The following is a 273286-nucleotide window of genomic DNA, read 5'->3' as shown; positions in this document are numbered from 1 at the left end:
GGTTAAGTCCAGTCAAAGGCGACTATGGGGTGCAGCGCTCATCTTGCTTTCAGGCCAAGGGAGCCGGCGTTTGTCCACAAACAGCTTTCCAGGTCACGTAGCCAGCATGACTAAACCACTTTTGGCACAACGGAACACCATGATGGAAACCAGAGCGCATGGAAATGCAGTTTACCTTCCCACCACAGCGGTACCTATTTATCTACTTACACTGGCATGCTTTCAAACTGCTAGGTTGGCAGGAGCTGGGACAGAGCAATGGGAGCTCACTCTGTTGCACAGATTTGAACCGCCAACCTTCTGATCGGCAAGCCCAAAAGGCTCAGTGGTTTAGACCACAGCGCCCCCTGCTCTGATAGGCTGTATTAACGTGCCTAGACAGAGCTGAAATCTGAGTCTGGTGTTTCTGTTTTTATCTTGCCGGCCTCATTCCGCCTGGCCTTTGGCTAGGAATCAATTTGATTCCCTCACCCTCTTTCTTTTTTCCTTTCTCCTTCTGTGTTGGAACTCCTATTTGGGGACTTCCCTGGCTTTTTTCTGGCCCATGTAGGACCAGTCTGGATAGTTAGCCTTGGTGAAGACTTGATGTTTTTATCACCAAATAAGTTTTTTGACTGAGTTTTCACTGAAATGAGGCTGCAATTTAATGTTTTAATGTTGTATTTTAACCTTGTTTTTTAAGCTGTATTTCAGCTGTTTTTATATATGGTGTTAGCTGCCCTGAGCCCAGTCTTGGCTGGGGAGGGTGGGGTATAAATAAAATTTTTTTATTATTATTATTATTATTATTATTATTATTATTATTATTATTATTATTATTATTATTATTATTATTATTATATTATTATTATCATCATTCCAACAATTACCCCACCCACTGCTCTGTCACACACAGAAAATGCAGCAATCGGTTTTCCAACTCCACGATTGCTACTTCTGCGGCTGCCTCAGGAAGCCTGGGTTGTTTATCTAAAATGCCAGCAGGTGGCAACGCTGAGCTGGGGATAGGATCCCACTTTCTCCCCTGGTAGAGCTGCTCACTGGGTTCCTATGGGGGCAGGAGGCATAATTATACTGGCTTCTTCCTATACTTAAAAGTTGCTGTCACTTTCCCATGCAGTGTAAATTAGTACCTTTTAGTGTGCCTTCTTTTGTTCCAAATGCAGAGCTGGCAGGAGCCTGCAAAAGCTGAGCGGTGCCAGGAATACAGCGTGCCTGCTGTGGATTCCCTGCAGGGCACCAAGGCAGGTTTTGCTGGATTCACAAGACCACTTGAATACAGGAATGTCTGCTTGCCCATTTCTGTGGCCGCTAATGTTTCTACTATATTGAGGCAGTAAAAAAACCCCCACAAAAAGACAAAAAACCCAGCAAACTTTGAAGGATACTATTTTTGGGTGGATTCAACCGCCTATCTTCAAATTTAGGTTGCATAATTAAAGTTTGATTGGTAGTCTTGTGCAACAACAGTCCGTTCTGAATTCAGACTTCTCACAATAAGGAAAGAGGCCAGAAAGTGCATCAAAAGTATAACAGTTCTTTGATGCAACATTTTATGACCTCACTGCAAATTTTGGTCACTGACAAACTTTGGACTGGCAATATTTTGGTGGAGGGATTTAAGTGCATTCTGGAATTTTAGGTTTGCACAATTAAAGTGGATTAATGGGATGCCCTGGTGCAACAAATCCAATTTGTAAAAACAAGCCGCAGTCTTTTTGCAGTTAGGAAAGTGATGGGGAAAAGTGTGGAGGAATGAGCGATTAACAGGAAGATGTATAAACCCCCTGCCAATCAGAATGAATGCATGATGAATTCTCTCTGTCTTATGACCTCCGCACAAACAAATTGGAATGAATGTTCTGTAAGCCAGATATCGTCTAAGGATGGTGGGGAAATTTGGGTGGGAAGAAAGAGAGGCGGGTAACCTCTGCAAAGAGTAATGCAGAGCTCTTTGCAAGAGGGCTTTCAAGCAGCCCCACACTGTGCTGTGGCTGCTTGTGCATGTTACCAGTAATGGAACACATATTCATATGCAGTCAAAGTGAGCCAAACCAAACCATGGCTTAGCATGAACAAACAAGTGTGCTAGGTGCACATTTTTAAAACAGAAGCTGCTTTGCTCTACCCTCTTAGTTCCTAAGTGAAGGTTTGACTTGGCATTATGTGCAAATCCAGACTTGTGGTATTTCACTCCCAAACCAACTATGAGCAGTTAGCTGAGAATGAACCTAGATTACAGCTTGTAGTTTGTTTGGAGTGAGACAAACTGTGAGCCTGGAATCGGACATGACACTAAATCAAATCAAGGTTTGTTCTTAGTTCCTGGCAGAGGTGCCAACTTGAATAAAATATTGTGGGGGCCCAGGTAAGTCCTGCCACGCACAATTGATCACATGATGCAGTGCACACACCATTTGAAGGGGAATGCCCACCAACTTTGTGGGGGCCCAGCCCCCTCACATATTTTATTGTGGGGGCCAAAGGCCCCACAGCCCCTAGGAATTGGCTCCTATGGTTCCTGGTGGGGAGCAGGAGAGAGCAAAGTGTCTGCAATTTTCCTACTATGCACTAGCATGCTTGCTCATTCATGCTAAACCAGGCGTAGGCAAACTCAGCCCTCCAGATGTTTTGGGACTACAACTCCCATCATCCATGACCACTGGTCTTGTTAGCTAGGGATGATGGGAGTTGTAGTTCCAAAACATCTGGAGGGCTGAGTTTGCCTATGCCTGTGCTAAACCATGGTTTGGCTTAATGTTGCATGCAAATCAGAGTAGCATGGTGTTGGCCACTGGCTTATTTTCTTATTACTAACATGTATATCCCACCCCTCATGGTATGGTCACAGAGCTGGCTATAACATCAGATAATTAAATTAAATAAAATTGGTGGATACAAAATTAAATCACTAAAACATCTAAAACCAGTCTCAATAACCTCACATCCACAATATTTTTCATCTCTGATGAGCAGAATAATTATTAACATCTGCTGCCCTGCCTGAAGGCCTGATGAAATAAAACAGGCTCCAGCTGTGGTTAATATTCATTCTGGTGGGAGCTCCTTCCAGAGCTTGGGTGCAACTGCTGAGAAAACCCTGTTCCAGGTTTCAGTAAACCAGATCTCCCTTGGTGTTGGAACAATTAACAGGAATTGCTTGGCTGATCTCAGATCGTAAGGAGGAGAGTATTGGGAGAGGCATCTTTTCATGCAGCTGAACTCCAAGCCATTTAGGGCTTTGCATGCCATAGCCAGATATTTGCTGGATATTTGCTAATGACCTCATAGATTGAGTGGTTCCTCGACACCAATCATCAAAACTTCTGGGTTACCTTACTGAGAACAAGTAACACCATGGATGAGTCAGGGGAAGCAGGAAGAAGAGTGCCAATTTGGGATTCTTTGTTCTAGAGGAGATCTGAAGGGAAGGGAAATTAGAACCACAACAAATGTAAACGAATCATGAACTAGCCCAGTCTGGCGAATGCAGTTTGCAGCACTGGCTTCAGCATCATTTCCTTATGTACAGGTGGGGGACCTTTGGTCCTTCAGAAGGTGTTGCTGGATGCTGTGGTCCACAATGGTTGGGGCTGGTGGGAATTGGAGTCCCAAAAACACCTGGCATGCCGTTGCTCCCCATCCCTGCCCGTTGGGCAAGAAAAGTGCCAAAACACATATACAGAACAAGGATAGGTTTATTTGTCTTGCCAGATCTACATCTCCAAAAACAATAAAAACTAAGGGACCTTGCTGCCATTTGCTCTGCACATCCTTTCCCTGAAGCTCATGCACTGATCCTTATCCATTAGGCTGTGGGGGCTGGTAGGGTAGGAGACAGTGAGCCCCAAAAGTAGGTGGAGCCCAAGCCAATGACAGGCAAAGCCAACTCATTCTAGTTTTGTCCCCCTCCTTCCTCCTGTTTCATTTTACAACAGGCAACGGAGAGGCTGTTTTCATGGACTGGCTGGATGCTGGGGGCGGGGGACCAACTCAGAAACCCCCATGGGAAAAAGACTCGGAGTCCAGGGGTTGATGGTGGGACGATGATGAGTGTTCAGAGGGAGAAGACAAGGAAGAGGAGGTGTCAGAAGCTGAAGAGGTGACAGGGTTTAGTGAGCAGGAAGAAGATGTGGCAGAGAGCAGTCAAAACCAGAGGTAGAAGTGGAGGCTGCAGGGGAGGGAGCCAAGAGGCAGAGATGAGTCAGGGTGTCTCCCTCTCTGGCTCTGACAAGTTCCCCTCCCTGCTGGTCTCCCAGAACCAGAAGTGGTATGAAGAGGGAGGAACAATGGCAGGCATGGTGAAGGAGTCTCAGATTGCTTGGGAAGGACCCAGTGGAGGAGAAGACTTAGACAATTGTAGGACTACAGAGACTCTCAGTCCCCACAACTGTCTCATAGGAGCAAGATCTACCAGGACAAGTTGCTGTGCTCACTAAGCCTGGCCATGTTTTCTTGAATAGAGAGTTAGCTGCACTATCACCATGTGATTTATCGCTGGCCTGTTCCTGACACTCGTTCCTGACAGCAGTGGCGTCGCTTGGCAGGCAGATAGGGACTGGCAGACAAAAGCAGGTGGGGCAGTGCACCACTCACCCTAGCAGACCAGCTCCCACTGCCATCAGAACTGCCTTCCCCTGTGCAGGGATGAGAACGGGAACATCGGAAGGGAGCCTTGCATTGCTTTTGACATATTCCGCACTTCTCAGTGTGCATGGAGGAGAATAGTTCTTCAACTCTCATCCAAATGGGTGCCAGATCTCTCTGGCGACACATTATCTCATCATCCACGCAGGCTAGTTGGAGATGGTACGGAGAGATGCTGAGAGTGGATGCAGAAAGGTCAAGTTGGTTTCTTAGCAACTGTTTGCCAATTGGACTAGCGGAGGACTCTCCTGGTTGCTATGACGGTTGCTGTGATACAGCTAGTATTAGCGAGCTGAGATAAGTGGCTGGAAAAGAAGGGAGGAGTAGAAGCAGCAGGTTTGTGTGTGGGTCTGCATGTGTGTGTGCGTGTGGCTATGGGTGTGAACGCAGATGAACAGATTAGGTTGCTACAGGTGTCGTGTTGATCCATCTCTGCCAGAATCTAGTTGCTATGTCCATACTTCCAGAATCTCTCAGATTAGAATCCTCATTATTGTCTATAACATCTGGAAATGCCAGACAGTAGCCACCCATCACTGCCCCTTAACTACAATCTCTCTCTCTCTCTCTCTCTCTCTCTCTCTCTCTCTCTCTCTCTCTCTCTGTGTGTGTGTGTGTGTGTGTGTTGCTGCATTAAGCAATCTCAAATATATGCCTCAAGAATGGAGGAGCAACCAAGCTGTTCCATTCTTGACCCACCAACTTTCGGAAAGATTGAAAAGAAACCAAACTCAGTTCTAAATATTCTAGTTAATCTCTGGGGATACATACTTTAATACCCAAACCTTTGTTACCATATGAAATTTATTTTTAACATTACCAACAGTCCAGAATGAGGGGCTGGTTTCTCAAATTTATCTTACACTTTTGACTTATTTATATCCCCTGCTGCTGAGCTTGAAATCCCCCTGGGAGCGGGACTTGAGGAGGAAATTGAGATAAGTAGAATAGGACTCGGCTATTTTTTGTTTCATTTCAGAAACCATTAGAGAAAACTCTATGGAAACTATCCATAGGTGGTTTCTTACGCCTGTGGCGACACTGTCGAACTGCGGGGGCAAATTGGCACCTCCGGAGGTCCTGCTAATCAGTCCACACTTTCTGGCTCCCTGCGATTGCAGAAATTAGGACTGCAGAGGAGAGGTAGACTTGGCCTTGTTCCTTCTGTCCATTTTAAAAGGTGACAAATCTTCCACTTGGCTCAAGTCACTTATTGTCTTTACATGTTGGTGTCTGCTCAACTGCTTGGTGTGGAAGGATGCTCTGCACATTGCAGTCATGGAAGAACTCACCCACTACCTGAGAGTTTTACATGGCAATGCAGAGGATGCTATGGAGGTGAACCTCCCTGAGACCTCCAAGTATTGAGCGGTATGTAAATTCAATAAGTAAAAATAAATAAGAATAGAGGTGGCATGGTGGGGCGGAGGGCTGCTGAAGAGGCAGAAGATCTGGCCTTCAAATAGCCCACTGCTGCTATTGCTATCACTTCAGCAGCAGCAGTGAGCCATGTACAGTGGTACCTTGATTTAAGACTGGAATCCGTTCCGGAAGTCCGGTCTTAAAGCAAAGTGGACTTAAAACAAGGAGTGCTTTCCCATAGAAAGTAATTGAAAATGGATTGATCCGTTCTAGACAATGAAAAACACCCCCTGAAACACCAATTTAACACAAATTTTACTGTCTAACAAGACCATTGATCCATAAAATGAATACAATAATCAATGTACTGTACTATAAAATAAAAAGACAATATTGTAGATGAAAAAATTAACATTTTTTTCCTTACGTGCACTGATCATTGTTTGGATGGGGGGCTTTTATCCATTTCTGCAGTCACACAATCAACCAGTAGCTGAACTGGGTTCCACACAGTCACAAAAATGGAGTCACAAGCCACAGTCACAGGTCAGTCCCATAAAACAAAGTCACACTCAAAAAACCAAAAAAGCCACACAAACCAAAACGCAAATAAAATAGCAAAAACAAAACCTCCAAATATCACCTCTGTGTTGCGTGAGTGCTTGGGACTCCACAGCCGACAGACGCAACAGGAAGCCTCTGATTCGCAGCGAGGGACTCAATTAACAAATGAAACACACTCAACAGGAACCAGACGATGAAAAGTGACCCCTAAAACAGCAGCCGGGCCCTACTTATATCAAAAAAAGACTCAGCCTGGAGGACTCATTTCAGGTTTGCTATTGGACTTAGTCCAAAATGGACTTATAATAGACTGGACTTTAGTCAAGGTACAGCTATATTCCTTGGAGGCTGGGTCTCCTGCCCTGTGTGTATGCAATTTTGTTTAGCATCAGAAAAGCCCAATGGATCGGGCCTGTTGGCCATTCTATTCCTCTGCTGAAGCAAACTGGGACAGCTCCGTCAGTAGAGCATGACACTCTTAATCTCAGGATTGGGTGTTTCAGCCCCACATTGGGCAAAAGATTCCACAATGCAAGTGGTTGGACTAGATGCCATTTCTAACTCTATGATTCTGTGACTATAGGCTTCTTTTTTTGCAAGCAATCTTTCCCTAATGCAATGCAGCTTTGTATGGAATGTTTATGAATATACGCATTTATATTCACACTTCCTCTAATAGAAACGTGTGGGGGTTTTTTGTCACTACTGTATGCTTTTATTTGGGGCGTCTGCGGCATTGAAGAGTTGCATTGTAAAATTGGGAATAGTGCAAGTTTCCAAGGAGAGCAGCAATTCGGTTTGTGTATTATTATGGGAAACCTGAGGGCTACAGCAGAGGTTAAATGTGTGGATGCACGGCCTCCAATATTTCCCCAATGAAAACATAAACATCCTATTTAATAATAATAATAATAATAATAATAATAATAATAATAATAATAATAATAATAATAATACCCTGCCCAGGACATTCAATACAGGACCTCAAAGCAGCTGTCCTATTACAAAAGAATTTCAGAAACAGACTTGAAAGAGAAGTTGCTGAATTACAACTTATCACTAAACTGAAAACTATGGAGAGACCTGGTCTTAATAAAGATATTGGATTCCTACCTCATTACATATGCTAATCATCTGCATATTATCCCTTGCTTTTTCCTGTAGGACTAATTGCAGTCGTTAACAGTCACCAACAGGTTTACCATACCCACTGAGTCAATCACCCATCTCCTACTACCCTCCCCAGAAAAAACCCACCCCACCCTCCCATTATATATTGTCAGGAGTTCAGCGTACACTCGAGTAGGACTCTGGCAGAGACACATGCCCGACTGGCATGTTCCCTCCCTCCTGGTTGATCGTTCGGGAGCTTCATAAGCTTTCTTCAACCCGAACATCACAGCGACCGATACCAACTGACACACTTAGGGATCCTCAGAGTTTGCGCACCTTGCGGGACAGCCCTCAGCAACTCAGCATTTTGGCTAATCTACTTTATTTACATATAAACACACACGGAGCACTGCAACATGGCTCCCTCTCTCTGTAGCATCAGACAGCAAAGAGAAAAAAACCCAAAGGACAATAGTCCCACTTCACGGAACACAGTAACACAAACATACTGTTTCCATCACTTCCCACTCTGTGGAGTCAAAACATATACTGTCATGTGAAAGACAACAATCCCATGACTACAATCATGGACCAGGAATTCTAACATATATAAGGGTCTGGTGACTTCTGTTTCAGTGTATCTGAAGAAGTGTGCATGCACACGAAAGCTTAGAACAAGAACAAACTTAGTTGGTCTCTAAGGTGCTACTGGACTATTTTTTTAATATATTTCGACTGCGTCAGACCAACACGGCTACCTACCTGAATCTAGAACCCTGCTCATCTGATTGGGTTGCCCCAGCCGCTCTGGGCAGCTTCCAACATATATAAACACAATAAAACATTAAACAGTAAAAAAATTCTCTATACAGGGCTGCCTGCAGATGTATTCTAAAGGTTTATGGTTACTTATCTCCTTGGCTTGGGGGTTGCATAACTCCATACCGTCCAACATTTCTGTGATGAAAATAGGGGCATCATAAAGGAAAGCAGGACATTCCGGGATCAAATTGGCAATGGTGACAGCTTCTGTAAATCTGGGACTGTTCCTGAAAAATAGGGATACTTGGGGGGCTGGTGAATGCATTTAACATATCTGTTTCTGGAAGTGTAAGGAAAAGGAGGGAACATTTTACCATATGTGGTGGGATTGTAATGAAATTTAAAAATTTTGGGAAATGATATACAATGAATTGAAGAAAATGTTCCATTTAACATTTGTTTAAAAAATCTAAAGCATTTTTGCTAGGGATTGTAGGAAAAGACCTGCCAAAGAAGTTGAAAAATATATTCATGTATGCGACAACAGCGGCGAGAGTCTTAATAGCACAAGGAGGGAAGAACAAGGAAATCCCGAGTAAAGAATTATGGCAAGAGAAACTGACACATAAATTGCTTGGGCTATGCAGAACTGGCAAAACTGACACATAAATTACGGGACAAGGATAACTGTGACTTTAAAGATGAATGGGAACCTTTTATCTCAAGATCCAACAAAGTGAATTGGACTCTTTGGCAGGCTTGAATAAACATTCACAAACTTTTTATTGATAATAACCAGTTAGACAAATTAAGGATTTATACAATTCTGTAACATGCAGAGAACAGCATTTATAGAGAAACCAGAGATTGGAACTGAGGGAAGTCGGGGGGGGAGGGGGTTGTTTTATGGGGGGGAGGGGAAAAAGGGGGGTGAATTTAAGGATGATATGTTTTAAGATAATATGTTTGGTTTAAATTCCTAATTAAACAACAACAACAACAACAACAACAACAACAACAACAACAACAACAACAACATATCTGTTTCTGCCCCCTTAACCAGTGGCGTAGCGTGGGTTGTCAGCACCCGGGGCAAGGCAAGTAATTTGCGCCCCCTAACCTGTGGATTTGCGCCCCCTAACCCTAACCCCCAGATGTTGCGCCCGGTGCGGCCAGCCCCCCCTGCACCCCCCACGCTACGCCACTGCTCTTAACCATAGCAGTTCCTGGGAATCACAAGTAGGGAGGGTGTGAGAACAGGACACTGGCTCCATCAGAGCCTTCTGAAGTTCTTACTAACAGTTTGTGGGGGGCATGAGAGATTGAAATATGGGGAAGCACGGGGGCAGGGCAAGCATGATTCTGATCCAGTGCCCCCACCCCCTGCTTTGTTGGGAGTGTGAATCCTGGACCTCCCTTGTCTCATTGAGTTTGACCCTCCCTGTGGGCCATTTTTCCAGACACCGTTTCACTGCCCAATTCCAGCTGCAAATGGGTCTTTACTATTGTAGTTATGGCTCCCAGCTTTTGTTTCTTGTTTGCATTTCCCTGCTAAATTAAATTATATGCACAATTAATGTTTATTAAGAAAATGTTAGGAAGATACGCACGCCTGCATGCTGTCTCCTGTCTCCCACCCCATTTAAAAGTAGGAGCAGAAGGACAAACTAGGTCTAAATATGCACTGCAAATTGACTTATTCGGGAAGCAATACTTAGGCCTTTCAATTAGAACTCTATTTTTACACTCTCCGAACCTTTCTGCTTTGACCGCCTCAAGGAGCTGGAGTTGAAGAGCAGCTTGTTGTTACTGTCAATGTTAGACGTCAAATGTATTGATGAATCAATCAATGGGTCTATCTCCCAAGCTGCTTCCTAGCCATTTTGGACCCTGAGCTTTTCATGCACAGAGAAGTCTTTTGTGTCTTATTTTTCTCTCCTTTGCAGGCAAATCCTTTGTTCCAAATTGTGCTACCCTGGTTATTTTCTTGTCCTGATTTTTTTTTAAAGCACCCACAGTGGTGCTTCAGACCCTCTGTTATTTTCATTTTTAGCAGATGTTTAGTTCAGTTTGTTATATTTTTCTTTAAGCTCAGATGAACACCTCTGTTTTGTTGTGTGGTTCAGATATCTTACTGTTGTTTCATCCCATCCTTTCTTTTGGTGTGTCTGTGTTTAAATAATGAAAAGTTGAAAATATATTGGGGGGGGGGACAATGTGTTTTGTTAGATGTGATTACATACATAATCACCTTACCACATCTATGTTGTTGTTGTTTAGTCGTTTAGTCGTGTCCGACTCTTCGTGACCCCATGGACCAGAGCACGCCAGGCACTCCTGTCTTCCCCTGCCTCCCGCAGTTTGGTCAGACTCATGTTTGTAGCTTCAAGAACACTGTCCAACCATCTCGTCCTCTGTCGTCCCCTTCTCCTTGTGCCCTCCATCTTTCCCAACATCAGGGTCTTTTCCAGGTAGTCTTCTCTTCTCATGAGGTGGCCAAAGTATTGGAGCCTCAGCTTCAGGATCTGTCCTTCCAGTGAGCACTCAGGGCTGATTTCCTTCAGAATGGATAGGTTTGATCTTCTTGCAGTCCATGGGACTCTCAAGAGTCTCCTCCAGCACCATCACTGCCTTGCCATGGCGAAGGGGCTTGAATAACTCAGAGAAGCTATGAACTATGCTGTGCAGGGCACCCAAGATGGACAGGTCATAGTGGAGAGTTTTGACCAAACGTGATCCACCTGGAGCAGAAACGACATCTATGTACCGAACCCCATTCCATCCACTAGGTGTAGCGAGAATTGATGGTGCCAACTGATTCTAAATGGCAAAGGGACATGTAAATACTTTTATTTAAAAGCTGAAAGACAGCGTTATATTCACTGCCTTGAGTGACAGGAGACATTTCTGTGGTTCATTTTCCCCCTCCCTTGAAAAGTACATAAAGCTGACAGAGGAAGCTGGAAGAGTTCCAGTCTTTTGCACTTTCTCTTTCAACTCTCCGTGCTTTCCAAGGCTCCTATTAATTTTACTGGGTAAAACCTTTGTCCAGATCTCTTGGAAAAATGATGTAGGGCTGTTTCCTCCCCCCTTCCTGGGGCACCCATGAGCCTGATATAATATACAGTGAGTTGAAAAAGATTTTCAAATATAATTTTAGTAAAAAACCAGAGGCATTTTTGTTAGGGCTAATTGGAGAGGAAATTCAGAAAAATGGCGTAAATTTGTTTATGTATGCCACAACGGCTGCAAGAATACTCCTGGCCCAGAAATGGAAGCAGCAGGAACTTCCTACGTTGGAGGAATGGCAGATAAAGATGGTAGAATATGTGGAGATGGCAAAGCTGACGCGGAAGATCTGGAATCGGCGAAGCGGACTGTTTCAGAAGGACTGGAGCAAATTTATATTTTATATGAAAGAAAATTGGAAACATTTGAAAACGTTTGTAGGTTTGAATTGAAATGCTTTGTAATGAGAAAATATGGAGCTGATTTGCATATAAGGAGATGATTTAAAAAACAATAAGAAGATAATAAGAAGATTTAAGGTAAAAAAGTGGCTATGGAAATGCGAAGAATTTGTTAATAGATGTTGGGAAGTCAGATAGAGGGGGGGAGGGAAGTTGATGCTCTTGTTGGAGCAATGATTTATGTTATAGATCTGTGCAATGAATTGTAATTAAATATGGAAAACTCAATAAAAATTATTTTTAAAAACCACCCAATGCACCCATGAGCCTAAAGAGGTTGATGACCCCTGCCCTAACCCCAGCAGTGAAGCTAGCGGCTCGGGTGCTCGGTGTGGGGGCGTGTCCTGCAGCCGGGGGCGGGGTGAGCTGCGCCCATGGGGGTGGGGTGATTCGACCATGAGGACGGGGCGAGCCTCTCCTTCCCGTGAGCCTCTCCGCCACCTCCCCCTCAGCTGTAGGGCGGCTGAGGGAGAGGCAGTAGGCAGGCACAAGCCCCACGCTGCTGTTTCAGGCAGCACAGCACCTGCAGGCGTCTAAGCCACCACGTCACTCCTAAAAAGTTTCATTTTTTATTTTTATTTTTTAACTCATTTTGTCACCCCCCTCAGTGATGACACCCGGAGCGGACTGCACCCTCCCTTTCTCCGCCACTGCCTAACCCAAGAAGATATTAGTGTTTGTTGTCATGATGAAAAGGCCAAGAAACAATGGAGGAGGAGGAGGAGGAGAAGAAGAAGGGAACCAGCAACATTATCGGTTGCACTCCAAAATGCAAAGAAATCGCTAAGTTAGCCGAGGGACCAGCCATGTTGCTCCACTGCAGCCCACCTTAAGCTGCCTCCAAATAAAGAGAGATCCCATCCCCACCACCGCCTGCAAATATTAAATGAACAGGAAGCTTCCTTAAAAAAAAATGAACCTGGACAGGCCTATAATGAAGAACAGAAGGATAACAGGTGCAGAAAGGAAATGCCAGATCAATACCCACAATCCAATTCATTAGCTGGCTTTTAAAGAGACACAACCTGTCAATACCCCTGTACTCATCCGAAGCCCATTTACTCTTAACTGATGGTCATTTGGCTGCCTTTGACCGGCAGGAATTGGATTTCTAGGGCCCTTGCCCTAAACGCCTTTTCAATAAGGGTTGTGGGGGCAGAGAGATCTGGTATGCTGAAGATCTGCAACTAGGGGAAGCGATAAGCAGAGATGCAGAAGCCTATACGAAATATTCTTACCCCAGAAATAAATTTTTAAAATAGGGGTCTAATACCACTGGCTTTCTAAGAGCTGTATGAAAAGAGATATTCAATCCAGGAAACTCTTCTCAAAGTCAAATGTGAGAAAAAACTACAATTCTGCCCTCACATACATTTGAACCCTAAGCCTGTATTAAAGGTAAAGGTAAAGGTAAAGGGACCCCTGACCATTAGGTCCAGTCACGGACGACTCTGGGGTTGCTGCGCTCATCTCGCTCTTCCGGGTCATGTGACCAGCAGGACTAAGCCGCTTCTGGAGAACCAGAGCAGCGCATGGAAACACTGTTTACATTCCTGCCAGAGCGGTACCAATTTATCTACTTGCACTTTGAAGTGCTTTCGAACTGCTAGGTTGGCAGAAGCAGGGACCGAGCAGCGGGAGCTCACCCCATCGCGGGGATTCGAGCCGCCGACCTTCTGATCGGCAAGTTCTAGGCTCTGTGGTTTAACCCAAACCCGTATTAGCAGTGGATTAATATCTTTCATTACAACAATACCAGTAGAAATGATAGAAATGGAAGAGAAGATGGTTTTTCGTTTAAATATAAATCAATCAAGACATTCTGAAAACTTAGTACAGTGGTACCTCAGGTTACATACGCTTCAGGTTACATGCGCTTCAGGTTACAGACTCCGCTAACCCTGAAATAGTGCTTCAGGTTAAGAACTTTGCTTCAGGATGAGAACAGAAATCGTGCTCCAGCAGCGCGGCAGCAGCAAGAGGCCCCATTAGCTAAAATGGTGCTTCAGGTTAAGAACAGTTTCAGGTTAAGTACGGACCTCCGGAACGAATTAAGTACTTAACCCGAGGTACCACTGTATCTTGTACAGAAATATATTACAGTCTTGGGGCAAATTTTAGTAGTTGTACAGCTGTTAGGTCAACGGTAGGCAACCTTTTCCAGCCTGAGTGCCAGCTTCACTCACATACTTCTGGGGGCTGTATGTAAGGGATGGGCCCAGGATGGGCGGGGCCAGAGACAAAAGTGGGAGGAGCAACAGATGAGTTTTTCTCCTTAATATAGAAAAATACATTCCAGAGACACAGGTCTCTAAAGAGAGAGAGCACATTCATAGACATACAAGCAAGAGGCATTACCACAGATCAAGGACACATTCCAGCCATGCAAAAAGCACTGAAGGAGGGCTGGTGAGGGCCAGATGGAGAGAGCTGGAGGGCCACATCCAGCCCCTGAGCATGAGCTTCTCTGCCTGTTGAAGACCAGCAGAAGAAAAAAGCATGTCGTGGGGCATGCAAGAACGAGCTGCAGACTCTTAGACTGGAAGAAACTTTCCAAAACAATAGGATATGATAAGCTCGAATTATGGCAACCATTTATGCATCACCAGAAAAAAGAATGCAAACAGGGACATAGGTTTGCACAGTATTTGCATACTCTAATTTATAGGTATAGATGCAAATGTAGAAATGATTACTATAATTTAAAGGGAAGATGGTGATCAAGCGGCCTGTGTGTGGGCTCAGTCTTTCCCCCAGGTGCCACTGTCCTCCTTTGCATCTGGCTATCCTAGAAGCCACGTCTTCAAGGCCAGTCCTGATGACTCCACTATACTGCATGCGCTCAGCTTGCCCAGCTATTGACCCCAGTTAGCAAATAGGAGCTGAGAGCACGATAAAAATCACTGATCCTTCCCAATGCCTTAACCCGTTTCCTATAATCTTGTTATGCTGATTGACACGGGATTGGCAGGCAACTGACTCCCCTCTGCACGCTTTGCAGCAACGCCAATTCCCAGCTCACAAACACAACACTATTAACGATGCTATTGATTGGGCTCTGGCCGCCGCTTGGTGGTAATTGAAAACTCCTCCAGGCTTCAGGAGAGCAGGCAAAGTGCTCCTCTGAATGTAGCCCTTGGCCCATGACAGGCAATGGTTCAGAAGGAGGCAGTACTCACCTTCTGGCCTTGGCGAGGATGAAGGTCTGGGCACCCTTGTGGGTTTCATCTCTGCCGGAATGATGCATTCAGGCATTATTATTATCACCTGAGTGCTGGACAGCATGCTACTGCAGTTGCAGGGAGAGCACCCCTGCCCCACCTGGAGAATTGCTAAGGCCTCTTCTGGATAGAGAGGGACGCGGGTGGCGCTGTGGGTTAAACCACTGAGCCTAGGACTTGCCGATCAGAAGGTTGGCGGTTCGAATCCCCACCACGGGGTGAGTTCCCATTGCTCGGTCCCTGCTCCTGCCAACCTAGCAGTTCGAAAGCACATCAAAGTGCAAGTAGATAAATAGGTACCGCTCCGGTGGGAAGGTAAACGGCGTTTCCGTGCACTGCTCTGGTTCACCAGAAGCGGCTTAGTCATGCTGGCCACATGACCCGGAAGCTGTACACCAGCTCCCTCGGCCAATAAAGCGAGATGAGTGCCGCAACCCCAGAGTCGGCCACGACTGGACCTAATGGTCAGGGGTCCCTTTACCTTCTGGATAGAGATAGTCTTGCCACAGTTGCCCACACCCTGGTATTAATTCTGTTGGGTTTACCAGCTTCCCATCTCCTGCTGGGTGCAATTCCAGGATGAAAGAATCATTTGAACTGAGGTTGCTCAGATATGTTAGCGGCCCTGCTCAAACCAGAGCACCCCCCTCCAATTCAAGGGAAGCATAGCTCCTCTTCAAACATTGCAGGAAGAGCGACAGAGCGGAAGGGTCTGGGTCTGTTAACCCCAGTGGCAAGCCAGAGAAAGGGAGAGGGGAGAAAAGGCAGGAAAATGAGATGCTTTAGGGAAGACAGGGGAGGAATGATATGCAAGATAAGGGACATGGAAAGAGGAAGAGGAAACAAGGGAGAAAACATTGTTGGTTAGTCGTTTAGTCGTGTCCGACTCTTCGTGACCCTATGGACCAGAGCACGCCAGGCACTCCTGTCTTCCACTGCCTCCCACAGTTTGCTCAAACTCATGGTGGTAGCTTCAAGAACACTGTCCCACCATCTCGTCCTCTGTCATCCCCTTCTCCTTGTGCCCTCCATCTTTCCCAACTCAGGGTCTTTTCCAGGGAGTCTTCTCTTCTCATGAGGTGGCCAAAGTATTGGAGCCTCAGCTTCATGATCTGTCCTTCCAGTGAGCACTCAGGGCTGATTTCCTTCACAATGGATAAATTTGATTTTCTTGCAGTCCATGGGACTCTCAAGAGTCTCCTCCAGCACCATAATTCAAAAGCATCAATTCTTCGGCAATCAGCCTTCCTTATGGTCCAGCTCTCACTTCCATACATCACTACTGGAGAAAACATACATAAAACAAAACAAGCAGAGTGGCATTCTGTGATGAAAGAGGGAACCAGTTTCTTTGAACAAGGTCTGCCCCAGGGAGGTGTCCTAGGACAAGAGACTGCCTGAGGTTCTGAGCACTCCAGGGACCTGAGACAAGGATAGAGTTGGCCATATATAATACAATTCATTGTTGTGTTATAAAAAAATCTGTATCATATTAGCTGCCTTGGAAGCGTTGGCTGGAAATGGGCCTAGGAATCATGTGTGTGTTTGTGTGTGTATAATCTGTCCTCTTATTACCTGCTGAGTACCTCCAGCAGTTCTCTGCCGATGCCATTATTAGAATTGCAAAAATGCTCTGGTGCTCTGCCTTCCCCCAGTAGAGAGAGGCTTGGCTTGCTGGGGTGAGTCATTCTGAGTCTTAAAAACCCCGCAAAATACCTTTCCTGCAGCACACCTGCTCTCTGTTTGAGGCAGATGGATGCCTGGATTGTGTAGGCTGATTTTTGGTGGGGAGCTGACAAGAGGGTTGCCATGCCAAGAGGGGAGGGTTTGGGGTCTTCCTCTGTCTCTTAACAACCTGAGCAGTGGATTCGGGGCAGACCCACCTTGATTTGTGTGCCAGGTTTTCAATCTGGAGGCAAAGCCATAGTGAGGGCCGGGCTGGATGATCTATAATGAATTGAAAAAGATGTTTAAAATAATGTTTGTAAGAAACAACAACACCCCAAAGCTTTCCTTTTGGGAATTATAGGGACAGAACTACTCAAACTGTATAGGAATTTATTCATGTATGTGACTACAGCAGCAAGAATGTTACTTGCCCAAAAATGGAAAGAAGAAGAAGTCCCAGCAAAATGGATACAAAAACTTCTGGAATATGCAGAAATGGCAAAACTTACCAGAAAAATAAGAAATCAAGATAACAATTTTTAAAATAAAAGAATGGAAATGGTTTATTGAATATTTACAAATAAATTGTAAACAGATAAGAACATTGGCAGGATTATTGTAATAACCTCCAGTTTTATAAGAGTATATGTTCATAGTAGATGAATAAATGAGCAAATTAAGTTAATTTGGAATATGCAGAAAATATTAAAAATAAATTTAAGGAACCACAGAAAGAGGGGGAAGGAAGTGAAGTTTTGAAATGTTAAAATGATTGTAAAATTATTGAAATGTATAAAACTGAAAATCATAAATCATATATCAGAAAAGGGACAGTTGGTGTGTATGTTCTTAAAGAGGAGGGCATTGTTGTTCGCAGAGCTCCTGGTAACTGTCCAACACAAAATGGAGGATTCTAGAATAGAGGGCTATAGCCTAGGACAGTAGTGCCTACCCTGCAGCTTTCCAGATGTTGTTGGACTACCACTCACTGATCACATGTTCCCAGTACATTTAAAGAACACATATAGTAGTTTTACAGTTATGGATTCCACCAAAGGATCCTGGGAACTGTAGTTTGTGAGTGGTGCTGGGAATCACATTTCTATGAGGCAGGGATAGCCAGATGTTGGTGGACTACAACTCCCATCAGCCCTAGCCAGCATGGCCAATGGTCAGAGATGGTGAGAGTTTTAGTTCAGTAACCTCTGGAAGGCACCACAGATGTGAGAGGTCTCCAAAGAACTCTCAACGACCTTCACAAACTGCAAGTCTGGGATTATTTTTTGGGGGGTGGGGAGCCACAGCTATTAAATGCTTATAGGAGTGCATTAGATATATTGTTTATGTGACCACCTTTGTTTTGTTTTTTTAAAGTAATATTTATTAAAGTTTCATAAACAATCAAAAGCTTCAAAATTTAAACATAGAATACAAAAACCAAGAAAAACTACAAAAGTAAAAAAATACAAAACAAAACACATAAAAAATACACAAATAGAGAACAGTTAACAAAATAGAAGAAAAAGGAATAGAAAACACCAATAAGCAAAACAGAAAAAGGATTAGTATTTTCATATCTTATATTTCATTCACTAATTTCTTGACCTCCTCACACCTCCCTTTTTGTATTCCAATTCAGATATTTAGTTCAGCAAATCCTTACCCTCTATCATTTATCCTTACTCAGCATCTTAACCTATAATACATATATATTTTCCACCATTATCAATCCATATTTACATATTCTTATTAATCTTTTTACCAACACCAACATCCCTTTAACATTCATTAATTTTACAGTATTTCTGTAGATAGTCTTTAAATTTTTTCCAATCTTCTTCCACCGCCTCTTCTCCCTGGTCTCGGATTCTGCCAGTCATTTCTGCCAATTCCATGTACTCTATCACCTTCATCTGCCATTCTTCCAAGGTGGGTAGATCTTGTGTTTTCCAATACTTTGCGATGAGTATTCTTGCTGCTGTTGTGGCATACATAAAAAAAGTTCTATCCTTCTTTGGCACCAATTGGCCGACAATGCCCAGGAGAAAGGCCTCTGGTTTCTTCAGGAAGGTATATTTAAATACCTTTTTCAGTTCATTATATATCATTTCCCAGAAAGCCTTAATCTTTGGGCACGTCCACCAAAGGTGAAAGAATGTACCTTCAGTTTCTTTACATTTCCAACATTTGTTATCGGGCAAATGATAGATTTTTGCAAGCTTGACTGGTGTCATGTACCACCTGTAAATCATTTTCATAATATTCTCTTATGTGACCACCTTTGGTTATGCTGGTTGGAGCTGATGTAGTCCAACAAGAGCTGGAAGCTAGTCCCCCCTGGCCTTGGAGATCTCTCTCCTCTTTGAAGGACCTGCAGGTCTTGAGCGCCTCCCAGAATCTTGTGGGATTGATTGGCTCCATAATAAAATGCTCTTAAAATCAAGGGGTTGCAAGGAAGAAAGGGCTGGATGAGTGGGCTGCGGAGACGTGAGTAATTGGCTCTTCTTGTTCTTCCTCTTCGCCAGGGCCTTTGGCCTCCCTCTCCAAAGAGCTCTGCATTGCCATTAAGCTAACAAGGGCAAATTCTCCTGCTGTTGACCTTTAAGACTGCAGTAATTTATCTGGTGTTTACCCATAGTGACATGCGATCCCTGCTGGGGATTTAATTATTAACCCAGATTGCTCCAATAAAGCTGCAGGGTGGCAATTACTAGGTGGTATTTATGATCAGGTACAAACATCTTTCTCATCTCATTTGTTTGCTTTCTTTTCTTCTTCCTGGTTTGCCCTAGTGCTCACTCTCTCTTGCTCTCTGTGGCCAGATGGAGATGGCAAGTTGAGCATGAAAGGGCTTTCTGGGTGCACGCTAGCCAAAAAAACTATGAGTGAGAAAGAGTTGTTTGCTGTTGCTAGGGGTTGCCAACTGACCAGAAGAAGGTCATCCAGCCTTCTTATTCCCAAAAATAAAAACCAGCAACGGATGATTCATTACTGATCCAATGAACAGCTACAGGAGCCAATTCAATAGCTGGCAACCTCATTGGTTGCATCAACAAATGTTTCAAACTCCAGAAGACAAGAAGGACCTGCAAGAAATGGCAGTTCCTTGCTTGGGATATATTGACTACAGCTGTGCATTCATTGGTAACATCAAGGCTGGATTTCTTCAATGTGTTCTACGTGACACAACCTTGAGGCTGGTGTGGAGGCTACAGCTAGTGCAGAACAAGACAGCTAGGATATGAAGATAAATGCTCTTTCAAGCATTTGTGACTTAGCTCACTCCGGGCTTCAAACACCATGGCAATGGACCCAGCAGCAAATAGACATTTATCAGTGTGGAGATTTGACAGGTATGGCTCCTGACCGGGCTGAGACAACTACCTAAGGTGAGCCACAGACCAGGAGTCAGAGCAATGGGACAAAGCAGGGGACAGAACATAGAAGAAAGTCTAAGCTAAGGAACAAACAAGAACCAAAGGAACCCACAGAAGCATATCAGAGTTAGGACCATTGATACTGTAAGTTCATTGGTCTATCTCAGTATTGTGTACTCTAGCAGTATGGAATCTTGGGTCCTCTAGCTGTTGGTGGGCTCCAATTCCCATCAGCTCTAGGCAGCATTTTCTTCTCACTTTCCTAACTGCAAAAAGTCCAGGCTTATTCACACTTTCCTTTCGTCGACTCTTTTCAGGCACAGGTCTGCAATTTAAGGCTTCATGTCTAAGTACCCCCCCTTTTGCCCCAGAGCTTTCCCCTTAAAATCCCACTCTTTAAAGCTCAATTGGAGCAAATGTCAATCTGCTGAAAACCCAAATTTACAGTTACTCTGATTCAGCTTTAAAGAGTGGGTCTCTGCAGGAAAAGCTCAGGGCAAAAACAACACTCAGGCATGGAGCGTGAATCAGTGTGGATAAGCCTTCCCTTTTTAACAAAGTGGATTTGTTGTACTCGGCCAACTTGAATGCACTTTAACTGCAGAAACTTAAATTTCTGGTACGTGCTTGAATCCTATCTGTAAAATAATTATCACCCAGTGGCACCCTTAGTAGCTACTAGGCCTCACTAAACTACAAACTCCAGTGTGTCTCTGTGCTTGTGGGTATACAATCGGAAAAAGAAAAACCACAGGCATTGCTCTTAATGGCTTACTGTCCAAGAAACAAGTCTCCAATCTGTTTCAAGCAGAGCCCTTAATTGGGGTGGAATCCATAGCCTCATTCTTGCACAGCAAACAGAGAAGTTATCTGGGGCCTACAGTGCAGATAACGTCTGCAGTTGTCTTGAAGACTCAGAGACCTGCTACAGATAACTCCCCCCCTGGCTGCCTTGCGAACGTCACTGCAGATTCTGCCCCAATAAAGATCACTGCTTGAAATATGCAGGAGGACTTTTGTGTCTTGGACATAAACCATGGGTAGTACTGGAGTCCACCCCTTGTCCTTTGCCCCCCCCAAAGAGTAAACGTATCACCAAGCAGGAGCCCCAAAGGATGGAGATCAACATAAAGATTGTGTAGGCTATAAAAAGGTAGAGGTAAAGGGACCCCTGACCATTAGGTCCAGTCATGGCCGACTCTGGGGTTGCAGCGCTCATCTCGCTTTACTGGCCGAGGGAGCCGGCATACAGCTTCCGGGTCATGTGGCCAGCATGACTAAGACGCTTCTGGCGAACCAGAGCAGCGCACGGAAACGCCGTTTACCTTCCCACCAGAGCGGTACCTATTTATCTACTTGCACTTTGATGTGCTTTCGAACTGCTAGGTTGGCAGGAGCAGGGACCAAGCAACGGGAGCTCACCCCGTCGCAGGGATTCGAACCGCCGACCTTCTGATCGGCAAGCCCTAGGCCCTGTGGTTTAACCCACAGCGCCACCCGTGTCTCCTGTGTAGGCTATAGATGTATGTAAAACATTGTTACTATATTGTAAATAGAAATGCAGAACATCTCGCTATGGCAGGGAAGGCTGCGACTAGCTGACCTGCTCAGCCGGCTGTCTGGGACGGGCAGCTTCAAAGCCCTTGTTCTCTTTTCTTAATAGAGGGCATCTTTAGAGAAAAGACTGTCCACACAGTCATTTGAACAGAGGACTGCCCCTTGTAAAATAGGAGACTTGGACACTTCAATACAGGCAGCTGGAAGCTTTCTCTCTCTGTGTGTGTGCTCCTATGGAGACTGTGAGAAACAGCAGTTGCTGCCTAGGCCACCTAGGACCTCCTGGATTTGTGACCAGATCATCCAATGCTTTCATTTTTATCTAAAGGCAGCCATGGCAAAGGGCTCAAGGTTTCATCAGAGTAGGGGCTGCCAGCGTGGTGCCTCTGAGTTTGATGGTGCCCCTGAGGTCTTCTCCAGGCACCCTCAAAGCCGTCTCACTGCCTCACCTGTGAGGTATGTGGTTACCTTTCTCTCCCTTGAGACGTGCATAAGGCCGAAGAAGGAAGTTGGTAGAGTAATGATCTATCCAACTTCTTTCCACTCTATGTGTCTTTGAAGATGCAGATTAATTCTACTAGGTCAGACTTTGATCCAGATCTCCTGGGGAAATGAAGTTTGTGGGCATGTGCTGCCTGTATTGGGTGTGTGCATGTAATGTAGAGTGGGTGGCACCTATGGGGCTTCCTTAAAAATACAGCTCTGCCCATGGGCCTAAAATGATTGACAACCCCTGTGTTCTGGGGGGAGGGGAGACTTCCACCTTTTTCCCTGTGTCATTTCCCTGATCTAAATTGTCTCCTTTCTCTATTATCGCTGCAGGAGCAGGGAAGGTGTTTTTATCCCTTTGCAGAAAGCCCTATAGGCACCATTCCTCTCCCTCCTCCTGCACTGTTGCTCCAAATTTGGAGCTCCCCCATATCTGCTTTTAGGTGAAACTGAAAATGTTGAAAATTCTGGTGAGAGGCCTCATCTAATCTGGCCTTGACTGGACAAAAACCAAACAGTCTTCGATCAGCTTCAAAAGAGGTACATAAGAATGAGAAAATTAATTACTTTTCGTGACTGGAGTCACTTGCCAAGTCTAAAAGGCCCTAATCCTGTGCCAAACATGGATTCAAATCCTGTAAGGAATAACCTTTGGAGTTGTGTATAAGCTTTGATTTCTCTGTGCCATGGAATAAACCTTGATCTGGGGTTGCCAACTTTTTCTGGCAAGGCATTTGTGCTTTTAAGACTCTATGATGAGCAGGAATGTTGCAAGATGAGCTTCCTTCTGTCGAGGCAAGATCGGATGAACTTTGTTGGCTACAATTCCCACCCTCCCAGAAGCTGGTCGTCCTACAGTGTGGGACCCAAAGCTTTGAGTTGAGACCTTTGGGAGTCGTTCTCCTAGGGGTAACTATTTCTAGCCAAATGTGGAGGAAAGAGGTTGGTTATAAATCTGCAAAACAATGCAATAGTTGTGTAAAAAGAGAAGGGGGGGGGGGAGAAACAGCTGCATGAAGAACAACAAATAAAGAGATGTTCACATTTTTACTTCACTTAATGTATTCCACCCTAAAATATGTCTGATGCATTTAGATTCTGCAGACTCCTTTGTTCAAGGACAATTTCAAACAATTCAGTCTTACATTTTCAGCCCTTTCTCTTCCAAAGCTTTGTCATATTGATCTTGAATAGTATCAGCCTTCCCCGTTTGAGTTCTGCCTACATAGGAACTACAATATCTAGCTGCTGCTGGGAGCCATTGCAACTGCTTCCCCTTCCGTGGCTCCATAGGGGTTCTGCTTTGGACTAGCAATGGGGTGCCTATGGAATTTAGGATTTGAGTTACAGCTGAGTGACAGATCGTATAATTAGAATATCAATTATTTCACACATATTTATATATCTGCTCATTGTGCATAGCACAGCAAGGAACAGAGGAGGAACTAGCGACGGACAAAACTCCCCCCAGCCTCACTCAGAAATGGCTTGGGAGCAGGCTTGGGAGAATCCATCAATTTGCCCTTGGTGTAATAATGGGATGTGCCCATTTCTCCATACCAGGCAGGCCTGCCTGGGAATGTGAAATTCTGCAGCGAGCCAAGCCTGCGTGGCAGTCATTACTCAGCTCTGCACTGCAATGACGGCTGAACTTTTGAGAAGGAGCCATCCTCTTCCAGATGGCGCCTGCTAAATATGCATGCCCACACTGTGTGGCACAGCGGCCAGCATGCTTCCAGCTGCCTTGCTGTTTGGCTCAGCAGCTTCACATGGGGAAACAGAGCGCTTCCACATACACCCTGTCCCCTGCGTCTCCCTTCCAACTTTGGCTTCCTTCAAGAATGTCTATTTTTAATTTGTATTTCTCATGTAGGGCTTGTCTGGATAATGTGCGAACATACAGCGTGTGAATCACTGAGGGACCATGTGCTTAAAAATAGACCGAGGCTTCATTAAGGAATATCTGATGCTTAATGTGCGACATGGAAAAGGCAGCCTATTTAGGAGTAATTACACCCTTCCCTCTCATCTCTGCTGCGACAGGTTCTTTCTTTCTTGAGGAGAGGGATCTGTTGGCAGAGTGTGGTTTTGGAGTCTTAAAAAAAAATAAAACACCCTTTAGCAAGGACAGAGGCAATGCGAAAAGGCACAAGCATTGCTCATTGGCACATGTGAGTTCACTCTCATCCTTTTTTAATATTATTTGTTTGCAACATTTGCACATCAGATCAGTCAAGGTGATTTTAATGTTGAAATAAGAATGGATGACATTCTTAAGAGAACAGGGCTGGGTTGAAGAATATTCCCCTGCTGCTTTGTTTATTTTGGGCTGCACCTAACACTCTCTATCTGCTAGTGCAAAGGCTATTTTGCTAGCAGATGGGTGAGTTTTAATGCTGCACGACAGAGGAGTCCAATGCAACAATTGTGTTGGTGCAAACTCATTGTATAATAGATAGTATAATTGGTTGTGAATGCTGTGAGGAATGAGTGGTAAGCCCTTTAGAAAAGGGCAGTGTTTGCTTTGCCACAAAGTTTGGTATTTCAGCATGAGATTCAACAGCATCTTAGTGCAAAATTATCCCAATATACACGTTTTTAATGCAATTTCCCCTAATGCTCTGGCTCTTCGGTCATTAGATGCTGGTATAAACCATCCCCTTTTACCCTAGGATCTAACTCTTGTGCTGTTTACTTCTGCCCAGTTAGAGATTGCCTCCCATCGGAAAAAAAACACCAAGGGACCATCTCTGATGAGATGGCAAGAGAAAGTTTGGGATCTTGGCTCTTTCTGAGCATCTAACACACTCTGAAGGGTTGTTAGAGACCAAACTAAGAACAATCCTTTTGATATGGCACGGTCCCCATATTTCAGCTATGTAAATAGGAGTGATGTTAATCTAAAACCTCCAACCATTCGTGCCTACTTATGTCATGGATAGTTGAAGCCTTCCGGTGTATTCAATGGTTCAGTTATTTGACAGTGTCCCCACTCAGGTTTTCTTTTCCCTTATATGTGACTGATATAAACATGTAAAACCCAGCATGTCTTGTTGGAACTGAGCAGGGTCATGTTGCTATAAAATTTTAAATGATTGGTGTGGATGTGTTCCAAGTGATTTGCAAGTCGTGTATTCATTCAAACATTGCATTCTTGCAGGGGGTCAGGGCCAGAAACCTTTGCAAATGCAACCCCATGTCTGTTAACATGCCGCCTCTTTTTTAAATGTATCTTTATTAAAGATTTCTTGATTTACAAAAGTATGTGCAATATCTCTTTTTTCCACGTTACGTTTTCTACAGATCAGATTCATTTGTTGAGACATTAGTGTTACATTAGGAAGAAAAGGTGGAAAGAGGTGGAGCGGGGAATGTCTGAGTGGGGATGGGGCCGGGTGGCAATGTTTCTATTTTTCTTAATGTATGTCTGGGGTTTTTTATCAGCGTCGCTTGTGCAGGTTCTCTTTGCTATTTGTTTGTGTTCCTTTAGTGGTGATGAGGCATCTGATCAAGACCTGCATTTTTTAAATGAGCTTAAAAATATATATATTTGTAAATGTTTTGTATCTCTCATGCCAGGCAGAAACCAGCTGGGTGCTTTGGCAGATGTTTATCTTCCTAAACAGGGCCCCACTGATCTATAAGCAGGAGACGAGCACCTCAGGGTTGTAAAAGGAAATTACAGGCTGGGAGCAAAAGGTCACACTGACCATACAAATTACAGAATACAATCAAGCTGCAAAAACCCAAATTAAGAGTTGGTAAATAGTAAGTTTTATTGTTTAACAGAAGACTCGAGTCATATTTTCGTAAGGTTAAAAAGGGCAAGAGCTAATAGAAACAGCAGCTGGCTAGGGAAAGAAGGGTTGTAAACCGAAAGTGTTTTTATTAAGTTCCTTTTCTTTTAAAAATCTATATATGTTATGTATGAAATATATTGGCTTAAATGTAATTATGCAAAGGATTTAGAAAGTAAGAAATGTTACATTCTTATGTTAGATTCTTATTTCATTGATGGTGTGTGAGAAGGTGAACCCAAGATCTCTGTTTAAGATAAAAATTAAAAACCATGCACCATCTGTTTTAGCCATCTGTTTTGGAGTGAATAGGGTAATAGGGCAGCAGGGGCCAAAGGTTATCTGGTAATTAAGGTGCCTGGTCGAGGCAAATGTAAGATATATGGCTACTTGTCTTCCATTTATGGATAGAAGGAAATATAGCTCTTTGTCTCCCATAAAAGGTAATAGGAAATGGGTGTATCTTTTATGATTGGTTCTAGCAAACAGCCAATAGGAATTTCAACCAGGCTGATTGGACAGAGGCAGCCAAAGGAGGAGCAAGGGGGCTGGGCTGAGGGAATATAAGTGCTGGCCATCAGGGCTGGAGTGGGCAGAGCTTTGGTAACCATATACCACTGTGTCTCTCATTTATTTGTCTGACAAATAAATTATTATTTTAATTTCTCTATTGCTGCGTTGAATATTTCATTCCAGCTAAGCGTTAACCACAAGCAGGGTGCTACAGTGAGAGAGGTTGGGGTTGGCCTAGGGCAGGGGTCAGCAACCTTTTTCAGCTGTGGGCTGGTCCACCGTCCCTCAGACCATGTGGGGGGGCCGGACTATATTTTTTTTGGGGGGGGGAAATGAATGAATTCCTATGCCCCACAAATAGCCCAGAGATGCATTTTAAATAAAAGGACACATTCTACTCATGTGAAAACACGCTGATTCCCGGACCGTCTGTGCACAGGATTTAGAAGGCGATTGGGCCGGATCCAGCCCCTGGGCCTTAGTTTGCCTACCCATGATCTAGTCCAGGGGTCAGCAACCTTTTTCAGCCGTGGGCCGGTCCATCATCCCTCAGACCTTGGGGGGGGGGCGGACCATATTTTGAAAAAAAATAATGAACGAATTCCTATGCCCCACAAATAACTCAGAGATGCATTTTAAATAAAAGCACACATTCTACTCCTGTAAAAACACCAGGCAGGCCCCACAAATAACCCAGAGATGCATTTTAAATAAAAGGACACATTCTACTCATGTGAAAACACGCTGATTCCCGGACTGTCCGCGGGCCGGATTTAGAAGATGATTGGGCTGGATCCGGTCCCGGGGCCTTAGGTTGCTTACCCCTGGCTTAGGGTGTGGTTGATTGGCTGTGGTGAACTTTGTTTTCATGTGTGAGTGGGGTGGGCGGATGTTTTGGATGTTAACATGGCCCTTTGAGAACAGGCAGCGGCTCTTACATTCTGGTGAGTTCCTGTTGCTCTCTTGTTACTCAGTTGGGGAGTGGGGAGGCCTCTATTCCTCTCTCCTTCTGCCGAGGTCTCCATTCCCCCCCCCCCCAAATCTGGAGACCCAAGGGCAGGTGACATTTTTTTAAAAAGCAAAGACTTCGCATTTTCAAATGGAGATTTTTTTATTTAAAAAATCTGGGGGAAATTATTGGATTTTTGAAAACAAAACAGCAAACCATGCTAATCATTATATTTATATGTAGAGAGCTACCAATAAAATCAATGCAGATTGGTTGATTATTATAAAAGGAAGAGGAAGAGGAGGAATTTACTCTTACAGAGTACACCCTGCCCCCGCAAATCCACATGGAACAATGTTCTTCCATGCTTATTTTGGAAGTCTCCTTGCATCCCTTTGGCTGTTGCGTAGCAACATGTCTTCTCTCTACGTTGCCAGTTACTCCACTTGGTGATTTGCTGCCAATGGCACAATGCCCTGTGGCTTATTCAAAGGGTATATAAACTAGTGAAAACAGCCAAGTTGTCCAATTGCCCCACTGGGGGCTGTATTCAATGTGAACTGAAATGACGCTTAATAAGACTTTGCCGGGCTGCTTGTTTATAGCTCTTAACAGCCCCCTGGGAAGGTGAATCCATATCTTTGTAACCATGGCATAAAATCCATAACCATACATCAGTTTAAAGTGCCCCCTTCTGCTCCACTAATGCATTTATTAATTATCAACTGGGGTTCTCCACTGCATTGCAAACCAAGAGTCAGACCACCGTTGTCAAAGGCTGGATCTGACCTCCTCTCACTTTCCTCTGACTCGGACCCCCTTCCACGTTTGTCTGTGTAGGAGAGTATGAGATAGCTTTCAAACAAGGGTCTTTTGCTGTTGTTGAGAGAGGCTCAGACAGCAGGCTGCCAGTGCAACTGTTGTGAAAGCGTCCAAAGGATTGCTTTCTTGATTGTAGCCTGAATCACCAGATGGCGCTGTTAGACTATTTGGATCTGCTCTTGCCATACAGACAAACCCCATCATCTTGTAAGAAATGCTGTAATGCTCTCCCCCTTCCTTACAGAGACAGTGATGGGGTGGCTGTGGGGGGAGAGTTTTCTCTTTGGTGGATGGCTTTCCAAGTTGTTCAGAAAACCTGCCCAAGTGTCAATTTAAGTTTACTTCATTTCTCATTTTTCAGTTTTTAATTCAGTCCACGTACGTACAGCAGTTTGTGGATCCTCATGAAAATTCGCCAACACCTTAGTGCAGATTTCTCCAAATTAATACATTTTGTGTGCGCAGTTTTGACTAATATGCCCCTTTCCCCATATGCAATGCATTTTTGGAAAATTCACTAATAAAATTCATTTGTGTGCAAATTTCCCCAACGTATGCATCTGTGTACACATTGTTTGGTTGGAGACCTGCATTGCCAAATTCAGAGACCTGCAAATTTCAGAAGATGGTTGTGTTTCAGTTCAAGTCTATGTTCAATAAGTGCAAAATAGATAATCTTTCATTAAAATGCAAATGAATTTGAATTTCATTCCTATCCCTAAAGTGGAGCCTGTCTGCAATTAAGTGTTTGTGAATAGGCTGTCCATTTGATTAGGAGTGCTACATGGGCTTCCAGGTTGTATGAAAAGCACCCCTTTTAGGAATTGGGCTGTATTCCACTCATTTGTACTCTGTAGACACACTGAAATTAATGGACCTATGTTAGATATGCCAATTAATTTCAATGGGTCTCCTGTGAGTTGGACTAGAACTGGATGTAAGTACAGTGGTGCCCCGCAAGACGAATGCCTCGCAAGACGGAAAACTCGCTAGACGAAAGAGTTTTCCGCTTTGGAGGTGCTTCGCAAAACGAATCTCCTATGGGCTTGCTTCGCAAGACGAAAATGTCTTGCGAGTTCCTGCGGTTTTTTCCCCTCCCCCCTCTTTTCTAAGCTGCTAAGCCGCTTATCAGCTGATCCGATAAGCTGATAAGCCGCTAAAAGCGCTAATCCGCTAATCCGTCAATGGGCTTGCTTCGCAAGACGAAAAAACCGCTAGACGAAGAGAATCACAGAACGGATTCTTTTCGTCTTGTGAGGCAACACTGTAAGCCATTGTGCTGAACATGCAGGCAGTGGGCATAAACATGCAATACTTTCTCTGTTAGATGAACCCTAGGGCAAAAGAGCCAACAGCCTCTTGTGTTTTGAACACAGCTGGAGCAGAAGCCCATGACATGAGAATTAGGGCTTCACAATTTTTAGAAAACCCAAATTAAATGTAAACTCTCGCCTCCAAATTGACTCACGGCTGTTTCCAGGTTGGATGTTTCCATGTCAACCTGAGCCAGGTCAGGAATGATCTGGAGCTCTGAGTTTTGGTCTGCGCAGCCCTAATGCTTATTTATCTTCTCATTAATCATTTGTTTACCTGATACTTGAATCATCACTTTCCCAACCTCAAAAGTCTGCTTTTTTAAAAGGTGTATTTGTTGTGCCAGGGCCACAGAGTGCTTTAACCGGGCAAATCTAATTTCCCAGCCTTCGCTTGGACTCCTGCCACAGAATACAGAGAAGTCTGAAGGCGACATTATGAGCAAGTAAACATGGATAGATGCATGGCTGAAAAAACTCAGAGCCTACTAGCTGGGCTACAGGTGGTAGCCTGATAGTGATCGGATGCTGCAGCCGTGAACAGGAGGACTCTCATTGGATGTTGCTATGGTGACATGCAACTGGTGCTGCTCCTGTTGCTGTGAATGGAATCTGAGGTTTTGTCTGCTGTTTCCAGGGTGGATTGAAACAAGGCAAGATGACAGATACTGCCCTGTAGATGCGGGAAACTTCATCACTGTGCTGCAAGGTGGGGCTGCAGAGATATACTCCTCATTTTTGAAATGTCATTCTGGTATTTTGGTATTTCATTAATTTAAAATATGCACAACTCTCCCTTCTGTCACATATAAGGATGGGGGAGAAAGGCAATTTGGTTCACATGTAAAGGTGAGCCTAACTCATTTGTACTTTTGAGAACAATACATGGGCTGAAACGCAGCCCTCCTTTGAAATCTTCACTTCTCTGAATTTTGCAGTTCTCCAGCCAAATCATATGTACTAAAATACTCCGGAGCATATACTGGAGTAAAGTGTGCATGAAAATGTATATATATTGGTGAAAATAAGATGCAAAAGTGTAAAGATGTGTATATTAGGCAAAAGTGTGTGGCGATGCTGGTAACTTTTATAAGAACTTTTTAAAATAATAATCTGCAAACTGTTGCAGAAATGCGGAGAGCTGAATTTAAGATGGAGAAAGTTGCGGGAGCAACTTTGTAGGTTGGCAGTTCCTGCCTGAACCCTGTCCTGCTCTCCTGCCAGTGCTTCTGACCTCACCGGACTCCCTGCCCTGCACCCAGCTTCAGCTTTGACGGACTGCCTCCATATTGCTCCTTTGACCTCGGACTGGACTTGGACCTCGCCTCTTGGTTGACCCACGGGACCAGCACAGAGAGCCTGGCCAGATCATCTAGTCCAGCATTGTGTTCTCAAAGCAGCCAACCAGGTGCCCATGGGGACCCCACAAGCAGAACACAAGCATTCTCCCCTCCTGCATTTCTTGGCAAGCTGCATTCAGAGGCACACTGCCTCCAACCGTGGAGGGAGAACATGGCCAGTAGTCACGGAGAGCCTTATCCTCCATGAATTCATCTAATCCTCTTTTACAGCCGCCCAAGTTGGTGGCTATCACAGCTGCTTATGTGAGAGAGTTCCATAGTTTGCTACAGAACTTATCTTTTCTCTGTCCTGAATCTTCCAACACTCTGCTTCATTGGATGTACAGTGGTGCCTCGCAAGACGAAATTAATTCGTTCCGCGAGTTTTTTTGTCTAGCGAATTTTTCGTCTTGCGAAGCACGATGTCGGGAAAGTTTTGGAAAAGCTTCAAAAATCACCAAAGTCTTCAAAAACCTCAAAAAAGGCTACCACACCGCGTTCTATGAGTTGCTCCTCGAAGTCAAGTCGCAACTGTATTAACGGTGTTAAGAAAAAGGAAACAAACTTGCAAGACGTTTTCGTCTTGCGAAGCAAGCCCATAGGGAAATTCGTCTTGCGAAGCAGCTCAAAAAACGCAAAACCCTTTCGTCTAGCGAGTTTTCCGTCTTGCGAGGCATTCGTCTTGCGGGGCACCACTGTACTTGAGTGCTAGCATTATGAGAAAGAGGGCAGGGGGGACTTTCCACTGCGCTAAGGCATGCCGACCTGATGGCTCCTTGCTCTTCTCACACTTGCTCATGCTGAGAAGGCAGGTGGACAGGAAGCAATGGCAAGGAGAAGGAGCCACAGGGCCAAGGGCTCCAGGGATTGGCAGGGGGGCCCTTTCCTGGTGTGGCTCTTGACAGATACCTGGCAATGCCAACTTCTGAGACCCCTTCCCAAAGCCTGTGCCTTCGGATCTTTCACTTCAAGCAGTCTCCTTTCACCCTTCTGATGATATTACTGAACGCTTCCAAGAAGTTTGATTGGAGCCCATGGTCCGTCCATTTTGGAACTCCCCAGCCATGGAGAAAGGTCAGCTGCCAGGGAAGCCATTAATTCTCAATGTCTTCCTTTTGCGCTCAAATAACTTAAAAATTGCTTTTTAAAGGCAGCAAATTTGACTGTGGTTGGCTGTCCAATGAGGCATGTGCAAAGGCATTTGGGTTAGAGATAAAATCACAGGCAGGCAGGATTATGGAGTGTGGTTTGCAACGTCCATCCGCCCGATGGATCATACCCAGGGACGTGCAAGCAGTTCCTGCCCAGTGACTGTGACTCCAGCTCTATACACCAGTGGTGACCAGCAAAGCATAAAAGACAGTGAGACAGCCTGAGGACCCCCGCAGGAAGGAACCTCGATCTGGATCTGTTGGGGGCACCACCACATTTCATGGGCTGGATATGTAGGTTGTGTTGTGCCTTTGTTTGGCCTCTGGCGTAAGTTCCTCTCCTGTGCTTGGAAAGCAGTATTTGAACGCAATGCTGTGATTTTGAGAGAGAAGCTGCTCAGAACGAAATGCAGGAACCTCACACCTGTACCCAGAGGGCACACAGGACATCTTCAACTTTAGCTTAACTTGCTTCTAGGAAGTTAAGGAATTTTTTATTTTGACTATGGCAGACCAACACGGCTATCTATCTGTAACTGGAACCATGGAAGGCACCACATTGAGCCGCATGAAATGGAAGTCCATCAACCTCACCAAGAAACTTGCACAGGTACAGACTGATATCTTCTTTCTTACTAAATGCAAGAACCTGGACATTATACCCAAGGGTCTTAGAATTAAGAACCCTCTACAATCCACGTATCCCACTGAATATGCAAGAAAACTATGCAACACTTTCTCACCCTTCTGAGTAATACCCCTCCCCACCTTCTCACTATATAGAAGGGTCTGGCAACTTCTCTTTCAGTGTATCTGAAGAAGTGTGCATGCACACGAAAGCTCATACCAAGAACTAAATTAGTTGGTCTTTAAGGTGCTACTGGAAGGAATTTTTTATTTTGCTTCTAGGTGAGAGACTTACCTCATTGGCAATCGGAGCAGAGCTATGGCACTTAATTACAAGAGAATGACCTGCTTTTCCCGATAAGGCATTGCCGTGTCCTGACACCATGCAGGGCAGGTTGTGCATTGTATGACAATGCTCTCTCCAAAGTCCAAGCCAATGTCAGCATCGTGGACAGAGAGCAACATCCGACGCGCTTCATCATTTCAAAGATGAAACTAGAGACATGCTTGCAAGGCTCCCTTTTCTCAGAGGACCACTCAAGGACCACTGCCAAAGTGCCACCCAGCCCTGCCACAGGTTAAGGAAACAAAAGCACAAGTGGGATCTGCAAGAAGATGTTGCCCCAAGGAGTGGTGGCTGTGGGCCAATCTGTTCCATTCTCCCTCCCATCCCCGAGTTTTCAAATTTGTCCCCCCTCACAGTCGATCAGCATTCGGCTGCCAATGAGCATGTTGTGAGAAGGGCCATAGCTCAGTGGTACAGAACATGCTTTCCATGCCAAAAGGTCCCAGGCTCTATTCCTGGTATCTCCAGGAAGGACTGGGAAAGACCTATGTTTGAAACTCGGAAGAGCTGCTACCAGCCAGTGTTGACAATACTGATAAAAATGGACCAATGGTCTGATCTGGTGTAAGGCTTATGCCATAATAAATTCATTAAGGTTGTAGCCAATTTAAGCATTTAGGGACACGGGTGGTGCTGTGGTCTAAACCACTGTGCCTCTTGGGCTTGCCTATTGGAAGGTAGGCAGTTTGAATCTGCGTAACGGGGTGAGCTCCCGTCGCTCTGTCCCAGCTCCTGTCAACCTAGCAGTTCAAAAGCATACTAGTGCGAGTAGATAAATAGGTGACGCTGCTGTGGGAAGGTAAATGGTGTTCCATGTGCTCTGGTTTCTGTCACAGTGTCCCATTGCGCCAGAAGTGGTGTAGTCACGCTGGCCACATGACCCAGAAAGTTATCTGTGGACAAACGCTGGCTCCCTCAGCCTGAAAGCGAGATGAGCGCTGCAACCCCATAGACGCCTTTGACTGGACTTAACTGTCCGGGGGCCTTGACCTTTTACCTTTACCATAGCCAATTAAATCCTACTTCGAGTAGACCTATTGAAGTTAATGGTCCTGAGGCTACATCTACACCACATTTTAAAGCATTTTTATCCCTCAAAGAATGCTGGAATTGTAGTTTATTAGGGGTGCCGAGAGTTGTTAGAAGATCCCTATTCCTCTGAAAACTACAAGTGCCAGAATTCCCAGGGAAGAGGGATTGATTTTGAAACCCCTATGGGAATTGTAGCTCTGTGAGGGGAATGGCTCTCAGCACCCTTAACAAACTACAGTTCCCAGGATCCACTGGGAGAAAGCCACGATTATTTAAAGTGACATGATACTGCTTTAAACGAGGACTAGTTAGATGTGTCTATTAATTTCAGGAGCTCTACTCTGAGACTGGAGGGACGTGGGTGGCGCTGTGGGTAAAACCTCAGTGCCTAGGACTTGCCGATCGTATGGTCGGCGGTTCGAATCCCCGCGGCGGGGTGAGCTCCTGTCTTTCGATCCCAGCTCCTGCCCACCTAGCAGTTCGAAAGCACCCCTAAGGTACCGCTTTATAGCGGGAAGGTAAACAGCGTTTCCGTGTGCTGCACTGGTGCTGGCTCGCCAGAGCAGCTTCGTCACGCTGGCCACGTGACCCGGAAGTGTCTCCGGACAGCGCTGGCCCCCGGCCTCTTAAGTGAGATGAGCGCATAACCCTAGAGTCGGTCACGACTGGCCCGTACGGGCAGGGGTACCTTTACCTTTACCTTTTACTCTGAGACTGAGTAGGACTAACATTGGCTACAACCCTTAGTCTTTAAGACTTTAAGTCACTTGACTCTTTGTATTTTCTGGAATATCCGGCTTCCATTCTGTCCTTTGCTGTGCAGAGATAAACCTTTTACATCTAGTAGCAGCAGTGGCAGATCATGCTCTTGTGTCCTTGGATCTCTGTCTGGTGCTTGTTGGAGGAATGAAGTCAGTGGGTTGAATCTGGCCCAGCAGTCATATTCACTGGAATCTGATTTTGGAGAGCTGCCCGTGTACACCAGGTGATGATGATGATGATAATGTATTGCTTTTTCTGCCCACCTGCACAATGACTTTGTCTTGCCCACTCCAGTTTTAAGTTGCAAAAGAAAATCACACCGCCAGAATTTTATCTCTGGTTCTGTTCAGAAGCCGCTATTGATTTCCCTGCTTTCCCGTATGGTGCAGGTTGATACAAGGCCAGCTGATGTGATCTGATTTCACTCGGCAGTGGGTGGCTATCTGTGTGACTGACAGATGTACCGAGCAGGGGATTACACGTACTGCTCTGATTGCAACAATCGCCCGACCTGCAGATGTATCCTTTGGGACAGAGCTGTGAGCAGGCTGGCTGAGGACGCAGCCGTCTCCCATCCATCAGTTGACTGGGAAAGCTTTCAAGGAGCAAGTGAGGACGAGGGAGAGGCCTGTGTGGCAAAAGGCTGGGCCACTGTGACGGATTCAGGGGGCAGCCGGGGCATGCCAAAGCCCTCCCGTGACGCCCCTTTCACAAGAGAGCCTACTCTTACCTTTAGAGATGTCAGGATTGGTTGGTTTCAGTTGGGTAGTCTTTGTTTAACCCATGGATAGGCAACCTAAGGCCTGGGGGCCAGATCCAGCCCACGGGCAGTCCGGGAATCAGCGTGTTTTTACATGAGTAGAATGTGTCCTTTTATTTAAAATGCATCTCTGGGTTATTTGTGGGGCATAGGAATTCATTCACCCCCCAAAAAAAATACAGTCCGGCCCCCCACAAGGTTTGAGGGACAGTGGCCCCCTGCTGAAAAAGTTTGCTGACCCCTGGTTTAACCCATCACAGCCTGTCTATTCCCATCCTGAAAACTGATGGAATCACATACCTGCTGAGTCTTCTCCAACGCATGTTGATTTTCCTGCCTTCAGCATTAGAATCTCATCTAGAGTTCAGCGGAGTTTCTCAGAAAAGGTGACGGACTCTCCCTCATTGGTGGTTTTTAAATGGAGGTTGGGTGACCATCTGCCAGGGATTCCTTAGCTGCAATTCCTGCATTGCAGGGGGTTGGACTAGATGACCCTGGGGTTATCTTCCAACTCTACAATTCTGGGATTTGGGAGGCATCTTCCCTTTTGACTTTCAGGGACCTCTTGAAGTCTTGCTTGTGGCTTAGGGCCCTCGTATTTACGGGACCACCTCTCTTGGTCTGCCCCGCAGAGGACCTTAAGGTCTATGAATAACCATAGTTTAGAGGTCCCGGGTCCTAAGGAAGTCAGACTATCCTCCACCAGGGCCTTTTCAGCAATGGCGCCAACCTGGTGGAATGCTCTGTCCCATGAGACTAGGGCCCTTCAGGATTTAACCTCCTTCCGCCAGGTCTGTAAGAGCTATTCCACCTGGCCTTTAATTTGAATTCAGCCTGATCTTTTATTTCCCTTCCCTTCCCTTATCCTCCGCTTTTTATAAACCTGCTCTGAGACCCCCACAGCTAATTCTCCCCTGGCCTCCTCGCTGTCCCAAGTAGGACTAATTCAGCCAGCTAGCCCTGGTGACTACGGTATCTAATGCTTATTAGATGAATTTCCCCTAAATTGACTTCTGAATTTTGAATTTTATTGTTTTTAGACTGTATTTTATGCTGCTTTTACAACTGTTTTAAATTTGTTGTTAGCCACCCTGAGCCCGGTTTTTGAACCGGGAAGGGCGGGGTATAAAGAATAATTTATTATTTATAATTTATTATTACTGATAGGCACAGGCAAGTTGTTTAAAATTTTATTGCGTAGCCACTCATTTTAAGGATTGTTTTGTGTTATTCTTAATTCCCCCCCCCCATATTGTTGCACACTTTCCTGATGTTTTTATGAGAGGTGGAGTATATAAATATTTTTATAAATACCTATAGACACGATGCAAGCATACCTACAGGTATACGTACACATTTGCACATGGGAGACCTGACAGCTTCATTAGAGAAAAGAAAGCCATCAGCAGAGACAGACATCTGGCTAGCCAGGAACCCAGCCAGGTGCCCCCTTTAGGTGTATACCTGGGCATGTGTGTGACCATGTGCAACCTCCAGTGGGGAATGACACAGGCAATAGGAGTGGAAGGAGAAAAGAGGATGACAATGTTTGCACAAAACATCTTGTGTCCAAAAACGAGATTAAAAAAGTAATTACCGATGTGTGGAATGAAGGACAAATGTATTTCTCAGTGCAACAAGCGCTGGGGATCAATAATTCCCTGCTTAGGTTAAGATGATAAAATATAAGCATGCTTTCCCTTTGGGTTTCGTTGTGAGTTAAATGGAGATTCGTGATGTATAAATTATTTTTATACATCTCCCCCCATCAAATTATTGCTCTGTCAATGCCTTTCATGAATTCCCACACATGCGCACTTGAGCATGCACACATTCTACCTTCCTGGGCAGCCAAAGACTCCTACTAACATACAGTGGTACCTCAGGTTAAGAACTTAATTCGTTCCAGAGCTCTGTTCTTAGTCTGAAACTGTTCTTAACCTGAAGCACCACTTTAGCTAATGGGGCCTCCCGCTGCTCCTGTGCCTCCACCGCACAATTTCTGTTCTCATCCTGAAGCAAAGTTCTTAACCCGAGGTACTATTTCTGGGTTAGCGGAGTCTGTAACCTGAAGTGTCTGTAATCTGAAGCGTCTGTAACCCGTGGTACCACTGTATGTGAATGGGACAGGCACATGGCCATTACAATGGTACTTCAGGTTAAGAACTTAATTCGTTCTGGAGGTCCGTTCTTAACCTGAAACTGTTCTAAACCTGATGTACCACTTTAGCTAATGGGGCCTCTCACTGCCACCGGTCCACCGCCGTGCGATTTCTGTTCTCATCCTGAAGCAAAGTTCTTAACCCGAGGTACTATTTCTGGGTTAGCGGAGTCTGTAACCTGAAGCATCTGTAACCTGAAGTGTATGTAACCTGAGGTACCGCTGTATATTCTCAGTGGCAGAGCATGTGTTTCATAGACAGGAGGCTAAACTGACTGGCCGTGGCTTTCTGGGGTTGCAGACCAGCCCTATCAGAAGACAGCCCTATCTGAAGGTTTCTCCCAGCCCTATCTGAAGACACCAGGGATTCATCCAGGGACCTTTGGCATGCAGGCCAATGCTCTGCTATGGAGCTATTATCCTTCCCCTTACTCTGCACATCCCAGGACTGGCACTAGATATTTCATTTATGGTGTAAGGCTGAGCTCTGTCTCCTTCTGCCCACTTGGTCTCCTACTGCTTAAGCTTCCACAGATGACCACGTCACACTTCCAACCCTGGAAGGAACTTCTAGGCCCATGCACCAGAGACCATAGAGACTGAGCTGGACCCTGCTGGGCGGCATCCATTGGTGGGGCATGGCTTTTGCCCAACCAGCCTGACAACGCAGCACTGCGAGCGCCTGCCAGTGATTTCGGGAAGAGATGGCAGCTGAACTGAGCCACTATCTTTGGAGAAGTGGGAGGTGTCTGGCCACTTAAGAGGGAAACCATGCCAGTTCCTCCAGAGCCTGCAGGACTTGGCCAGGGAGAGGAAGCAAGGCCTCCATCTGCTCTGCTGGCCTCTGAGTTTTGAAGATGCAGTAAAACAAACAATCCCTTGACTTGAGCACTTGGCACAAATGGTGCTTGGCACAGCTGCCCAGTGCAGTCCCATGGACTGTAATTAAGTGGGATAAATGTGTTCTCTTGGACAAGGCTTTCCTGCAACTTGGGACTGCTACTTGCTTAAGGTTGCCCAGTCGCAGAATGGCATCCGGCAACTAGGGCTTCTTCCAGTCCTTGATGCCAACAATGCCTTTGAAAGTGGGCCAAAAGGCAAACAGGAGCCCGCAGCGTTGGCAAGGATGTGGCCTTGAAATGGTGATATCAGTGTCAATGCACACGGGCAGCCCGTTGAACCTTTATGCTACTTATTTTGAGTTTTTAGTTCTCCCTAACCCCCAAAACGTGGGTGGCACTGTGGGTTAAATCACAGAGCCTAGCACTTGCCAATCAGAAGGTCAGCAGTTCGAACCCCCACCACGGGGTGAGCTCCCATTGCTCGGTCCCTGCTCCTGCTAACCTAGCAGTTCGAAAGCACAAAGTGCAAGTAAATAAATAGGTACCGCTCCAGCGGGAAGGTAAACGGCGTTTCCGTGCTCTGCTCTGGTTCGCCAGAAGCGGCTTAGTCATGCTGGCCACATGACCCGGAAGCTGTACTTGGCCAGTAAAGTGAGATGAGCGCCACAACCCCAGAGTCGGCCACGACTGGACCTAACGGTCAGGGGTCCCTTTACTTTTACCTAACCCCCAAAAGCTCATCTTATCTACCTGGGCTTCAGTGATGGTCCCTCTAAAGTATCCCTTATGCATCACTCCAAAAGAGGAAAGGTGTCATCTGAAAGAGAGGACAAAAGACAGATTTGTACAGAATTTGCATATGCTAACTTATGCATATAAAATAATAATAATAATAATAATAATAATAATAATAATAATAATAATAATAATTATTATTATTATTATTATTATTAATCTAGCTTTCACCATAAGGTCCCAGGGCAGGCTACAATAGTGTAAAAATGCAATATTAAAATTATTTAAAACCATTTAAAGTCAAAAGAATAGGGTAGATAGTATATTAGAGGCTGGGGTACAGAGGTGCCTCCTCAGCATGCAATGAAAACTATGCCATGAAGATACCAGACACACCACTATGAGGAATTATTCCTGTCAATAGAAATATACTCCATTTCATCATAGTGCGAAAGACCAGGTGACCTTTCGGCCTGCTCAGTCTCCTGCCCAGGTGTCCATTGCTGCTGAGCAGCTTCCAAATGCCTCCACCTGTTCTTTGTTATTGAGGGCTTTCTGCAATCCCTCCTTATGGTTAATTTATTTATTTAACAAAATGTATATACCGCTTTGATCATCTAAAACCTGTAAGTGGTATACAAGAATGTAAGAAGAGCATGCTGGGTCAATAGCCCATCTAGTTCCAGCATCCTATTGTGTGTGACATAGGCCCATTATCCTGTTCTTTTAAGGACATTTCATGCATTGGGTAGAGCTAGGTAGGGATAACCAATCCAGTGCCCTCAAGATATTTTGGACTACAACTCACATCATCCTTGACCATTGGCCATGCTGGCTAAGGTTGATGGGCGTTGGAGTCTACCTGGAGGGCACATTATCAGCTACCCTTGTGGTTACGGTTGCTAAATTTTTGATTGGTTTTGCTCCTGCAACAGCAACTGGGCATACATGCTGAGATTATCAGACTACACATCTGAAGAAGTGGATACTGGCTCGCAGAAGCTGATAATAATACAGTGGTACCTCGGGTTACGGGTACCTCAGGACACGGGTGGCTCTGTGGGTTAAACCACAGAGCCTAGGACTTGCCGATCAGAAGGTCGGCGGTTCGAATCCCCGTGACGGGGTGAGCTCCCGTTGCTTGGTCCCTGCTCCTGCCAACCTAGCAGTTTTAAAGCATGTCAAAGTGCAAGTAGATAAATAGGAACCGCTCCGGCGGGAAGGTAAACGGCGTTTCCGTGCACTGCTCTGGTTCGCCAGAAGCGGCTTAGTCATGCTAGCCACATGACCTGGAAGCTGTGCGCCGGCTCCCTCGGCCAATAAAGAGAGATGAGCACCGCAACTCCAGAGTCGGCCACGACTGGACCTAAAGGTCAGGGGTTGCTTTACCTTTACCTTACTTCGGGTTAAGAACTTAATTCATTCTAGAGGTCCGTTCTTAACCTGAAACTGTTCTTAACCTGAGGTACCACTTTAGCTAATGGGACCTCCCGCTGCTCCTGTGCCTCCGCCGCACAATTTCTGTTCCCATCCTGAAGCAAAGTTCTTAACCCGAGGTACTATTTCTGGGTTAGCAGAGTCTGTAACCTGAAGCGTCTTTAACCTGAAGCATCTGTAACCCGAGGTACCACTGTAATAATCATTTATTATTTGTAGCCCACCTATCTGGCTGGGTTTCCCCAGCCACTCTGGGTGGTTTCCAACAAAGATTAAAAATACATAAAAATGTCACACATTAAAAACTTCCCTAAACAGGGCTGCCTTCAGATGTCTTCTAAATGTCAGGTAGTTGTTTATCTCTTTGACATCTGATGGGAGGGCGTTCCACAGGGCGGGTACCACTACCGAGAAGGCCCTCTGCCTGGTTCCCTGTAACTTGGCTTCTTGCAGTGAGGGAACTGCCAGAAGGCCCTCGGCGTTGGACCTCAGTGTCCGGGCAGAACGATGGGGGTAGAGACACTCCTTCAGATATACTGGACCGAGTCGTTGCAAGAGGCTTGTTAGTCTTTAAAGGTACCACAAAGCTCTTCATTGTTTTTCAGCAAGTGACTTCTTTTTCCCCTGGAATGGAAAATTCCTAATCAAGCCACCACCAGCAGCCTATTTCACAAACAGCATCCCTTAAACATCCAACATAGACATTTTTTTCAGACTATTGTAAGCCTACCTCAGACCTTGCCAAACTAATTGAACTCCCTGGAGCTTATCCTCTCTGAATTCCCTGGAGCACCACAGGGCTCCTAAGAGGCTAATTTCCTACGGAGCTCCACCCACAGCCTAAAACTGGTGGATGAGTCAGCTGGTTTCAGTGAAACTTTACCATGTAATGGTCTAGGCCTGTGCTATTCTGCTCTGCCAAGTGAAGGAGATGGTCCTTTCCCCCCGCCAGGTTCTTTTATATCCCGCTGATGGATGCTGAACAACAGATGTTTTCTTGATGGCCACTAATAGCTTGGCCCACTCATCTGTCTAAAGGCTTTTTATGGATGGCACCTGAAGCTATACCCACCTGCAGGGTGGAGAGGCTAAAAGGAACTGTGTGTGCTGCTTGCAGTGAGGAAAATGACTGCAGTTTGGAGCCCCTGGAAATGGACCTCAGGGTTGCAGCTCTTTGGGCCTACTAAGCACAGTCCCTGAGAAGGCAGAGTGGGCGACTCAGGCATCTTCTGCTTTCCAGATGGGCGGCATGATTTTCTAACTCACTCTCCTTGCTTCTGAGTGCCAGGGAGCAGCCAGGGAGAGAAAGAGAGCCCTAGAAACTGCTGACTGCCAAGAAGGGATAATGGGCCAAGTGCCCTGAGAATGCCAGCAGTGGTGGTGCTATCTCCACGCATTGCAGAGACAGACACTGAGGCCTGGTTCATACATAGCTGCAGTTTATTAAACCACGGCTTAGCATTATGTGTGAACCCAGCCTAGCAGCTTAGTGTTGTTTATGAGCTACATTTAAAGGTTACTTGTTAACCAAGGCAAGTGTGCCAGCTTGCCCTCACAATTGAGGAGGCCGGTGCCATGCGACGTGCACACGCCACGCAACGTGCCAGTGTCATGCGTGCACGATGTGCAATGTGCTCGCACCGTGCGCAGACACTATACAACATGCTGATGCCATGTGTGCACGCAACAGGCTGACATGTCACATGCATGCCACCACGTAAGAGCGTGCCACACAGCATGCGCAAGTGACGTGAGCACATTGCACTGCGTGCATGCACATGGTTGCCACAGAATTTGGGGGGCCCTTGGCCCTGCAGCCCTCCTAGATGGCACCCCTGAACCAAGGTTTGTGGCTGGTTTATAAGCCTTAGATAACGTTAAGCAGTGCTTAGTGTTACATGGGAAACTAGACCTCTTCATTAGCGATGGTTAAGGAGCTGTCCCTGTAGGAAAGCTGCAGTGGATAAGTCATTTCTTCTTGAACCTCCATCAGAAGAGCCCTGCTGGATCAAACCAAAAGTCTGTCTAGTCCAGTATCCTGTTTACATGGTCTCCAGATACCCATGGAAAGCCTACAAGCAGGGCATGAGTACAAAAACCCTCTCCTACTTATGATTGGCCAAGCTGAGTGGTGCTGATGAGACCTCAAAGATAACATCATTTGCTAGGACCCAAGATTTACCTGCTGCTGTCTGAAAGAGTCTCTGGCCCTTGGGGAAGGGCTGTAGCTCAGTGGCAGAACATCTGCTTGGCATGCGAAAAGGTCCCAGGTTCTATCCCTGGTGTCTCCAGCAAGGACTGGGAAAGACCTATGTTTGAAACTCTGAAGAGCTGCTACCAGCCAGTGTTGGCAATACAGAGCTAGGTGGAATGATGGCCTGACTTGGTATAAGGCAGTTTCGTATGTTCAGGTGATGTGGCAATGCCTCTGGGAGGCAGAGCTCGGGGTGAAGGAAGCAAGTCAAGCGTTCCCCACTCTGGGAGCCGACACAATGCCTCGGTGGCCATGCCATACACATTCTTTCCAAAGATGCCAGCTATTTCTGGAGAGTCTGGTTTTCTTAATTAAATTCCTAATTATCTGGTTGCTTGTTAATTAGGATTGTAAGGATAACTGGCAGCAAGAGGCTGCTAAAGAGGCAATTACCCAGGAAGAAGCCATCTCACTATGGTTTTTCACTTGTGAGAGCTGGTTTGCTTAGGATTTCCACCAGCTGGGGACCTTCACTCGCTTCCGCCAGTCCCTTCTTGGCTCTGGCTCTGGGTTGCTTGCAGCTGGGGCTCTTCAAAGATGCAACTCTGCTCAGCTCCTCTAACTGAGCCTGGGCGTTTGACAATACTTTCTGGGCTGCAGCCGCTGACAGAAGCCCCATACCAGAGTTGGCGGTTGGAACAAGCCTGCTGCTGCTGCTGCTTTTGCTCTCAGGAGGGAATCTGGAGAGCTGCAATCCAAATGGGGAGGAATAAAAAAAAACTTGCGGTGGCAAGAAAATGTGCATTTGATTTTTAAAAACTGGCTCTTTTCTGCTTTTGATCCCACCTGACCAACATTCACACTGTGTACAAATAGCATGAAAGAGGCTCAGAAGTGCTTTTTGGGAATGGTTACACGGCACATTTCAGCCAGCTCTGAGCCTGCCAGGGAGCTGCAGTTCTGTGAGGGGACAAGGAATCTCCAGCAAAAAACAAACAAACTTCCAAAGGCTACATATTGCTGTTGTCTTGCATGGGGGGGGGGGGTGTAGCTCAGTGGTGGAACACCTGCTTCACATTCAGAAGGTCACAGGTTCAGTCCCTGCCATCCCTGCGGCCTAGGACCCACGTACTTCAAGGGAAGTAATAGTGCCACTGTATTCTGCTCTGGTCAGACCACACCTGGAGTACTGTGTCCAGTTCTGGGCACCACAGTTCAAGAAGGACACTGACAAACTGGAACGTGTCCAGAGGAGGGCAACCAAAATGGTCAAAGGCCTGGAAACGATGCCTTATGAGGAACGGCTAAGGGAGCTGGCCATGTTTAGCCTGGAGAAGAGGAGGTTAAGGGGTGATATGATAGCCATGTTCAAATATATAAAAGGATGTCACATAGAGGAGGGAGAAAGGTTGTTTTCTGCTGCTCCAGAGAAGCGGACACGGAGCAATGGATCCAAACTACAAGAAAGAAGATTCCACCTAAACATTAGGAAGAACTTCCTGGCAGTAAGAGCTGTTCGACAGTGGAATTTGCTGCCAAGGAGTGTGGTGGAGTCTCCTACTTTGGAGGTCTTTAAGCAGAGGCTTGACAACCATATGTCAGGAGTGCTCTGATGGTGTTTCCTGCTTGGCAGGGGGTTGGACTCGATGGCCCTTGTGGTCTCTTCCAACTCTATGATTCTATGATTCTATGATTCTACCTACGGGACCGTCTCTCCTGGTATGCCCCGTGGAGGACCTTAAGGTCCACAAATGACAACATTTTGGAGGTCCCAAGCTGCAAGGTGGTTAGATTGGTCTCAACTAGGGCCAGGGCTTTTTCAGTACTGGCCCCGGCTTGGTGGAACGCTCTGTCACAAGAGACTAGGGCCCCGTGGGACTTGACATCTTTCCACAGGGCCTGCTAGACAGAGCTGTTCCGCCTGGCCTTTGGTTTGGACTCAGTCTGACCCTTATGTTTTCCCTCCCCTTATGGTTTTGATTTATGGGCTACTATTAAAATGAACCTGTATTTTAAATTGTCCCCGCCATTATGTTTTTATTGTAATTTTATTGGTGTTAGCTGCCCTGAACCCAGCTCTGGCCGGGGAGGGCGGGGTATAAATAAAAGTTATTATTATTATTATTACTATCACCTCTGGGTAGGGCTGGGAGGGAACCCTGCCTGGAACCCCAAAGAGCTTCTGTTAGTGAAGACGGTTCTGGACTACAGGGATCAATGGTCTAACTTGCTTGAAGGCAGCTTCCTATGTTCTCAAATCATGCTAGTTTTTTCCAGCCAGATGCTGTAGATGTGTTCTTAATGTGTACTAGCAGTCACAGAACAAATCAATGAATACACAATGATTCTTGTGGCAAGTTAAAAGACCAACAGAGTCATTATGGTATAAGTTTTCATGGGCTAAAGCAGCCTTTCTCAACCTGTGGGTCCCCAGATGTTGTTGAACTACAACTCCCATCACCCCTAGCTAGCAAGGCCAGAGCTCAGGGATGATGGGAGTTGTAGTCCAACAACATCTGGGGACCCACAGGTTGAGAAAGGCTGGGCTAAGGTCAGTTTCAATCAGGTGCATGACTGTGGAGTGCAGCAGATTGAAGATTTGAATTATGCTTTCCCTTCCAGGCATGGGAAAGAGGTTTGGCAAGGAGATGGGTGCTTATTGAACATTCATCCTGATTTGTTTCTGGGGAGGTTAGATGATGTTGCATCAAGCAAGTGTCATCCCATACTTCCCTTTCACTTTCCTTGTTGCAAAAAGTCCAATATTTGGGGGAAGTGGATTTGTCGCACAGGGCCTCTCAATCAACCGTCTTTGCACAACCTGAATTTGCTGAGATGTGATTTTTAGCCCTGTTTAGGAAAGTTTTTAATGACTGATGTTTTAATGTATTTTTTATCTTTTGTTGGAAGCCACCCAGAGTGGCTGGGGAAACCCAGCCAGATGGGTGGGGTAGAAATAAATAATTATTATTATTATTATTATTATTATTATTATTATTATTATTATTATTATTATTATCATTATCATTATCATTATCATTATCATTATCATTATCATTATCATTATCATTATTATCCCACTGGAAAACAGCAACAGCCTGCAAGTGGCCTCTATCTCTCCAATCCCTCCCCATCTTGCTTAGGCTGACATCCACTACCCTGCAAAGTCATGAAGCCACCATATGGATTCTTTCAGGGTTTCCTGGCAGAGGAGCTGTTGCCTGTCTTTGGATCTAGTCATGCCCATGTTGCTGCATAACTATGGCTCCATACCCCTTTGCCTGTTTTTCCTGGTAATGGTCAGTTTAAGCCCTTAGAACAGAGCTATCCAAACTTTTCATGTTGGTGACGCATGTTTTAGACATGCATCATTTCGTGACACAGTAATTCAGTTTTACTAGCAAACTGGAGGTTAAACTAACTCCTTTCCAGCCCTGGGAGACCATTCACAAGACACACCTACACACTGCAGCTGACACATTACAGGGGTCAGCAAACTTTTTCAGCAGGGAGCCAGTCCACTGTCCTTCAGACCTAGTTGGGGGCCGGACTATTATTTTTTTTGGGGGGGGATGAACAAATTCCTATGCCCCATAAATAACCCACAGATGAATTTTAAATAAAAGCACAGATTCTACTCATGAAAAACACCAGGCAGGCCCCACAAATAACCTAGAGATGCATTTTAAATAATAATAATAAGAAGAAGAACGGTTTGGATTTGATATCCCACTTTATCACTACCCGAAGGAGTCTCAAAGTGGCTCACAATCTCCTTTCCCTTCCTCCCCCACAACAAACACTCTGTGAGGTGAGGGGGGCTGAGAGACTTCAGAGAAGTGTGACTGGCCCAAGGTCACCCAGCAGTTGCATGTGGAGGAGCAGAGATGCGAACCTGGTTCACCAGATTACGAGTCCACCACTCTTAACCACTACACCACACTGGCTCTTAAAAGGACACATTCTACTCATGTAAAAACACGCTGATTCCTGGACCGTCCGCAGGCCAGATTTAGAAGGCAAATGGGCCGGATCCAGCCCCTGGGCCTTAGTTTGCCTACCCATGCACTAACATGTCACGACACACAGTTTGGAAAGCTCTGCCTTAGAAGATCAATCAGTGGCTCCCCCCCCCCCACTGCCCAAATAAGAACAAGATGGCATAGTGGAACGGCTGTTGGTTTTGCAAGAAAAGCTTTCAGTGCCTAGGAAATCTCCACTACTTCCTCTATCCGCACTGAATCCCGATGCTCAGGAGGTGTGACCACCTAAGCCTCCAAGGATCTATGGTCTCTAGAGTGTTTGCCAGCTGGGGGAAATTATGAACAAAAGGATTGCCTGGTGCAAATTATAATACCTGCAAATTAGGCTCTTTGTAGCATCCTCACATATCTGTAATGAAAGAAAAAGAGACTTGATGAGGTTTGAGTTCCTTTCAAGGCTCCTATAGTTTGGTCTGAAGCTGCAATCATCTACACAGTTACCTGGAATGAACACACTAGGACTTTCTTCTGAGTGGACATAGAAAGGGCTTGATTTTATTGGTTTACAAGACTTTATTGCTAGACCCATTCTTCAAAAAAGAAACGAGAAGAAAATGAAGTATATATTGAACTTGTATTTTAATGCATGTATGTCATTAATATTAGAGGAGAGAAATATAAAGCTCATCGCATCAAAATCAGGTAATCAAAGTTTGTGTTACCCATGTGTGTTTCTGCTGATATGCAATTTAAAACTGAAACCTAATATGTTCCTTACAACTTTGATATTGTCATGATATTTCATAGGCCGTAACAAGCAAGAGCTGCATATATATATATATGTATATTTGTGTGTGTGTCCCCACCCTCTGCATTTTTAAAATCGTGTTTTATTAGCATTTCCTAAGAAACAAAATATACAAAACTGCAACCTAAGAAAAACAATATGTTTTACATGATATTTTGAGCCTGACGATACCACCCTGAAGAGGCCATTTTCACTACAAAATGAATGAAAACCAGAGAGTGAGATTACCATTATTAGTACATAGGAGGTTTTATTTAAAAACAAACAAACACCAGAATACCAGCCAGAATACCAAAAATCATAATAATGGGAGACCTGAATGGAGTGCCCTCATTGGAAATGGATAGGACCATTAGAAGAAAGAGACAAAGGGAGGGAAACTTCCCAAAACTTTCTTTGATATGGCCCAAACTTTGAATCTGGTAGACATCTGGAGAGTAAGGCATTTAATGGATGAGCAGTTCACGTATTATTATCATGTCTATGAGAGCAGTGTGAGAATAGATGCCATTTGACTCACTAAAGAGTTGGAAATAAAAGTGAGGAAAAATGAGATAGATCTGAGGTTTTTATCGGACCATAACCCAATGTTTATGGAAATGCAAAAGGAAGAACAGTCAACTTTTAGATGAAGACTTAATGATGATTTATTGGATGATCAAATATAGTAGACAATGCAAAAACAAATAAATTAGAAGAATATTTCAAATTAAATTTAAATAAAGAAACTAAAATCCAAATGGAATGGGAGGCAAGCAAAGCGGTCATGAGAGGTCTTTTTATACAACAAAATACTGCCAAAAAAAAAAAAGATCTAGGGAAACAAAGAAAAAAGAAATTTTGGATGCCATATCAAAGAAAGAAAAAGATTTAGGAAGAAATCCAAACAATCAATAAAACAGGCCATAAATTTATTACAATCTCAATATTCAATGATAATTAATGAGGAAATAACATGGAAGGTAAAAAAAAAAATAAACAGAAATTTCTTGAACATGCAAATAAGCCAGGAAAGTTGTTAGCATGGCAACTAAGGAGAAGTCAATTGATGTACCATATAGGAAAAATTAATTCCGATGGGAAAATTATAGAAAAAAGCAAAAGAAATAAGAGAGACTTTAAAAAAATATTTTCAGAATTTATATAAAAGAGGAAATGAAAAAATAATGGACATTCAGGAATATATAAAAAAGAGTCATCTGCCAAAGATAAAACAAGAAGAGATAGTATCTTTAAATACGCAAAAAACAACCAAGAAATTTTTGATGCAATAAATAAACCAAATAAAGGTGGGTAAATCACCAGGACCAGATGGATTATCAGCAAAGTATTATTAAAAAACTTAAAGAACAGCTTGTAAACCCATTAAAAGATATTATGAATGAAGTATTAACAAAAGGGGAAATTCCGGAAACATGGAAGGAACCATACATTACTTTGATTCCAAAGCAGGATACAGACCTGACCTTGGTCAAAAATTATAGACCTATTTCATTATTGAACAATGATTACAAGATATTTGCTAATATTTTAGCCAATAGATTGAAAAAGGTCTTAAAAGCTTATATGCATTCAGACCAAGCAGGATTCCTTCCAGATAGACAGTTGAAAGATAATATAAGAAATATTTAAAATATAATAGAATATTTAGTAGTAAGAAATGAGAAAAAAGCAGCAATGATGTTTATAGACGCAGAAAAAGCATTTGATAATATATCTTGGGATTTTATGAAGAAAGTGATGGAAGAAATGGAATTTAGAGAGAGGTTCACAAAAAGGATACAAGCTGTATACACAGAGCAGAATGCAAATTGATTATTAATAAGGTGATAACAAACCAATTCAAAATAGAAGAAAGAATGAGGCAAGGATGTCCGCTATCACCTTTATTATTCATCTTGGTCCTGGAGGTTTTGAATAGAAATATGTAAGAGAAGATAAACAGATTATGGGAATAAGAGCAGGGGGGGGGGAATGAATTTAAGTTGAAAGCATTTGCAGATGATTTGGTAATTACAGAAGAAGAACCAAAAACATGTCTCTCTAAAGTCTTAGGAAAAATACAAGAGTTTGGGCAAGTGGTGGGGTTTAAATTAAATAAATTAAAGACAAAAAAATAACAAAAAAATGTGACCGAAGTGGAGAAAAAGGAGTTGCAGGAGATCACAAAGATAGCAATCCATAAAAAAGTCAAATACCTAGGAATCTGGTTTACCAATAAAAAATTGAATTTTTATAAAGACAACTATGAGGAAGTTTGGAATGAGATCAAGAAAAAATACTTTAAAAGTCATATATTCTCCTGCTATATGGGGAAACATTGGATGAGATGGCAAAGTCGGCCCAAATAAAGCAGGCTCAAGATTTAGGTCGTAATATACGATTTGAAGATTGGGAAAGGATGTGGAAGGTGAATTTAAAATTCACAGACTGTATTTTATTGAAAGACAATTATATGAAAATGATGTATAGATGGTACATTGCACCAGAGAAAGGGGCTAAAATGTATAAGGGGATTAGAAATATTCTACAGTGACCAAGTGTCAGCTGACTGCTCTGCCTCTGTCTCCCTCCCTCCTTCTCCTAACATTTCCCAACTTTTCTGTTCGTCTGTCACTGAGCTGTGACCTTCCTCAAACTCCTGCTGTAAATCCATGCCGCATTCCTCTTTTCCTGCAGTGTCAGGAGGACGGATCTGTGTGTGTGTTTCGATTTTGATTTATACATTTTTGCCAATTTATTCAGTGTTAGATACCATCAATAATATAACATTTTCACATTATTTTCTCTTAAACCATAGCATGCTGTAAATTTTATATCCATTTTCCTGGCCCCCTCAAGTCCCCATCAATGTTTGCAGTAGTTGAAAAATAAGTAAAGTAGAGCCCAGAGCCCGGATGGGGAGGTCAGTCTCTCATGGCTCCCCAGTCATCAGACCAGTTATTTGATGAGCAGGCAACAGCCTCCTATATTTATGCATTGATTCATTGATTCATTCATTTACTGTGTGTCCCACCTGTTTCTCCAAGGAGCTCAAAGTGGTGCGCATGGTTCTTCTCATTCTCATTTAAACTCCACAAGTAATCTCACAAATAGGTTCGGCTGAGAGGCAGTGACTGGTCCCAGGCCATGGAGAAAGCTTCTTAGGCCGTGTGCCAAGGCTTCTGGAATTCTATTTCTTCCCCGTGGTGGCAAAGAGCAGAGAAAACAAAGGAAAGAACTTTTTAATGAGTTTATTCATTCCTAACTGCGAGAGACAACAGAACACAGCAAGCCCTAAGAATGGCGTTGCTCCAACTGGGCTCCTCCTCTGTCCTTCCTAGAAATAGCATTTCCCCTCATGGTGGCCACTCATGGCCAATTGTCAGTTGTTAACTGCATTCTTAATGAACACCAAGTCCTGCAAGAAGGGGGATCAGAAATATTCTCCAGTGACATGTCAGTTGACTGCTCTGCCTGTGTCTCTCCCCCCTCTCCTTTACCTAACACTTCCCAACTTTTCTGTTCGTCTGTCTCTGAGCTGTGACCTTCCTCAAACTCCTGCTGTAAATCCATGCTGAATTCCTCTTCTCCTGCAGCGTCACGAGAAGGGGTGGGTGGGTGTGGGTGTGATCTCCACCATTCCTCCTCCATCTCGTCCCCTTGAGTCCAATCCCTGACACCAAGCGGGGATTTGAACCCCTGTCTACCAGGCCCTACTCTGATGCTTTATCCACTATGCCACAATGGCTCTCATGGATTATTTAGGAAACGGGTCTGGGTACCTGTGCATGTGCCTGCTTCCGTGTGTGCATCCGCCCATCCATGAAGGAGTGTGCATGTGAGAAAGTGTGTGGGGTAGCATGCAGCCTGTGGAAGGCTGCTCAAAGGTGGGCTTTGCCCTTGAGTCCAAAGATAATGAGCCACCCTTGTACTAATGTCTATTTATAAATGCCAAGTGAGGAATATGCAATCCCTCTCACTTCACTGTTTACTGCACTCTTAACGAACACCGAGTTCTGGGAGAAGAGGGATCAAAAATATTTTAATAATAATAATAATAATAATAATAATAATAATAATAATAATAATAAATTTTTATTGGTTTTTCAATAAATACATCCTTTATGATATATCTCTCTAACAATTTTCCATTTTTTCCTGCCGCCCTCCCCTGGACTTCCCTCATACTTCCACTTTGTTTTACTTTCAATTTATTCATCCTGCATATTATTTCCCCAGTTAATTCCTAATACATTTACAGCTATTTTTTATTGTATACATTTGTGAATGTTTACTCAAGCCCTGCCAATGAGTCCAACTCTTCATGTTGTCTCTTCATATATAGTGTAAGTGGTTCCCATTCTCTTTTCAAGTCTTTCATGTAATTTATCTGTTAATTTTGCTAATTCTGCATATTCCATAAGTTTCTCTTTCCATTGTTCTTTCGTTGAGATTTCTTCTGTCTTCCAAGCTTATGCTAGTAGAATTGTTGCTTCTGTTGTTGCATACATAAATAATTTCCAGTTGTCTTTTCATATTTCTTGATCTAAAATCCCTAGGAGTAATGCTTCTGGTATCTTAACATACCGTATTTTTCACTCCATAAGACGCACCTTTTTCTTCCTCAAAAGTAAGGGGAAATGTCTGTGCGTCTTATGGAGCAAATGCGTGGTTCCTGGAGCCAAATTGCACAGGGGTGAACAGCAGATCATACTTCTTCTTCTTTTTTAAAAAAAGAGGGAAGTGGGTGTTGAAACAGCCGCTAATCTGCAAGCGATCAGGGAGGGCGATAAGGGACGCTAGCAATAAAGGAGGCTGCCTGGGAAGAAGGAGGTAAAGACAACAAACTTGCAAGGAGAGGAGACAGGAAGACTAAAGCAACGAGGAGAGAAATTAGAAGAAAAGGAGGAGCAAAAAACTGCTCCAGCTAAGGAAAAGACACTTTTCCTAAGTACTTTCAGTCCCTGACTTCAACCTTTGCTGTCCAGTATTTAGCAAAAATTAGCAGAGATGCATTTTGCGCATAAAATATAGACTCCCTTAGGCAGTCCTATATTTAAACTAGGGCCCAATGGGTCTGGCCATAGAGCTCTTGCTGGCCACTGTGAGACCAGGCTGGTAAATTCAGGTTGCAACGGTCAATTTTTTGGAAGTGCATCCTTCAACGATTCATTGATGCAATGATAGTGCAATAGTGCTGAATTTATACTGGACTGGCCACACATCATTCCACATGTACCTCTAATGCTTCCCCAAAGTTACTGCATTATTGCTATCTGGAGGGTCACTCTTGCACTGTAGCGCAACAAAAGAAGGAACTCAAAACAAAAACAAACAACCTGCCCTGAACATTTCTGGTAAAGGAATTTATAGGATTTCAGCAGAAGGTTATGGGACATGCATGACCTGAAATGAAGCAATATGTCCACCCTAAAACTTTTGTAGGTGCAAACAGTATCAAAAGGGATAGTGTGCAACTGCCATTATACCATCATGCACACAAATCATGTGTCTCCTAGGATGCTGACTGACTCCCTGCAGATCTGATATGGGAGCAATGGGCTTTCGCTGTCTGTTTTAAGCCCTTTGCCTCTACCTATGCTCAACCTGTGCACTTGCAAATAAACATAAATCTTACAAATTGTCAGTAAGCCTCCAGAAACTTCCAGTATCCCTAGATCTTTTCAGTGCTCACAGAAATGATGTGAGTGTAACAATATTGATCAGACAACCACATATTTTTTTTTTTTTAAAAAAAGCTTCCCCCTCCATAGTTTTCACCAAGCCCCATTAACCCTTTTAAAAATTGCGTTCCATTCAGGCAAGAGTTGCATGCCATCTGCTCAAAATCTTATCATCAACTTCCCCAAGAAAAATACCTAGAGAAATGGCTGCATTATTCTGCTCTACATCTGTCCTTACCTTCTCAGAAAATGGTTTTAAGATGCCCCATGTCACAGCATCTGGAAACTTTTTAAGGCTGCAATCCAAGCACACCTGGGGCATTTCCAGCTGACCTGTTTATTGAACATTCATCCTGATTTGTTTGCAGGGGGATTAGGTGATGTTGGCTATTGAATGAGGATTCAGTCTGGTTTGTTTGATCCCGCAGTCTCTGGTGCATTTTCACCATCACTTTCCTCATCACAAAAAAGTCTGGTCTTTGGGGAGAAGCAAGCTCACAACCTCCTGTTTACCTATGTGTGTAGCCATCTTCACATGCCATCTACAAATGTAGTTGCATGGGCAAAGGTCATTGCTCAAGGGCAAATAGGACCATATGCCCTAGCAGGGGATGCCAAATGTAAAAGAATTGGGTGGGTTGGAATAGCAGAATGAACCAGCACCACAATCATTGGTTTCACAAGACTGCCTGTGAAACAGGGCTGTAGGGAGAGGAGTCTGAGACTATTTCTTAAGAACTTATATCCATTATTTTTTAATTTCCTTCCAATTAAGCTTTATTAAACTTGTTAAATATTTCATTCTCTGTTGCAGTAATAAACTGTTGCTGACTCTTGTAATATTTGCCTGTGTTTAATATCCTGTTTAATGGGCTTTGATTGTTGGCCAAAAATAATAATTTTAAAAGTCCAGCTCTGATCTTAGACCCAAATGAATGAATGGGCTGATCTTTCTATTCTACCCTGACACTGGTTCACAAATGTAATCTCTCCGATTCTGACATGGAATTAGGGTTAGCCCTGTATTCCAGAGGACGGTCCTCTATTTGAAAGATTTGGAACTACAACTCCCATAATCTCTGACTGGTCAGGCATGCTGGGGCTGGTGCAAGTTGTAGTTCAGCAACCTCTGGAGGGCCAAAGGTTCTCCACACTTCTTTTACCTGAAGAGTCCCCTGGTTCAAGACGAGCTTAAAGATAAAGAGGCAAAATGTTTAGCCTGGTAAGGATATTCTTCAACTATCTCAAGGGCTGTCACATGGAGGATGGAGCAATATAGGTTTCTCCTACTTCAGAGGCTAGGACCCAAACCAATGCAATCAAGTTACAAGAAAGGAAATTCCGGCTAAAAACCAGGAAGAACTTTTTGGCAATAAGAGTTGCTTGACAGTGGAATGGACTCCTTCGGGAGGTTGTTGCCTCTCCTTCATTGGAGGTTTTTAGCAGAGGTTGGATGGCTATCTGTTGTGTATGATCTAGTTGAGATTCCTGCATTGCAGGGAGTCAGACTAGATGACCCTCAGATCCCTTGCAACTCTACAATTCTATGATTCTAGAATGAAGAGAGAGCAGGAGGGGCCTTGAATTTGCTTATCAACATTTAGCATCTGAACCTTGGCTGACTGGGCACACATATCACCTGGTTGTCTTCCTCCCCACTAAAGTGAGAGGGGTTGCATTTCCGTTTAAAGTATAGCCCTTATTCCTCACTTGGCATTTATAAATAGACATTAGTACAAGGGTGGCTCATTATCTTTGGACTCAAGGGCAAAGCCCACCTTTGAGCAGCCTTCCACGGGCTGCATGCTACCCCACATGCTTTCTCACATGCACACTCCTTCATGGAACACGAAAGCAGGCACATGCACAGGTACCCAGACCCGTTTCCTAAATAATCCATGAGAGCCATTGTGGCGTAGTGGATAAAGCATCAGAGTGGGGCCTGCTAGACAGGAGTTCAAATCCCCGCTTGGTGTCAGGGATTGGATTCAAGGGGACGAGATGGAGGAGGAATGGTGGAGATCACACCCACAACCACACCCACCCACCCGTTCTCCTGATGCTGCAGGAGAAGAGGAATTCAGCATGGATTTACAGCAGGAGTTTGAGGAAGGTCACAGCTCAGAGACAGACGAACAGAAAAGTTGGGAAGTGTTAGGTAAAGGAGAGGGGGGAGAGACACAGGCAGAGCAGTCAACTGACAAGTCACTGGAGAATATTTCTGATCCCCCTTCTGACAGGACTTGGTGTTCATTAAGAATGCAGTTAACAACTGACAATTGGCCATGAGTTGCCACCGTGAGGGGAAATGCTATTTCTAGGAAGGACAGAGGAGGAGCCCAGTTGGAGCAACGCCATTGTTAGGGCTTGCTGACTTCTGTTGTCTCTCGCAGTTAGGAATGAATAAACTCATTAAAAAGTTCTTTCCTTTGTTTTCTCTGCTCTTTGCCACCACGGGGAAGAAATAGAATTCCAGAAGCCTTGGCACACGGCCTAAGAAGCTTTCTCCATGGCCTGGGACCAGTCACTGCCTCTCAGCCTAACCTATTTGTGAGATTACTTGTGAAGATTAAATGAGAATGAGGAGAACCATGCGCACCACTTTGAGCTCCTTGGAGAAACAGGTGGGATACACAGTAAATGAATGAATCAATGAATCAATGCATAAATATAGGAGGCTGTTGCCTGCTCATCAAATAACTGGTCTGATGACTGGGGAGCCATGAGAGACTGACCTCCCCATCCGGGCTCTGGGCTCTACTTTACTTATTTTTCAACTACTGCAAACATTGAAGGGGACTTGAGGGGGCCAGGAAAATGGATATAAAATTTACAGCATGCTATGGTTTAAGAGGGGACGCGGGTGGCGCTGTGGGTAAAACCTCAGTGCCTAGGACTTGCTGATCGTAAGGTCGGCGGTTCGAATCCCCGCAGCGGGGTGAGCTCCCATCGTTTGGTCCCAGCTCCTGCCCACCTAGCAGTTTGAAAGCACCCCTGAGTGGAAGTAGATAAATAGGGACCGCTTTATAGCGGGAAGGTAAATGGCGTTTCCGTGTGCGGCACTGGTGCCGGCTCACCAGTGCAGCTTCGTCATGCTGGCCACGTGACCCGGAAGTTTCTTCGGACGGCGCCGGCTCCTGGCCTCTTGAGTGAGATGAGCGCACAACCCTAGAGTCGGTCACAACTGGCCCGTATGGGCAGGGGTACCTTTACCTTTTTATGGTTTAAGAGAAAATAATGTGAAAATGTTATATTATTGATGGTATCTAATGTTGAATAAAATGGCAAAAATGTATAAATCAAAATCAAATAAGTGTTGGAAATGTAAAAAGAAATAAGGTTCTATGTCAGAGGTGTCCAAACATTTTTCAAAGAGGGGCAGATTTGATGAAGTGAACATGCATGAGGGCCAAAGTTGTTGACCTTTTTTAGGGTTAAAGTGTTGCAGGGGCCAGATTAACCGGATTAGGCCCCTAGGCCAGACTTTGGACATGACTGTTCTATGTGGTGGTCTTATAGTACGGTTAAAGCCTACTGGGAAATGATATATAATGAATTGAAAAAGATTTTAAAAATAATTTGTAAAAAAAACCCAGTAGCTTTCCTTTTGGGAATTAGGGAGCAGAATTACTCAAACTGTATAGAAATTTATTTATGTATGCAACTACAGCAGCAAGAATTTACTTGCCCAAAAATGGAAAGAAGAAGTCCCAGAAAAAGAAGAATGCATACAAAAACTTACTGAATATGCAGAAACGGTGAAACATACTGGAAAAGTAAGAAATCAAGATAACAACTTTTTTATATAAAAGAATGGAAATGGTTTGTTGAATATTTACAAATAAACTGTAAACAGATAAGAAAATTGGCAGGATTATTGCAGCAACCTGCAATTTTTAAAGAATATATATATAAAGTAAATTAATAATTGAGCAAATTAAGTTAATTTGGATTATGCAGAAAATATTAAAAATAAATTTAAGGAACCGCAGAAAGAGGAGGAAGGCAGCTGAGTTTCAATATGCTAAAATGATTGTAAAATTATTAATAATAATAATAATAATAATAAATTTTATTTATATCCCGCCCTCCCCAGCCAAGCCGGGCTCAGGGCGGCTAACAACAATCAAATAATAACACATTCTAAAAATTTTCATTATAAAAATTAGTTAAAATCAAATTGATGGCAACCGATTAAACAAAATTCTGTGCAGGTTGCCAGAGGAGGGAGTCAGGCTGCGCCCTGACCAAAGGCCTGGCGGAACAGCTCTGTCTTGCAGGCCCTGCGGAAAGATGTCAGGTCCCGCAGGGCCCTGGTCTCTTGTGACAGAGCGTTCCACCAGGTTGGAGCCGCAGCCGAGAAGGCCCTGGCTCTAGTTGAGGCCAGCCTAACCTCTCTGAGGCCTGGGACCTTGAGGGTGTTATTATTTGCAGACCGTAGGTTTCTCTGTGGGGCATACCAGGAGAGGCGGTCCCGTAGGTACGAGGGTCCTAGGCCGTATAGGGCTTTAAAGGTTAAAACCAGCACCTTAAACCTGATCCTGTACTCCACCGGGAGCCAGTGCAGCTGGTATAGTACCGGATGAATGTGATCTCGCAGCGAAGACCCCGTAAGGAGTCTCGCCGCGGCATTCTGCACCCGCTGGAGTTTCTGGGTCAGTCTCAAGGGCAGCCCCACGTAGAGCGAGTTACAATAATCCAGTCTGGAGGTGACCGTCGCATGGATCACAGTGGCTAGGTGAGGGCGAGAGAGATAAGGGGCCAACTGCTTAGCTTGGCGGAGATGGAAAAATGCCGCCTTTGTTATAGCTGTAATCTGCGCCTCCATAGAGAGGGAGGTATCGAAGATTACACCCAAACTCTTAACGGACGGTGCTGGCACTAATTGCACCCTCGCAAGAGATGGGAGTTGCCCCCTCGATCCCATATCGTCCCGCCCCAGCCAGAGGACCTCTGTCTTCGAAGGATTTAACTTCAACCGGCTCCCACGTAACCATCCAGCCACAGCTTCCAGACATCTGGTCAGTGTGTCTGGGGCCGAGTTAGGATGGCCATCCATCAACAGATAGAGTTGGGTGTCATCAGCATACTGATGGCAGCCCAGCCCAAAACTCCGGACAAGCTGGGCGAGGGGGCGCATAAAGATGTTAAAAAGCATCGGGGAGAGAATCGCACCCTGAGGCACTCCACACACCAAGGAGTGACGCGATGACAATTCCCCCCCAAGCGCCACCCTCTGTCCCCGATCAGAGAGAAACGAGCGCAGCCATTGAAGGACTGTGCCCTGGATCCCCACGTCGGCAAGGCGGTGGTCCAGGAGTTCGTGATCGACCATGTCAAAGGCTGCTGACAGATCTAGAAGAATCAGCAGCCCCGACCCGCCTCGATCCAGCTGTCTGCGGAGATCATCTGTTAGGGCGACCAGAGCCGTCTCGGTCCCATGGCCAGCACGGAAGCCGGACTGGAATGGATCCAAAGCAGATGTTTCATCCAGGAACCTACCAAGCTGTTCAGCTGTTGAAATGTATAAAATTGAAAATCATAAATAAATAAAAAATAAAAATAGGGGGCCAGGAAAAATTGCTGGTGGGCTGCATTAGCACCCTCGGAAAAAAAACAAGGGGTGTATAGACACCCCGGTATTAACAGACTCATATTTTATGCCAATTGATAATGCATGGAGCATGGCCAGTGATGGATCTGAGCTGGGATGGTGTGACCTAATGAGAGTGCCCAGGACCAGACAGAGAGGCCTAGATGGCTGCCTCTTGAGCTCAGGCCTGAGCTTCCCTACAAGGAATGCAGCCTCCAGGTTTTATCAATGCCTCCACCCAAAGAGTTAAAGAAGACTAAAACCTGAGCAGCTGTTGAGGCCTTCAGCCAAGGGAAGAAAGGGAACTCCACCTTCTCCCCATTGCTCATTTTTAATGGGTTCAATGTTCTGTGTAGGAACATTAAATTCCAAGCAAGCCATGCATGCCGGTTCATGGACACGCACATGGGCAGAGCATTTGAGAAATGAGCAGTTCCTTCACCCAGCGTGCACACACATGAAATAAAATGAGGAGAGGGTCCTGGAGAATTTAGTTGGCACGGAGGTAACCACCATGCAGATCTTTTGGGATCTTATCGGTGGGCTTTTTTTGTGGGGAGGGGAGATGATCACGGCTGCTGCTCTTGGAATACTGACTAGATGGTCCATAGATGAGTTTTTCCTATGAAGGCCATCCAAAAATGGCAAGGACTTGCTCTTCAGGCCAGAATGAGTGACCATTTTTTGAGTCTTCCAAATGACATTTCAAACAAAGGGATCCTTTGGCAGGGAATTGGCCTTTTGAGGTAGTCCTCTTCGAAGTCTTGTGACCTCCTGTCCCTGCATCTCTCTAGGGCAGAAGTGGCAAACCTGTGGCCTTCCGGATACTACTGGACTACAACTCCCTTCATCCATGACCATTGGCCATAATGGGAGTTGGAGTCCAATAACATCTGCAGGGCCATGGGGTCCCCATGACTGTTTTAGAGGCACCTGACACATCACAACAAATTGTGGCTCTTTATAGGCCATTATTCAGCATGAAGCACTCAGGACAATAAGCTAGTCCCGCCCTCACCATTCTGATGCCCTTCATATGTTTGGGACTCCAGCTGTTATCAGTCCAGAGCTGGTGGGTCTCATAGTCCGAACATCTTGAAGTTGGAAATTCTAGACTAGTCAAACAAATGGGGAGAAGGAACTGAGGCACTCCTGAGCGTGCTGAGTGTGCCTATCCATGCACCCACCTTTTTGATCAAAACAAAGCAAACAAATAGAAAGCTAATTTTCTAAACATTTATATCATTTCCTTTGAACATCACACAAGCAAACAGTTCAAAAAATGGGAGTGCAAGATAATAGCAACTAGGTAGGGTGGTCCCAGCTTTTAAAATAACTAGGCATGTAACCATCCCATCCACTGCTGATCCCTCCTCTGCCATGTATCTCAGCTGTTCCTTTTCCAGGCAGAAATGGCAAAATGTGGCCTAGGCACGACAGGGTGTCAATCTTGTTCTTTCCTGCTGTGGACAAATCTCTCTGCAGAGCCCTTTGGCTGGCTTAGAACTCTCCTATTGAATTATTGACTGCCTGGATTCACTTAATGAGCTAACCAGCTTTGCTGGAGGCAAGAGCCTGTCCTGTTACCCTCCCAACTGCGAGGGCACACAGCACACTTATTTGCCTCTTGGGTTCCCAGGAGGACATGCTGAATCTATACAGAAGAAAAACACAAGTCAGACAACCTGGCTGTGTCCTGTTACCTGAGCCAAGGCACTTTAGCCACTACTCAGGTCTATTGCCTAGAGTCCTTCAGCAACTGATCACAAGGGCCAACCCCCACCTCCTAGGGGGAAGGTGGGGAAACTTTCAGCTTGAGGACCCACTTGTCAAAGAGATGAGAGAGTTCAGGATCTGACCCTCTGCCTGGATCCATTCCCCACTACTACTCGTACTTTGACCCTTAGAATTTCATTTCATTGTTGTTGAGTCAAGAGAAGGCGTTAAAAATATTCATGGTTTTTAATATTTTAATGTGTTAAACAGCTTTTAAACACTGTGATTACCATTATAATTTAGATTAGACCTGCTTTCTTCAATATGGAGCCCTCAAGGTGTTTTGGACTACAACATCCATCAGCCCCAGCTAGTATGTCTGTGTTGACTGGGCCTGATGGGAGTTGTAGTCAAAACATCTGGAAGGCACCAGCTTAGGGACGGTTGATGGGGACAGTGCCCTAGTTCACCCGTGTTTTTGTTTTCCTACACCAGGGATATGGAGCTACAGCTCCCATAATTCCTGACCACTGCTTATGCTGGCTGGGGGTCATGGGAGATGGTCTCCAACAAAACATCAGGAGGACACCAGGTTCATCACCTGCCATATACAATGATGGCTAAAATTCACTGATTTTGTTGGCCTCAGAGGTTACCAGTCCAGCTCTAGTAGCTCTTGACTGTGTTATCAATAGTGGGACAGAATTGTTGTTTACTTGGCTTCCCAATGTGGAGCAACTGAGAAGTAATTGAGAAGGAGAAGGGGATGAGTGAAGCGGCAGGGAGGTCTGTGCAGTGCAGGTGCAGCAGCGGAGCCAATCCAATGGTCCTGCTGCTGCACCGTCACCGTGCTGACCTGCCCACTGCCTTGCCCCTCCCCTCTCTGTTTCTCACAGCAACCTCTGCATTGGGAAACCAGGTGTCCAACATGGCCACTGCTCTGCCCTGCCTGCTGCTACTGCATGTTGTATAAACTACCAATCACATAACCAGCAGATTATGTGCGTTGAACTCCTGCTGTGTCCTCCTCCTTCCCAGTGCTAGATCATGTCATTGCCAGCTACAGTGTCCAAAGAATCCCTTGACCTTGCCAAAGCAAGCCCTCTCCATTAAAGGCCACTCCACAATAAGCAGCCCCAGCAACCTACCAGACTCCTTCTCTGGACATATTTTTCTCTCTATAAAAACCTTTCCATTATGTGAGATGGGGGGGGGAGCTGTCAAAGACCCAAGTATAGTAATTATGATGTCTTTTATTAGACTTGCCAAAGAAGATGAAGATTATACAGCCCTGGAGACTTCATGTGAGTACTTTGAGGTCTGGAAATCTCCTGTGCATTTGTCCTTTCTTTAGACTAATAGGAGATGTCATGATTGCATTTCCCACATTCCCCTTAATTTTACAAGGCAGCATGTGTCTTGAATCCTGAAGAAAATTGGCATGCGGATCGGCACATCTCCAGTAGCTGGAGGACTAAGCAAAGGCAATGATGGCTGTGAAGACTGGAGTGTTTCGAGGGCAGGTGGGAAGGGTGTATCGAGGTCCCTCGTAGGAGTTTCCAAGCCCCAAGTTAATCTTGTTCCATCCCTCACCAGAACTCTACCACTATTGGTTGAGCGTGTGTACAAATTTACACCAGACATATGTGGCTCCCCCACCCCTGCCATCCACGACAAATAACACACTGTTCTCATATTTTTAAGATGGGAATATTAATGTGAAATGCACAGTCATGGGACTGAGGATTAACCCTCCAAGTGCCTTCCAGCTTTGCGGTTGATTGTGAGATTGTGGCTTGGCAAGAGAAGGTTTAGTGGAACACTAAGAATTGGGGGCAATTATCTCAATGGTGCTGGCAGGGTGGACAAATGCCTTTCCTTTGTTAAGGAGATTTCGTTAAGGGATGGGGAATTTTTTTCAACTGAAGAGCTGTATTCTCCATTCTGGGCAACCTTTTGGAGACCACACATCATTAGATAGCAGTGCCTGAGGCAAAAATGGGTGGAGCATTGAAAAATGGGTGGGGAAATGAAGTAAATTCCACCTTTGTACATTGAGCCAGTTTCCCCCCACACTCACAAAGCCCTGTCTATCCAGACCCTCCAAGTGTCCCTATTTTCCAGGGACAGTCCCTGATTTACAGAAGCCATCCTGGTTTCTGATTTGATCCTGAAATGTCCCATTTTTCTTTTGGATGTCCCTATTTTGATTGGAGAAATGTTGGAGGGTCTGACTATGCCTCGTTCTGACAAGTGAGATGCATCCCTGATGGACACTTTAGAACCACCAGGCAGAAACAGCTGAGGGAGAAGGAGGGCCAGTGAGTGGTATGGCTCTGAGGAAGGGGCTGTGGCCTGGGAAGAGTTCTGAGGGCCAGAGAAAGGGAGGCCTGGGGGGCTGTGTCTGGCCTGAGGTTCTCTGCTCCTGTTCTGGATGGAGGGAACTCTTTGGGAACCAAGGCCTTGCCATCCTCCCAGCAATGTGTCCAGCATGTCCTTGGCAAAAACGCAAGCAGCCTGTAGTTTGAGAGTGGTGCAGGCTGAGGATCAGAAAGCTTAGCTGGAGCTGATAAGAGTTTGGGGCTGCCTGCTGTCAGAGGCGCATTTAGGGAAGCACAGCCAGTTCTGTTGCATTGGTTGCGAAACCTTGGGTTTAAGGCAACTTCTGATGTTCCTGTGCCGATTTGTAAATCAATGCAATTTTTGTAAAATATCAGAAGGCTCCAGTGACCTCATTAAAAGGAAAACAAGCCAGGTGAGCACCGCCCCCCTGAAATTTATGCACTTGGAGAATAAGGACTAGTGTAACAATAGCATTTTTCTGTTTTAGAAATCAGACATGTGGGCAAATCTTAAATCTGGAGATTCCCTTGCCGCCAGTAAGAAGCTCAAGCTCATGATCTTCTGTGCAAACCACCCACTTGCTGTCAGCTATGGCCAGGAAAGTTACTTTAAAAAGTTAAAAAGTTATAATTAGGGTCGTCAGCACGATAACATCTGTTTGAGGATGCACATGTTGTTTCAAATGAGATGTGACTTTAAGCACATGACTCAGAAACACAAACTGGCCACATATTTCCATTTACCCAAAGGCAGCTATGATCTAAATTGGGAGAGCAGCACAGAGCAGAAGGAGTTCAACCCATCTCCTACTGCACCTCAGACCTGATTTGGGTTGGGGCTCCTGTGCTGCTTTTTGTAGAGAAAGCGATGTGACGAGTCCAAGCACAATTTTATAGAAAATGTTGTGCTTTAAAAAGCCACCTGTAAAATGGATTAAATGTCCTGGAGAGATTGCAAGTAAGGCAAGGGCTCCACCGCTGATCTATGGCCATTTGCCAGCCTGGACACCAGGAAGCACCCCGTGGCTCTGGCGGTTTTAGGGCGGCGTGACTGGTGTGGCTGCACTGGGCACCGCACTGCAGGGGGTGCAAAACAGTGCTTTAGAACAGAGTGCGAGAAGCAGCAGTGGGCCTTGCGGGGGGGAGGTTGCACAGGGTGGCACTGGAATTGGAGAGCCCAAAGTCCACCACTGCCATTCTGGGTCTTGTTTAGAGAAAAATGATCTCCTGGCCATATTTGAGAACTCAAAAGTTCCAGGCTACCCTTGGGAGGGAGAAGGACCCACTTCCCAGCCGATCTCCCAGGCACGCTCTCCCTCCCCATGCTTTACCAAAGTGAAGATCCCCCTGGACTCCCTTGCCTAATATTTCTGAGGGAGACCTGAGGTAAGAGCCACAGAAAGACCCTCCTCACCATGAATGGCTTCCTGCTGGAGGACCTCCCGTGCCAGAAGAGAGCCGGCGATGTTGTGGTCGGCCGTCTCTCCAGAGGCTGCCCTCGTATTGGAAGACTTCCTCCAGCTCCGAGGGGAGGGAGGGGTCCGGCTTGGCTCTCCCATCTGAGACTCTGGCTGTTCTGTGGAAGAAGGGAGAAGCAAAGATCTGTTAGACTGTAACATTAAAGTGATGACTAAAATGCATAAGATGTTATTGGAACGGGAAACAAAGGATGAACAAGTGAAATCTTCAACGATACGTTGGACAATAGATATTGGTCATAACATAGAAACGGAAGCATGAGAACGATTGTGGAATACGGATATAAAATTTACAACTTGCTATGGTATGAGAGAAAATTATATGAAAAATGTTATATACCGGTAGATGGTATTTAACACCTAGTAGACTGGCAAAAACGTATGAATCAAAAGCGAGTAAGTGTTGGAAGCGTAAAGAGAAAGAAGGTTCATTTTTTCCACATGTGGTGGTCTTGTAATAAGGTCAAAGCTTACTGGGAAATGATATATAATGAATTGAAAAGATGCTTAATCTTCAGGATGCCTCCCCCCCTTTCCCATGACCTTACCTTCTACGCCACCAGTGGCACATTATGAAAAAGATCTTCAGAACCAGAAAGACCCCAAAAGGCTTTCAAGACCACAAAAGAAGTATTGCTGCTTTATGGGCTGCTAACTGATCCAACTGGCTTTCAACTGACCCAGGCCTCCTAGAACTCACCTGGCCTCCTAGGAAACAAAACATTCTGCAGGATTCTACAGCTGGTTGTGAGGTCAGAGCCTGGCCAAGGACTGGAGCCAATGGGCTCTGGGCTCCAGGAACGCTCTCTCTGCCAGGCCCAGGGCACCACTGGACGACTTCAGGAAGCTGCCAAGCATCTGGCCCAGCCCTGCATTTACCCCCAGGCAGAAGGCTCAGGCAGTTTCCCCAAACCCTCCCAGCTTTGCATCCCTCTGGATAATCGAGAAAATAAGGCAGGCCAGGACTGTGGTCCAGTTTCTGGCACCTCCTTAAAACTCACCTGTTTCCCCAGGTGTTGGCTGGCTAGTGGTCCATCATTTGGTCCATTCCAACCAACCAATGTATCACCTTTGGGGAAATTGCTTGCAAAAAATCTGTACATTTGTCAGAACTTCATCTAAAGATGAGTTTATGAGATGAAATTTATACAAAAATTCTGATGAATTTTTATGAGTATAGATGTACCTCGGAAGTCGAACGGAATCCATTCCAGAAGTCTGTTCAACTTCTGTAAAGTTCAGAAACCAAGGCGCAGCTTCCGATTGGTTCTGATTGCGCAGGCACGGAAGCTGTGCCAGACGTTTGGCTTCCAAAAAACATTCAAAAACCAGAACACTCACTTCTGGTTTTTGATCGTTCAGGAGCCAGAACATTCGACTCCCAAGGCGTTTGGGAGCCAAGGTATGATTGTTTTGTTCTTTTGGGGTGAGGAAACAAAATGTTATGGATATGTGGAAAACAGAATTGAAGATTGGAAAAAGGAGGAAGTGGGAGAAATTGGACCTGACAGATTCTTCAAACCACAAACCTTTCCCCCAACTCCACCTTTTCTGAGTAGCCTTTGACTTACCTCCTTGATTGTCCTTCCCAACTGTAGCCCACAAGCCATTTTAAAAGAAATTTCAATCCAATGTCCACAGAGCTGCCATGTTTTCTAATTTTCCTAAAATTAGGGGAAAGATTTTTATCACTTTAAAATATCGCTTTTCAAGGAAAAACCCAACGGGTTTTTCATCAAAATAATAAATGTCCTGGGTTGCCCTGTTAGATTGTAAGGCCATTGCTCGACACATATCTATTTTGCCTATGACTATGTGCTGATGGGACTGTATATGTAAATTTACATTAGCTTTCTGCAGGGAAATTGCTGGAGGAATGAAAACACCACATTCCCAAGGCTGGCTAGACTAGTTATGCATTTTTTTTCCTGGAGAGCAATCAGTTTCTTTTTATCTTTAAGTACTGGCCATTGTATTGATATCTTGTAGACACTTCCCATTAAGGCCTCTTATTTTCATATCCACATGTCTTGTTTCCCCTGCACTTATGCATGTCAAAAGGTATCAGGGAGCTATTATTTAAAATTAGGAGCCAAGAATGGTTCATTTAAATCTTACCTGCCACTCAGGTGTCCTGATAAGATGGGTCTGGAGACTCTAGAAGCAGCCTCTCCCAACTTGATGCTCTCCAGATCTTTTGGATTACAACCTCCATCAATCCTGACCACTGGTTGATGAGAGTTTAAGCCCCAAGTATCTGGAAGGCACTAGGTTGCTGAAGGCTGGTCCCCCCGCTCCCAAGTCCTTCTGCTGCCCTTCCCAAAGGCTGGTAAGGAGGCACCTGGTTTTGGGAAAGAGGCGTGAGGGCTCTGGCAGGGTCCTAGATCTCCCCCAGCTCCTTCCCAAAGCTGGGAAAGCACTAACTAGGCTCTGGAAAGGAGGCAGGAGGACTCTCAGAGCCTGTCAGAGCCTCGCACCTTCTTCTGGGAGCCCAGCACCTCATTTACCAGGCTTTGAGAAGGTGCCCCCTCAGCTTGGCGCCCAGTTCCTTCACATCTCTTGCACAGGCCTAAATCCACCCCTGCAATGAGGAAGAATGAGTAAATAAGGTGGTTCTTTCTCCGAATTCTCAGCCTATGTACGATGAATGCTCACACCCAGATCTGATTCTGAGCTGAAGAGAAGGGAACAGAGGAGCTGCAACCTGGTTCTGTGTTGGAAAGCAAATGGGGTTTCAAGAAATGGCAGAGTGAAGGGTCTTCTGACTTCATGATCCGCTACACCAGGGAAAGGGAAACTCTGGGCCTCTCCACCTGGCCCTTGCTCTCTTTCCAGGCCACCCCCCACCTCCAAGCCCTGCTTTCCACCATCCTTGAGTGTTTCTTTTTGCCTGGCTGCAATGAATCATTGTACTCTGGTGGTGCTTCTTGCCTGCTTGGATAGAGGACATAGAGGGGTGGTTCAAGTGTGTATGGAAACCAGCCTACTGTAGAAATGTAAATTTATTTATTTTATTTTTATTTTTAAAATTTCTATACCACTTTATATTTTTAAGAAAAACCTCAAAGTGGTTTACAGCATATTAAGTCAATAAAACATAAATAAAACAATCTGAAGAAAGTCAAATATAGAGTATACAGTCAAAGCAATATAACAGAAAACTAAAATATTATCTTATAGATTTCAAAATAAAACATTACAAAGGAAGTCAACTACAGAATACATATTTAACATAGTAGGGCTGGTGAGTGTGGGCCCTGCCCCCTAGGCCACGTGGAAAGGGCCTTGCAGAGAGCGGCCTTCACCCCCCACAGCCGGGCGATGTTCCTCCGCCCTCATGAGGAGCCTCTTCAGTGGGGCTGGTGAGTGTGGGTCCAGCCCCCTAGGCCACGTGGAAAGGGCCTTGCAGAGAGCGGCCTTCAGGCCCCACAGCTGGGCGATGTTCCTCCGGCCTCATGAGGAGCCTATAAAACTGTGCAAATAAAACTTGTATTTACTGCCCTGCCCACTTTTGCCTTGCCCACCACTGGCATGGGGCTCCTGGAAAGTTGCCCAGAATGGTAACCAGCTCTTGGGCTGAAATATGTGCCCTACACATGGGCTAAATACACTCTGCAGGAAAGGAAGTAGAACAGACACACTCCTATTCATACTGATGCATAAAGGAACATGCTTGAGGCTTCTCCCAAGGCTTTGTGAGCATTTTCTGTGTCAGTTAACCTCACCTTCTTTTTCACCAGCCCTGTGGATAGAGTCCCAAGGGGGCTCTCATCCGTGCACCCTTCCCTGGGGCTTGCTTTGGACTGGTCTAAGATGCCTGTCACATCCATCTTCGGGATGTGTGTGTAAGCTGCTCTATTCCCGCCCCCTCCACCACCTGCCAGCTGAGTGCCAGTTTGGTTTCCCCACTGGGGACCTTTGTGAAACTGTGATTTGGAGGATTCCCACTAAATCAGGTCATGACACAATCCCTCAGCCACACATTGGTGCTGGCATTTGCTATTCATGGAGTCTGTATTTATAGAGACGTGGGTGTGTGGCCTGCATGGGCACAAGTGATGCTGGGGCTGCAGATGCAGTTCTGCTGGCGCAAGAACAACTGGCATGCTTACCTTGTGCAGGGAGAATCCATTTCATCCCACTGACGGTCAGGAGCTACTGTGGCCGAGAGAGGGGACCCTCAATTCTCTGTGCAGCCACCCTGTGTGAGCCTTCAAAGCTACCAGAATGGAGCAAGTGTTGTTGTTGTTGTTGTTGTTGTTGTTGTTGTTGTTGTTGTTGTTGTTGTTTAGTCGTTTAGTCATTTAGTTGTGTCCGACTCTTCGTGACCCCATGGACCAGAGCACGCCAGGCACTCCTGTCTTCCACTGCCTCCCGCATTTTGATCAAAGTCATGCTGGTAGCTTTGAGAACACTGTCCAACCATCTCGTCCTCTGTCTTCCCCTTTTGGAGCAAATACCACTCTCTAAATCTTGCCTTTGGGAGCCTCAAACCTCTTGCTTTTCTAAATGGAGAACAGAGAGGGGCACGCGAGTCTACTGTGCAAAGGTAAAGTTTGCGTCCATTGCTGCTCTCACTTTTGCCTCAGGCCTTGCCTACTAGCAGCACATGAACATGCATGCACTTGTGTGTGTGTGCATGCATGCATGCATGCATGCATGTACTGTACACAGAATCCCAGAGGCGAAGTTCACATATTCCTGAAATGAATGTGCACACGTCAGTTTCCAAGCAGGACAACATACTCCTGAAATCAAGTCATTAATTTGTACTCAAATGAATTCAGCCTGAAACTAATCTGAAACACGCATTCATATTTAACTGACTGAGTGTGGTTTGGTTGCATGCGGTCCTCTTGCTGCTTCTCCTGCGAGCAGGTGAGTGAGCAGAGACAGAGAGCTCACTTCCCAGCAACCTCAGCTCTGTGCATGCTTTTTGCTTGTCTCCCCCCCCCCCCATGGTGAAGGCAACTCCCTCCTGGTCTGTGTGACATGAAGAGGAAACTCCTTTGGGGCCTTGGAGTGGAAGGATGAGGGCACAGCATTTAAAAGGAGAGGGGGGGGGAATCCTAAAGTTCCAATATTAATTCGTTCTACGTCCTGGCATCACTGCATCACCCTCTATCTAGGATCAGGCAAGTATGTCAATTTCAGCTTCTTTCAGTCTCATATTTTTTCCAACCTTAAGTTCAGTTCTCCATGTTTCCACATTAGTTTGTAATTATTACCACTGTTGTTATTTTAAGAAGTCCTTGGAAAACCCATGAGCATGATGGTGCAAATTTCCCATTATAAGAAATTTTTTGGCAAAGCATTCCCCCCCTACAGTTCTGTATGTTATTTTCACTAATGTACCTTACTAGGTGCATTTTTGTACATTTTATTTGCCTGGAGAACTGGAGAATTCAGAAAAAATGTGAATTTCAAAGGATGGCTGTGTTTTGGTTCAGGATGAGTGAATTAGGTGGGTTTGCCTTTGAATGTTAACCAAACTGAATCTCTCTCCCATAGTCAAATCATGTCCACATTTTCTACACTAAAAAGCCCCAAAGATGCAAGCTTGTGGTGGGGAATCTGTGGCACTCCAGATGTTGGACTCTACCAGCCCCAGGCAGCAAGGCCAACAGCCAAGCATTATGGGAATTGTAGTATAGCAACCTCGGGAACACCACACATTCTGCAGTCCTGACGTAGCATTCCTGCAAAGGGGAAGGTGCTCCAGACTCCCCATCAATCTTGGTCTCCCCTTTCTTCAACATTTCCAGCTCTCACAACATCTCATCCACTGACAGGAAAATGCTTTTCATGGGGAGCAACCTGATTAGGCGAGCTCTCAAGCAGTATTTCATGCAGATGATGGATGGAAAGGCACAGAATCAACATTCTCTTTATTATACAGGCATCACTACATAGTAACAACAAGATAAGTCCCTCCCTGTTTCTTTTAACTATCTAGTATTAATTTGTGTGTGTGGCTTTACTGTAGCTGTACGTGGGCATTTTCCTTGTGCATAAGAGCTACACATGAACAGGACAGAATGGGGGATGAATGCACTATCTGCTCCTAAATAGTGAGGGCAGCTCCATGAGGAGGCTTTCCATTCCCACAAGTTAGAGCAGGCATAGGGTTTTGACCAAACTGTGAGAGGCAGTGGAAGACAGAAGTGCCTGGCGTGCTCTGGTCCATGGGGTCACGAAGAGTCGGACACAACTAAACGACTAAACAACAACAGGGAGCCTCTTTGAGTTCAGGGGCAGCCTCCCAGGGACCAGAGGTGGGTCAGGCCAGAGGCAAAAGTGGGTCTAGGGCTTGCCGATCAGAAGGTCGGCGGTTCAAATCCTCACGATGGGGTGAGCTCCCATTGCTCGGTCCCTGCTCCTGCCAACCTAGCAGTTCGAAAGCACGTCAAAGTGCAAGTAGATAAATAGGTACCGCTCCAGCGGGAAGGTAAACGGTGTTTTCATGTGCTACTCTGGTTCGCCAGAAGTGGCTTAGTCATGCTGGCCACATGACCCAGAAGCTGTACGCTGGCTCCCTCGGCCAATAAAGCGAGATGAGTCGTCCACAACTGGACCTAACGGTCAGGTGTCCTTTTACATTTACTTGCTTCTACACACATGCACACCTCATCTCCATCCGCACAACCATGAAGCATCATCCCAAGGTGGTGTGATGCACTCTGTACATGCTCATTTCCCAGGCTGAGTTTGTGCACGGAAAAATAATAATTTGACAGCTTCGAGTGGGGTTGGCACTACTACAGTGCCACATAATACCCATTCTGTGTCTGTCAGTATTCAGTCCTTTAGTGTGGCCACACCTGCACTTTGGAACTCCCTGCCTATTGAGATCAAGTAGGCACCTTCAGGGTACTAGTTTTGGCTGTTTAGGCATGTGTACCCAGGTGCTTTGAAAGTTAAGGACATTCTTTCGCACGTGAGTTGCGAATTCTTATTTCCTTGTTTTACATTTTTTGCAAACTGCTTCAGAGGTTGTTTTTTCCAATCAAGCTGCGCGTAAATTTTATGACATATATTAATATTAATAATAATTACCCAAGCCAAATCCTCCATGAATCCTGTCCCTGGGGAAGAACCCCTGCTCGCTTAGCCCGACTGCAAGTGGTCCTTCGGAGCTCCCCCCCACCCGCAGCCACACACCTTGTAACTTGAGGAGGGCCGGGCTTCCTTAGCAACCCTCCTTTCCCTCCCCTATAGCGGGAGGCGACCCCTCTCTCCCCCGCCTTCCGCGAGCGCCGGGCTCCGTGGGGGCTCCCGCTCCTCCTGACTCTGTCTCCCTTCCTCCCAGCGCTCGCCTGCCTGCCTGCCCGCCTGGCCAGCCCTGCCCCTCTCCCCTCCCTCGCGCCCTGATTGGCTGCGGTTCTCCCCCCCCGCTCCGCTATGCTAATCTTATGCGAGTAGTTCGGGGGCCAGTCAGCTGACGTCATCCGGCCCAGTGGCAGCCGCCGAGGTAGGGAGGAGGGAGGGAGGGCGTGCGCGCAAAGCGAGGCGAAGCCCCAGCCAAGCCAAGGGAAGGGAGGAGAAGGGAAGCGGCGGCGGAGGAGGAGGAGGGCGGGAAGGGGGGGTGGAGGGCGAGATCTGGGCTGAGCGCGGAGAGGGGGAGCCCGGGCTGGGCAGCCCCCCTCCCCCTGCTCCCGCGCGGCGCAAGCAGGCAGGAGCCGGGGCGGGGCGGGCGGGGCGGGGCAGAGCCGGCTGGGAACATCATGGCTACTCTGGCCAACGGGCTAGCGCAGCAACAACCTCCCCCCGGGCCCCCGCCCCCGCCGCCGCCGCCTCCTCCTCCGCCTCCGCCGCCGCAGGCGGAGAGCACTGCCTTCAGCACCACGAACAGCTCCGGGAGGATGAACGGGCTGACGACGCCGACGCACGGCCCGGGCGGCACCATCGCCATGAAGGACCACGATGCCATCAAGCTCTTCATCGGGCAGATCCCGCGCAACCTGGAGGAGAGCGACCTCAAGCCGCTCTTCGAGGAGTTCGGCAAGATCTACGAGCTCACCGTGCTCAAGGACCGCTTCACCGGCATGCACAAAGGTAGGGAGCCCCGCCGCGCGCCGCCCTCCTCCTCCTGCCGCGCGCCGGGTGGATCCCTTTCTCTTCCTCCCGATGCCGATGCCGCCTCGGCTACTCCCACCACGCCTGCACCCCCCCCCCCGCTTCCCGGCCAGGCGAAAGGGCCAACAAAGGGATGGAGAGGAGAGGCTGGCCGCCGAAAGCCGCGTTGTGTGTGTGAGGCTGAGGGCGGGTGGGGGGCGCGCGGAGAGGAGTAAGTGGACGAAGCATGCCCCTCTGGGCAGATTCACTCGAGAACCAGTTCCACAAAGCTCGGTAGGACTTGCTGCCATGTGTAAGAGTGGATATGGGATTTGTAGTGTGTGCGTGTTTGGGGGGGGGAATCCGTAAACAAGGAGGGGATTACACATCCTCTAAGAGAAGGAGAAGCGTACCCCCCTTCTCGAGTGCCGTCTCCCCCCTCTTTGAACATGCACACACACGTAATGTGTATAAAGTTGGGTCACGTGTAATGACTGGATGAGAGAGAGAGAGATGGAAGGATGTGCACGCATGTGCAGGAGGAAAAGGAAGACAAACACAGACACTCCCTCCCTCCCCCCCCCAAGAAAAGATCATATTTTGCATCAGGAGCAGATTAGGACTTCTGGCAATGACCCCTCTCTCTGCTACTTTGTTCTTCTCATTTTAAGTTATTGTGGCTACAGTCCTAAGTGCCCGTTGCTGGGAGCAAGCCCCTTTGAGCGCAGGTGGGGTGGGGGGTGGGGGGCTTTCCCCCTGACTTAGCATGCATCGGATCACACAGCATGTGAAAAGTTGGGCTGGGTGGGAGAAAAAGTAAGTGTGCATGTGCGTGTCTACATGCAGGAGAGTGTAAGGCGGAGAGATGTGTGTCACAGTGTGAGAGAGTGAGTGTGGGAGGTGGAGACAGTGGAGGGAGATTTGTAAACAGAGACAGGAAACAGACATCTTCTGAATGGTGCTATGGTGGGGGGAGGATATGGCTGAAAGAGGCCCCAGCTCCCTGCAAACTTGTGTTACATACAAGAGACCAAGGAAAGCTGTATATACGTGATGGGGCTTCTATGCCATCGGAGAGGCGGATGGCACATAAGCACTCATTAGACAGGGGTGGGGAACTGGTGGTTCTCCAGATGTTGCTGGACTCCAACTCCCGGCATAGGCAATGGTCAGGGATTATTATTATTTATTGAATTTATATATGATGGGATGATGGGAACTGGAGTCCAATAACATCTGGAGGGCCACAGGTTTTCCCACCCCTGGATTAGGAAATAGGTCTCAGCCTTGGCTGGATCTAGAGGAGTTAGCATGCCTATAAAGGAGCTCCCTGTTTCCTTAACCCTTTGCTGAGTTAGTTGGTGTGCAAAGTTGAACTGGATGAAAAGTGTGTGTAGGTGTGTGAGTAACAATGGGGTGACAGTGCCGATGTTGCCAGTAACAAGGAATATTATAGTGCTGGCACCTTGATAATGAATTTTACCAGTTGCTGGTAGCTGGACAGTTGAGCCAAAGATCTGTGATGTAGTGGTAGACTCTGTATGGAGAGTCCATCTTGGCTTCCAGAATCAGTGTCTGTATCGTGAATCTTTAACCCAACTGCCTAGTTACCTGAAACATGCAGAATTAACATCAAGATCCTGGCCTTATAATATTCATTGTTACTGGCAACGTAACTGACAACCTCATATATCCTTCACAGATATGTATTTTATTAGCCAAGACATGTTATTCATGTACTCCAACTCAGAGTAGACCCACTGAACTTAATGGACACAGGCAACTTAGGTGCATTAATTTCAATGGTCTGCTCTGAGTAGGGCTTAGTTAAATACAACCCAAGAGGGTGTTTTGTGCTATTGTATTCCATACCCCATACTGATATGCCTGGCCCAAGGAGTACAATTCTTTGTGCCTTCAAAGTTAGAAAACGATCAAGATGGTAAAAAGTGCTCATAAAACATCACATGTGCTAATATAAATCATAAAATTATTATAGGCTCAGTATCTTGATGTTAATTTAACTTTAAGGATAGAAGTTGACAGCCATGTAGATAGAGGAAATACTATGTATGTCCACACAAATATATGTGTGTATATACACACACACATTAAACACACACACACACCTGTTGGTGAGTTCTAGTAACAGTTGCACATATGGGGCAGGCAAGAAATGAATGAGTGAATTCACAGAGGAAGCAAGTTTGCATCTGGATAGATGCTTCCACTTCACATTTTTTTCATATGGTAGGTTGTTCTATACTATGTTTAGCCAACTTTTTAGAACATAATAGTTGAAGGCTCTCTCGTTCTTTAAGTACTGAGATAAAACAGTGTGCCATGTGTATGCCTAACATTTCTTTTGATATTAATCCCCGAGGCTGCATGCAATTAAATCTGACATCCCATACGCACTTACCTGTGCGTAAGCCCCATTAAGTGGCACTTAACTTCTGAGTAAGCATGCATAGGACTTACTCCCAATAACTGTGCATTGGATTTTACTCTAAAGTGGTGACACCCGACATATCTAAGGCACACTGACTGAATTCATTGCCTTCAGGTAGTTATATTTAGGGCTATTGGTTCCCTGTGAAATACAGTTTCCAGCTCTTCAGGTCGGTTGCCTTCTGGTGAGTGGCATCTGGTGGTATATAAATTGTTAAGTTTCAATGCAGGCTAGAGTTGGGATTTTAGATCATATCTTGTACCAGGGCATGCCATTCTCTTAACAACAAAACAACACGCACAAAAACCTCCCTGCTTTTGCAACTTTTCCCAGGCTGCCTATTTTGAAATGTGTCCTTTCTGAATGGAAAGCAACAGCCTGGTAATGGATCGTTTTTTCTGTGCTGCAGAAAAAGGAGAATGCAATATGTAGTCCACAGGAAGATTATATCTTAATTTCTAACATTTCCTAGGTAGATTCTTGGAAATGACCTTTAAAAATTGCAGGCCTTCAGTTCAAATGTATAGACAAGATGATGGAAGCAGGCAAGGATGTAGGTTAGGGCAATGAAAGACTGAAATAATATTAACATTTGGAGAGAGCTTTTCTCTCCCCCCTCCCCCCGCTCACCCCACCCCAAAGCAAGTAACCCAGTAGTCAGGCCAGTTTATCTCTGCTGCTTAACAGCAATGAAACAGGAGGTTCTTTGTCATCACAATAAATAAATACGACTATAACATTTCAAATATCAGACCTTGAGATTGATGGAGGAAGCTGAGTTGGATGCGAGAGTTTCTAGGAAGCGACATGAAATTTGACTTAAATATGATGGGAAGTCACTTGTGAAAATTGTCAGGTGCACCAATATTCTTTATGCATTAGCATGTTGAAAAGTCTCCAACGCTTCTTGCATTGCTGCTTAACTCTTCTGACACTCTCTAATCCAGTACCCTATGGAAGGATAGCAGTTGTGTATCCTCTCCCAGTTCCATTTATACCTTTACTGAAGTCTATACTTCAAATTGCTTGAATTATTTTCTTTTTAAACCTCCTTAGCCCTGCCCTACATATTCAAAACTGTGCAGGCCAAAAAGAAAATTAAAACTCCCTTCTGCTTTTAAATACATAGACTGATCAACACAATTAAATGCCACCCTTCATCTAATTAAGGTCCTCATTAATTTTGCTCCTCTGTCCAAATATGCATCTTCTGTGACTCTTTTGTTCACAAAGGCAAGTCAGTGGAATGGAAGTTTGAGGATTGTTTTGAATGAAGCACGGCTGCTGCAGCCAGGAGCAACTGTCTGCCTGCTGATGGGTCAGTCTGCATTCTCCTGGCTACGAGGCTGGCTTCCTCTCGCTCGTGAATTGCTTCTATTTGAAGGCGAGATGGTTGCACTTATTAAGAGTTATTAATACTTAATCATCTGGCAGATTTAATTGTGCCAATATTAAAAATGCATCAATGTCAAATTTTGTTCATTAAATATTTACATTTTTGAAGGGAAACTGTTTTGCTGCTGTTTTAATATCGTTTTAGGAAGATTTATATAGGATCTATTATTTAAAAAACAAAACAAAGGAATAAAACACCTAATAATGTTGATCGTATGCTGCAGACAGAGTGGAATTGTTGTTGCTCCTGTATTAGAAAAAGGCTAGCAAAGTACCCACGCTTGGATTTGTTTCCATCAACAAGAGGGGCAGCTAGAGTTCCTGCCTGGGCTGCTACATTTCCACAGCAGCTTTGCAAAGCCGCGCCATGAATAGTACGGGCAAGAAAGCAAAACAAAATCTGTGCAAACCTTATATTCGTGGCAATGCGGACTTGCAAACCTTTAATCGAGCTCCTCCTGGGAGTAAGAGCTTATGAGGGTGAGTCAGTGCTGAGCAGTCTTCCCCCTCCAAGCCTTTTGATTCACAGCCCGCAGTGTGTGCTAAGGAGGGAGAGCATTTAGGAGTGTAACACACACACACACACACACACACCTCTCAGCAGTCCCATGAAAATTCCACAGAACTACTCACAGCGTAAGGTGCTAGTAGACACCTCTGATTCAACCGAGGAGAGATTAGGACAAATGATCGTTCCATGCCGGCTGTGGATGGAAGAGAAATTTGATTCAGTTTGCATTTAATTCACACTTTTCTGAAACAATATGTAAGCTGAAACACAGCCATCCCTTGAAACTCACGGGTCTAATTTTGCAGTGCGGTTTTCCACCTAAGTAACATGTACAAAAATAAATTTACTAGTGTAAAACATGCATATTAATGCATATTTTAGTGAAAATAACATTTAAAAAATGCATGGCATTAGGTAAAATTGCTTTGCAAAATGTTAGGCAAAAATGCATGTGCATTTTAGGAGAAATTTGTACCAAAATGCTAATGATTTTTCATGAGAAGCTTTTCTAAAAAAGATTTATTTTTTTAAAATCACAAACTGGTGGGGAAATGTGGAGAACTGAAGATTGTAAAAATGAGAAGCTGAGAACAACAAAAAATTTCCACATTTGTCCATCTCAAGTGCTAGCTCCATGTTTTTGTTTTGTTTTGAGGGCTGGGGAACCATCCTGCAAGATGCTTCCAACTGGCCTCATCCTTCTCCTCCTCTCTCATCACCCACTTAGTCTCCCTCTGCCTCTGGGCCCAATTCCTACCACTGCCTTAAGGGAAAGGAAAGTAAATTCGCAGGCAGCGGCTGACGCTGTTCCCAGCCCCCTTTGCTGCCAAAGGCCAGAGGCTGGTTTGCAAGCCAGACTCCAGCAATGGCAGGAAAAGCAGCGGCAAAGCCTTGAAAGGGGACCCTTGGGGGGGGGGGTCAGCTGGGGGCCCATGCCCTGCCTGGCCTGTTGAAATAAAGAGTGTGTTAGTTCATTTCCATATGCATTTCTAGAATTTCTCCTTATATTGCTTGATAAATTTGTCTGTACATGCTTAGGCGCATGCAACACTTAAAAAACAAAGTTATCTTGCCATCATGCAGATTGGGGTGTGTGTGACCTACATTGCTGGGCCCAGGACATTTCACTGCTGGGAGCAGAGCCCAGAAGGTGGCTTGACTTTATAAAGTCTTGCAGGACCATTCAGACACCAATTCTTTCTTTCATCAATTGCTGTCCCCCAGTTGTGGTGTGTGATGCAGGTTGTTTCTTCATGCTGTGTGGGGTGGGGTGGGCTCTGGAGATGTATAAGGTTAAGATTACATTTTCAAGTCATTATTATTATTATTATTATTAATCCTCCCTTCATCTGTAGATCTCAGGGCTTTTAACAGCATAAAAATACAAGATTAAAGCACAAAATACATAGTAAGAACAAGAACAAAACAGTAGCCCCCCCAGCCCCCCCACAAATGCATTTTAAATTATATGGGATGTTAGTCAGCCAAAAGCCTGGTTAAAGGGGAACATTTTCCTTCCTCCCGTTCCTCCTTCTGAATGCTGAACAGTGCAGGGCTTTGGGAAGAGATGGCTCCCAGCATGTTCCTCTTGACACGCAATGCAAGTGGTATTGCCCAGGTGAGTTCCTCTGTGCAGTCTTTGGCAAGGTAGCTGGCCAACACTGCTTTTCTCCTTGCAGGTCATAGGAGCCAACTCCTAGGGGCCAAGCTCCCTTCAGCACACTCCCCATGAAAAATTCGAGGGGGCCAGCCCCCACAAAGTTGATGAGCATTATCATTCAAATGGTGTGCATGTACACAGGTTGTACATTGACAATAAAGGTGGTATTATTATTATTATTATTAATTGCTTATACAATACAATACATTTTTATTTATACCCCGCCCTTCCTGGTTCAGAAAACTGGGCTCAGGGCAGCTAACAACAAATTTAAAACACTTAATTGTGGGACTTAAAAATGGGACTTGCTTACATATTCCCTCTCTTTTATGCAGGTCAGGGCTTACAAACCCCCCCCCCCATATTTATTCAAGCTGGCACCCCTGTTACAGGTCCTTGATATTAAAAAGAAAGTTGTGACTTTTACTCCCAAATAGCATCATCAGTGCTCATTTTCGGTGTGGGGGACAAGTAAAATGTATTAAATTTGTTTGAACTGGTTTTAATATTTTCACTTTTAAATTGTTGGAACCTCATGGTGAAGGATTGATGAATAAACTAATAAATAGTGAGTTGTCTCCAACCAACCAAGTTAGTCCCATTAATTTCAGTGGGTCTACTCTGAGTATGATTAACACTGGATGCACAACAACAACAACAACAACAACATAGATCAGAGAGTATCATAGGCAGTGAGTGCTGAACTTGTCCATTCAAGTATGTTGGACACCTGTCAATTCCTTTTGCAGTGGGTGATCAAGGCTGGACTTTGGGATTTCACTTACGCTTTGTCCCCTAAGGAGTTATGGGCTAGTTGGGGTGGTCTGTCCTTGAAGGCTGATGAGCCCAGATAGCTTCCAGACTGGTTGGGCTAACTGTCTTATTACAGGGACTGCCTGCTGGTTGCGGGAGTGACCAGAGTGGCAAATGCAAATTCTTCCTTTGCCCCATAGGCTAGTCTCCACCTCTCTCTATCCTTCATCCAGGCAATGGTCCAGGAGGCATTATCACAGCTCAAGGACACATTCCAGCCAGGCATAAACACTCAGGGTGAGGTTCAGTCCAGATGACAGTATCCTTTTGGATCACCTCTGTGGATTGATGGTGGTGAGCAGGAATGCAGAGAAGCTTCTCTCACTGAGTGGTGTCAAAATGGGGGGATGGGTTCTTGCTTTCCCCCATGGGAATTATTCCACGGGGTTCTGTGCTCGTTCCATGGCTTTATGGTGGTTAAAAGTAATGTTGTGATTGGCCATGAAGTGCCCCTCGTATGCCAATGATGCCCAGCTCTATTTCTCCTCCCCCCCCCCCAGCCAGGTGAGGCAACTAGGTCTCTGAATGACTACTTGAACTGTTCCAGAAAGTGGCAGCTCATTTGTTGCCTGCATCTAGCCATGTGGAACGTAGAGAATCACTTCTAAAAGACCTTCACTTGCTCTCATTTCGTTTCCAGGTTGAATTCAAAGTGCCAGTGTGGATCTTTATAGCCAAAAGCCCAGTACCAAGGGTGAGACCCTTCAGATGTTGGACTCCAAATTCAATCAGCTCCAGCCAGCATGGCCAGTGGTCAGGAATGGTGGAAGGTGGCTACTAATGGCATCTGGAGGGCACTATTCCAGCCATCCTTGCTTTTGGAGGGGGAAAGGGCCATTGCTCAGTGGTAGATCACCTGCTTTGCATGCAGAAGGTCACAGGTTCATTCCTAGCATCTCAAGGCAGGAGACTGGGAGAGACTCTCTTCCTAGAACCCTGGAAAGTGACTGCCAATCAGTGTAGCGAAACTGAGCTAGATGGACCTGTATCAGTAGAATGCAGCTTCCTGTATTCCTATTCCTATAGGTCCAGTGGCGTAGCGTGGGTTCTCAGCACCCGGAGCAAGGCAAGTAATTTGCGCCCCCTAACCCGTGGATTTTAGCACTGGAGTCTCTTCCGCGCCCCCCCAGATGTTGCGCCAGGTGCACCCCCCATGCTACGCCACTGCTCCCACCACAAGTCTTCAGGACAGCCATCCGAAGGCTGGCGCGGGGAGAAGGTCTCTCCGCCCCACCGCCAGGCTTCGGAGCAGCCTTCCGAAGGCTGGCGCGGGGAAAAGGGCTTTTCTCCCCACCGCCAGCCCTCGGAGGAGCCTTCCGAAGGCTGGCGGTGGGGCGGAGAGACCTCCTCCCGCCGCCAGGCTTCGGAGCAGCCTTCCGAAGCCTGGCGGTGGGGCGGAGAGACCTCCTCCCGCCGCCAGGCTTCGGAGCAGCCTTCCGAAGCCTGGCGGTGGGGCGGAGAGCCCTCCTCCCGCCGCCAGCCTTCGGAGCATCCTTCCGAAGCCTGGCGGCGGGAGGAGGTCTCTCCGCCCCACCGCCAGGCTTTGGAGCAGCCTTCCGAAGGCTGGCGGCGGGAGGAGGTCTCTCCGCCCCACCGCCAGCCTTCGGAGGAGGTCCGAGGACAGTGGGGAAGACGTGCTGCGCTTCCCCGCTGTCCCGGAGATTTCCCTATGGACTTTCGTCTTGCGAAGGGCCGGCCAAACGCCCCCCCCCAATGTTGCGCCCGGTGCGGCCGGCACCCCTGGCACCCCCCACGCTACGCCACTGTATAGGTCCCATCACAGGGATGGGGAAGTAGTGGCCTTCCAGATGTTGTTGGATTCCAACTCCCATCAGCCCCAGCAAGCATGACCAATGTCAGGGGCTGGCCGGATGAAGACGAGTGGTGGGGGCACCCCAGGGAGGACACAGAAGACAGCAACTTAGATCCTGGATGGTGGTTGTGGGACACTGAAGAGCAGTTTGGGGAAGGGAAGAGCTGTGAGGTCTTAGAAGCAGGGGAGTTGAGTGATCAAGGGGATCAGAAGGAGGAGGGCCTTTCGGCACAGGGTTAGAGGCTGGGAGTCACAGTGTGAGTGCAAACTCAGAGAGGAGTCAGAGGTTGCCCTGGTTACTCAGCAGCAGAGCAGTCCCAGTCCTCCTGGCTCTCCTTCCCCTTGGACACCCCACTTGAGGAGAGTTAGGCCCAGAGAAGGAGCTTACCCCCTTGACACAGCCTTCATCTGCTTGGGAGGGATCCATAGTGAGAGGGTAGGGTGGGGAGGGGTGGTTTTGGTCAGTTTCAGCAACGTCTGAGCTCGATTAAGGTGAATCAGAGGACTCTATTGTGTTTTTATTTTGTGTTAATAAAAAGCTTATTGCGTCCTGGGCCTCCCGTGCTTGAACTGGGCACGCTTGGCAGCTCCTTGACAGCCAATAGCCAGGGATGATGGGAACTGTAGTTTAACAGGATCTGGAGGGTACCAGATTGGCCACCCTTGCATTCCCAGGTTGTTTTATTACAGCTAGATAATGCATGTGAATGGCTTTGAACTCTTGAAAGTGTTATACAAATGTAAGGTGGTAGTAATAATAATGATAACTATTATTAGCAAAGATGTGAGGAAATGTCGCTCTCAATAGTTACACAGGAATGCACGCACATCTTTGAGAGCATGAGAGACAGTATGTACTTTCTTGCAGGGGGTTGGGCCAAATGGCCATCGTGGTACCTTCCAACTCTTTAATTCTATGCCTAAATGTGACTGAAACCATCACTGAGAGAATTTTTATTTAATCAATGGATCTCTGCCCCCAACATTCCATCAATTGGTCTTCAGAGGAGTTTATGGATGAGTGTTCATGGCTTGAGCATTAAGTCAGGACAAAGATCAAAAGGAAGCCACAAGCACCAAGGACACAACAAGTGACAACAAGCTTGACAGCCAGCTATTAGCAATAATCAAGCAATTCCATATTGTATCCCATCGAAAGCTCAGGAAAATGGGACAGATTTCATGTACAGCTTAAAGAAAATAGCAGAGTAGGTGCTGCCAAATGCATTTGGGGAGGGTCTGCCATATTCAAGGTCTCACCACAGAAAAGGCCCTGCCCTCTGTTGGCCACCCACTATTTCTAGGGGTGAAGGCAAACGACATAGCACCCTGACTGATAATCTCAGCAAATGGGCATGTTCACATGTGAGAAGGTGGTCTTCAGAATCCATACATGCTTGTGTGTTCCAGTTTAAGGAGCAAAAGGGATGTGCAGGTGACAAATGCTTCAGCTTCCTGCCAGCAGCTTGCCACCCAAGATGATATTTAGCAAAAACAGAAGAAGCTGCCTTATACTGAGTTAGACCATTGGTCCATCTCGTTTACCATTGTCTACCTTGACTGGCAGTGGCTTTCTAGCATTTCAGATAGAAGACCTTCCCCTGGCTTAAGTAAAGATGCTGGGGATTGAGCCAGGGACCTTCTGTGTGTAAGGCAGAAGCCCTGCCACTGATGTACACTGAGCTATGTGTGTTATCATCAGTCAAATACACATAATTCCAGCCAGGCAAAAAGCGCTTGATGAAAGCGTGGAACCATCTGCTGAGGTATGTGGCCTGGGGAGAGTCTAAAGGGCCAGGTAAAGAGGTATGGGTGGAAGCATCTGGCCCCAGTCACTGGAGGTCCTCCACCCTTGCTGTAGACCCTCACATAATATGCTCCTCCAACCACAGCAACAAAAGAAAGCTCCCCTATAACTGCTGGCATGGCAGGATGAAGATCTGATGTGCTAATCTAGAGGGCTTTTGCACTAATCCCAGTGTGTTTGCCTCTGCCTGCCGATTCCAATTAACCAGGCCCTGCTAATCCATACGAATTGCCTTAAATCAAATCCCCGCTGGGCTGCGGACTGACCTGCTGCTGGATTCCGCTCATCTCTTTGAGGCTAGGCACAGCTTCCCTGGAAAGGGAGTATCCAGCTGCTTTGCAGAGCAAGGGACATCGCAGGCGGTCTTCCAGTAGTGCTGTATAAGCTTTGCCTTTCTCTCTCCACTGCAAATGAAGGTGTGGACTGGGCAAAGCCGTCCCTTGCTGAGCGTGACTGTACTCGCACATGACTTTATGCAATAACACTTTCCCCTCCCTTCTTCTCTCCAGGCTGTGCCTTTCTTACATACTGTGCCCGGGATTCAGCCCTCAAAGCCCAGAGTGCCCTGCATGAGCAGAAGACATTGCCTGGGGTAAGTGATGGTGTTCTTCTCTGGTGCAGGCACGACTCACCTCCTTTAGCTCAGAGTCCTGGGCTAGAATTCAGCAAGTGTTGCTCAGTGTCCATCTGTGACATTGCAACCGAGGGCAATCCATACTTACCTTTCCTCTATGCTTCCCAGGAATGGTCTGCACTTTAAAGCTCTGTATCCAAGCAGGGCGAAGGAAGGCGTCGTGACATCCAGGGCGAGCATCGCTATATAGAGCGCATATGAGGCATCGCTACGTACGACGCATGCGCCGTACGTAGCGACGCTGCACATGCGCTGTACAGTATAGCGGTTTGCCGCCGCCGCCGCTCCAGCGCAGTACGGACGGTGCCGGGATCCCTCCGTTGCTGCTACAGCCATGAGCAGAGAATCCTCCACATGCGGTGGTGGTGGCGCAATGGCTGCTCGTGCCGCCGCGAGCCCCTGTGGGGTGACTTCTTGTCACTCCCGCAGACATGGAACCTGGGGCACAATGCCCCCATGCCCACCGTTGTGACACCACTGTATCCAAGCACCCCACCCCTTTTTGCTTTTGCTCTGGAGCTTTCCCAGCAGAAACTCACTCTTTAAATTTGAATGGCAATCCACAGGAAGCCCATTCTGCTGTTTGTTCTGATTCAGCTTTGAAGAGTGGGTTTTCATGGGGAAGCTCCTGAATGGGCGGGTGGGGAAGGGTGCTTGGACATGAAGCATTAAAATGTGGGCCAATTCCTGGAAAGAGTGGGGCAGAAAGTAAGTGTCATTAAGCCCCGAGGGAGTCCTGTAGCTTTCAATATGGAGGGTGCCATCCTAAGTATGTTTTGGGCTGGATGGATCAGTCCTCTTCTGCTCTGTGTCAGTTCCACACATGCTCAGCCACGTCTATTAAACTGCACCCAAACCAACTGTGTTTAAATGTTTGTACGCACTTTTTGTAAGATGCATTTTGCATGCATTCCCTCCAAATGCATGCATTTTATTCAATGCCTTTCTATGCATTTCCCCCTAAAATATGCATTTCCCCTATAACATACTCACATTTTTGGAACCAAAACAGCATTCTGAAATTCAGAGTAGTGCCCAGTGCCACTGTTACCTGCATTCCGATCTGCATATAAATCTAAGAGCTGCAAATAAGGTCAATTTGCTTTAAAATGTGGACTCAATGAAACTCTCCTCCATCGCTCACAGGGAGTACACCCTCTTGAGTGTTATAGGACTTACTTCTGAGTAGCGCTTAGGATTTTGCTGTAAGAGCTTTAAGGGGCATAAGCTTCCATGAATTGAAGCCACAAAATTCTGCTTTTTGAAGCCACAAAAGCTTATGCCCCCATAAATGTTTGTCCGTAAGAGGCCTTTAGGTTGTCTACATTCCATTGACAAAATGTTTTGTACCAGCAGTACATTGTGTTGCTGGTAACTTTGCTGTGCAAATCTGTTGTGCAATGAGTTGCCACTAGCACCACTGCTGTGTTGGGTTTCTCTGCGGGGCATCATTAAAGCTCACTTGTCTGTGAGCATCAGAGCTCCTGCCCTGGTCAGAAGAGAACATTGGGCACAGCCATTTCTTTGTCTTTATTCTATGGGAGTGTTGCATATTTTGAGAAATGGATAAGGAATAATTTTAAGGAAAAATATTTCCCTTTGGATGGTTTTTGAGGAAACATCAAACTTCCATCTTTGAGGTTTTCATAATCTCCCTGTGAACAGATTCTTCCTTATTGAAAACAAACTGATCAGTTTAATTGTTTAATCAGGTGTCAGCAGGGCCTTATAGAATTAGCAGGTTTGCTTAGTAGGGTTTTGATGCTCCATGTCCTCTCTGAGTGGTTTGGATAATGTGCTGTTCTCTCTTAGAGTTTTGGAGTGGCAGTAAGCAGATGAGCATCAGTTCCCAAACGTCTTCCTGAAATGTACTGTTGGTAGGGATTTGTTTAATGTAGATGGGCGACCTTCTCCCTAAAGGCACATTTCCACATGTCTGCCTTCGGAGATCAAAATATGCATTCCATGCTCATCGAATCTCCTACCACACACAGTGCCTGCTTGCTGCTGCTTCTTTGCCACGCAGTTAGGGATGTAAGAAGGCTTCAATTTCCGTCCACTCCGTATTTGTCACATATAGCGCTGTTTCCGTTCCACTGCAGTTTGGCTTTTGACAAAAACGACATTCTTAAACTCGCTGTGGCAGAATTTTATGTAGCGGATTATATAATTAATGGTGTCATCATCACATTATTCCACACCATTCATTTCAATGCAATGGAAATGCAGTGCAAATGTCTGTGTGCATAAGGGGCAGGTAATTGGTTCCGTATCATTTAGAAAAAGACGAAGAAGAGTTTGGACTTGATATCCCGCCTTTCACTCCCCTTAAGGAGTCTCAAAGCGGCTAACGATCTCCTTTCCCTTCCTCCCCCACAACAAACACTCTGTGAGGTGAGTGGGGCTGAGAGACTTCAGAGAAGTGTGACTAGCCCAAGGTCACCCAGCAGCTGCATGTGGAGGAGCGGGGAAGCGAACCCAGTTCACCAGATTATGAGTCCACCACTCTTAACCACTACACCACATTTTAGAGACCGAAAACAGCAGCAGCAATTGTGGATCAAACTGTTCTGGACTTGTGACAAATGAGTGAACATTGGCAATTTTTGCTCTCATTTCTGCCAGAATTCTCTAGCATCCTTCACTACAGATGTTGTGGGTTCTTAGTTCCTAGTTCCAAGTGGCAACAACATCATTGCCAAAGGCTTTGCCTGTACTAGTACTGTAGTGTCGTTGCTTGCAGAGACACCACATCCTTATGCACGCCTGACACTGAGGGAACGGAGGCTGCAATCCTGTGTTGACGCGTCATAGAATCATAGAATCATAGAGTTGGAAGAGACCACAAGGCCCATCGAGTCCAACCCCCTGCCAAGCAGGAAACACCATCAGAGCACTCCTGACATATGGTTGTCAAGCCTCTTCTTAAAGACCTCCAAAGAAGGAGACTCCACCACACTCCTTGGCAGCAAATTCCACTGTCGAACAGCTCTTACTGTCAGGAAGTTCTTCCTAATGTTTAGGTGGAATCTTCTTTCTTGTAGTTTGGATCCATTGCTCCGTGTCCACTTCTCTGGAGCAGCAGAAAACAACCTTTCTCCCTCCTCTATGTGACATCCTTTTATATATTTGAACATGGCTATCATATCACCCCTAAACCTCCTCTTCTCCAGGCTAAATATGCCCAGCTCCCTTAGCCGTTCCTCATAAGGCATCGTTTCCAGGCCTTTGACCATTTTGGTTGCCCTCCTCTGGACACGTTCCAGTTTGTCAGTGTCCTTCTTGAACTGTGGTGCCCAGAACTGGACACAGTACTCCAGGTGAGGTCTGACCAGAGCAGAATACAGCGTCCTTTGAACCAGAGTAAAGCTGCAGTGCTGCACCTGGAAATAAGATATTAGTGACGGGGGAAGAATTCAATTCGGGATGCATTTAAAGTTGCATCAGTTAAATCCACACTTTCTGAAACAATGCACGAGCTGAAATACAGCTATCCTTTGAAATTCTTGTTCAGTTTTGTGATGCAGTTCTCCAACCCAAAAAATGTCACTAAAATGCATCTATTAGGGGAAAGTGTGAATATTTATTAGGAGACATTCACAATAAAATGCTGACTGATTTCTGCGGAGGACTTTTAAACATTTTTTTCATCTTTTGCAAATTGCTGCACAATGTAGAGATCTGAATTTAATATTAGGAAAAAAAGCCAAGAAACGGAGAGAACCAAAACTGTGACAGGTTATTCCATCCCTAGTAGAGGTGCATCACCTAGTATTGTTGCTCTCGTGAATATGTAACTGGTTATAGCGCCTCCCCTGGCTTTGAGATACATCAAGAATCTAGTATTAGGTTACATACACACCACACCTTCAAAGCACATTTAAAGCACACACACCCCCACACAAAGAATCACAGGAAGGGAAGCTTACCCCTCATGGAACTACAGTTCCCCCAACCTTAACAAACTACATTTCCCAGATTTTTTGGGCTGTGTGTGTGCTTTGAATGCAGGTATATGGCAGGTTACAGACTCCGCTAACCCAGAAATAGTACCTCGGGTTAAGAACTTTGCTTCAGGATGAGATCGGCAATTGGACAGTGGTGGTGCGGCGGCAGCAGCAGGAGGCCCCATTAGCTAAAGTGGTGCTTCAGGTTAAGAACAGTTTCAGGTTAAGAATGGACCTCCGGAACGAATTAAGTATGTAACCAGAGGTACCACTGTACCTTAAAAGAGTATATTGATAGCCATCTAGCATTTTTCGTCTATTTAACTTGAAAGGACGTTGAAAAGTGTGAGGCCAGATGAATCCAAGACCACAGGGCCAGGTTGGCTGCAGTAAGTGATTTAGAGACAGGACGATCCATTCAGAAGAAGGAGATGGGGTTCCCACCCTTCTAGTAGATTGGTAGTAGAGGGTAAAGTCAGATGAACCCAAAATGGCAAGCGCAGATTGGCTGGAGTCAGCGATCCAGAGACACAGTGACCTGATGGAAAAGAAGACTCCTGCACCTTTAACAGTTTAGCAGAAGAAAGGGTTTTAGCAAGTGTGGCAGGTTTTGTTATGGTGCAATGATAGTAGAGTTGGAAGGGCCATGTAGTTCAAATCCCTTTGCAATGCATGATGGGAGTTGTAGTCCAGCAACACCTGGAGTGACGCAAATTAGCTGCCCACCCCTTATCTGATTATTGCTGCCACCCAAATGCTCCAAGCCTGTGTCCTGCGAAATAGCTTTGGCCACAAAGGGTAGGTTCGGACGTTCAAAGCAAGCACAGAGAAAGCACGGAATTTGACAAAGAATCTACATTCCTGGGAATCTCGGCTTTCTTACTGTCGTGCTTTTTTAAAGGAAACCGCTGAAATTGTGGAGCTTTTTCCCCCCAACAAAAATGCCAAAAAAACCACTATTTTCCAATTGACTTGTCTAAGATCCAGACAAAGTGCCACCTTTCAGAAGTTTTCACCAGATGTCAATTTCACCTTTGAAACCCCAGTAATGTCCAGGAAAATCTGGCTGTACGGCAAGCCCTGTTTACATACCCAGGAAACACACAATGCTTCTACGTATTTCTTTTTTAAGCATCAGGAAAATAGGATGAAGATTATATATATATATATATATATATATATATATATATATAGGATTACAGCGAAGGAGGCCCTTTTCTCTCTTATAATATTAGAATTTTGGCCCATATTATGTAGCTGATGATTCACTGCACACAAAGGAGGTTACTTCTTCACACAGTAAGTTAAACGATGAGATTTGTTCCTTCAAGATGTGTCAGCGGCTATAAATTTGGGTGGGTTAAAAGAGGATTAAAGATATTCATGGAGGAGAAGACTACCAGTGGCTCTTAGCCACAGTGTCTATGATCTGCCTCCACTATTTGAGGCAGTATGCCTCTGAATACTAGTTGCTGGAAATCACAGCTGGGTAGAAAACTGTTTTGCTCATGTCTTATCTGCATCTGGCTGGCCACTGGGAGAACAGAAAGCTGGAATAGATGGGACTTTGACCTGGGCTGTTCTTATGTTCTCTTCCACACGACAAGCAGAAGCAAAACAATATGCAAATTGGCTTCATTTGCATAATTTACTCAGATAGCATAATCCAGTTTTTCTTTTTCTTTTACATCAGCTTTCTTTGGGGTGTTGCTTGGATTATGTTGGTGCATAATTCTGATTTGATCTTTTTTCTTTTGGGGAGGGTACATACCACTGACAGTGTCACCTGCTTATATGTTTCTGTAGCTGTATATCGATGACACCCTTCAGGTTTTAGAATCTGCCAGTGAGGTATCATGCCCTAGGTTCCACCCCCTAGATCCAATTGCTCTCTCTCTCCAGTTGACCAAGCAAATGCTGGCAATGGGGAATGCAACTTATGTAGCCAGAAAGACACATGGGGAGAAGAAGAAGAGTTTGGATTTGATATCCCGCTTTATCACTACCCGAAGGAGTCTCAAAGCCGCTAACAATCTCCTTTCCCTTCCTCCCCCACAACAAACACTCTGTGAGGTCAGTGAGGCTGAGAGACTTCAAAGAAGTGTGACTAGCCCAACGTCACCCAGCAGCTGCATGTGGAGGAATCATAGAATCATAGAGTTGGAAGAGACCACAAGGGCCATCGAGTCCAACCCCCTGCCAAGCAGGAAAATCGAACAGGAGCAGGGAATCGAACCCGGTTCACCAGATTACAAGTCCACCGCTCTTAACCACTATACCACACATGCTCTTCTCTCCCACAACAACTCGCCTCCCCCCATCCAGTTCTTTTATGAAGTCAGAGTTGTATACCTCTTCAGGGGCTCCCTGCATGGTTTGTTTCTGTTTAATTTTAGTATGAGAAGGAAGTTCTCGGCTAGAATATTGTTTGGATAGCTGACTTAAGTCCCCTGGCATCCATACCTGCTGTTCTCCTCCCAGGCCTTCTGTCATCTCTCTACCCCACCAACATGCTATCCCCACCATCAAAATTGTGCTATAAAATTCAGCGGTGGTAAAACAAAATCAGGTCTGGGAATGTAATTTTTTTTTTTAAAAAAAAATGCACACACACCATATTTTGTTTTGCGATAAAAATATAACAGCCAAAAGGAAGAAACTGCAAGTAACATAAGGACCAAACAAGATCAATAATGAGGGGGGAAAGAGGAACGTCCATCATCGCCCACAGATTATGAGCCTCGTGTATATCATGCGGACAGTTAGAGTAAAACAGCCTGAGGAGCAGAATGCTGGCCATTGAGAGAGTTTGGATGTTAGTTATGTAACTGAATCGAAGTCAGACAAAATGCAAGCATTTGCATGCAGCTGGAATATGGTTAGAAGACATACCCTCCAACTACCCCCAAAATACAGGAATCATAATCAAAACCCTGAGCCATCACAGCTTCTCACTTTTTCACGCAGTCCCAAATTCCAGAGGGACCTTCCTTTCAGTACAGTATTTCAACGTGTTACAGGACGTTCAGAGCCATTCATCCCCCTAACACATTTCTTAGATCTGTGCCTCCTGCTCCCTTCCCCGCCCCTCTCAATATGGCGCCACTTCCTGTTTTTATGAAAACAAGTTCCGGATCGCTTGGATGCCCACAGCATGTTTTTCGCTGTTTCCTTGCTCCTCAGTTGGTTGGTCTCCCATAAAGAAAGTGGGGGGTGGGGGAGCGAGGGGAACAGGGCCCATCTGCGAGGCAGCAAGGGGTGCTGAGGGGTTGTGGGTGCAGAAAAGCGACCATTATGATCACTTGGCTCCGTCTTGCTTCGTTCAGTTGCTGGGTCTGCTTCCCTCCCCACCCTCAGCGGAGGAGGTGTGGAGAGGGGGGGCATTGATGTAGAACAGGCATCCCCCAAAACTCTCCAAATGTTTTGGGACTACAACTCCCATCATCCCTAGCCAACAGGACCAGTGGTCAGGGATGATGGGAGTTGTAGTCCCAAAACATCTGGAGGGCCGAGGTTGGGAATGCCTGGTGTAGAATATGTCCTTATTTTCATCTGAGGAAGGTTGGAGGGTGTGAGAAGCTTGAAGGCTTTCTATGTAGGAGAGAAGCAGAAACTATCACACAGAGCTGGGGAAGCCTATCCGGCCTGCATTCCTTCCTGAACCATCTTCCAGGGGTCATATGCCAGTGGTGGGTGGGGCCAGATGCAAAAGTGGATGGAGCAATGAATGCAGTGTTTCGTTTTCATTTTTACCTTTGTACAGCAGCTTGGTTTCTACACGGCATTAGAAATTAGCCAGGAGTGCATTGCTCCTGGTTTGGGTCCAGTTGCAACTATGTGGAGATGTCTGGGCATCGGGTTGGCGACCACAGTTTAAAAACCTCTGCCCATAGTTATTCCATAGTTATTGCCATTTCCATTTCCACTGTGTGTGTTTCTCCTTCTTGCATACTGGGACAAGTGAATTGTTGTAAGAGGCATGTTACAGTCAAGCAATGTAGAATCATAGAATCATAGAGTTGGAAGAGACCACAAGGGCCATTGAGTCCAACCCCCTGCCAAGCAGGAAACACCATCAGAGCACTCCTGACATATGATTGTCAAGCCTCTGCTTAAAGACCTCCAAAGAAGGAGACTCCACCACACTCCTTGGCAGCAAATTTCACTGTCGAACAGCTCTTACTGTCAGGAAGTTCTTCCTAATGTTTAGGTGGAATGTAGTTGAGATCACAGAATTATAGAATCGTAGCATTGGAAGGGACCCTGAGGGTCGTCTAGTCCAACCCCCTGGCAAATAGACATTCCGCTGTGGTGGCCGTGACCTAGATTTAGCACCTAGCTTATATATCTGAGTTTCTAACATACCTCTCTGTCCTTTGTCTGGGCAAGAGGCATTTCTGAGTTCTGGGACATATTCCAGCTCAGCAGAAATACTCCAGCAGGGTGCAAAGCAGGGCTGGTGAATATTCTAAGCTTAAGAAAGTCTTTTCTGGCCACCATGGTATCAGCACAGGCATTCTCCTATGCCTCCTCATCCAGAAGGACCCCTCTTTTGTTCTTTCTTAGAGCCCAGAGGTGGCAAAGAAACTTGCCAGGGCTACCACAATTGTGGTGCAAAGCAAGAGGATGGCACGGCTGCTGCAAGGAGGACCACGTCATGGGGTGGTGGTGGGGAGTCCAAACGCTGGTGGGCATGGCAGCTGGGGATGGTGGCGCTGGCAGCAGAGACATTGGCAAGGGGTGCCCATTGGCTAGACTATGCCAAGGGCACGGTACTGTGGAGTCAGGGACTGCAAAATGAAGATGCCAAATCAATAAGCAAACCAACTATTGTGAGCCTTTCCATTAAGCTACACCCAGGGAGTAAAAGAGGCTTGAGTTAGCAGAAATAGTAACATGCCCAGATTGATTGAAGGAAGCTTGGGCCATGGATCCCCTGCATCTTTACGCCAGTTTAACTGTTAATGCTCTCCTCCAAGTAAACGCTTGGGAAATGTCACTGCATTAAGGGGTAGGGATCATTAACATATACCATTTTCTGCACTTTTGCAGAACTATGATTCCCAAGGTTGCTAAGGGAAATCCATGCAATTAAATCAATTTAGAACTAATTTGTGCTTGTAGCATAGCTCGGATCTCCCAGCTTTCTCATTGGATGCGTAGTACATTTTTATTAGTTGTATTTCTAGTCTCATAATTATCATTATTAATGTACATGCTTAAAGCCTTAAATGTCCCCAGATACCTGAAGAACTGCCTCCTTCCCAAGAGACTCTCCTGGGTGTCCGTCTTGGTTGTTCCAGCACCCTCAGAAGCTCAAGGCATGGAGGCCCGGGGGGGGGGGCATTCTCTGCGACAGTCCCTAAGTGTCAGGGCTCCTTCCCCACAGAGGTACATCTGGCATTTTCCCAATACAGCTTTCAGCATATATTCTTTACTTTGGCTTTTGATGCTTGAGAAAGATATTTTTAGCACCCACTTTATTTCTGTGGCGCTTAAGTACTTTAAACCTGTTTTTAATATTATGTTTTAGTTGCTGTAATCTCCCCTGCAACCTTGGGGCAAAGGGCGTGTAATAAATCGCCACCACCACCATAGCAGCATTGGGTGCCTAGTTGCTGAACAGTGATAACAGATTTCTTCCAACCATTGCCTCTTAAGAGGACACCAGGCATAGGAAGCAGCCTTATAATGAGTCAGGCCATTGATTTGCCTTAGTTTGGTATTGTTGAACTGACTGGCAGCAGCTGTCCTGGGTGTCAAAATCATTGAGTTGGAAGGGACCATGAAGGTCATCTAATCCAACCCGCTGCAATGTGGGAATCTTTTGCCTCATGTGGGGCTCGAACACATGACCCTCAGATTAACAGTGTTGGTGCTGACCTTTAAAGCCCTAAATGGCCTCGGTCCTGCATACCTGAAGGAGCGTCTCCACCCCCATCGTTCAGCCCGGACACTGAGATCCAGTGCCGAGGGCCTTCTAGCGGTTCCCTCATTGCGAGAAGTGAGGTTACAGGATACCAGACAGAGGGCCTTCTCGGTAGTGGCGCCCGCCCTGTGGAATGCCCTCCCTTCAGATGTGAAGGAAATAAGCAGCTATCCTATCTTTAAAAGACATCTGAAGGCAGCCCTGTTTAGGGAAGTTTTTAATATTTAATGCTGTACTAATGTTTTTAACATTTGATTGGGAACCGCCCAGAGTGGCTGGGGAGACTCAGCCCAATGGGTGGGGTATAAATAATAATAATAATAATAATAATAATAATAATAATAATAATAATAATAATAATAATAATAATTATTATTATTATTATTATTATTATTATTATTATTATTATTATTACAGTCTCATGCTTTACCAACGGAGCTACCTCGGTTCCTAGTCCTTAGCCCTTTCTGGAGATGCTGGGGGTTATTAAATGTTTATACTTCCCTTCATCTGAAGATCGTGAGGCAGTTTACAACATAAAAACAAAAAATGCATTAACATCATCATCAAGCAATACTCCCACCCCCAACAGCCCCAGGCTTGAACATGGGACCTTTTGCAGGCAAAGCAGATCCTCTGTGATGGGGCACAAGTTCCCCACCCCTGCTCTACACTTAGAGCACCTCTCCGGGGTTTCAGAAACCTGTCTTTCGCAGTCTTACCAGGAGATGCCCAGGGATCAAGCCTTGGGGACAGTCTTTATGTCAAAGCTGTGTTCTGTCATTAAGCTACTTCCCCTAAGCTATCTATGAATTGCTTTTCCTTTCACTTTCATCCCCACCCTTCCCCCGAAGAAGGGGTACACGCTCACCCCCTTCCCATTTGCCCTGCAGAACAACCTTGCAAGAGTAGGTTTATTTGTTTATCAAAGTATTTCTATCCTGCCGAATGACAAAACCCATCAAGGCAGTTTACACCATTAAATCAAGTTAAGGTGAAAGGTGGTGATTTGCAGGGATCACCCAGCAGGGATCTGGTCACATTGTACTCATGTACTCATGTTGGTGCTTTGTTGCCAGTCGCTTCCAGTACAGAATGGTAGTTGGCGGAACTTGTAACACTGGTACAGATGCAAGATGTTAACTAGTTATCCATTGGTAAGATTGACCATTGCGTTAAGATCTCAGGAAGAAAGCGAACTTGCAGCAGGGCCCCCCAGCCCCTTCATTCAGCCTTCAAGGAAGTTCACGACTGCTGCTAGCCTACAAAAAATTATATTAGCCAACCCTCCCAGTTTTATTAGTCACATGTGCCACATAAAGGCAAGCGGTGTTAGGGAAGAATCAAACTTTGTTCTACTAATTCCATTGACTTTAGAATTCCAGTTCTAATTCTGCCTTGCTTCCCTGACATCACATAGCCAATGACAGCTAAAGGAACTCTGATGTGTCTACCTGCAAAGCTCCAGGGTAACATCAGAGGCCAGCTATTTCCAACCATATGGTCTGTAGGCCCTGGATGTACTACTGAAATATATCCCAAACAGAGACGGAGATGTGTATTTTATGGATTCAAAAAGCCTGTTTCTATTACTCATGTGATACAGTTACTTTTTTAATGGGTTTCATGCTGGCTTTATTGCATTTATTTTTGTAAGCGGCTCAGATCTCTGGCAGGTAGAATGAAGCAAAATTTCAGAATGCCATGCTAATAGTTCAGTCCTACAGCTATGAACTCAGAAGTAAGCACCACTGAACTGAATGGGACTCACTCCCACGCAGAGCTGGAAGGGCCTGTCCATTTTTGTTCTCTGTTTCTCTCATTTTTCCAATCTTAAGTTCAGTTTTTCACATTTCTGTATTAATTTGCAATCTTTGGGTTTTTGTTTTTTTGTTTTTTTTAAAAAAACCCTCATAAAAATTAACCAGCATTAACCAGCATTTTTGTTTTTTATTTTTAGTAATATATTAATTGTTATACACAATTTCCCGTAATAGATGCGTTTCTGTAATTTTTTAGAAGCATTGATTGGAGAACTGCGCTGCAGAATTTGGATAAGTGTAACTTTCAAATTGTGGCTGGTTCTCATATTGGTTCAGATAGTGCAAATTTAATATATTTGCCTTTAAGTGAGTTGAGCTCCCCCCCAACCCATCTCTACTCCCATGTAAGCATAGGATTGCACTGTGAGAGAATTTTTGACAGGTACGGGCACCTGGGCTACTGGCTATATGTGAAACTGGGGCTTCAGTGTGATTACCTGGCAATTATTCAGCTATTTATTAAATTCCTAACTTCCCAGGTGGCAAACAACAAAACCAGGCAAGTTTTAAGAAGCAGTGGAAAGGTTTTTAAACATCTGAAAGCATTTCTCAGACCCTCGCAGCTAATACGTTGCCAGTAACAGTATCTTTCAGCCATCAAACGCCTGGGTGAACAGGAATGTTTTGACATTCCTGCTGAATGTTAATCATGTGGGAGATGGATGCACCTCAACCGAGAGGGCCTTCCACAAACAGGGAACCACTACCGAGAAGTCCTGTCATGAGTCAGCACCCAGTGGCAGCATCATCGTAAGGACCAAGATAGTTATTCAAATTGAACCTCTTCTCCCTTTTACATAGCTCTTCAGTGTAGCCAAAAACCAAACAAACCAGAAATGACAGGTTCAAAAGTATAGAATTTTGGTCTGTATGACAGTTTTTGGAAGGTGAGCCCCCCGTGAAGGTGGAGCAAAGCCTCAAACTCCAGGAAAGGGCTGGCTTCTATTTGGAGCTAAACTCTCCTCAGGGTGCCTATCAGCAAGTTCCCTCCTGCCCCACCGCACACAGTTTGACTGGATCTCAGAAGCCACCTGCCCTCTACAGTTCCCACAATGCCCTGGAGCAGCACTTTCTTTGGTGCCCCAAGGCATTCTGGGACATTGGCCAGCAGACTTCCAGCCCCAGCCCTACTACTGCTTAGAATGGCAAGGGGAACAGGCAAGCGGGAGGGACAGGAACACAGCAAGCTGCTTTATACAGGGTCAGAATACTGGTCCTTCTAGCTCCCTATTGTCTACACCAGGCATGGGCAAACTCTGCCCTCCAGATGTTTTGAGACTACAGTTCCCATCATCCCTAACCACTGGTCCTGTTAGCTAGGGATGACGGGAGTTGTAGTCCCAAAACAGCTGGAGGGCCAAGTTTGCCTATGCCTGGTCTACACTGACCAGCAGTAGCTCTCCCGGGTTTCAGGCAGGAATCTCTTCCATCCCTTCCTGGATATGCCAGCGGGGATTGAATCTTGGACCTCCTGCTTGCAGGGCAGACATTGCTCAGTGGTAAAGCTATGGTCAAAGTGGGTGTCAAGGCCTGGGGCCCCAAAGGGGGCATCTGTACTGGTGGGTCAAGTTTGGGTCCCCAGGATAATATGGAAGGGTGAGGGAACCATTGTGGTGTGCAAATAATAGTACTCAGGGGGGACACATTTCACTCCTTTCATACCCAAACTGGTAAATCATTCTGTGCCGCTCAAATGATGTCATCCATTTAGCTCGGTTTATTGTTCAGATATCCTTTTAATCTGGCTGTTTTATATGATGGTGCTTTGCCATCAAGGAGGTTTCCAGGCACACACGGATTCCCAGAAGATGTCCCACAATGCACCAGAGAGAAAAACCTGGCAGTGACTCCTATACATTTTTATGGGGGACTGTCAACTTCTTTGTGATTAAGGATCTACTTATTTAACCACAGCAGTGGTTCTCGACACTGATAGGCCCATATTAACGCCTCAGACTGGTAGCAATTTCCTTCAAAATATCAGCCTGAGGTCATAGCCAGCTCTGGAACTTAACTACCGTAAGTGGGGATGTTGGAGTTTGAACCTGTGGTCATAAACCTCGGCATGCAGATATGATAACAAACTTGGCAATAAATAAAACAAGAAGAGATATATTTCATAGATCTTTATGGTGTTGGGGATAAAGGTAAAGGGACCCCTGATGTTTAAGTCCAGTCGCGAACGACTCTGAGGTTGTGGTGCTCATCTTGCTTTACAGGCCAAGGGAGCTGGCGTTTGTCCGCTTCCGCAGACAGTTTTTTCCGGGTCATGTGGCCAGCATGACTAAGCCGCTTCTAGCAAAGCCAGAGCAGTGCACAGAAACGCCGTTTACCTTCCTGTCAGAACTGTACCTATTTATCTACTTGCACTGGCATGCTTTCAAACTGCTAGGTTGGCAGGAGCTGGGACCGAACAACGGGAGCTCACCCAGTTGTGGGGCCTCAAACCGCTGACCTTTTGATCGGTAAGCCACCCGCATCACTATGGTGTTCGGGATGGAAGAGGTTAAATCAGGATGGCCTGTAGATCTCTTGGTACTTTAGGTCAGGAAAGTTTTTTGTTGTTGTGCCCAGGGTGAAGAATGTCTTGCCCACACAACCCTCCATGCTAAGTTCTGCAGTGTTGCCAAGCTATGTGACTTGTGCCAGATTGCAGCAGGCAGGGCTGGCATCAAGGACTGGAACACCTGGGCGTCTGCTGAGAGCCCCACACGCCAGCACTGATCCAGTTCTGAATTTGACCTCTTGCCATGCACACCTTTTGGATCCTTTCCCTTAATTATTTATGGTGCTGATAGCATTTGCAGAATCTGTCGTGCTTATCGTGCTTGGTTAGGACAGCCTCTGAAGTGAAGCCGTCCTCTGCTGATTTTTATCTAGAACAAATGGCATCAAATTGGAAACCGGGAAGAGAAACACAGCCTTAAAGCTAATGGATGGAAATTCATTTTGTAATGGGTACCCAAGCAACCTGCAGGACTTTGAAAAAAGTTCAAAGACATTGACTGCTGGGTTTGTTTCTTTTTTTGCCCTATCCCAGTGCAGCATAAACTCAACAGATACTGAGCTACTGAGCTCAGTTTTATGCCCCATTCAATTTCATGCCAACCAGTAGAGGCAGTTCCATTAGGGTAAATGGGACACTGGTCCATCAACCTTAACCTGCACTCAGCCAGTCCTCCCACCTGCTTGCTGTCTTACAATCAATCAGGGAGCAGCTCCACTTTCCATAGATTCTGGATCTGCCTGCCATTGCCTCTGGCTCCACCTTCTGTTGGCCTCCCAATTTTCTGCCCTACCACGGCCAGTGGACACTTGCCACCACTGCTGCTGAGTGTGAGTGCCCACTTCAGCCCAGCCAATCTTCTAGGTGCTGGTAGTGGTAGTGCTGAGTCTGTGGCCCTCCCATTGTCTCTGACCATTGGTCATGCTGGCTGGGACTGATGGGAGTTGAAGGCCAGCAATCTTCTGGAGGGTCACATGTTCCCCACCCCTGCTAGATGCCCCAGCCCCATGTTCAAATTGGCTCTGAGCATTGGCAGTTTTTAGGTCACTTTTTGTATCGAGAATAATTACTGTGTCACTCATGACTGCAAACTCAAGGAGCAAATGCCATGTCTCAAATGCAAGCAGCAACGGGCTCAGCCTCAGAGGAGCTCAAGAGCCCTTCTACTCCTCTCGGTTCGTTGCTCCCACCAGGCACCTTAGGGTGCCCCTGCCCCTGGTTGGAGCTTGCTGGAGGAAGCTTACACCCTGCCTTAAAAGAGGTTACATGGAAAGCGATTGACCTGCTGTTCTAATTGCCTGACATTCTGTTTAGTAAACCCTAATTACTGGAGCGAGGAGTTAAATGGGAGGCTGTTAAACGAGGATTGACAGCTGTGGCCGTGGATCTAATTACAGGCATTCCTGATGCAGGGAGTGAGCCTGTGCTGCTTCTGTTGCCGTGGAAACACACAGGCTGAGCGAAGGAAACCATCAGCACCAGGCAGCCAGGCATGCGCCATGCCACACAGACTCATGTGACTCTCTGGTTTCTTGCTAATGCAAGCCTAAGGCCCAGAGTATGATGTCCAGTGAGTAACACAAACCCCGAGTAAGGGTGAATAAAATGCTACCATGGTGTAGGATGACACAGAAGGCATTGTTTGCCCATGTCCACACATTGCACTCAGCACACTGGATGTGCATAAATACACAATGCTATGATGTTTTGGCCTCCTCGTGAGGAGCTGAGACAGGTCGCTGGAGCCTTGGATTGTCACCCACTGCTGGACATTCCTCTTATAACACTTGTGTGGACAGACGAGATAATTGTTTTTTCCCTTCGTCTTCAAGAACATCTCAGGTGACCTTTGCACAATTACAGCTTGGTGCAAGCAATACATTTAAAGCACATTTAAAACACACACCGCCCCTTGAGAATCTTGGAAACTGTAGATTACCCATCACAGAGATACAATTCCCAGCACCCCTAAACTACAGTTCCAAAGATTATTTGGGGGGAGTCATAGAATCATAGAAATGTGGGGTTGGAAGGGACCCCAGGGTCATCTTGTTTAGCCCCCTGCAATGCAGGAATCTCAACATGCGCTTGTGTGCTTTAAATATATAGTGTGCTTGCAGTCTTACATCTCTTGGGTCATGGCCTGCAACCTCCCTTGTGTGGGGTAAGTCCACAGGAGGCAAGGCAATTGGGAGTCCAACAAGTTCTGATGTTCCACCTAGATATTCTTCAACTGAAGGTCTTGCCGGTACTTCCCCCCACCGCAGCTCCAAGGGCAGGAAAAGGTCTCCTCAAGAGCAAGGGGGGCTGGCTGGAAAGAAAGTCTTCTCCTCTCTCCAGTTCTTAACCTGACCTTTGCATTTGTCCTGTCATGCTCCCTATTCATCTGAAAACCATGATATGCAAACTGTAAATCATTGTTGGAAGAACTAAATAAGAGAGTTAGGGTGTTTGGGGCTGGAGGGGGCATTTACTCAGCAACACAAAGGGAAGATGCAGGCAGAGGGAACGGCAACCAGGAAGTGATTCAGCACAATAGGAGAGCAAAGGAGCAGGAGTGAAAGACTGAAGCATGTCCAGCAGGCTTGAATATTATAATAATAATATAATCAGCAGCCTGCTGAACTTCCATCACAATGGTTGGTGTTATTCCCAGTGGACTCTTATTGAATGAGTGTATTACAGAGGATGAAAGCTATGCAAATATAGGAAAACAGAACCATAGAATTGTAGAGCTTGAAGGGAACCCAAGGGTCATTTAGTCCAACCCCCTATATCTTTCTAAATATCTCTTTAAAGGAGGGTGCATCTAAAATAAGTAAGTACCACATAACCCTGTGTATATTGATCAACACATTTCTCTCTCTCGCCTTCTCCAGATTTTTCCACAGAGCCCTCCTTTAAACAGTTAATGGCAGCTTCTGCCATTTGTTCTTTGGTAGGACTTAAAATTCTCAAAGCGCTTAATGCACGGGGTTTGTTAATCTTCACACCAGCCCTGTGTTGTGGATCCCTCTTGCTCCCGTTTTACTGGTAGAAAACTGAGCCAGTGCCTTGCCCTAGGCCAGAGCCTGTGCCTGTGGCGGCAGCTAATTCTCTACCGCTGGACTGTGGAGAAATGTCCCCAAATGAATAATAAATTACAGAAGTGCAGCAGCCTGTTGCGTCACCCCCATAGCTAAAAGAAGAGGGCAGGTGCATGTATTAAGAAACATCAGTTTGGAGAGAGAGAGAGATGAGTTTAGCAAAGGTACTTTGGGGTGCAGAACCTCACCAGAAATCCACTGTGGGGTAGCAGTTCTCCTATCTAGTAGGAGCACCTTCCATTTGATTCCATATATGCTCTACTTGTATATTACAAATAAAGGGGAAACACCGTAACTCTGGAGGATGTGCTGTAGCTCAATGACAGAACATCTGTTTTGCATGGAGAAGCGCTTGGGTTCAATCCCTTACATTCCCAGGTAGCGCAAGGATAGACCTCTGCTTGGAACCCCAAGAGAGCTGCTGCCAAAGGTGTACTGTCAGTTAAGTTTATTTGCTAAGAACCGGTGGCCACACAAGTCAGTTGTGTCGCGCAGTATAAGGCAGCTTTCTATGTTCCTTTATTATTCCATCTTTTAAAGGAAAGTGAACTCACAGAAGCAGTGCCTGTGGAACTTCTCCTCATTCCAGACCACATGCAGCACCCGTGTGAGGTGGGGCTTTGCTTCCTTAGAGAGAAATAGTGAGCCTCTTCTGGACATCCTTGCTATTGTGCCTTCATGATGACTTGTGTCCATGATGGTATAGGTGCACTTGAATGCGATCCTGCTTTCATTGTGCCTGCAAAAGTTATAGAGCAGACATACGGTTTCATGCCCAACTGGGGCATGCTCCATGCTTCCTGCTGAAGTCCTGTAACTTCTTTTTTTTGGCCACAGATGTTCCAGTTTATTTTTTGTCCTGCTTTTCTTGCACTATAGAGCAAGGGTGCCTCTCCAGATGGCAACAATGCAATAACATGGAGAAGCATCACAGAACAACTAATAAACCAGAATGATTTATGGGCAGTCCAATATAAACCCACCACCAATGCAATATTATTGCCTCTTGGGATTCTGGAATTCTGGAGTAGGAATGACATGTCAATGGCATGTTGCAGAATACACTTTCAAAAAAGAGGCCTAGAGAGCTGACGTCATTGAGCCAAAATGGAACCAGTGATCAAACTCCAGAAATTACAATTTAGTATGAGAATTTAAGTATGAAATCACGAGTTAAGTATGGAAATGAGCATTCAGGCCTCAGTGACTAGATGCTTTGCAGTTGCACAAGGGGTCCAGGAGAAGGCATGTGACAATATTTTTGGAGTAGCTTCTTGGACTGGCTTTATGGCTTTTCCTAGACATTACATTTTAGGCTTCTGCAATTGATTTTGGGTGTTTGCTTCATCAATAAGATCTTTCTTTTTTATGGGGGGGGGTGGGATAGTGATGGAATAAATGGGAACATTTCCACAAATAAAACCAGCATAAACCAAGTGAAAAAGAAGAACGCTTTATATTTTAAAAAAGAAATGTGCCTTCTATGTTGTAAACATAAATGTTTTCCAAAATTATCTAATGATTTTTTAAAAATGTGTTTTCAATAGAAGGGTAGGAATGCTTCACCCAAGTGCTAAGAATAGTATTCCCATTCCTTAATGATAACTAGAAATAGTAAACAGCAGCAAGAGAATGTTATGTGTTGGAGAAGATCTGAAATTGTTGGAAGGTCTTCTGTTCCTCAGCCGCACCACAAGTTATCTTCACAACAACCCTATGAGGTAGGTTAGGCTGAGAGAAAGAAACTGGGCCAAGAACTACATTCTGAGTGAGGATTTGAAACCAGGGCTTCTCCTTGGTTTGTGGCCGATGCTATGATCCTGTAATTGCCTCCCGAGCTCAGCTGGAAAAAGCTGAATTCTGCTATGTTGGCATTCTGTTTCCCTGCTGGTGGGCGTGTTTTTCCCCAGGACCTGACGAACCCGACACGTTGGTGGTTCAGCTACATTGTTGCACATTCCCTTTAAGTGTGGGCGTGTGATGTGAGCATGTGCAAAGCCGAGGTTTCGATGAGGATGGCAGAGCAGCTTGGCATCCAGGCTAAATGCTTGCCAGTCTGAGGCTGACACAGATGCAGGAACAAAGGTAGGGATGAGAGATGACTGACTGTATGCGTGAAACTTGGATCTGCTTTGCCAAAGCTGAGGTGCAGTTCCAATAAGGAACTGTTCCAATAAGGTTTTCTGCCCTTGGCGGTTGAGGAGTGAAGTTTGTGCCTTGGAAATCTCTGGTCTTCTTCCTCCAGTGAGGCATTTCATTAACTCTCCTGATGTTTTGGTTGCACTGAAACTGACTCTGGCAAAGAGACGCAGATCTGTGATTAGCTTGCCCTCCGCTCTGGCATTTTCCCTTCATATGATCCCTTTCAGAAGGGCCCGTTTCAGAAGACTTTAATGAGGTGGGGGAGATGGCAGAAGAAAAAAGGGGGCAGTTGCACTTGTGAGCGTGCTCTTCCTTGCGCACAGGACTGTAATTTGTGCTTTTGCTTCTTGGTTTTCCCTGCTGAGTCTCACAGGGAGCTGTTCTTCAGCACTCTTGCCTGATCCATTCATTCCCCACCAGCAGCTCCAAGAATTACAATCCGCTCAAGTGGTTGCAAGGTGGGGAGGGAAGCCTCCTGCTGGTTTCAATAGAGATTTGGATGGGAGCCCAGTTCTGTGTGTGTGTGTGCATGCACACACGTGTGCGTGGGAGGGATTAGGCATAGCTGGGAAGGAGGTGGGGCGGGGGAAACAGCCAACCTCCCTCTGCCGAGGAACAGAGCTGCAGTTAGCTTGAAGAGCAGAGAGCTGAGCTGGATGGGATGGTTTAAATGGAACTCCCTGTAGGCAGACCCAAGTCTGCCAGGCTGCTTTCTGATGTGATTTGCCTGACAGTCCTCCACAAAGCCATTTGGCTGGGTGAAGAAGTAGCATATCTCTTGCTCTGAATGTCTCAGCCGACTGGACCTAAGCAATTTCCTGCCCTCTGATCTATGGCAACCTTCCAATGGTCAGTGGTCACAGGTCAGTGGTGGGTGGGACCAAAGACCAAAATGGGCGGATCAACAAATGGAAATGTTAGTTTTCTACACCAGGCTGTTTCCATGGACACTCATGTCTGTCTGCCTAACCAGGCAAGCAAAAGGCATCATCGGAGTTACGAACACATACGAACCAGGCCAAAACACTCAGGGAGGGTGCAGACAGGGTTGAAGAGGGGTATAGTATGATTTGCCCGATAACAAATGTTGGAAATGTAAAGAAAATGAAGGTACATTTTTTCACCTTTGGTGGACGTGCCCAAGGATTAAGGCTTTCTGGGAGACGATATATAATGAATTGAAAAAGGTATTTAAATATACCTTCATGAAGAAACCAGAGGCCTTTCTTCTGGGCATAGTTGACCAATCGGTGTTAAAGAAGGACAGAACTTTCTTTTTGTACGCCACAACAGCAGCAAGAATACTTATCGCAAAATACTGGAAGACACAAGATCTACCCACTCTGGAAGAATGGCAGATGAAGGTGATGGATTACATGGAATTAGCAGAAATGACTGGCAGGATCCAAGACCAGGGGGAGGAGTCAGTGGAAGAAGACTGGAAGAAATTTAAAGATTATTTACAGAGACATTGTAAAATTAATGAATTTTAGAATAATGTTGGATCAAAATCAAGTGGTTTCTAGCTGTAATGGGTTAAAAGAATATGAAAAAATGGGTTTATAAAAGTAAAATTTCAAGATTACAACAATTTAAGAATAAGGATTTGGGTAGAATAAAGAGGAAAACAAATTACTGAGCTAATAAATTGAATTGGAATACAAAAAAGAGAGGTATGAGGAGGTCCGAGAAACAAGTAAATGGAAAATAATGTGATGGAAAGATTGATTGTTTTTAACAATTCTTATTCTGTATATTTTTTTCTCTTTTTGTTTTATTTTTTGTAATGTAAAAATCTTAATAAAAATCTTATAAAAAAAGAAGAAGAAAAAGAGGGGTATAGTATGAGGAGAGTCCAGAGGGCCAGATAATGAAGCCTAGAGGGTTGCATATGGCCCCTGGTGTTGTGGCTCCCCACCATTGATCTACATAGTGTGTGGCGTGGATTTTATTTTCTGGTGCCAGCTACATTTTTTAATGAGGAGGAAGTGACAGTACAGCCACTTGCTTTGGTTGTACAACTGAGAAGGCCAGTCAGCTGCACGCCAGCTTTTACAGCCATGGTTGGGACTTTGGGACCCTCCAGATGGCGTTGGACTACAAACACCCATCACCCTTGACCATTGGCCATGCTGGTTGGGGATGATGGGAGTTGGAGGCCATCAACCCTTGGAGGGCCACAGGTTGCAATTCCTGCTCTACTGAAAGGCTGCTCTACCCTGGCAGTAGAAAGAAAAAGGAGGTTGCTTGCTTTCTCCAGTATCTAATGTTTTGTAAGTTGTAGGCATCTTGAAATAAAGGTTGGGCATGAGGAAGGATGGGGCAAACTCCGTTGGCTGTTTCTATGCAATCTGTCTATTTTTGAGCCCCTTCTCTGATTCCCACCCTATTAGAATTCTCTGGGTTCACTAATGTTGGTCTTCCCAACTCAACTGCTGGGGTGAGCAGGTGTGTGTGTGTGTGTGTGTGTGTGTGTGTGTGTGTGTGTAGGGGGTCTCTTTGCAAGAGGCTCATTGGCCTTGGAGGCAAAAAGCTGACGGCTTTTACACATACTAGATGCAGCAAACTGACAGATGGTAGCTTTATGGAATGAAAGAACTGTCCATAAATTACCAGCGAAACATCTCTCTGTTGTGCCCCCCCCCCCGCTCCAGGTTAAGGCTCCAAGCAGAGAGCATCTGCAGCTGTGCTTGGTTCCATGCTGGGAATTGTTTCCCTTTGCTGCTTTCCAGATTCCTCTGGTGCAGGTACCCAAAGGATAATACACAACCACCTTTTGTGTGTGTGTTATAACTCAAGGACAGAGTGCATGCCCTGCTTGCAGAAGGAAGTCCTGGCTTCAGTCTCCACCCAAAAATATTCCTGGGCAATGGAGATTCCTGGGCAGTGACTGATTCCTAGGAAGTGCCACAGCTCAGTGAATGCAGAAGGTCCTGGGTTCAGTTCTTGGCATCACCAGGTAGGACAGGTAATGTCTCCTTTCTGAAAACCTTGGAGAGCCACTGCCAGTGCAGACAATACTGAGTTTGATGGTATAAGGCAGCTTCTTATCTTCTGAGAGGAACTGCTGCCAGCCAAAACAGCCAGCATTTGGCCAGCTAAGCCAATGGTTTGATTCAACATGTTCTCTGTCTTGCTCCAAAGGGCAGGGCTAGAACCAATCGGTAGAGAAATGGCAGGGAGGCAGGAACCAGGCTAAATAGTCTGAGAAACTTCCTAACTGTAAAAGTTACTCAATAATGGAGCAAAGTGCCTTGGATCTTTGCTGGAGATACTTAAATAGAATCTGGGCAACCATTTCTCATGGATGCTATATTTTCCCACTGGCTGTTTGAAAGGATCTGATGCATAGCCTCCTTCAACAGATCCCAGTTCATTGGTTTTGTATGCTGGGACCAGCCATATATCCAACACAAAGAAGGCTGCCCTGTAACTTGCTGTGGGATTTCAACAAGTGTAATGAAGCACAGTTCATTCAACTATTATCCAACTGGTGGTCTGTGGCCAGTCGCTTATACCCACCCATGGAAAAACCAACCAGGAAGGTGATCCCAGCTGCTTTGCTCTAGGGAGGCTTGGCCAAGCCACCTGTGTGAGGTCTGGACGAGGTCAAATATTCCCCAAACCACAAGCCATTGATCTTGCCTTGCTTGTGCGCTGTTCTGCTTTATGTGGGCTTCGACCTCCTGAGCTTAACAAAGTGAAAATAAATATTTAATTATTCTCCTAAATAAAAATCAATAGAGCTGCTGGTTGGCTAAGTAAATCAGGGGGCCCATAAATTTTCCCCATGCGCTGCTTGGAGTTCTTCCATTAATGGCTGTTCTGCTGCGCAGAAGCAATAATTAAAAGGTGGGAGGGAGAACTGGCAGGGGGCATGCAAGGAAATGTGAGGCTGAACTGGAGATTCCTGCCCCTGCAGGATCAGGGTATCCTGGGATTGGATCCAAAAGGAATCTGTCGATGATGCTTGATCTGCTGCACCATCTGTTGAAATATGATGGAGTGAGCAAAGCGAAGAGTGAGCAGGGGAAAGTGTGACTCACACTAAGCAGAAACACCACTAAGCAAAGGTAGAAACACACCTAACTTGGTCCAACCTGGATAAGGTCCATAGCTTGGCGGCAGAGTGCATCCTGTGCATATAGATGGTCCATTCAAAAATGTTTAGGTAGAAGGTGATTGGAAAGGCTTAGATATTGGAGAGCTACTGGCAGCCAGAGGAGACCTTACTAGGATAGGCAGCTAAGCAGTTTGACTATTAAACAGCTAAAACGTTGGACACAGAATGACAGCTTTCTATGTTCTTGTGCAAACTGGACATAGCAATGTCCAGTTCAGTTTATGCACTTAAAAACAACTATCTTCAAAAAGAGTTAAACACATACAACTTTATGAATAACTTTTTGCATAGCCTTAAAAACCTTTCCATTGTACAAGGGTACTCATTTGCACAGTGTTTGCAAAGCACCAACATGAGTGGCACCACACAGAACTAGTGTGGCATAATGGCTGGAGTGTTGACTAGGACCTGGGAGAGCAAGGTTCAAATCCCACACTTTGCCATGAAGCTCAGTGGATGACTTTGGGCCAGTGGCTGCCTCCCAGCCTTATCAACCTCCGAGGGTTGTTGTGTGAATAAAACAGAGGGGGGGCATGTATTCTGCCTTGAGCTTCATGGAAGAAAGGTGGGGTAGCAATGTAAAAATCATTCTATGGAAATTCTCCTAAGAGCCATCTTGGATTTAGTTTTCTAGTGTGAGGAACAAATTCACTCTTCCATCAGCAGGCATTCTCTGTGCTTTGCATCCAAATCCATAATTAAGTAAAAACTTTCCTTGGAGAAATGTTTGCATGCCTGGGTGGTATGCGTTGTTTTTAAAGAAACAGCTGCTAAGAAAACCAAGTATTCTGGAAGTATTCTGTATCTGCTTGTATGCACATACTTTATCAGTCTTTTTGCTCTGTCGCAAGCTAAGCACAAAACATCCAACATCTGGGCCCCACTTACTTATCCTTTGACTGCTTATCAGGCTTTTGTTGTAAACCAACCAAACCAGCCACTTTTCCAGTAGCCTTGCCCTCCTGCATATATCTCATGCATCCACCGCAGTTGCAGCCAATGCATCTTTAATGCTTTGTGAATGTGGGCCGTAATTGAATGCAGAGACCTACTTCAGCTCTCAGCGTTTGAGCTGGAGTGCTGCAAGGTAAATAGAGTCATAATGAAACTCGTGACTCTAAACATGTAAAAATATAAATTTTACTGTTTGATATCCTTAATGTAATATATGAAATGAAACTTTTGAAAACCACAATGTTGCAAGAGCACAATAAGAGAGAAATGATCTGTTGTTTTTGTTGGTGTTTTTTTTAAATGACTCCTAACTTGCTTTCACAGTCTTTTTTTGTAAAATCTCTATCATTTGTACACTGAGTTTTTACAGAGAAATCCAATAATGTTGCTGCCAGCCCATTGCTTTCTGTGTTGTCTTCCTCCTGTTGTTGTTTCTAGATTTGATTTGTGATTATTTCAATTTTTTAAAAAAAACTTAAAATGCAGTTTTTAAGTGCCAATTGCCAGGTGTGAATTGACAAAGTGCTACTGAGACTCTTCAGAAATGCTGTTAGTTTATTTTAAAAGGGATTCTGGCCTTGTAATTAATTGCTTCCTGTTCACTTGTGTGACCACAGCTTACTTGTAAGTGCTCTGCTTCTGTCCCTCTGCAAAAAGAAAGTAGAACTTTAACTACAGGCTTCCATTATGCAGCAGATTTTGATGTTGTATGGCAGGCATAGGCAAACTCGGCCCTCCTGGTGTTTATGGACTACAATTCCCATCATCCCTGACCACTGGCCCTGTTAGCTAGGGATGATGGGAGTTGTAGTCCCAAAACATCTGAAGGGCCGAGTTTGCCTATGCCTGTTGTATGGTCACATAAATCCATTATGTCCACACAGGTAAAAGCAGCTGACATATTCAAATAACCAACAGAGGAATGTCACAGCTATGCAAGCAACCAGGAAGCAACTAATTACAAGTGCACACCTGGAGTACTCCACCTGGAGCACTGTGTCCAGTTCTGGGCACCACAGTTCAAGAAGGACACTGACAAACTGGAACGTGTCCAGAGGAGGGCAACCAAAATGGTCAAAGGCCTGGAAACGATGCCTTATGAGGGACGGCTAAGGGAGCTGGGCATGTTTAGCCTGGAGAAGAGGAGTTTAAGGGGTGATATGATAGCCATGTTCAAATATATAAAAGGATGTCACATAGAGGAGGGAGAAAGGTTGATTTCTGCTGCTCCAGAGAAGCGGACACGGAGCAATGGATCCAAACTACAAGAAAGAAGATTCCACCTAAACATTAGGAAGAACTTCCTGACAGTAAGAGCTGTTCGACAGTGGAATTTGCTGCCAAGGAGTGTGGTGGAGTCTCCTTCTTTGGAGGTCTTTAAGCAGAGGCTTGACAACCATATTTCAGGAGTGCTCTGATGGTGTTTCCTGCTTGGCAGGGGGTTGGACTCGATGGCCCTTGGGGTCTCTTCCAACTCTATGATTCTATGATTCTACAAGGGGCTTTAAAAGAAAAGGATAAGGAGGGACGCATTAATTAAAGGGACAGTGTCAAGGAGAAGCAGTAGCTTTCATGTAAAGGACCTGCTTACAACTAATTACAGGAACCTAATAATTAAAGGAGAGAAGCAAGGCTTTTCTTGGAAAGGGACCATCTTCTGAGAAAATGTACAGCAGGTTATTGCACATTGAGATGGGCACTGCTAGATAGAACAGTACAGCAAGTGCCATGTTTTTACTTCATCTTCCAGCTGAGTGTGTTAAGCCAACGGCTCAGCAGCACTAAAGGGCCCTCATGTGGAAGCAACCCAAATGTCAGCATCCAAAGAGTTAAGACAGATAACCTGAGAGTCTTCAGAATTCTCGTCAGAGAGATTTGGGACTTATTTCCATTAATATCTCAGAGGATTTGGAAGAGTCACCTATTTTGTCAGGGTTTTTAAAAAACCTTTCTCCTGTTTTAGGTGTTTTTGTCCTGAAATATTATACCCAGTGCTTGTTTTTGTTTTGTTTTTTGAAAAAAGGTGTTGGTAGTCACCATGAACTTGTTACATTAAGTGCTACACTTTAAACATTTTGGGGGGAAAGGTGCCGCACTGCATACCCCTGAATACTTCCAGAAAAAAGCACTGGTTGTATAACATATTATGTTATATTTTACATAAAAGGAATTACCGGTATGTATCTTCCATGACTACAGGTATGGGTGTATCTTTGCAGAGAGGGTGAGTTTGGGGAATTGAGATGCATTCCATGTGTTGGGTTGGGTTGCAAAGGGAATATAGAAGGTGGAGGCTTAGTTAGGACTTAAATCCTACTGAAACTGTGTTAGTTTTTGCTGCTATTGCAACAGAGACTGACATGGACTAACATCAGTACACAAATGCATGCAAACTAAAAAACACACAAAAAATTCTATAGACCTTCAGTTTGTCTTCCAGTTTTGAACTTCAGGGCAAAAACTAGATTTTGAGTCTTGGAGGTTGAGAGCAGCTTCTTGAGTTTTGAACTACCACACATACAGATCCAGATTTATTAACTTTTTCATTTTTTCATTTGCAAATGTCTGAATGGCTCTACCAAGAGACATATGAGGTTACCTGCATCTGTGTGAACGTAATTGTTTTGACTGCCTCAAATTGTGAAACTGTGTGTAGCCTTAGCTTTTGGCCCAGTATTAAGTATTAGAATTTAGAGTTTAGTTTTATGTGTCCCTTGCTTTTTAAAATTGCATGGCAACCTTCATTGTGTGTGTGTGTGTGTGTGTGTTTGATCAGCTGGTGTGTGCATTCACCTGAGCAACAAATATTAAGTATGTGAATTTGAGGGGGGACAGGTACAACAGGGAAAGAGAGAATAGAAGCTTCTGGGATGAAATATGTATAAATATGTGATATGAATTTAGGAAATGAACTCTGAGTATAGTACAGTTCCTGGCCCTTTATTCTTTAAGCCAGGGGTGAGGTACTTCCAGCACATCATTTTAATTAAGCCTCCCAAGCCTCCCCATTTGGTCCATGATGCAATTTTGGCCAAGGTGTGCCCATCTACCCTACACCTGGCATCAAATATGGGTGAGGTAAAGACAAAGGGAGCTTTGCTAAGTCCTGTCCAAAGCCCTGAGCACATTGTCATACCAGTTCTAGCACTCAGTTGAACAGCAGGGCTTGCCCTGTGCTTTACTCTTGGAGAAGGTTCTGTCTTAGCTGGGTCATTTTCTCTCTTTTTTCTCCCTTCCCAGTTGGCATCATCAGACTTGGTACGTAAGGCTAAAGGTAAAGGTAAAGGGATGCCTGACCATTAGGTCCAGTCGTGGCCGACTCTGGGGTTGCGGTGCTCATCTCGCTTTATTGGCTGAGGGAGCCGGCATACAGCTTCCGGGTCATGTGGCCAGCAGGACTAAGCCGCTTCTGGCGAACCAGAGCAGCGCACGGAAACGCCGTTTACTTTCCCGCTGGAGCGTTACCTATTTATCTACTTGCACTTTGACGTGCTTTCGAACTGCTAGGTTGGCAGGAGCAGGGACTGAGCAACGGGAGCTCACCCCGTCACGGGGATTCGAGCCACCGACCTTCTGATCGGCAAGTCCTAGGCTCTGTGGTTTAACCCACAGCGCCATCACGTAGGTGAGGCTAGAAGTACCCAAATTTCCAGAGCTATAGTGGGCTGGTTTGCAGAAGTGGGGATGCCATCCTCCAGGCTGTTGAAAAGGAACACCCTTCCTCTTATAAACTTAATGAGTGCCTGTTCTCTTGGTACTGATTCTCTGCCAGAGCTCCAGGAAGGAGAAATTGGGGGCTTTGCAGTGCAACTGGCCAGGCCTGGAGAGTGGGCTTTCAAGTTTTTGCTTTGAAAAGAATTGAATCTGCTTTCTCTCCCCATTGTTTTTCTTCTTCTTTCTCTTCTTGAAGTTTGTCCGTTTGCAACAAATGCATTTTACTGAGCCAATAGCTCTCCGTGATCCTTTCGATTGAAGTTGAGCCCTGGCTGAAGGGGAAAGGAGGAATATTTGTGTTAGTGCCCCCCCTCGCTTGAGCTGCGCTTTCTCTCTGCCACCCCTGGCCTCTCCTCTCTGCCTTCTTTCTCCTTCATGTCTTTCTCTGAGAAATTCGAGAATACCCCACCTCTGCTGGAAAACCTGGCCCCCAAATCAGACGGCAATGTGGCAGATCTGAGCTGAAGGGAAATGGGACTTTCTTCTCATGGAAAGCCAAACAGGGGCACTGGCTCTTTGATATTCATGACATGCTGTGATCGGATTTGTAATAGCCCTGAGCAGCAGAACCGTAAATGCCCCTTGCCGCATTGCTCTATCTGTGACAACCACCATTTCCCCCTCTACATGATTGTTATTGGCAACTTCCGAGTTGTTTGAGGTTTGTCACCTTTGATATTTTTCAGAGGACTTACTGTATCCCTCATCCTTCAACACAAGCCCCATTTTTTACTTTGGCTCCCTATTTCTCTTGTCTCTAATGTGTTCAGATGTAAAGGAGGGCAGCAGAGGAGCTCCTGCCTTTCTTAGTAAAAAGGTACAGGGACCCCTGACCATTAGGTCCAGTCGTGGCCGACTCTGGGGTTGCGGCGCTCATCTTGCTTTATTGGCCGAAGGAGACGGCGTACAGCTTCCGGGTCATGTGGCCAGCATGACTAAGCCGCTTCTGGCAAACCAGAGCAGCGCACGGAAATGCCATTTACCTTCCCACCGGAGCGGTACCTATTAATCTACTTGCACTTTCTAAAAAAATTATATTTTTATTGGTTTACAAATACAAAAAAAGAAAACAAAGTTGTACATTCGAACTTCTTAATTACCTCTTAATTCCATTTTTTTTGACTTCCCTCAATTTGTCTGAACTTCCTTCATTTTATAACTTTTAACACAATCCTACTTATTGTTATTTATTCTGGTAGCTTCAATTTCATTGTTTATACTTATTAATAGATTTTCACATCACAGAGCTTCCTTAAAACTTACAAACGTAATCTGGTTATCACTTAGTTTTTGCAAATATTGAATAAACTTCTCCCAATCTTCTGTAAATCTTTGATCTCGTCGATTCAGAATCCTTCCTGTCATTCTGTCCAATTCCGCATAGTCCATCATTTTGGCTTTCCAATCTTCTATCATAGGCAGCTCCTCTTGTTTCCATTTCTGGGCCATCAATATCCTTGCTGCAGTCACTGTGTATAAAAATAACTTCTTCTCTTTCTTGTTTATCTCATTCCTTGTAATACCTAGTAAAAACGCTTCTGGTTTCTTAGTAAATGTATATTTCAACATTTTCTTCAATTCATTATAAATCATTTCCCAGAAGCATTTTATCTTCTTACACTCCCACCACATATGAAAGAAAGTGCCTTCCTTTTCTTTACATTTCCAACATTTGTTATTTATCTAATACATTTTTGCTAACTTTACGGGGCTTATATACCATCGATACATCATCTTCATAACATTTTCTTTTATAGCAGTACATGCAGTGAATCTTAAACCATCTTTCCAAAGTCTTTCCCATTCCTCCATTTGTATATTATGTCCTATATCTTTGGCCCAATCAACCATCACAGATTTTACCTCCTCATCCTTCATATACCATTCCAGCAATATCTTATACATTTTTGCTAAGATCTTACAGTCATTATTTAATATGTCAGTCTGAAATTTGGATTCTTTATCAGCAAAGCCCCTTTCATTTAAATCTTTTCTGAACATCTCATTAATTTGAAAAAAAAAATGCAGCCAGTCATTCACATGTGTCAGGGCTGCCACTCAGTCCCAGCTCACATAGGACCACGTTAGCCAGCGTTCAGGTTAAAAGAGTCTTTATTGGATTACTGCTTCCATTTCCAAACTGCAATATGCAGCCCTACTTCTTCTAGGTCAGACCGGCGAAGACCCGTCTGAGTCTCCGCCTCTAGCACACCAGCTTAATACCCTAGCCTTGCTCCACCTCCTGCGCCTTTCCCTCCGTCTCTGGGTCCTTCTGCCCCCCGGGGTCTCCTTTTTCCTACTCTCTTCTGACGCGGACCCCCCTGACCCTTCCGCCTCCTTGCGGCGGGCTTTGGGACCTGGTTCACTCTCTGGGCTGCTTACTGCGCCAGCTTCCGCTACATTTGAACTTGGCGCGCGCGCCCAACTCTCAACCTTCCTCTTGATCGTTTTGTCGCTCCCCGAGGTGGGCGTGACTACTCCTGACTCATGCCCTCCCTCCTTCTGAAAGCCTCCGGAACCCGATATCTGGTCCCCTTTCTCCCCGCTGTTCCCGTCTGGGTACGTGGGTCCCGATCTCCAACTGCTGCTCTCTGATTCCTCTCTGGACCCTTCTTCCTGGGGTGTCCCCCTGCTTTCCCCCCTTGCTCTGACTGCTGGCGCTCCCTTCTGGGAATCCTCGGACTCACTGGATAAGCTCGGCGATCTCGGTTCGTCATCCCCACTCATCTTTCCTTCGTATTCCTCCCCCTCGCTCTCTGTCTCCTCCCTTCTCTGCGTCTCTGCTTCTGAACCCCTGACATCCATCCCCCCCTCGAAGCCCCCCCTTCCCCCCTCCCCACTTTCAAGGGTGGTTGCAGGGTGCTCCATCATCACAGGAGTGAATGCCGGATACAGTTCGCTCCTCGTTGCTGGCCGCCAACTGAAGACCTCCGAGTCTTCCTCCTCGCGTTCGTCAACGGTGAGCTGCTCCGCCTCCATTTCAGTGCCGCCGTGCTCGAAACCGAGATCCTCCCCGCACACGTCCATGTCAGTCTCTGCGTCGGTCGCTTGACCTGGCATCTCCAGCCACCTCCGGCGCCACTGCTCCTCTGGCCGATCGTCCCACCAATACGAGGTGTCGGACGCCGAACCCTCCGGTGACCCCTCTGGGGAATGTGTGCGCTGTGCGGGCTCCCCGTCCGAGTCGAAGCCATGGAACGTGCTGGAGGAAAGTGTGGGCGTGAACAACCAGTCGTCGAAGAAGCCTGCTGGCATGGGTCTGTGTGGGAAAAGGGCATGAAACTCGTCCTTGAGCAGGGGTTCCTCCAAAGCGTAGTCTGGCACCCAGCTATTAGCACTAGCCCGGGTGCCCTCCCTGGCTAGGAGGTATTCCACTCCGTCTTCCCCCCATCTGGAGTCCAAAATCTCCGTGACTTCGTTGATGGGGTCCTGCTGTGGCAATCTTCCCGCCTCCGACCGCTCCTGAGACGGACCCGGTGCTGTTCCTGGTTCCTGGAACCTGTGAGGTGTCCTGTAGGGAGTGAGCACCGACCTGTGGAACACCGGATGCATCCTGGAACCCTCCGGGAGCACCAGCCTGAAAGCTACTGGGTTGATCTGCGCTTCGACTTGGTATGGACCGAGTTGCTTGTGCCCCAACTTCTTTTTGGCTAACGATCTGGTCGGCACTGCGTGGGCTGCCAACCAGACCCAGTCTCCCACTCGGATCTCTTCGCCAACCCGCCTGTGCTTGTCCGCTTGCACCTTGTATGCGTGCTTCGCTAGCTCCAGCTGCCGTCGGAGTTGATCGTGGACCTCCTGCAACTCAGACGCGAAAGCGTCCGCCGTCTGCAGTTCCCCTTCCCCCACTCTGTCCAGTCCCGGGAAGGTTCTGGGATTCCTCCCATTGTTGGCGAAGAACGGTGTCACCCCTGTGGACACGTGCTTCGTGTTGTTGTAGGCGAACTCGGCGAGCGGCAGGTAATCCACCCACGTCGCAGGCTGTTGATTGGCATAGCATCTCAGGTACTGCTGCATGATGGCATTGACCCTCTCCGCTTGCCCGTTGGTCTGCGGGTGTCTCGCTGATGTCAGGTTGATTTTGACGTTCAGGAAGCCCATCAGCTTCTGCCAGAAATTCGAGATGAACTGGCGACCGCGGTCGGACAGTATAGACCGCGGCAGCCCGTGCACTTTGAACACGTGATCTATGAACAGTTTGGCTGTTTGTTCTGCCGTGGCCACCTTCGCACACGGTATGAAGTGTGCCATCTTGGTGAACAAGTCCACCACCACTAGTACAGCCGTCTTGCCTCTCGAGCTGGGTAGATCCGTGACAAAGTCCAGGGCCACCCTCTCCCACGGTTCAAACGGCGTTTGCAGCGGTTCGAGCAGTCCCGCCGGTGGTTTGTGCACCGGCTTGGCCCTGTGGCAGGTGTCGCACCTCGCGACGTAGTCCGCGACTTCCCCTCTCAGTCTGGGCCACCAAAAGTCCCTTGCGACTAATTCCACCGTTTTTTCCGTGCCAAAGTGCCCGGCCGTGGGTGCGTCGTGCAACTGCTGCAGTACCTTGGCGCGAAGTTCATCTCCAGGCACGTAGATGGCCCCTTTACGTAAGAGCAAGCCGTCCCGTATCTGGAACTCGTCGCTCTTCGCCGTGCCCTTGTGCACCTCGGCCATCTTCGCCTGCGCGAATGAGTCGTCCTGCAACGCCCGCCGCACCGCCTCCAGGTCTACTGTGGCTGAAGCGCACGCCCACGCTGTTGGCGCGAAGATGTGCATGGCTGCCGCTGGCGTCGCCTCTTTGAGGTATTGCGGTTTTCGGGACAGTGCATCCGCCATGATGTTGGTGTCGCCTGGGACGTACTCTATTCGGAAATCGAAGTCAGCAAAGAACTCCGCCCAACGTATCTGCCTCTGGTTCAGGAACTTCGCCGTGCGCCAGTGCTCCAGATTCTTGTGGTCCGTGCAGACCTGCACCGTGTGCTTGGCGCCGATCAGGAAGTGCCTCCATGCTTTGAATGCTGCATGAATGGCAAGCAACTCCCTGTCCCAGATGGTGTAGTTCTGCTCCGACTTGCTGAGCTTTCTGGAGTAGAACGCTCCCGGTCTCCAGACCCCCTGTGGGTCCCTCTGCAGCAGGACAGCTCCCACTGCTCTATCGGACGCGTCTGTCTCTACCCGCATCGGTCTGCTGGGGTCGATATGCAGCAGTTGCTCTTCCGACGCGAAGAGACGCTTGAGTGCCTGAAAGGACTGCTCTGCCTGCTCCGTCCAGATGAATTTCTTTTTCTTGGAGCTTAGCGTGTCCGTAATAGCCGCCGTCTGCATCGCGAACCCTTTGATAAACTTGCGATAGAAGTTGGCGAAGCCGACAAACCGCTGGACCTCCTTCCGGTTGCGCGGGCTCTTCCAATCCAACACCGCTCGCACCTTGGCGCTGTCCATGGCTAGCCCCTTGTCCGACAACTTGTAACCCAAGAAATCCACCTCCGTCGTGTCGAACTGGCACTTCTCCAGTTTGGCGTACAGTCTATGCTGCTGCAACCTCTCCAGCACCTCCCGAACGTCTTGGTCATGCGCTTGCTGCGACTCGGAGAATATCAGGATGTCATCCAGAAAGCAGACGCACTTCTTGTAGAGGAGTCCCGCCAACACATGATGCATGAAAGCTTGAAAACAGTGAGAACCGTTTTGCAATCCAAACGGCATCACTCTGTACTCGTAGGTGCCCAGAGGCGTGAACATGGCTGTCTTCCACTCATCGCCCTCCCTCATGCGGATGAGATTGTACGCCCCTCGCAGGTCCAACTTGGTAAACACGCGTCCCTTGCGCACCGTCGCCAGTAGGTCGTCAATCCTGGGCATGGGGAAATCAGAGGGCTTGGTCATCTTGTTCAAGAGGCGAAAATCCACCACCAGCCTCTTTTGGGGCGTGTCCTTCTTCTTCACAAAGAAAACAGGACTGCCCCCTACTGCCCTGGACTCCCGGATGAAACCGCGCTCCAAATTGTGATCTATGAACTGTTTGAGTTCCTGTAGTTCATCCTCAGACATGGAATACAGCCTCCCCTTCGGTAGCGTCGCCCCTGGTAGGAGGTCAATCTTGCAGTCATATTGCCTGTGCGGTGGTAACTTGTCTGCCTCCTTCTCGCAGAAGACCTCCAGAAAGTCTGCGTATTTGTGGGGGACTGCTTGCAACATTCCCAACTGCAGTTGTGATTCCTCCTCCTCTCCCTCCTGTCCGGGCAGGATGCAGTGTTCTGCGCAGTAAGAGGAGCCGAAGATCAGCTGTCTCTGGTACCAAGCCAGTGTCGGACTGTGCCTGTCCAGCCAACTCATGCCCAACACAATGGGTGTGTCCGACAGTCGTGTGACGTTAAAACTGATGACTTCCCTGTGGTTGCCAAGGCGCATCACCATTGGCGGCGTTTGCTTCACCACCTGCCCCCCCAGCAACTCTCTGCCATCCACTGTGACGACTTGCAGGGGCAGAGTGGCCGGCAAAAGCTGTATAGCGTGCTGCTCCACAAAATCCTGTGCTATAAAGTCTGCGTTGCTTCCAGAATCCACAGAAAGCAGGACTTCGATAGTGACGCCATCGGGCAGCTGGAGAGATGCTGTGAGTTGCACTACTGGTTTGGGTGGGAGGGGGTCTGTGGGTTGCAAGATCGCTGGGGACTGCTTCAGTGATGCGTCTGGCTGGGCCCCAGTGCCTCTGTCTCCAGCCAGACATCGTCGTTTCCCTGCTGGTGTTCGCTGTGTTGCGTGGCCGCTTTCACCGTTGCGGAGGCTGCAGTGTGCTTGGAGCTCCTCTGGGGACACTCTTTCGCCAAGTGTTGAGAGCTGTCGCATATATAACACTTCCTGGTCCCTCTAGGAGGTTTAGTCTTGACTGCCGCCGGTGCAGGGGCTCTGGTAGCTGACTGAGCCCTGGCTCCTCCCACCTCCATAGGTTCCACTCCCCCTCCTGGCGGAGGTGTAGATTGCGCACGCGTAGCGTCCCTGGGAACGAAAGAGAAACTTCTCGCTGCTTCGCGCCCTCCACGTCCTTCGTCTCTGCACCACGGACGTTCTTCCAGCCTCACCCCCACAGTCAGCGCCCTTTGGACCACCTCCTGCGTGCTCCGGGGCCTCTCCCCCCTCGCAATTTCGTCTTTAACAGCACTGCTTAATCCCTCCCAGAAGAGGTCTCTGACTGGGGGCGAATCCCGGTCCCATTCCAAGGCACTGACCAGCGCAAAAAAGCGGGCGTGATACTGGCGTACGCTCGCCCTCCCTTGTTTCAGTCCATGAATCTCCCGTCGGGCAAGATCCACGTCAATGGTAGATAAAAAGCACGCATCCATCGCTTTGATAAAGGCATCTGCATTCTGAAGCGCCGGATCTTTATCCCTCCACAAATTGCGTAGCCACGCTTTAGCATCCCCATGCAAATGGGATAGTATAAACCCCACTTTCTCTTCCTCATCCCTAAAGTCTTTCGCCAGCAGTTGCAGTGCGCACATTACGTCTGCTCGAAAATTGGGGTACTGTTGTAAATTCCCATCGAAGTGAGCCACAAGCCCTCCTGCTCTCCGTGCCAACCCAACCCCCTCCGGTCTGGGTCCTGGCTGCCCATGCTTAACCAATGCTTCAAACCTGGCGTGGAGATCTCTGTAGGCGGCTGCCGCATCCTCCTCCCTTTTCTTGGATGCCTGTACCTCCGCGTTCAATTGGGTCACTGCCTGTTGCAGCGCTGAAATTTTCTCTGCTTCCGTCATCTCTGCCAACCGTTGTGAGCTCGCTCCCAAACACCAATTTCCTCCTCTTGCTGCTTCTGCCTCCGCTGCGAGGTATCAGGTGTCCGAAGCTTAAATGAGACGGGTCTTACTGTCAGGGCTGCCACTCAGTCCCAGCTCACATAGGACCACGTTAGCCAGCGTTCAGGTTAAAAGAGTCTTTATTGGATTACTGCTTCCATTTCCAAACTGCAATATGCAGCCCTACTTCTTCTAGGTCAGACCGGCGAAGACCCGTCTGAGTCTCCGCCTCTAGCACACCAGCTTAATACCCTAGCCTTGCTCCACCTCCTGCGCCTTTCCCTCCGTCTCTGGGTCCTTCTGCCCCCCGGGGTCTCCTTTTTCCTACTCTCTTCTGACGCGGACCCCCCTGACCCTTCCGCCTCCTTGCGGCGGGCTTTGGGACCTGGTTCACTCTCTGGGCTGCTTACTGCGCCAGCTTCCGCTACATTTGAACTTGGCGCGCGCGCCCAACTCTCAACCTTCCTCTTGATCGTTTCGTCGCTCCCCGAGGTGGGCGTGACTACTCCTGACTCATGCCCTCCCTCCTTCTGAAAGCCTCCGGAACCCGATATCTGGTCCCCTTTCTCCCCGCTGTTCCCGTCTGGGTACGTGGGTCCCGATCTCCAACTGCTGCTCTCTGATTCCTCTCTGGACCCTTCTTCCTGGGGTGTCCCCCTGCTTTCCCCCCTTGCTCTGACTGCTGGCGCTCCCTTCTGGGAATCCTCGGACTCACTGGATAAGCTCGGCGATCTCGGTTCGTCATCCCCACTCATCTTTCCTTCGTATTCCTCCCCCTCGCTCTCTGTCTCCTCCCTTCTCTGCGTCTCTGCTTCTGAACCCCTGACAACATGATTCTTGACTTCTTCAAATGGTCTCATTTTCCATTTTCCTTCACTTTTACATATTAATTTCTCATATGTTACCCAACCCCCTGTCATATTGACTTTCTTCACGCTCATTGCTTCCATCGGTGATAACCAATAAGGTGTTTATTGTTCCAACAGATTTTTGTATCTTTCCCATACTTCAATCAAGGACCTTCTTATAATATGATTTTCAAAACCTTTGTGGCCCCGTTTCTTATCGTACTACAAGTACGCGTGCCACCCAAATCTATTATCAAAACCTTCTAAGTCTAACACATCCGTATCTTGTAATTTTATCCATTCCTTTAACCAACAGAGGCAAGATGCTTCATAATATAATTTCAGGTCTGGCAGGGCGAAGCCTCCTCTTTCTTTTGCATCTGTTAAAATCTTAAATTTTATCCTTGGCTTCTTACCCTGCCAGATATACCTTGAAATTTCTCTTTGCCAGTTTTTAAAAATTGCTGCCCCCTTGATTACTGGAACTGTTTGGAATAGAAATAACATCTTCGGTAGCACGTTCATTTTTATCGTTGTAATTCTTCCCCAAAAGGAAGATGTGCTTTCGAACTGCTAGGCTGGCAGGAGTTGGGGCCGAGCAACAGGAGCTCACCCTGTTGTGGGGATTCGAACTCCCGACCTTCTGATCGGCAAGTCCTAGCTCTGTGGTTTAACCCACAACACCACCCGCGTCCCTGCTGCCTTTCTTAGTACTACCCAAATAGAGGATTTTGGAATAGGAAACTTTGGGCAATTTGCTGCTGGGGCCACAATGGCCTCTTCTGCAAAAAGTGCTAAGGTAACCTCCCCTGAAGTTGGTGCCTTCCAGATTTTTTGAATTAAGCCCCCATCAGTTCCTGTCAGGGATGATGGGAGTTGTAGCCCAGAATATCTGGAGGGCACCAGGTAGATGTGGGCAGCTATTAAAAGTACAGGAGCTCCACCCTCCTTTGTATCAGATCTCTCACTGTCTTTCTGTTCCTGGTTTTAAAAAATAAAGGGGGGAAATGAACAGGTAAAAATGGTAGTGATTAATGAAGTCACTTTTACCACTGATCTTTGCTTTGGAAGGAAAGTATTTTGCTTTCACCAAGGTCCCAGTGTGGATGGGGGGTTCATATCAGCTGTTCTGTTCTTTTTAAAACAAAAAAACTCTAATCCAGGCATAGGCAAACTCTGGCCCTCCAGATGTTTGGGACTACAATTCCCATCATCCCTGACCACTGGTCCTGTTAGCTAGGAATGATGGGAATTGTAGTCTCAAACATCTGGAGGGCCAGAGTTTGCCTATGCCTGCCTTAACCATTCACACTATTGAATTGTATGAAATGGTATCCTGTCTAGTTTAGCCCAGAGTAATTGAGACATTTGAATAGCATTGACAGCTTACATGTCTCCTAAAGCTCTGATTTCAGAGTTGTTTTGGAAAACACAAATTGGTGAATAGGATCCACACCACTGGAGGAAGAGGCTATGTAACTGTTTGGGGTCTGTGAGCACCGCTTCTCAGCTCTGTGCTGGTGGGGAAGATATAGATTGAGCTGGTTGCTGTCCTCATCCATTGTGATCTTGGCCACTGAGAGGAGGTGACTGCCCAAACAAGGTGGAGAAAAGCAGAACTGGAATTCTGAAGCTTGATTTGGTAAAGTTAGCATCCCTGACGGGATCAAAGATGCTAGTTCAGAGTCCCGTACCTAGAGTTCAGAACCATGGACAGCAATCTTGAAGCTAGGACAGAAGGAACTGGCTTGGAGTGACTGGAAGAGATGTTGGTGGTCATTTGGTCCAGGAATAGCAAGAGAGGATCCCTGACAGATGGCCAACCAGTGAAGGGAGGGTATGCATTGCTCCTCAGTACCAACTCTTCCAACTTTTACTGTTAGAAGTGTTTCCTATAGTTTAACCAAAATCTACTTAACTGCAATTTCCACCTGTTGGTTCTAATCCTGCTCTCTGGAGCAACAGGTAACAAGTCTGCTTCATGTTCTACACAACAGCCCTCCAGACAGATGTAGACAGCTTTTTTTGTCTCCCTTTAATCTTTTCCACTCTGGGCAAAACACACCCAGTTCTTTCCACCACTCCTCATAGGACTTGCATTTCCAGATCTCCTCAGTATCCTGGCCACACACACACACACACAGAGAGAGAGAGAGAGAGAGAGAGAGAGAGAGAGAGAGAGAATGGTCTCCAGTTTGTCATTGTCCTTAAAATGTGTTTCCTAAGTGGTCTTCTAGTCTGGCATGGTTTCAGCAAAGTTGCTATCTTGTGTGCCTTCAAGGCAGACTCAGACTTCTAGAGGTTTTCTAGACTGCAGGGTTGTTGCTGTTGTTTTCGAAGAGCGGTAATTCAGGCCTGACTCCACTTTAAACCCTTTTGCTCTCAATTTGTCATACACAAACAATTGGAAGTGAACACATGCCAAAGTGTTTTAAAAGCAACCCCTTTGTGTAAACACAGTCGAAGCTGAGCTGTGCTGAACACCTCCTTAAATTGGACCTGTATTCCAGTCACTCGTGGGTTTTGATTCATTTCTGTTTACCTGGTGATAAGGAGCCAGCTGCTCAGTTGTACTTTATTCTAGCATCTTTTTTGCATGCTTTGTAGAGAAAGGAAGAAGAACAGTGGTAGGGAAGGACAAAGCCAAGGCTAGGTGTGGAGATGATTGGGGAAGGCAGGGGTAACATTCCTGATCCTCATTGGCAGGGAAATCCTTTATCCTGGATTTGCTGTGCAAATCCTAGGTCATGGCATAACTCCTGAGGAAGAAACTTGTGGTGTTCTAGATGCTGTTAGGTTCCAACTCTCATCAGCTCCAACCAGCATGACAAGTGGCCAAGGGTGATGCAGGCTGTAGATCAGCAATATCTGGAGAGCTGCAGGTTCCCAACCCCTGGAATATCTGACCTGTGCTGTTCCATGCATAGTTTTGCACTTCCACTCTCATTGCATTGCTCACTGCCAACCCGGAATACCTCGTACCCTTAAGGGGGACACTAGAATAGATGAAACCATAGTGATCTCTTTGTGCCTGTAGCCGAGTAGTTCCATGGAGGTGATAGAAGAACAATAGACAGGCAGATAGACAACTAGCTCCATTTGGGGTGGTGTTAATGAGAAATCAGATCAGGACACAGCACTGAGCAAGTGGTGTTTGTACTTTTTTGCTATGCCATTTCCCCAGTTTAAGTGCTTCTCTCACCTGAAATTGCTATTTTTGGGGGGTGGGCGCCGTACAGTGATAGTACAGATATCTAAAATTGCATCTAGCTCATTCCTTAATAGGGTCAAGAGTTGCAATCCGCATGGATGCAAGGTTGCTCCAAAGTCTATCCATGCAGTTGAGATATTTCATAATATTCTAAATAAATTTCTTATGAATTTTAGAAACAAGGCACTTGGGACAATTTTGCAGTCATGTTGCTAGACCTTGATGTATCTAGTTATATGCTTACTTGCATTTGTCTTTCATTGTCATTTCAGTTGTCTTTCATCCTTGCTTATTATCTATTATCATCATCAATGGGTTTTGTTTTTCTAATTATGTTGTGGCAACACTGTTTTGCCATTACACTTATTAGCTTCTAGTACATTTGCAGGGGAGGGTGTGTGTGTTGAATTTTCTTGTATGCACTTCCAGTTTGCTTTTGAGGTTCATCCTTCTCTTTTTCTCTCACTTTGGGGATCATATATCTAAGCAACTTTGTGAACCATACGAAGAGGCAAAAATTGTGGTTCAGTAGCCGTGAGAGAGGGAACCAGAGTATCAGTACTTTCCGCTCTTCAGTCCTGAAAGACCCTTTCCACTGAATTTGTGTCTGTTTTTTTAAAAAACATGAATTTCCCTCCTTCATTGAACTCTCCTCTGTAGTCACGAAGGATAAAAACTTGCCGAGATAGTCAAATGGAAGCTTTGTTTCTCAGGTCCACAAATACTATTTACAAATTCCCTTTTCTATCCTTCAGGAATCCGGTTTCAAGCAGAGAGGTGTCCTCCTCTTCCTCCCCCATCATTCGTTATTGCAGCATAATCGAGGCAGCACAGATTTTGAAGCAAGTCAGTGTTCACAGAATTAAGTGGAAGTGTTCAGCATCCTGGCCGATGCCTCCAAGGCTACCATCCTAAATGCACACTTCAAGGGAGCATGAACAGGACTAGGCTGCATAGGTGGTTTGCCTCTCCCTGTATGTGGCCTTTCCCTGATGCTCTGAGCTGTGCACGCTCACCCACAGCCCCAGCAATGCAAGGATGCATTGCAATCTGCCCGCCTGCCAACCCTTCCCCCTTCAGCCCTGCCTTTGCTGCATAGGAGCCCTCTTTTTAGGATTCCAACCACGTGCCCAGCTGCCATGTAAACCCTGGGGTTCTGATAATCTGGTGCATTTTTACATCCCATTTGTGTCAGTTTATGTAAATTTGACATTTGTATCAAAGAGCCTCCCTAAGCCTCTCGGATCTGCTGAGCCAAATGAGAGCAGCTCAGTGTGTCAAACACCGGAGTGTCTGGGGGCAGCAAAGCTGCTCTGCAGTATATTGCCCTGACTCCCTCTTCCTTCTCTGCTCCTCCTCTGTCCGGCTCCTCATTGCTGGGGCTTAGGAAAGCACATCAGTCCAGAGTTTAAGGCCCTGACACGTAATGGTGTGGATTGTTTAATTTATAGCCACAGAATCATGGCAACTCTTTCTGCTGGAGCAGAGCCAGAATTCCTTGCTCTGAAACCAGAATTCTGGTGGGCATGAGGCACAGAACTGGCTGTGAAGGCACAGTGCATCATAACTCCCAGGAAATATAGTCTCACGAGGCTCCCCATTAATATTCTGACACATGTGCAGAGTTACCTATAATGCCCACAGGTGTTCATAAATCCATAGCTACAGAGAAACCTGCAGGGATTGCCACATGTGGGTGTGCATACACAGAGGAGAGTACAGGCAGGTGCGCATGCTGTGAGCTCAACAATTTCAAGTTCTCTCTCAAACTAAAGAGATTCAATCTTCAGCAATAAATAAATAAATCTCTGTTTACATTTACACAGTGAAGTAGTGTTTATACATTGTGTTCTTCCTTTTGCAGAGCAGAGCTAAACATTACGTTACCCCATAAAAGCTACTTCAGAGAGGGGACAATGTGGAGAAGGGAGGAGGTGCTTAACCATATTCCACTGCTGCTTTCCCATTGCAACTCCCTCTTCAAGCCACCCACTGCTTTAAATATTCCAGGTGTACTTGCAAGTTAAGCACATATCTGCAACCCCCTGGGCGGAAAACCAGCAGTGGCAGGTGGTAGTGGATACTTGTAGCAGGAACATGTCTGCCAAGAAAAGGGTGAAGCACGCACTCCGCACCACTGCTTCCTCCCTCTATATTACCTCCTCCTGACCTCCTTCATACAAATGTTGCCATGGGGCTATGCAGCTGCATGTAACTGTTCCTCCCTGATGTTTGGCTCATTGCTACCTGTTGAATGATTTTCAACCTGATTATGTGAGGCAGGGGAAAGGTTTCGAGGAGGTGATGAGCAACATGGTATACTGCAGGTGGAGAACATGAGCAATGGGAATGTCCTAGACAGTGAAATGAGCGGGCAGAGTGCTGTTGCACTCAGGTTCTGTTTGTGGGCATGGCATCTGACTGAGTGCTATGAGGATAGGAGTCTGCACTAGATGGGTCTTCGGTCTGATTCAGCTCCAGGACTCCTCTTAGGTTCTTAATGAACACGTAGACATATGAAGGCATTTGTGATGGGTTCCAAGGGCTCTTATCTGAGATGCAAATGACTATTCCTTTTTATTTTTATTTTTTGCTTTTTTTTTTTTGCTTTTTTTAGGTGTGTGGCTGTGATGTAAAAATTGGGGTTTGGCTTTTGCTGCCCAACTCTCCATAGGACTCGGAGTCCCCTAAGTCCATGACCGGTCAGAGAAAAATGAATGGAGGCAGGATGCAGTGGAAAGCAAGGCAACAGAGTTCCCTCCCCTCCTTCCCAGGAGGGAGAGACCCTGAACAAAAGTGTGCAGGAACCTTTAAAGACTTTTGACATTGCCCAACCCCCTTAGCCAAAGCCCACCCCAAAATCATCGTACATACATCACAGGAGGCACTCTACAGCAGAAATGGTTGCTGGTTGCATTACCTGGGCAGTCTGGCCATTCTTTTGTGATGGTTAATACTTTAGTTGCTGAATCCAGGTCATAGGCTCACCCTATTCATGCACAAATACACCCTTAAGACAGGATTTGTAAGCAAAAAGACAATGGGAAGGCTTTCTCCATTTGCCTCCCTTACTGCAGAGGAATATTTGAGGTCATTGGGAGAGTCGAAATGGCTTCAGAATTGCTCTCCTGTACTATTTCAGACATATGATTTATATATTTAGATATGTGTGCATTTATGAATATTTATTCTGTATTTGAGACCTTAGAATTCTTATAACAGCTGCCGCTCAGAAATCATTCTCAAAGCAAAGTTCTCAAAAAAGAGAACCAGATACCATATTCCCACATGGCAATGTTAAGTCAAGTCAATCTTTATTGTACAGTAAATATATTAACCACAGTGTATCACCGACAAACAATTCCATAAGAATACAGAATAAGTCATTGATATCACATACTGTATATTACCATTGTGCACATTACATGTGGCTCTTCTGTACAGTCTTATTAACTCATTCTTCAGGATGTACAAGTGAACAGTGACTGCACCCATTATAACTGATGTGAAAGGAGTGCTTTTCCATAAGAAACAGCACGAGAAACAGCTTGCTGTGTGGCCACTAGGAACATGGATTTGCTCTTGTAAGCAGGTGTCAGGAGCTGCTGGGATCTCTATGTAGCTGCCTTATGTGGTCAGCGACTGAACTCCAGATGGCAACATCACAGTGAATTGCTCTGTGGGCATTAGATCTTTCTGGATAGGAAGGAGTATAGGGCTTCCTGTTCTAGTTGAACCTTGCGTGAGCTACAAGGTCTTCCTGAGCTCTGCCATGTTTCTGTATCTTTGGCAGTTCTTTGATTCTTATTTGTGGCTTCTTGCTTTTGGAATGCGTAGCACAGAGTCTCTGAGACAAACATTCAACTACCCCTTGAATGACTCAGTTCCCAGCTGGTAGTGAGGTCATAGCCTGTTCATCATGAGTGACAGGTAAGTATTGCAGAGATCCTGGTGAATTTTTCCAAGTCTGCTTGACTTGAAGGGATGTCAGATTTTATAATCTAATGAGAGTGAGGCCAAGACTCCAAGCACCAAGAAGTAGTATTGGTGTTTCTATGTTTACTCAATAGATTTTCATTATACTTGACAGTGATGGGGGACATGTGAAATAAATGTGACTCAACATGGTCCTTCTGAATACAATCCAGATGTAGGGAAATCAGGCTAAAGAAGGGCTTTGGGGGATTTTAAGGATAATGATTCCATATAAGACAGAGTGGGGAACACATAGCCCACCAAAGGTTGCTAGACTGCTACTCTCATCATGCTTGACCAGTGGCCATGCTCACTGGGGCTGAGTGGTGGGAGTTAACAACACCCGGAGGACCACAGATCTCCAACCCACCTTGGGGGAACATGATCTGGAACAATATTTCATTTCACAACAATACACAAAATGGTTACACCAATATACAGAAAAAAACCAATACAAAAACAACAACTGCATATTGAATCAAAATCCCTTTTTTGCGTTAAAGTATTATCAGCTACATGAGGTCTGCAGGCAGGGAAACAAGAGGAAAAATTGACCAGATTGTAACAGATTATAAATATGCCACAGAAGTATATACTAGCTCGGGGCCAGGAACATTTATTTTGGGGTATGAGCCCTAGGGGAGCAAACAAATAGCAAATCATAGGTTGTCCATAAATTCTCCCCTCTTATAACACAGTCAGCAAGATCCAAGATAGTAGTGAACACACTGCACTTACTGAAGAGAGGACCAGAAAGATTCTCCATCAGGCCTCTTCCAAAATGGGAGTGGAAAATATTTAGGGCTCACCAAATACACATTTACCTCCCCTTTGGGAGGCTCAACTCCAAGAAGGGCAGAGTCTGGGATCTTGCTAGAAGCAACATTTTTAATATTGCCAAGGACCTGGAATTCAAACATGCAGATAAAGATGAGGTTCAGCACCGTGGACAGCAGCTCTCTGTTCCAGCCATGGCCATATTAGAAAACCTGGATCTTCCTGGAGAAAACTGCAGCCATTATCACAAAAGGCAGGGTCCACGTGTGTGCTTGCCCCTTCCCTCCAAAAGAAAACCTGCTGCCATAACGCATTCCCATATTCAGATCCTGCCATTGGCTTTAGAACTGGCTGCAAAGGAGAATGTGAGCCATTTGAATTTCAACCCCATCCTGTCCCAAACGCTTGACATGTGTTATGACATAATCAAACCATCAATGTAGGTTTTCGGTTGGTTTGGATTTAAATGGTGGTGAATATAAACAAGCAGGAGACAAAACATACAAATTGCCATTGCAACTTTCCCCAGTGCCAATGTTCCAGAGTGCAGTGGCTGGACTATGACTAACGCATGCGTCACCAACAATTTTTAGCCCTGTGGACAGGTACCATGAACACGACACCCTCTGGCCACTTCCCTACCATATCTCCTAAATCAGCTCCCTAGAGAGAGAAATAAAGTGTGCACATAAACACTCAACTTTCCCGTGAAGACGGTAAACAGTTCCCCTTGCAGGGGTCTAGTATATTTTTCAGCAAGAACAACAAACTTTGCATCCCAGGCAGCTCAAGCTAATCAGTCTGCTATAGTACATTTTTTATATCTGCTACTATACCAAAGGGGGTCAGTATATCCCTGCAGCTATTAAAGTTTTAAAACTAGGATAACATGATTTTTAAATAACATTGTTTGTTAGTTGTTTTTGCTGGTTGAAATGTATGTATGCATTTGTTTTTTTGCATAAAGTATTGAAAGTCGTTTTAAATTGCCATGCAAAAGGCAACTAACTAACTAATTAATTAATAATATCAACCTCCCTGTTTCTTTATGGAGCTGCCATTTGGGTGAGCGGAGCGTCATCTGAATTGTTAAATTCCTGTTAAATTCCTGCAAGCCCTTCTATGGATCTCAAGCTGTTCCTAATGCAGCTGTACTTTTGGAAATGGGACTGTGTCCTTTTGAGATAAGAGCTTGGTTGGCAGCCTTAAAGCTTTGGCTTAAAGGTCCTTTTTTTAAAAGAGGAAGATGGCCCTTAGCACATTTACCCGAGGACACCTTTTGTAGTGTTTGGAAAAAACTTGTTGCCCCCGAAGCTGCCTGTGTTGAACTCTCACTCATCTTCCTTCTTCACATGTGACACAACAAAGCATCTGCCCTGGAAAAACAAAGACCGTGGAGCGTTTCTTTTGAAGGTCTTCTGATTCATTCATGCACAACCTGTTCACCTTGCTTCTTGGGTATCTCTCACAATGATCCTTGCCTGTTAGCTGTCTACTTCAGGAACCTTTATGTTGGCAAATATTGTAGAAATTTTTCTCTGGCCTGATGTAATGTTCTTCCATCCTAAATGCTTTGGGGGCAGGTGTTCTGCCATCCCTCTCTCCTCAAGGATATGTCGCTGTAATAATCAGGAGATAGAATCTATAGAACGTGTCCTTCTGTTTTGTAATTTTGATCCTGCAGTTTGGCAGCATGCGGTTGGCCCTTTACTGACCAAATTTCCGGAAGGTCAGTTCAATTTTATGTCCAATATCTGATGGCAAATAACCCCCCCCCCAAATGTCACTCATAGTAGCCTTAAGAACAAGAGAATAACTCACCATCTGAAACTGGAAAGACCACCTCCAGGGCCCAATCCAAGATAGCTGTAGCTCTATATAATTGTTTTTATGTCACATTTCTGAATCTGTTTTGCTTTGAGATTCTAATGTACTGTATGCTTTTATTTCATTTTATTTTTGGTATGTGAATGTAATAAACCTGTATTGACTTTGCTTTCCCAAACAATCTGTGTAAAAGTCAGATCCAGTAGAATTAATCTGAGCCTTGAAAAGCCCACAGAGCTGAAAGAGGAAGGGGGAAGGAGTGTCATTTAACTTGGTGGCCAACACTGGCTCTTGTGGGAGATAAGTCCGTACTTTAACTATGCAATGTGTGAAAAAGTATTTTGTCTGTCCTCAATCTTCCAACATGCAGTTAAATTGAATATGACTGAGTTCCAGTGCTATAAGAGAGGAAGAAAATTGTTCTCCAAACCATGAATAATTTTAATACACTTATATCATGACACCTCTTTCTCACCTTGAGGAAAGACCTCAAGGGCACCATTGCACCCATGGGTGCCATATTGGTGACTGCTGCAGGTCTAGCCCAAAGGCTATGCAGCTGTTCCTATCCCTGTTTTTCTCCTTTCCCATATCAGAGAAGCCCATTTGTTAGCAGTTGTTGTGCTCCACATCAGGTGGCTCTGGCTTCTGTGGAATAGGGGACTTTGCTCTTTATTATTTGCTCAGTGCCCTGACACAGGATATTGCAGGAGAAGGAGAAAGGAATTGACTTGCCCCCCTTCCTTTTAGAAAGAGGCAGGGATGGCAGCAGATAAAGATGTTCCATGCAGCTTCAGTGGGTATTCACAGATCTAATAACTAAGCCTCCACCTGAGTGCCTTCCTGTCACTCATGTCAACATCACGGGCAAATGTTATTAAAGGGAAGGTCAGAGCAATCTGGCACTTGAGTTGTGTACTTGGGGGGGTGTAGAGAAAGAGGCAGTGAGAACTGCACAGATAGTATGAGCTTCTTAAGGGTACAGCAGGACATGGCAGCGCTTCACAAGGGCTAATGGAACAGAGCAGGAGAACGAAGCTTTAGTCAGTGTCCAGTTGTGGGTGCCACATGCCAAGAAAGGCCATAAGGTAAAGGGACCCCTCACCATTAAGTCCAGTCACGGATGCTTCTGGGGTTGCGGTGCTCATCTTGCTTTATTGGCCGAGGGAGCCAGCGTACAGCTTCCAGGTCATGTGGCCAGCATTACTAAGCCGCTTCTGGCGAACCAGAGCAGTGCACGGAAACACCGTTTACCTTCCCACCGCAGCGGTACCTATTTATCTACTTGCATTCTGACGTGTTTTCGAACTGCTAGGTTGGCAGGAGCAGGGACCGAGCAACGGGAGCTCACCCCATCGCAGGGATTCAAACCACCGACCTTCTGATCAGCAAGTCCTAGGCTCTGTGGTTTAACCCACAGCGTCACCCGCATCCGATAAAAAAGGCCATAAGGTAAAGGTAAAGGGTCTACTGACAATTAGGTCCAGTCGTGACCGACTCTAATTGGTCTGATTATAAGAAAGGCCATAATCAGACCCAATTAGATGCCACCCTTTGCTTCTTAGCCTGCAATTCCAGCAGAGATGCCAGTCCTTCCAAATCATGGCATGAGAAGAATAAAGTACATGGGGAGACATGGGGGTCATTTTCAACAAGTTTACCATGAGGAAGAGGGATAATCATTTTTACCAGAACCACCAAATGAAGGCTGCGGGAAATAGTACACTCCTCAGGGCAGAGACATAGCCAACTGTGCTCTGTAGAGCACCTTGCATATTGATGGCCAATGGAGGTGGGTCCATTAGGGTGAATGGGGTGTTGCCCCACTAACCTCAGTCTACCTTCAGCCAACCCTCACCTGCCTGCCAGGGTGGTGGTGTTGGCATTGCCTGTCAGATTCCTCCTCCTCAGTTTCACTGTTGCCCTTACAGAAGTTAGCTGTAAAAAGGATAGAGACAATGCCAGCATTAGATGGCTTGGCCTGTCATTGGTTCTGGTGCCACCTGTTGTTTGGGTTCCCTGCCTTCCACCTTACCTTTCTCAATGGGCACCAGCCATCACGGCTGAATAATAAATAATAACAATAACAATCTCGTTCTCTGGATACAGGGAGGGAAGAACAATGGTTGGGACTAGTACTTTAGATTCTAAATTCAAGAATATTGCTAGTACAGGAGCTGGGCTAAAAGAATATTTGAGTATTTTCTACTTTCTTAACACTCTGATTTGAAAGACTAAATGAGATTTTCTGACCCGGTGGTTGCAAAATGGATTCTGCTGCTCATTATTGACACAGAAAGGAATAGTCAATGGATTTTTCAGGTTCATGCTGAGAGCAAACCTTGGGAAAACTTATTCAATCACAGCTTGTAATTTTTTTGGTGACATTTTGTTTGCATGGTATAGTCAACTGTGGTTATATAATTTCCATTGACACCTCTCCTCTGCTTTATCATTTTACAAATGAACTCTGCTACACAACTTTAGCTGCATGGTTTGTGATCCTATGAAACAATAAGATAAAATATAACCAAGACCCTCAGGGCAGGCCCCAATGCAAGCATCACGTTATAGAGGTGTTCCTACTTCAAGTGCAGTATCATCATCATCATCATCATCATAATCATAATCTTCATAATCAGATTTGGAAATATTTGTTCTGTATTCCATATAAATGTTAACGGGAATATAAATTGAGTGATTAATGCACATGTCTGCTGGCCATTGTGAACATTCCACAGACCTCATGAAGAGGGAAGTGTGCCCATTTTCTGGTCAAAATACATAATCCCCAACAAGCCTTGGAAAATGTGGATGTATTGTATCATGTATTGTGGATGAATGTTGTACATTCTTTGTTCATTGTGCATAATCCCCAGGAGGCCTTGAAGAAAGTGCAGATCTCAATGAAATTTTGTGCATTCTCTGGTCATTATGAAAAAACTCCAACAGGTCTTGAGGGACGTGTTAGATCTAAACCATATGATCTACCACTGAGCTATGGTCCCTTTAAACTGCAGCATGCTGTAGGTCTCCAAAGGTTTTGCTTGCACACAAAAATCAGCCTCTCTCGCCCTCCAGGTATATAGAATCATAGAATCATAGAATCATAGAGTTGGAAGAGACCACAAGGGCCATCGAGTCCAACCCCCTGCCAAGCAGGAAACACCATCAGAGCACTCCTGACATATGGTTGTCAAGCCTCTGCTTAAAGACCTCCAAAGAAGGAGACTCCACCACACTCCTTGGCAGCAAATTCCACTGTCGAACAGCTCTTACTGTCAGGAAGTTCTTCCTAATGTTTAGGTGGAATCTTCTTTCTTGTAGTTTGGATCCATATAACTTTCCATGTCCATACCATGGCAGGGGGAGGAGTATCCAAATCAAAAATTGAGTGCACTTCAAAGCATGTCTCTGTAACTGCTAGTTAACTGATTGACGACTATAGAGTTCCCATTCAAACCTTGATGACAGTCACCTGACGGCATTATGACATCAGGTGATTGACAGGTGGGCAGTTCCGCCCATCTACCATGGTCCATGAAGGTTGAAGGAATTAGGGATTTGCCCTGCCTCCCAGATCAAATTCTCTCTGCAGAGATTAGAAACAGGGTTGTAGAGATGGGGCCACTGGGTAATAAAATAATAATAATAATAATAATAATAATAATAATAATAATAATAATAATAATAATAATAATAATAATAATAATAATATTTATACCACACTCATCTGGCTGGGTTACCCCAGCCACTCTGGGTGGCTTACAGCACACTACACCCTGCAAACATTGTTGCATACTATCTCAACATGTATACTATCTTACTTCAAATGTCTCCCATTTCCTATAATATATACTAATCACAGGTATACTTTTTCCTGCACTATTTCAAATGTATACTATCTCACACCCTTACCATACTGTCCTTGCCATTATTATCATTTCCCCCCCCTTACCATTTTATCATTCCTGGCTGGGTTATTGTCCCTTCTTCTGCATGTTACAGTTGCCCTCTAATACAAGTCACTATTTCCTCCTATCATTTTATGGCTAGCCCACCTGTCAATAGTTATTGCTACAATCTCCTCCTCCAGAATTCTCTTGCTTGCCAGAAACCAGAGCAAACCTTTTACAGCAAAGTTAACATCCATCCTACTTTGCTCCTCTGAATGGCTTGAAGCGACATAAATGTCCACCATTCCTTGTCTGAGTGTTGCTAGCAAAAGGTCATGTGAGCTTTTCAGAAGTGGCATGGCGACACAGACAAGCAAACACAGAGGCAGTGAATGCAAAGGGGGGAAAGCAGCTGAAAGTGGCTGAGACTGGAAGCCTAAATGAACTGTATGTATGTATGTCCTTTGTATGCACACATTAGGGAGGCGGGTGGTGCTGTGGGTTAAACCACAGAGCCTAGGACTTGCTGATCAGAAGGTCGGCGGTTCGAATCCCCGTGATGGGGTGAGCTCCCATTGCTCAGTCCCGGCTCCTGCCCACCTAGCAGTTCGAAAGCACATCAAAGTGCAAGTAGATAAATAGGTACCGCTCCGGCGGGAAGGTAAACGATGTTTCCGTGCACTGCTCTGGTTCGCCAGAAGCGGCTTAGTCATGACCCGGAAGCTGTACGCCAGCTCCCTTGGCCAATAAAGCGAGATGAGTGCTGCAACCCCAGAGTCGGTCACGACTGGACCTAATGGTCAGGGGTCCCTTTACCTTTATGCACACATTAGTCCTCAGTTGCTCAGAACCCAATAAGTTTCACAAGGAAGACTTTCAGCCAATCCCCATGTTTTATCCATACAAACTTATCCACCAGGTCTTCATAGCTAGGACCGTGGGCACTGCTGACACCTCGTATTTGTTGAGATTGGCAAAGTCCACTTTGGCAATCAGCACCTTCCTCTTCTACTTGGTCTCTACCTATTCTATCTGGGGACCTAAGATCTTGCAGGGACTGCACCACTGAGCTTGGAAATTGATCCCCGCCGACTTCTTGCTCTTCAGAACCCTGTCTTGGAAGTCATCCCCATCCTGGATGTTAAAGCATACTCGAAGATCCAAGTAGTGGGGAATGTCCTTGTAGTTGCAGACACAGTGACACAGGGGAGTGGCAGGTGCCGACGAAGACCCCTCCCAGATGCAGTGAGGTCTGGGAACATTGTGATTCAGGGAGCTGCTTGGGAGGGATTTTTCAGTATACCTGGCAGTATGTGTTGTCCTCCCCACAGTTTCGCTGAACATCTAACCTGAAGAAGAGTTATGGTGAACCTGAAAGCTTATTCACTCCTTTGAAATGTTTTTGTTGATCCTAGTAAGCTCTTGGCCTTCTATAATGGAGCCACACACCTAAATCTAATGCTTGCTTCCAAAAGATTCTGGCTACGACCTCAATAAAAGTTTCCTCAAGAGTTTCAGACGTGGTTGTGGGGAAGGGGGCAGAGAGAAATGCGACTATTTCCTGGTGAACTCAAACACCCTCTTTATTCCTGCTGTAATCCCCACACAGCTGCTCCCACTGTGCAGTTAGTGGAAGATTTTATGACCTCGCCCGATGTTATTAGATGGAAGCCACCCTGCTGCTATCCACTTCTGTCGCTTGTTAGCGTGAGCGGAGCTAATGAAGGAAGCCAGGATAGAGGCAAAACGGCTTCCTGACAGGACACATGCATCACAACCAAGTGTGAAGAAGGATCAGCTGTCACGTGGAGACCTCCTCCCCGAGAGAGTGTGTAATTACAGCCGTTTAGTGAACAGCTGGACTGCTCTGTATATTTCCTGGAACAACAGGACACCTGGCTTAGAATGCTCACAGCCAAGGGTCCATGAAACAACCCCTCTCTTTTTAGGAAGAGGTAGAAGTCAGTTGGCCCCAAGACTGCACAAAGTTGGCGAGCCCACAGCTCAGCATCAGCCGTGGAGGTCCATTAATTTCAATATGGAAAGGACTGTTGCTCAGTGGTAGAACACTTGCCTTGCATGAAGAAGGTCCCAGCTTTAGTCACTGGCATCTCCAGGTAGGGCTGGGGAAAGATGTCTTTTCTGAAATCCTGGAGAGCTACTGCCAGTCAATGTAGACAGCACTGAAATGGGTCAACTAATGGTCTGATGCAGCATAAGGCAGTTTCTGGCGTTCCTAATACCAAATTAGTATATGGGATCCACAAGGTTTTAAATGGCTTCATAGAGGATGGCTATTAGTCATGATGGCTACACAAAAGGTCTGTATTCAGAGGTAGCATGTCACAGAATATTTTTCTTGTGAGCAATGAGGAGTGAGCTATTGCCTTAATATGTGGGGTTCTCAGAGGCAACTGGCTGGCTGCTGTGGGAAACAGTAAGATGGAAATGCTGGACATTTTAACTGATTCAGTAAAACTCTTATTTTATTATGTGGTTAAGAGATGAGTAGATGAATGCATTTATGGGCTTTTTTTGAAAGGCCTCGTGCTTTTAAAAAATTACATCAGAACTTCCATCTTAACTGAAGAAATGTCTACTTTCATGATTTTTTTAAAAAAATATTTGTGTCACGTGTATCATCCTGATACTTGTATGTTCACAGTGATCATCAATCCACCCAATTCCCAAAATGACTAGTTCACTTTCAGTACCATGGACAGCAACTCCCATTCAGTTGCATTGTAGAGTCTAGTTGCATTTTTGCCTCTTGGGGCAGTCATACAAGCCCAAATGCAAAAGCATGATATCCAAGCGACGCATAATAGAGGCTGGGAGAGTAACTTTCCTGTGGGAAATATAGATGTGCATCTGTTCTGTTCTTTTTAAAAACAACAGCAACAGGAGATGCATGCACCCATCTGCTGCAGTAGAGGAGAATGTAACCTTCAAATAAAAGAATAAAATAAATGGAATTATTTTATTTTTTGCCCCAGGGTGTGAGGTGTTAGGGGAACCAGAGCAGCACACGGAAACACCGTTTACCTTCCCACCGGAGTGGTACCTATTTATCTACTTGCACTTTGACATGCTTTCGAACTGCTAGGTTGGCAGGAGCTGGGACTGAGCAACGGGAGCTCACTCCATTGCAGGGATTCGAACTGCCGACCTTCTGATCGGCAAGTCCTAGGCTCTGTGGTTTAACCCACAGCGCCACCCACGTCCCGTTCTCATTAGAGTAGCCTTCCTCAATCTGGTGCCCTCGGAGTTTGTTGGAGTACAACTCTCATCAGCTCTGGCTATTGGCCATGCTGGCTGACGCAGATGGGAGTTGTAGTCCAAAGCATCAGGAGAGCACCATTTTGGGGAAAGTCATACTAGAGCAGAGATTGGGAATCTGTGGCCCTCCAAGTGTTGTTGGACTCCAGCAAGCCAATTGTGACGGATGGTGGGAATTTATATCTAACAATTTCTGGAGGGCCAGAGGTTCCCCATTCCTACACTAGAGGATCATCCAGTTTGCCTGGTTGTAACTTGAGATTTGATTAATTGAACTATAGAAACCAAATGCTGTGGGATCTAGTGTGGGCCATATCAACCCTTTCAGTGACCACAGAGAAGAACTATTATACTATCTTGGTCATACTAATGAGTTGGAAATAGAACTTGCTATACCAGAAAGTGACATGAGCAGTTATTTCTGGAAACGAAACTTCAGTCCAGGGATGACACGTTCCTGAGTGCCATTAAAATTGCATGGGGAAGGGGTGTTCATTCTCAACTTGAGTTCAGGTACAAAATGGTCTAAGGCCAGCGCTGGTTGGAACGGTTAATGGGATGGACTTTGACTTCTTATTCAAACCTTTGCTTGCTAATGGGAGATTATGAAAGCATAATGACTATTCACCCATGCTTGGAGATAATTGACCACAATGCGGATTACATAGCCCAGGCAAAGGTGAGGGTCATCTGTCTCATTAGAATCTGCAAAGGTGCTTGCTTCTACCAGAACATGTTAATAGCAAAATCAAGGATTCATCTAGTTGGAGGTCCTGTTCATTTGTTTACAGATGACACCTAAACCCAAGTGCTTCCTCTCATCTTACAGATGGGCAAATTCTGATCAACGGAGTCTATTTTTCTGGCATTCTTTTTTAACTCAACTGCACCAAGATTCAAGCCCGAGTCTGGGGCCTTTTGGGCAACCCAGTCAGATGAGCTGCATTTTGCCACCAAAGACCATTAAGAACAAAGTCTAAAATTGTGAAATTGCACCACTGGTGAGGAAGGCAGGATCCTGAGGCTCTAAAGGTGAGTCCAGGGTTGCACTGGAAATTTTGGGGAAATTTCTGTAGAGCAGCCTTCTCCATCCTGCTTCCCTCCAGATGTTTTTGCTTCTCATCAGCTCTGGCTGTGCTAGAAGGCCCTGATGGGAGCTGTAGCCCCAAACACCTATCATAAGGTTGTGGAGGACTGCTTGATGGGACCTGCACTTCCTTGCCTCCGGGTCCTCATTCATAAGCCTCTCCCATCTGCACTGAGGCTGTCCTCAAAGAGGGTACCACCCAGGTCATGGAATACTGTCCCCCAAAATGTTCTCTTGGCACCAGTATTACTGACTATTCTTTAGGTGCCAAGCAAAAACATTTTTGTTGTTATTTCCCCAGGCATTTGAGTGTGAGTCTGTGTTGAGATTTTATCTGTTGCTTTTGTCTTTGGTCTGTATGTTTTATTGATTTTGTTTTAATGCTTTGTACACTGTCCTGAATTCTAATACGATGCAGGGCAGTGTAGAAATGTTTTAAATTACAAATAAATACAAATCCTCTGACATCTTGGTGTCGGATGAGTTATGGTCCTCTGAAACACAAGCTCCTTTGCTCCTGGCCTTGGTAGATGCTTCTGAAGGGGGACTGGTCAGGATTGGAGCCATCAGGCCTAGAACTGGGGGTACCTGGTTCCAGGTGTGGCTGCCTCATATGGTGAACCATAGGAAGCTGCAGCCTTCACCTATCCCAGTGCTCTGCCACTGAGCTCTGCTGCTCTTCTTGAATGTCACTGCACATGTGAAGCTCACCTTGAGGCAGACCATTGGTGCAGCCAGCTCAGAACCTCCTATACTGACTGGCAGCAGCCCTCCAGGATTTGTGACAGGAACCATAAACCCGGCCCTACTTGGAGGTTGGGCATGGGGCCTTCTACCTGCTGAACTCTCCCACTGAACTATGGACCTTCTTGCCGCAGGACTGTGATTTGGAGGATCTCATTGGACAGGCAAGTGTTCCTAGCTTTTCAGTTGGTGCCGCCTACTCAGACCAGCCATTAGTCCCTGCCCCCCCAAAGAAGAATGCTTCCTGCTTAGCCTGGGCAATAATAGTATTCCTGTCTTCTGGTGTGACACCTGACATGTGCCACCCCACTCCCTAAAGCCAACCTCTGATAAAAAATCTTGGCTTCATCACACAGCTACCTCTCCCTCCATTTTGATAGCACTGTTGTCATCCACTGAAGGACCTCTACCTCAGAGCCAGTGTACAGTGTACAGACTTGTTTTCTAAAGCATGTCAACAACAACAAAAACAAAAAGTCTTGGGCTGTGTTCTGGGCACAGTGTTCGGATCACAAGAAGTAATGGTTTGGCTCAACTTTGTGGTCAGTGTAGACCAGTTTGCTATAAAAATCAGATTGTAGCTGTAGTTTTGGGAAGTAGGCCATCATGTTTTGGAGTCACTGTTTTCCAATTTAACTTGCTATTTGGAATGGAATTAGATGTGTGAAAAATGGAGATCTGTTTCTACCCATTCCCATCAATGATGAAACGTTCCCACCCTTTTTTCACAGAAGTGGATCATATTTACAGGTATTGCAGTCTACCCAGAGAGGATTAAGTCTGCCAAATTGTAGACAAAACTTTTTTTTTTTGTATAGGACAGCTTACAATTAGATTAATAACAATAGAGTGGTACCTCAGGTTACAAACACCTTGGGTTACAAACACTTCGGGTTACAGACTCGACTAACCTGGAAGTAGCATCTCGGGTTAAGAACTTTACCTCAGTTTTCTTTTTTCTTTTTTTTCTTACTTTTGTAATATGTTGAAACTTTAATAAACATCTTTTTTTTTTAAAAAAAAAAGAAGAACTTTACCTCAGGATGAGAATAGAAATTGTGTGGCGGCGGCAGCGGGAGGCCCAATTAGCTAAAGTGGTACCTCAGGTTAAGAATGGTTTCAGGTTAAGAATGGACCTCTGGAACGAATTAAGTTCGTAACCAGAGGTACCACTGTAACAGGAAGAAGAAGAAGAAGAAGAAGAAGAAGAAGAAGAAGAAGAAGAAGAAGAAGAAGAAGATTATAACTTCTATTTTCTGCCAGTATTGGATGCAATTTGTAGGTGTGGTCACCTCTTCTGGTGGGATGAAGTCTGCAGTGGTTCTCCCACAAGGGCACACTTTTGGAGTAGGTACAAGAAGAATCATGGAAGGGTGCAGGGTGGTGGTAGAAAAAAGAGCAAGGACCCCATTACCATGGGGTTCATTTGTGAGGTGCGTCTTTCTGTGCCGCGACCATGGATTGTTGTGATACAGCTTTTTCTCCTTAGGGGGGAGAGAGATTACGCCATTGATTTGCAAAGAGGAATTGGGAATGGGAAAATAGCATAAATCCTGGAAAAAGATTGGAGTAAGAAAAATGTCATCTCCCACCAAGGATGACAAAAATGTCATCTCGCACTTCCATGGATTTTTTGAGATACAATGGAGATTTTTCAGTTACGTGCATAGGGGAAGGTAAGCATCAAAAACAAACACAGTTTTTAATCTCTCTCCCCCAATCACTGTAATCTAAATGCCCTAGGAAAAAAATTGTCTATCATTAAAAGTTAGGTCCCAGGTTCAATCCCTGGTCTCTCCAGGCAGAACCTGAAAAGACACCCCCCCCCCCCGGTCTGAAACCTGGAGAGCCACTGCCTGTCCGTGTAGACAATACTGAGCGAGATGGACCCAGTAGTTTGACTCCGTATAAGGCGGGTTCCTATGTTGCATTGCTAAGGATAGTGTACCCATTCTGTAAGGTCTCTCTATGACATATCCAAGGACAATGATAGCAGCTCTGATGCATATGCCACAGTGATGTTCCACATTACTCAGTAGGATGGCGAGAGCAGGGCAGGCCCTTGGCCAGACAGTGGGAGTGAGGCATTCATCATTCCATCTGACCATCTCCTGGGCAAGGACAATGCCCAAGCAGGTCGGCAAGCGATGCACCCAAGTCAGTCACTTGCTGAAGGACACAGCAAGTGTGGGGGGGGGAATTGAATCTTGATATCTGCCCTGTAGCATAACATTCAATAGAAGGACAGGAAATGACATGTAAATAAGTGAGGGCTCCAGGATATTGCATTGTGGTTCTCTTGAAAATACCTTTCCATTGCAAGGTGCCAGGATAAGATTCTTCATGGACTTATCCCTATATAGCCTCTCCTGTTGCTTGCACCTCCTCCTCTCAGTCTGCTCCTTCTCCCTCTGAATACACATTGCTCTGAGCCTTCCTCCCCAGGGTTCCTTCCTCCTCTGTATCCAGCCAGTCCATGACACCCTGTAAAGCTTGTGGCTGAGGGATTTGAATCTGGGTTTCTCCTGCCCTTGTCTCATACTCTAACCACTGCACAACAGCAACATGCGAGCAAAACAAGCTGTTGGTCCGCCATGGGCTTGGGGATGGGTCCTGCAGCCCACAAGCAGTAGGGATTAGGTGAGGACTTTGCCTTTGCTCTTGAGCTTGAGTTGCATCCTAGTTAACTTTTTCTATTAAACTTGTCCTGGGGTGCCTGCCACCCATGACGTCTAAAGTCAGGACTGATGGTGGGTGAATACCAGACCCTCCAAGTTTCCCTTTTTCCCAGGGATGTCCCTGATTTAGAGAAGCCATCCCAGTTTCTGATTTGATTTTGGAATGTTCTACTATTCCTTAGGTTGTCCCTATTTTCACTGGAGAAATGTTGGATGGTATGGAGTTATCTGACCCTTGAGCTGTCTGAAGGCAATCTTGTATAGGGAAGGTTTTTTAAAAAAAATGTTTAATGTTTTATTATGTTTTTATATATGTTGGAAGTTGCCCAGAGTGGCTGGGGCAACCTAGTAAGGTGTAGAGTATAAAGAGTAAAATTATCATTATGGAATGGGACGTTCCCTATTTTCATTGGAGAAATGTTGGAGGGTATGGAATATGTCAGTTTTGGTTTCTGACCGTTTCTCATTTTTCCAGTCTTAAATTCAGTTCTTCACATTTCTATATCAGTTAGCAAATCCTTTTTTAAAAAAAGGTTCTCATTTTTTAAATGTGTGAATTTCTCCTACTAGGCAATAAAATACCTAATATACACATTTTTTGCAAGCAGTTCTCCTAATATAATGCATTTTTGCATGCTATTTTCATAGATATATGTATTTGTATGCCCATTTTGTCCAAATATGTGCTTTTTGGTGCACATTACCTGGCTGGAAAGCTACATAGCAAAATTCGAGTAAATGCAAATTTCAAATGCTGTGTTTTGGTCCATGTATCACTTCAGAGAATGTGAATTTGGAAAGCTTGCCTTTAAAGGAGAATTGCACTGGATTTCTCCCCCAGCCCTAGTCAGGAATGTGGAATCTTTGGTCCTGATGTTGCTGGACTCCAACTCCCATCAGCCCCTGCCCGCATGGCCAGCTGGTCAGAGAATATGGGAGCTGTATTTCAACAATATTAGCGTTTGTATTATTTTGATTTCTTACCCACCCTTCACCGAAAGGTCTCAGGGAAGGTTACAGCCTTGTAATAATACCATATTAAAAATGGTTTAAAGCAAACACCTGGAGATCCACTGTTTGAAGTAAGTTCATGCAGCGACAAGCCCATGGGCATCTTCACAGTTCCCAGAAGTCTCTGCTCTGCCTTGCAGTTGAGCATTGCAGTATTTTCATGGATCAGCACAAAAAGGCAATGGGACGTCAGGTCTCACTCGAGTTTTAAGGATATGTTGGTTTGCCCTGCTTTTTGCCAGCCAAATCCCTATGAGTTCAAAAACCACTTGACGTGGATCGAAACCCATCTTAAGCAAGCCACAGTTTCTCACTCTTCCTGTAGGGAAGTTGAAGCTTTTCACTGGCTCGTAAGAACAAACAGACAATTAGAGCAGAGGGCACATTTGCCTCTCTAGCAATTGTTTGCTGATTATAAATGCAAACTATTTAACAGGATTTAAAGGGCATCTGGAGTGAGTTTCATGGTTAGTTCTATTGCACATATTTTCTCACTCTTAGGACAGTGAAATTTTCTCTATCTATCCATCATCTGTCTGTCTGTCTGTCTGTCTGTCTGTCTGTCTGTCTGTCTTTCTGTCATTCCAAGACATTACTAGACAGTGTTTTTGCTTTTTTAATTTATTTTGCTTCCTCGGGACTTAGGCCATTTTGATTACTACCAGAAGTGGAGAACCTCAAGCCCTTGGGACTCTTCTCAGACCAGCCTTCTCACAAGCCCTGTTTTGTGCTGTCCTTGGCTCTCTTTGCTTGGACGGAATGCATCCTTGAACTCTGACAATGTTAGGGTTACAAGTGTTGAACTAGGACCTGGGAAACCCACGTTCAAATCCCCACTCAGCAATGAAGCTCACTAGAGTGACTTTGGGCCGGCCACTGCCTCTCAGGCTAATCGACCTCACAGAGTTGTTGCGGGGATTAAATGAGGTGGAAATTGAACCATGTAAGCCACCTTGAGCTCCATGGAGAAAAAGTGAGATATAAACGCAACAAATAATAATAATAATTAGAGGAAAGACAGGGTGTCTGTAAATGCACTGTATGTAGAAAGCAGCTTACTGTACAAAGGCAATATTTACATCCTATACTCTGCCCACTTCTGCTCTGGCCCCACTCAACACTTGCATGTGGCCCCCGGAAGGTGGACCAGAAGAGAATGCGGCCCTCAAGTGGAAAAAAATCTCCTTATCCCTGATTTAAACTTTCAGAGTGCATGCTCTTTTTGCTACCTCCTTATTCATACATTGTTGTTGTTGTTGTTTAGTCGTTTAGTCATGTCCAACTCTTTGTGACCCCATGGACCAGAGCATGCCAGGCACTCCTGTCTTCCACTGCCTCCCACAGTTTGGTCAAACTCATGCTGGTAGCTTTGAGAACACTGTCCAGCCATCTCGTCCTCTGTTGTCCCCTTCTCCTTGTGCCCTCCTTCTTTCCCAACATCAGGGACTTTTCCAGGGAGTCTTCTCTTCTCATGAGGTGGCCAAAGTATTGGAGCCTCAGCTTCAGGATCTGTCCTTCCAGTGAGCACTCAGGGCTGATTTCCTTAAGAATGGAGAGGTTTGATCTTCTTGCAGTCCATGCCTGCACAGATGCTATTCCTTTTATTGTATCCTACCCATCTTACAGGTTGCACAGAGTGGTGTACTTAGTTCCCACCCTTTGTGTTCTCACAACAACCCTGTGAGGTAGGTTAGAGTGGCTGGCCCATGGTTACTCAGCAAGCTTTTTTACTGGTGGAGATTTGAACCTTGATCTCCCTAGGCTAACTCTGATCCTCTAGTCATTGACTTTTTCATTCATAAAGCCTGACAGGTTTGTCCAAGTTCAGGACTGAAAGGAGGGGAGGGTCAAACTTGCCCCCACAAAACAAACCAGGTAGTGATCCCTGAAATGGGTTCAAGGTGAGAGCAGTTGTGAGGAGAGGCTTCTTACCTTGCCACTACCACAAGAACCCCCCTTCCGATGAAACAGTGCAAATCAATTAGCACTGTACCTGTCAGGGTCTGGGCAGAGGAGGAATGGTGTGAAAGACTACCTTCCCATCCTGGCCCTTCCAGGGAGGAGAAAGAGAAAGACAGTATAGATTGACAACAGGGGTTTGAGGGAGGTAGCAGTTCAGAGGCCGATGAGGGGGAAAGTTGGGAAATCATGGGAGAGCCAGAGCAACACCCGGTGTCATTAGAAAGCATTCCAGATCCATTTCTCAGAACCTGGCAAGCCTTAAAAGTAGGAGAGCAAAGAGGTCAAAGACAGAGGGCACGTAGCTGCACACGTAGAGGAGATGAATGAGGAAGTGGGAGAGACAGGGGTGGAGATTCACTGGGGAGAATGCCATTATCCAAGAGGCTGGGTTCTATAGCCTCTCTCTGTAAAGACTGAAATAAAAAAGGATGGTAAGAAACTTTCCCTTGTCTTTGTAATTTCCTGGGCAACCAGCCAGGAACTGCTGACAGCATCCTGACAGTACCTCTTCTCTTCATTTCTCTCTGAAATGCCACCCTAAATGATGGTTACTCTTAATTATGGTTTAGGGAAACAAGTCAACTTTATAAACTGTGGTTTGAAGTTGGCTTACTTTCCCAAACTATAGTTTAGACTGACTAGTTTGGGTTCAGAGAGTAGTTAATTAAAGATGGAAATGAAAGCACCCGGTGTCCTCCTTGTAGCTGTGTCAAAAAGGCTAAGGGGAGTGCACAGTTCCACTGCTTGTTCACAGGACACTGAACCATAGTCTGGTATTACTTCTGATCAAAGCTGTCAGATGTTGCTGGATCTGTGTGCAGATCCTACATGTCAACTTCTGAACTTAAGGTGGCAGCTTCTTAGTGAAGTACCTTCAAGCCCTGGACTGACTACCACCCAGACAGCCCAAACACTGGATATTTCTGGGCAGGAAGGAGTGCGAGAGGCAGCCTGTCACAGCTGAGCCTTGCTTGAGCAACAGGGTATTCCTGAACTCTGGTGGTTTCCTGAATCCTTGCTGTGTTTGGTCTGGAATTATAGCTTGCTCCTTAATGTTTGTCCCATGGCTTCTGGTTCACCTCTGTGGCTGTCCTTCATGCAGCATTGAAGGAGGCATGTGGTACCATTGCACAATCCCATCCCTCCCTACTCTAAGTGTCTGTGTAGGTGTACTTGGAAATGTGGAGCTGGCAGTACTTTCACCAATGATACAAAATTACTATTACTACTGCTGCTCATGGTTATAGCAAGAGCTTCAAACCCCTGAAGATCAATGCAGAGAGGTTACATAACAGCAAGCAAGGCTGTCCCAACAGATTATCTGTACACAAATGCACATTTGGTGGACATTTGCCTCTAGCATCGAGGTGGCCCCTCCCTATGCTCTGTTGCTGAACGCATTCACTGCTGGGTTATATTAAAAGCAATGTAGATCTCCTGTCTATTGGTTGCTCTATCAGTCTCTGTTTCTCTCTCCGCTGACCCCAGCCCGGACATCCATCTCGTTTCAGGGGCACAGAATAGCATTGCACTTTCCTGCTCATTGCCATGTTAGCTCTGCACTCATATGACTGAAGTGTTAATAGGATACAGGGCAGGAGGACTCTGGTGACAAATTAAAATCAGTTGCAGATGTAAGTGGCTCTTAAGCTGTCTTTCCCCCACTTTCTACTCACTGTATGGAATTAAAACCATGAAATGGTTTTCTAGAATTCATCAAAGAGGTGAGGATTTACTGAAATGGGGGCTTCTAGGTGAATGTTCCATTGAAGCCAGGGTTTAGGAGCCTATGGCCCTCCAGCTGACATTGGGCTACCACTCCCATCAGCCCCAGCCAGCATGGTCCATGCTCAAGGATGCATTTGTAGTCCAACAGCAGGGCAGATATACGGGTTCCCCACCTCTGATTTAAGCACCATGAGACTTGATGCGCACATGCAGGATTAGCATCAAAGGTTGCTAAGGTTGGTCTGGTGTCATGAGTTGGGACAAGTTGGACCAGCGAGTGCTCCAGAGGGGGGCACACAAAGAAGGGCTTCAGATTATGATCACAGGCTCCAGGTTGGTTTATATGGGGAGAGGCAACCCTTGAGTTATTGTGGTCCTGAGCCATTTAAGCCATTTAAGCCATTAAGGGTGGTGCTGTGGTCTAAACCACTGAGCCTAGGGCTTGCCAATCGGAAGGTTGGCGGTTTGAATCCCCGCAACGGGGTGAGCTCCCGTTGCTCAGTCCCAGCTCCTGCCAACCTAGCAGAGTGCAAGTAAATAAATAGGTACCGCTCTGACGGGAGGGTAAACGGCATTTCCGTGTGCTGCTCTGGTTTCACCAAAGGTGGCTTAGTCATGCTGGCCACATGACCTGGAAAAATTGTCTGCGGACAAAGGTCAGCTCTCTTGGCCAGTAAAGAGAGATGAGCGCCGCAACCCCAGAGTTGTTCACGACTGGACTTAACTGTCAGGGGTCCTTTACCTTTTTAGGTCAAAGTCAACACTTTTAATTGGGCCTGGGAACTACCATATTTTTTGTTCTATATGACGCACCAGACCACAAGACGCACCTAGTTTTTGGAGGAGGAAAACAAGAAAAAAAATATTCTGAATCTCAGAAGCCAGAATAGCAAGAGGGGTCGCTATGCAGTGAAAGCAGCGATCCCTCTTGCTGTTCTGGCTTCTGGGATATCTGCGCAGCCTGCATTCGCTCCATAAGACGCACACACATTTCCCCTTACTTTTTAGGAGGGAAAAAGTGAGACTTATAGAGCAAAAACTACAGTAATTGGTAGTCAGTGCCGATGACATGTTGGGACAGCCCCATAGTTGTTGTAGCAGTCATGAAGTTCTGAGCCACTCTAGAGCCAGACTCCTTGGCCTGGATGTTGAAGTCTCCCCAGGCCAGCTGTCTGATAGTCCTCAATACCACCTCCAGACCAGAGCTGACAATTCAGATGAGGAGACTGCTTGGCAACGAGGTAGGTGATAAACCAGCAGAATCCTTAATCTGTCCCCATTACCCATCGCCAGGAACAAACACTTTAGATCCCCGTTCAGCTGGAAAGAGAGTCAGGAGAGAGAGAGATGGAATTTCTATAGACCATAGCAACTCCTCCCCACCAACCCTTAAGTCTGCCCTGATGCTACACTGAATGCCTAGGTGCGCACAGCTGGGTGTGACCAAGTCCATTCTGCTCACCCACTGAGGTCTCAGTGATGCAAACCAGATTCACCTCCTCATCCACAATCAGAGCATGGATGAGGGAAATCTTCTTCAGAGCTGACCTGGCATTCAACAGCAGCAGTCGCAGACCCAAGGGCTGGCTGATAGGACAACCACAATCCCCTAGGTTGGAGTGGGGGCACATGGCACAGTCACTAACTGTGCCGCATACGCCCCAAAATATGAATCTTGTGAAGCAAGGTTTTGAGTTATGGATGCTACAGTATTGAAGGTTTTTTGGGAAATGGAGTGTAAAGTATTGGAATTACCAGGTTACTGCATTAACAAAATCAGACTTTTTTTAGTTTTTAAATGCAGACTGCTGAGCAGGATCATGCCTACATTCAAAAGCACTATAGCACCTGCTGGTCTCAGAAGAACGTCTGAGCTTTATCTGGCCCCGATATGGATTTTTGAAGCATTTCATTCCATCTTTAGGCAGCATTGACATGGATGCAGGCTAGGGATATCAATCATATATTGTACATTCACAGATCTGTTAACAGGCTAGGGATAGATGAATCTGTCAGCTTTGGTTTCTCTCAGTCTCTCATTTTTCTAGTATTTAAGTTCAGTTCTCCACATTCCTGCATCAATTTGCGACTGGAGAAATTGTCAGCGTTTTAGTGGAAACACACATTTTTGCAAAGCAATTTCCCCTAATAGAATGCATTTTGATACATTATTTTAACTCCTGTATGCATTTTAGTGCCTACTTTCCCCACTAATATGCACTTTCTCTTGGTTGGGGAACTGCCTTGCAAAATTTGGAGGAGTGAAAATTTGAAAGCATAGCTGCGTTTCAGTTTGCATATTGTTTTGGAAACTGCAAGATAGGTAAGTTCTCATGAAAACCCTAACCAAAATAAACCTCTCCCCCATCCCTCTGCAGGAGCTTTCTTAAGGTGTGTCTCCAGCACAGCAGCCAACCCGTTGGGCTCTATGCTCTGGAGCAAAGCCAAAATTATAAAGAGCTGCACTCCAGACAAAGGTGATGTTGGGTTTCAAGCCCATGCAGGGCTCCTTCCTAGCATGGATCCTGTCTGCTCTGCCCATGACACCCCATGCCTGCCATGTCAGTTTGAGGGGATCAGGCACACTGGACATACGCCCCCAGAGACAGCACCCCACACAGAAGCACCCTCAGAGAAGCCAGAATCACTGCTGCACATGTCCAGAGCGGCACAGACAGCTTTAACCCACCCAGGCAGTTTCTAAAATAAAGATTCAGATGAAATTCCCCACTAGTATCCTTGGAAACTGAGAGCATGCATAATCATCGCCATCATCCGAGCCAGATTAATCATTATGTTAAGTATGCTTTGGCGTCAGGCCGCAGCTAAGTAAGGATCTTGGCTATGGAGTGGCCTGCTTTCCCCTGTTTCTTTATATCCTCCAAAGGTCCCCAAGTGCATATTGTTCCTTTACAAGAAGACAGAGACGGCATTCATTAGCGTGTCTTTAAGCCATCTGAATGGGAGTTTAAAATATCTTACCACCATGATGAGGAGAATAGCTGCAGTTGTTTGGCTGAGGCTGATTTCAGCTGTTCCTCATGCCCTTGAGGTTCATTTGGCCTTCACTAGGGACCAGGTTTTTAGTTTATCCTGTGGAACTCCCTGCAGGTTGAGGTTTTTCAGGAACCAACCCTCGCTTCTTTCAGACATCTTTTTGAAAACCGCACTGTTTAGACGGTTCCTTTTAACATGAATTTTCTTTTTGAACCGGTCGGTGTTTATTGATGTTTTAAATCATGCACATATATTTATATTTAAATTATGTAAATAAAAAACATGGGCTATGAGGTTGGGGGGAAGAGGGTCTCACACAGAAAATAATGTTTCAGAGAAGGCTTCCCCTACTGTTGTGTCTGCCACAAGTTTTGCTCTGACCTCTGACCATTGCCCATGGTGGCTGGGGCTGATTGATGGTAGTTAGAGTGCAAAACATCTGGAGCGCACCAGCTTGGAGAAGGCTGTTTTGGAACATTGGTCTTCAGTGACCTCCTTGCTGACATGACACCCTCTCTCTCTCTCTCTCTCATCACACACAAACTCTTTCAAGGAAGCTGAAGATTCAGGTTAGAGAAAAGAAAGTACTGATTCACACAGCACATAGTTAAGACCATGGAATGGTCTACCACTGAACTAGGATCTGCCCTCATTTTCAATAGCTTGCACCGCTTAATTGAAAGGGGGGAAAACCTTTAAGAAATTTACATAAAATATTCCTAAGAAAAACACAAATAAAAGCAACAGACTTTAAAAGCAAGTCAACTAAATATAATTATCAAAATATAGATAAAACAAACCATTTTAAAAACAAATATGCAGAGTCAAATTATATATCTGGGTGGCCTTGCCTGAATGAAATACATTTTTTTGCAGGTGGCGACAACAGTACAACAAAGGTCTGGCTGCCTAATATTAATAACAGTAAACATTATTATCATTTAGCCAGGCTTTGAAAATTATTTGAAAGCCTGGCTGAATGATAATAACTGTTACTGTTTTTAATGTCTGATTTTATCTCTCTCTCTCTCTCTATCATCTATCATCTATCTACCCATCTGTCAGATTTGCTTTTCTGGTCTGCCATTTACATCAAATTTATATTGTTCTTTTGGAGTGATTGTGGGGGTTTTGCCCAGTTCTCAACTGCCAGTTACCCTGGGAGTTGTGGAGCTGAAAGGCAGGATAGTACATTCTTGAAGTAAATAGGAACATGGGAAATTGCCTCACACTGAATCAGATTTACACCAAACATGTAAAGTGCTTCAATACTATTTTAAGCAGTCATAGCTCTCCCCCCCCCAAAAAAGGAAATAATCTGAGGGCTGTAGTTCCTTAAGGGTGCTGAGAGTTGCTAGGAGACTCCCCTTTCTTCTCCTAGGACTACAGTTCCCAGAAGAGATTGACAATTGATTCCTCTTCCTAGGGAATTCTGGGTAATGTAGTGTAAGAGGAATATGAGAAACTGGGACAGAAGCACTAGTATTATGACCAGGAAAATGAATGCAATAATCCTCATGTCTGAATGCACCCACTGACTAACCAAGCCATGTCTGTCTCTCAGCTCCAAAGTTAACAGCAGGTTAAGTGCCTAAGAGCTCCATGGGAGCAAACAGCTGATTTGTTTTGTTCAGCATTTTGTCCATGGCAAGTGCCTCTGGGAAGCCTCCCCAGGGCTAGAGTGTGCTACTTGACAGAGGACAGTCCTCTATTGGAAGGCATCCTCTTATTTTAGAGGCATCCAACATGGTGCTCTCTTGGTGATGTTGGACTACAACGCCCATCATCCCTGATCATTGGCTGGCTGGGACTGATGCAAGGTGAAGTCCAAGAATGTCAGGAGGACACCAGTTGTTTCCAAGAACCATAAGAAGAAAAAGCAGGATAGGCCCATCAACAGTCAGCAGTTGGACAGCAGGCAGGTCGCCTGATGAGTCTTCAGTGCTATGGTGAGATGTATCGTATTTCCATTTAAATTACAGTGATTATTTCAAACATTGCATCTGTGCATATAAATCAGTATATAGCCATTTTATTGTGTCATTGTTTTCATCATTATCACAGATCAGTGTCTTCTTTTTGGGCAATGAATGCAACAGCACTCCCTTGATTTTTTTCTGTGGCCAGCATCTAAATCCAGAAGTGTATTGCTCTTGATCCCATTTAGCAATCATAACCCAAAAAAACTGTGACGAAGCTTTTATTTATGGATCTACTTTTTAAAAAGCCATGATGGATAAGATGCCTTCATTGCATCGAACCCACCCCTTGCTGTGTCAGGAACAGCTGGATCTGTTTGCAACTTCCCCATCTGGTGAAGCACTAAACTGCCAGTGACAACTTCACAGTTCAGTACCCTCAGTCCCTGGACTGAAGTCATTGCATCCTCCTGGATAGGAAGAAATATAAAAGGTCTTCCCATTCAATTTGAGCCTTCCTTGAGCAATGAGGTCTTCTTGAGCTCTGGTGTGTCCTTGGTCTTTGGTACAGATGCCTGGCTTGCTCCTTGGTTTGCCCTTAACCCTTCATTTCACTGCCCTTAAGTCTTTGACCATTGCTTCTTGACCTGGTTTCCTTGTGCTTCTGACTTACTTCTTGGTCCTCACTACTAGCTGGCCCCACAAATCCTAGCCATAAGCTTCTACTCTCCCAAGGGTGCTTCTTCACAGCCCAGACCCAACTCTTGTATTTTCCCCAGAGAACAGAGCCCTTGCTCCCCGTGGCAGATCTGCACATCCGTGTTTGAATTTGATCTACCTCCAGCAGCTACCACGTTGCAAAGCAAATACCTTGCTGACACCATTGTATTCAGACTCAGAATCTGCCTGCACACACAGCCATAAGAGAGCCATAAATTTCGTGTGAAGATTGGTGGAGGGAGTTATTGCTCGGAAACTGTGCTGCTGACTCCACACCAAACCTTTACAGCGTTCTGCACTATGATACATCAGTGCCTGTTGGCAATGGCTGTATGGAGCATGGATTTCAATGAATGGTTGGTGCTGCCTTTACATCGATGTCATAAAGGCAGAGAGCATTGGCAGAAATTAAATCTGGACACCTTTCCCAGAGATTTCTATGAGTAGGAACCAGAGTTAACTCCAGGCAGCTTGATCAACCAATACCATTAAAGTCATTGGAGAGGGGGAAATGTATGGCACGTTAAGTGTGTTAAATTGTATAACTTGGCATCTGTTTGTTTATTCATTTTTAAAGTAATGGAGTCTAAAAATAAGAGGCACAGCCCAAAAGTTGACATGGAGTTCACATGGTGGTGGAGAGGAAGCAGAGCAGGATTTAGGTTTGATGAAGCCCTAAACTACCGAAGGTAATGGGGCCCTTTATATGTCCAGCTGTCTTTTGTCAACAACAAATTGTTGCTGTTTTTGTATTGAATATATGCTATTTGGCAGTGGTTCTCAACCTGTGGGTCCCCAGCTGTTGTTGGACTACAACTCCCATCATTCCTGAGCTCTGGCCTCGCTAGCTAGGGGTGATGGGAGTTGTAGTTCAACAACATCTGGGGACCCACAGGTTGAGAAAGGCTGCTATATGGTAACTTATGGACCTCATAGGTATCTAAAGCCATTTGCACATAACAAAATATGTGTTTTATCAAAGTAATTGATGTAGAAATGAGCAAACCAGTGATATTTTAGGTTAGCAGGCGGGGTCCATTTTTTCCATCATAGGAGCCTACACAACACAAAACACTGTCGCTGTATGTACGTTTTATTTTATTTGTTTTTTTATCTTATATTTTGGAAATGTACATCCAGGTGTTTTTTTCCTTTAATTTTTTTGGGGCCCCCAAGAGAGTGGGGCCCTAAGCTATAACTTGTTTAGCTTATACGTAAAACCATCACTGAGAGGAAGCACAGAGCCAAAGGATGTTTGGCTGTGGAGGAGGGAAGTTAGAAAGGAACTGGATTTCCTGCTTCTGCATTACCCAGTAGGGGAGGGGTGGAAAAATTGTTCAGTCCAAGGCTCCATCCTTTTCTGGGCTGTTGCCTGGGGACCATATGCGAGTGGTGGGTGGGTCCAGAGGCAAATGTGGGTGGGGCAATGATAGTCAACCTTACCTTTGCACAGCAGGCTAGTTTCTCTCTAAACACAGCCACACACTGCTTTCTATCCCTCACCCAGGCAGAGGCGCCAGCTTATGAGGGCGATTGGGGGGGGGGAACGTTGCACATGTGACCTGGGCGTCCCATGGCAAGTCTGATAGGAGTTTAAGGAAACATTCCAGCCGAGGAGGAGGCAAAGCTATGGAGGGAAGCTATCGCCTCACCAATCCAAGTGGCTGAGGGAGAAGTAGGGTGGCTAGAGAGAGTCCCAAGAGCTTAAGGGCCACATTTGGTCCTTAAGGGTCACATGAGATTTTGCCCCCGTGCATTAGGGACAGCTCCACATTGGGTGGGGGAGAACTGGCCAAAGTGATCTCAGATAGTGTCAGGGACTGGGCAGAGGAGGAATGGTGGAGACCGCCTTCCCAGCTTGACCCTTCCAGGGAGGAGGAAAAGGAAGACAGCTTAGATTTATAACAGGGGGTTGAGGGAGGTGCAGCTCAGAGGCAGATGAGGAGAAAAGTTGGGAAATCATGGGAGAGGAGGAGAAGGATGAGGAGGAAGCAGCAGAGGGGTGGCAGCTGACGGACATGGTGTCTTTAGAAAGCATTCCAGACCCTCCATCTTCCAGAACCCGGCGAGCCTTGAAAGTAGGAGAGCAAAGAGCTCAAAGACAGAGGGCACCTAGCAGCACCCGTAGAAGTGATGAATGAGGAAGTGGGAGAGACGGGAGGAGGTGGAGATTCACACGGGACAATGCCATTATCCAAGAGGCTGGGTTCTATAGCCTCTCTCTGTAAATACTAAATAAAAAAGGATGGTTAGAAACCTTCCCTTGTCTTTATAATTTCCTGGGCAACAGCTGGGAGCTGCTGACAGCATCCTGACACATTTGGTTCTTAAGGGTCACATGAGGTTCGCCGCCACCCCCCAATGCATTAGAGACAGCTCCACATTAGGCGGGGGAGAACTGATCCAAGTTATCTCAGATAGGCTCCAATCCTCTCTCAGTGGTCACTTTGGGGCCAACATTCTCAGCAGCACTGCAAGCAACTCTAGCTGGCTGAGTCTAGTTGAATAATATACTGCCTTGACATTATTTTAATAAGAGGTGGTATATAAGTATTTTAAGTTCTTTGAAGTTAAAGATTCTCCAGGCTATTGACTACTTCAGTAGGCAAGAATTTAGCTGCAAATGTAAGAGAGCCAGGGAACAGAGTAGGAATGAATTTATTATTATTACTTCGGTTAATTATTATTACTTCACAGGCTGAAAGCTGCCAAAGTAAGATGAGAAAAAATACACAAACAAAAAGATCAACCGTAAAAAAAAACACCATTATGGATCAAACAGCACCCAATCAAGCAAATCTAAGACCAAACGTCAATTAAAACTAGAGTAACGCCTTATATTCCTCCAAAAGCTTTAGAAAACAAGTATGTATTATATCAGGGTTCCTCAAACTTTGGAAATCTAAGGAACTGTTGTGAGCAGTACAAAAATACCCATTTAAAACTGGCATTCTCTTTACCCCTCAGTTTTCTTCCATCATGTTGTGTGCTTATGATTTCTCAGGTCATCTTCAAGCACCAATGAGATCCAGATGTTGGCACCTGCAATGCCAATAATAGTCAAAATATATAGAAGTGCGTGAGGAACTCAAGAGGGGTGGAGAATTTCTGCCAGAGACAGAGGTGGCTGGACTCTCTACCAGCTCATAGCGAAGAACTATTAAAAATCTTGTTTATATTTAAATCAAGCCACATACAGGCTTTTATTTCCTGTGGGAGAAGTGGCCTCTAGAGGCAAGAAAATGTATGGCTATTACAGGTATAGAAAAAGAGAATTCTGGAGTCCAGAATGTGCCACAGAGACTCAGTCTGCATGTCAAACCACGGTTTCCAATTCTGGCACAGAGAGCAAGCATACACCATGGTTTGTCCGTCTTGACATAATGATAAGCTATGATTTACTCTAATCTAGACAGAAATGGAGTTAATTACTTTGTTCAAGGGACAGAAGGAACAAGAAAGTGATTCCATGCATTGCTCATGTAATAGCAAATAGTGATTTGTCATTTTGTGTGAACCAACCCAGAGTCTCAAGCTAAAGTCTGTATATGCAGTGAAAGCCTATGCATATTTGCCTTGTGTTCTGTTGTGCTTACTCCGCAGTAGGGCTGAACCAAAATTTCTCAGTTTTTGGTCATGCTGACAGGGGTGAGTTCAACATCTGGAGGACCATAGAGACCCATACACTAATTAAGTGGAAGTGGGATTAGAAGAGTCCTGTTGGATCAGACTAAATGCTGATTTAGGCCAGTATCTCATTTCCCACAGTGGTCAGATGCCTCTTGAGAGTCTACAAAGAGGCCATGTAAGTAGCAACTATCCCTTGCAATTTCATATTTGAGGGTTCAGTGCCTCTGAACATGGAGGCTGTTTAGCTGTCATGGATATTAGCTACCAATAACTAATCTGGAGTGGGTTTGTCAAACCCAGTTTTTACCATGAAGCCTGTCTTCCATATCCCAGAAGTGTGAGTTAGCGATGAGAAGGAATTAACTCTGCACATGCCCAGTGGCCTTTTTTGTTTCCACTTATGGGCACTGAACACGCCTCCCCAAGCTGAGTTATAGAGAACCCTGGCTCAAAATTGGACAAGCTAAGTAGAGCATTGTCAGTACATTAAGGGGATGGGAAGGACAAATTCAGACCATGAGCAGGAACTTCCATCAAAGGTAAATGTTGAAATTGAGAAGGAACGAGATTCACATGAGGGATGCTAATTCAATTCCTTCCTCTTTCTTTCTTTCTTTCTTTCTTTCTTTCTTTCTTTCTCTCTTTCTCTCTTTCTTTCTTGCAGGAAACATTTCTTTTGCTCTTTATATGCTATGAATCATCTGGGGAGTGTCAGCTGATCCTCCTGTTGCCAATAATAATTAATATACAGTAGTCTGGAACAGCAGTCACTCTCCTTCTACGGATGGGTCATGGACTGCATATTTTGCTGGTATTCCAAGGTCTTCATTGGCTGCTTTCAATCTACAAAGCTCTTGCATATGCACTAGGGCACCTCCCGGCCTTTCATTGGACTGTGGTTTCTAAGATCAGCTGAGGATGAGCCCTTTTGAAGGCACTTTGGGTAGTGTACATCTTGCATGTCTGCGAGCTCACAGTGCAATGGCAGAATTTTGCTTCTGGTATGAGATTCTGAGAGGAAAAACAGATTTCCCCCTCCCCCCTAATAAAACCGAAGTAGCTAGTCCTCAAGTTTCTTGAAGAAAACATACAAAACATTATACCTTTACCTTTTTACCTTTTACTTTTACCGTTACCTTTTACATTTTACCTGCTGCCAAACATACTGCCATTTAGTGAAGCATACAAAAAAAATATATGTTTCTGGTATGACATATTGCCAGACTGGGGGACAAAGATTCTTCCCCTCTCTGAAAATTCAAGTAGCTAGTCCTCATGGGGGGGGATATAATTTTGATTGTTATGTGCTGCCAAATATAGCTCTGTTTAGTAATCCATGGATGGAGTTTTGCATGCTTTGTCTGACTCCTCATCACACAACCAAGTTTTTTCTTCTCCATCCTTCCTTCACCACCCTTGCAGTCTAGCCTCCGTCTCCATCCCCTCGCTCCCCATCTGCCAATGCAGAATTTCCTAAAAAAAATAAACCCCAAATTCTTCATTCTACTTCTGTATATTCTTCTCTCAAGGCAGACGGATGCCAACTTATTATTCCTCCTTTTTAAAAGAAAGCATGCACGAATGCTTAATATGGGCATGGTTTATTTTGCCTGCAGAACCTAGATTTCCTCGGTGCCAAATTTTGGGGGAGCATGGTAGGGAAAAGGGGGGCTGGCGAGTCCGTTGAAGCTTACTCAAGGCCACAACGAGCCCTTTTTACCTCTGGGTGAGCTCTCTCTTTCTCTTTCTCTCTCTCTCTTCCTCCTCCTCTTATGCCACACAACTCAGGGATGGGGATGTTGGTGACTGGCGAGGGGTCTGCAAAGAGGTGGCAATCGGGGGGGTGGGCATTGAGAGAGAGAGAAGAGGGAGAAAGAAAGAGACTGAAACATTTCATTCCATCCACCAAGCCAGCTGCACTTTCTTTCCTTGGCAAGGCTGGGAGCTGTTTTCCCCACGCCCACCCCTCCCCCAGCCCTGCCAGTGGCTGACACTGTGATGTATTCAGCAGCACAGCCAGCTCTCTATGTGTGTGTGAGAGAGAGAGAGAAAGAGAGAGAGAGAGTGCCTGCTTGTGTGTGTATGCCTATGTGCCTCTGCTTCCTCGCCGACTCCGAAAAGCGGCAGTGGCAGCCGAAGGAGCTGGGGACCATGCAGCTGCCCCAGCTCATGGTCCCCACTGCCAGCCGGGTGCCCCTGATTTGGATGCCAGCCGGCTCCAAGTTCCTCTGCATCGAGGTAGGCTGAGTCTTCTCTTTCCTCCCCCTTTTTTATTTTACCCCTCCCTTTGTCTGGATCTCCTCTCTCTCTGTCTCTCTGGCCTTTGTCTGGAATCAAGCTGAGCCGGCGGACCCAACCTCTTTCCCCTCCCCAGGCAGGGGGCTGTCTGCCACTCAAACCCCCTTGCCCTGTTCCCGGGCATTGGACCTGCCAGATGGCACAGCCCCTCCCTAGAGGACCGTATCCATTTTGGGAGCAGTGGAGGGTTGAACTGGAGAGGCTGACAGCGAATGTGGCTGGGGTCTCTGGGGGTCTGTTTCTGAAAAGACCAGGGGGGTGGGACTGTCGCCAACACATTCAGGAGCACCGACTGGCTTTTTTTGGGTGGGGGGTGAGAGTTGTCTTTGGCAGGTATTTGGGCGGAGTTGGGTTTCGAGAGGGGGCAGGGTGGAAAGGGGGGGGAGAGATGCTAGCCTGCACATCTTGGGGTATCCCAGTCAGCAAGGGGGGGGTTGCCCAGCAGGACTAAAGCACATGCCTCCTGTGTCTGTCTGCATCCAGCATGTCAAGGGACAGTGTTTGTCTGATGCGTGCGTGCAAGAGATGCTTGATTTCCTTTTTCCTGGTACGGATGTGAAATTGTGGGGAGCTGACAGTTCAAGGTGTTTTGGGTGGGTGGGGGCAAGCGAGTGAGCATGCCTGCAGCTCAGGCCGGGCAGCAGCTGACCGAGGAGGACAAGGCCTGGGCGTGTGGGTGTGGTTGGTGCAACTTAGATTAGGAGTTAAAATGGAGGACAGAGACCCGAGACTATTGGAAAGAGCTGGACAAGAGCATTGGAACATAGAAAGCTGCCTGAGGCGGTTGGTTGGTCCATCCAGCTCAGTATTGTGTACACTGGCTGGCAGCAGCTCACTGGGGTGTCGCTCCCTGCACTACCTGGAGATGTTAGGGATTGAACCCAGGGCAGATGCTCTGCCACTGAGCGACAGCCCCTCCCCTTAAATCTAGCTACAGAGAGAGGGAAGGTGTGCAAGATGGGAAAGCCAGCGGTGAAGGCATGTTTGAGGATGGAGGGAGAACGATGGGCAGGAAATGAACTGGCCAGCACAGGATGTCCCTCCCACTCACCTGACCTCTGGCATGAAGGTGGGCAGGGAATTGAGTCATAAAGGGGAGTCCGTTTGCAAACCTGTGAGGTGTGGGGTAGATGACAATGAGGCCGAGTAGAGGCATGATTTTTTTTCTGGTGTTGCAAATACCATATTTTTCCGTGTATAAGACACCTCCATGTATAAGACTATTTGGGGGGACTCCAAATTAAGAAAACACCCCTCAACACTACTCATGTATAAGACGAGCCCCAATTTTGACCTAATGTTTTGGTTAAAAAACCTAGTCTTATACACAGAAAAATACAGTAATTTTCCATTCTGCCCTGTTGCTCCAAGCTTCCTGTTGTCTTCACATGTTGGTTCCACACTACATGGGGTGAGGAGAAATATGGACTGTTGTCTTCCATTTTTAGTATTCCGATAGATGATAGATAGAATTTTTAGAATTTTTAGAATTTTTAGATAGATAGATAGATAGATAGATAGATAGATAGAATTTTTTAAAAAACCAAACAGGTGCCAGTGTGCCACACCACACAATGCCATCATGCACATGCGGGCGCCATGTTTTATTTGAATGTAAAAACACTGGTGTTGCTTTGCATGTTGACTCTGGTCCCCTGACTTAGCACACTTGCAGGAGTCACTGGAAGAAGGCGTGTAAAAATGTCGCTTGTACTGTCGCTCTCTCTGCTGTTGCTACATCAGCCTGAAGGATGATTCTGCTCATTTGTCCAAATATTGCCCAGAAAAGCCAAATTACTCTGTGTAATTGTTGCTAATGGGCGCTGATGTAAGAACAGCCTTCTGGATCAGGCCAATGGCCCGTCTAGTCCAGCATCCACTTCTCCACAGTGAACACTATAGGAAGATAGGGAGCTGACTTGCACAGAGTCAGACTGTTGGTCCATTGAGCTGAGTGTTGTCTGCACTGACTAGGTACGGCTTTCCATGGTTCTGCGCAGGTGCCTTTCCCAGGCCTACATAGAAATGCCAGAAATTGAATCTGGGTCCTCCTGCAAGCACGGCAGGTGCTCTACCATAGAGCTGCCTTCCTCCTTCCACACCATACATTTAAAGCCCATTGCTTCTCCCAAAGAATACCAATAACTGTAGGTTACCCCTCACAGAGCTACAACTCCTAAGCACCCTTAGCAAACTACAGTTCCCAGGATTGGTGTTTTTTGCTTCAAATGCATGGCATGGGTGTAACCAGAGTCTGTTTCGCATTTCCCCCCCAAAATAGCTTCGTCCACTTTTCTTCATGCAAAATTTCGGCTTTCTCTTTCTTGGACATTAGGTGTGTGTGTCACACCATCTATTAACTCAACAGCTCATCCCACCACAACCTCCTGACTTCCATCACTGCCCCAAGCCCATTTGTTCTGGGAGGTAAGAGTCAAATTTCAAAGTAGAGGCATTCTTCCAGAGCACATTGGTCCAAAGAAAGAAGGATCCTTAGGGTGAATGTAGGATTTGGGGCAGAGGCGGTGGCCCAGTGATGATGTCTTGAAAAGGTATCCATAAAAATCTAGGTTAGATAGCTTTTGAAGGAATAAGAGGATGAAAGTCCTCCCCTCTGCTTCTTTGTGGGTATGTCCCTCTATTTTTACTTTGGGGGGCTAAATGGAATATGCAAATTCATACTGTGCCCATCTGTCCTAATCTCTTGGCCACGGCAGCTAAAATAGCTAAAATGTTATGTATTTTTGGATTTTGTACTGTAAATATATGCCCTTGATCCTCAGGCAAAGGGTGGTATATAACTTTAATAAACAAAATAACTAAACCTCCAGAACCAGAGGCAGTGTAGCTTGGAGCTTCAGGTACCAGGTGTAAACAACAGGGAAATGCCATAGGTGAGGCCTGGGGTTGGCCGAAATTGTGCTGAACAGAATGCCAAACTAAGAATGCTTTTGGCCCCGTCTAGCCGGACTTCTTACATTCTTAACTTGCTGCTCACCCTGGAAGGGAGAGAGTCATGGCTTGGGAAGCAATTGATTGGCTCAGCTAGTATTTTCCCCTTGGCTCCATTATCTTCCACTGTCACAGCCCAAGGGATGATCTCTTTCTCTTAGACTCAGGGCTCCCAGGCAAAGCAGCATGAGCGGGAGCCCTTGGTGAGCCAAAAGACAGCGGAAGGGAGGGGGAAGAGGAGAAATCACTCCCCAAACTAAAACAGTGACTTTTAGGGTGGCCACTTGAACATCAAACCCCCCCCCCCGTCCTAAGGACACAGAATTGCATAAAAACTACACAAGAAAACTTACATGTATAGGTTGTTGTTGTTGTTGTTTAGTCGTTTAGTCGTGTCCGACTCTTCGTGACCCCATGGACCAGAGCACGCCAGGCACTCCTGTCTTCCACTGCCTCCCGCAGTTTGGTCAGGCTCATGTTTGTAGCTTCGAGAACACTGTCCAACCATCTCGTCCTCTGTCGTCCCCTTCTCCTTGTGCCCTCCATCTTTCCCAACATCAGGGTCTTTTCCAGGGAGTCTTCTCTTCTCATGAGGTGGCCAAAGTATTGGAGCCTCAGCTTCACGACCTGTCCTTCCAGTGAGCACTCAGGGCTGATTTCCTTAAGAATGGATACGTTTGATCTTCTTGCAGTCCATGGGACTCTCAAGAGTCTCCTCCAGCACCATAATTCAAAAGCATCAATTCTTCGGCGATCAGCCTTCTTGATGGTCCAGCTCTCACTTCCATACATCACATGTATAGGTAGACATCTGAAAAGCATTTGCTATTATTTAAAGAGATGGAAATGCAGTCCATCTCACACTGTTGTAGAAGACTTTGACCAGGTGGCCTGCTCACTCTCCAGGAGCTATTGATGAGTAGCATCAGGGTCCCTGCTCTCCTTTCTTGTAGTAACATAAGAAAACGACTATTACTGAGTCAGACCATGGGTCCATCTAACTCAGTATTGTCCACCCTGACTGGCAGTGGCTCTCCAGGGTTCCAGGCAGTGGTTCTGCAGAGTTTCCATATTTTCAACCTGAAGATACCAGGAACTGAATCTGAGACCTTCTGCCTGCAAAGCAGATGTTGTACCACTGAGATGTGACCCATCCCAAAAAGACCATATGGTTGGATGGATGCCTGTCATGGATGCTTTAGCTGAGATTCCTGCATTGCAGGGGGTTGGACTAGATGCCCCTCGGGCTCCCTTCCAACTCTACGATTCTGTTTAGCTCTTCAGCTAGAGGGCTCCTTCAAATAAAGGACTGTAAAACAGGACACATGGCCACCCTAATCTCTGTGTCTGTCTGTCTCCTCCCCCAGAGTCCATAATGGAAGTGAGCAACAGAAGCATGTTAAAGGAGGGAGGACTGAAGACCAGAGCAGAAGAGGGAAACATCACCTTAGGCAACCTGCTCCCTTTCCCAGCCATCCTTGGTTTTTGTGCATCCAGGTCAGCCTTCCCCAGTCTAGTTCCCTCCCAGTGTCTGGAACTAAAACTCCTCTCAGTCCCAGCTGCTTTGGGCTGATAGGAGTTGTCGTTTGGATGCATTTGGAGGGCACCAGGTTGGCTAAGGCTGATACAGATTTCCAAAAGGGAAGCCTGTTCAGGAGCAGTGCCACCACCTGGTTGGAAGAAGGCAGGTAGGCAGGAGCTGGCTGAGGGCAGATTAGGGTTGAGGGGCGGTGCTCCATTCACCATAATGGGCCAGCCTCCCCTGCATTCTCTGTCCAGGCAAGCAAGAGGCACCATCAGGGAAACAGCATTGGGGGGGGGGGAGCAAGGTGGCCTAGGGAGACTTCTGAGGGCTAGATGGAGAGGCATGGAGGGCCCCATTCAGAGCCTAGGCCTGAGGCTCCCCATTGTGGCCTTCATCTTCTGTGTCAGACCCCAGATCTCCTTCATCTCCCTACTTCGATCTAAACTTTTTTAAACAAAAAACAAAAAACCCCACATCACTTATACGGCAGCTTCACTTGTTGCAAAGCATAGAGCAATGAGACTAGCCAAGGAAGTATGCTAGATGCTAGCTAGATAAGGCTTGTTTTAGTTTTCACATGCACAAACCGAAGGAGCCGACTGAGAGTGAGGCCGAGGGCCCAATCCACGGTTAGCACACAGGGTCCTGGGATTTCTGTTGGCCCCTCATGCGACCCTCCAGATGATGGTGGACTCCCAACTTCCATCAGCTACAGTCAATGACCGGGGTTGATGAGAGTTGTGTGCAGAAAAATCTGAAGGGCCACAGGTTTGCCAACCTTGCTCTATGGTGAAACACAAGACTGGCTGGAGCTGATGGGAGCTGTAGTCAAACCATCTGAAGGGTGACAGTTTAACTGGTGTAATTAGTTTGAGTGTTGAGTAGCAGTGGGCGAATCTGTCAATTTCAGTTTCTCAGTTTCTTCTTTTTCCAAGCTTAGGTTCAGTTCTTCACAATTTGTTTCCATTTAACTCAAAAAAGTCATGAAAATTCACCAGCCTTTGTGCACCAATTACTCCAAATATACGTTTTTGAAAAGCAATTTTTTCTTTGTCATTCTCACTAATTTATGCCTTTTTATGCACACTACCCCTGTGTACATACTTTTATGTACATTATTTGGCTAAAGAGCTGCGTTGCAAAATTCGGAAAAGCGCCGATTTCGAAGGTTGGCTGAGTTTCAGTGGTGTATTGCTTTGGATAGTGCCCATTAGATGGACTCACAAGCTGAATTGCATTTCTCCCCGATCTAGAGTGTTGAAATGTGTGTGTGACAGACATGGTGCGTTCATGAGTGGATCTGCAGAAAAGTGTTCACACAGAAAAGTACATCAGAAAAGGGAGAGGAGGATTCAAGGACTTTGTACTCCTTTGCCTTTTTGAATGTGACTGTTGGTTGGGCTCCTACAGATGCCATGGCTTTTTGACTGTATACCCCAGGGGCTGGCTGTGTCTTGCCATATTAACTTGAGAGGTGAGCAGAGAGGGGGAGGCAGGAGATAGTAAAAATAACTGTTCCTTCATGCCAGAGGAGGTGAGAAGCAACAGCGTTTGGCTCTGCTTCTGCCTCTCACTTCATTCTTTCCAGGAGTCAAACTCCCAAGGGAAAAACAGAAGTGGCCTATGGGTTGATATTCCACCACTGATTATAAACGGCTGGCATTAATGGTGTAATTTATATAGGCCTTGTATACCTGAATGGTCCATCTTGTCCATTAATAGAGGGAAAACAGGAAGGAACATATTTGATGATAGAACAGCATGTTCCGTGCCCTTTGGGTTGTGGTGAGCACCCTCTGGCCTGACATTGTGACACCAGGTGTGGAGTAGGCAAAGAAGCAGCTAGGCCAAAAAGGGATTTGCATTCACCCACCAAATACTGTGCAATGCCCATCCCCCACCCCCGGGTGCTGCTCTTTGCAAGCCTGGCAGTCAGCTGATCATTGGGGTTTGCGTAGAGCCATATGCAGCTCTTTGAAGCCCCAGCAACCAATTGATTGTCAGGGTACCACAGCACAGCACAGTTCTGTGCAAGGGCTGACAATCAGTTGATGGCACTTCAAAGTGTCATGTATAGTTCTGTTTATCTGAAAGGCTTTGGACGCTGAGTGATTAGAAGGGCTGTGTGTCAGTGACCTATCTGACTGCAGTTGGTTACAAGTCTGTGCCCATTACAGACTTGTTGCCCATTACTACCCTGTCAACGTATCATGTTACACACTCACAATCAGGATAATTTAACTTTTTATGATTCTTTTAACAAATTAAGATATGCATATACCACTTTTCAGGTGAGCCTCACAAAGGAATTTGCACAGATATGTTCGAAAAATAAGAATAAATTAAAACTATATGCAGATAACAAGTCCTTTTGAAATCCAGCTCTCTCCTCCCTTCGGGCAAGATGATCCTTAGGTAGCCCTGTGGTGAAAGTTGATGGAGGGCAAGGCCACCTCATCTGGATCACCAGCTACTAGATGGTGGACCATCATCAGACTGAAGAGGTGACAGATGAGTCCCCATTTCATAGGAGCATGCCTCCAATGGCCATAAGAAAATGAAGGGCAGAAATGACACACACAAATGGTATATATGGCACTGCTAGGAATGTTGACTGTTACACATATAGATGTGGTGGTTAAAATGAGAAAGGGAAAGAAAGAGGAAGGGAGGAGGGGACGGGAGGTTGGTTTTTCCTGTTTTGGCTGTAATACGTGAAGGATGTGTGCATCTTCCCATAGCAAGACCCAGGAACAAGAGTGAGATCTACAGATCCCACTTCAGGAAAGAAGAGGTATGAGTCTCTTGCATGCCTTTTCCAACACCGACACAAAGAATGAACCAGTTTAGCTTGTGAATATCAAAGTGGGAGAGGCAGCTTTTGAAAATTAATGTTATGTAGGAAAGTGTGACCGATCTAAAGGGAAGTTTAGCCAGCATGTGTTGACATCAGTGCCATCAGAGCAGGATTTAGGGGCAAAAGTACAGGGCATTTCTCCTCAGAATGAGGAAGGGCCAAAGCATCTGCATTTGTGGTAGAGCATCTATGTTGTATTTGGTCAGCAAGATGCCCACCACCCTATTCCATGCAAAGAAGCTGACCAGACTGGTGGTTGAATCTTCCATCAACACTGTTAGTGGGTCAGTGTCCTCAACTGCACCTGAGGGAAGCAGGCTTCCTCAAGGAGAACAGGGGAGATCACATGGTACACACACAACTCTTTCCTGCAACATCTTGCCACCAATTCCCATCCCACAGCACCTGCCACTGAGAAGGCTGCCTCCCTCTGCCTAATAGTAGGGCCAGCCCTGCCAATAAATACCAAGTCTGAGAAATTTTGTTCCAGGTGTCTCATTATGATCACCATGAACAGCCAACATAGCATGCTCCAGAGGTTGGACCCCAACTCCCATCACCCCAGGCTACCAGGGATGATTGGAGTTGGAGTTCAACATCTTGAAGGCACCATGTTGGCTACCCTATAATGGGCATCTTTCTCCTCCATTTTGAAAGTGGTGGCAGGGAGGTCAAGTTGATCTTTGAACCTGAAATCCAGATTGTTGTCTTGAATGTCCACTCTAACTTCCATTGGGGTGCCTTTAGTTCTCAAGGGAGCTATTGTACGGTTGTGTTGCACATTTCTGCTTGAAAATGTAGGGGTCATGCTGGCGTTCACACGTGTTAATGTGAATTGTGAGATGCAATCCTCAACTTGCACAGCAACCTTTGCTCCAAAACCTCTGTCATCAAAGGAGATGCAATTTTGTTGCGCATAATTCCTTTGCTGAACCTTTTGGAAAACAGCAGCTGGAAGCTGAGTTGAATTGCGGTCCATGCATGCAGAATATTTTTTCTCAACATGCATGCCAACTCTGATCTGATTTTCAGAGATCTTGCATTATATTGCATTGCATTTTCTCCCCTCCCCAGCTGGGTTGAGCTGCCCTTCAAATCTAAACCATAGAGTTCTGCTCCAAACAGGGATCCCAAATATCACTGTGATATCTTACTCTTCAAGAGAATCACCATGTCACAGTCAAATGAAATGCTGGATGAAGTCCGTTAGGAACATAGAAAGCTGCCTATACTACGTAAGAGCATTGCTCCTTCTAGTTCAGTATTGTCTCTACCAGTGTTTCTCAAACTTGGGTCTCCAGCTGTTGTTGGACTACTCCCATCATCCCCAGCTAGCAAGACCAGTAATCAGGGGTGATGGGAGCTGTAGTCCAACAACAGCTGGGGACCCAAGTTTGAGAAATACTGGTCTATACTGGCAGTAGTTCGCTGGGGTTTCAGGCATGTCTTTCCAAATCTTACCTGGAGATGCTGGGGATTGTACCTGGAACCTCCTGGCTGCAAAGCACATGCTATATCACTGTGCCTCTTCCCCTGAAAACTTAAACACAAGGCACTCACTTTGGTCAAGCAATTAATCCTCCAATGGAAAGGGGAACTTGAAGAACTCTGTGGCTCACAACAGACCTGGGCTATGGATGATAGCATTTAAAATGAACTCATTAGCTGCTGTTTCTGTTGTACCCTTCAACTCTCTGTTCCCATTAATCTGTGGCAAAGGAATATAATCAATGCTGTTGGGTATATCCCATCCTGCCTCCCCCTTTTTCTGCTCCCAGCTGTGTTTTTGATTCCCACCCCATCACATCTCTGCTCTGTGGCCCCTGTGGTCCAACTTGGCTCTTGTGGCCTCTCCATCTCTCTTTCTCGCTTTCTCTCTCTTTCTCTCTCCTGCATTGCTTCTCCACCTAGTCCCAACTCCCCGCTAGCAGAGCCAGCTATTAATAGAGCAGTGGATTTATCGAAAGAGGCAAGCTGACTGCAGCACTCCCCTTGCAAGAGAGTGCCCTGAGCTAATGGCAGGCATCCATTGGGCAGCAGCTGAATGCGCATGGCCACTCAGAGGGCGGTGCAATGTGGCTGGCAGGTGTAAGAGAACCCATGCATGGTGGTAGGCCAAAGGGCATCTGTTTCATCGGAACACGGAATAACCAGGAGCTGGAGAATGAGAAACACAGCCAGTATTTGGATGGACAGGGCCATAATATTCATGGGTAGCAGAAGGATGCAGAGTTAACATCAAGAATGACAAGATATTCATGAAGAACATCAAGTTACTCATGAGTAGCCCATACCTTCACAGGTGTCAGACATTCACAGCCAGGAGATCTGTGGATAACTAACAGCAAGGTTTCTGCCTCCAAATTTTTAAATAGTAGCAGCAATAAAGGGATTTTAGAAGGGAAGAAAGAGAAAATGTTGAGTAAAAGGGTCCCTCCAATTTCCTCAAATTTACATACAAATTGCAGAGGAAAAATGGGGGTGGTCACCTGATTTTTTTTAAAAAAAACCTTCTCCTTTTTTATGCTTTCACCCCTTTTTTCCTATATGTCCACCCTTCTAGTTCCACCCCATTAATGCTGGGCGAGATCTCTTGGCCCAACCAAGATATCAGATCGTCCTGGTCATCCCATGGCATCATGAGGCCCTGCCCCAAGATCCTCAGTTGTTTGGGGCACCAGAGACCTGAGAACCCTCCTGCCCACTCCTGCTGCATGGAATGGAATGCTAAGCAGTATCAGACCGATAAGTGCCCTTTGGGGTTTCTTGGAGTCTAGAGTACAGCAGGGAGGAATTTCTCCTTGTTCCCTTGGACTGATGGCCATCGAAATGGAATTTATACTTGCCTGGCCTCTTCTTTCCTCCCTGCCAAAATGGCCAAGGACAGGCTTTCTTATTCTCTTCCAAGTCTGGGCTCTGACATTTTGATACTATACAGTCCCAAATATATCCACCAAATTCTACCCGTGGCCAGTGAGATTCCTGGTTAGAGCCTCACATATGCTAATACAGATGTTGCTGGACCACAACTTCCACAATCCCTGAACCATTGACCATGATGGCTGAGGCCCATGGAAGCTGGAGTCTAGCAATACCAGGGGCCAGAGATTTCCCCATCTTGTTCTAGGACAGCTGGCTTGACTGCCACCCTGCAAAATGGGCACAGGGCCTTTTGGTTTAGCATCCAGTTCCCCACTGGGACCAACCAGGTCGATCTCTGAAACCTAGAAGCAAGGCTTGATATCAGTAACTTTGTCCCCAGCAGCTGATCTTCAGTGGCCTAGCGTCTCTGATTCTGAAGGTTCCATAGAGCTACCATGAACAGTAACAATGGATAGATGGATTCTTCGTGAATTTGTCTAATCGCCCTTTAAAACCATATGAGAAAATGCCCAATCCTTCATCTCATATCAGTGAAGGAGCTGTGTGTGTCTGAGAGAGAGAGGTGGGGGAAATGGGAGGGAGAAGATAACAGGAGTTGGAATACCGTATTTTTCGCCCCATAAGACGCACTTTTTCCCCTCCAAAAATGAAGGGGAAATGTGCCTGCGTCTTATGGGGCGAATGCAGGCTTTCGCTGAAGCCTGGAGAGCGAGGGGGGTCGGTGCGCACGGTCCTGGGACCAGCGCAGCTCTGCGCAGCCATCCGGAGTGGGGCGCTAAGCTCCGCCCCGCTCCCGGTGGCCGCGCAGAGCTGCCTGCAGTCCTGGGACCAGCGCAGCTCTGCGCCGCCATCCGGAGCGGGGCGCTAAGTCCCGCCCCGCTCCGGATGGCGGCGCAGAGCTGCCTGCCATCCCGGGATCAGCACAGCTCTGCCCATCGCCAGCCCCACAAGCTCGGGGGACAGCGGGGAGGCAGAGCGTGCCTTCCCACTGTTCCCCGACCTGGTTCTTCCAGCCCCGCACCTGGGGGGGAAATAAAAATTTTTTTCTTTATTTCCCCCCCAAAAAACTAGGTGCGTCCTATGGGCCGGAGCGTCTTATGGGGCGCAAAATACGGTACATAGAAGTAGCCAGCAAAGCTTCCTCCAGATATTGCCCAACAAAAATTCTCATCAGTCCCAAGTACCATAAACAATGGTTAGGGAAGATGGGAATTATATTACATCAACATCTGGAGGGAGCTAGAATGGCTACTCATGGACTTGAGCAAGGCAGAAAGCTGAGTTGCCAGGAGAGGGAGCAGTAAAGTGGCAAAGAAGCCAAGCAGAAGTTCTTAAAGTTGCTCAGCTATGTGCCAATATGACCATCAAGAATACAGGGACCTCTTGGTAGCACCGGAGGATTGCAAGCAGTGAGAAAGCCTCCTTTGAGTCACCAGTGTTCCTGACAGATTGCTCCCCTCTTGAGGTTGTTTGCAGATGGCCAAAGTGTTTGACCGTGGACCTGCTGAATATGATTATGTCCTCAGCGCAAGGAATTCAGAACCCTTGAAGGGGGGAGATCGGGCAGCCAGCTAGTCGCTGAAATGTGGCTACAGCCCCCTGGAGGTTAAATGGCACCTTAAAAGAAATGTGTTGGTTTTTAAAAGATGGAATTGGATGTAGCAGTATTTGCCAACAGCTTTGCTTTAAGACTAGACGAGAAGATCACTATTAGGCCTCAGATTCTCTACACATCGGCACATTGAGCTCCTGAAATCAGGCAAAAATGACTAAGCCTCCCCAGATATAGCTAATCTAAAGCAAGGCATGGCAGTTATGTTCGGTCATCATCTTTAAATGGTGTGTGTTGGATTTTGTCGGTTTCGTCCACCTTGAGCTTTTCTGTGTGAACACAGCAGAACAGACTGTGTTACATGTCGCAGGTCACTTGGAACTCACATGGGATTTGGTGGGACTGTAGGAAGGAATAGCAAGAAATAAAAAGATGCAGTACTTCCTCAGAAGTTGAACAAGTGAGACATGCAACAAAATCTTGCAGCCCAGAGTGCTCCTCTTCACTTTAGAAGCCAGCCATACCCTAGTCAGTATTTCATGGTCACTGAGCATGCTCAATCCTCATGGAACTATTTTTTGAGGGGTGTTTGTTCCACCTCTCATGTTTTTCTTTCTAAATATTTGTTTCTGTGCCTCCTCAAACCTTGGGGTTTTCCCAAGCCTGTTGAAACTTCCCACTTGTGTGCTGTTTTGGTTCCATGAGGACCAACATCTAGCCTTAAACAGCAGAGAAAGAGGGAATGCCATTTCATACAGGCTATGTGAGCCAGTGCAACATGCTGCCAAGAGTAAGATCCAGGGTTAAAACCCCACTCAGCCATCAAGTTAATCAGGTGACTCTCTTAAACTTCTCCAAGGATGAAATAAAAAGGTAATTACATTTTATTTAGAATATTCTCAATGAGACTTTCTAGACACAATTTCCAAAATTTGCTCCTTGGATCTATTTTTCTTTCCCCCTTTTCTGTTTCTTCATCTCATCTCTTCTCTTCTCTTCTCTTCTCTTCTCTTCTCTTCTCTTCTCTTCTCTTCTCTTCCTTCATGTGGCTGACCTTAGGCCTCATCATGCTTCAGTTGATCGGTGAATGGTTTGTTGGCCCCTTGATTAGTGGTCAAGCTGCTGCAGGGAACGAAAGGCAGCAAGTTGCTAGAAAGTGACTCTCTCACAGTGCCACCCCTCTTAACCTGAGGTCTTAGTGAGGGTAGCTTCACGCTCAGAGAACATAATGCTTTTCTGGAGCGGGTGGTAGGACAGTTTGGCAGTGGGTGGGTGTGAAGAAAAAAGTCCTCAGCCACCAAAGGCCTGAGAAATTAGCTGTCCCCACAGTCTCAGATAAATGGTGAAGATGATGGACCATTCAGATCTGAGAAATCTTCACTACTGTTTGATTTATTTATCTAAGCAGGGTGGTTTCCAAATAGCTTGTTTAGTCAGTACAAGGATTTATCCTTGTGCAACAGAACTTCCCCCCTTCCCTCACGAGCCCCTTAAATCTATTCAGGGTTCACCTCTAACCCTTCAGAGCAGGTGCACATTTGGAGAAGGCATGCACAGGGACACGAGTCCAGTTATATAAACAGAAATCCTTAACCTGGTGGAACATGTTAGTTGGAAACAACCTCTAATTCATATCACACACATTCAACGTAACTTTTTGTTCTAACAGATTTGTAAGTTGGGGTATGTGTGTTACAAATACATGAAATTAGCACTGTAAAGCAGAGGTCAGCAACCTTTTTCAGCCGTGGGCCAGTCCACCGTCCCTCAGACCTTGTGGGGGGCCGGACTATATTTTTTTTGGGGGGGGGGGGAATGAACGAATTCCTATGCATCACAAATAACCCAGAGATGTGTTTTAAATAAAAGGACACATTTTACTCATGTAAAAACATGCTGATTCCCAGACCGTCCGTGGGCCAGATTGAGAAGGTGATTGGGCCGCATCCGGCCCCCAGGCCTTAGGTTGCCTAACCCTGCTCTAAAGCAGCGAAAGCCCTTTCAAATATACAACAAAATCAAACTTCTCTAAATTCAAGAATGCTCACATCCTTGTGCAAATGTTTATGTTTCCCATTTTCTCGTGAGTACACATAGCCAGAACAAACGATTTACAAACAGGGCAGGTCCAACTGTTAGGCAAAGGGAAGCAGTTGCCTCAGGCAGCTGGTTTTATGTGTCCCAAAAGGACAGCAGATGATTAGTTATTTAAGGTTTTATTATTGGGGGTTTTTTACTACTTGGAAAGGGTCGGTGCATTTGTGGGATGTTCCACCACAGATGCCATAATAATGTGACTAACCTCAGATACCTTCAGCTCAGTGGGGATGACTTTCATTGCTCTGCCTTAGGCAGCAAAATGTCTTGGGCTAGCCCTGGTTATGAAGGCTGTCTGAGGAACATCAGGATAGTAAAATTGTCAGATGTTCATTTGCTTGATTGCTTGTTTGTAAAAAGAACACTTCCCGCCTCGCTCAGAATATAGAAGGTGCCCTCTCCTATTTTAAAACATGACAGCATCAAACAAACAAAAAATCCACAGCTCCAATGTTCCCCTGTTTTCATTGGATAACTTGTCGTTTTTCCACCCAGAAGCAGGACATAGGACTCAGAACTGGTCAAATTCCAGGCCCAAGGAGCTTCTAGAGACAGCCTTGCAAAAAGTCCCAGGAGAGGTAGAAATGGCAGTAGTCAAACTGGGAGCCCCATATCCAAGCAGAAAACCAACCCACCCAGCCAAATACATAAACAGGCACCCAGATGTACAATACATGCTGGGGAAAAGAGCCCAGCAAAAAAGAGGATCCAGCAAAAGCCCAGTCGCTACACTTAGTGTTATGAAATGTGATCCGGCATAGACAGGCAGTGCCTTATGTAGTGTGGCATAGAAAGTGAAACTAGAGCTATGACTAGAGCACAAGTCTTAGTGTATTTGCTAATTGCTTTCAGACAATAAGAGTTACTGTTAACGTGCTACAATCTCTGACATTCATTTAACACAGGATGCAATTTGGTAAGCATGTTCAGACCTAGGGATGACATTGTCATTTTCAGCTTCTCATATTTCCCATCTTAAATTCAGTTCTCCACATTTCTGCAGCAATTTTCAAGCCGCTCACCAGATGCTTATTAAAATTCATTCTCATGCACAAATTGTTGAATGCAATTTTGACTAATATACACATTTTTGCTAGGAATTTCCCCAAATGTTTTAGTTTGCTAAATGCATGCATTTTTATGTACAATTCTCCCCAAGATATATGCATTTCTGTACACAACACATTATTGAAGAACTGCATTGCAAAATTCAGAGAACTCTGAATTTCAATGGATAATTGGGTTTTGGTTTGCATATAGGTTTGAGAAGTGCAAACATTTTCATTAAGATGTAAACAAGATTGAATTTCTTCCCATCCCTATTCATAACACAAGTCTCTTACCCGTTTTCCAAAAGGGAGGAAAATGCCAAAGACTAAGACAATGGGATATTGCCTTTGAAAATATTGGAACAAGAGTCAAACAGCATTGTGTTTAGAGAGCAAAGCTCAGCTCAGCTTCTGCACATATTTACAGGGAGTCCACGGACAATTTTGGACATATAAATGGTATCTTAGAAGTTCTGCTTGAATTTAGGAAATGGTGTAACTGCCTCCCCACACTCATATTTCAGGGGTGGGTGGGGTGTCTTTTGAGAGTGGGGGGCTGAACATCACTGGTGTTCCTGTGGCTCTTTGCTCTGCCAGCCACCAACTTTAATATTCCCACAATGCACCTGGAATTGTGCTATATCACAATGTAGCATCATTCTGAGGGGCATTCTGAGTGGGGGGATGACAGCCCATACTGGAGGTTGAAAATTTCTCCCAAGAATGCTTCCCAGAGTAATGCTATGAAGCAAGGAGGTTACTCTGGGCATGTTAAAGACAGTGGCAATGAACCAGAGGGATGCTGTTTGTTCCACAGTTCCCCTAGCTTCAAAATTCACCCACCTCCTAAAAATACTGGAAATATTCCTTTCTCACCTGTATGGCTTCTGAATACAGCTATGAAAGCCATTTTGCCTCACTGCTAGCGTATACAGTGAGATACTTTCCTTGAAGACAGGATCATGATAAAAAGTAGCCTATCTGCAATAAAACAACAATAAAAACAGCCAGATATTTTTTACAATTAAAAACAGCGCTGCACAGCCGTCTGTCACTGGGAGTTTATGGAGATCATCCATGCTGTGTGCTGTGGTGGTGCCACCTCCTGTTCTGTGCGCTGGTTCTCAGCCTTTTGCAACTGAGTCACCTGATAGCCAGGGGAGTATTGTGGAGATGCCAGTCTCCAACAATTCCAGTGGTATCAGAAAGTGCGAGAGCTAGAGGTGTCCAAACTAAAATAGGGTTGCCAGGGCTTTAACTCTGGGGTTTGGCAGCACTCTTATCCAGTGGTTTAGAGGTGAATTTAGAAGTGCAGAAGCTCATCATGAAGCCATTGCCCTTAACCGAGTTCCCAAGGATAGCGCAGAAATGCAGACAGCCGTGCAGATCCATTTTATGCACACCCGCACACCAACAACAGCACTCATTGAATAGTAAGCCAGGCTCATGCTCTGGCTTCTCCTCTGCTAAAAAAAGGTAAAGGGACCCCTGACCATTAGGTCCAGTCGCGGATGACTCTGGGGTTGCAGCGCTCATCTCGCTTTATTGGCTGAGGGAGCCAGTGTACAGCTTCTGAATCATGTGGCCAGCATGACTAAGCCGCTTCTGGCAAACCAGAGCAGCACATGGAAACGCCATTTACCTTCCTGCTGGAGTGGTACCTATTTATCTACTTGCACTTTGATGTGCTTTCGAACTGCTAGGTTGGCAGCAACTGGGACAGAGCAATGGGAGCTCACCGCGTCACAGGGATTCAAACTACCGACCTTATGATCAGCAAGCCCTAGGCTCTGTGGTTTACCCACAGTGCCACCCACGTCCCTCTGCTAATATGCCACAAACAATGGTAAACCTTGAAAGCCTTGTCATCCCCTCATCCACTTGAGTGCCAATTAATTACCTTGGTGCTCTGGTAGGTGAGATCATTGTTCATTACCTTGTAAGGCCAGAGGCAACAAGTTGGTGAAGCAGCAGAGATTACCCCTAACCGTTGTTTAGTAGGCTGTATCCCAGCCCCACAAAGTCAGGGGCTTCTTTCCTCCACATTTCTCATCAGAAGTAAATCCGTTCAGTTCCGTGAGGCTTACTCCCAGGTAAGTGGGCATAGAATTGCAGCCTAAATATGCTTTTAATATTTAGCCTGCTTAGAAACAGACTTTTCTAGCGCCTCTGCAATGAGCTGAAATGCCTTTGGCATATTGCATTTTCCAAAATCGCAAAAATAAAACAATTAAATAAACATAACAAGCAGCTGCAAACAGCCTCTAATTATAAAAATAAGAGAGAGTGCCAGACCATAAAATGTGTCAATCAAAACCAAATGCCTTTGCAAAAATAAAAACAACTTTACATATTGCCTTGAAGCTTGTACTGTGGAAGCAATATGAAGCCGGGAAGAAGGGATGCCTAGAAGCCACCACTGGAAAAGCCCTGTTCTGTGTTGCCACCAATCATTTTCATGATGGTGGAGGAACACAAAGAAAGGCCTTTGCCAGAGGTCCCAACAAGTGGGAAAGTTTATATGGGGGAAGGCAGATCCCGGTTCCAGACTTCTCCAGTCCTGCGCCCTCCGGCTGTTTTGAACTACAACTCCCACCAACAATGAAAATTTCCTATGCTGGCTGGGACTAATGGGAGGTGTACTCCAAAACATCTAGAGGGCTCCACGTCAGTGGCGTAGCATGGGGGGTGCAGGGGGGGGGGGCCGGTCGCACCGGGCGCAACATCTGGGGGTTAGGGTTAGGGGGCGCAAATCCACGGGTTAGGGGGCGCAAATTACTTGCCTTGCCCCGGGTGCTGACAACCCACGCTATGCCACTGCTCCATGTTGAGGGAAGATTCCTTAGTCCAATTCATTGATGCCTTGAACCTTGCCCAGGAACAAATCAAGAATCAATGTAGCTCAGACAAGAAAGCAACATCATCCTTACATTAGGCCCCTGAAAGCAGTCTGGCTGCAGCATTCTGCATCAACTAAAGTTTCTAAACACTTTTCAAAGATTGCCCCATAGAGAACTGCAGGCTTGGAAGTGGCAGCCAGCCATCGCTGCTTGTTTCATATGCAGCAAGTCTATCCAGACCATTTCTATTTTAGCAAGGCTATCCAGATGTATAATTTAGTTATGTAAGCCTGTCTTAAACTTTTGCTGCTTTTATCTGTATCTTATTGATAATTTATAGGGTTCTATGTGCGCCACTTAAGGAATTTTTGATTAAGCGGTTTTCTAAGCTAAATAAAGGAATTAGTAGCCATTGATAGCTTTGTTCCGCATTTGTCTACGCCCCTTTTAAAGCCATCAAAGTTGGTGGCTGTCCCCACATCTTGCCACAGAGGTTTACATTGTTTAACCATGTGCTGTGTGAAGAAACCCTTTGGTGCGTCCTGACCCTCTCACCATATGGGTTCATGGAGTGTGCATGCCAGTAATCTAAACTGAATGCAATCAAGGCATGAGTGATAGCGGCCAGTTCTGACTTCTGGAGAAGTCAGACAGGGTGCAACGGGGGTACCAGACAGGGTGCAACGGGGGTACCAGACAAGGTTGTGCAAAGGCTCCCCCATGGGTGCCCATGCGCTGAAAAATCAAGCAAGGGTGGTTAAAACAAGAAACAAACAAATGTAAACGCAGCAGCCATCTTTTCCCAATCGCTATCCTTAGGCTTTGAGGTGGCATGTCTTTTAAAACCAGTTGTTATGGACTTCCCAGAAGCATCTGCTTGGCCACTGTAGAAGCAGAATTCAGATGAGTTGGGCTTTCGGTGGGATCCATCAGGGATCTAATTCTGTTACTAAGCCTCTTTACAGGGATAAAACCTGCCTTCAAGAGACAGGTATGAAATCTTGGTGTGGGGGTGGGGATTGGGCTTTGTTTCTGCTAGAACACCCTCTGCTTTTGTATTCGGATTCTGTGCCAAGTGAAAAGCAATTCTGCGATCAGAATGCATTGTGGAAGTGTGCATGACGGAACCGCGTCATGAAAAGTGAGCCTAATCCTAAATGCACACTGTTCTTCCCATGGGAAGGCAGCATCTAGATTCTAGACAGATAGTTGTTTTCTGTGTGTGTTGGCATAGGGTACATCTAGCTGACTGTTCAAGGCCTCATAAGGCAGTGTTGGTCTTCTGCAAGAGTGGCATCTCCATTCTCTGCCACAAGCCTCGCACCTTGCCTTATAGACTTCGCCCCCAGGCACCTAGAAATTGGCCTCTGCGAGCTGTGAGCAGGGAAGTTTGCTCTTTACTTGTTCGGTCAGTGAAGGGCAAATCCTTTTGGGAAAGGAAGGATCCCAAGAGAGAGAAGGTACAAGCTAACTGTGCATGCTTTGCAAAGCGACAGCTCTTCTCATATTAAGCACTTAGGGGGCCTCCCCACCCTTCTTGATGTAGCTGCTCTGTATATGGATTCTACATACAACTTGTTCTTTCTCAAAGAGAAATAAAGCAAAAGGCAGTCATTCATCTGCATATGTTAAGGGTATACACTTTTTTTAAAAAAGAAAAGTCCAGTTTCTGCATTACAGATTGTCCATTTGCTCGCACTAAAGCTGTGTGACAATTGTGAATGGATGAAATCCGTCTGCCGACCAGACTGGCCGTAAGAGAAAGCTGGTTGCAACTCCCCGAGCAGGACCCTGGTGCAGGCTGGGGGGGGGGGGAATGCATAAAGGTATGACTCAAACTTGCAGCTTCCAGTGCTGCAGTGGAGAGAATAGGCTCCAGACTACAGGCCTGGCCTTCAGAGAATAATCTTTCTTGCTCTCCTCTTGCTGGGACCTGGGCCAGTGGCCATGCTGTGAGCAGGTGAGAGGCAGGCCTGCAAGCAGGCAGCGCCTTGTGCAATGCAATCCTATGCATGTTTACTTGGAAGCAAATCCCTGTGTGTTCAGTGTGCATGGGATTTGAGCCTTCAGATGCAATAGGCAAGCCCTACTGAATGTGATGGGACTTTTAAGTAAACAAGCACAGGATTGCACCAAAAGTTTCTCATGCCATTGGACAATCTTTGCCCATGTCAGAGCTAGAATCTGTTGCAAGCGGCAGCTGATTTTGCACCAGGTATGAATATAGGAAGCTGTCATACACTGAGTCACACCTTTGGTCCATCTAGCTCAGTGTTGCACACACTGGTTGGCAGCAGTTCTGCAGGGTTTCAGGCAAGGGTTTCTTCCAGCCCTAGCCAGTGATGGTGGGGATTGAACCTGTCGCTTTTTGCACACAAGGCAGATGCTCTATCACTGAGCCATGGCATTTCCCATGGCTCAGAATTATCTACACCAGGGGAGTGGGGTGAACCTTGGGCCCTCCAGATGTTGCTGAACTACAACTCACACCAGCCATAGCAAGCACAGACTGGCAGCGTTTCTCCAGGGCATCCTTCCAAGTCCCACCTGGAGATGTCAGGGACTGAATTTGTTTCAAGAACTTTGCAACTTCCATTCTTGTATCCATGTATGGAATTTTCAGGAATGGCGAAACTTGCCGGGAAAATAAGAAACCAAGATAACAAACCTTTTATAAAAGAATGGAAATGGTTTATGGAATATTTACAAATAAACTGTAAAGAGAACATTGGCAGGATTATTGCAATAACCTGCAGTTTTAGAAGAGTATCTATTTAAAGAAGATGAATAAATGAGTAAATTAAGTTAATTTGGATATGCAGAAAAGATTAAAAAATAAATTTAAGGAAGCGCAGAAAGAAGGTGGAGGAAGTTGAGTTTTGAAATGTTACAATGATTGTAAAAATGTATAAAACTGAAAATCATAAAAAATAGAACTTTGCAACTTCCAAGCTGGGTTACTCTAACATGCTCTCTGGGAAGACTGAGACCTACCTGTGGATCACTGGGTGATTGTCAGTAGATTGGCAAGGGTTTCTGATAGTGTTGAGTAAAATTTCAGCTTGTGGGAGGAGGGATCCTTGCACCTGTGGGCCTTCTGTGCTAATCACTGCTCTCTCAGCCAGTGATCTCTCTACTGCGCCAGATCATTGGTCCATCTAGTTCAATACTGTATACACTGACTGGCAGTGGCCCTGCAGGATTCAGGCAAGGGTCTCTCCCAGCCCTAACAGGAGGTGGAGGGGATTGAACCTGACTTACCACTGATTCCCAAAGCAAAGAATACAGCGTACAGCCTGGTGTGTAACCATGGAGTGAGAGTCTCTGAAGAGTCCCCGGGTATGGAAATAGGGGCATTGAATGCTTGCGCCCCAATTTGCATCTTTGAAATGTTGAAAGGTGGGGAAGCAGGGTGCATTTTGGGAGCCTGAAACAGCCATTTCTGTGACTGTGCGTGTGAGGTTGGGGAGAGAGAAAGAGAGAGACAGAGAGATGGAGGAATTGGCAGCTGGCTGCCCTGTCGGTAACAAGCAGCCGGTCCATTTGTATTCAGAGGGTGGTACAAGGAGAGAGATGTCTGGCTACTTTGCTACGGGCGCTGCAAGAACGGAGGAGGGAAACATGGGGAAGCTTGAATGGGATGTGGCGAAAAGAAAAAGCGGAAGGGAGACCCAGCAGAGGAGGAGCTGGGAAGAGGGGGAGCAAGGGTGGAAGGGGGACCAACATAGTTTGCTGTGCAGCTACATCCACAATCCCTTGATACGTTGCATCATCAGCATCATTTTAAAAAACCTGTCATTCCATCAAGTGGCTGAGAGCAGTGGTGCACACAGGGTTCGGCACAGCTTAGCTTCACAACCACCCTGTGAGGTAGCACGTTTCAGAGAGGGAGCCGTGTTAATCAGTTCCGGGAATTCCAGAAAACAAGAAGCATGTGGCAACTAAAACAACCTGCTGATCTTGAGTTTTGCAGCAAGTTTGTTCCTATTCGTTTAAGACTTGATCTAAATGGAAAGCACAAGGGTGGGGGAGAGTGGCTCTTGTACTGGGGTCCTGCTTAAGGGTTTTGCCTGGCATCTGGGTGGCCACTGTGAGGACAGGATCCTGCACTTCATGGGGGTTGGACTAGATGATCCTCTGGGTCCCTTCCAACTCTATGATTCTAGAGGGGTCGTTGTCCTGATGCTAAGTTCTTGGAGAAGGAATGAGAGAGAATTTACTCAGCTTTGGTTCCCGTTAAAAGGTTAACCTGATTAATCCACACTTTCCAAAATAAGAACTGAAGCACAACCGTCCTTTGAAATTTGCACACCTCTGAATTTTGCAGTGTGGTTCTTCAGCCAAACAGTGTGTACAAAAATACATATGTTAGTGAAAATAATATTCCCAAGTGCTTTTTTATTAAGGGGAATTGCTTTTCAAAAATGTGTATCTTAGGCAAAAAGTACATGCAAACATGTTTAGGTAAAGGTAAAGGGACCCCTGACCATTAGGTCCAGTCGTGGCCGACTCTGGGGTTGCGGCGCTCATCAGCTTTATTGGCCGAGGGAGCCGGCATACAGGTTCCGGGTCATTCGAACCGCCGACCTTCTGAACTGCAAGTCCTAGGCTCTGTGGTTTAACCCACAGTGCCACCTGCGTCCCATGCAAACATGTATATTAAAAGAAATTAACGCTAACATGCTGGTGAATATTCGTGAGGGGTTATTGTTATTTTTAAGAAAATTGCAAGCAGATGTGGCGATCAGAACTTAAGACTGGGTAAATGCAAAACTGAAAGAAAACCTAAGCCAACACATTCTCCCATTTGCAGTGCATAAATATATAGAGATCAATTGTGGATGGTGGTGGTCTGGGGACCACAATAGCATGAAATGGGGGTGCAGGGAGAATCTAGCGTGTATCCCCCAGATGCACCAGCAGCTGCCTCTCCTGCCTCATTTCCGCCTCTCTCAGAGGTTAGTCAGCCCCCAAAGTTCAGCTTACACAAGGCAGGCTTGACATTTATAAACATCAGACAGTCCCAGAGAATCAATAGAGTTTAATAACCAGCGAGCAGAGCAGAGAGAGACACATCAAAATGACATTGGCCTGTTCAGTAAATGTTATTCTAAATCATACTCACTGGAGTTTTATTACATTAAGCATATAGCAGAGAGACAGATTCCATCAAAGGCCATTTCGCTCATAAAGGTGATTGGCAGCTCAGCAGCAGTGGGCCTCACCTGCTCCCCTCCCTCCCCGTTTCAGGGAAGAAGGGGGGGGAGAGACCCACAACTACCACTGTTTGTTTCCTCAGTGCTTCATCAGCTGCGAGGATTCTTGATGTAGCGCATGCTGATGACTGGGCTGTCGTCTGAGATTTCACTCCCGACATGGAAACGCAGATATCTTTGGCCACCCAAGCAGGAAGCAGAAGAATCGCTACATGTCTTACCCACTCCGAACATTTCCCAGAAGGAAACCAGTGCAGTAAAGGAGAGGGGGGCCCAAAGCAAGAAAGAGGGAGAAGCTATTGTAGAAGGCTGACTACTTTGCTCCATTACCCTATCCAAGTCACATGTTCCGAAACAATACGCAAACTAGAGCATGCAACAAAATAAATGCTAAATAGAAGCATATTTCTGCATTGAGGGTTGTAGAGAGCTTTCAATGTGCTTTCAGGAGTTGCTGTCATTTGCTTTCTTTTCTTAAAAAACAAAAGCCTGTTTCCCTGCCCTCCCCAACCAGGAATCTTTCTTAACCCACACAAAATCAGGTAGCATTTTTCAGTGGACCAATGTTGCGTTGGTGCAAGACACCCTTTGCCAACCTGGTGCCCTCCAGGGGTTTTGGACTACAACTCCCAGCTAATGGCAGTTGAAGACCAAAAACATCTGAAAGGCACCAAGTTGGCAGCGTTTGGTGTACAAGTACACAAATTTCTAGTTTTGTGGAATTTTTTGTCAGAATTTGCACCCACTTTCCCTTTGGAATTAGGCATCTCAAGTTCCCCCAACCCACAAAAACAAGAACAAAATTTGAGATTTGCATGGCTGTTTAATGTAGCATCTTTGTAACAAGAATTGTTGTTCTCTGACAGCTTCGCCTTTCGAATAAATTTGTCTTTACCTGAAATTTCCCACAGTATCTTTTAAAATTCCCCAGGCCTCCCTATTCCGGCATCTGATCAACACACTAAGAAATTGAATCTCCAGTTTTTGGCTCGCTAGGCAGACCTTTCGTAATCCTGAGCCTCAAAGAGAGAACTTTAAGCCTTCCTTACACTGCTTCCGTGGTGTTTCTGAGACGTGGATTAAATGAAAGCCCCAATCCAGATGTCCACATGATCTCACAAGATATTTGGTCCTGGTTCATATTTTGGTACCTGTTCACAAGGTAGCTGTGGTCAAAATTATCAGAACTTGCTTCGACCTTGGAAGTCGAACGGAATTCATTCCAGAAGTCCATTCAACTTCCAAAACATTCAGAAACCAAATCATGGCTTCAGATTGTCTGCAGGAAGCTCCTGCAGCCAATCAGAACCCATGGAAGCCCCTTGGACGTTCGGGTTCCAAAAGAACATTCGTAAACCAGTACAATCACTTCTGGCTTTGCTGCGTTCAGGAGCAAAAACGTCCAAGTTCCAGGGCGTTTGGAATCCAAGGTATGACTGTATTACAAGATGGCATTCACCACACCAGGGCAAATTGGTACAGTGGTACTTCGGGTTAAGAACTTAATTCATTCTGGAGGTCTGTTCTTAACCTGAAACTGTTCTTAACCTGAAGCACCACTTTAGCTAAGGGGGCCTCCTGCTCCTGCACCTCCGGAGCACAATTTCTGTTCTCATCCTGAAGCAAAGTCCTTAACCCGAGGTATTATTTCTGGGTTAGCGGAGTCTGTATCCTGAAGCGTCTATAACCTGAAGCATATGTAACCCCAGGTACCACTGTATCTTGCTTTGCCATGGCAAATGCAAGGATGCGTTTCAAAGAAAATAACTTGCAATACAAATGGCATCAGAAATAGGCCCCGTTCTTTTCAACGAGACTGACTTCAAGATTAGTATGTAGACTACAACCAACTTGAGAGGGTCAAATCGTAATGTGACAGTGAATTTGCCACACTAAGAGGTAACTTGTGTCACCCACACCATTTAGCTTCCAGAAATGTTTCTCTATCGTTCCTTACGTTGCTGTTCTTAGCCTGGCATGTCTTTGCCACTGATTCCCTGCCAGCACTTTCAGTGATTGACTGAAAGTTGTCATCCTCAACTTGGGATCCATTGACCACAGTCAAATTGATCTCTGAGTAAGCACACATAGAATCGCACTGGATACCGGCGAGGTGCCAGTTTGGGAAAGGGTTTGTAATACAGTGATACCTCGTGTTAAGAACTTAATTCATTCCGGAGGTCCGTTCTTAACCTGAAACTGTTCTTAACCTGAAGCACCACTTTAGCTAATGGGGCCTCCTGCTGCCACCATGCTGCCGGAGCACAATTTCTGTTCTCATCCTGAAGCAAAGTTCTTAACCCGAGGTACTATTTCTGGGTTAGCAGAGTCTGTAACCTGAAGTGTCTGTAACCTGAGGTACCATTGTAATGGAATCTGCATCCGTAACTAGGATTCAGTTTTCATATATGTATTCATGGAAGGATAGGCTCATTGTGAGCGGATGCCAAGATGATATCACCATCTGGAAAGGCGGCTCCGCCTACAAGGTATCACACATTCATCCACCTTATTGTGTGAGGCTTCCTGTCCAGTCCCCTTTCAGCTGTGCTTTTGCTCTGTCAACCACAGTCAAGACACTCGCTCAAGGCTGGGAGCTGTGTGCCCCATATCCACATACAAAAAGCCATCTTACTTGTACAAATCAGTGCAATGAGCTGAATATCCCGCCATTCAACCCTACCCATCCCTGCCTTAATGTTCATATTGCACTTTGCTGTTTGTGTTTTAATTTGCCCTGAAAGTCTCTGTACATCTTTGACTTTCTGGGGTCGTGTGTGTGTGTGTGTGTGTGTGTGTTATTCGCATTAGCCAACGGCCATGGCAACATAAAACAAGCAATATATACAAATAAAAAGACAGCAATGGGTAAAAAGGGCAATCAAATGACCAAGATTATCGTTCAGATAGTGTCCCTTAATCTCATTGCACCCTCGATAAACCTAGCAACCTTTGCATCTGAGGATGGGCAAGTCTGTCTGTTTTGGTTTCCCAGAGTTTCTCATTTCTTCAATCTTAAATTAAGTTCTCCACATTTCAACATCAGTTTGAGGATTTATTTATTTATTTAAAGTGCAATTCTTCCCCCCCCCCAAATATACACATGCTTTTATGCAATTTTGTCTAAGAAACACATTTTTTTTGCAAAGCAATTTCCCTAATATAATGCATTTTTCATACTTTCCCCAATGATATATATGTTTTCACACACACTTGTCTCTAGTATACACATTTTTGTACCCATTACACACTGGAAAATTTTGAAGGTCCGCTCTATTTCAGTTTGCGTATTAGTTCGGAAAGCGTGGATTTGTTAGGTTTTCCTTTAAATGTGAACTAAATCTAATTTCTCTTCCCATCCATCTCCCATCCCTAATTACACATAGATAATGCGCATGCTGAATTAAAGTGTTCAGAATGTACTTAACATCATTTAATATGCACAATTAATATATTTAAATATATATAATTAAATACACAAGAGACGTAATATATTAAATTATTAAACAAATCCAATACACAGATTGCATGTGCTTTCGCTAACAATGCACGACACACAATTTTTTTAAAAAAGGCTTTAAGATGTTTTTTCTTGAATGTTGCCAAGGGCCGCCCAAAAAAGGCTTGTGGGCCACATGCAGCCCTTGGGCTGTGGGTTGGACCACCCTTACACTCCTTTAATGTCTTTTTCCATCGCTGCTGCAATCCCTTGTTGACACCAGAAAACAGCTGACCAGGTTCTCCCTTCCCCTCACAGCATATTCTTCTTTGTTGGCAGGACTGCGGGCACTAATTTGTTGAGTCTTTCTTGTGTACATTCACACCCCCACTTGCCCCATGAAATCTTGCGGAAGGGCCCTAGCTCAGTGGGTGGAGCACCTTTGCTTTCAATGCATAGGGACCCAGGTTCAAATCCTGGCACCTCCAGGTAGGGATGAGAAAAGACCCCTGCCTCAGACCCTCGAGAGTTGCTGCCAGTCTTATTTTTTTTTTATGTGCCATAAAAACACAGAGATTAGAGGTGTAAAAACTGGGGAAAGTGAATTCAAGTTAAAAGCGTATGCAGATGACCTAGTGATAACAGTGGAAGAACCTAAAACTTCACTCCCTAAAGTAATAGAAAAAATTCAGAATTTTGGGAAAGTGGCAGGATTTAAGCTAAATAGGAATAAAACTAAATTATTAGTTAAAAACAATCCTGAGCTGGGTAATTCAAGGGCCTATCTCTGTATAAAGCAGCTTTGTCAGGAGTGAAAAGGCTGTTAAACAACTCCTGGGCAAGGCAACGCCTTTTCCATCTCTTGCAGCAACTAAAATCCTGCACAATACGGCTTGCCGTCCTGGGCAGCTTGCTTGGTCCAGCTGATTATTATGATTTCCCTTCCACTGTGTGTTTATTGGCCGCTGACTATGCATTGTGTAGCTGAAGGGACACCCGGCGTAATCTGAACCATAATTCTCGGCACACTTTTCCCACTCCACCTGCGCCTTCCTGGACCCCGTTACCCCCCGACTCCGCCTGAGGACCCCCGCAATTATAATCAGCTCACAAAGTAAATTGTTCATCTGTGGCTTGCCTCCCTGGTTGCCATGGCTACCCTTATCAAGCACACGGCACGTCTCCATGGCAACGCCAGGGAAGCACTGGCTGTTGCCCGAGCAACGGATATAATTGTAGTGCTTGTAGGATGGGGAGGGAGGAGAAAGTGTGGGGGGGAGAGAGGGGGGAGAGAGGGCAGGCGACAAAGCATGAAATTGCTCGGTAGGTTCAGCAGAAGGAACAATGAAACAGCAAAAGAGCCACGTCCCCTTGGTGTGTGTACAACAAAAGAAGTGACATCCCCTCGATGTGCCTGTGTTATGTGCCTACAAACACAACAAGCAGCATTCTTCTTCTGTGACAAAATTGGAAGCCTTCTGTTCAGTGGGCAAGCGACCTGCTGGGAGAGCGGTTTCAGTTCTAATAAAATAAGGTTCTTTTCAGAATTGTGATGTCAGTTGTTCAAAGTTCTGTGGGGCTCCTGCCCTGGTTTCTGGTACATTCTGTAGGGCCAGGATTTCTCTGGGCTTCACTGGGATTTTGCTGGGTTTCAGGCATCTTTATGAATGAACTGTAGGGATGGGTAGATCTGTCCATTTTGGTTTTTCATTTTTCCACATTTCCCCATCCATTTGCAATTTTCTTTTCAGTCCTCATGAAAATTCACCAGGATTGCAATGCACATTTCTCTTAATGTGAATATTAGGCAAAAATGCATGTCTAGTATTCACATTTCCCAAAAACAACTTCCCCTGATACGATGCAATTTCGTATGCTATTTCCAGTGATGCATGCAGCCTTACACACATTTTATCCCAGTATATGCATTTTTGTACACATTTCTTGGCACTGCAAAATTCAGTGAAGTGTGAATTTTTGAAAGAGGGGAGTGTTTAGGTTTGCATATTGTTTTGGAAAGTGTGGTTGCGGAAGAGTCACCTTTAAATACGAACCAAATCAAATTTCTTCCTCATCCCTACCCAGGAGCAGGCTTGCTGGGGAGGTGGGTGGTAACACCCAAGCAGTGGGCTGCAATGTATTTGGAAGGGAATAGTGTAAAATGTCCCATGTGTCTTTGATATGTGGCTCTGTGCAATCCTCAACCTATCTGATCAGAAGTAAGGACCATTGAGTTCATTGGGGCTTACTCACAGGCAAAGTAGGTGTAGGATTGCAGCCTGTGAGTCTGCCAGTGTGTGTGAACAGCAAAGTAAATGATCATATCGGGGAGCTAGAATGAGCCAGTATGGTTGGACTAGGACCTGGGAGGGTTCAAATCCCCACTTAGCCATGAAGCTCACCAGATGACCTTTGGCCGCTCATGATCTCGTGGCCTGACCTACCTTACAGGGTTGTTGTGAGAGCAAAATGTAGAGTGGGAGAACCATGAGTCATTTGGAGGGGAAGTGGGATATACAGGAGGTGGAGATTGTGATAGAAATCAGGTTCACAGCAGGGGCTGGCTTTGATTAAGACAAAGAGATGCATGTAGGGATATCAACCAAGACAGGATCTTCACCAAGGCTCTGGAATTTGCTTCTTAGGGAGCCGGCGCCTTCTCTGCTTTTCAACAACTGGTAAAGCTGCTGTTTTTCCATACTGCTTTTTGTGGTAAAAGATGTTGGCATGTGTCAGCGGCTGCCTCAGGTCTCAGCTCACAAAAGACCAACGCCAAGCTCTTCTTATATACAAGGATGTTTATTGCAGTTCATTATTGATTCCACAACCGAGGCGCGCAGCCCCGAGTCTCTAACGTTAGACATTTGAAGTCCCCTCTGAATCGGTCCCGCCCCTGCACCAACTTAAGAGGCTTGTGCTAGACCACCTCTTCCTGTCTTTCCTTTTCCGCAGGGTCTTTCTGCCCCCCTGGGTTCCTTCCCTCCTGCTCTCTCCTGAAGCGGATTCCTGAGATGCCTGTTCCCCCCTCCTTCGTGCTTTGGGGCTGGGCTCCTCCTCTGGGCTTTCTCCATTTCCGCGCGCCTCCACATTTGAACTTGGCACGCGCTCGCTACCCCTGACCTTCCTTTTGACACTTACACTACTCCCTGTACTACTCTCCGCCTCTTCCGCCAGGACGTTCTCCCCAGATCTCCTTCCCCTGTCTCTTTCCTGCTCCGCTCCGTGTGTCACACTGGGAACCCTCCTCTCTTCCCTTCGTTCCTGCTGGGAAGCCGGCCCCGATCTCCCACTCCCGCTCGGGGTTTCCCTGCTGCTTCCCTGCTCCTGGCAGGTCCCCCCTGTGACCCCCCTTGTCCTGACTAGGGGCGCCCCCTCCTGAGAATCCTCCGATTCACTTGAGAGACTCATGGAAGATCTCAAGTCATTGTCATCCTCTTCCTCACTGTCCTGGGATTCTTCCTCGTCGCTCTCCGTCTCCTCCCTCACCTGTGCCTCTGTCTCTGAACCCCTGACAGCATGCTTATCCTCTGATTTTGTGTATTTATTTTCCACCGTTGTGTTTTACCGATCTTAGAAGAATTGTCAAAATAAAAAAAATCCTTCCAGTAGCACCTTCAGATACCTGGTATCTGAAGAAGTGTGCATGCACACAAAAGCTCATACCAAGAACTAACTTAGTTGGTCTTTAAGGTGCTACTGGAAGGAATTTTTTTATTTTGACTATGGCAGACCAACACGGCTACCTATCTGTAGTTAGAAGAATTGTTTTACTTTTGTGCTTCTTTCTTTATTGTACTATAATTTATTGTTCAATACTTCGTGGGCCCTGGGATTGGGGGGGGGGACGGGAATATAGAAACGCATAACCAATCAGCTTCGACAAACAATGGCCAAGGAACCCAGTAGAGGTGGCCTTTGTCTTTTGTGTCTTCAAGGCAATAGGGATTCAGGGTCGAAAGAGTTCTCCCTGTTGGAACATGCAGGGAGTTTACTATCTAGCTGGTCAGTTCTGGGCACCTTATTTTTATACCGAGAATGTTTCAGGGTTGTTGATGTTTTTTGGGGTGGGGGGGGTCTTGCTTCTGTTGCACTGTAGTGCAAGAGTGAACCTCCAGATTGTTGTGGTGCTGTAACACTGGAGAAGTAACAAAACAGAATGATTCATGGTTGGTCAGTAAAAGATTTACCACTATTGTGCTATTATTGCACCAATGAGATATTGCTGGATGCACTCCGATGTTGTGGTGGCAGCACCCGGGACAAGCCAAGCCTCCTCAGCACTGCTGGCTGATAGCATGGAGCAAAGGAGCAATAGCTCAGTGACCTACCTGAGTGGCAGCCCAGCACCCTGTGAGCTTCAAGTACAGTGGAGAATAATGAACCTGGGGATTGGTCAGGAGCGGGTAAAAAGGTAAAGCTAAAGGTACCCTGTATGGTTAAGTCCAGTCGAAGGCAACTATGGGGTTACGGCACTCATCTCGTTGCTGAGGAAGCCGGCAACAGACAGGGCATGACTAAACCGCTTCTGGAGCAACGGGACAACATGATGGGTACCAGAGCGCGTGGGAATGGGTATCTTTCTAAAGCCCGTGCAGAAGGCACCCTAGCAACTGTCCGTCTCCCAAATCTGCTCCTCAGTCTGCCCATATAAACATTGGGAGATTTTCTGTGTGGGAGGATGGCACACTATTTTTTATTTTTTTATTACTACTTTCTCTTTTTTGCTTCTGAAATTTTGTGTCCCTAAGAATTTTGTGCCCAGGGCAACTGCCCCTGTGGCCCTTTCCACGCTACGCCTTGGGTGGTGGTGAATCTGGAGAGGCTATTCCGAGGGCAACACTGAGACTAAGGAGACGGAAGCAGTGTGATCCACTGAATTGGAGAAGGCAGGCCAGTGAAGGCTGGCTGATGGTAGACTGATGTTGATGGAGCAGGGCCCCGTTCACTCCAGAGGACCAGCCTCCACTGGATTCTAGCACAAACCCATCTGGAGTAAAAGGCTATGGATACGTCTGAAGCCCCTTTATTGCTACTTTTCCTCACGAGCGCAGTAGATTGGCCTGCCGCCAGTCAGGAGCTGCTTGGGCACATTTGGGAAGCTATCTGGGAACTGCCCATGTTGGCCCCCTCTTTGCCTTCCCATTGCTGGGGCACACTGAGAGCGAAGATTGATAGTGTTAGCCTTGGAGAGTATGTCGCACGGTGTTAGCTCATTTGAGAGCAATTTATCTCATTTCCTGCAGGGCTATACAGATCTGCAGAGGCCCCCATGGCAGGCAGGTTAGAAGAGCATGCATTGAGGATGCGCAAGCGCCATTAATGCTCTCCAGCCACAGCAGGCCATTAGGAGACTGGCACAGTGCCCTGAGCCACTAGGACAGTCCCAGGCACAGGAAGGACCCATTGGACAGAGCTTTATCTCGGGGTGCTAGCACTACCAATCGGCTACCATTCTCCTTTGTTATCCTCTGTTTATCCCAATGTAATTTAACGTGCTCCAGGTGAAGGGCAAAAACCAGTCCGACTTGTTGCATCAGTATATTCATGATTTCCTGAGACTAAGAGCTCCAAGACTTTGTGTGCTGCCTCTTCTGGAAAGGGAAGGTGTAGGGATTGCAGTTTTGTGTTGAGTAGCAAAGAACACTTTACTTTGGTCCCTCTTATACAGCTCTATTATCATTAGCGCCAACTAGCGAGACTAAATGTAACTGCACTTACTTTACTACTACTACTATTAAAAATTGTACACCGCCCTATACCTGCATGTCTCAGGGCATTTCACAGGATAAAATCACAATAGAAACAGACCCCGTATATTACATGGGTATGTTCGCAACACCAGCTGATTTCCAAAGGATAACAGGGGCACTGAATCTGCATGGAGTCACTGAGAAGTATTCTGTTTCCAGGTCTGGATGCAGAAAAGTCCATTTCTCGTTACAGTGGAGCTCAGCTTTGCATCCGAGGAAATGGACTCCGTGTCATGATGTAGCACAGGGTGTTTTGCTCAGAGGGATGTTATGCAGGCTGCTTGGTGTGCACCCCCCTGGCACTTTTAAGTTGGGGTGGGGAACCTATGGTCTTGCAGATGTTGCTGGATTGCTGTTGTTGGAGTCCAATTACACCTGGAAGACCAGTTTCCCCTCCACCGAGGTAAGAAAGGAGAGGAAGAAAAACAACAACACAGCACTCATATTTGAGAAGTGAGACATGCACACCTCTGAAAAGTATTAGATCTCTCCCCCCCAAAATGAAATGAATTGTAGAGCTGGAAGCAACCACAGGCAACCTTGCTGTTTGCTGTGATGAAATTGCATAACTTATGTAATTAATTAGGTAAATTACAAAAGTTACATGGTCGTTCCACTATTCTGCCCCGTGGGTTTCAAAGCAAAGGAAACACAGTGCATTTGGGGAGAGGGGATGTAATCATCTATATATCATTTGCGAACTGAAAGCAACAGCAGCAGCAAATACCAATCGTATCTGCTGGATTGATTTCTGTGCCAGACATGGGACAAATAAGCAAACAACAGCAATTTCCACTCCCATTTATGTTTTCAACATAATTCTTTGGCCTCCCTACTCTAGGGGCATGCTCACCACCACAAAATTCTGGGCTGAATTCTCCAATCCAGTAGTCCTATTTTGCATCTGGCTCTGGTTGGTGGACTTTGGGGTTCTAGATAACAACAGCAACCACCACCACAAACCCGTGAGCATGACATCTGTCTTAGGAGGCCAGAGATGGATCTGTTTTGTAGAGTTGTGCCTCGGATCTGTATTTAATCTTGTTATTCAATATGTTATGTTACCGACACCGGTGAGGATCCTAAATTCAGCATCCAGGGTCCAATACACGAGCACCACCCAGGCTCCATACCCCAAGAGGCACAAGCAAAAATAGGCAGGCAAAGAAAAATGGCAGGCTTTGCCCATCAGAGTGAGAGGGAGGAAACAAGCAAACTGGACCACTGGAACACAAGAGAGAAACAAATCTTTCTTTTTTTTACGATATTTTATTAGGTTTTGACAATAGAAAAGTTTAAAAAACACAAAAGGCAAATGCAAAACAAATACAAGATACAAAAACACAAAAGTACAAAATACAAAAATACAAACATTAAACACAAAAAGAAGAAAAAACACATTGTCAGAGCTGCTTGAAGATCCTAGCTCACAGAGGATCACGCTAGCCAGCGATCATTAAGTAAAAGTCTTTATTGAATTACAGTTTCCATTCTCACGCTGCTGCGCGCAAACTCTACGTCTAGTAGCTAGATCGGCGAAGCTCCGTCTGAGTCTCCGCCCCGTGTGCACCAACTTAATATCCTAGCCTTGCTCCACCTTTTCCGCCTGACTGTCCTCCTCTGGGTCCCTCTACCCCCCGGGGCTTCTTCCTTCCGGGATTCTTCTGACGCTGACCCGGACCCTCCTGCCTCCTTGCGCCGGGCTTTAGGACCTGGTTCCCTTTCGGGGCTGCTTACTGCGCCGCCTTCCTCTGCATTTGAACTTGGCGCGCGCGCCCAACCTTCCACTTTCCTCTTAACCGTTTCTTCGCTCCCCGATGGAGGTGTGGCCACTCCTGACTCATGCCCTCCCTCCTGTGGTGAGCTGCCAGCGCTTCCCCCCTGGCTCCCTTCCTCTTCCCTGCTTCCTGGCGGTGACGCTGGTCCCGATTTCCAGCTGCTCCCCCCTGAGTCCCCTCTGGCTCTATCTTCCTGGGGTGCCCCCCTTGCCCTGGCCACTGGTGCTCCTTTCTGTGAATCCTCTGATTCACTAGAAAGACTAGGAGATCTCGGGTCGTCGTCATCACTCATCTTTTCTTCTGCCTCCTCCCCTTCGCTCTCTGTTTCCTCCCTTGCCCGTGCCTCTGCTCCTAAACCCCTGACACACATATAGAAGAAAAACAAAATTTCTCTCTTTCTTAATCTCTCCACTTTAAATTGACTTATTTTCCTGACTTCCTCACGTCTCCCATTATTGTATCCCTTTTAAATTTAGTTCAGCAAATTCCTGATCTATTAGTTTATCTATTATTAGTCCCCTTATACTTTTTACCTTGTTGCTGGAGCCCCTTCAATTCATTTCAATGTCATCAACATTCAAAAATTTTACAATGTTTCTGCAAATAAATTTTAAATTTCCTCCAATCTTCTTCCACCGACTCTTCTCCCTGGTCTCGGATTCTGCCAGTCATTTCCGCCATCTCCATATAGTCTATTAGTTGCATCTGCCATTCTTCCAAGGTGGGTAGATCTTGTGTCTTCCAATGCTTTGCGATGAGAATTCTTGCTGCTGCTGTAGCGTACATAAAGAAAATTCTATCCTTCTTTAACACCAATTGGCCAAAAATGCCCAGGAGGAAGACCTCTGGTTTCTTGAGGAAAGTATATTTAAATACCTTTTTCAGTTCGTTATATATCATTTCCCAGAAAGCCTTAATCCTTGGGCACATCCACCAAAGGTGAAAGAGTGAATCTTCAATTTCTTTACATTTCCAACATTTGTTATCGGGCAAGTGATATATTTTTGAAAGCTTGTCTGGGGTCATGTACCACCTATAGATCATTTTCATAATATTCTCTCTTAAGGCATTACATGCCGTAAATTTAATTCCAGTGGTCCATAACTTCTCCCAGTCAGCAAACATGATGTTATGTCCTATATCTTGTGCCCATTTGATCATTGCAGATTTTACCGTTTCTTCCTCAGTATTCCATTTCAACAGCAAATTGAACATTCTTGAAAGTATCTTGGGTTCTAACAATTCTGTTTCTAACTTTGATTTTTCCACCTGAAAACCAATCTTTTTATCCAGATTGTAAGCTTCTCTTATTTGAAAGTAATGTAACCAGTCTCACACCTTCTCTTTAAGTTTATCATAACTCTGCAATTACAATTTGTCACCTTCCTGTTCTAAAATTTCCCAATATTTTGGCCATTTAGCCTCCATGTTGAGTTTTTTCAAAGCTTTCGCTTCCATAGGTGATAGCCATCTTGGAGTTTTGCTCTCCAAAAAGTCTTTGTACCTTATCCAGACATTAAACAAAGCTTTCCTGACAATATGGTTTTTAAATGCCTTATGTGCTTTTACCTTGCCGTACCATAAGTATGCATGCCACCCAAATATATTATCATGCCCTTCAAGGTCCAAAACATCTGTGTTCTCAAGAAGTAGCCATTCCTTCAGCCAGCAGAAAGCTGCTGACTCATAATAAAGTTTAAAGTCTGGCAGGGCAAACCCCCCTCTGTCTTTAGCATCAGTAAGAATCTTAAATTTTATTCTGGGCTTTTTGCCCTGCCAGACAAATCTGGTTATATCTCTTTGCCACCTCTTGAAACAGTCCATCTTATCAATGATTTGCAATGATTGGAATAAAAATAACATTCTCGGCAATACATTCATCTTAATAACAGCAATACGACCCAGCAAGGAAAGCTTCAAATTCGTCCAGATTTCTAGATCTTACAAGAGAGAAACAAATCATTAAAAGTGCCTAACTTTATTTTTTGAAATGTCATTTTCCTTAGAGTCACCCAGTATCTCAGGCTTCTATTGGAAGGTCCTCTGTTTGAAGGACTGTCCTGTCCAAGTATGGTTTCAAGCACCCATCCCTGAGTGGTGGGACTTTGGATGGTGTTGGGTTGACTCCCATCAGCCCCAGCTATCATAGCTGACTGAGAAGGATGATGGGAGTTGTGGTTCAGCCTCATCTGGAGGGCACCAGACTGGGGAAAGTTGGCTTAAAGAGAAGGAATACTCTGAGAGGAGAGAAGGCACACAGGTCACCTGGGCACAGTCTTCTGCGTTATGGCGAGAAGTATTGTATTTCTACTTACACGACAGTTACTTTCTAAATTTGCATTTATATACATAAATTAACCCATGCAAATTTCATTCAAATCTGCATCTTTTTAAATCATTTTTAAATCCTTCTCATACTTTAGCAATGTATTCCCCCCTTGGGAGGTAGAGTATGGCATTAGCGGCAGTCTGCAACCACTGGGAGAAAACACTTAGGAATAAACTTGTAAATAGTAAACTAAAATAGAGTACCCAAAACAACCATTTTTTAAAAAAAAATTACACAGCTTCTTCGTACAGTATATCTTCATCCTGTAGAGTGTTTGCATTATCTATGTTAAATCTTTTAAAAGACAGAATGGTGTTGGGAAAAGAGAACAGTGTGAGTCTCTTGTTGTGGCCATAAGTGCAGTCACATAGAAGCTAACTCTAACTGGACCAATCGCTTTTCTCCATATATAGCAGTGGTGGGATATATCCTGATTTGCAGACCTGAATTCTCCCTGTGCTTTAGTGTGCTGTCTTGTGTTGCTAAAGGGCTGCCGGGCTGCCTCAGCCTCCTGGGGACTATATCTTGCTGCCAATGTAATCTTTGTCAACAGGATTTGGAAAATATCCTCTGGGAACACAAGAGCTGGAGAAACAAACACAGAGAGAAATAATTATTACTGATTAACCATTAGCTACATCTCCACATGGTGCTCCACTTGCATAAGTGTGCCAGGGAGAGGGTGGGGGAGATCCCAGGTAGGGGCTTTGCCCTCCCCTTCCCCAAGCACACACATATAGCTTGAGCCGTAAGAGGGGCTGCCCCCTCTCTTGACATCTTTTGCTGACAGGCGGTGTTGCCTGGTCTCCATTGAGGCTGATGGAGTGGGAAGCAGGGAGCCCAAAAAGTAAGTTGCACCCACTTTGGAAGAATGGCAGATGAAGGTGATAGACTATATGGGACTGGCTGAAATGACTGGCAGAATCCGTGATCAGGGGAAAGAGACGGCGGAAGAAGATTGGAAGAAATTTAAAGTTTATCTTAAGAAACATTGTAAAATCAATGAATGCTAAAATGTCGTGGTTTTAAGGGGGGGAAAGGAGACTACAGCTGTAAAAGATTAAGTAAAAGAAAAGAATAAGGGAAAATTTGACAAAACTAAGTGTTAGGATTTGCTGAAATAATTTTGGAAATTGGGATGTAGAAAGGGGAGGTATGGTGAAGTCGGCGAAGTAAGGTTTAAGAAAAAGGGATATGAAATTATACATGTTTGTTTGTGTGTTTGTTTGTTTGTATTGTGTATTGTTTGTGTTTATAAAAACTGTGAAAAACCAATAAAAAAAATTATTTTTAAAAAAAGTAAGTTGCACCAGAAACAATTACAGGCACAGCCAACTAGTTCTGAGGGTGCTCCACTCCTCTGTCCAGCTGGGGTTGGCTGAGTGCACATTGGGGGTAATGAAGCAGCTCTCAACTCACCCTAACAGACAGGCCTGCACTGCGACAGGGGAAAGAAAATCTCACTGGGCCTAACTTTCTGTGGGGCACCAACTCAGGGCAGTTATAGAAGAGGAAGGGGTTGAGACCATGAGGGTGGTGGAGGGTGGTGGTCCATTGGGGTGAATGAGACATCTCCTCACCAACCTCACCCTGCCCCAGCCAGCCCTTGCTTGCCTGACTTGCAACCAGTCCAAGGGGCGGCCACGACTTCCATCTTCCTCCCCCTGAGTCTCAGTGTCGCTCCTTGCAGAACTCAGCAGGGAGGAGAATTGAGGGGGGCAAAACTATATCCAGTTGGCTCTGCCTGTCATTGGTTCTGGCGCCACCAGTGGGCATTGCTTTCTCCGCTCAGTTGTGTGGCGTCCTTTGCTGGCACCCGGGGCATGCATGTGTACATAGGCACCATGCACCAGGCAGGACCAGGGGCTGGGCACACAGAGGGTTCATGGGCCAGCTGGCCCACCCACGCAAGGGAGAGCCCAGCCATCCAACATGGCCCTTGGCAAGCCCTTGAGGCAGCCATTCAGCAAGGGGGTCAGGGGCACAGCGGCAAGACAAGGCCAAGCTCTGGGGCCCAGAGACTCCAGTGGCAGGCAGGGCGGGGATCCCTGTGTGTGGGCACCTGGTTTGTGCTCCCTCTAAATGCACCCAGGGCCATGACCCTCTGACCTTCCCTATGCTACTCCCCTGGGCACCACCTACTGCCATTGCATGAGAGATACTACCAACCTCCCTTTCAAGAAAATAGCATGCTACTGGTACATGATGGGGAAGAGCACACTCTGAAGCAGTGGGTTTTTTTGTACTGGCCAGTAGGCCTTACCGATCACCAGAACTAGGGGGCTAAGTTGGGCTTGGTAAGCCAGAGCCTTTTCTAGCTTGAGATGCCAAAATGTGGTACCTCGGGTTACAGACGCTTCAGGTTACAGACACTTCAGGTTACAGACTCTGCTAATCCAGAAATAGTACCTCAGGTTAAGAACTTTGCTTCAGGATGAGAACAGAAATTGCACAGTGGCGGAGTAGTGGCAGCAGGAGGCCCAATTAGCTAAAGTGGTACCTCAGATTAAGAACAGTTTCAGGTTAAGAACAGACCTCCAGAATGAATTAAGTTCTTAACCCGAGGTACCACTGTATGTGTTTGGTTTAGGCTTTTTTATTATTTTTTCAGAAGGAATGAAAGAAATGGAAATTGAGGTGGGAAATTAAATTACCCTTGTGTTTACTTGACTCTTGGTACAAAACATTGCAATATCCTTTGGGCTCAGCAGGTTGCCCTGATGATGTTGCACAGATATAAAAAAAAGTTTATAGCAAAGCAGTTGGGGGACATTTAATATTATTCTGGTCTCACGGTGAGAAAAACTAGGAATCTGTTTTCAATGTGGCCTCACCTCTGAAAATCTTGTCCCACCCCCCACGTTTAACAGATCTTGAGGCAAGTGTGTGTGTTTTTGTTCGTTGTTTTCACACCCCAGATTCTTATGGCGATTCCAGGTCAGTGTTTTGCATGCCCTGACCCCTACATAATGGGTCTTGATGAGTTCATATCTCTCTCGACTGCTTCCCAGGAAATACTCATCCATTACGCTGCCTGGGTGTGTAAAAGTGTCCTTTTCCTCCCTGACATGGGGAGAGGGCTTGACATATAATCTTGCCACACACAAACACACGAGTGCTGGTCGGTGACCGGAGGGATGGGTGATGCAGGGACACACACGCCCCAGTGTGAGTGGGGCCACCTTAGCACTCTGAATGCTCCCTGGCCGAGGAGCAGTGGTGGCACGAGACAGGCTGGAGCCCGCCCTCATAAAAACTCCCCTCAGTGTCAGTTTGACTAATTTGCTCGTCTTATCGCTGGCAGGATCCGACGTGCCCATCGCAGGCACAGGGCCATAAAACTAATGTAGTGAGGAGGCAGGCCGCGAAATGATAGATACGGCCCGTCGCTTGGAACAAGCATTAGCTTTATGAACCAGGGGTAATTGAAAGGAAATATTTGTCATTGGTCTCTGGTGGACGAGAAGTTTGCAGCAAACTTTGCGGCGAATGCCTCTGTTGGTCGGTTTGCCCGCCATCCCTGTGTGCAGGGACACAGGGTGTTAAGAGCCAGTAGTTACTGGGGAGTGGGGCAAGTTGGTCTCCACTTGCTATCCTGGGCTTCGCTCCTTCTTTGTTCCTTCAGGAACAATTAACCCCCTAATGGCAAGCTCAGGTGAGGTGTGCCAACAGAACTGCAGCCAGAACGGGGCCACTGAGAAACAAGGGGGGGGTATCAGAATAGCCTGGGAAACACTGAAGTTTGCTAAACTACAAAAAACAAAAACAAAAAACCTGCAAAGTGGCGTGGGGAGAAAGTCCCAGAACAGCCGAATTAAGACTGAGCATGCTCAGTGGCCTGAAATGTTGTGCATCTGTTGTGGCGGGTGGGGGGCAGAAAACTGGGGTAGTGGCACAATAGGGGACTCTGGAAGAGGCTTGCTGACTGGCAGAAACAATGAACTGGGTAACTCCACGCTGCAACGTTTTGTTGCCAGCCTCACTTGTATAGCAGTTTTGGCAGAGGTCATGCATGTGTCTTGTTTAGAACGAGCCCTAAAGGTAAAGGTAAAGGGACCCTTGACCATTAGGTCCAGTCGTGGCCGACTCTGGGGTTGCAGCGCTCATCTCGCTTTATTGGCCGAGGGATCCGACGTACAGCTTCCAGGTTATGTGGCCAGCATGACTAAGCCGCTTCTGGTGAACCAGAGCAGCTCATGGAAATGCCGTTTTCCTTCCCACTGGAGCAGTACCTATTTATCTACTTGCACTTTAATGTGCTTTTGAACTGCCAGGTTGGCAGGAGCTGGGACCGAGCAACGGGAGCTCACCCTGTCGCGGGGATTCAAACCGCCGACCTTCTGATAAGCAAGTCCTACGCTCCGTGGTTTAAACCACAGCGCCACCCGCGTCCCTGAGAATGAGCCCTACATAGCCCTAAATAAGGGGTGGGGTGCCTCTACCCACAAGCCAATCTTTGCCCTCCAGACAGTCCAGTTTGACCCACAAGTCCAGTTTACTGAAGAAATAGGCCCACCTGCCCATCAACAGATGTCAGCAGGATTTCCTCTCTAGTCACCAGTGTGAGGATTAAAGCCTGTTCCCTTCTCCTTTAAACAAGAGGGGGTGGCAAGGGAGTGGGGGGCTACCTTATCCCCGCCACTCACTGCTATCGCCCACCCATTTAGAGGAGAAGCAGAACAAAGGTGCCCTTTGAAGATGCCTCGCCCCTTTAAGGGAGCAGTGTATGGTGGCAGTGTGCGGGGAGGACTCTTCAACCTCCACTGCTGCCCATTCACTCAAAGGAGCAGGGAGCCTGTTTCTAAGGGTGCTTTTGCAAAGCGCTTTAAGTCCATCTCTGCACTCTTATCTGATTCTCCATAGGCTCAGACAGAAGTGCAGGCACTGGCTGAAAGCTGCAAAGCACTGTTTGAAGCAGCCTAAACACCACAAGGAGGGGAGCTGCTTCAAAGAGTGCTTTGCAGCTTTAAGACAGTTTCCTTGCTCCCAACAAGAGTGTAGATTCTGTCTTAAAACACTTTGCAAAAGTGCTATTTGAAGCAGCCTCCCCACCACTTCTTTAAGCAGCTGGGAAGCAGTTTGGGGTCTGATACAGGCACGATTGAGCTGTGTGCTGGTCCCGGGGGGTAAGGTACCGTGAGTGTAGCAGAGTCCACACGAAGAGGAGCGAGGTCTGATGCAGAGAGCCGGGCGGGGAACAGGAACACTGGAACAGGAGGCTGAGCAGGTAACAAGAACACCGGATGGTCGGGAACAGGAGGCCGAGCAGGGAACAGGAGTACTGGATAGTCAGGAACAGGAAGCCGAGCAGGGAACAGGAGTACCGGATAGTCAGGAACAGGAGGCTGAGCAGGGATCAGGAACACAGGAAGGTCCGAAGCCAACAACGACGTTGCTCCCGCAACCTGGGGCCGGGATGACTGGGCTTTTATCCTCTTCTAAGGTCAGGGGCGGTCCCGACCCCCAGGAGCCCCGCCTACTCTGGCCTTAAGGCAAGCACTCCTCCTGGGGGCAACTAGTTCCCTTCGCCTCTCTGCCCTAAGCCTCTGCAGATCAGGAGAGGCCGAAGGGTTACTGGGCCCTGGAGGAGGCTCACCTGTGGCCACTGAGTCATCAGGCCCCTCTGGGGCCAGGAGGACTTCACCTGGGGCCAGCTCCTGCTGCACTGCCACAGGTGCAGGCTCTTCAGCCTCTAGGCCTTGCCCCAGTTCAGCCGGCCCTGGAGGCGGGGACTCCTGTGCAGGCTGGGATTCCTCTGTTTCATCCTCCGAATCAGAATCCCAGGCCATCACACCATCCCCCCTCCCAGGCCCCCCCCTCAACCGAGGGTCCGGACCCGGCTTGCCGGGGTACGTCGCATGGAACTCTCGGAGGCAGGCAGGTGCGTGGACGTTGGCCGCTGGTTCCCAGGAACGGTCCTCCGGTCCGTATCCCTTCCAGTCAATGAGATACTGTAGCTTTCCCCTGCGGTATCGGGAGTCCAGGATGCGTTCCACCTCGTACTCAGGCTCTCCCCGAACCAACACTGGCTGCGGTTGGGGACGGTTCGGGTGGAACTCGTCGGGTGGGGCCACAGGACTCAAAAGGTACCTGTGGAAGACTGGGTGAACCTTCAGGGTTGCGGGTAACCGGAGACGGAATGCCACAGGAGAGACTTGGTCCACGATAGGGAACGGGCCAGTGAAGCGGGCGTCCAACTTCCGCGAAGGTCGAGAGGGGTGGAGATGGCGAGTGGAGAGCCAAACCAGGTCACCGACGCGAAGTTCCGGCCCCACCTGGCGGTGGCGGTCGGCCTGGGCTTTGTACGCTTCCTTGGCCTGGTGCAGTTGCTCCACCAAAAGCTGTTGCTGGGACTGGAGCTCTTGAAGCCACTCCGTCACTGCCGGGACCGCGGATGCCGGCAGCACCTCTGGAAACAGCCGTGGATGATAACCATAGCTGGCCTGGAATGGGGTCTGCTGGGTGGACGCATTCACCGCGTTGTTATAGGCGAACTCCGCCAATGCCAGGTGGTCGACCCAGTCATCCTGCTGGTAGCTGCAGTAACACCGGAGGTACTGCTCTAGCACCGCGTTCGCCCGTTCCGTCTGGCCATCGGTCTGTGGGTGGTAGGCTGACGAGAGGCAGACCTCTGTCCCGAGGGTCTGGTGTAATGCTCGCCAGAACCGGGATGTGAACTGAACGCCCCGGTCGGACACCACGCGCTCAGGTAGTCCATGCAGGCGGAAGACATGCTGAAGGTACAGCTGCGCAGTTTCCTTGGCTGTGGGTACAGATGGACAAGGAGCGCAGTGTACCATCTTGGTGAAATGGTCGGAGAAAACCAGAAGGCAGGTACAGCCACGAGACGAGGGTAAGTCCACTACAAAGTCCAACGAAACCGTGTGCCAAGGGCGCGGTGGAACTGGCAATGGCTGAAGTAGGCCGGGGGGTCGCCCGGTAGGACCCTTGGCGCGACGGCAGACATCACAACCAGCAACGTAGCGAGCCACGTCAGCCTTCAGGCGGGGCCACCAAAACTCCCGACTGACCAAATGGGTGGTCCGATACCGTCCAAAGTGCCCCGCTGCTGGGGCATCATGGGCCATCCGGAGAACCTCCAGCCGTAGTGGCCCTGGCGGGACGTACAGACGACCGTGGTGCAGCAGCAGGCCCTGATGCAGGACCAGCCCCGGATATTGTGGACTGGACCCTTCAGCCAGCTCCCGGAGACTATCCTGGGCCCAAGCGTCGACCCGCTGCTGTTCCCGCACCCGAACCTGCAGTGGCTGCGCCTCCTGGGTGGCCAGGAATGCAGCCGGAGGTAGAATCGTGGTGGGTTCTGCTTGCTGTACCGTGTCTGCGTTGTCTTCAGGTTTCCGGGACAGGGCATCCGCCTTCTGATTCTGAGAGCTAGGGATGTAGCGGATCCGAAACTGGAACCGGGAAAAGAACAACGCCCACCGGATCTGTCTTTGGTTCAGCTTGCGGGTGGTCTGGAGGTACTCCAGGTTCCGGTGGTCGGTTCTCACCTCCACCGGATGTCGTGCCCCCTCAAGATGGTGGCGCCAGACCTCAAAGGCTACCTTGATGGCCAGTAGTTCCCGCTCCCACACAGTATAGTTACGCTCCGCTGGGAGGAGCTGGCGGGAATAGAAGGCACAGGGTAAAAGTGGCGCTTCCGGTCCGTGCTGCTGAGACAAGACGGCACCGAGAGCCGTACTGGAGGCGTCAGTCTCTACCACAAAGGGTCGAGAAGGATCCGGATGCTGCAAGATTGGCGCTCTCTGGAAACAGGCCTTCAACCCTTGAAACGCCTCCTCCGCCTCCTTGTCCCAGGAAAATGGCGTCTTGGGGCGCAGTAGTCGGGTCAACGGGGTGGTGCGGTGAGCATAGTCCGCAATGAAGGTTCGGTAATAGTTGGCGAACCCCAGGAAACGCTGTAGGTCCTTGCGGTTCCGAGGTGCCGCCCATTCTCGAACCGCTGCCACCTTCCCAGGATCCATCTGCACCCCACCTGGTGAGAGTCGGTGACCCAGGAAGTCCACTGACCGCTGATGAAACTCGCACTTGCTGAGCTTTGCATACAGACGATGCTCGCGCAAGCGCTGCAGCACGGTCCGGACATGGCCTTCGTGGCACGCCGGGTCACGGGAGTAAACCAGAATGTCATCCAAGTACACCACCACGTACTTGTCTAGCAAGTCCTGGAACACGTGGTTGATGTACCGTTGGAACACAGCAGGCGCGTTGCACAAACCAAAGGGCATAACCAGGTATTCGAACTGTCCGTACCGGGTCCCAAATGCGGTCTTCCACTCATCCCCGGCGCGGATCCGAATCAAATTGTAGGCACCCCGGAGGTCTAGCTTGGTGAACACCTGCGCCCCTTGCACCCGCTCCAGTAACTCCGAAATAAGGGGCAAAGGGTACCGGTCCGGGATGGTGATTTTGTTCAGGGCCCGGTAATCATGGCAAAGGCGGAGCTCCCCACATTTCTTTTTAACAAAGAGCACTGGCGCAGCAGTGGGCGAGGTAGAAGGCCTAATGAACCCACGCTCCAGGTTCTTGCGCAAGAAGTCCTGTAAAGCCTCGCGCTCTGGCTCTGTTAACGAGTATAAGCGACTCACCGGTAGAGGCGCTCCGGGCTGGAGGTCTATGCCACAGTCAAAGGACCGATGCGGCGGCAGCTGGTCTGCCCCCCGTTCCTCAAACACGTCGTGATAGTCCCGGTATTCAGCGGGGAGCGTTGCAGCAACCTCCTCAGTGGGCACCTGGTCCTTTAACAAACTAATCAAAAACTGCACCTTGGTGCGGTCGTCAGGAAAGTTCCGGGCTCGCCCCTGAATATATAGCTTGGCCTGGGCCAGGAACATAGGAAAGCTGGCCGGGGCTCCATCAAATTTCTCAGGCAAAGCCACTGGGTACTTGCCAGGAGTCGGGGCGTCGGCCCCAGGAGCCGGTAGGGCTTCTAAGCGTTGCTGAAGTGCCACGACCGCGTCACTGAGCTGCTGCACGGTGTGAGTTAAGGCCTGGTTCTCCTGGGTCAAAGTCACCAGTGCAGCCGCCTGGTCCTCCATGGCCTCTGGTTCTTCCCGAACGCACCCCTACGAAGGGGGAGTGCGGGTGTGGCGGGAGCAAACTGTGCTGGTCCCGGGGGTAAGGTACCGTGAGTGTAGCAGAGTCCACACGAAGAGGAGCGAGGTCTGATGCAGAGAGCCGGGCGGGGAACAGGAACACTGGAACAGGAGGCTGAGCAGGTAACAGGAACACCGGATGGTCGGGAACAGGAGGCCGAGCAGGGAACAGGAGTACTGGATAGTCAGGAACAGGAAGCCGAGCAGGGAACAGGAGTACCGGATAGTCAGGAACAGGAGGCTGAGCAGGGATCAGGAACACAGGAAGGTCCGAAGCCAACAACGACGTTGCTCCCGCAACCTGGGGCCGGGATGACTGGGCTTTTATCCTCTTCTAAGGTCAGGGGCGGTCCCGACCCCCAGGAGCCCCGCCTACTCTGGCCTTAAGGCAAGCACTCCTCCTGGGGGCAACTAGTTCCCTTCGCCTCTCTGCCCTAAGCCTCTGCAGATCAGGAGAGGCCGAAGGGTTACTGGGGAGGCTCACCTGTGGCCACTGAGTCATCAGGCCCCTCTGGGGCCAGGAGGACTTCACCTGGGGCCAGCTCCTGCTGCACTGCCACAGGTGCAGGCTCTTCAGCCTCTAGGCCTTGCCCCAGTTCAGCCGGCCCTGGAGGCGGGGACTCCTGTGCAGGCTGGGATTCCTCTGTTTCATCCTCCGAATCGGAATCCCAGGCCATCACAAGCTGTCTTAAACCCTTTGGAAGTTTCCCTGTGCGCCCCTTTAAATCTCCAACATCTGAGCTATAGGGGGGAGTGTGGGGAAATCTCCCCACCTATCAGTCATTTGATATCATAATGACAACATATGATTGCCCCCACTCACCTGTCAAATTTGGTCCTTAGGGCATAGCTGTCTACATTTCCCTTTTTAAAAGAAAAATTCCCTTATTCCGAATAGGATTCCTCGCAAGAAAAGGGAAAAGTTGACAGCTATGCCTCAGGGCCGAACCTGAGAGTGCTGTGGCCAGTGGAGCCAAAAAGGTGACCTCCCTAAATTAATACCTGTTTATTTCATTAAGGATCATTAGCTCAACCTAACATGTGTTTTTTTGTGTGTGTGTGCATAGACCCTCAGGGCAGGGTCTAACAGTATTCAACAGTTTTTTTAAAAAAATCACATGAGAAAAGAACACTGCCAACAGCAGAAAATATATTCTGTTAAATATATTGCTATCAAGAAAGCAAGAAGTAGAGATGTTAATTTAGCACTGCCACAGCCTGCCCAAATCCCAGCCAGAAAAGCTATGTTAAGGCTGCAATCCTAAACAAGCTGGGAAAGGAACACAGCGAGACTTCCAAGTTGTCCTGCCTTGATTCATTCTGTAAATGCTGGAGACGATAGCCAGATTTCACCTTTTCTTTCTTGGTCTTCTATTTTTATCCTTTTTTTTAAGACCTCAAGCCCCACAAGTTTCCCAAGCATAGGGTGGGTGGCACTGTAAACAAACCTCGCACATTCAGAAACCTCCTCCCCACATGTGGGCTCTATACTAGACGGTTCCGTAGTGCAAGGGTCACTCGGATCGCATCCTAACCATAACATTTAAAGCTTTTCATAACACTTTAAGAATCATGGCTTCGCTTCCTTCTGGAACTCATCTGTTTCTAAAGGTGTCAAGTTCTTTCCCAAAACTTTGGTTTTTTGTTTATTCAACTTAAAACCCGCCACCCGACCAAAGTCATGAATCAATTCTAAAACTCTTTTTGTACTAGATTCTGGCTCCTGTAATGTTAAAACCAAATCATCTGCAAAAGCTTTCAGTTTACATTGTTTCGCTCCGACCTGTATTCCTTGTATCAACCGGTCCTCCCTTATCATACTCAAAAGCACCTCCAGGACTGAAATAAATAAAAGAGGGGATAAGGGACACCCCTGTCGTGTTCCTTTTTCAATTTTAAACTCATCTGTCACCACATTGTTCACTATCAGTTTAGCTTTTTGTTCTGAATAGATTGCTTCTATGCCATTTTCAAACCCCTGTCCCACTCCCATCCCTTCCAAATTTTTCTTCATAAACTTCCAAGAAATGTTGTCAAAGGCCTTCTCCGCATCAATAAAAATTAACACTGCTTTTGTATTGATATTTGTTTGCAAAAGTTCCAAAATATCAATAATGTTCCTAGTGTTATCAAACAAATGTCTGCCTGGGAGAAAGCCTGCCTGGTCCTTGTGAATTACTTCATTTAAGACTCTTTTAAGCCTGCTTGCCAAAATGTCTGCAAAAATTTTGTAATCCACATTTAGGAGTGAGATGGGACGGTAGTTCTTTAGTTGAGTCTTTTCAGTTTCCAACTTAGGAATCAATGTGATGAAAGCTTCTTTCCACGTTTCCGGTGCCTTCTTCCCCTCCACAATCTGGTTACAAACCTCCATTAGTGGTTGTATCAAATAGTCTTTTAAAGTCTTGTAGTACTTGGAGGTAAGTCCATCTGGGCCTGGAGATTTGCCAAGTTGCATATTCTGGATGGCACTCTCAATTTCCTGTTGTGTTATTCGATAATTTAAGATTGTTCTCTTTTCTTGAGATAATTTTGGTAATCCATTAGCTTTTAAAAATTGATCTATCTCAGTCACATCCTGTGGCCCTTGCGTATAAAGTTTTTTGAAATATTTCTGGAAACACTTTCTTATTTCTTCCGGTTTCTGTATATTTTTCCCTTCAACCTCCAGATTGGTAACAAAGTTCAATTTTTGTCTCCTTTTTAACTGCCATGCTAGCAGTTTTCCACATTTATTCGCCGATTCAAAAGATCTCTGTTTCATTTGTTTAATTTTCCATTCCACTTCTTGATTTATTAATTTCGCATATTGTGCTTGATAAAACTTGATTTCTCTCAGAATCTCTTTAGATTTTGGTTTTAGTCTCAATTTTTTCTCTCCATCTCTTATCTTCTCTAATATCTTGTCCTTTTTTCCATTCCAGAGTTTTTTCTTGATTGTATTCTGTTGTATCAGAAACCCTCTCATTACTGCTTTACTTGCGTCCCAGATTATTCTCTTTTCCACCGAAGTGTTCAAATTTATTTCAAAATAATCTTTTAAAGTTTTTTGGGCCTTTTTCACAATCTCTTGATCTCTTAGCAGAGTGTCATTCATTCTCCATCTGAAGGAGCCGGCTGGAGTAAGTCTCAATTCCACTTTCAAAGCATTATGGTCGGAGCAGGTTTTTGGGCAGATTTCCACTTTTAAAGTCTTAGGTGCCAGTCCTCTAGATGTCCAAATTTGGTCTATTCTTGTCCATGACAAATGAGCCTCAGAAAAAAATGTTCCTTCTTTACCTAGGGGGTTCTTTGTCCTCCAAATGTCAATCAAGTCCATACTGTCAGTCAATTCAAAGAAAGTTTTAGGTAGTCTGCCATCTTTGGTTAGATTTTGGTTTTGCGACTTATCCATATAAGTAGAAACAACCCCATTCATATCTCCCATCAAAATGATGTTAGAATAGTCCATATAGTCCAGCAATATCTCATGCAGCTTCTTGTAAAATTCTGACTTCCCTTCATTTGGTGCATAAATTCCTACTATCAAAAACTTTTCTCCTTGTGTTTGTATCTCAATTGCCAAAATTCTTCCATGCTCATCTTTAAATAGAAATTTCGGTGACAGGTTCTCCTTTGCATAAATCACAACGCCTCTTTTCTTAACTTTATCTGATGAAATAAATTCTTGGCCTAGTCTTTTGTTGATTAGTACTTTCCTATGGAGCCTAGTCACATGGGTTTCCTGCAAACAAATAATGTCCAATTTTTCTTTTTTCAATATGTGAAAGATCCTCCTTCTTTTTTCCGGAGAATTTCTGCCATTTATGTTCCAACTGAGAAGCTGCAGGGACATCCTGGATCAATCTAAGAATCCTCTTGGGGTGAATCTTCCTTCTCGTCCAGACCCGGAGGTAGAACAGGTTCAGGCAGAGATACTGGCCTGGCTCCTGCTACTCCCTTCCGAAGGTCCTCTCCGTAGTCGTTCAGAAATTTTTCTTGGTCTTCTACTGCTTTGATTTTAATTTTCTTCCCTTTGATAGTAAAGGATAGTCCTTGGGGGAACTCCCACCTATAAGGAATTGTGTTGTTTCTCAGTAATCCTGCTAGGTCCTTATATGTAGTTCTTAAATCCAAAAGTTGTTTCGGAATATCTCTGTAGATTTCTGCTTTTTTACCTTGAATCACCAATGCTTTTTTAAAGTGTAGGCCTAGTATTTTGTCACTTTCTTGCCTAGATCTCAAAATGATCAGGCAATCTCTAGCTCTGTCCTTCCTCACCACTCTTCCCAGTCTGAAAGCGGTGACAATTTTAAAGTCCTTATCTTCTTCTATGGCCCAGAACTTTGATAATTCTGTTGTCAAAAAACCAATCAAATTGTCTTGTTCAAGTTCTGGTATTGATCGTAGTCTCAGATTATTTTCCCGATTTTTCAATTCCACCATAGACAGATAGGCCTGCTGTTCACTTACTTGCCTGCAGAGTGGCCTTACTTCCCTTCTTACTTCCTCCACCTTCTTATTAGCTTCTTCTGCTTTTTGATTTGCTTGTTCAGCCAGTTTCCGATTTTCTAAGTTTGTTGTTTGGAGGTTCCCAATTACTTGTGTATTTTGAGAAACTTGGTCAGTCAGCTTATTAATAGTGGTTGTCACTCGAATCGCATCCTAACCATAACATTTAAAGCTTTTCATACCACTTTAAGAATCATGGCTTCGCCCCCCCCCACACACAAAGGATCCTGGGAAGTGTAGTTCATTAAGAGTCTCCTAACAACTTTCAGCATCCTCAGCAACCTACAGTTCCCAGGATTCTTTGGGAGGAAGCCGTGGCCCTTGAAGTGGTAGGAAAGTGCTTTAAACGTACGTCGCAGGTGTGATCTGTGTTACCCATTATTGATCACTGTGGGCATGTTGAATTTTACAACTTTCACATCCCAAAAATGAGGGGTTCCAAAATGTTGCAACATGACTTGGGAATCCAAAAGATATTTGGGTTCAATTAATATAATTTAGTTATGCCTAGTAAGTAAAACATGTGTCAAATTGCATAGAAATCGTTAAGAATGATCACGAAGTAATTGCAATTATTATTATTATTATTATTATTATTATTATTATTATTATTATTATTATTATTATTTAGCATCACCTGACGTTTCCAGAAGGTATTTCTTCATCAGACTTAGACTTACCAAGTTAAATGTTGTCCAGTCACAAAATAATAGCAGTTTTGTATTCCTCACACCCTAAACCATATTTTTAAGACCCCCCCTCACAGAAGAAATTTGCAAAAATTAAGTTTCACCCCCTAAAATTAGAAGGCCTAACTCTGTGTACAGATGAGGATTTCTTGCATCTGACGTATGTGTGGACCTGGAATCGGAGGAAGAACCAAACCAGGCTGTGCCCAGGCACTATGCCATTTATGGCTCACGGTTGCATTGCATAAACAAGCAAACAGAATAATTGATTTAGCTATAGGGACCTCTTAAGGAAGGAGAACAAACATCCTTTTACTGCCAATAGTTCCTGGTTTCTAGATGCTGTGGCCGTCTTATCACAAATTTACCTTTGCACGCTCACTTGGAAATCCAAAGGCAAACAGAAGCTATACACGTGGTTGAGTTCCTGGTCCCCTGGAAGATTCAAATGGCATCTGAATCTTCAGAATGGCCGATCCAGATGACTTGCAGCTTTTCCCTGCAGAGGTTCCCCTGCAGAAAGCTCTGCAAGTTGGGGATGTATGCAGTTGCGATATTTGTGTGTCCCCCCGCCAGCGAGGCAGTCAGGGGTGGGGGTGTGGAGATGAATGATTGGATACATCAGCATCCTTTCATCTGTCATCCTGATGAGGCAAAGGAGCTTTAATCGACTTTAATAGCCATCAAATGGCATCAACAACTTCTCCTAATACGCAAATCAATTAGCAAGATTGATTGGCAGGAGGAAAGTGGTCAGGTGGGTCTGGGAGGCAAGGAAGGAGGGCTGCAGCCGTTTTGGAAAATCCAGAGCGATGGAGAAGACTTTGGAAACAATACTGTTGGTGTGCTGTGGTGCCCTGGGGACTTGTGCAGGTATTCCTGTTACTCCTTGTTTGCCGATGTAACTGCTGCATTCCTCTTTTTTCCGTTCGCTGCAATCCTGTCTCCTTAGTCTGCGGCTTAGAATGGACAAGTGGGAGCCTGCAACAAAACGTTGCAGTGGTGTCATGCTGTTCGGCATTCCAGCTAGGCACCCATGCCCTTTCCCCGAATACACCGCTCCATTTCCCCCACTCCACGTAACTCTGTAGTTCCCATCTATGGCTGCTGCTGCTGTGATAATGATATCTGGGTACATGCAAAGGCAGGCTCCGGCGGATGGAGCAGATGAGACCATCCGATGGTCAAGAAGGCAGATACCGCAAGTGCTGTAGAGAAAAATGAGGGATGGATGGGGTTCATCAACCTGAGAAGGTAGCCCATGTAGGAGAAGGAAAACTCTGATCCTCCATTGTGGGGTATCTTCAGGAGGAGAAAAGACGAAAGAGTAAACCCGACACACACAGTATTTTTCACTCTATAAGACGCACCCGACCATAAGACGCACCTAGTTTTAGAGGAGGAGAACAAGAAAAAAAATGTTCTCTCCCTCTCTGCGCAGCGCCTCTCCAGCAAAGCGGGAGGAGAAACGGAAGGGGCTCCATTTCTCCTCCCACTTCGCTGAAGGGGCGCTGCGAGAGAGGGAAAGCTGTGCAGCGGCTCTCCAGCGAAGCAAAGCCAGGAGAGCAAGAGGGATCGATCCCTCTTGCTCTCCTGGCTTCAGCGAAAGCTGCGCAGCCTGCATTCGCTCCATAAGACACACACACATTTCCCCTTACTTTTTAGGAGGGGAAAAGTGCGTCTTACAGAGTGAAAACTACGGTACCTGGAGTGGAGTTCCTAAGACTGTTTGATGACCTCCTTCTGGCAACATCTGCCACCAAACTGTTTGCTCTGCTTTCCTTTGGACCACATCAGCAAGGCCGAGGGGGGTGGGTCTTGTTGTCTGAACAGTCCAGGGCCTCCATACACACTACCTAGGCTTTGCCCTTTCCCCTCTCAGTCAGCGGCAGAGATGTGAGGTGTTCGGAAGCCGAGAGATCAGTGCAGCCCCACTGACCACCATCTCCCCATTAAAATGAGTGCCCCGGGGAGGTCACTTCCTTGCTGCTAACACAGCAGTTAGACTTCACTCCCAGAGGCACACTCCATTGTCTCACGAGAAACCTCTTGAGGAGGAGGCACACAAAGAATGGCCTCAGATGGTGATCGCAGGGTCCAGGCTGGCTCATCTGGGGGGAGATGGTCCTTGAGGTATTGCCATCCTGAGCAGTGTAAGGCTTTATAAGTGAAAACCAGCACTTTGAATTGGGACCAGAAACTAATGGACAGCCAGCGCAGTCACACCAGGATCAGTGTAGCACGGTGGTACCTCGGGTTAAGTACTTAATTCGTTCCAGAGATCCGTTCTTAACCTGAAACTGTTCTTAACCTGAAGCACCACTTTAGCTAATGGGGCCTCCTGCTGCTGCCACACTGCCGGAGCCCGATTTCTGTTCTTATCCTGAAGCAAAGTTCTTAACCTGATGCACTATTTCTGGGTTAGCGGAGTGTGTAACCTGAAGCGTATGTAACCCGAGGTACCACTGTATCATCAAACCATCTTGCCCCAGTAAACAACCTGGTTGCCGAATTCTGCACCAGCTGAAGTTTCCAAATGGTTTTTAGCGGCAGCACTGTGTATAATGCATTGCAGTAATCTAACCTAGAGACTACTAGAGCATAGTCAACAGTTGTTAGGCTACCCTTGCCCAGACAGGGGTGCAGCTGGGCTACTAGCCCAAGCTGATAGAAGACGCTCTGTGTCACTGAGACCACCTGAGCCTCAAGAGACAAGCTGTGTGCCTTCTCCTTTGCAGGGACTGTAACCCCACCGAGAGCAGGCAACCTCCCATCCCTTTCATTTTGAGCTTCCTCTGATTGCTTCCGCCGAATCACTAGGCTTCTGACTAACCAGCTTAAGCTGATCTGAGGAGTACTGGATGGCTAGACTCTAACCAAGGGTGCCTGTGTTTTGTTTGACAGATGAACCGCCCAATCCAAGTGAAGCCAGCAGACAGCGAGGGCCGAGGAGGTAGGTTGCTCTTCATTTTCAACCCATTCATCCATGCTTGACTAACTAACCCTGAGGATCTATTTAGTGTCTCGCCTGGGAGCACAGTTGCACCACCACCCGGTAACGGCCGATCGGACACTTCTAGCACTGCAGCTGCACTGTGCCAAAATCCCCTCTGCTTTGCCCTTTCCCCTCTCAGTCAGCGGCAGAGATGTGAGGTGTTCGGAAGCCGAGAGATCAGTGCAGCCCCACCGACCACCATCTCCCCTTTAAAATGAGTGAACAGGATGACGGTCCATTAATTTAAATAAATCTCTCCTGAATAAAACCATCTTTTTGTTCTTTCTGGGTTTTAGTGTTTTGTTTTGTTAATTTAAACTGCATTTTCCGTCTCTGTTTTCTTTTTGTGCATCCACCTTGGGGGCCCTTATTACAGCTTAGATAATAAAACGTTTAATTTAAACAAATAAATACCATACACAGAACATAGATGCTTTTCTTGCTGAGGCTGATGCTCCAGCCTGCACCCTTTACCTCAGTTGCTCTGGCTAACACACTCTAAAATTTCACCTGCCTTTAGTGTGGTTTGCCCCCTTCCCCAAAGTGGCTTTTCCTGTTATTCATCTCTCTCCCAAAAGTGGCTTCTCAAGAAAGGATTCTGAGAGGTTTGCTGATGTAAACAGATTGCAGACATGGGCTTCCTGCTTCCAAGGCTCTTGGCGTGGTGCTTGCAGCTATAGCTCAGCTGGCAGATCATGAGGCTCTTAATCTCAGGGTTGTGGGTTTGAGTCCCACATTGGGCAAAATATTCCTGCCTTGCAGGGGGTTGGACCTTCTGTGAGGGTTTGATTAGCTGCTTGTGCGTGAAAACGTGCTCCCTCAGAGTTTGTGCGCCCCCACAAACCTCCGTGTGTGACGGAGCTCCTCAGACATGTCTGCTCTAGTCACTAGTAGAGTCCGACAGTGGCTGCCTGCGGAAGCGTTTCCAGCAAAGAAGTTCCTTAACGGAAACGCGTCTCCTGGACTCACGGCGTGACAGTTTCCTGCGAGGTATGGGTCTCCCTATGGGAGACTCCGATACCTCCCCACTGTTCTCGCTGGAAGCCTCCCTGAGCCCTCCCTCCTGCTCGCATTCCCTCAGAGACCCACTCCTCCCCCTGCTGGTCCCTGCTTCAGCAGTTGAGTCTCTTTCATCCTGCCTGAGTCCCTCCACCACCTGATGCTCTGATGGCAGTTCCCTGACATCCACTTCCCCTCCAGGGCCCCCCTCACCCCCTCCCAATTCCTCCCCCCTGGGAGGTGAAGGGCTAAAACCCCGAAACGAATCTTCCTCATCTTCTGACGTCTCGAACAATTCTCTCCATCGATCGTCGTCCTGGCCAGCTGAATCCTCCTCCTCTTCAGAATCTGGGAACCCCTCCAACTCCTCTTCCTCGTCGGTGGTGGCAAAGTATTCCCTTCGGAACCTCGCTACAGGCTGAGGTTTACGTGGGAACCTCTGATGAAAAGTCTCTATTAAAACCTCGTCATTGACATCCTCTGCCCTAACCCAGGTGTTTTCCGACTCCGGTTCCCCTTCCCACATTACCAAATACTCTACTTGATCTCCCTTCCACCTGGAATCGAGGATCTCCGCTACATGGTAGCTGTGTTCCTTCTCCTCCATTGCTGGTCCCCTAGTGACCCTCCCCTCACTGTCTCCTCTATACGGTGACAGCAACGACCTGTGAAAAACTGGGTGCAGCTTCATGTGGTTCGGTAACCGGAGCCTGAAAGCCACTGGATTGACCTGCTGTATGACTTCAAACGGACCCAGCCTTTTGGGTCTTAATTTCTTACAACCTCCTTTGAATGGCAACCCTTGGGTTGACAGCCACACCTGGTCCCCCACCCTGATGCTTTCACCTTCCCTTCTGTTTTTGTCTGCTTGCCTCTTATATTCCTCCTTAGCCCTGTTTAAGTTGAGTTGGAGCTGGCGATGGATCGCTTCCATTTCTTCCACGAACTGTTCTGCAGCTGGAACGCTCCAGTTCTCCCCCTCCCCCCCTGGGAAGGCTCTGGGATGGCACCCGTGATTAGCCAAAAAGGGGCTCATCCCCGTGGACACGTTCTCTGCATTGTTGTAGGCAAATTCTGCCAACGCCAGCTTCTCCACCCAATCATTCTCTCTGTCATTAACATAACACCTCAAATATTGTTGGAGAACCCCATTTGCTCTTTCCGCCTGCCCGTTGGTTTCAGGATGACGGGCCGTCGAGAAATTAACCTCTACATGCAGTAAGCTCATGAGCTTCCTCCAGAACCTGGAAGTAAATTGTTTCCCTCGGTCTGAAACCACCCTCAAGGGGGCGCCATGCAACCTAAACACATTCTCTACAAACAATTTGGCGGTTTCTTCTGCTGTAACCGCATGTGAGCAGGCTATGAAGTGGGCCATTTTAGTTAACAGGTCTACTACAACCATGATGGCTGTTTTCCCTCTAGACCTTGGCAGATCAGTCATGAAATCTATTGCCACTGCTTCCCACGGTCTCTCAGGTGTGGGCAGTGGTTCTAATAAACCAGCCGGCGCCTGCCTCTCCCCCTTGGCTCTTTGGCATTGTTCACACCCTCTCACATACTCCCGCACATCTTCCCTGACCTTGGGCCACCAAAATTCCCTGGTAACCAGCCACATGGTTTTGTGTTGCCCAAAGTGCCCTGCTGTGGGGCTATCGTGCAGCTGCTTGAGTACTTTCTCCCTCAATTCCCCTTCAGGTATATATAACGCTCCCTTATAATACAATGCCCCATTTCTCTCCTCAAAACCACCGGGTTTGTCTTCCTCCCCTCTGAGATCCCTGAGTTTCCCCTGGGCGTATGCATCCTGCACCGTACCCTCTACCAATTCCCTTTGCCCCACCAAAGTCGCCCCACACACCCAGCGGTCCTCTGGAATGATATGGGTTTCTTCGGGTGCTCCCTCCCCCTCCAAATATTCAGGTTTGCGTGAGAGAGCGTCCGCCCTAACATTCTCTGGGCCTGGCACATAACAAATCTCAAAGTTAAATTTGGAGAACTCTTGGGCCCATCTCAACTGCCTTTGGTTGAGCACTCGCGCCGTTCTCCAGTACTCTAGATTTTTATGGTCCGTGCACACTTGCACTTTATGTTGTGCACCAACTAGCAGATGCCTCCATCTCCGGAACGCCTCATGAATAGCAAGCAGTTCTCGGTCGTACACCGTGTAGTTCCTCTCGGATTTGTTCAGCTTCCGCGAGAAGAAGGCACACGGACGCCACTCCGACTCCTCCTTCCCCGGCTGCAGAAGAAGCACCGCCCCTATGGCTCTGTCAGATGCGTCTGTTTCAACCCTTAGCTTCTTTCGTAAATCCACATGCAGAAGTTGTTCTTCAGAGGCGAAGGCCCTTTTCAGTTCCTCAAACGCTCGCTCCGCTTCCGCCGTCCATACAAACTTCTTCTTACTGCTGAGACAGTCAGTGATGGGCGCCGTCAGATGGGCGAAGTTGCGGATGAACTTACGATAAAAGTTTCCAAACCCTAGGAACCTCTGCACATCCTTCTTGGTTTTGGGTGTTTTCCATTCCAGCACTGCCTGTACCTTGCCGGGATCCATGGCCAATCCCTTGTCTGACAGGCGGTACCCCAGGAATTCCACCTCCTTGGTATGGAACCGACACTTCTCCAGTTTGACCCACAGCCTGTTGGCTTGCAGTCTGCTCAACACTTCTCTGACGTCTCTCACATGTTGCTCCTCATTCTCAGAATACACCAACACATCATCTAGAAAGGCAACGCAATTCTTGTAGAGCAAAGGGCCCAGCACGTGGTTCATAAAAGATTGAAAACACGCGGAGCCTGCTTGTAATCCAAATGGCATAACGAGGTATTCAAACGCCCCCAAAGGGGTAAACATGGTGGTTTTCCATTCATCCCCTTTCCTTATGCGTATCAGGTTGTACGCCCCCCTTAGATCCAGCTTTGTGAAAATCTTTCCCTTCCTCACCATGGTCAAAATATCATCAATTCTGGGCATAGGGAACGCCACCGGTTCAGTCACTGCATTCAGCCGCCTAAAATCACATACAAGTCTCGGCTTGTCCGCATTTTTTTTGTCCACAAAGAACACTGGGCTCCCCCCTGCTGCTTTGGACTCTCTGATGAAGCCTCTCTTCAGGTTCTTGTCAATGAACCCTCGCAACTCCTGCATTTCCCTGTCTGACATGGCATACAACTTGCCCACGGGAAGCTGTGCTCCAGGGAGTAAATTGATCTGACAATCAAAGGGTCTATGAGGTGGTAGTTGGTCAGCTTCCTTCTCACTGAACACGTCGCTGAGATCTGCATACTGTGGTGGTACCTTCACCTTCCCCATTACTTCAGTCCCTGCTAGGGTGGCTTGGGCCCCTACTGAACCCTTCTCCCCTTTGCAGTGTTCTAGGCAATGTGCTGAACCAAAGGACACCACTCTTTGATGCCAGCCAACCAGCGGATCATGTAGAGCTAGCCAGCTCATTCCCAAAATAATGGGAGCGCCTCCCAGGGTGGCCACATTAAACGCTATCAGTTCTGTGTGCCTTGCCACCCTCATTATCATTGGGACAGTCTGCAAGCGGACTCCTCCTCCCAACAACTCCCTGCCATCAATCGTGGTCACCTGCAGGGGGTTGCTTAAAGGGATGGTCTGTATCTGGTGTTCAGCAGCAAACTCCTTGCTCATAAAATTGCAGGAGCTGCCTGAGTCCAATAGCGCCTTTATTTTTAGGGGGTGCCCATTCTGCAGCTCTAGCGACACTTCAATCACTAGAGCAGGTCGAGGAGCTTCTGGCACGGGCACTTTCACTGCTCTTTGGCCTGGCTGCAGTGCCCCAATTGTGGCAACCAGGCGTTGGCTTTTACCTGCTCCGCTCCCCCTTCTTCTCCCCCCTCAACAGCTCCCACCATCCCTTGCCATTCCTTCCTCTGGGGGCAGACTCTGGCAAAGTGGCCTGGCTGTTGGCAGAGATAGCATTTCCGGGGGCCCTTTCCCTCCTTCTTAGCTCCCTCGCTGGTTTTTGAAAATGCGCGCGCGCGCGCTGTTCCGATTTCCATCGGCTCTGCCGGCGGGAAAGCTGGCTCAGGAATGTCTGGAATGCGGAACTCCTTCCAACGTTCCCCTCTCCCTTCCCGCCTCTCCAAGGCTCTTGCCTCCTGCCGCGCTCCTATGGTCAGCGCAGATTTGGTCAGCTGATCCATAGACTCCGCCCTGGGGCTCCGTGCCAGCTCGTCCTTCACCCCCGAAGAAAGACCTTCTTCAAATAGCATTTGAACGGGTGCCGCCGATAAATCCCAACTCAGTCTGTGAATCAGCATGGTAAACTCAGTCCAATATTCACGGACAGATCGACTCCCCTGCTTACAAGCCATTAGCTGTCTGCGCACCACCCCTTCCTCAATATCGCTGGAAAACATGATATCCATTGCACGAAAGAACTTCATTGTGTCCTTTAGTATGTCATTGTGCGTTGCCATTAGGGGTCGAACCCAGTCTCTAGCCCCTTTCTCAAGATGCCCAATTACAAAAGCAACTCGCGATTCCTCATCAGGGAACTCATCGAACTGCACATTAAGGGCATATTGCATCTCTGTCCTAAAAGCATGGTAGTCCTTGGGGTCCCCCCCAAATTTCTGCACCAATCCTGGTACCTTTCTGGGGAATTGAGTGGCTCTCCCCTTCTTGTCTGCATCCTGAGCCCTTCTCTCCTCCAGCCTCGCCGTCTGCAGGGCCAGTTGAACCTCCAACGCTCGGTATCTATCTTCCAAGCTTGGACCAGCTCCAGCCCCTGCTCCTCCGGTTCCGGTTGGTTCGCTCATGATGCCTTCTCTTGCACAGGCAGCGTACAAAGACTGTCGGACTGCTGTGAGGGTTTGATTAGCTGCTTGTGCGTGAAAACGTGCTCCCTCAGAGTTTGTGCGCCCCCACAAACCTCCGTGTGTGACGGAGCTCCTCAGACATGTCTGCTCTAGTCACTAGTAGAGTCCGACAGTGGCTGCCTGCGGAAGCGTTTCCAGCAAAGAAGTTCCTTAACGGAAACGCGTCTCCTGGACTCACGGCGTGACAGTTTCCTGCGAGGTATGGGTCTCCCTATGGGAGACTCCGATACCTCCCCACTGTTCTCGCTGGAAGCCTCCCTGAGCCCTCCCTCCTGCTCGCATTCCCTCAGAGACCCACTCCTCCCCCTGCTGGTCCCTGCTTCAGCAGTTGAGTCTCTTTCATCCTGCCTGAGTCCCTCCACCACCTGATGCTCTGATGGCAGTTCCCTGACACCTTCCAATGCTACAATTCTACAGTCATACCTCGGGTTGAACGTGCTTCGGGATGAACGTGTTCGAGTTGCGCTCTGTGGCAACCCGGAAGTAACGGAGCGCGTTACTTCCAGGTTTCGCCGCTTGCGCATGCGCAGACACTCAAAATGATGTCACACGCATGCGCAGAAGCACCGAAACGTGACCCGCGCACACGCAGACGCGCAGACACAAGTTACGTTTGCTTCTAGATGCAAACGGGGCTCCGGAACGGATCCTGTTCGCATCTAGAGGTACCACTGTATTATCCTTTGCTCTCTTTTTGTGGTAGTACTTTTTGTGGTAGTACTTCTGCATCTAGCATAGCCAATGGGAAGCATAGCATAGCAGGACACTGTCATTGGATGGGGTGGACCTTGAGGGATGGATGGGAACATGTGATTGATAGCTGGATTTGTTTCATGCCTGGCTGCACCTACTAGATAGGCAGACATTTTTGGATGCCACAGATACTTTCTGTGAGGCAGTCTTTCTGTTAATGAAAATATTGTTGATCATAGCACAGTCCTGCACAATCTACTCCATGCATTTAAAGCACATGACTTCCCCCAAAGAATCATGGGAACTGCCGCCTGTTAAGGGAGCTGAGAGTTGTGGGAAGTCATGCACTGTAACTGTGCATCGTATGTGCTTTAAAAGCTTGCTGTGGATCACAGTGGCGCATCAACTTTATACATAAGAAATCGGAATACTGTGCCATGGATAGGGATACAGCCACCTGCATGCATAATGCAGATTTTGCATATTTGCATGCTTTTTTTCTTATTTTGCATAATGTATTCTGTTTCTGCTAGTCACAGGGAGGGACCGAGGAACAGCACAAGGCACTGAAACTCCACCCCTTCCCCTGAGCAACGGAAAACAGTCAGCTGTCCATTGGGCTTTTTGCATTAGCAGATTTGCATTCTACCAAGCCTCTCTTCCAATCCATAGGGGCTGGCAGCTAAGTGGCTAGCTTAAAACAATCGAAAGCTGGGAGTCTTGTGACAATGGATTTTGTACGTAATACCATGCTTTGTACCTTTTCTAGTCTCGTGTGGAACTGCGGACTAATGATAATGAGAGCCAGCGTGGCCTAATGGTTAGAATTTTGGACTAGGACCTCACAGGGGTGTTGTGAGAATAAAACAGGGAGAGGGAGGAGAAATGTACTACCTTGAGCTCTGTAGAGAAAAAGTGGGATGCAAATGTTACAATAAATAAATAACCTTCCTTACATAAGCTAATGAAGTCCACCCCTTGTCAGGTTTTCTGTCCATCTGGCTCTCCTTTGAAGTAGTTATAGGCCATCTAAATAACATTGCTCACAGACATAAAACTATCATAGAATTATAGAGCTGGAAGGGACCTTGAGGGTCATCTAGTCCAACCCCATGCATTGCAAGAATGTTTTCCCAATGTGGAACTCGAACTCATGACCCTGAGTTTAAGAGCCTCGTGCTAGCTCAGTCGGTAGAAGCATGAGACTCTTAATCTCAGGGTCGTGGGTTCAAGTCCCTCATGGGGCAAAAATAAATAATTCCTCCGTTGCAGGGGATTCGACTAGAGAACCCTTGTGGTTCTTTCCATTTCTACAATTATATGTGCCTATGCTAAGACACATTATTAAAACACAGTGTCATAAAACAACAAATTGCAACATTAAAAAATATATCGCAGTGAGCACTTTTTACAGCTTACCGGGACTGGCAGAGAGGAACCTCATTTAAACAGTATTTTGAAACACCAAGATCAAAGCTCCTTTAAAGGCCTGGGAGAATTTTCTTTTTAAAAGTCTTCACCTGGTAATGCCAGAAGGACATAGCAGAGGAGCCAGGATGGCAACGCTAAGGATGCCCTCCTCCCGGGTATCTGTTAATTTAACTTAGCTTAGCTTCAGGGGTCCTTTTGTTCCCCCTCCCAGCCAGCCACATGTTCTCAGTTTGAGACATTTCGGTGCTGCGAGAGCCCCATCTGAGCCTGGACGTCTCAACCACATCAACCCCCTTCCTTCTCCGGCTGATCTCATTACAGGCTGGGCTGGGCCCAATACTGGGATCTTAAAGGCCACTGCTCTGGTGCTGCCTTGCGGTGGCTCTGTCACTCCTGCCTGCAGTTAGACCCGATTCCTCCCCTCGAAATGTCAGGCAGCCGTGGATTATTGCATTTGAAGCGCAGCACAAGTCGAGATAAAGCGCCCTGGGAATCAATGAGGAGTTGGCCTCAGCCTGGTTCCCCATTGATTGATGAACCTGTTCCTCCATCAAGCACAATTACTCCTGGGGTGGCGGGGGCAAGAGCCAGTCAGGACTTAGGTGCTGCTGTGAAACTTCCTCTGACACCCCCAGGTAGAGGATGCTTGGAGAGGCAGCTTCTGTGCCTTTCCTTTGTGAGTTTGTTACAAAAGCCTGGCTATATCTTGTGGCAGGCAGTCATCAAGATTTGTTCTTCCACCTTTCGTGGTGGTTTGCCTGCTTTGTCTACATTTGGTCACCCTCGTACCTACAGGACCGCCTCTCCTGGTATGCCCCACGGAGGACCTTAAGGTCCACAAATAACAACACTTTGGAGGTCCCGAGCCGCAAGGTGGTTAGATTGGTCTCAACTAGGGCCAGGGCCTTTTCAGTACTGGCCCCGGCTTGGTGGAACGCTCTGTCACAAGAGACTAGGGCCCTGCGGGACTTGACTTCTTTCCTCAGGAAAGCTGTTCTGCCTGGCCTTCGGTTTGGACTCAGTCTGACCCTTATGTTTCCCTTCCCTTATGGTTTTGATTTATGGGCTACTATTAAAATGAGGCTGCATTTTAAATTGTATTTTAACCCGTATTTTATTGTAATTTTATTGGTGTTAGCTGCCCTGAGCCCGGCTGTGGCTGGGGAGGGCTGGGTATAAATAAAAATTTATTGTATTATTATTATTTAGTCCCGTTGAGTTCTGTTTTCTCCTAAGCTGTTCCAGGAGATGGTCCTCAGCATGCAGAGAACAGAAAAGTATAATGGAGAAGTTTTAGGCCTTTCCTGTCTCTGAGCTCCAGGGCAGGCAACACAAGGTTATGCCCAGAGCAATTTTTAAGATGGAACTTGCTAGAACTCGGTTCCAGCACTTCTCAGGTGGGTTCCACTGCCATTATAAGAGAACAAGGGAGGCGTTCATGGTGAGTCCTGGCCCCTCTTTTTCTAGAAGAATAACACTGGTTATGCTCTTATCAAATTGGTCTTATTCTCGAGGCAAATAGTTGGGATTTTTATGTAAAAAAAGGGGAGGATGAGGACATGGGCATAGCCAGGATTTATTTTAGGGGGGGACAGGCATTATGTTCAATGGCGTAGCGTGGGGGTGCAGGGGGAGCTGGCCGCACCGGGCGCAACATCTGGGGGTTAGGGGGCGCAAATCCACAGGTTAGGGGGCGCAAATCCACGGGTTAGGGGGCACAAATTACTTGCCTTGCCTCGGGCGCTGACAACCCACGCTACGCCACTGATTATGTTGGAGGGGGCAGAACCAAGTTATCTGATACACAATTGGTCAGTTAAGTATTTCTATTTCTTTACTTGATTTGGGGGGGCAGCTGTGCACCCCTGCACTCCCCTGGCTTCACCCATGGATGAGGAACCTGTTCCCCCCCCAGATGTTGTTGGATTCCAGCCTCCAGAAGCTCCCGTCCACATGGTCAATGGTCAGAGAAGATGTGAGCTGCAGTCCAATGAGATCAGGAGAGCCACAGGTTCCCCATCTCTGATTCAGAATATGTATATCCTGCTCTCAAGGCATCTTACAAAAGATTTGCACAATGCAACACGGACTGGGCATGGTTTCAGTGAGAGAAATAAACATGCTGTCCACATGATTACTCCACTGAAATGTCCTGCCTGCATTCCCTGGTGTGACCCTTCAGCCTCCACCTAGTAGACAGCAGAGCCCACTGATGGCCTCTGTACTAGCAAAGCTACTTAAATAACATAGGCGGTGCCCAGAGAGAAAAGAAATCCTGATAACACTTTACTGAGGAAACTGATCAAAAACAGTATATAATTTGAGCAGAAAGGAACCTAGAGGTTTTTTTCTTTCCTCATGCATAATAGGGATAAAGGTAAAGGTAAAGGGACCCCTGACCATTAGGTTCAGTCGTGACCGACTCTTTGGTTGCGATGCTCATCTTGCTTTATTGGCCAAGGGAGCCGGCGTTTGTCCACAGATAGCTTCCAGGTCATGACTAAGCCGCTTCTGGCGAACCAGAGCAGTGCACAGAAACACCATTTACCTTCCCACCGGAGCGGTATCTATTTATCTACTTGCACTTTGACGTGCTTTCGAACTGCTAGGTTGGCAGGAGCAGGGATCGAGCAACGGGAGCTCACCCCGTCGCGGGGATTTGAACCGCCAACCTCCTGATCAGCAAGTCCTAGCCTCTGTGGTTTAATCCACAGCGCCACCCGCGTCCCTGCATAATAGGGATACATTCAACCAAACATAATAGCATGTGTAACCTCTCTGGAGATCATGCCACTGTGCCTGCTTCCTCAGTAGCATCCTCCTCCTCTTGGCTAGTTGACTTTAACACTAACAGGGTTAACCCTTCAGTTACAAACTGAATGATCCTTGCTGCTGCAGTTCCAACAGCCTGAGGCAAGGGAGTGGGGGCTGAGCAGCTTTCCCTTGCTGGCACTTGGCAGTTGCCAGGCAGTAGCTCCCTCTGAGGGCTTCTGAGGCAAGAGGGGAAGCCAACCAAGCAGCTGGAACTCCTAACAGCCAATGATTAGGGATGCTTGAGGAATTTTATTTCTGCAAAGTGACCTAATCTGCACCTCCTCAACTAATGTGTGGTTCAGAACTTAATTATCCATTGCACTTCACTCTTCTCTTCCTTTTGTGGTACTGTTCTCAAAAAAAAAAGAAACCCAAAAGACACCATACCAAAATGTATTTTTAAAAATACATATTTCAGGATAAAATGCATTTGGAAGTGCATGCATTGAGATAAAATACATCTTTAAATGGGAACATAGGGTCTTGCGAAAGAACAATGTCAAACCAGAATTGATGATCTCCTTCTACCGGGCCACAATAGAAAGTGTCCTTTCATACTGTATTACAGTGTGGTACGCTGGTTTGACAGCCACGGACAGGAAGTCCCTACAGAGGGTGGCGAATACAGCACATGACATCATGGGCTGTCCCCGGAGTTCGCTAAATGACATCGCGGGAGACCGCTGCCTCAGGAGAGCGAGGAAAATTCTTAGGGACGACTCACACCCTGGCCAACATTTCTTTAATCTCCTCCCTTCAGGCAGGAGATACAGAAGTATAGTCAGCTGCACCAACAGGTTAAAGAACAGTTTTTATCCATGGGCTGTTGGGCTGCTGAATGGGGGGGGGGGAATAGTGGTGTAATTGACTTCCAACAAGCACACAGAGCACAAACAAGACTGAGTGTATGGGGTGGAGCTCGTTTAATTTCACTGCACACAGGTGGTGTAGTGACAATCAAGGTTTATTTATTTTATTTATTATTTATTTAACATAAGAAAGAAGAGCCTGCAGGATCAGACCAGTGAGCCTTCCAGCCTAGCATCCTGTTCTTGCACAGGCCAAAAATCTGCAAGCAGAGGCACCCTCTCCCCTCCTGTGGTCTCCAGAGCAGAGCCATTGTGGCTGGTAGCAATCGATAGCCCTCTCTCTGTGAATTTGTCTAGTCCTTTTTTAAAGCCAACGGGCATTCAGAGTGTGTTGCTTCCAACCATGAGACAGAGTGTAGCTGTCGTAGTTTGTAGCCACCGGTAGCTTGATCCTCCCTGAATCTATCCACTCCTCTTTGGTTGGTGGAAATCGCCACCTCCAGTGGGAGTGAGTTCCACAGGTTAACTGCATGCTGTGTGCCAAAGCTCCATGCCCCGCAGTTCCTCAGTGATTAATAAGCGTGCAGACATAGGTACTTAGAATTACAGTGGTACCTCGGGTTACAGACGCTTCAGTTTACAGACACTTCAAGTTACAGACTCCGCTAACCCAGAAATAGTACCTCGGGTTAAGAACTTTGCTTCAGGATGAGAACAGAAATTGCGCCGCGGTGGCAGGAGGCCCCATTAGCTAAAGTGGTACCTCAAGTTAAGAACAGCCCTCCAGAACGAATTAAGTTCTTAACCTGAGGTACCACTGTATGGGCTAAAACAGGCCACACCTTTATTGGTTACAGATGTGAGCAATTTGGCTTAAGCTTTGGGTGAAGCCAGGCTATATCTCAAGTCCCGCCCGTCTGCAAGGAGTCAAATTAAGAGTAAACCACCATAAGGGGGAGCCCTATGACTTACATCAAATAGGGGCACCTCTAGCGGTCCCCATTGGGGTCGTGGCATGACCCTGGCCCATGCCTGGGCTTCGGACAGGATCCACACCCTCAGATCTCTTTAACAGAATACCCTTAATGAGGAGGGGCAGGTGGAGGCTACAACCTCACCTCCATTAAACAAAGGCTTACCCAGTGCCTAACCTTGCAACGTTGCGACGATCTCTACAAGGTAGGCAGAAACCAAGTGGCAGGTGCCAATTTGCCAAGTGGAAAAATTCCTACCTGGCCCCAACAACAAGGCGGCTGACATTTGTCCGTAGCAAGGTCATGCATACCAAAGTTTAGAAAGAGAGTGAGTAGGCTGGGAGATCCAGCGAGGAGGCAAGAGAAGGAAGCCACCGGCCGAGCCACAGTTTAAAACACCCACAGCTACCCCCACCGGCACAGATTGGCTGAGTGGGGATGACGCGGCCGGGGCAGGCACAGAAGGGGGCGTCAATCCCCCATCCCCGAGCCGGGTCACCACCAGGGCCCAGATGCCCGGCCACAACACCGCCCACCACAAAGGTGAGCTGTCTTACTTGTCATGAATCTTCTAATAGTCAGGTTCACTGGATGCCGACGAGCTCTGGAGATATGCGAGAGGGAGATGATGGCCATGTTCCACCTCCACTATCCAAGGCGGTAATGCTTTTGAATACCACTTGCTGATTCTGCAGGAGGTGAGAGTGCTTACGTGCTCAAGCTTTTCTTGAGGGTTTCCCATAGGCATTTGGTTGGACGCTGTGAGAACAGGATGAGGGACTAGCTAGGCCATTGTCCCGATCTAGCAGGGCTCTTCCATTTCTATGGTCATCATAGAATTGTAGAGTTGGAAGGGACCCTGAGGGTCATCCAGTCCAACCCCCTTCAATGCAGGAATATGCAGCTGTCCCATAAGGGCATCGAATCTGCAACCTTGGCATTACCAGTACCATGTTCTAGCCAACTGAGCTATCCAGGCTTCTTCTTCTCTTTCAAAAAAGCCCTAAATAAAGATTGAAGAGCAACAGTGAAACCAATTACAAAGAGACCCCACACAGTTTTGCTAATGGCATGTGGTAGGACAGATCTGAGGAATGCATGATACAGAGAATAGAAAACCATTCAGTTAAACAACTGATGGTTTATTAACAAAGGCTTAACAGCAACGCTTGAAGCAACACATTGGGACCACCAGCATTGTACATCCAAATACATTGTCCTCAATATGGCTTGGTGCTATGTTCAAATTTGACTCCTTTTACGGATACCTTTCATGTTGTTGTTTAGTCGTTTAGTCATGTCCATCTCTTCGTGACCCCATGGACCAGAGCACGCCAGGCACTCCTGTCTTCCACTTCCTCCCGCAGTTTGGTCATACTCATGTTGGTAGCTTCGAGAACACTGTCCAACCATCTCGTCCTCTATCGTCCCCTTCTCCTTGTGCCCTCCATCTTTCCCAACATCAGGGTCTTTTCCAGGGAGTCTTCTCTTCTCATGAGGTGGCCAAAGTCTTGGAGCCTCAGCTTCAGGATCTGTCCTTCCAGTGAGTACTCAGGGCTAATTTCCTTAAGAATTGATAGGTTTGATCTTGCAGTCCATGGGACTCTCAAGAGTCTCCTCCAATACCATAATTCAAAAGCATCAATTCTTCAGCAATCAGCCTTCTTTATGGTCCAGCTCTCACTTCCATACATCACTACTGGGAAAACCATAGCTTTTACTATACGGACCTTTGTTGGCAAGGTGATGTCTCTACTTTTTAAGATGCTGTCTAGGTTTGTCATTGCTTTTCTCCCAAGAAGCAGGCGTCTTTTAATTTCGTGACTGCTGTCACCATCTGCAGTGATCATGGAGCCCAAGAAAGTACCTTTCATACCTGGTTGTATTTCTAGGCAGAGATTTCTACTGACCACATTTAAACTACTCCTTTTGGCACCTGGTTGTGGGTCTTTGTTTGTTGTTGTTTTTTCCGGAAAGGATCTTCATAAGATCCTTATGAAAGGAAGGTGTAAAATGTCATGACAACTGCCGTAACTGGGTCAGGAAAACAATGATGTCCCCTCTGGTACAGTACCAGCAGTAGCCCATCAATGATAGAAGCCCAGCTCTGCTGGTTCTGCCTCCTTCTTAGGTGGTTTCGAGCATCTTCACCAGCACAAAGCACATGGAATTATAACATGAGCTTAGGTAAATCGTGTATGAAGAGGAAAAAGAAAATAGTCATTCAAAGCAACTTATCAAGCTGCATTAGAGAAAGCATGCACTTCATGGTTTATAAAGCAGTGAACATTTGAGCAATTAAACTCAGCTTGTGAAAAGGGCCTAGACTAGAGAATGATTTGATGCATTTGCCTTGTCGAAGCCAAGCAAGTCTGGTCTGGGATAGGGCCTGGGTGAAAGGCCACATGGAAAACTTTCTGTACCATTGTAATAAAAAGTGTACCATGAAGCAGAGTAGAACATTGGGGGGGGGGAGAGACCTCACACTGTGCTGCACTGGGTCACATAGCCTCATTGACTCAGAACCCGATGAAACCATTCAGATGCTAAGTCCGTGCTAGAGGCTCTCAATATCCTTTGCAAACTACAGTTCACTGGACTCCTTGCAGTGTTGGAAGCCATGACTGTTAAAGTATTATAACAGTGCTTTAAATGTGTGCTGTGGGTGTGGCCAAAGTATACAAGTGATTTTGACAGCTGAGACAGAAAACAATCTCTCCTCCTCTCTGGAACTAAAAATACAACAATATCAAATTAAAAAATCAGTGCTTTTGTTGAGTCAAAATGGTGCCAGTACTCACCATGAAGTTGTTGCAGTAAGTGTTGCACTTTTAACATTTGTGGAGGAAAGGTGCTAGTACGATGTTCCCTTAAGTATCCCCAGAAAAAAAGCACTGTGAATAACTAACACTTGTGAATAACTAACAGGTATCTGAAGAAGTGTGCATGCACACGAAAGCTCATACCAAGAACTAACTTAGTTGGTCTTTAAGGTGCTACTGGAAGGAATTTTTTTATTTTAACACTTTGTTGTCCACCCAAAACCTGCCGTCTGAGGCAGCCGCCTTACTTTGCCCAAGGGTAGGGCCAGCCTTCCAGCATCCCAGGTATGCACTTTACTATGGTTGCTGAATGTCCGGAATTTCCCGGACATATCCGGAATACTGTACTTGGGAGGAGCGTCCAGACAGAAATCGTAAAAGTGTCCAGAGAAATCTGGATGTATGGCAACCCATGCTGGCAGTGTCGCTTTTGGCGATTTTCCTTCAAATTAGCTCAACAACTTTGGGCAAAACTTTAAAAAGCTCAATAAATTTGCACACACACACACACACACACACACCCGCCCAAAAAGCTGTTTGAAATATGGCAAGCCTAACTTTACAGGGTTTAGATGCACCTATTGCTCTTTCTTTCAGCCATCTTTTCATCCCAGAGGAACTTTGCAGAATAGAGCAGGAATTTGGGTTTTTTGAACCAGAGCTGTGAGCAACACCCTCTGGTCATTTATCTCCCTCCATCTCTGAACCAGCCCTTCCCATAGAAAGAGGAAGACATGTTCACACAAATGAGCACACATTCTGCTTTCCCAAGTGACAGCCAGTGAAAAGTAATTGGAGACTTGAAAAGCCCATAGAGCTGAAAGGGGAAATAGGAAAGACTGTCACATTTCCAACTTCCTTCCTCCGATCTATATACTTCAAGATAAAGGCAACCACTCTCAGCACCTCATGACCAAGTGGCAGAGAGAGGCTTCATGGGTACCAAGGGAAGACCTCAGACCGCATTGCTGTGCCTGTAGGTGCCACATTGACAATCCTTGCAGTAGAAGTTGCGAGTGCAGCATTTGCAGCGATAAACCAAGAGACAGTTGGAGCAGATCGTACTCTGGAGATAGGAGTCTTTGCAGCCCTTTCCATTAGCCAGAAGACTGAATCATAGTACAAGTATACTGAGATGTTTGAAAAATGTTGTTCTAGTTACCTGTTGTTGCTTTGAGAAAACTATTGAAGGCTTGTCTATATGCTCACCAGTATACCATAATCTGGCCTTGACAGTGTGGGTCTAACACCCAAGCTCAGCTGGCTGTGACCCCCTTCCTCTGCTCTTTCTGAATCTCAAGAAGCTGCAGGGATTGTGGCCAATGGATGACTAGCACCCTCTAGGGGAAATACCAGGCCAGTAGCTGGCCATAGAACAAAGACTGGCTTCGTGCTTGGCATCCAAAAACCACACTGTAAAACTTTGCCCGTAATTTGTTCAAACCAAACTCTACAATCATGAGAGATGGACTAGTGCTTTTAATTAAAACTTATACATACATACATTATTTTAGAGGTGAACCATTGCTCCAAAAGTTTCTCAGATTGACTTGTGAGAATTTTCTGTGTTTTCCTGGGGTGGAGGAATGGAAAGAAGGTTCACATCTCCAAAGTTAATTCAAAGATAAGAAAAAGGTTGCAACATGACCACCAGGCACGTCCCTGAGCAAACCACAATTGGTAAACCGAGAATAAGTCTTATTGCAGTGCATGGTAGCGCAGCAGCAGCAGCAGCAGGAAGAATGAGTTGCTGATGGGATTTAAAAGTCCAACAGCATCTGGCAGGAAACTCATAGGAATAAGTGAATCTGTCTTTCCCCTTTTTTCCAGTCTTCCATTCAGTTCTACATATTTCCATATCAGTTTGTGGGGGGGGGGGGGGGGACGGGGACGGACGACAATTTTTAAAGGTTCTCACGAAAATTCATTAGCAAATTTCTCCTGATACAGTGGTACCTCGGGTTAAGTACTTAATTCGTTCCAGAGGTCCCTTCTTAACCTGAAACTGATCTTAACCTGAAGCACCACTTTAGCTAATGGGGCCTCCTGCTGCCGCCACACCGCCGGAGCACAATTTCTGTTCTTATCCTGAAGCAAAGTTCTTAACCTGAAGCACTATTTCTGGGTTAGCGGAGTCTGTAACCTGAAGCGTATGTAACCCGAGGTACCACTGTATACACATTTCTGCAAGCACTTTTCACTGACATAATGCATTTTTGCATGCTGTTTTCCGTAACGTATGCATTTTGTGCATAGTTTACCCTGGCATATGCATCTTTGTACACAAGCAGGTTGGAGAATTGCACTGCAAAATCTGGGGAAGTAGAAATCTCAGAGGATGACAATGTTTCCTTTCGTGTATTGTTTTAAAGAGTGTGGGTTTGGTAGGTTGACCTTTCAATGCAAACCGAGCCAGAACATTCTGAGCAGCACTCATTCATGAATTTACAGTGGTGCCTCGCAAGACGAAATTAATTCGTTCCGGTTTCCCATAGGAATGCATTGAAAATCAATTAATGCGTTCCTATGGTCAAAAAAAGTCCAAACAAAGCCAAATTTGGTACAACAAGAGTTTATTAAGTGCTCTTTAAAGTCACACATACTGTAAAGAGCGTTTCAAAATTCAAACCCAGAATTTTTTTAAAAAAACAGCAGAGTGGCCCAATGGTCACAGAAAATTATAAAAATGCAGAAAAAAACCCACAAGCTTCCAGATTCTTGCAAACCCCTCCCCAACTGTTCCCCCAGCCACCCAGCACACAGAAATTCAAATCCAGTTTTTTTAAAAAAAACAGCAGAGTGGTCCAATGGTCACAGAAAATCATAAAAATGCAGGAAAAAAACACACAAGCTTCCAGATTCTTGCAAACCCCTTCCCAACACCAAGTCCTTGAATTCCAAACACCCCAACCCAAAATCCAAACCCCCAAAAAAGTTTTAAAAGCTTAACTTACCAAATGGCTGCAAAAGAAGTTTTGGAAAAGCTTCAAAAATCACCAAAGTCTTTAAAAACCTCAAAAAAGGCTACTATGTACACTGCGTTCTATGAGTTGCTCCTCGAAGTCAAGTCGCAACTGTATTAACGGTGTTAAGAAAAAGGAAACAATCCATCTTGCGAGGCATTCGTCTTGCGGGGCACCACTGTACTGCAGTTATAGTCCATTTCCCCCACCCCCACAAGGAATTCAAGGTGGAATACATGATTCTCCCCCTCCTCATTTAATCTCCACAACAACCACCCAGTGCAGTAGGTTAGGCTGAGAGGCAGTGACTGCCCCAGTGTCACCTAGTAAGTTTCATGAGCGAGTGGGGGGGGTGCACCCTGGTCTACCAGGTCCCAGTCCAACACTAACCACTATGGAACACTGCCTCTCCTTGCTTTAATGGCCTACATCAAACCAGACATAGGTAGATTTTGGCAAACCTCTAATGCCCCATTTTTCTATCTCTCTGTGCACCTTCTTGCCTATTTCCTATGGCGCCTGTCTGCAGACAAATGCACGCGAGGATCGGTATTTTAAACCCAGTGATGTTTTATTCCCAGGGATCAGTTGCTTGAGCAGGGTAAATAACAGTGTATTCAGAGAGAGATGTAGTTATTAAACACGACTCAGCTGGTGCCAGCAAAAGCTCCCTGCGTCCCAAAGGGAACTGGGAAATAAATTACCCACTTACAGAATGTAATTGGTGAGGGATTAAAAATCAATAGACAGGCAAGAACAAGCAAGCTGCCTCAGCCGGGCTCTGTGGAGGAGGAGAAATCCCATTGCAAGAGGCTGGCACTCTCGTTGCCCAAGAGCACGTGCCCAAGAGCACAGTTTCTGGCCATCTGGGGGCTCCTCTGCCTTTTAAGAGGTCAGTGGCAAAGAGATGTTTGATAGGTAAAATGTGCTGGGGCAGAATGGCCGGCCCTTTCCACCCAAGTCCCACAGGCCCACTGGAATGGTCTGTAGGATTCAGATGCAAGAAACCTTAGATTCAAAGCCCAGCTCAGCAATGCTCTATCCCTTTGGCCCTGCACTGTTTTCCCAGGGGATCAGATGAAATATACCAAAATATGCCTCTAACTCCCCTGGGAAAAAAATCATTAAAAGTGCAGGAGGCCACTTTGAATTAATAGTTCCCCAATTCGGCCGGCACAGTTGCATTGGTTTGTGGCCGGCCTTGTGAAAAAGTGCAAGCCCCACTTTGGCTTTTTGAAATGAAGGAGAACCGGAATGAATGCAGACAAAAGGGATAAGAAGGAATACAGCCTTCAGCAGGGCTTGGAAGAATGAGTATAGACAGAACTGGATGGAGGTCTGAGGGGGCAAGGGGCAAAACGTCCTTTGGCAGTGGGCTCAGGTGCGTTTGCCCTGCAGTAATGGCATGGCTGTGAGCAACACAGGGCAGCCGTGATTTCCCACAATGCTCCAGAGTGATGCTGCATCAAGAACATTGTGGGAAATTAAAGGGGTGGCTTCAGTCAGCTGCCACCGGGAGTGCTGGGTCAGAAAATAATAATAAAGAGGATTCCAACATAAGCATTAGCTGTGCACCCTGGTGGGGCATTTGAACCCTGACAGCTGCCCCCAAGATGTCAGGTGCAGATACCAGCCTTGAGGATCTGTCAGTTTCAGTTTCTCATTTTTCTAGTCTTCACATTTCCACATCTCTTTGCATATTTTTGATTTAGCACCTCATGAAAATTCTTATTGTTATTATTAATGATTTTCAGGTTTATACATTTCAATAATTTTACAATCATTTTAACATTTCAAAATTTGACTTCCTTCCAGCGGCGTAGCGTGAGTTGTCAGCACCCGGGGCAACGCAAGTAATTTGCGCCCCCTAACCCGGGGCAAGGCACGTAATTTGCGCCCCCCCTAACCCCTAACCTGCGAGTTGCCGCTGGCGCTGCCGCCCAAACGACGCCGCTTGCCCGGAGGAGGAGGGGGGCAGAGAGGCGAGGAAAATGCAACGGCCCAGCAGCTGCAGCAGCAGTGGCGGAGGCGGGGCTGTGAGAAGGGGCTGCCTGGCGCGTCCTCCGCGGCGAGCGCTGAGAGCCGCTGCCTGCCGGGCGCCTTCAGCCCGGACGCGCGCACAGCTCGTCGGTTCCGCGAGACATGCGGCTCTGCTACAGCCTGTGCTTGAGGCTCTTCGGCGACTCCGGAGGCAGCGAGCGCGCCCCCCCAGATGTTGCGCCCGGTGCGGCCTGCCCCCCTGGCACCCCCCACGCTACGCCACTGCTTCCTTCCCCCACTTTCTGCAGTTCCTTAAGCTCTCTTTTTATGTATAGCATTGTAGGTGCCCAGTCAATCATTGCTTTATTATTATTATTATTAATAATAATAATAATAATAATAATTTCAATTTTATACTTTTCAATAATTTTACAATCATTTCAACATTTCAAAACTCGACTTCTTTCCCCCTCTTTCTGCGGTTCCTTAAATTTATTTTTTAATATTTTCTGCATATCCAAATTAATTGGCTCATTCATTCATCTACTTTAAATATATACTCTTATAAAACTGCAGGTTATTACAACAATCCTGCCAATGTTCTCACATACATGAATAAATTTCTGTACAGTTTGGATAGTTCTGTCCCTCATGTAAATTCAGCAGCATTTCATTGTAAACTGTTCCTTACACATTTTTCCATGCAATTTTCCCCAATACAGTATGTACTTTTTTTCTTTGTGATTTCCCCATATATAATGCATTTTTGCATGTTATTTTCACTGACATGTGCATTTTAATGAACACTTTGCCCCAGTATATGCATTTTTGTATGCTGTAACCACCCTGAGACCGGCAGGTTTAGGGCAGTATACAAATTTTAATAATAATAAATCATCATCATCATCATCAATTTTTGTACATGCTACTTGGCTAGAGAACTGAACTGCAAAATTTAGAGAAGTGCAAATTTCAAAAGATGGCTCAGTTTGAATGTTGTTTCAGAAAATGCAGGTTTGATAGGTTCCCTTTTTTATTTTATTTTTATTTATCCATTTTCACAAACTTAGTATACACACCTTACATTTTCATTCTCTAATTTCTTATCAAAAGTCTTCTTAATAGGTTCCCTTTTAGATGTGAATTAAATTCCCCCCTCCATCCCTACAAGAGGGTCCCTATTTTTATCTATGAAGTGTTGGATCCTTAAAGGCCGCCGCTTCCTCAAATTTCACATTATCATTCCCTTTTTGGCCAGCAGACCAGCAAGAATTTGGCTCAGAGCAAGACTCCGGCTTAGGCCATAAGTGAGGCAGAAATTCGAATCCTCTTTGAAGAGGCGCTTGCGGTGAGGAGAGAAGTGCCAAGGAAATTTAAGCTAAGCCAAAGCCTACAACACTATACAGGGACAGGTGTTGTTGTTTTTAATAGAGATGGTTTATGTTTTACTAGACAATGTATGAGCCCTGGTCTCTTAACTAATTTTCCTAGTGCCTGACAAAGCGTCCACTGTGCCCTGCTGTTATTTATTTATTTCCCGCCCTGCGCATTCTGACAGGCCACCTTATTCCCGTTGTCAGACGCCATTAGAGCCCAGCGCTGGTGCGAGGGCTGTGGAAGACAGATGCCGGCAATAATCGCGAAACACTCATTATTTACCATCACTCCAATGATGTTTAAGTTATTTATGTCCCTTGGGCAGGGCTGGCAGCGGAGGGTTATTTGGGTAGTCAATCATAACCATGAAACGGCTTGCTACTTTACTTAACCGTCTCTGTTTCTCTCGGAGCCTCGTTGCCTCCATCTCTGTCTTTCTCATTCCAAGTACCCCTTTATTCCCCATTCCTTCTCATCAACCTCCACCCCCACCTTCTTTCTCCACATGTTCCCCTTTGACTGGACTTAACCGTCCAGGGGTCCTTTACCTTTACAATAATAATAATAATAACAATAATAATAATAACACTAGCAGCTCTTTTTTGTTTTAATGATGAGGTCCCAGTGCTCCTATATTGATAAAAGTGCTGTGGGTGCCCGCACAAAATGGCAGCCATGGGCAGCAAAAACATAAATGATAGTACTCTGTACAAGTGAGTACTGTCACAAAAAGCCCTAATGATAATAATAATAGTAGTAATGATAATAATAATACAGTTAAAAACATTCCTTCTGAGGTGTAGTGGGGCACTGCCTCATTTACGCTAGTGGGCCAATCACCACTGAGTGAATGAGGGCAAAAATTTGTTCTCTGCTGCTGCGAAGGGTAGAACTTGATCTAATGGGCTGAAGTTGTAGGAGGGCAGATTTGGGTTGGCTGTTAGGTGATGGTAAAGGTGACCAGTTACTTAAAAGGATACTGGGCTCTCTTTCATTGGAGGACTTCAAGCAGAGGCTGGAGAGTTGCCTGTAGGGGATTCTGTACCTCTGGCCTCCCCCAAGTCCATGAATCGAGGAATCCCTAGCATGCAGACACTGTGCCCGCTGGATTTCTCCTAGTTGCTTGACAATTTATATACCCCTGGTATTTAAACAGAACATCTAAGCCACTGACAAAATGTTTAAACATCTTCAGTAGACAGTAACTATGGAAATACCAGAGAAGGCCCACATTCTATAAAGCACTACAGTGGTACCTCTGGATACGAACGGGATCCGTTCCGGAGCCCATTCATATCTAGAAGCAAACGTAACTAGCAATGGCACGTCTGTGCATGCACGTGTCACTTTTCGTCGCTTCTGCGCATGCGCATGACATAATTTTGAGCATCTGCGCATGCGCAAGCGGCGAAACCCGGAAGTAACTCACTCCGTTACTTCCGGGTTGCCGCGGAGCGCAACTTGAATGCACTCAACCCGAAGCGCATTCAACCCGAGGTATTAGCAACAAAACAGAGCATCATCTTGGACACTGGAATAAACATGGCACGTAAGAAATCAGCTATGAAATTGCAAGGAAATTGTAAACGTGATACTGTCCTGGCCCTCACTGCTGCATGAATGACTCAACTTGGGTTTCTGTTTCTACCAAAATCTTGACGGTGAAGATGAGCGCAGTACATAGGGAAGGCAAGGGTGAAAGGCACATGGCTAAGCATGAGCTAAGATACTGACCCAACAAGATGCCCCCTGTGCCTTCTTTTTAAAGGATGGGACAGGCACTTAGTGTGGCAAATGGTCCGAGTCTCCAAACTGGGCAAGCAAACAGGCATTCCTCTCAGTGAGTTGAGCTTACAAGGTCTTTTTGCACCAACACTGGCATCTCTGTGTCCTTGGAGACCACGTTTCAGCTGATTTATGCTCAGCAGCCTCCTTCTTCAAAGGAAGCGCATCACTGATAGCAGAAGGCACCAAAGGTGGCTGCTCAACAGGGGAGAATGGGCTGGGGGGTCTCGTGATGCTGGATTAGAACGCCCCACTTGGTCCCTCCTTAGGATCCAGCTCACTATCCTCCAGGCCAGCCCCTCCCCCCCCCCCCCCAGCCCTAGACTCTTAACAGAAGAAGAAGAAGAGTTTGGATTTGATATCCCGCTCTATCACTACCTGAAGGAGTCTCAAAGTGGCTAACATTCTCCTTTCCCTTCCTCCCCCACAACAAACACTCTGTGAGGTGAGTGGGGCTGAGAGACTTCAGAGAAGTGTGACTGGCCCAAGGTCACCCAGCAGCTGCACGTGGAGGAGCGGGGACGCGAACCCGGTTCCCCAGATTACGAGTCTACCGCTCTTAACCACTACACCACACTGGCTCTCTGACACTTCTTTAGAGCCCACCAATGCTTCTCCCATCCTGCTGGGTCCCACCTCATGGTCCCTCCCATCCCTTCTTTGTCTCAGACACCCCACCCCCATGACACCTCTTTGGGACTCGTGACAAATTCACAATGCTTGCAGGCTGAGAACAGGTTGCTAGGCTTGGTGGGTCAGGGCTGTTCTTATGTCCTGATGTACTCAGAAATACATCCCATTGAGTTCAATGCAAGTAAGTATGATTCAGAACAGCAGCCCAGACACAAAGGCCATTCGCCCGTCCGGCAAGCCCCTGCAAGGGTTCATAGTTGTCGTCCAAAGCCCTGGCCTGGACCAGCCGCCAAGTCAATAAGCCCCCACCTGTGCTCCCGTTCTGCCCTACTAATCGCGTGTGGCTTTGCGTGGCTCTTGCTAATGAGGAGTGGTTTGTTTTTAGAAGACAGGAAGCTTTTTGTGGGCATGCTGGGGAAGCAGCAGAGTGAGGATGACGTCCGGCGACTCTTTGAGCCCTTTGGCCAGATCGAAGAATGCACCATCCTCAGAGGCCCCGATGGAGCCAGTAAAGGTGAGGAACAAGAAGCGGCGGAGAATGACATCGGCAACACCAGAAAGGGGTGACGCAGCTTGCTTTTTCCTCCTATGGGGAAGGGCCACAGCTCAATAGTAGAGCATCTGTGCTCTGCAGGCAGACGTTCCCAGGTTCAATCCCTGCCGGCATCTGCAGGTGAAGTCTGAAATCCTGTAGAACGTCTGCCAGTCAGTGCAGACAAAACTAAGCTAAATGGACCAGTATGAGGTACAACCTTGTAAAAGGGAATGGGGGGAGTTATTCAGGGCTGAGATCAAGATCCTCTCTGCAATGTCTGCCACGCAAGCATATCTCGGCCAGCTATTGCACAGCTATTTGCACAGGAGAAGCCAGAATATAAATAATAATATAGAGGGGTGGCCAAAAGAAGTGGGTCCGAACGCTGGGATCTACCTGTTCCAATCTGGGTCTGGACTTGCCTTTTGCTTCAGCACATATTTCCTTAATAATAATAATAATAATAATAATAATAATAATAATAATAATAATAATTTATTTGTACCCCACACATCTGGCTGAGTTTCCCCAGCCACTCTGGGCGGCTTCCAACAAAGATTAAAAATACATTCAAATGTCACACATTAAAAACTTCCCTGATGTCTTCTAAATGTCAGGTAGTTGTTTATCTCTTTGACATCTGATGGGAGGGCATTCTACAGGGCAGGCACCACTACTGAGAAGGCCCTCTGCCTGGTTCCCTGTAACTTGGCTTCTCGCAATGAGGGAACCGCCAGATGGCCCTCGGCGCTAGACCTCAGTGTCCGGGCAGAACGATGTGGGTGGAGACGCTCCTTCAGGTATACTGGGCTGAGGCCGTTTAGGGCTTTAAAGGTCAACACCAACAATTTGAATTGTGCTTGGAAACATACTGGGAGCCAATGTAGGCCGCCCCCAGTCACCAGAATAGCTGCTACTTTCCCATTGCCTGATACTTGCTAGTAATATGCTCCAATCCTTCTGAGCACCTACAGTATTATTATTATTATTATTATTATTATTATTATTATTATTATTATTCCTCCCTTTATCATAAGAACGCAGGGTGGTTCACAGAATAAGATGCAGGATAAAAAAGGCTGTGGAATATTAATCAGTCAAGGGCCTGGTTGAAGAGGAATGTTTTTGCCTGCTGCCTAAAAACATATAATGAAGGCACCAGGTGAACATTCCAGGGAAAAACATTCCACAAATGGGGAGCCAACGCAGAAAAGGCCCTTATTCTCGTGTTGCCAGCCTCTGGACCTCACGTGGAGGAGGCACACGAAAAAGGGCCTCAGAGGAAGATCACAGGGTCTGGGCAGGTTCATAGGGAGAGAGGCAGTCCTTGAGGTATTGCAGTCCTTTACACTGGTTTTGGCATTTATTGTCAGGTGTTTAAACCGATTTTAACATTGCATTTTCACTTTGTGGGACCTACAGTGAAGGGTGGGTCTGAAATAATAATAATAATAATAATAATAATAATAATAATAATAATAATTATTATTATTATTATTATTATTATTATTATTATTATTATTATTATTATTATTATTATGAAAACCCACTGATTTAAAGGTTGCAGTCCTATGCACATTTACCTGGACTAAGCCCAACCAGGCATAGTGAACTTTATTTCTGAGCAAACAGGCACCTAACAGAGTGCAAAAACAAAACACATGATCTGTGTTGTCTGTTGTGAATGCCCACTTTGAATTGGTTTTCATATATTATGGATATTGCTGTTGAATTGCCTCTTGTTTTACACTTTTGTACATTTTAATTTCTGAGAGTCACACTGAATCCTTTTATTGGGTGGGGGGGGGGAAGCATCGGCCCAAAATTTAATGATTGGAAACATAACCTTTTTCAACCCTGAAACACACACAGGAAGAAGCAGCCTCTCCCCCTGTTTATTATGGGCAAATCTGGCCACTTAGGCAGGTGCACGCCATTCTCAAGTGACGGCGCTAGGCTTGTCTTTTGCTAGTGGAACATGGGATGCTGCTCAACCCACGTTAACCAAAAGCAAACTGTGACCTGACCCTGCAATAGCGGGCACGCATTGCCTTACAGCGGGGAGAAAGAATCCTAGATGAGCCAGACTTCAGGCTGCCGCTTGCATTTCTCCACCTTGACTGGCTCTGCCAATATGGAGATCCACTCTGGGTTTAGTTTTGGGGTTTTTTTGGATATGCCTCTGAGCTGACCATTGATCCTTCCTTTCCTCTTAGGATGTGCCTTTGTCAAATACGGGAGTCATGCAGAGGCGCAAGCCGCTATCAGTAGTCTCCACGGCAGTCAGACCATGCCGGTAAGTGCTGGCCAAATGGCCGAATCAGTGGGTTAGAGCGTGGTGCTCATAATTTTTTGGGTTTTTGTAGTGTTGTGTTCAATTTGTTGGAAAATTAATAAATATTATTATAAAAAATAATAAAAAAGATAATGCCAGGGTTGCAGGTTTGGGACAGCTGGATATTCCTGCACTGCAGGGGGTTGGACTGGACGACAATCAGGGTCCCTTCCAATTCTACAATTCTATGATTCTATGATGGGGGATTGGCTTAGGTGTTCCCTGTGCTCAGCCAGAGGGCTATGCAAAAGGCATCCACACCTTTGCCCTTGTTCTTAAACTTCTACTTGGTGGTGTCTTGCGTGGGAAGAAGTTTGCTGAAGCTTCTCTTCACCATAAAGCATCTGAGATAGTGGCAGGGAATCCAAGGGCATTGCTGAGGATACACCATATATTTGAACCACATGGTTCCTCAAAAAAAGAGATACCTGGGAACTGTCGTTTGTTAAGGGTGCTTGGGATTTGAGCTCTCAGAGAGGTAAACTTCAGTTCTTTAAATGTTTTGTGGTTTGTGCACAGTCATAGAGAGAACATATTAGAAATATTTGAGGCATTTAACTTTGTGTATTTTGATACAAAATGACCAGACCCAAATATCCTGGATTAATTTGTAGAGTGGAACTTAGTTACTTGCAGGCTTTTGTGCTTCCTTGATGCAGTTTGACAGATGATAGATGGATGGATGGATGGATAGATAGATAGATAGATAGATAGATAGATAGATAGATAGATGATAGATAGATAGATGATAGATAGATAGATAGATAGATAGATCAGAAATTTTGAGAGGAAATATATATTTTATGAGAAAAATACATTGAAATGCACATGCAAGTTTTACTTAAATCTTCATTTTCACGCAGATACTGGGGGGGGGGGGGGTTTGCAGATTAATGCAGAAACGGGATGGCTCCATGAATGAACACATGCAAAAGTGACATAGGCTGAACATCACCTGGTGTGCCCAGAATGACTGCAGCTCCTATCTTTCCTGAGCATTGGCACTGCTGGCTGAGGCTGATGGGTGCTGGAATCCAGCAACATCTGGAAGGCCATAGGGTCTCCTGCTTTGGGACCAGCAGATATCAACCCAGATAGCCTCACTGTGGCAATCTGGATCTAGCCATTGTACACCCTGCCCTTCAACTTCAGCAGCCCTTCCCTTCCTGCCTGCTGTGGGACGAAAGCTAAAGCATCCTCATGAGCACAGCTGCAAGAGGAGGATGGTAGACGAAGGAACTAGCAAAGTGGGAGAGAGCAAGCACAGCGAACCTTAACTGCTCTGCACCGTTTGGTTGTAGAGGTTGGCACTTGGCGACCCTGTCAATTCCACAATACCAAAGAGGAGGACAGTGCCTAAAAGGTCCATCAGGAAGCAGGGAATATTCACATGGCAGTGGAGTCTGGCTCATTTGGGGGAATTGGGGCACTGCCCCACCAGCCTAAGACCCTGGAGCGAGGACGCCGAAGTAGACCAGCCTTCTCCAACCTTGTGCCTTCCAGATGTTTTGAATTTCAGCTCCCATCAGCCCCAGCCAGCAGGGCTAATGGTGACGGATGGTGATGACTGTCATCCAAAATGTCTGGAGAGGGAAGGCTGGAGTCTGCAGTACTAAGCTAGATGCACCACAATTTGACTTATGGTGGGGAAGTTTTGTACGCCCTGCAGATAGAGAAGAAAAACAGAGGTGGCCAGCTAACCGCTTGGAAGCTATATTGAAATTGACAGATAAGCAGTGCTAGGCTCTTTCCCAGGCTGCTCTCAAGGAACCAGAAGCCTTTGTCATTGGCTCTGTCCCTGTGTTTTCAATCACAGCTTAACACGCAGCAATTAAGCAGCTGGAATTCCTTCCCACTCCCCTTTAACTCATCATCTCAGCTCACCCACCTCTGCAGAGCATAAAAAATACATCTATTACCCATTTATGATTGTGTTTTTATTCCACTCTTCCTCCAAGGAGCTCATGGCACAAGGGTTGTATTGAACAAAGTTATATTAGAGGTTACCGTCCACACACTTTTGCTGTGCAGATACCGGACCTCTTTTAAACTGTTTTAGCAGAGTTTATCTTCTTTCTCTCTCACACGGAACAATGACGAAGTTTTTTAAAAGATGACCCACCAAACTGTGAAATCTCAGTCAAAATATTTTATTCCCAGACCGGTTACATGCATTAAGGTTGCAAAGGAAATCTTACGTTGTAAACCACAGCAACGGTCCTCCAACAGACTTCATAGGCAACACTCTTCTGACATACATTTGCTATCAGGTGTCTGCAAACACGAAGCGGGAGTGGTCTTTTTATTAGCACTTGCAGCTGACACTAATTAAGATCAGAGTGCCACTCCCAAATTTAAAGGAAAAGCTCTGGAACCTTCTAGAAACTTTTGTTTCTTTGCAGAACGATTCCCTTACACACACCCCTCAGTCTCACAGAAACAAAACATTATTATGAACATATACAAAGTATTCGCACACTATGCAACACAATTCCCAACTTCTCAACTAGTTGTGCATGTCTTTCAAACGTAAGCAATTTTGTAAATACATCTGCCACATTTTTCCTGCTTTCACAGTATTGTAGCTTTTTCAGATTTTGCTTCACAATTTCTTTTACATTTTAATATTTAATCTCTACATGTTTTGTTCTACCTTTAAACAGTTCAAACTCCACCATTGCAATGACTGCCTGATTATCCTCCCGTACTTGTACTGGATAATTACGTTTTACACCTAAGTCATTGAGAATCTGTACATAGTACTTCAATTCATTACATAAGTCTGATAGAGCACTGTATTCAGCTTCCGTGGAGGAAGTGGCTACAATCCCTTGTTTCCTGGACTTCCATCCCACCAAAGAATTACTAAACTGAAGCACCATCCCAGACACTGATTTTCTGTCTGGTAGATTTGCCCAACCACTATCAATGAATGAACTTCTGATCCTGAAGATGATAATTTTAAACAATAGTCAAGTGTATTTTGTAAACGAAAAATGCATTTTAGTCCTTTCCATGTATTTTCAGTAGGATTACTTACAAGTCTACTCAGAATTCCAACAGAATAACAATCTGATCTGCTCCATTGTGAAATATACAATAAACTTCCAATAACAGAATGATATGATTCTGGATTCACAGGCTCTGAACGATCCCCTTCGTTTTTGAAAAAAACTATTTCTATTGGGATTTTCACACCTTTACAATTCTGCATGTTGTTCCTTTCCTCTGGAACCTTCTAGAAACGTTTACTTGTTTCTTTGCAGAGTGGTTCCCTAACAAGTTATCCCCTTCCTACAAGGAATTCTGCTTGCTCAAGAGAACTTTCCCTCCTTTTCCTTGCCCTGTGCCCCTGCTCAGAGGGGGGCGGGGCTGCAAGAAAACCCAGACAAGGTGGGGGGGGCACATGGAGGAAGGAGAGTTCATTTGCACGAGGCAAGCAGATAAACTTTGCATGAACAGGGTGACTAGTTGAAATTTGCTGTTCTCTGTCATCTCCATTTTATCCTCACAGCTGCCCCAATGAGATAGGTTGGATGAAAAGATTTCAGTTGGCAGTAAGTTTTAAAGAGGGTTTTGGTCCTGAGGACCAGTCAGAGAGACCCGAAGAACTGCATTTGGCCCCCAGGGACTGAGGTTCCACACCTCAAGCAGTAAAGCAATCTCTCAGAGACAGTGCCTTATGAAAATACCATTTTCCTTCCTTAAAAACAAAACTAGAAAAGCAATCTCAGGAGCCGCTCACAGCCGTATAGAAAAGGGTAGCCCCACAGAGCAGGCCCCCACCCCTCACAAGACAGTGTTTTTCTCCTTAATCCAATCACCGGCTAATTTATCCTCTCTTTGATTGGATCAGAATCTCGGGGATCAAATCACTTGTTGTAAAAATAACGCAGGGCCCATCGTTTATTCTGATCAGCAGCTGTGCTCTCTAGGCAGGTGTTAGGAGGTAATTCAATCACTGGCTTGAGAAAACTGCCATTTAATTAACAATGAAGGTCACAGTTCTAAATGAAGGCGAAAGAAAGGGGAAAGAGCCCAGGGAACCGGCCGTGATTATAAAAGAGGTCTGCATTGATCAGAGATTGCTCCTGGCAGGGAAGCTGTGCTGAAGATGAACTCTGATCTGGTGTGGTTGGTTGGAACAGCAGCAGCCTTTAGAGGGGGGGGGGCCTCACGCACGCACAATGGTACGTGCTAATCACAATTATCTCACTCTATTGAAATCAAAGAGATGGGATAAATACTCAGAGGAGCAAAGGAGATGCTTGGCTGTTTCTGAATCTCCTCACATCCCGCTAAGGTGACTGAGGTTAAAGAAATACATTTTCAGGGGTTCAAAGTCCAAGTGCCTTATCCGTCCCTCCTCAAAAACTTTTTTCCCAGAAGGACTTCTTCACCTACACCATACATTTAAAGAACTCTTATACCACTTTAACGGTCATGGCTTCCCCTGCACACAAAGAACCCTGAGAACTGTAGTTTGTTGTGTGGAGGAAATCATAGCACTGCCAGGCATCTCCTGCTAACAGTCAGCACCCATAACAAAGTACCAAGGGGGCCAGCGTTGTTTGTCCATGAGCACAAGAGGTCTTGTGCTAGCGGATGTCAGACTTTAAAGGTTGTTCAAGGAAGGAATCCAGTGCAATTGCACTAGAGGAAGCTTATTGCACAGGAGCTGGTTCTTCTTGGGAAATCCGTTGCAGAAAATCTTTTGTAATGTATTCTCTTGCACTATGATGCCCCACAGCACAACAAATATATCACTGCATTGGATACAACCCGTGCTGGATTTCAATGAATTGTTTGTGCACTGTCCTGGGAAACTTCAAGTTGAAGGATGGCTTACAAACAGAATAAATTACAATACAGAGGATGCTGTTTTAAAAGTGGACCCATATTTGTGAACATTCGTTGATCACCATCGTATTTGTAGAAGTACCAATAACTCTTTAAAAATTAAAAATAAACCAGAACAGCTAAATGAGAAGTGAGAACGCTCAATGGCCAGGAATATCAAAAAAAGAAAAATACAAAACTAAGAGGGAGGCATGGAGAATAGAGTGCTCGGCTGGAGGAGGAGGCCAGCATAAATGCCTGCCTGCCTGGAACATGAAAATACTCAAACGTTGCAACATTTTGTTGCAGGTTCTGCTTATGAATCAGCTGGTTTTAATTTTGCCACCTTGGCCATGCATCTAGGCTGACTGGTTGCAAAAGAGGAGAGAGTTTCTGTTGTGGGAGGATTTTGGTAGATGAAAGAGGTCAGACAGACAGTGCTTTCTTTTTAGAAAAAATGGTTCTGGTACTCACCATGGTTGTCACAGTGTCACACTTTTAACGTGGCGGGGTGGGGTGGGGGTGGAGCTGCTAGTACTGTGTACTCTTGAGTACCCCCAGAAAAAAGCACTGCATACAGAGGTTTTACTTTATCCAGTTTGCCTGAGCCCAGAAGTAAATGGAAGCTTATTTGCTTGTTGTGTCCTTTTATTTACAAATGTCTTTCTAATTTATTTAAACCCTAATTTTGTAGATGGTTGACTGGTGACCATGGCCGGGGTAGTGGGAGCGGGACCAGGGGCATGGGCAGGGAGCTCAGGAGGCCGGGTCAAAATCTCCTGAGAGCCAGTACCATGTAGTGGCTAATGTGTTGAACTTCCACCTGGTGAAACCCTGGTTCTCCTTCCACTGAAGTGATGCTGGGCCAATCACTCTCAGCCTAACCCATCTCATAGGGCTGTTGTGAAGATCAAAGGACGATTGGCCATGTATGCCCCCCCCAAAAAAATCCTGAAGGGCAGGAGAAAATAACACCACTGTGGTTTTCAAATATTGGCAGGTATGCTTGTAAACCAGTGTCCTTCCAGGTGTTCTTGGGCTCCAGCTCCCATCGTCCACACCCAGCTTGGCCAATGGGCCAAGGGTTGGAGGATGTAGTCCAAGACAACCATCTTGCTACATGCAAGTGCCAGGATGGCTCAGTCGGAAGAACATGAGACTCTTAATATCTGGGTTTGAGCCCCATGTTGGGCAAAAGGATTCCTGCAACGCAGGACTAGTTGACCCTTGTGGTCCCAGCTCTGCAAGTCTATGATTCAGTTTCTCAAAGGAGCTATTCAAACAACTTTTTCAGCACACCTGTTTGGCTAGCCTAACGCCTGCCTGTGTCTCTCTAGCAGAAATGATGTGCCCTAGTTGTTATCCTTATGCCATCATCCGTATTGCTTGTCCTTGCTGGAGGGGTGGGGGGGATGTGAATTATGTGCCAGCTGCCACCGCTTCATACAGGAGCAATGGATACACTCTGCCCCACTCTCTCTGTTTGTGCCTCTGTTTCTCTGTCCACTCTGCTAGGGAGCATCGTCCAGCCTGGTGGTGAAGTTTGCTGACACAGACAAGGAGAGGACCCTTCGGCGGATGCATCAGATGGCAGGACAGCTGGGGATCTTCAATCCAATGACGATCCAGTTTGGAGCCTACGGGGCATATACGCAAGCGGTAGGAGATGCTGCAATCCGCTGCCAGCCCTATAAGGTGGACGCATTTAGAACTGGACAAGCCAGAGGGGGCTAGCTTAGCTGTAGGTGGGCGGTGAACTCACACTGGATGACAGAGACAGCTTCCAAGGACGACAGCTGGTCTCCTGCTATGCTTTGTACCACAATTCCTATCAGCCCCAGCCAGGGTGGATGATGGAAGTTGTTCTCCAAAAATCTGGAGGTCGCCTTCTTGGAAAAGCAGGTTTTGCATTAACTGGGAAGTCAAGAGGTCTGATGGGCACAGGTGGCTTGCTGACTCCTGTGTAAGCTGAAAGATTAGCTGGGAGCTGAACAGAGTGGGAGTGTCAACAGTGGAGAGAGATCACCAAAGGAAAAGGCCTTGCCAGCTCTAAGAGACCAGAAAAGAGGTTTGGAGGTGGAAGATATGAAGTGTCAACCTCTGGAGGAGATGCTGCTGCTCTTTGTCCTGATAGCTGTTCCAAAGGAAACTGCTGCCAGATAGCAAAGAGAAGTAGGCGGAAGGCTGCAGAGTCAGAGGCAAACATCACAGTCCTCTATACAGTTTTTAGCCAAGCTACGTGATTAGCTCCAATAACATGTAGCCACCAAGTTGGAATGGCTTTAAAAGAAGGTTAGATAAATCAATGAATGATAAGGCTATTAGGCAGAGTACATACATACAGTGGCGTAGCATGGGTTGTCAGCACCCGGGGCAAGGCAAGTAATTTGCGCCCCCTAACCCGTGGATTTGCGCCCCCTAACCAGTGGATTTGCGCCCCCTAACCCTAACCCCCAGATGTTGCGCCCGGTGCGGCCGGCCCCCCCTGCACCCCCCACGCTACGCCACTGCATACATACTATGTCAGAGGCAGTTCACCTCTGAATATCACTTCCTGTGAAACCCAAGTGGAGAGAGCACTGCTGTCACTCCCAAGTCCTGCTTGCAGGCTTCCCATAGGCAGCTGCTTGGCTGCTGTGAGAACAAGATACTGGACTAGTTGGGGCCTTTGGCCTGATTCAGCTGCAGGACTCTTCCAATCAGTCTAGAGCAGATAGACAGGGGTCTGATGATGAGATCTAAGGCAGGCTGGTGTTCCTGTTATAGAGCAGGCAGGCAAGTGGCCACATAGCTCGGCTTGCACCTTCTCTCACTCAGGTGCAGGTGGAACAGAGGACACAGGGCCTTCAGCTTTCCTTGCTGTGCAGGAGAGAGGGCTTTGGCAGGTGCAGTTTGTCGGGCAAGCTGAAATCTGCACTTCTGCACAAGTCGTGAAGGTGCTGGAACCCTGTGCTTTTCCCTATTACTTAGACTAAGGAACCATGCCTGAAACAACAACAACATCATCATCATCATCATCATCATCATCATCATTATTATTATTATTATTATTATTATTATTATTATTATTACAACAATTCATATACCACCCTTCATCTGAGGATCAAAGGGCGGTTAACAGTATCAAAAGACATAACATAATTGGAGAGATAAAATTGGATATGGAAATATCGTGAGAGACAGGACTGAGAATTCGGAGTTGCTTTGAAGTTCAGGCTGTGGGAAGCCGTAAAACCAGACCTAAATTTGGAAGACAGTTGGATTTTTTTATTTTAGTTTTTTAATTTTATTGGATTATGATTATGATTTGAATGTTTTTATTGGAAAATCAATAAACGCTCTAACAAAACAAAACAAAAAGACATAACATAATAACAAACTGTGTCCCCCACACACCCAGTTTGAAAGGCCACAAATTGTTTAACCAGCCAAAGACCTGGTTATGGAGGCCTGAAGATATGTAATAGAGACGCCAGGGGAGAGCATTTCACAAACAGGGAGCCACTGCAGAAAAGGCCCGTTCTTGTGTTGCCACCCTCTGGACCTCTCAAGGAGGAGGCACACCAAGAAAGGCCTCAGATGATGATCTCAGGGTCTGGGCAGGTTCATATGGAGAGAGGCAGTCCTTGAGGTATTGTGGTCCTGAACCATAAGGCATTATAAGGCAACATCAGCACTTTGAATTTGGCCCACTAACTGGCAGTCAGTGCAGTGTGCCAAGGATTGGCATTATATGATCAAACTGTTTTGCTTCAGTAAGCAACCTGGTGGCTGGATTCTGCACCAGCGGAAGTTTCCAGTCCGTCATCAGAGGCAGCCGCATGTATAATGTGTTGCAGTAATCTAGCCTAGAGGTTAGGGCAAGCCAGGCCTCTGTTGGTCCCTGGACTGAAACAACTGCAGCACCATCTCTGGCCATTCCATGGGCAGCATAGCAGAATAGCAGGTGTCCGACTGGAAGCTCCTTTTGCCCGAGAGCTGCCTCGGTGGTGCCTCAGGGAAATAAGGTGCCCAGGTCCTATTGCCAGCCTTCTCCAACATGGTACCCTCCAGATGTTTCCAACACCAACTTCCCTCATCGCTGATGGTTGGCTGTGCTGTCGGGGGCTGGTGGGACTTGTAGTCCTGCAACACCTGGAGAACATCAATTTGGGGAAAGCTGTTGTACACAATACTGTTAGACACACTACTCAGCATAAGACATCTTCCTACATTCCTGCCATGCCCAGTGTCAACAGCTGGAAAAGGCTCTTGGGTAACAAAGGCAAAACTAACTTGCACCTTCTTGTTTCTCCCCTTCTTCCTCCTCCTCCTCCTCTGTGTCCTCTGCTTCCTGTTCTTGGTTGTTCCTTCTCCTCCTCTCTCTTCCCCGCCTCCACTGCTGCCCCTCTTGCTTACTCCGTTTCTTTTCCCTCTCTCTGCCCCCATGCCTATCTTTCTTTCCTTAAGATAATGCAGCAGCAGGCAGCTCTGATGGCTGCAGCACAAGGAACTTGCCTCAACCCCATGGCGGCCATTGCGGCGGCACAGATGCAACAGATGGCGGCGTTTAACGTCAGCGGGTTGGTTGCTGCTCCCATGACACCCTCATCAGGTATTTGCCACTAGGGATAGTAGAGAAATTCAGCTCAGTTCACATTCAAAGGCAGACATACAGAACAGACAGTTTCCAAAACAAAAATGGACCAAAACATGGTCAGAATTCAGAGCTCACACTTTTTCCAAATTTTGCAGTCCAGTTCTCCTGTGAAGTTACATGTACCGTAATACACATACTAGCCTAAAGTGTGCGTTCAAATATGCATTTTGGGACCAAACTGGCAATGACTGCTCTTGATGACTGCAAAACAGCCCAGATGAAGAAGTGGATTGGTTTTTAACAGCTAACATCAACCAACCGGATTCCTACCTGTTCCAGTCAGAGACCTCAGCCATCCTCTGTGTTTGAGAAATGTTGTTGTTGTTTAGTCATTTAGTCATGTCTGACTCTTCATGACCCCATGGACCAGAGCACGCCAGACACTCCTGTCTTCCACTGCCTCCCGCAGTTTGGTCAGACTCATGTTTGTAGCTTCGAGAACACTGTCCAACCATCTCGTCCTCTGTCGTCCCCTTCTTCTTGTGCCCTCAATCTTTCCCAACATCAGGGTCTTTTCCAGGGAGTCTTCTCTTCTCATGAGGTGGCCAAAGTATTGGAGCCTCAGCTTCACGATCTGTCCTTCCAGTGAGCACTCAGGGCTGATTTCCTTAAGAATGGATACGTTTGATCTTCTTGCAGTCCATGGGACTCTCAAGAGTCTCCTCCAGCACCATAATTCAAAAGCATCAATGTGTTTGAGAAATAGCCAGCATCAAAGGCCATCTCTAAGTTGTCTCTTTCTCCCCAACTTCTTGGTGGTCCATAGGTACAAGCACACCTCCGGGGATCAGCACAGCACCTGTTCCCAGCATAGCCACACCCATCGGGGTGAATGGATTCAGCCCTCTCCCACCACAGACCAATGGGCAGCCAGCATCAGAAACTATTTACACCAATGGAATCCATCCATACCCAGGTAAGGTTTTTGGCCAAAAAAAAAAATGGAGGCGGGAAATAATGGGTGTGCTGTTCAAGCTCCCTACCATTTGGCTGCAAGAGGAAAACTAGTCCTTTGGGACCCCAGGAGGACTTAAATGCCCAGCTGGCACAGTATAAAGAGTAAACAGGAAACTCAGCCCTGTCTCTCTATGTGCAACTATGCCCCTATGTTGATGCAGATGCACTTTGGGAGATTATGGATCATTTTTTAAAAGTGCCCTGCTCACTTCCTTAGTCCGGTCTTGTAACTAAGCTTGCAAAAGTTACTACCCTGACCTATTTTTGCTAACAGGCTAGTATCCTGTGTCCTATGCTGGTTGCCTTGGATGGGAAGCTTCCTCTTTCTCAGCTAGCATGAAAACGCAGGACACCAGCCTCTTAGAAGTCTAGTAAAAAAGAAAAAAAGCTTTCTACAAAGCAGGCAGATGGAAGAGGAACAGAGCTGAGGGATAGGTTCTCTTTCTCTACAGCCAGCGGAGAAAAACCAAGATGACTGATTGAGGAGGAATGGAGAGATCCTTCTGTCCTCCACCTCTGCTTGCTCCCTTGATAGAATTCAATGCACTCACCTGCATGGGATTTCTGCTCACCTTTGGCTACCAAGCAGTGCACGGCTGCCTTGGTTCCTAAGCCAGTTTCACAGCTGGTGTCAGTCACAACTAGAGAATTTACACTGTCCAAGCCTCTGCTGCCTTTTTCAGGTATTTGCCTACCTGCACTGAATGGCTGTTGAACTAAAACTAATTTCCAGCAACCTTCTAACGATGCCATTGCCTTATTGCAGACTTTCCCAACCTGGTGCCCTCCAAATGTTGTTGGGCAACAATTCCCAGATAGCATGAGCAGTGGGGAGGAATGATGGGAGTTGTAGGCTAGCAACACCTGGAGGGCACCAGGTTGGGAAAGGATTCCTTAGGGGATGAGATCTCAGGGAGCTGTGTTGCATCCACAACCTGCAAGTTCCCTCCATTGCTCACTCTGAGCTAGCTATGAGATCTTAGGGCTCATCCAGCTTGTCACGTGCCTAGAAAACACATGTCCAGGTCATTTTCCACTTGTCCTGTGCTTTCTAGGTACAGATCTCCAAGCCGTTTGCATTTTCTTTGCTCTGGAAAACCCACTCTTTAGTGCTAAATCGGAGCAAACGACAATCCCTGGAAAACCCTATTTGTTCCTAGTCAGCTCTAAACTGCAGGTTTCCCCAGGGGCAGGGGAAGCAAATGGAGGTGTGGGCAAGTCCTTAGAGTTCCTCTGTCCACAGAGAAGGGCAGCAGGCCTATTGCCATAGAGCAAATGTTTGCACTGGACCCAGCCTGTTGTTCTCAGATATGTGGCCATTAACGGTAACAAATAGGGCAAAAGTTAGAGGATCCAAGAGGTCCAGGAGGATGAGGAGCTGGATCAAAGAACCAGAGTCGTGTCATGCAGTTTGTGTAGTTTGCTCTCAAGTAGTTTGTGGCACATGTAGCTAGACTCTGAGGAGCGACAGAGGAAGAGGAACGTAATGGGAAGCCAAGGAGATATCTCGAGTGGTTTGCTGCCTGCCCCAGTGATTGTGCTGCTCTGAAAGCTGTTCTCCTTTAGTTGCACTTGCTTACTCTCTTCCTTCTTCCTTCTTTTCTCTTCCCAGCTCAAAGTCCCACTGTGGCAGACCCCCTCCAACAAGCCTACGCAGGCATGCAGCACTATGCAGGTCTCAAACATTGCTTTGCCTGTCCTCCTCGCCTCCCCTCTCTCTGTCTGCCTTTCCCTCTTTCCCTGCATCTTTCCATCTTTCCATGGCATCTTTGTGATAATGTTGAGCATGAGCAAAAGAGCCAGATGCAAGGAGGATGCTGTGGGGATAGGGATAAAATTTCTCCACTCCTCCTTAAGGAATCCCGGCTTCTCCATTCTGTGGCACACCTGAAGTAGGAGTGGGCAGCTTTGGGGGAACGTGTCTTATACTAGGAAGGAAAGGTGGTTCTTGGTGGAATATATCAGGGCCCAGCTGCTGCAGGTTTGGTGTCAAGAAACACGCCAAAGAAACTAGGAAGGGAGTGTTTGAGAACAAGCAAACACAGGATGTCTTGCCCATGAGAGCGGCAGAATGTCAAGCCCCTACAGCAGAAAGAAAACTCCACATGTCCAGAAGCTGAAACGCAACTTACCATAATTTTTGCTGTATAAGACACACTTTTTCCCTCCTAAAAAGTAAGGGGAAATGTGTGTGTGTCTTATGGAGCGAATGCAGGCTGTGCGGCTAATCCAGAACAGTGAGAGGAATCGCTGTGTAGCGCTCCCTCTTGCTGTTCTAGCTTCTGGCTTAGCCGTGCGAAGCCTCTTCAGGGCATGGGAAGCCTTCATCCTGCTGCCCCAAGGAGGCTTTGCGCAGCTATCCCAGAAGCCAGACTAGCTTCTGTTCTAGCTTCTGGCTTAGCCCCTCTGTCCCTTCCCCCACCTCCCGGAAAAGCTCCCAAGAGCCTTTCACGAGCCCCCGAGGAGAAAAAGCCTGCAAGTGCCGCATACACATTCCACATGGCTCGTGAAAGGGAGTGCTGAGCAGAGCCTGGGATGCATACAGACTCTGCTCAGCGCTCCCTTTAAAGAATATTTTTTTCTTGCATTCGCCCTCTAAAAACTAGGTGCGTCTTATGGAGCGAAAAATATGGTATATGAAGCCCCAACATAGCCACAATTGAGGCAACAGTCTGTAGCAGTGGCCCATTATTTGTCCTAATGGTGACACGTGGTCCTTTTGTGCCCATGGATGGTACTGCTGGGCTAGTCAACTGCTAGTCTGATGAGTGGGTGAAATGAAGGGCAGGGCTTCTTTTCCTGTTATGTAGAAGAGGGCATATCAGCAAGAGCAGTGTGTGTTGACCCCTCAACCCAGCAGAATTTAGTCCCAGTCTGATGGATGGAACCAAAACAAGCTTCCCTTCAACTCTGTAGTCCCAGGACTACCGGGAGTTGGCAGCAGGCTTCCTGCAGCTGCTCTTTCTCTGCCCAAATGATGGCACCAAGTTGGTCTCCCAACTTGCCATGATTCTCTTTCTGGGACACAGAGAATGCGACCTCCCATTGGCACCTTAGCTCCCTGGTTGATGGATGGAGCCAAACTGTAGTGCTGTGCTGAAAGTTTCTTCTGCGTTTCCCCCCGACCATTTTCCATCAGATCATGGGAGAAGAAATGGCATTTGAACATTATCAAAGGAGAAGTACATTTTTGGTGACATTCACGTGCCTTTCTGCCCAGGCTTCCCATGACCTGTAAAATCAGACCCTCTTGTTGTTTGTTGTTTGTTTGAATTCCCTTAATTCTATTTTATATATGCTTTTATACTACTGTTTTACTGGTTCTGTGTTGCATTTTTGTTTTTATGGCAATATTTATGGTTTTTAGGTTGTACACCACTTAGAGATTTTAAAAATACTAAGTAGTTTATAAACAGTTTTAAAGAAATAAAGACATTTGTAATGTGCCAGGGTTTTGTTGTACCTGCCTTATTTACAAGGGAGTTGACGAGTGTTAGTGGCTGTTTATTCTTCATGGGTGCTCACACTTGGTGAGAACCCCCTTGATGTCCATAGGTGGGTTTTCCTGGAAGCATAAGAAAGATGAGAGGCTGTCTGCTGTTCTCCTGACAGATGTTCATTGTTAATTGTTCTTATGTGAGGTCTTTTTCTTAACCTTTTAAAGAAATCAATACAGAAAAAAATAAGTAAGTGGAAGGGATTCCCTTTTTCAGAAAATGAAATCACACCAGCCTCCACAGTGTCCTATGCTTCAGTCAAAACCCCGAAGAAGACATCAAGAGGTATCTCCTCCATGGAGATTTCTCAGGACAGAGAGGTTGAAAAGTGCTGGAAAAGTTTTTAAAGGACAGAAAAACACCCACCACCCTCAGCTACCTTGCAATTATAAGGCAATCTCAACTTCACACACACCCAGATCCTAGACATTGCTCCAGATGAGGCAAATGAACTAGAGGCCTCATTTTCAGAAGCAAACCTTTGAGAAATGGAGAACAGATTCCACTTCTTCTTTCCTTCAACAATGCAGTCCCAGGGCAAGTGGCAGTTAGACCCCTTTTTTCTGCCAGGGAAAGGTGAAAGCAATTATGCACTGCAAGCTGGAGGTCAGGCCTGGAAACGATACCTGAGAGATGGGCTGACATGCCTAGTCAGCCACAAATCAGCAAGTCCCCTGCGCTGGCCAGTGATTAGTTTAAATGAGAATGCCAATTCAGGCAAACAGTATACACATCCCATTAGAAGGCATGTACAACCCTGCATGTCAGCCTGCATCTAAGGCAAGTCCTTGGAACAATATGTTGGAACATGAAGAAACAGCTCGTAGAATGTGAAGAAGAGAGAATGCTTGGGTGGACCTGCCAGAATCTCTGCAGTCGTAATGCACTGGGGCACCCGTGGTTCAGAGAAGAGGAAGTCAAAGCCAATGTTGCTGGACTTCCACTCCCATCGTCCTTGGCCATTGACTCTGTTGGCTGGGCCTGATGAGAGTTGGAGACCAATAGCATCTAGAGGACACCATTTTGGCTGCCCCTGCCATGCTTTGCATGTCTGAAATCCCATGATTAATCCCTGGCCTTTGCAACTCAACGCTCTCACGTAGCAGGGGACAGGAGAAACATCTACCTGACACCCAGGACAGCCACTGCCTGTCAGGGTGGACAACACCGGGATAGATGGACCAACAACACTAGTGTAAGGTGGCTTAAATACGTTCATAATTTGGTGTGCCTAAAATGCTCTTTGTGCTAGGCTTCACGCAGCTCCAAAGGTTTCATTCAGACCTCCTGAACCACACAAGCGGCCTGTGTCATGTACTCTTTGGGACTGTTCCATGAGCACAAGCCAACTCGATTGTGGAGGCAGCAAAGCAATCTTTTTGTATGTAGTCTGTGCATACATCTCTGGAATTGAGTCATGCTCAGGATCCACTGCTGAGCATCCCACTTTTGTCTCCCATTGGTTTTGCTTTACCATACTTTTCTCAGCACTAGCAGGAGGCTCTGTTTGCCCTGACCATTCTGCTTTTGTGTGTTCCAGCAGCATACCCAGCCGCCTATGCACCAATCAGCCAGGCCTTCCCCCAGCAAGCTCCCATCATCCCCCAGCAGCAGAGAGAAGGTAAGATGGGTTGTGGGCATTTCAGAGAGCAGGGATTCCTGAAACGGCTGAGTCATACGGCTGGGGTCGATAATGAATTGCTTTGTGCATGACTGATATCAACATTGCTATCCAGGATGGGGTGGCCTAACACAAAATAAATAACCAAGATGAATAAATGTAAAATAAGTGGGGTTGTGTTGTTGTTTTTTTAAAGAAAGGTTTTCCCACCCTTCCGTAGAACAAACTATCAAATTTAAATGCAACTTTAAATGTGCAAAACACTAAAATAATAGCTGTAATGCTATTTGTGCTCATGTCCTGCTTCCCAGAGGCATCTGGTTGGGCACTTTGAGTACAAAATGCTGGATTAGATAGGACGGGGCAAGGAACAGGACCCAGCTGGCAGGCTGAATCTCCCATCCAGCATGAACCACTTTGGCAGGTGGGTGGAGGCACCTGCCTTTCACCCACCATGGCATCAGATAACTCAACTTGGGAGCCCACAGTGAGTGAGTGAGTTCCTGGTTCTCTTCTGCCTTCTTTTACAGTTCTTCTTGAACTCGACAGATTAAAACAGATATGACAGCTGAATACCTACCATACGAATGCAACTCACTCCCCAAAAGACTTGTGAACAGGAAATCTGACTATCCAGTGCTGTTCTTTTGGGATTTGATAGGGAGAAAGATGCATGCCTGACTAGTTCATATAATGCATTTGGATGCATGTTTGGACATTTAAAAAAGCCGTTTCTTGCAGTCCCCCTCTTCCTGGGATCTGTAATGTACAAACTGACAGCTACATAAATGGTGCCGGTGATGATTAGATGACAATATGCAAATATTGACAGAACGGCAGGTGGCTCGGATGATTAAATCAACATGCGGGTTGGTAGAAGGGTGGCAGAAATTCAGCAAAGAGAAGATAGAAACAAGGCTACAAAGAAGTGTGAATGAGGTGAACACAACAAAAAGAAAGATGGAGAGTTGAATTGGAAGGAGGCAACACCAGAGTTCTGAGTGTGAGGTGCTGATTGAGTCAGACCTCCTGGGGATGCGTTAATGAACAAAGGAACATGGAGGGTGGGCTCACAGTCCTTGACTCCGTGGTTCTCCATCACATCAGAAAGCAGAATGTTGATACCTTCTCCTATGAAATAAACTTAGGTTAGTTTTATTTATATTATGCTTTTCCATAGGGACACACAATAAACAAAACAAAGAGTTGCACTGGAAAAATTATGACAAAATGTGTCCATGCATTCAAAATAAAGCAGGGGTTAGGAACCTCTGACTGATGGGCTGGACTACAGGTCTCTCTTGGAAGGCTCTTCGGAATACACCCCTCGCCAACTCTCACAAAGCCCTTCTGCATGGCTGGAATGTGTCCTTTAAATGTGGCAATGCTCCTTGCTTGCCTCCAGAGAGCCAGTGTGGTGTAGTGGTTAAGAGCAGTAGTCACGTAATCTGGGAAACCGGGTTCGTGTCTCCGCTCCTCCACCTGCAGCTGCTGGGTGACCTTGGGCCAGTCACACTTCTGTGAAGTCTCTCAGCCCCACTCACCTCACAGAGTGTTTGTTGTGGGGGAGGAAGGGAAAGGAGAATGTTAGCCGCTTTGAGACTCCTGAAGGGGAGTGAAAGGCGGGATATCAAATCCAAACTCTTCTCTTCTCTCTTCTTCCAGATGTTGTGGACTGCAGCTCCTATCATCTTTGACCATTAACCATGCTGGAAGGAGTTGATGAGAGGTGTGGTCCACAACATCTGAAGGGTACCATTGTTGGCAACCCCTCAGTCAGGGAAAGAAATATACATCTCTGCATGTGCCTCCATAGCTGAATAAGTGTGAGGACAGAGGCCTAGATATGTTGAGAGGTATGTAGAAATACATTTCCTTGTTTCCCCTTAGTAGTAGATGGAATCAGAGCACTTCAGGCATCAGATTCTCCCACAGATGAGTCAGCACTATAGTTCTAAACCATGAGGATGAGTGTGCAGATTACCGGAAGAAAGAGGTTGTAAGAGCAACTGTCTCTGTCTTCAGGTAATCCCATGTGGTCATCCTCCTGATCCCTGATGTGGTCTCTCTACTAGCAGGAGATCACCATGCCCCTATGCAGTTTGTGGGTGTCAAGAAATGCTAGTGGGCAGCTTTCATAAAACTAGGGAGGTTTTACAAAATAAATGAGTGGGTAAGCAGCGGTGCATTTCTGCTTTAAGACAGGGGAACTGCAAGTTGCAGAATGTTAATTTGCTGGGCTGAGAAACTTTTGGTCTCGGCTGCAATTGCTATTGATTGAGTGGTTCATTTCTATTTGCCCAAACAGTCATTTCTGTTGACTATGCTGCTTCCAATTGTTCATCTGATTGATCAGTTGAGGCTCCTTCCCTTTGGCAGTAGGATTACTGGCTTCTTCTTCTTTTGCAGGTGTATTTGGCAATATACCACTGACACAATAATAGCACTTTGATGATGGACTGACACTGGGCTGTCCACACATCATTCAGCTTTATTAGTTGTTCTGCAAAGTTTCACCAAAGTTGTTGAATTATTTCCATCTGGAGGGACAACACCAAAAACAACAAAAACAGGACAAAAAACAGCAACCCTAGAACATCTGTGGTATAGAATGTTTTGACAGGAAACCGTGGGGCCTGTACCTGTTGCAAAAGAAGCAGTATTACAACTCCCCAAAACTTTTACAGGCGCAAGTGGTGATTGTGTATAACTGCCCCCATAGCCATCATGAGCATGAATTCTGATGAATTCTTAATAGAGGACATCTGGAGGGGCCAGTGTAAAAGCCAGGAAGGAAAGGATACAGAAATTATCCCCTGATGGTAATAACAAGACTCTTCCATGTGGAACTAAGGGTTCGTTCAACACTTCCACTTGTCCCATGCCCAGCCAGCACGAGGCTAAGACGTTTTCTCCTTCTCACATGCTTTCTAGGCCTAGGTCCAAACAATTTTGTCATTGTCCCACCACTTTCCATAAAAAACCCGCTCTTTGGTGATAAATCGGAACAAACAGCGATCTGCAGAAAACCCAACTGCTGTCTGTTCCTGTTCAGTGCAAAACCACAGGTTTTACTGGGGGAAAGCAGTGGGGCAAACAGAAGTGTGGGTGAGCTGTTGGACTGCAGCTGAACTAGAAATTATTATTTGAGTAAGGACACTCTGTTATATAGCCATTCTGAGACCATGTTCTGACGCTCTGGGAAAGAACTCTCTGTATGACTGGGATTGAATTGATTTTAATATACACCTAGATATTTGCTCAAGGTGTGTCATGATTCTTTTCAGCTTTATGTTCTAGCAAGCTGGTGGATATTAGGGAAAAAAACAATTGCAATGAACTGATTTTTAAAAAGACTTTTATCTGCTGAACTAGCAGATAAGCGAGCTGCAACAAGCAGTGCATTGTGAGAAAGTAGCCAAACATGTTGCGCGTGGCCTCTTTTCTGCTAACACATGTCTTTTCCTTTGTGTGTACACCTTTGTCATTATCCCAGGTCCCGAAGGCTGTAACCTCTTCATTTATCACCTGCCCCAGGAGTTTGGGGATGCAGAACTTATGCAGATGTTCTTGCCTTTCGGCAACGTCATCTCTGCCAAAGTCTTTGTTGACCGTGCCACCAACCAAAGTAAATGCTTTGGTAAGTAGCTGGTGTGCTTCCTTTGAGATTCTAGGAACATAGGAAGTCATCCTATACTGTATCAGAACATCTGTCAGTCTCGCTCAGTATTGTCTATGCTGTTTGGCAATGGCTCTCCAGGGTTATGGTCTCTCCCAGCCCTACCTTGAGTTGCCAGGGATTGAATCAGGGCCCTTTTACACATGCTCTCTCACTGAGCCACACAGTCCTTTTCCATTGTGTTGGTGGCTGCTGAAACATGTGTGTTCTTCCTGCACTTTGCACCACAAATAGATGGCAAGTAGGATTTTGCTATATAAGGAACTCTAGCTTCCAGGAGCCAACATGCAATTCTGCACATTTCAGAATAAGATGTGACAGAAGGGGAGAATAAGGAGGGATAAGGTTGACTATTGTCAGGCCTCAGCAGGGGTCAGGCTCCAGGCAGTGGAGTTCCAGAATCCTGGGCAGCTGTCATAAGGAGAGCTGAAGCAGATTCATGACCCAAAAGCAGCAATCAGGGAATGGGAACAGGAGGTCAGACGGGGTCTTCATACCTGAGACAAGTGGCTCAGACCAAGGAGCAAGCTCTGAAGTCAGGATTTTGGGAGGTGTGGTAGGCAGGGTTCAGCCCTTGGGGGACAACTGATGGGAAAATGCTCAAGCAAACTTGTACCTGCTTTGGAAGGGAGGGTAACTGCAGAGAAGAAAGGCATTAGTAGGTGTTTTTTAGCGTTCCTCAAGAATACTTGCAGGGGTGGAATTGTAATTGTTTGTGTATACTCAAGGAACACAACCCACCCCCCTCATAATTTCAAGGCAAGTTCAAGGAATTGTGCCCATCGCTAGTATTATAGGCAACATCCAATCATGAGGCTCACTCATATGGTTTGCTTCCACTCCAACATCTGGAGAAACTTCTCTGGTTGGTTCTTGTATATGCCACCACTGTAATGTAAAACCAGGCCACTTAGAAGCATTTTTTTTGGCAATTGCTACATTGCCCAACTGTAAAAAATTGGTCTTTGATAATGATACAGTAGCTTAGGAATGGGGCATTCCATCTTGGTTCACAAGGCTATCACGGGCTGTTTCATTCTTTTAGTGCCATATATCTGAGCAGGGGTAGTCAACACAGTGCCCTCCAGATGTCAGGAAGCTGCCTTTTACAGAGTCAGACCATTGGTCCATCTAGCTCAGGGGTCAGCAATCTTTTTCAGCCATGGGCCAGTCCACCATCCCTCAGACCATGTGGTGGGCCACACTATATTTTTTTTGGGGGGGGGAGGGAGGATTAACAAATTTCTATGCCCCACAAATAACCCAGAGATGCATTTTAAATAAAAGCACACATTCTACTCATGTAAAAACATGCTGATTCCCAGACCATCTGTGGGCCGGATTGAGAAGGTGATTGGGCCGCATCTGGCCCCCGGGCCTTAGGTTGCCTACCCCTGATCTAGCTCAATATTATCTGGACTGACTGGCAGCAGCTCTCCAGGGTTTCTGGTGAGGGACATTCATGGGCCTAGCTAGAGATGCTGGGAATTGAACCTAGAACCTTTTGCATGCAAAGCAGATTTTCTTCCACTGAGCTATGGCCCCTTCCCATAAGCTGTGGCCTCAGCTCCTGTCTGCCCAAGTCAGTGTGGATAATAGTCAGGGATTATGAGAACTGTAGTCCAACCACATCCAGAGGGCACAGTGTCGGCTGCCCCTATGGAAATGTTACTTACATATTGTATCCAACTAAGTGCTACTCAGAGTAAACTCATTTAAATGAATGCTCCAAGCCTGTTAACTTCAGTGGGTCTACTCTGAGAAGGAGCGGCACTGGAAACAACCCTTATTTTCTTACATTATTAACGTGCCTTCCTTCCATCACAAAACCAATTGGTTTAGCTTCGTTTCAGCAAGGTGGTGGCCACAAGCGCCTTCAGATCATTTCCTGAGACTGCATTAGGAACAATCAGAAGAGTTTCTATAAACACACTGAAAATATCCAGAAAGTGGAAAAAAGTCCATTCATTAAAGGAAAGAGTACTAGTAATCCACAGTACAATGAAAGCTAAATTGCTCAATGTCTACTTCACTTTGGCTTTCGCCAGTGAGATAAATTGTGACCAGATGATTAGTAGAATCGATATAAACAATGAGGGAGGGACAAAGGTTAGGATAGGCAAAGATCTGTTCAGAGAATATTTGACTATCTTAAATGATTAGAAGTCAGCAGGTCATGATGAATTGCGCCCTGGGATGCTGAAGGCATCTCCAAACCACAAAGCAATCATTTTTGAGAAATCATGCATGACAGGTGAGGTTCCAGTGGAATGGAAAAAGGCAAACATAATGCCCAACTTTAAAAGCAGGAATTTATAGGCCCATTAACTTAACTTCTCTCCCTGGGAAGTTACTAAACCAAATCATAAAGCAATTCATTTGTAAGGATCAAAAAGAAAATGGAGGGCCAAATTTACTAATATGCAGAGTAGGCACTAATCTAGGGCCTCAAATTAGCAGACCCCATACTAAAATGCAACGGAGGCGTTGCTTTGCAAGCATAATTTGCACCTCATGTTGCTGCAAATAAAGTCTGACCACTTCATTTAACTTACAGCCACCAGCTTGGGAGTTTCGCAAGCCAAAGTTCATTGTCTAACGTAGCCTGAATATTTCTTAGCTGCAAGGCCCTGCACATGTGTGGCCAAATCCAGCACCAGCAGTTGTCATCATCCTACACCAGCACACCAGCAAGGTCCACCACTTATGCCTGTCCGCTACACACACACACACACACACAGAGAGAGAGAGAGAGAGAGAGAGAGAGAGAGAGAGAGAGAGCTTAGTTTGAGAACTACTCTTTTCATTTCCTGCCGTGTCACTGATGTAGCATCACTCCGATGCATTGTGGAAGGTTAAAATGAACCTCATACCCACCGAGGGCTGCCTGGTGCTCATCAAAGGCAGTGCTGATGCCTGCACCGCTGCCAGATTAAGCCTGCCAGTGGGCAGGTGTAAAGGAGTGTCCTCCAGCAGGCACTTTGCCTCAACTCTGGAGCCAGCCTTGAATCTGGTACCTGGCCTCGCCCACACAGCTGATGTAATGGCACCATAGACTACAGTAGTCATTCCTCCAACCTCGTACTCTCCAGATGGTTTGAAGTACAAGTTCCATCAGTCAGGGATGGTGAGAATTGCCGCCTAAAACGTATGAAAGACCACAGGTTGGGGGAAAGCAAACAGCAACAATGCATTAGGCATGGGGATGGTTTTGCAGACTACCTTGTTCAAAACAGAGCCACTAAGCTAATGTCTGGAACTGAGCATCGGGATCACATCCTGCTGGTGCTTAAAGAACTCCATTGGCTTCCAGTCCTTTCCCAAATACAATGCAAAGGGTGGGTGCTTACATCTTAAGACCCTATGCAGCTTGCAACCTGGATAATTGAGGAGATGTTTTCTCTCGCATCAACTTGCCAGTATGTAAGATTTTCTTCAGGTAAGCCTCCCTAGAGGAAGAGGTGCATGTGCAAGGGGCCATAGCTAGAAAGGGTCTCTCTCCTCTCCATCAGCTTATGCACCTCTTTCCCTAGGGAGACTCACCTGACACCTGTGGCAATGTCTTTCTCTCCTGGGTTTGCTTTTAGCATGGCCTTTTCATGTGTTTGTATTAGTTACTGTAAAGTGCTCTGGGATTTCTTAATGGAAGGGCAGTATGCAAATATTTCAAATTAGGGGTTGGCAACCTTTTCAGGCCTGTGGGCACTTCTGAATTTTTGAGTGAGTGCTGTGGGTGCCACGCACCTCCAGGGTCACTTCTCTCTCCCATCCCCTGTCAGCCGTTGCTTACTGAATAAATGTTGTGGCTATAGATTTTTTTTAAGCAATGCAACTGTTGTTGGTTGTTTTTTTTAAGCAATGCAGACTGGATCCTTTATCTATGTATTAAGAGCAAAAATTAAGTAAGGGCTTGCCCAAACACTGCTTCAACTTATTTTGATGTTGAAAGGTCAAACGAATCATACAGCATATTCTCAAACGGTTAGCACATCCTTCCAAACTTTTCAAAGTCCTGTTGAGTGAGGACATGCCATTACATTATTTTGAAGTGTGTTAGAAACATCCCGCAGACTACTAATATCCTGTGAAGTTAACTAGCAGGCCATGATTATAAGATGTTCTCATTGCAATGAAAAAATATGGTGTATTTTGGCTTTAAGGCAGGCACCCCCAACCTTCGGCCCTCCAGATGTTTTGGACTACAGTTCCCATCATCCCTGACCTCTGGTCCTGTTAGCTAGGGATCATGGGAGTTGTAGGCCAAAACATTTGGAGGGCCGCAGGTTGGGGATGCCTGCTTTAAGGTTTTCCTCCGTGTCTTCACAACACCCCAGGTGACCCAAAACCAAACCTAGACTCCATGAGTTAAATGGATTGGATTTCTTAAATTTTGCTTTCAATGACTATTGTTAAAGAAGAATCTTGTGTGGCTGGAAAGTGAACAGTGGCCTAAAACAGCCTTCCCCAACTTAGTCCACTTCAAATGTTTTGGAGGACAACTTCCACCAGCCCTTTGCAAGCCCATCCTGCCATCACCATTAAGAGCAGCTCCCCCAACCTGGTGCCCTCCAGATATTTTGAGTAACAAACTCCCATCAGCCCCAACCAGTATGGCTGTGCTGGCTGGGGCTAATGAGAGTCGCAGTCCAAAGCATCTGAAAGGCACCAGATTGGGGATCCTGCTCTTAAGCAGCCAGCTAGCTCTGACATTCACCTGTTTTGAATTCCTCAGGATCTATTTTCTGTGAAAGGCTTGCAGTGAAACAGCAACATGGAGGGAGGGCTGCCGCTGTCCTTGGTGCTGAACTGTGTCCTTCCTTTCCTTCTCTGTTCTCACCCCCTGTCACCCCACTTTCCCCCTTGACCCATCCCAGGTTTCGTCAGTTTTGACAATCCAACTAGTGCTCAGGCAGCCATTCAGGCCATGAACGGCTTCCAGATCGGCATGAAGAGGCTAAAGGTCCAACTAAAGCGGCCAAAAGATGCTAACAGACCCTACTGACCCGTGTTCACCTTGGCCCTGAAAGCAGGTAAGACATTGGCAGGCAAGACTGTCCCAGCTACACTACCAGCAGGAAAAGGGGTTAGCCTTCCTCAAGCTTTTGCCACAAGGCCGGTGTTAAACCTGGAGGAAAATGGAGCGAAAAACCACAAATGGTGTGTCTAGTTCAAAACAGCAAATACAGTGCATTTTGGCCCAGCCCATATCCATCACATGAAAATAAGCTAAAAGGTAATAAATGATACATAGCCTTCCCATAGGGGATTGATTACCCAAATAAACTTTCAATGGTTTATTATTCTAATAATGTACAGTGTCAACGATCCTTATTGTTTGTCTTTAGGCACAGAGAATGACCCCAATCCAAATAGAATGAATTTATTTTATTTATTTTTTGACCTAATGTATCAGCCAATCTTTGTTACACAGTAATCCCATGGAGGTTTACAGCATATCTTAAAACCATAATACAAACAAACCAAACCATAAAAACTAATATAAAACCACAGTAAATGAACAGCAGCAGGTCAGACAAACAGAAGCCTTAGAACAATACCTAGCTAGTTGATATCAAGGGAATTTAGATTTATTGCTGCTAATTTATCCCACTGACTTTAAGCAGGATGCAAGCATGTCTGTGTCTTCAGTGGGACAGAGACAGATATGTTCAGGTCCCACTCTCCAGGCACAATGCAATCTCAGGAAATTGTTTGTTAAGTGAGTGTTTGCATAACAAGCTGGTGATTTCCATTATTTCCTATGGGAACATTTCTAATCCGTGATTTGTCCATGCTCCCTCCCTGGTCTCTGCCTGAAACTGTTGCAGCCAGTCAGCAGAAGCCAAACAAAGGAAAAACTTATTTGTTCAATCCCTCCTGCTCCCTGATTTGTTCAATCTCTCTCCCTCCCTCCATGGTTTTCTGCCCCAAATGGCCACTAGCCAGCAGAACACAAACAACTAAGGAAGTGGGCAAACTTTGACTGTTTGGATATCTGAACCAATCATTCATGTAGCAAGGTTTGGGCATAATTTTTTGTATTCAGATAACAGAGATTTTGGATAATGAGTGTTCTGATAGTGGGACCCGTGTATATTACATCGTTTAAGTTGTTGAGTGTCATAGTTGATACACAAATAACCTGCACCCAAAGTGGTTCACACATAGAAGATAGACTAAAAACAGTGGTACAATATCAGTACATAAAAATAATATGTATAATATCACTACACTGAAAAAAACAACAACAACAAACAGTTCATTTAACATGCATCAAAATTTAAATGAGCATAAAATCACCAATAGGTCAAGTCATCCAATAACTTCACATCCAAAAGCTTTCATAGTTATGTAAAAAGAGACAAGAATAGAATATCTGTGGCCAAAACCTAAATCTGTAAATAGGAAGGAAGGAAGATAATCTAACATGTCTTCAGACCAATGAAAGGGTAAAATCTAAAGCATAATTATGTGGTTCCATTGAAGTCCATATACCCAAGTAGCTGTTTTCAAAATCATGGCAAGAGCACCAAACAGAATACATGTGTTTATTTGTTGAAGCCATTATTACCCTGCCTTTTGACCTGAAACAGATCCTTGGGGTGACTTAAAGGCTAAAATCCAACAACATGCCACCTCAAATGCTAATTAAATCAAATGTTTTGATCTGATTGGGATAGTCTGAAGTCATCACGAATTTGTTTATCACCTCCTGGCTCCGCACATAGTTTGAGGGGGTTTCCAGGCTGAGGTGAGTTGCATTCACAAGCCCCTCGCCACTGCAAAAAAAGAGAAAGGAACACCCAATTTAACCATATCAAGGCAGTGTGTAAATCAGCCGCAGAGTTAAACTGAACGAAAAGATCCACACGATGCATTTAAAGCATGCCCAATGCACATTGAAATCACATGGATCCTGGGAACAGAGTGAATGTAGCTCTGTGTGAGGAAACTACAGTTCCCAGGATTCTTTAGGGGAAATCATGAGCTTTCATTGTGCTCTTACTTTCTGAGAGTAAGAGCACTTCCACTGTGGAACGGACTGCTTTGAGAGGTTGTGGACTCTCCTCCCTTGGAGGTTTTAAAGCAGAGACTGGAAGGCCACCTGTCATGGATGGTTTAGTTGAAATTCCTGCCTTGCAGGGGGTTGGCCTAGATGACTCTTGGGGTCCCTTCCAACTCTACAGTTCTATGGATTATGGTTGGGTATGCTTTAAATGCATGATGCAAATCTCCCCAACTTTTGCGTAAGTCATAGCTTAGGCTGTATGCTTACTAAGGCTACAATCTTATACCTAGGTAAAGCTAAAGGGACCCCTGAACATTAGGTCCAGTCATGGACGACTCTGAGGTTGTGGCGCTCATCTCGCTTTATTGGCCGAGGGAGCCGGCATACAGTTTCCGGGTCATGTGGCCAGCATAACTAAGGCACTTCTGGTGAACCAGAGCAGCTCACAGAAATGCAGTTTACCTTCCCACCAGAGTGGTACCTATTTATCTACTTGCACTTTGACGTGCTTTTGAACTGCTAGGTTGGCAGGAGCAGGGACCGAGCAATGGGAGCTCACCCCATTGCGGGGATTCGAACCGCCAACCTTCTGATCGGCAAGTCCTAGGCTCAGTAGTTTAACCCACAGCACCACCCGCGTCCCAATCTTATACCTACTTACCTGGAAATTCTGTGGAATTAACTTCTCCATAGACGTGTATAGAATTGCAGTGTAAGTTGCACACCCACTGCAAGCAGTTTGCAAGAGTGAAATCCCACAGAGGGCTGCAGGATGCAATAGCATGACAAACAGATCTGCTGGAACCGACCAGAGGCCCATCTGCTATTACAGCAGGAGTGAGGAATCTGTGCCCCCCACCACCACACATTGTTGGACTCCCAACTCCCACCAGCCCCGGCTAACAATTAGGAATGCTTGGAGTTGTAGTTCAAAACCTAGAGAGTCATGGATTACCCACCCCAGGCCTATGGGATGCCCAGAATAGGACATGAAAGCAGTAGCACCCTGCGCTCATCTTCCCCAGCAATTCATTGGCCTCATGAAGGAAGCTATTTTCAGGCTCACCAAACATTTAAAACACTTTAACCCCCTTTGGCAGTCATGGCTCCCCTGCAAAGAATCTTGGGAACTGTAGTTTGTGAAGGGGGCTGGCCTCAGAGACCTAGACTTCCCAGCACCCTGCACAAACTACAGCTCTCGTGATTCCCCATGACTGCTAAAGTACTTTGTGCTTTAGATGTACCATGTGAATATGACTTCAGAGGACTCCTGCTCCATTTTGCAGCTATCAGAAGAAGCAATGACCATTAATACTGAGAACTCGCATCAAACCGATTCATCTTTTCTTTTATATTTTTGTTTCCTCCAACCCATCCACTACTTTGTCTCTAACCAGACCAGGCCAATCATAGCTCCAAGGATGACCCCACAGTTGCCTAGCAACCCTCTAGCTGTTATGGGAGACCCAAACAAAAACTCTCCCTCCCAAATTATCTGAAACTGTAAGTGACTTAACTAATGTTGTCATCGTCCTTCTCGATGACGCCATGTGGCCGGTTGTAATCTTGTTGCATGAACTTGACGTTGATCTTTCTACATCTCTGCTTTATTTTTATTAGTTCTTCTTCCCACCCCTTCCTCCTCTCTTTTTGGCGGTTGTGCAGTGCCATATTGATGCCCATGGTGGATAGTTTTTGGAGTGCTGATTGGTCAGTCTTTTACTAGTTGTGGATTTTTTGAGCCCATAAACTCCACTTTGTCCTTCTTTGTACCTCCTTTTCTCTCTGTTGTGATGTGACAATTGATGTGTGTGTCCTCTATATTTACTGTGTGATGATGATGGCTGAGTAACTCAGTCCTGCACAAGAAACACCAAGTTGTGCTAGCTCTCCCCACCCCCCACCCTCCTGGCATCCCAGCATAATTTAGAGTCTCTATATTACCCCAATGCTTGTGGAAATTCAAGCATTCCACAGTCTCAAGAGCATGAAGGCTTCACTGCTAAGGATTGACAGCAAATGCTCCTTGATTGTTGGAAAACACATGTTTTGTATGCAAAACATCTCAAGTTCAGTCTCTTCAGTCACATCTTCAGCAGGGTTGGGAGAAACCTGTCTGAACCCTTGAAGAGTCGCTTCCAGTGAGTGTAGGCCATCTTTCTTCAATCCTCCAGATATCTCAGCCTACAATCCGCATCATCCATGACCATCAGCCACGCTGGCTGCTTCTGATGGAAGTTGTAATCCAAAAAGCTGGAAGGCACTAGGTCAGGGAAGGTTAGTGTAGAAAATACTAAGTTAGATGGACCAGTGGCCTGACCTGTTGAACAGTAGCTTCTCACGTTCCTGTTTGGAGATAATGAACCCGGATTGCCTACTCCAGGATAAAAGATATGTAAAGCAAACAAAAGCCCTGTTCTGTTTCGTTTTCTTTTTGCATAGAAAAAGTCCTAGTCCTGATTGCAGGCATGGAGTGTGGTACCATAGCAGAGGAGCAGGAGAGTGTTACTGGTGTAGCATTTCACGGGAGAGGACCCTTCATTCAGCAGCAGAGCATATAATTTTAATGCAAAAGATCCTCAGTTCAGCCCTTCGAAATTCAATTAAAAGGACCAGGTATCAGGGGTGGGAAATATTCTGTTCTGCTCAAGATCCCTGGAAAACCATTGCCAATCAGAGTAGACAATATACTGGACTACATAGACAAATCTTCTGACCTGGTCTAAATCAGCTTCCTACTAAAGCACACATTGGAAGCACATGACTTCTCCCAAAGGATCGTGGGAACTGCTGTGTGTTACGATTGCTGGGAATTCATAGCTGTGAGGGGGGAAACCACAGTTCCCAGAAATCTTTGGGGGAAGGCATGTGCTTTAAATGTATGGCGTGGATCTGCATATATGCTCCTAATAGGGCAGAAATGCATCAAGAATGGAACCTGCTCAAGATGGTCACCAGTTCCATCACATAGGGAGCTCTTGGTCCCTCCCTCTCCTCCTCAGGCCATGCCCCTCCCTCTTGGCTCCACCCCTTTAAGCTAAGACAAATCTCAACCAATATGGCATCCCTGGCCTCCTGCAGTTGCTATGCTAGCTTCTAGCAGCAGTTATCTGAATTTTGGCCAACAATACATTGACCATCTTGCTCCATGAAACTTGTTCTGTATATGGAGCTGTTGGGATAAATTGCATTTTCATTTTTCTTTTACACAGGCCCTGCTCTTTTAACAGCAGCCTGACACAGCAGTGGAAAGGGGGGGGAGCTTGTTCAACATCAGCTTCACGTCTGGGATGGGGGGTGGAGGGGAAAGAAGAAGTGGTTGGAAATCAGGAACCCTCACTATGCGGCCTAAGTGTGTTACATACAGAAAACAAGATAACTGGTGGTATTTCGCAGTGTTTAAGGTTGCTAAGTATGTTTATTTCGCAAGCCACATTGGCCCATCTATCTCAGTACTGTCTACACCAGGGGTAGTCAACCTTTTCATACCTACCGCCCACGAATGCATCTTTCTTAATGGTAAAATTTTCTTACCGCCCACCAGTGCTCGAAGGGGGAAGGATTCAGCTCGTGCTGTAGAACCCACTACCGCCCACCTAGAATCCTGAAACGCCCACTAGTGGACAGTAGGGACCAGGTTGACAACCCCTTGTCTACACTGACTGGAAGCAGCTCTTCAGGGCTGTTGGGACACCCACAACAAATGGAAGGTCAGACCTAACCTAGAACATTTCAGAATTCAACATCTTCTGGTACGCAATTGGGGAGTCGTTTGATATATATATTTTACACACTGAATAGAGATGGCCCTGACAAGAGCTTCCTTTCTCTCCTAACGCCATCACTCGCTACTGGGGATGGGGCTTCCTGCTAGCTCCTGGCACTGCCTGCCTCTTCTTAACATCCCTTCTCTCTCTTTCAGATGGGATGCCATGCGGCGTACGAAGAGTATTCCCCTTGTCCCACGTGCAGTATCCAGACTTGTAACTCTCTTTCTTTGCAACATATCACGGAGGAGGAGGAGGAGGTGGAAGAGGAGGCAGGATGCTCGTGAAAAAGAGGAGAGCCAGTTTGGTTGTACCTTTTTTATTTTTATTTTCCAAATCGGTTGGGGTTTCGGGGGGGTGTTTCTTTTTCTTTTTCCTTTTGCCGCTTTAAGGCAAGAGAAAGCAAAGAAGGTGGTTGTGACAATATTGGACAAAAGGGAAAGAGGCATCGCTATTTGCCGACTCTAAACTCCACGACGGGAAGGAGCCGCTGGAGAAGACGTGTTTTTTTTTAAGACCCCTCACGAGGAGAGGGGTAGGATTTTGCAACAGGAAAAGGTTGCAGGCACAGAGCCTGCTGGTGGGACCAGCCTCTCTCTAAAGCACTTGACTGATGCTCAAGATTTCAGAAGAGGGAGGCCAAACAGATCTAAACCAAAGCCGGTGGGTTTGGACCAGGCCTGTATGTTACACCTGGGAAACGCTTTTTGTTTTTAAAAAAGGGGGAAAGAAAAAAATGGGAATTTTTTTTTCCGCATCCGTTTAAGAAAAGAAAAATCAGTTGCTAAGAGGATGTTGAACTTAACAGAAGATATATATATAAATAGGTCTATATATCTATATCCCGTGGATTGGGGGTGGGGGTTTCTGTCCCACTTTGTCACCAGTCCAAGGAGATTGGATTAACTTCTTTCAAAGTCATATCATTCCTTAGAGTTTAGGGACCAAAGGACTATTGCTTTTTTAATATATATATAAATTAATTAATTTAAAAAACAAAACAAAACAAAAAAAAGAAACTCAAAGAGGTTTAAAAAAACTAAAAAAAAAAGCTTCATGTCAAAGCTGCAAGTTGTTTCCAAGAGAAGCGAGCTCAAGCAAGCAAGCAAGCAGATGTCGCCTTGTGAGCAGTGTGGCCAGTGCTGGTGGCCTTGTGACCGCATTGAACACTATGGGGTTCGGGTGAGTAGTGAAGCTGGCAGGAGGGGCCACTTTGGCCAGGGTGGGGGGGGGGTCTTGGCAACAGCTCTCTCCTCCTCCTCTCGCCAGATAGGCACTTGGATTTCAGAAAATTGGGGGGTTGTAATCACAGTTCCTGATCTGCTTCTCCCATGCATTGAAAGCTAATGTAAACCAGAGTAAGAAGAGACACAGGACCATATTTTTTTGCACGAGAAGCTGCCTTGCGCCAAGGCAGATCATTGGTGCGACTAATTCAGTATTGCCTACACTAGGGGTGGACTCCAGCTGCTGTCAGCCCCAGCCAACATGATCAGTGGCTAGGGATAATGGGAGCTGGAGTCCAGCAGCATCTGGAATGCCACCGGTTTCCCACCCATGCTTAGATGGCTGTGTAGAGGAGCTGCAACGTCTCTCCACACTTGGACAATGCTTTGATTAGGACCACCCAAAGTGTCACAGAACGTTGGGCCAGCTCTTAGTAGGCTGAACATCTAGCAAAGCAGAGGAATGGAGAAAGTTTGGCTTATGGTAGCTTGAAAGTCTGCATTTGGTGTTAAAATAGAGGTGCATTAGGAAGTTGCAGGCGTAACTGGATGAGGCTTGGCAAAGGTGTTATTCAGGTTTCACAGTGCGCCCAGAACTGATAGGACAAAGAAATGACCGAGGCTGGGTCATGGGCAAGTCTGGAGCATGACAGCAGCCAGGGACTGGGGGTGGTGTTCAATACTAGTCCTGTTCAGAGTAGATCCACCAAAGTTAATAGACATGACTAATTTAGGTTCCTTGATTCCAATGGGCCTACTCTTAGTAAGAGTTTGAGCCAGATTGAAAGCGCTATCCAGATCAGAGGGCAAACCAGCAGGCAAGACCAAAGAATAAAGTTGGAAATGCAAAAGCCACCAGAGCTTGGGTACACCTTGTTGCACCACAGTGACAGGAAGTCCTCTTAAACTCCTTCCTGCCCAGGAGGAGCCAATGACCAGCCTAATGGGTGGAGTCAGCCCACAGCCTGGAAAGTTCTTTACTGAGAGGCTGCAATTATGCATGTCACCACGTGGGACAGCGGTCAGCAATTGCTGGCAGAAACACAGTGGCGCATGAGCTCGTGCACGCACAGTTTTTTTAAAAAAAGAACCTAATAAAGGACGTAACCCTATCATTAGGCAAAACACACTGGTTCCTTCTTAGAGCGCAAAAGTAAAAAGGAATATGGCTGGAGGTTGATTTCAGGTGGAATGCTAGGTCTTTAAAAATGTCAAAAGAAGTCAAAGTGGGTTACATTACCTGGTGGTTAGAGGGAATGTGTAACCCTTGAAAAGTAAAGTGCCATCTTCAGGTGGTAAGAAAGCATATTCCTTCAGTTTTAGGGTCCCACTTCTGAATGGTTAAATTTGGTTATCCAAGTCACACATAAAGCAAGAAGAAGTCCATAAGAAAACAAATCTGAACTCCACAGTCAGGCAGCAATACCATTGCCCTTGCATATTTCCTGGTCTCAGTAGTCCTTAGTTGCACCCTGAAGCCTGCCTAGCACCTAGCCAAGCCTAATGGACTTGGTGTCTGCAACCTCCTCCTACATTCGATCTTAAGACTGTCAAAAAATGCAGAGTGACCACAACATGCTAGATTTCCCCCCACTTCCTCTCCCCACTTTGCTCAACATCCAGCCTGACAAAGAGCTTTAGAAAACTCAAAAGCTTACTCACTGTTTTGTGGCATTTTGGCCTGATCCAGTAGAGGTATTTCCGGACTGTGGGTTTTTCTAATGCACCAACATGGCTTCCTTTTCTTAAAGTGTATCTTGAAGAATTCCCTCCCTGTCTGGGATAAGACCCAGAACTCTTTCAGTCAGAGAGCTCCCAGGATGGAGATAGTGGAGTCCTTCAAAACTCCCCAGGAGATATCATCCAACGCATTGACACCAGTAGAAGCTTTCATGGAGGAAGAGCCCCATCAGACAGTGGGGCCAGCATGCCTTGCTTCAAGGGATGTAGCTCTGCTCTCCTTATCTGACTCAGATGACTCCACTACCTGCACTCCAGTGGGGCTGTCATGGGAGCATAGGAAACTGCCTTATATTGAGTCAGACCCATTGATTCAACTAGCTCAGTATTGTCTGAGCCAACTGACAATGGCTCTCTGGGGCTTCAAACAGGGGACATTCCCAGGACATTCCTGGGGGTTAAAGGGGTTGAACCTGGGATCATCTGCATGCAAAGTGGGTGCTGTGCCACTGAGGTACCACGCCCTTCACCCTGCCATGTCCAGAAGCCAGGGGAGGTGCTCCAATCTTGCCCGAGTGCACACCTGTATATTAGAATACTTTAACTACCAATCAGGCTCCAGGGAAGCCACGCCACACAATAAAGCTTCAGCCAGCAAGAACTATTCTGCTCCACAGGGAGCTCTCTGTGGTCCTGAAGCTCAGCCATCTACTACTGATCCCCTCCTTGAGCTCTAGCCTTGAACCAGCTCACTCTGTGAGCAGGTGCTGTTTGCAGATCACATGGGATGGGCAGGTGGGTGGATTATTCCCTTTGTATGAAATTTCTCTCTGTGTGTCTCTCATTGCCCTGGTGTAACATTAGCCAAATTCTCTATTACTTTCAAGAATCTGCTGGGGAAGAGGAGGAGGTCAGGGGGAGGGGGTCAGGTTTAAGGAAGTGCCAAATAGAGTGAGCGAAATGTCACGGTACATGAAGGATCTGGGGTTGTCTCATTGTCCTTCGTGGTTCACATTCCCTAATGCGGTCGCTTGGCCACTGGACGACTTCTTTTTCTTTCTTCTCTTCTTTATTTTTATTTTTTTTATTCTTTCTTTCTTTTTCTTAAGAAAAAATGTGCTTCATTGTTACATTTCCTAGTGGTTTAGAACAGAATGCTTTTTGTAGAGCGGTTAGCGTTTAACATAGGAGAGCCCTCCATTTGAAACAAATGAAACCTAAAAAGAAAAAGGAAAAAAAAGACAATCGACTTTAGTGACCTTGTGAAAGTGACTTTTTTATATAAAAAAAAGAAAAGAAAAAGGCAAAACAACACTATATATATATATATATATATATATATATATATATATATATATATATATGAGAGAATGACACAGAGACCTAAATTTGGGGTGGGGGAAGGGAGTTGTGAGCACTGGGACTCAAGCTGTGTTTCAAATGCTGCCTGCTTGTATGAAATGGGAGGGTGATGGGTGGTA

General features: G+C 46.2%; 1 protein-coding gene and 1 long non-coding RNA gene across 11 annotated transcripts; one reads left to right on the top strand and one right to left on the bottom strand.

Annotated features, from left to right (window-relative positions):
* Nucleotides 1-41005: 41005 nt before the first annotated feature.
* On the bottom strand, nucleotides 41006-47406 carry LOC308572845. Its single transcript, XR_014001891.1, has 3 exons — nucleotides 47369-47406; nucleotides 43465-43759; nucleotides 41006-41441 (listed from the first exon to the last, which is right to left on the bottom strand). It is a non-coding gene; the product is annotated as an uncharacterized lncRNA (long non-coding RNA).
* Nucleotides 47407-72312: 24906 nt separating this feature from the next.
* Nucleotides 72313-272455, top strand: CELF6 (CUGBP Elav-like family member 6). Of its 10 annotated transcripts, XR_014001873.1 has the most exons (14): nucleotides 72313-72652; nucleotides 83613-83695; nucleotides 211797-211845; nucleotides 236407-236535; nucleotides 238773-238852; nucleotides 245246-245389; nucleotides 248180-248324; nucleotides 249136-249285; nucleotides 250939-251001; nucleotides 254364-254444; nucleotides 257941-258084; nucleotides 262998-263153; nucleotides 266530-266635; nucleotides 269055-272455. XR_014001873.1 is itself a non-coding variant. In XM_081169220.1 (13 exons), exons 1-12 carry the CDS (start codon nucleotides 72322-72324, stop codon nucleotides 263123-263125), a joined length of 1524 nt encoding a protein of 507 aa, XP_081025346.1. In that variant the 5' UTR covers nucleotides 72313-72321; the 3' UTR covers nucleotides 263126-263153; nucleotides 269055-272455. The 10 variants fall into 10 exon arrangements, 9 of the variants coding, with proteins under 9 accessions (XP_081025346.1, XP_081025348.1, XP_081025347.1 ...); XM_081169220.1 differs by lacking the exon at nucleotides 266530-266635 and having other exon boundaries at nucleotides 236410-236535; XM_081169222.1 differs by lacking the exon at nucleotides 266530-266635 and having other exon boundaries at nucleotides 248189-248324.
* The last annotated feature ends 831 nt before the right edge of the window (nucleotides 272456-273286 follow it).

The sequence above is a fragment of the Podarcis bocagei genome, assembly GCF_964188305.1.
Source record: "Podarcis bocagei genome assembly, chromosome: 14".
Classification (NCBI taxonomy): domain Eukaryota; kingdom Metazoa; phylum Chordata; class Lepidosauria; order Squamata; family Lacertidae; genus Podarcis; species Podarcis bocagei.
The sequence above is the reverse complement of the archived record's forward strand: the minus strand, read 5'-3'. Positions and strand labels throughout refer to the sequence as shown.

Excerpts from the sequence above, each read along its gene's own strand:
- CELF6 (XM_081169218.1), top strand. The coding sequence starts at position 72,322 with ATGGCTACTCTGGCCAACGGGCTAGCGCAGCAACAACCTCCCCCCGGG. Across the intron at positions 238,853-245,245 it reads ACGGCAGTCAGACCATGCCG|GGAGCATCGTCCAGCCTGGT; the intron begins GTAAGTGCTGGC and ends CCACTCTGCTAG. Across the intron at positions 245,390-248,179 it reads ACGGGGCATATACGCAAGCG|ATAATGCAGCAGCAGGCAGC; the intron begins GTAGGAGATGCT and ends TCTTTCCTTAAG.